Source organism: Strigops habroptila, chromosome 12 (assembly GCF_004027225.2).
Source record: "Strigops habroptila isolate Jane chromosome 12, bStrHab1.2.pri, whole genome shotgun sequence".
Taxonomy (NCBI): Eukaryota; Metazoa; Chordata; class Aves; order Psittaciformes; family Psittacidae; genus Strigops; species Strigops habroptila.
Window position 1 is genome coordinate 17890072 of NC_044288.2, and position 288358 is coordinate 18178429.

The 288358-nt window shown below is 47.2% G+C and overlaps 3 protein-coding genes and 1 long non-coding RNA gene across 6 annotated transcripts; all 4 read right to left on the reverse strand.

Annotated features, from left to right (window-relative positions):
• Window positions 1-522: 522 nt before the first annotated feature.
• On the reverse strand, window positions 523-73547 carry SH3PXD2B (SH3 and PX domains 2B). 2 transcript variants are annotated; one of them, XM_030504469.1, is made up of 14 exons: window positions 73322-73495; window positions 60715-60795; window positions 40093-40168; window positions 30181-30257; window positions 27126-27217; window positions 18662-18687; window positions 12273-12407; window positions 10654-10758; window positions 9941-10024; window positions 8529-8646; window positions 7053-7279; window positions 6457-6506; window positions 5869-5994; window positions 523-4976 (listed from the first exon to the last, which is right to left on the reverse strand). In XM_030504469.1, exons 1-14 carry the CDS (start codon window positions 73391-73393, stop codon window positions 3480-3482), a joined length of 2766 nt encoding a protein of 921 aa, XP_030360329.1. In that variant the 5' UTR covers window positions 73394-73495; the 3' UTR covers window positions 523-3479. The 2 variants fall into 2 exon arrangements, with proteins under 2 accessions (XP_030360329.1, XP_030360330.1); XM_030504470.1 differs by lacking the exon at window positions 9941-10024 and having other exon boundaries at window positions 73322-73547.
• A 5683-nt stretch (window positions 73548-79230) lies between these two features.
• STK10 (serine/threonine kinase 10) lies at window positions 79231-126754 on the reverse strand. Its single transcript, XM_030504541.1, has 19 exons — window positions 126479-126754; window positions 114349-114513; window positions 99019-99067; window positions 97699-97848; window positions 96335-96407; window positions 95421-95615; window positions 94383-94464; window positions 93238-93372; window positions 92155-92697; window positions 88327-88457; window positions 86238-86361; window positions 84808-84987; window positions 84489-84581; window positions 84203-84332; window positions 83693-83817; window positions 83000-83188; window positions 82571-82696; window positions 82185-82298; window positions 79231-82067 (listed from the first exon to the last, which is right to left on the reverse strand). The coding sequence occupies exons 1-19, from the start codon at window positions 126632-126634 to the stop codon at window positions 81927-81929; spliced, it is 2901 nt and encodes a 966-aa protein (XP_030360401.1). The 5' UTR covers window positions 126635-126754; the 3' UTR covers window positions 79231-81926.
• A 7784-nt stretch (window positions 126755-134538) lies between these two features.
• On the reverse strand, window positions 134539-191735 carry UBTD2 (ubiquitin domain containing 2). 2 transcript variants are annotated; one of them, XM_030504503.1, is made up of 3 exons: window positions 191520-191735; window positions 161201-161437; window positions 134539-140676 (listed from the first exon to the last, which is right to left on the reverse strand). In XM_030504503.1, exons 1-3 carry the CDS (start codon window positions 191587-191589, stop codon window positions 140279-140281), a joined length of 705 nt encoding a protein of 234 aa, XP_030360363.1. In that variant the 5' UTR covers window positions 191590-191735; the 3' UTR covers window positions 134539-140278. The 2 variants fall into 2 exon arrangements, with proteins under 2 accessions (XP_030360363.1, XP_030360364.1); XM_030504504.1 differs by lacking the exon at window positions 191520-191735 and adding an exon at window positions 162236-162297.
• On the reverse strand, window positions 190389-191440 carry LOC115615857. Its single transcript, XR_003994152.1, has 2 exons — window positions 190914-191440; window positions 190389-190800 (listed from the first exon to the last, which is right to left on the reverse strand). It is a non-coding gene; the product is annotated as an uncharacterized LOC115615857 (long non-coding RNA).
• Window positions 191736-288358: the final 96623 nt, after the last annotated feature.

The window sequence follows — 288358 nt, forward strand, 5'->3', positions numbered from 1 at the left end:
TCAAGTGCTAAACAATGCCCAATGATGCCCAAACCTCCAGCCCTGTGCAGGATCTGCATGGACTAGGTGGGTTATGGCCACCTGAAAGCCAGGGAATGAGTGTGGAAAAGGCTTACCTGTCCCAAGCAGGGCAGCAGTGAGCCAAGCCAGTGCAAGATGCTCTTCCATGTCCTTTTTGTCCCTCCTCGCCTAGCCCTTCCCAAGCACTGCATGTGAGAAATAACCACACACAGAGCCCTCTGCCAGAAGGCACCTGGGCTCTGGGGTCCGATACCTGCTTTTGCCTGAGCACATCTACAACAGCCGTCGTGCAGCACACCAGACATACACCAGCCAGACACAGGTTCACAAGGGTGCTTGAAACCAGTCAAGCAGTTTCTGTTTATTTCTTTAAAAAAAAAAAAAAACCAAACCAAAAACACTAAAAAAAAACCCCAAACCCAAACCCCACCGAATTAAAAAAGAAACCAACCCCATAATGGTGAAAGTATAGATACGGCATTTACACGGCTACATCTATCTTCTGCTGACCCCCACCCCCCCTCCCAGTAATGTAGATTTATACACACTTACATAATATAGCGAGACAGACAGACAAATGGGCTTTGAGAGCCTGCAGGGCGCAGCAGGGACCTCCAGCCTGCCAGGGATGTGCCAAGCTGCAAGGACCTCACAGCACCCGGTTCTTCTGCCCCCAGCCATGGTGATGCTCCCCCTCACCACTGCACTGGTGGGGGGAAGGAGGGACGTTGGTCTTTGGCTGCTGGAGTGATGTGCCTTGTGGCCAAGCTCAGGGTATGAAGCCTCCCGGCCGCCCTCCTCCTCCCCACGAGGTAGTCGGGGAGCTTGGCCGCATTTGATGTGTGAGGTACAGAGAGGAGGTACAGCCTGGCAAGAGGGCACATATTGGATGGGGGGCAAAGCCCTGCCAGCCCCATGGCTCTCAGCATCTTCCTGACAGGAGCTGTTGTCCAGCCTGTGGTCCCTTTGCAGACAGAAGAGTGGTAGGAAGGGGTAAGGCTGCAGGTGTTGGCACCCTGCTGAGGGTCACCCCCTAGCTGGGCACTCACCTGCCTCCTTGGAAGCTCTTTGGGAACAAGGGAGAGATCCTGTCACACACTCAATGAGCCAAATACAGTACTTGTGTTAGCAAAATGAAGCACTACCAGTTCTGAGGTTCAGTCTGGGAGGAAAGCAGAAATAGCCCTCATTTAGTATGGAGGCCACAGAAATAGCATTGTCCCCCTAAGGAAAGACGGGGGCAGTGAGGTCTCTGAGACAGAGAAAAGAGAGACACTTCTGAGATTAAAAGGCCATTCAGCAAAGAGAGAGCAAGGACACAGTGCCACAGGGAAAGGACACACAGCCCTTCCAGCCTGCTGTGTGATACTGTCAGAGTGGATGACACACAGATCCAGTCCCCTCCCCAGATACAGCAGGGGCTGGACTTTGCTGCTGCCAGCTCTGGCTTAACTCGTCCTGTCCCCATTCCTTTCCAAAGCAAACGGGATTTACTGGAGCAAGAGATGTGCAGAGACAAGGCATCATTGTTCCCCAACCCACCCTGCAGCTCTTCCAGGAGCGCATCAACACCTTGCAATGTGCCACGCAAAGAACTTTTTTACTGGATTGGGTTGCAAATGTATTGCTTATTGCCAGCTCAGGTGAGTCAGCCCGATCAGGGGCTGATGTGCCACCAGGGAAAAGTGGAAGTGGGAGGAAGAGGAATCAGCTGCAGACTGGGGTGAATGAATTCCCAAGGTTAAACAGAAACCTTGGGGCCTCTGGATATGAGACTGGACCGGGATGGTCAGGACTTCCCTATTTGATCAAACCAGGGCTGGGACAAACTGCCCCATCACCCTCCTAGAATGACCCTGGCCTGAGGCACCACCATTTTCATTCTGCACAGACAGAAATAGCTTCAACTCCACATTTCCAGGGTAGACAATAGGGGACAGAGAAGGCAGTGAGCATCTGGGGGAGTGGAGAACACTCCTTCAATTCTGCCAGACTCAAATTAAAGGGAAAACTATAATTTTCAGCAGCAAAACAATGTGGCTGCAGAGCTGCAGCTGCAGCACTTAACACTTGCAATTAGACTAGAAAGGGCAACAGGGCTTGGTCAACAAGAAACCCACAGAAGCACTGGGTTTAAAGCTCTTCTGGAGAGAGAAATGTGGCCCTAAATCTGCAAGTAGCCAAGTACAGAAGAGAAGAAAGCAGCACTGGGGAACAACAGCTCATCCACGCTCAATCCTCCTGCTAGGACAAGCAACACTGTGAGCAAGATCAGGCTACGCAAGCAGGAATGTCAGCATGGGAAAGACCCCAGGCTCTGTAGACCCTCAAACAGCCCACCACGCAGGGTGAAAGCAAAGTACCTGGAAGACAGGCAGATGGGGTGACAAACAAGGCAGGGAGCCCCTGAGCACCAGACACACCTCACAACTGGTTGTGATGAGGAGCTGAGCTCCCACATTCTGCATTGCACTTGATAATATCAGCACCTACTGAAGGACCCACCTCCTGGCTGCTGCCCGCCAGCCCAGGAAGCTCTGTGGGTCACGGGGAACGGGTGGTCCCCTGTTAGTCCAACAGGCAGGGCAGTCTGTGTCGGAAGGAAAGCAAAGCATCCTTTTTCCAGGGGTTTTGGGGTCATTTTGGTCCTCTGTGCCTTGCATAGTATTCTTCAGCTACTGAAGCAAAACACCTCTTGTTGTTTGGTTGCAATACTGCAAGGGAGAAGCCTGCATAGTGTCCTGGATCAGCACTGAGAGGACCTGTTATATATGTGTGTGTGTGTGCATGTGTGCATTTGTCTGTATTTTTTTTTCCACCAGGAGGATGTTGAAGTTAACACTTGTCATTGTAGAGCAGGGAAGGACCAAGGGATAACCCCATGGCATGCACAGGGGAGGAGCAAGGCACAGCCCTTAACAGGAGCGCAACACCTGCGCCTGCATGTGCACACAGAGCTACAGGGACCCCATTCTCAGCAATCATTCCTCCTTTCTGCCACACTCCCTGTGTATCTGCTACACACCTGGACTAAGCAACGTGACCTACAACATGTGGCCATGACCCCGAGCCTCAGGGAAAGGCAAATCCTTTTATGCAGCCAGATTTCCTTGGTTGGTACCATTCCACATCCCATACAGGTGGAACAATGTCTATCAAGGTCCATCTCCCCAGCATGGAGAACCATGGTAGCCATTGTGTGCCACAAAGCGTGGCCAGAGCAGCTCTGGCTGCTCCAGGAGAGCCAGGGAGGAGGGTGGATGGAAGCACACAGGTGGGGAGGGAAGGCTGAGCTGCTTCCTCCACACTGCCGCCAATGGGCACCAGCTGGGATGTGTGGGATCTCGATTACTATCTTTTGTTTAAAGCCAGCCTCATGGAAAACTATAAATTAATCTGCTAATTAAATACTCAGGTGAGAGACCAGGGAACCTCCAGCTGTGCAAGCAGAGGAGCAGCTATGGCTTCTTCCGCAGGTAATTGGAAGGGATCCAGCCCTCCCAGCACGGCCCCCCAGTCAGGACCTTACAAAACCACCAGCCGCTGCTGTTCTTCTCACGAACTTCAAATAAAGTCCCTTCCTTAAAGCTGTTGGTCTCCTCGTCGCCTTCAAAATCTGCCACTGCCACATAGAGAGCTTCCCTGGTGATGTCTGGACTGGAGATGGGGGCTGAGGTCCTCTCCTTGGCTTCCCCTCTCTCCACTGGCTTGGATATGACCTTTGGGCTTATGCTGCTTTTGACTTTGGCTTCATCTTGGATGGAGGCAGAGAGGAATGGTTTGGCTTTCGGAGGAACCAGCATGGGCCTCCCTGGCACTGGGGATGACCTGATTTCGGGTGCTTCCCGTGCCGGGGCCCTCAGCTCCGCTGCAGGGACAGAGACAGGACCCCCTGTTTTCTTGGGGGGTGGTGGTCTGCGAGGTGGCACCACGGGGCGCTGTGGTGGGGGCTCCCTGGCACCCGCAGGGTTTGCCGGGCCCAGGGGAGGTTTGGGCAGCGCCTCTTTTGTGGTGTGGCTGTCCAGCCTGGGCAGGGGTTTGCTCTCCATGCCCGGTCGCTCCTGAAACCTTCCAGAAGCCTCCGAAGAGGCCATGGCGTTACTGAAGGAGCTTTCGTTGGCAGTGGTATCCTGCTCGGAGGGTTTCTCTGGGCACTTTGCAGGTCTAAGCTTGCTCCGCAGGTTGCAGATGTCCAGTTTATCATCAGCTGGTGGCGGATCAGTCCTGGGGGCTGCAGCGGGTTTTGGCCTGATCTGAGGTCTTGACTTCAAGAATGGATTCTGGGTGATGGGCTCAGGCTTGTCCTCCACGGGCTCAGGTTTTGGCTTCGTTGGCTTGACAATGGGCCGGAGATTTGGCTTCTTCACCTCCTTGGCCGACACCTTATGTCCACATTCCAGTCCCATTTCGTTTTTCAGCTGGAAGAGTTTGCCCTTCTCCGGTTTGAGCTCTGGCTTCTTGATGTCCTTAGGGGCTGCCGACTGCTTCGGTGGAATCATGGGCAAAATCATGCCTGGGGGCTTGGGAGGAGGCCTCTGCCTCTCCAGTAATTCACCTTCTGATTTAATGATGGACTCCTTCCTGGGCGGCAGGCTGGGCTTCTCCTCTGTGTCACGGTCTGAGATCTCCTCATAGCCACCAGCAAAGGCTAAGTCCCCACTCTCAGGAGCCTCCTTCCCCTTCCAGTCTTTGGCCCACTTCCCACCACAGTCCATACCATTAGGAGGAGCCTCTGGCAGAGGACGGCACGGTCCCGTTGCTTCCTCGCTGGCGCTGCTCTCAGCTGCAGCATCGCTGAGCCGGAGCTGAGCCATCTCGCTGGGAAGTGGAGCCAGGAAGTTTGGCCTGGATGCGTTGCTGGTTTTCTTGTACTTATCAATGAACGTGGCGGGGGCCCAGCCTTCCTTCTCTTCAATCTGAATGTACCACCAGCCACTCAGGTTCTTCTCAATAACCTGCCAAGGTGAAAGGAAACCTCAGACATCCATACAGGAGTGCTCTCTGCGCAACAGGGGATGCTCAGTGTCTCTGAAGTGATGCCAACGTGGCACATGGCCTTGGTGCCTCTCCATTCAAAAGCCATGTAATCACAGCGTGGGTATCCTAATAGGAGGGGAACCTGGTGACAACCTCTGCAAAGGAAGGGGACCTGCGTGCCATGGAACTGAGGAACAACATCGCCACGTCGAGGAGCTGCCGCTGAGCTGTCCCTGTCCCGGGACCGGGATGTCAGGTACCAGCGGCGGCCACTGCGCGGCACTGTTGGAGCGACCAACCGGCAGCGATGCTGCATGGACCAGGCACCCTCAGACACGGTCCTTTGCGTGCTCCACAAGTGGGGCTGGGACCTGGAAGGGCCCCAGTGGGGCAGCCGTGAAGGGAAAATCCTCTTAGAGAGGCACAGCCTACATTTTGAAAAGCAAAATCACATCTGCAGGAGGAATTCTGCCAGCAGAAAGCAATTCTGGAAGGGCTTTTGATTTTACACCTGGCCTAGCTAGGGAAAAACCACAATCTCTACCCCCATTTGTGGTGTGGTTTTAATTTTCGTTAGCTCAGACAACACAGTACCCACACACTTGCAGGACAGGAGTCCACCAAGAGCACTACGGACTCCAAAGTCTCGTGAGCTCATACAGGTGCCTCTCCCACTCTCAGAGAGCCCTGGGATGTTAACAGTCCACAGAGGCAATCACATGCATCACCATGCCCGGTTTCCACCCAGAATGCCGTGGTGAGCAGATCTTCCCTGCCTGGAAAGGGACCTCCTGCCTGAAACAGGTCCCAGGGCAATGGGAGTCAGGAGCACTGCACTGATGTGAAGATGTGAGAAGATGACAGTCTCACCTCTACTTTCATTCCTGCCTGGAAGCTGATGCCATCAGGGATGGTGGTCTGGAAGTCAGCAATGGTGTAATACTCCTCTTCCACTTGAGGAGGAACAGGAGGTTTAGGCAGGTTCAAACCACGTGGCTATGACAAGAGAAAAGAATACCCATCAACGTGTTTCTACAGCAGGTGCGACACAACATTCACACAGGCCACCAGCCCGCAGAGACCCAAGACAGCACAGCCAGAGCAGGGACAACTGCTGTGCCCATGCAGCATCCTCACCAACACGAACAGGCAAACCATTTCCAGGCTGGGCATCAGAGCTCTTGCTGACAGCCAGAGGGAGGGAGCCAGTCTGCAGCCTCCCACTGGCAACCCAGCTTTGCAGGACAGACTGGCTAAAAGTTCCTTTAAAGACCACATGCAAAGAGAGGAGTCTTAAGACAGCAGGGAGGCAGCGTGTGTACTCCGGCCTTGATCAAGAGCACAGCCCATGGGACAGGGACAAAATCCCAGGCAAAGACTAACCAGTGACCAGAGCTCCTTTCAGTGCTCTATGATTTCCTTTGCCATTGCTGCGCTCTTACACCAACTGGCACTTACTATGGTGAGATCTCGGCGAGGAGGGGGTCTCTGCCTCATCTTCGGTGACTCTGTGGAAGAAGAGTTTCAGATGCTGTTGAGTTTCTGGCTTTTGCTTGCGTGCGTGTTCAAAACACACAAGTGACAGAGAAAAAAGAAAGGCAAGGATCAACCTGCCCCATGGGCAAGGAAGCTGGAGGAATCTGTCTGCCTGGTACCCTGAGTAGCACAGGTCATCCAGGTTTTGAGGGCATCCCACTGGAAGAGGAAGCAGCTTTGCACCATGAGGTGCTGCTGGGAAACACAGCTGAGGTGACCACATGAAACTAGCTTTTTCATTGCAGGCCTGACCCAGAAGACTGGCTTCCAGAGGGTTAAAAATGCCCCAGCTTTTGAGGAGAGAATCTCCGGATCCCCATCACATTTGCTGATGATGCTCAGCAGGTCCCAGGGCAGTGCTGTGCCTGTGCAATGCCACCTCCAGATCTTGATGCAGAACTCACAGCACTTACAAGCCTTCTGCCTTCCTCACACCCCCTTACATGACTGAAAAGCCTGCAGGAAAGGCTGCACTTGCACCCCAGCCACCACCGGCCTCATCTTGACCGGCCACTTACTGCGTCGGATGTCAGCATTGGGCAGGGGACGGTTGTCGAATCTCCCATCCCTTTGGCCAGCGAGCCCATCCTTCTCTCGGCTCGCCAGGACCTGCTGCCGGGAGATGCCGTCCAGATCCAAGGCACAGGAATGGGTGGAGGAGCCTGAGCCGAGCTTCTGTGAGAACATCTCTCCACTCCCCTTTTTGAGGTAGGAGGCAGGGGCCCAGCCTTCTTGGCCCTGGTACCTGTGGTGGCAACAACGGCAGTGTCACTGCGCAGAGCCTCTGCGCGGGACTGGGGATGTGAGCCCTTCCTGGAGCAGTGACCCATTGCGCTCAAGTGGTGCTGAGCCATCAGACATCCCTGGAGCCGAGCTCAGGACGAACACTGACTGAGGATGCTGCGTGATCTGGGCAGAATGAGCTGGTCATGCTCCATGGCATGTGGGCACCTGGAGAGCTCCAACCATGACTAACGCTCCTGTGCAAGCTGGCCACAGCCAGCGGGCCAAGGGCTGGAAATGGCACAAAGCCCCGTTTCCTTTTCACCTCAGCAACGGAACTAAGTTCAGGAATGATACACACTGGCAGGGGAACAGAGGGGAAAAACAGAGGGCTGCTGCTAGGATTGACATACCTGGTCTTTGGAGAAGGCACAAGCCCTCTGCCTGCACACCGGCAGCCTGGGTCCCTTCCCTGCTCTAAATCTGCACAGTTCAGCAGAGAAACCAGCCCCGTGATGTGACTGAAAACCCACATCCGCAGTGTCCTGCCATGCTGGAGGGTCCTGCGCCAGAGCCTCTCCCCGCTGGCTGGGCTGCAGCCACTACGCTCAGATGGCACCAGCTACTGAGTAATTGCCTTTAGAGCTCTCGTGGCAGCCCTCCTCCACTTAAAAAGTCAATGGATGTTTTTCTGGGGCTCTGCTGCTGCCAAGACCACAGGTTCAATGTAAGGTTAAGAAAATTGCAGCATGTGCTCCCACCCTGCTCAAGTCCGGCCGTTTGCAAGACCACAGACAAGAGAAAATGAGCTTCCCGCAGAAAACAAGTATCAGCTCAGCACGGCCTGGAGTCTTTGGCCTCAGCATACCCTGCACACAGCAGACCTGGCCCAGACAGTGGCTCTTCTCTTCTCACCTCCTAACACAGCCAGAAGATCCAGCCTGCCTCTGGAACACTCACTGGTTTTCCTACCAGCAGCACATGATGTAACACTAACGCTCTCACACTGGTTCCCTTTGCACTGCTGGGGCATGTGATGCCATGATGCAGTCCACCTCCCAGCACAGGAAATCAGGGGATTTTAAAGATGTTCAACCACAGCTATGGTTGGCTGAAGCCCTGAATGTCAACTAGCCTTAGTTTGTAGGGATGGAGAGAAATGAGTCCTGGTTCTCTGCCCTTTCCTAGACTTGCCTTTGGACTGTACATCCCATGTGCTTTGCACAGCCCCAGCTGCAGTACCAGGGAAGAGCAAGAGGCAGGGACAGTACCTGATTTTCCACCAGCCCTCCAGGTTCTTCTGGATCACCACCACCACGGCCCCTTTGTCCAGGTTCATTTCATCCTGGTCTCTTGCGGTATATGGGTAAATAACAGTGTACTTCTCCTCTGTTGGAAAGAAAGTGCAGTTTCACAGAGATACTCTTTTATGGAAACCTGGACTCAGTTGAGCAATGGTTAAGTGCTTTATATAAATGATAATTCTTATCGTAATGTAGGTGCAAACACACAGAGATACACGACCATTCAGGAGAGAAATGTCATTGAAATGTATTTCAAAACAAACCCAGCTGCATTTGGAAATGTAAACTTTGGGGAGCTAGTCTGGCCCAAAGAAATTGTCTACAACAGTTCCTCCTCTCCCTCAGGACTAAAGACTACCTCTTATATGACAGCTCTCCTTTCACTTGCTCTTCACAGAAGCCCTTCCATGCTTCCATTTCAGTTCACATTTCTCTCTCAGTGTGTTTAAAGAACTGCTCCCTATACAGGGAAATAAATCCCATGGCCATCAGGGAGTAACCCCACACATACAGATGTGCTCTCATGCACAGCTCTTAAACTGCTCTACAATGGCAGGTCTACATGAACTTCCCTGTTCAACATCCGAGTCCCCCAAGACACTTGTCAAAGCCATGTGGTGAGCCTGGAGAAGAATCTGATGTCCTGTCCACTAGACCAAATGAAGGCAAGCAGGGACATGGATGCTATTCCCTTCAAGAGGAAGGGAAACATCCTAACAGCCATGCAGACATGTCAGACAAACAGGTTCATCCGTCCACCCCTCTCCCTCACCTTGTCCTGCCCTCTCTGGAAGAAACCCAGGAAAGCAATTGCCTGTGCTTAAGCAGTGCCACAATAGGGTGAAGGCCATTTTGGGAAAAGTCTGCCTCCAAACCTCACACTTCTGGACATTCATATATCCCCACTGTGCAGGTTTCCTGAATTTCCCTTCTTGGAGGAACACAGCCCTCAAAGGGCCCTATTTCCCTCCCCCTTCATGCAAATGAGTCAAAGCAGAAAATGTCCTGTCACATCCAGCAAAACCAAGCTGTCTTTTCTGCTCCTGATCCCATCTGAGCCACTAACCTAAGGACAATGCTCAGAGGAGTTACTCTTACAGGACCTAAGGCAGCAGTTGCAATAAGTCTGCACATATGTGTTGGGGGAAAGCAGAAACTCCAGCCTCTGGACCCAAAACAAGCCTCAAAAAGTGTGAAGGAGCAGCTGATAGAAGAAAGAGAGGTGGACATGAGTGGGCCTAACATAAGGCTGAGGAGCACATATGGCAGGCATTAAGCACTGACACAGGCAGGGTCCATCACATGCAAAGCAAACCAACATGCAGACAACGTTCCAAGCGCAAAACATGGGCAGCCAAACAAGTCTCTGTGAAGTCCACCTTGACCCCATCCACTGGTGTACAAGTCCCCAAGAGTCCGACGGCGGCTAACGTGCCTGGGCAGAGACCAGTATCTCCATGGGACTGGGAAGAGCATGTTGGGGAAGCAGGAGAAGGATAAAAGAGGACATAAGGAAGTAGCTCTTCAGGTCCAAGGGGAGACAGGGCTGATACCAGAGAGTGGCACAGAGACTGTACTCACCTGGAGACCCCTCCCCAGTCTGAGCCCCCCTCCCACCTCCATCTCCAGAAGCATTTCAGATTTGCTCTAAGCAAAGGCCACAACCTTGTTATTCTCACAATGTGAGCTTAGGTTTGTTCTTTGTTCTGCATGGGTTTAGAAGACACGTGAATTGTCCTATGACCTGAGCTTTGCTCCTTTTCCAGTGCAGGTAAAACAGCTCCTAAAGGATGCACTGGGATGGCAGGACTGAGCATTCCCTCGAGGTGGCATCTTCAGCCCCTCTGTGGGGAGCAGAAAGGCCAGCAGTTACACCACCAGTGTCCAGCTGCCCCCCTCCTGCTGCAGCACTGGAGCAGAGCACTGGGTGGGCAGGACTGTTATGGGCAGACAGGACTGAACAGCACGTGTGGGTTTGTCCTTCCCCAGGCTCGTGTCCTGTCCAGGTCAGGGAGGGCTACGCAGTCCTGCGAGCAGCTCAGTGCAGATCAGCAGGAAGAAGCTGGGGCAGATGTCTCCAGCAGCTTCTTACCTTCATCGGACTGCATGGAGAACTCTTCCTGGACACCATCCTGGGCCTCCAGGCAGGTTGCTGGTACCCATCCTTGCTCCTCCAACGTGCTCACAAACCACCAGCCTGAGAACAAAAAAGCAGGCAGCTCAGCCAAGGGCTCCCACCAGCCCAGCACTCCCTTTCTCCTTCCAAACCACAAGCCTTGGGGGCTTTGCCCCCTCCTTGCTGTCTACATGGGAAGCTGGGTGACCAAAAAGCAACAGAGCCAAGCACTAACTTAAAGGAAGCACAGGCAGCACCACAGGAGAATCACAGCTGAATGACACCTAAATGTATGGTTCCCTCCCCATTTAAAATGGGAGAGGGTCTGAGAACTGAACAACTCCAGCCACCACGTTTGCTCTCCTTTTTTCCTCCCGCTTTGTGGCTCATTTTCCCTCAGTCTGGGTCAGCAAGCCTGGGGCTAATTAGCAGAGATGAATCCCCTGTCTGCAAATCAGTAGCTGACTCCTGCTGTGCTCTCGCCTTCTTTACATTTGTGGAAACAGCAGATTTTAAAAGCTAAGAGCAAATGCAGGATTAAAACATGAGCTCTCCCAGCGGAAACCCAGCCAGCTCCATAGCAGCCACAAGCAATTCTGGGCCACCCTGGGTGTCCAATCAAAACAAATGCGTGGTCCTCAGTTATTAAAAGCACAAGCTATTTGTGTCTTGGGGGGTGGGGGGGGGAATAAAGACTGAGCATTATCCTCAGAACCTCACCAGTGAGTCATTTAGAAAGACAACTAGATTGTCGGGGAGGGAATCAGCAGCTATCTGCAAGGAAGGGAAACCAGGTTGGCAGGGATAAAGAAATCATTTGCCACAGCTTTTGAATTGGCTGTGCTAATAGGCTTCACTTGCTTCAGGGTTACTTTTATTTTCCTCATTCTCCAACATAGCTGCGGGTGCAGCCAATTTTGCTGCAATGTTGCAGGTTCCCCCAATGCTCTGGGGACCTGCTTTCCTTAGTTCTTTTCACAATTTATCTTTAAATCCCTCTAAGCAACCTCTGTTAACTTCAGGGAATAAATTCCCCTTTTCAACAAACTCCCGAAGTTGGGCCCAGGACACAACCCAAGCCCTTTGCAGAGGTTACGAGCAAGTTTAAGTTCTGAAGCAAGCGAATAGCTCAGCTGCCTGCCCCGCTCCACGCCGGGTGCTTCATTGTGTTCAGAGGCAAGAACTGTGAATGCACAATGGGGCCTTTCATTCGGCACTATGAGAATGTCCCCCTGTCAATAAAACAAGCCTGCCAACTCCAGGAATGGCTTTTGTCCTCAGGACCTATTGGCCAAGTTTTTCAGCATGAAGAAGCATAAAGCAGAGACTGAAAGACGGATGGCGCCTGGCGTTCAGCATAGGGATAAGACCTTTCCTTTAGAGACAGACTTATCCATGCTCATACAGCCTGCAGACTGAAGCTGCCTCCACGTCCCACCTCAGCTGACCATTCAAGGACATCCCTGTGTGATGCCTGAAGGCTGTTTTTCTTAAGGACCTATCAGGAAAACACTGACAATACAGGATTGCTATTCCTGCCCTTGCCCTGTGACACAGTAGACCCGAAGTTCTCTATCAAGCCAAATGCTCTGTACCTGATTCGTTCTTCTCAATGATATCCACCAACTGGCCCACGCACAAGCTGATCTCAGAGCTCTCCTGCTTCTGGTAGTCCGCCACCACGACATACTGCTCCAGTACCAAGGGGTCGACCGATGCAGAGTCAGCTCCTGCACAGGGGGGACAAGAACCGAGCCATGTGCCAGCGTCAGCACCAGCTCCCAAGAGCACAGACCACCGCTCCCGAGCACTTGCTGGCCTGCAAGCAGCTCCAGGACACCCTGAGGACCCCAGCGTGAGAGACGTGAGCCGGAGACTTGGGCAGAGTGAGGAGGACAGAGACCAAACCAGCAGCCAGGTGAGATGGGTACAGCCAGGTGAGACCTTTTACTTGTTACCCACCTTCCTGCTCGCAGACAGAGCTGTCCAAGCAACCCCACCACCACCGCAGATGCACACAGCAGCCTAGACCCTGCTGTCAGAGACCAAGGGGGCTCAGGGATGTCTCCTGTGCATTGGCATCACCTGTCCCAATGCACAGACCAGCTCAGACCCCAACTCAAAGCACACAACCTGCAGCGAGTTTTGCTGGTCCTGGCTAAAGAGCCTGGACACTCAGGCAGAGAGGTGTTTGTAGGACAGAGCAGCATCCCTCTGTCATCCTCCTTATGTATTTCAGTCACCTTCCCACAGCTCACGAGCAAGGTTTGCTCTCTCTATTTGCTCCACTAACTCTGCTCAGCTCCTCCTGCCGAGATCAAAATTTCATGTCAGAAAAGAATAAAAAAGCACCCAAAGAGGAGCAAACTGGCAGGATACACCCGGAGCAAAGCTCTCCTTCGCCCAGGAAAAGCGCGATACCCGGAGGAGAGAGGGATGCTGCGGTCCGGGCTGCACCGAGCCCGCGCAGGCTGCGGGTGGCACTGCGAGCTAAGGCCAGGGACACCCGGGAGCACTGCCAGCCCCTGCTCGGCAAGGGACTAGCAGCGAGGCACTGCAGGGCTAGGCTGGCTTGTATTCTGCAAGCACATCTTCATCTGGGAGAGCGCTCTGGATACAGATGCACGCCCTTCACTTGGCGATGCTCGCTTTGGCAGCACCGCAACAGGATTCCACTCGCATCAATCACTGCTTAAGAAACATGGCCCCAAGTTTTTCCCTATACACCCAGCAAAGCCACCTTTTTCCCCATATCTGCACCAAGGCTTGTGGTGTGCAGAGAGACCATGCAGTGACCCAGGGCTTTGCACCGTCACATAACACACTGAGTGTGCTCAATGCTAAGCCCAGCCTATTCAGCCCCACCAATTTCAGTGTTCTCCTGTGCTCAGCCTCCTCCTAAACCAGCTCTGGTTACCCAGAGCACCACCAGCACTTGCCCCATCTGCCTCCAAAAGCCTCCAAGAAGCAAAAAGGTGTCAGAAACTCTTGCCCATGACTCCTCTCCACCCCGAGCCCCAGCTCTGGCCCCCAACCCAACACTTTGCCTTGCAGCTTCACAACCTGTCAGATGAGGACACTGCTACATTACCCTGCTCTCCCCAGATGCAGTAAGAATTAATTAATACCTGCCAACTGCTTTGGAAGTAGGACAGTGTTAATTATTATATCACCAGTGATCAAAAGAACTGCACACCTGATCATGGGTGTTAAGTTAAACGTACAGGGGCTGCGCATGTACCCTGAGGAGAGAGCCTCAAGCTTTGGTCTGGGGCAGAAATCACATCTGGCCCAGCCCTGTAGCTGCTATGGCACGGCAGATGTACAGGACAATTAGCTCCCAGTCTCTGAAGGGTGTGAAATTACATAGAGAGTGGTGGTCCCTTGGGACAGTTAGGTGACATGCAGCAAAAAAATTCAGACTGCATCACCAGGAACAAGTTTCTATGGGCAATTGTACCTACTCTGTAAGAGGCCCCAACGGCTTGCCCATTACATGAGAGGACTCAGCCTGACCAAAGATCTTTCTCATGGGGAAATTTATTGCAGAGCGTAAGTTCCCCAGTAGGAAACCTACAGTGGCACACTCATCCCAAAAGGGTATGAGTAGAAATGGACAAGATCTAGCAGGTCTTCAGCAATCCTAGGATGCTCCACTGCCTCACACACAAGTTATCATGTGCACAAGGGTCACAAGCTCTCAAACTGGTTCTGAGAAAGAAAGGCCACAACAAAGATTTAAACAAACAATGTATGTTCAGGGCAGTGTTATTTAAAGGAAGAGGAGGCAAATTGTCCATGTTATTCTGCTATAAACAGCACACTGTAGAGCTCCAGGTGAGCTGGCCAAGTGCAGAGGATCTGTTACCGCTAATGAAAGCTTCCTCTGTACCAAAGCCCAGAGGTGGGGTGCCAGACAGAATTAAAAATAGCCCTCTAAAGTGAATGGTGGATGCTAGGACTATCTGTTCTACTAGCTCAATTAAAGGTTTGTGCTTAAAGTGATCAGAGGATCTATTCAACCCCTGAGAGAAGAATAACAGCTACAGGAAGAGAGAAGTCCTCTCCTTTCTGCCTCTCTCACTGTAATTATGCTCACTTCTCTGAGGCTATTTGTAGTTTCAGCAGGCAATTCTAGATCCTCCAATGTACCTATTAAACCAACAACAGAAGTTGTAATCTGAGCTTGGAGGAAGACGTAGGAGTTAATTTTAGGAGCATCATCACCTGGCATAATCATCCTCAACCACAAAAACCACACTCAAGTAAACAACAAAACATCCTATATATGGGATGAGAGACTTGGGTCTCTTAAAAATAGCAATGGTGTAAACCTTACTATCTAGGATGAGAGACAATACTAAAGCTCTGCAGCTGGGAAGCAGAGGAAGCATTAATACAGCCTAGAGCCCACAAGAGAGTGAGTTTTGCAGACAGGTGTAGGCAGAAGCACAGACTGTGTATCCTGAACACCCCTCATTTGTGGGACTGACACAGACGTGGCCTTAGAAGGGATGTGCATTGAATCGTGAGACACTGCGGTCCTTGGACTGGGCTTGCAGAACTGATGATTGCCATGGATGCAGGAGAGCCACCAGGGAGACACAGCTCAGGGCCAGGCAGGGCACATCTCAGCTACCAACCCAAGGACTGCGCAGGAGAGTGACCTTGCTCTCAAGACATGTCACATACGGGTCAGCCTGTAACTCTTTACAGGTTTTGTTTTACCAGAAACTTGGCCACTTGAGATGGACAAAATCAGTAGGAAATCTCATATACAGAGGGTTGCTTGTGATGTTTCCAGCCTTTCCAATCTCTGGCTTTGCAGTATCAGGGACAAAAGCAAGGACTTCCTTATGGGGTTTGGACACTGGTGCCTCCAGAGGCAAACAAGAGCTCAGGCACAGAGGCCACAGGTATCTGGTTTTGAAGCTGTTTGCTCCAGTCCTTGCCTAACACATCTTCCAAAGATGTAATTCTCTGGTAAAGTTTCTTCCTCCTAGTCCTCTGGCCTGTGCTAATCAGACTCAGTGCGCCCAGGATCCCTCTCTTCTCTCAGCCTCTCCCATGAGTTTGTGAAGATCAGTACTGCAAAAGCGACTTTCTTTCTGCTCTCACGTGAAGTGGGCAGTAGATGCTGTGCTGTACTCTTTGCAAGCCCTCCCATCTCTCCAGGGATTTTTCCAGAACTGTAAAATAATCACATGGAAACATCATTCATCCGTGGAGTTTTAGAAAAGTCCCCTTATGGCTGCTAGAGGATGTGAGAACTGTGTTTTCACTGTATCTCATTAGAATGAATACTGTGGTTTGGGGTCTCTATGCCATTGCAGGCACGTTGCATAGCACAGCAAAAGGGATGTGGCCACACAAGAAAGCATCTAAAATAAAGCTAGCAGGGGGATATTTGAGCTCTCTGCCAGCCTCCTTGGGCAGTTCCTCCCAAATACAAATTCTGCAGACAGTTTCAGGTTCCCCTGCACTAAGTCAGTGCTGCAATGAACCCACGACTGAATAGAAATGCTCAAAACAGTCTTGGGGACTGATAGGATGACTACTTTTAGATGTACCTAAATCAGTGGCCAAGTCAGTCCTCAGAATCCCAGAGACCAGGGAATAATCCACCCCCCTGCAAGCTGCAGGCTGTATGGAGCCTGGGCCCATGCCTAAGGCTCACAGACATGTGGGATTACAAATACTGGTAAAAAAAGCTAAGCAGAGGAAACAGATTTTACTTCCAGTGCTTGCTTACACCGGGCCCTCCTCGCAACAGCAAATGTCACTTGAGTCTCTTGGTCACCACAGGAGGTTGAGGGCAGGCAGCACTTTAACCCGCTTCACATCCCAGTGTTTGCTCAAATCCCATTTCAAACAGGGCTTGCTGCCAGGAGCTCGGGAGGTTTTTCCAGCACTCTCTTGAAGAGCAGTGCAACCCCGCTCTAGCAATGCTGGGAGAAATAAGCAATTGGGAGGTTGCTTATTGGAAAATACTCGTGATTTGTGTTTGTTAGCAGCTATTGGATACTCCTTCCCCAGGGAGACCCATAATGAATTAGCTTTGTTTGTGCCTTGCTGCAGATTTGCTACCTCAAAGCAGGCCTGGCTTGAGAAACTGATGAACTTCCTCAAGGTGTAAGTGGAATTGGGATTAACAGCAGCAGAACCCACTGTTTCTGCTGCCAGAAAATGCCAGACAGTGAGCAGAATCTCTGAGCATGTCTGTCATGAGGCATCAGCCCTTTGTAACACTACTGCATGCAAACATCTTTCCCTGGTGGCTACTGCACATATGCCAGATGCCAGGGGCAAAACAGCGCATCCTGCCCTGTCAGAGCAGGCTCTGGCTCGGACACTTCCCAAACTCTCCCTGTTTTCTCCCTCTTAATGGTGACAAGCAAACAGCATCTCAAAGAGCATTTTCTCTTTGACCTCAGCAACATCCCTGTGTCACTTACTTCCAAACCCACCATGCCAACAGGATGGCAGAATAAAGTTGCCCATAAACTTGCAGTGGGAAGGCAGAACAAAGGCAGGACACAAGCAGGAAAAAAGCTCCTGCCTCTCTAAAAACCAGCATCCTTAAACTGAATTCTCCCCTCAAAGAACTGAGTTATGCAGCAGAAATTTTCTTCCTCTTCTTCTCAACCCTAGAAAGGCCTTCTTTTTTCTTGCCTAATGTAAGTGGACAGGATTCAAAGTGATCTAAACACACACTGATCTCATAGGGAAATACAACACCCTTCCCTTACACACCAAATGTTCCTGCTGAGCCAGCACACAAGAGTTTGTTTTTAAGATGTGGGAGATTTTATCTTTATTTTACCTCTGTTTTACCAAAAGGGAGGAGAAGGGAAAAAAAATGCAGCCTGTTTTTTTCCCCACCCACAGCAAGATGTTTCTTTTTACCTCCAAAGCTACCCACCACTTTGAAGTGGCTTATGGCAGTGCCAACTCTCTGGCCAAGACCCTTTTCACAACCGATTTCAGCAGAATCTCCTTCCAAACCTTCCTTCTCAAAGACCCTCATGCTACTTTTGTACCTTCTGTAGCTCCGCTAGCTGAAAGATACCCTCTGTAATCCACAGATTGAAGGCTCTTCCCCTCCTCTCTCCTCCTCCTTCTGGGAAGCACAGATAACTGCTAACACACTAACTAGGGAGTCTTCCAGAGATGTTCTTTTTAGAGCATCCCAGACCCAACCATCTACCCAAAGAGTCCCAGCTGGTGCAATCATGAAGCACAATGTACTGCTGCATCAGAGGACTTTTAACCTCATGCTGACCACCATGCAGCTCAGACCCTCTTCTGGACCTGGGAAACCTTGCATCCCCATCCTCCTGGCTGCAGACCAAGCCCTTCACCCCAGACCTGTGACAGAGCCCCTGCATGTGGAGCTGTACTGACAGCCAAGCACCAGTCCCAGCCTGCCGTACCTCCTCTCCACTACTGCCCCGTGTCCACCAGCCACCACAGAAAGCTACAGAGGGCGTGACAGCTTCTTGCAAGGGACTTGCCCACCCAGCCCGAGCAGATGTCCCGCTGGTGAAAGGCAAAGCAAGAGCAAGGGCCGGGCAGCGAGCGGCTGTTACTACCTCTCTGCAGGAAAGAGGCCGTTCTCTGGATAAACCCTGATGGAGGAACAAAACGACGGGAGACAAGGCATGAGGTGGGAGGGAAATGAACTCAGGGTTGCAGCAATGGTGGCAACAACTTGGTTAATGAGTGAACAGGGGGCCAGTGCAGCACGGAGAGCTGCGGGCATCCATCCCACCTTTGAGAGCACCACAGGGGACATGGGACCAGGACTTGGAGGCTGCAGTGAACTCCCGGGTGGATGGAGGAGGCACATCGTGGTGGGGAGCCCCACGGGGGAGCACAGCAGGGGTTTGGCTTGCCATGGGGCCCTTGCCCTTCTCCTGCAGACCATGGGTGTGGGTGAAAGGAGGAGTTGGTGGAATCAGCAGAGAGGAAAGGTTTTGCTTACCAGACCTCTTCTTTCCAATGGGCTCCCTGAAAAAGAGAAGGAAGAGAGTCAGCAGAGAGATGGGGCAGTCAGGTTGTCAGCCAAGTGACAAACCCACCCAGGAAAGCACAGCTGGCCTGGCCCCCTCGGTCTTGGTCTGACAGCCACAACTCCCACCATGTCGCTTGGCGAAGGCGGGTTGATTGGGACTATCTGGCAGCAGAGTCAGGAGCTGGGGAAGCCCAAACCCCCAAAACTGCAGTCAGCACAGACCACAGCTCCCTCAGAAGTGGGCACCAGTCAGAAAACAGACAAAAAGGGAAACACCGAAGTTCCTTCATGTCTCAGGAACAAGTGTGGGAAGCAGCTGGGGAAGGGGCAAATGTTTATAATCAAAACAGGAGAAGTCATGTAGACAAGTGTTGTAGAAGGGATGAACACCAAGGCTGTGCAGCACAAGCACCTTAAGGACACAGCAAACAGGAGCTACTGGTGGCTATGAGGAGGCAATGAGGTAGCTTCGGCCCAAGCCCTCTTGCTATGGCCAGCACTGGCCACACCACTGATGAGATGGGTTAAGAAACCAAAGGTTGTGGGTCCCTTCTCTTATTTGAAGGGAAACATGGTTGCTGAACAGCCTCAAACCCAGGCATAAGCACGACTCTCTTCAGGAGCAATGAAATTTGGGGTTTTTCACAATTCAAGAGCAAACATCAAATCAAGGAAAATATAGGCCCAGAAAAGCCTCAAAAAATCATGGAGAACAAACCAACACACCCAGATGGCCTGAAACCCAAACAAGTGCACCAGCCCTGTCCCCAGCCTGACCACAGTGGTCCATGTTGCTACAAAAGGGCTCTCAATACTTTCATGTACTTCACCACTGTGGCCTTGAAATGCTGCTGTAGTGTGTGGTGATGGTGACCTGCTCCCTGTTCACTTACAGAGGAGACTGCTCTCCCCCCTCTTCAGACTCACACGCATGACAGAGCAAGACCATCTGGCCAAAATGAAATATTTTGGTACCAGGAGACATGCATCAATCTTTGTTACTTCCAGGAACAGTGAAAAGCACAGAGCAGGCACTGGAGCTTCCAAGGAGGAAAACATCCACCTGGTGTTAAGGGGACCCTCCTGAGGCTCTGAGCTGCCTGACCACTGCTTGGAAAAGAGCTGGACCAGCCCAGGCAGACCCCAGGAGCATCTTCATCTGCTTATCAAGTCTACTGGCAAAACAATCTTTTCCCCCTTCCCTTTTGTTTTCAGGCCAACCGAAGAAACCTGTCCATGCTCAGCCAGAAAGCCAGCCAGAGCTGGGCTATGCTTTGTTCTCCTTCAAGCTTATCTGCGTTTTCAGACCATAATTACTGCAGACATTTTATTCCCCCAGAGCAATGGGGTGATGTGGGGACTCGGCTGCTGTCCAAGCCTGCCCACCCATCCTGGCAATGCATTCTGCTTGCAGTGCCTTATCCTCCTGGTCCCCCCTTCCCTTTGCACTTTAAACCTCTGGTACACACCCATGGAGCTGTCAACAAAATTAAATGAAATGCAACAAAGATGGATTAGAAACAAATGGAATATTGCTATCGAAAAACTGGAGACTATCTCTTAAGGTCAGAGACCACAGTCTATGCAAAGACCTGAATACCAGGTCCCAGGTGCAGAGATACTGGAGGAAGCTACTGGACAGAGCATCCCAAAGACATTTCTAAACAGAGACCACATTGCAGAGCTAAACCAGAGTTTATCAGTAAGCTGCATCAAACTTGCCCCAGCTCAGCAGTATGGCAGGGCAGGGAGCACCTTGCATGAACCAAGGCCAGATGAGCACCGTGGTGGGCATGGCACTTTTGTGCTGAGGAGGGTACTGATGGAAATAACTTGTTTTTTCCCCTGCCATCTGCTAAACCTATTACTGTAACTGATCCCCCTGTTTCCTTTCCCCGGCTGCTCTGTCTGAGTGAGGGGGCAAGGAAAGAGCTGCAATTTCACTTTGCTGCTGCGTTGTTCCTGGCACAAATACAAAGAGCTGCAGGTCTGAAGACCAGAAGCCCCAGCCCACCACCTCAGAGGGGACAAGAGGCTCAGACAAGACAGGAAACAGCAATAAACCCCCGTCAGCATCTCCTGCTCTTCCATTCCCCGTGGACAAGAGAAAGGCATGCTGCAGAGCTCACATGCACAGCTGCCTGGAAACTGGTGGCTCCAAAAAAAACGAGAAGGAAAGGCCACTCTGCCTTCCACTGTGAAACTCATTTAGCTCTCACTCCTACAACAGGCTGTGCAGATGAACCAGGCAGTCACAGCACAGTCACAAAGCACGATACACCGACTGTTCTTCAATAATATGTAGGCGAGCTGTTAAACTCCTTACTGCAGGATGCTGTGGATACTGACAGTCTTCATGGACTTACAGGGTCATAATTTAGGCAAGAAAAGTTAATTAAAGGCTGCTATTTATAAAACCAGTAAAACCCTAAAGGCTACTACAGTGTCTAAAGAAGAGGTATTACAAGCTTGCTTGACTTTAAACTCCTTCCTAAGGCACTCATGGTGGCTGCTAGGTGGAAGACCTCTGTGTGCTGCAGGGAGGTGGTTCTGAGTTTGCCATGCAGAAGAACCCATCTTGCAGTGGAACTCATGGGAGGAAGGTGTCCTGACAGCTTGGGGACCTCAGCACCATTCCTGCTGCCCCACAGCAGCTTATGGAGCTGGAGAGGGGCCATGGAGCACCAACACGAGGAAGGCAACTCCGACCGCTGTAAAGCCAACCAGTCTGGAGCCACCATCAACAAGCAAAATGAAATAGATACGAAAACAGCATTCCAAGAAAACATCTCCCGTAGCAAAAAAAAAGCTAGCTCCTGTAAAAACCATCCTTCTGTATTACAGTAATGTCATTGAAACAGCTATCAGGAGGTAGGTCATTTTGTAAGTATACAGCAAGCTTGGAGATGTTAGCAAAGGTTATGGAGGCAAGAGACCGAGAAATGGGGTACAACACAGCTCTTGTTAGGGAGAAATGATGTTTAGCAAATGCTCCACCAAGCACTAAATAGAGCTCCTGTCCCCCACACTGCAGTGCCAGTGCTGCTACTGTGCTTAACCACTGGACAGTCATCCAAGCTGAACCTTCAGGCTCAGAAAGCTGCCCTGTTAGCACAGAAAATCAGTCACTCTGCCCATGCAAGTGGCTTGCATTGGCACAAAGCGTATTTTTGCAGAGTGGAATCAACCCCCCTGATATTTCCGTCTGCTGACATCTAGGAAAGACAGTGCTCAGCAGAAAGCGAAGGAGACCACTATTTTGGAGCTGACATCTAGCCTGCTTAAACTTTGCTAACCTGATGTATCTGCATGTAGGCATCAGGAGCGCTGCAAAATGAACAATTCATTATACCAGCTGTAATTTGGCTGGATAGCAGGACATGGCTCAAAAGCCACAAGTCAGCAAGCATCCTTATCCAAACCAACATCCACCAGCTCGGGGACCTCTAGTTTACCAGCAAAAGCTCCTGGAATGGCTTCCTAGATGGAGCAGCCACTCCATCTTGGAGCAGGGATCTGAGCCTGCCCTTCTTCTTTTAAATCCCCTGTTACCTGGCTCAGGAGTTCGTGCCACTATTTTTCCCAAAAAACACACAAGGGTGATATGGAAAACTTTTGCTCCTGGCACAGCTCAACTAGAAGGAATGGTAAGCACAAGAGAAGCTACAGGGAAGCAGGAAGGGAAGAGATGTGCTGCTGGAAGACACTGGCTACAAGTTTGCACTTCCAATTTATGGAAACAAGGGAAAGGAGCAGATTTGCTGTTTTAATGATGGAAACATGCATCTGTCTGGCATCCTCTTTTGGCGCTTTGGACCAAACTACAGCCCTAAGCAGGACCTTCCAGTCACCCCCTATAGTAGACAAGCTGGCACAGTCAGATCACATCAGGTCTGAGTCTCATTTTAATCCAGTTCTCCCTTCTATGATTTACTGTGGCTGGTGCCTGCCTGGAGACCCTGTCAGCCTGCATGCGGGAAGCAATCCATTACCCTGCCTGCCTGTGCCACCACCACCTAACTGCACATCACCAGGACTTAGGATTAATAGAATAAGGACAGGCTGCTGGAGACACTGTGGGCTCAGCCTCATTAGCAGCATACTTTCCTCATCTGGTCAGGTCCCAGCTCCTTATCACACACCTTCCACAGGCACCCCACAGCACTAATAGCCCCTTGCTGACAGCAGCAGCTAGGATTCACCTGGGTCCTGCCCATTCCCCTTCTCCCTCCAGTGATGTTTCCCCTAGCACAAGGCAGAGACGAGCAAGGTTACTCCCTCTGCACTTGGTCCTCCACCCCAGCAAAGAAAACATCCATAGCAGCAGAGCTGAACTGCCCTTAAAACACCCCTAAATCCTTTCCCTTTAGCCAAGGGCTGTTTGGGGAAAATAGCAGGAAGGCAAGATGGGGATGTGAACTCCAAGGGTACCTACACATATATAAAGGCTCCTTAACAAACCTTCAGAGAGTGCTGGTGCCAGGACTGCCGCCCATCCCAATCCTGTGCTAAGCCTTGGTGTGCTGTCCGGGCAGCCAGGGAGCCCACACCAGCCTTTTAGCCCTGCCCTCCCTCTGCAGGGGACCTGCTAGACTCAGACAAACCCAGCACATAAGGATGAAGATATCTGAGAGAAGAGGAAATTATGCCTTTTAAAGACGTCAGTAACTCCTGAAGCTGGTAGCTTTCAAACTGTGAACCCACAGCCTCCAGATGAAGTGAGGAGAGGTGCTCGAGGACATCTTTAAGAAGTTGAGAGATAGTAAACTTGCTTTACACGTGCCTGTGCCCCCACTGGCAGGAATGGAAAAAAATCAGGTTCATAAGCTAAAAGGTTCAAAAGTACAACTTTAAGCATCTTATATAAAGTGGGATGCTCAGCTACCAAAAAGACAACAATGAAAGATGCTTTTAATGAAAGAGGCTTCTCACAGCCAGGGGTGCCTCCTGTACAGACAAGAGCAGCTCTGCAGCCTCCGCACAGCAGCACAATGAGGAGCTCCTTCCCCAGCATGCCTCACTTGTACGCCATGGACAACTATTCAGTAACAACCTAGGATCTTGCTTCACTGTGGAGTTAACCTGGGCTCCCGCATGTCGCAGAGCTGAAATTCAGCTGGCAAAGAGAGTTAGCAGCTGAATGCCTTGACTCAGCAGTGGCTGTGTGCCCAGCCATTCAGACTTCCCCTGCCTTATTCCAGAAACTCTGCTGTGGCTAAAAATGACTTTAAATTGAAAAAGGGTGGATGGGAGGTAAGGGGGGTGTGCACAGCAACTTCCCACCTCAACAGCCAAGCATCCTGCTGCGGGTCAGACCTGCTGAGATATGTGGCGAGGAGGAATTTGATGATTTCTCTTCTTTGAAACTACCGTTTTTATAGGGCTTTCATCCAACGCCAGGGAGAAAAATCCCACATCCCCACAGATGCTAACTTTCCAGAGTATTTCTCTTTTCCTTCTGCCCCCCACCACTGCTCTGTGGAGTCGCCTCTTCCCAAATTTAGCCAACGCCTCTAGATTTCAGCCCCACTTTACTCCACCACCAGGCAGCCCTCCAAGGTGGAAGCAGTTGAGTTATCCCAGTCCAGAGCTTGCTGGACAGGGATTCATGTCACAAAAGCCACTGATCATCACTGCCAGTGGAAGCATCACAACCTCAATCTGCTCTCCTGTTTGAAGTGACTTTTGTTGGCGCTCCCAGAACCAGGAAAGGGACGTGAAAGGAGCTGCACTGCAGGAAAGCAGGAGAGCCCTAGCTCAGTCCAGGAAGAGCTCCAGTGCTGGAGAACGCAGACATCACAGGGGCCTGACGATAGATGCATGGGCTGTCCAACCTTCTCTTTCCATTCTCAAACACTGCCAGATCTGAGGACTAAATTCACCCTTTGCAGTTAAACCAGAGCTCCATGGGCTGCAGTCAACTGTGGCCCCTGAAAATGGTTTGACATCGCGGGGTGATGCGAGTTGGATGGATCCTCTACCTGCACCCAGGGTGCCTCCAACAGCACCCAAAGGCACGTCCCCTTCACTGCCACCAGCTGCCATTCCTGTGGGTGTGCTGCGACCCAAGGTGTCAGTCAGGGAAGCCGAGGTGAGGGACGGAGAGCAAGAGAGCTCCCAGCCACGGTGCCATGAGAGTGGCAGCCTGGCTTGGCACCGAGCATGCTGACCAGTCCTTTTTCCCTCCTTCATTCCCGCCTTTCAGCCACCCAGCATAAAACGCTGCCTTTTCTTTTTCACTCTGCTCATGGCCTGGCTGCCTTTCAAATTCCCGGAGAAAAGTATTTATCTGCTGGATGAATGATGACATCCGGCCAAACCCCAGACACGCCATCGTGTCGGATCCAGCCCAGCCGTCTATCACAGCTCTCATCTCATTATTGGTAAGGTGGCGACGCGCCAACACTCGGAGCTCGGAAAAGGGCTCCCACCAATCTCTCCAGAGGAGAGAGTCAAGGACTTTTATTAATTAGCATTTTGAATTGTAGCTAATAAATACCCCTCTGGCATTCAGGCCGGGATAGGAAACACAACAGAGATGTCCTTGAGATGCTATAGCATTTTCCAGCTGGAGGCAAACGGACAGGAGTCACCCGCTAAGTCATTCTACTTGCTGCAAGCTTGCTTCTCCTCCCAGGAGAGGAGCAGGCAACAGGAGGGAACATGACTGTTGCTGGATCCAGTGGTGCATCACCCGCTCACCCATCCAGCACTGCACTAGTCGAACACTCACAGACACACAGCGAGCTTGCAGTGAGGGCAATTTTGCACCTGGGACCTGCTCAGCAGTCCCAAAGGACACTGTGGGATGTACCTGAAGATGGACCCCACAACACAAGCACATACTTGGGATTGGACTTTAGACAGGTGCCTCTGCTCCCCTTGTCTGTCAGACCCAAACGAGGCAGACAACAAGGGACATGGCGCTGATCACTGCTTGCTCAGCCAGCCAGGAGCTGCAGCTTCAAACACAGCAGAGCCCAGAGCTGCACCGCTCTGGGCCTGACACTGCATGCAAGGGTCTCCACATCTGAATCTGCTCCTTGTTCTGGCCACAGCCCCCATTCCACCTGATTTCTGGCTCAGTCTACAAGATAAAATAAAGGTGAGGAAAGTGCATGCCAGACCGAAGCTGCCCTTCAACCCACCATGTATGAAGGTGCCTCAGCTATGGGCAGGTTCAATAGTTGACTCCTTTTGCAAAGCAGCTCACCCTCCTATTGCACAGGGCTCAAAGACTCATGCACAGGCAGCCCCTCACATCCCAAAACAGTGACAGGGACTGTTAACACCGTGATAAACCCCAACCCAATGTCCTTGCAAGCTCATCTTTTCCTTGTGTCTCTTGCTTGTCCTGGAGCTGCCGCCTTCACTAGGGGATGACCGACAGGGTGGCAGGTTAAGTGGTGAGCAATAGCTGGGCAGGACAGATGACAGCGCCAGCCGACAGCAAGCAATCAGTTAATGGGCTCCAGGGCCCTCAGACCAATCTCATCAAGTGACCAGGAGCTGCAGCAGAAATGATGACAGGCCAAGCAAATAGAAAGAGGAGCCAAAGGGGGAGAAGCAGGAATGGGGGAAGGGGGAATTAAGAGAGCGAATGGAAAATAAATGAAAACCCAGGGAGGAGATGTAGTCCACACAATCATAATACTTAGCTGGGGAAAGGCTCAGTGTTGCTGCTCAGAGGAGAAAAACAAAATCCCTTTATCTACCTCCACACCCTTCCAATACAGAACGATGTCAAATCAATTTACTGCCTTTCCTCTCACAATTAATCAAGCCTCCTCCATTGCTCAACCTTTGGTAGAGCTGCGCATCATGTCACATGCAGCATAAAAAGAGAGAGCACATAGCAGGAGATGGAGGCGGCTGATCAGATTTATGCTGCTTGTGATTAGTAAGAGATGGGTGGCTCCTGGCCAAAGTAGCTCATAGTCACAAGACTTATAACCACACAGAGTTGCGTAAGGCACGCGAGATTCCTTGCAAATGTTCCTTGCTTTGAATGGAAAGACTCTGGAGTGTTGTTATGGATGGGGCTCATGGACATGGTTAAGGGAAAGGGTCCTTCAAATGAGGCAGAGGTCAATAGTAGCCATGTGAAATGAGGTTTTTCAGACTGACCATGTTTCCGAAACAGACATTACAAATAGAAAGTGGCGCAGGAGAAGACCAACTCTTCATAGGGTCCCGGAGAATTGTTTCCATTTCCCCACTGGAGAAGGCTATGCCAGGAGTTGGCTGAACAGACAGAGGCGTCCACCTTGAGCTGCACAGCCCCATTCCCTCTCCAAGAAAGTCTCCAAATCCCAGATCTGTGACTCATGGAGGGAACCGCTGATGAATGTCAGAGTCTTATGGATACCAGCAAGTTCAAGGCAGTTTGTGTTTCATCACCACCCTGGCGGTGGCAGCCACCCAAGCAACTTACTCTTTGGGGGGTGTCAAGTCATCAGGTCGTGTCTCAAAGAACTGGAGAACCTCCTCGCACTGGGAGATGTAGGGAGGCAGCTGGATCAGAGCCTGTGGATGAAAAAGATACGCCAGTGATAGGAAGCATCAATATTGTGCAAGGAGCCAAGTGAGGACAGACCCTCAGAGTGCACGGGACCGGGTCATGGCACCAAGCTCAGCACCCACGTGGTTCCCAGCACACAGGAGTGCGGAGCCAGGCTGAGGAGAGCTACAGCAAACACACACCGGAGTGAAGCAAGACCCAGACAGCCCCAAGTTACACCCGTCACACCACCCCTGCTGCAACTGAAGACTAAAGGAGAATAAGCAGAGATTGCCCAGGCCCTGCTTAGCCCAGCTCCATCCTTTTGGATGCATGTGCCCTCACAAGGTAAGAGCCACAGGGACGTCCATCACAGCATCCAGCCTCACGGCCTTCGAAGGGCTCAGTTTCCCAGCCATGATGTGGGCATGGAGCCATCAACCTCGGGAAAGGCTGGGCAGCTTACACATGGCAGACTCTCAGTGACATCAGCCCTGACCAGCACATCCCAAAAATATTCCACTGGGCGATGGCAGCTCAGGAAGAGGCAGGGAGAGAAGTAACAGGAGGTGAAAGTGGAGATACCAGCTTGTCATAGCAAGTTCTAGAAGGCTGCTAAGCATGCTGTTGAATGGCAGGAGCTATAAGCTACCTTTGCTTTTCTCCTTTCCTTTCAAGGAAGCCCATTGCAAAAAGCCAGGCTTCAATGGTGGGACTTGCAGGGTGAGAGTGTGTGTGTCTGTGGGAGCTGGGGGCAGGTCTGGGACAGCAATATTTGCCTTGGGCCAACGAGGGCTGGGCAGGGAAAGCAGGACGGGCAGCTGCCTGATGGAGAGCCCTGCACTGCTCTCTGCTCATGGAAGGGAGCAGAATCATGGATGATGGTGGCTGCAAAAAGTAAAAGAAACTCCATGTAACTGAAAAAGGGCCAATTTGAGATCCGGGAGCAGCGCTGAAGCCTGGCCTGGAGCAGATGTTTAACCAATTTTCTGTATAATTCCCCCTCCCGTCCATTTGCTGTCACAGCAGTCTTGTGACAGGGGTGTGGGCAAACTGAACCACCACTCATTTCTGTATCAGAGAAAAAGCCACATCTGCAAAGCCCCAGGGTTACCACACAGATCAGATGTGGCTCCATGTTGACCTAATTGCTGGTCCCCAAAAGCCCTTCCAGCCATTCAGCACACAATCATATTCATTGCCAGCATAGCAGACAGTCAGACCACTAATTACAGGCCAGCTGCGAGCAAGATCATGTGAGAGGCAGGAGGGAGAAAACTACTCACTCCATGGCTTTTGGGGCCAGAGAAGTACTATTCAAAGACCAAGTTTTGCATGGATGCCATTCCCATGTGGGTACCATTCCCCAGTTCCAGGCATCCCATGATCTACACAAATAGCGTGACATCTGTCCCATCTCTGGCTCTGCCACCCGAAGATGTGAACTGTGGAGGGCCTTCAGAATGCAACTTCAGCCCATGGTGTTGGAGTCACAGCACGTCACCTTACCCACCCTGCTGCCTGTGAGCCTGAGGAGAAAGGTCATTTACCAAAGACAGGCAAGCCTTACTGCACTGAAATCCATTTTCTACGGAGTGAGAGGTTTATTCTCCAGCAGCACTTTTTTTAGTGGTCCACCCAGTCTTGTTGGGGTAGAGCATCACAGCATCACAACTCTTTCATCAACCCTCCACTTTCTCAAAATCCTTTAGACAGGAGGAAGACAGTTTCCACACTAGGGGAAAGCTAACTGATGTAGAACACAAAGAGAATAAACTGGAGAAATGGGAAGAACCTTCAGATCTCTGCTCCCTCTTGTCATTGCTATGATTGTTTGAAGTCTCATTTGACGCTAGTTGCTCTTAGCAGTTGGTCTGATTCTTTTGGCGCTTTTCTTGCACCTTTTCTTAAATTGCCACATTTTTCAGTTCAGTGGGGCCTGGAACAGAGCCCTTCAGCAGCAAGAGCACTGCCTTGTGAAAGCAGTGGTTCCCTGCCTTGCTCCTCTTGCCTACTTCCACCTCACATCTCACCCACCTTCTTACACAATTTTCTGTGGGAACTTGTTCTCAACCCTCAGCAGGCCAAGCTGGAACAGACATTTTGTATTTCTGTTCTACACCACCACCCTCCAAGCTACACACATCCACCTCCAATGATAAACACGGCAGTAAGAGCGTGCCCAGGACCCTGTGGCTGCAGTCTGTAGCCCAGTGTGCCCTGCAGGGACATCTCTCTGCTGACTCCTTGCTCATTCCACATCTCTGCAGCCATCGGTCCCACTTCCACCTTCAGCTCAGCAGCTTTATGGTTAAGTAGCAGCAACTGGAAGGCCAGGCACAGTGTGCATGTCATTACTTGGTAATGCATTAATGGGAGGAGAGAGAGGCTCCCTAAGTGGGTCATATAACATCAGCCATTACATTCAGTTAAGTCAAATGGATTCATTATATTTTAAACCATTAATGGCATCATTCTGAAAGAGACAGCTGCAGTATCTTATCACTTAGGGACTTCTTCTTCCCAAAATTAAATTTACAGCTGTGTGCATCTGCATGTAGTTGGCACATTTCAGTGATTCAGAAGACAAGGGGCTGATCATGCCTGGCTGGAGCTGAGCGGTTACTTGCACCATCAGCTTCCCCTATGCTGTATGGAGCACACAGATCCAAGCACATCTTGCACTACATCTCTATCACTCTGCTCTCATCTGCTATCCTGGACCGCAGTATTTTTCACCCGCAGCGTCACTGCAGCGCTGTCAAGATGCATTTACTAATTCACCTTTATCCTTGTACTTGTTATTCCAGCCATGCCATCCCCTCCATTGGTCTGGCAGAGTCCCAAACCCCACAGTCTCTCCCACCACACAAAGCCCACACTGCCCGTCCTCCCAGCACTGGCGCACCATTATATACTATCAGTCAACCAGGATCAAGCCTGACCAAAGTGGCTTCGTTGTTGGTTGATGCTATAAACCTCCCCTTACCTTGCAGTACTCATCGATGGGTATCAAGCGCTTGACTGCAACATCACGGATGTGACTCCGGCGGAAGAGGATCTTCCCTGAAACAGGAGAGATAGAGAGAGATGAGCAGGTCAGCACAACGCCCAGGAACACTCTCTTTTGGATCACCCTGGCAGGACCTATTCCCTGTGCATCCTCTTCTTGCCAAAAGCACAGTACCTGAAAAAAAACCCCAACGTTCCCCCCGTAGATTAAATACCTTATCACAATAAAGCACATTTAAAGCAGCAAGCATGCTCGAGGAGAGAGAAGAGGAAACAATAACCAGCAAACTGCATCTCCATCTTCTCTCACTGATGTAGCGACGATGAAGGAACAGGCCCTATCCAAGCATGTGCCTGATACCTTACAGTCTGCTGGCATGCAAGTCCTGGGTGTGAAAGTCCAGTGGCAAATGCCAGCGCTTGCCAGAGAAGCGGACATCCCTGTGGCTGCTGATGAGACCCTTGTTGCAGGGCATCTGGGTCTAGTGTGGGCAGAAGCCAAGCCAGAGGGTTCCTCTCTGTGAAACTCCTGTGTTGAAATGGTCCTCGAAGCCAGTGTTGGGAATGCAGCTCTGAGTCAGACCTATAGGATTTTCCTTCCTGTCTGGGGTTTATTTTTGTTCTCCATTAATGGGATCCTCTTGCCCACTCCGTTTCCTCCCCTCTGGCTTGTGGTACAGGCCTCTTTCCTTTGAAGTCTAATGAGTCCTAAATGCTTCAAGCTGCTTTCACAGAGAACAGCTTCTCTAGCATTTAATGAGACAAAAGCCATTAGCAGACAGTGAAACAGATACATGATGATCAAAAGGACTAGTATCTGGTAGGATTTCAGACCCAGCTTCCCAAAGCACCAGGAACTGGCACTGCTTTTGCAATACAACCACCTGGAAAATTGTGGGTTTGGGAGTGGGTTGGGTGGTAATGAAATTCCCACAGCTCCTCCTGACATCTCCTGTACCACGGGAAAGTCTCATCTCTTTTTGTCCCTACTTGGGTTTCCAATTCCACCACCAAACCCAGGGAGAGCAACTGGTGTGTCTGTCCATGCAATCCCTCCACTTATCACAGAGGTCACCATGGGGCAACCCAGAAACCAAACTCTCCTCACAACCAAATACCAACACACCCTCTTTGCAAGCAACATGAGATCAGGGAAAAGCACTCTGGAGACTCACACAGCCCTTGGCTGCACCATGGCTAGTTTCAGCCCTCCAGCAAGCCACTGCAGGAGCCACGGCATTGCTGGAACCAGAGGCTGGATGCTACCAAGCTACCCAAGAACAGGATGTGGTAAAATGGCTGCACACTTATCACAACTTTAAAACCAGGTCTGGGTCACCCCCCTGCTTCTCCCTGACATGTCCAGCATCCGGAACGCGCATGACTCGTGCAGCCTGCCAATGCATTTTTTGAGCAGAGATGAACTAAGCCAACCCAACTTCAGCTTGCAAGGAGCATGAATCAACTTTATGGAGGAGCCAAATCTCCCGCTAGGCTCAGTTAATGCAGAATGCCTTCGAAACTGGACTGTCGAAGGGAGCACACAGCAATCATACTCAGTACTAGCTCTGTGCTTGCCCTCCAGTGAAATGCGTAGGGTCAGACCAGCTCATACCAGAAGGATTGCTACTCATTTATGTCCTGTTGACAGCGAGGGCCTGAGACATTCATGGTGGGAAATGTTCTGCTCTGAAATGCATTCCTTCTCGCAGCCTGCCAGAGCCAAGTCTGGCAGTCTTTATGATACAGTGAAAAGAAAATACCCCTCTATTCAATCTGTCTTTTAGATTTTGAAGGCGAGTAGCCTGGGAACACAAAAGTTGTCTGGAAAGCCTGGGAGCAACAAGCAGGTCGGAGCTCCTTTCCTTGCCTATACCAATTATTTTCTATCATCAGACAAGCAAATGATCAACAGTTCTCCCTTCTCATCAGCAATCGTGGGGTATTTGCTGCCTATGTTTCTATTTGAATGATGATTTTTAAAAAGATGAATGGATCACGATAGTTTTGTTGGCAATTGTTTAAGGAATAGCTGTTTTGCTTTTATGTCTGCCAAAATGAAATCACTAATGGGTGGGTACATTATAAATGGCTGAAATAATAAGCTCTGGGTGTGGGTATATTTAAATGTTTAACAAACAGATGCTAGTGAATAACAATAAAAAGAATATAGTTTTGGGGAATAAATACATCACAACAACTGAAGTGATCTTACATTAGCCCAGGCACAGAACATATGAACCAGCAGGAAATCCAGCTCTTCTCTTGATTTGCTCTACACCTCGTATTTTTCAACAAGGAAGTTTATTTTCTAACAAAAAGCTGTTCTTTAATCAAAATGCCTAATTAACATAATTGCAGACCCTTCAGTGCTGCCAAATACACTATATAAATCCTTGACTGGAAAAGCAAGAGAGCGCAGGAAAACACTTCCCTCCTGGAAGGGAAAGATGAGCAACTTGCTGGGTCAATCAGATGCAGTATTTTTCTGGGCACATTTTCCTTAGACCATATCTGCAAATATGTGCTGTCCACTGGAGCTTTTCACATGGCCAAAGACCATAAAATGCAAGAGAAATGCATGACACCATTTTTCATCCCATATCTGCACCCCTCATTGCTGTAGCTCCAGGAAACACAGAGAAGGCAATGGTGCTGATCATTCACACCTCGTTCTCAGTGCTCTCTGCTTTACACTTTTTTGCTGCCTCCAGGAGCTTGTAAAAACTCTTAGCCCTGCTAATTGTCCAGGGGGAGTCTCTTCCTCCTGCCCACAGCAAATACTCAGTCAAGATTGGACCAGATTGAGGTCTAGTATTCTACGGTTCATGCTGAAGTGGAGGAGAAAGCTCAGGACTACCTCCTCCAGCAGAAAAGAGGGGAAGGTCTCTGGGATTTGATTTTCCAAGGTAAGGTTTCCCAGTCGGCTGAACTGTTCACTCAGTAAACCTGCATCATGAGAGATGCAAAGTGACAGCAAACGGGGAGCAATCTCAGTTGCCTTTGTAGTATGAAGCAAGAGCAAGAACAGCCCTGATGCAGTTTGGATCCTTAACTCCTGGATGCTTCAGCAAGATTTGCTCCATTATGAGTAAAATAACTACCAGCACTATTTTTCCTGAAGGAACATCCTCAGGAAAGACTCACTCGACTCCTAATAGCCTCATAGCAGTGCTCCTACCCTCAGCTTCAACATTAGCATGAGGAATACCAAGAGGAAGACGCGTGAAGGAAGACAATTCTGCACATCTGGCTATTAGTGGGGTTTTCCATCAGCAGGTAGGGCCAGTGCTGCTGCAGGCTCCACTTCACCAGCTTCACACTCTTGCCACAGCTCTAGCATTCAGAAATGATTAGATTTTGTTACCCATATCTAATGTTACCCATGAGCAATCACAGCACCGAGTCTCCCTCCAGGCCAGCACAAGAAAGTCACGGCACAAGGAAGTACGGTAAAATACACTGTCCTTTGTACACACAAACAAAGCTACAAGACTGAACATTTATCACCTGGGAATGTGTCAAGTAAGTTGATTTTGGAAACAGAAGACAGAGATAAGGCACTTACTACAGAATGGCTGCCCTGGCACGTCTCCCTGTGTAAGAAGTACTCAGACACCAGGACATGCTGTCTGCTTTTTCCGGATCTTGAAAACCTGTTAATACCTACAGGGAAAAAGTGGTGCCACTGAGGAGCACAACGGCTCTGAAGACGGTCAGTGTATAAGTTACAATTTAGGAAGTGTTCTTTCTTCAGTTGAATATACAACACTTATTTCAGTGCATATATTTATTATATATTAGGTATATAACTGTAGATGCACCAAAGCATTGCATGTGCTGTACATTTTTACTCCCTTTCCCAGCAGAAGTTAGGTGTTTTACACGCATCTGCCCTTTAAGGGTAACCCAGCAGTATTATTATTCTCCATCAGCATTTTGACTAGAGAAATCTGACCAACACAACCCATCCTTTTAAAGATAGAGGGAATAAAACCAAAAGGCAGAGAGCTGAAATACATGCAACTCCTTAAAAGTCAAAGCAAATGAAGACAGCTGTGTCACAGAGCTGTCCAGAAGACCCCAGCCATCGCCGGTCCCCATGAACAACCCAGGAAAGAGCATGAGTGGCAGTCCTTAGCGGAGGATTCACCAAGGGCAAGCGATGCCAATCCTTGCCCTGCTGCTCTTCCCCAGGCCCCCCAGCCCCTACACTGAGCTGATGCCACAGCCAAAGCCTGCTGTGCTCTTCAGAGATTGCTTCCAAGCAACTGAGGCTCTTACCTACGCAAAGAAAAGACTAATTCAAGAGTAACGGAGCAGCAGAAGCAACATCTCTGTCTTCCCTTACTAACTCGAGCATTTGTTTACTTGTTTTATCTCCTTGTTGACCCTGGTTTGTTTTTACAGCCAAGCAAATACCAGTACAGGCGCTGCAGCACTGGGGGCACCACCTGGCTCTCAGAGGGGAGGAACCGGGGAGGAGTAAACCTAACAAAAAGATCTCAACCTACCACAAAGCCAATGTGTGACCACATCTGAAGGACTTCTGAGTCAGCAGCAAGCATCCCGTCTGCCCATCCCGGCAGAGGGAGGGAGATCTTGGAAGCAGTCTGGAAAGAAAGCACTCATGCCTGCTTTTCCCTTCCCCTGTGTGACCCCTTCCCTTCCTTTTGACCTGCCTGGCACCATCTGCTCGGCTCTGGCACTCAAGCTGTCCCAGTGCTTCTGCTTCCTCTTCTTCCTTACCCTGAGCTCTAGGCTGATAGCAGGGATTTGTCAGTGTTCTTCACCCTGCTGGGAGGGAAACCGGGAAAACCACAGTGGAGAACCTTGATGCTGTTTCAAGCCTCCATCAGTCAGTGGATAAAGCTCACAACCTCCTGGGATGCGAAGCTCCCCAGTTACAAAGCTCTATCGCCCAGCAGCGCAGCTCCACTCCTCCTTTCTTTCCTTTATCCATGAGCACACTCCTCTCCCTCCACCACTGCTACTTATTTCCATCCACCGTGGCCAGAGGCCCACCACATATCAGAGTTCATCCAACACGATGAATAGGCAGCAAATCCACCCAGCGTGTCCCTGTGAACCTCAGCCCAGCCAGCACTGTCCCACAATAGTTGTTGTCCCAACTGTCCCCTGTCATGCCTTACCCTAAGGGAGAGTTTTCCTCTGAACACTGCCATGCCATGGCATGGTTTCCTTCAACCACTGGCATTGTTTCCTTCAAATCCCAACTTAAAGCTCTCCTTTGCCACAATTTCTGCATGCCTTTCCCCCACCAAACCCCACTGTGACACTCCTTTCACTGACACAGTCTATCCAGGACACAGAGGGACAAATCAGCTGGCTTTTACTTCCTATGCGACAGCAGGAGCACAGGTTGTCCTTCTGTATTTCTGTATTTAAGCTGCACATCACTGGGCTCAGAGCTTCAAGAGCAGAAATGACAATGGTGTGCTGCCTCATACCCAGCTGGGCAGGAGGAGGATGGAGCTCATGTCCCTGGGGGGCACGAGCTCCATCCCTCATGGAGCAGGGCCAGCACCAGCCAGAGAAGCTCCACTGAAGATGCTCTGTCTGTCCATGAAAACTGCTCTGGTGGCAGGCAGGCGCTGCTCTCCCAGGACTGGAAGAACTCCCTTTGTGGCTAATCAAGGCTGCTTTGCTTTATCTGATTGTCCAAAAGCAAAGGGTGCTGCAGCAGCTCCAGGGGAAGGGGGGGCTGCAAAGAGCTGCAGCTTGGCCCCACTGCCTCAGCCGTTTGTCAAGGGCTGAAAAGTGTCAGGAGAGAGCTTGAGGAAAGGGCTGATAACGATTTGGATCTCCAGCAGTGTGAGATAGAGCAGGCAGGCCACAAGAGGGGTTAATCTCTCCAAACAAACAGATAGGGACAGAGGGCTCTGCAAATCACTCCCTCCTTTGGGAATGCTCAGGCAGAGCTGAAGTTATACTGGGGAGCAAGGAGCTGAAAAAAACACCGAGGCACCGTGATTTCAACCAGCAAAATGGTTGAGGCTCCTCTTGAGCCAAAGGCTGTTACTGGATCTCCAGCAAACTGGAGGGGCAGAGAACCTGAAACACATCACGCTGCCGATCACAGCCGCGAACCAAGCCAGATATTTCGAGAGTGGAAAACCAGCTGTGCCTCTTGCTTTACCCTGACAGACTCCCCCCGCCCCATGACCTCGGAAAGAATTCACTTCTCTGCACCTTTCAAATCACATCCAGATTTTCCCTGGCACGGGTTCCAAACTCCCTTCAAAATAAGGCAGCCCAAAATGTACATATAATTAATCCCAGCCCACGGAGCAGCCAGCTACGTGGGCTATTCCTAGGATAGGGAAGCAGGCATGGGAGACGGTGTTTGCAGGAGCCCTGCATTTAGCATCTGTTTGGCAAAGTCCTGTGCTGTGAGCGTATCCTGGTGAAAAGGAGGGGAACCAGAAAAGCGCCTCTGGGGCTGTCCTGGGTATAGCACAATCATGGAGTCCCAGACATCTGTGAAATGAAGCTGAACTAAACAGTGCCCCTATCAAGATAGCCCCTTAGGCTCTCATAGTCTGAGATCCTGCTGGAGTGAAATGTTCCCAAGGCCATTGTTTCTATGTAATGGAGAAAAATGTAAGGTAGTTTGCTTAAAGACAGCTCAAGGGTCAGAAGTAGAGCAACTGCTCCAGCACAGCACTCTCCCTAGGGTAATACTGTCTGCACATCAGCAGGGTTAGCTGAAACCCTGCAGAAAAGGTAACCATACTGCAAGCTACTCCGGGACCACCTACCCAACAGTGCTACAGCAGAGATGCTCATCTTGCTAGAGCACAAAATAGTAATTAGGACCCTTGCCCCATCTCCAGCTCCGATGAAGACAAAATGGGACTGGGGAAAGTCAGTACTATAGGTAGAAAATGGATGAGTTGTCCTCTGCCTCCTCCACGGGGCCTTTGTGGAGGGCTATGAGCATCCCCACAGTTGTTCTGGGAGAAAAGCCCCGAAGTTTGTGGGTAGCACTGACGCCCATGCTGAGCAGGTTAGCAGGCTGGGAAGGGAGTAGACAGGAGGCATAATTCTGCTTTTTAAAATGATCTCACCAAACCCCATTTCTCCTCCTCCCTTCTTGGGAGTTCGCTATTATCTGTAGCTAAAGCTTCCTAAAAAGCAATTTTACAGCCAAAGTTAGCTCAGCCTCAGGCAACCCCTCCTTGCTGAGGCTCACGTTTCCAGTGAAGCAGACTGGCCAGGATCTGCTCCAGGCCACTCAGGCTGTACGATGTTTGGAAGGCTCCACTCTTCTTATAAAAGCTGTTTCCTGAAAGATCTGGCACAGCCCTTACACAGCAGGCCCAACTGAGTTCATTTGTTTTCTTAGTTCATTCTTTCCTGGGGTCTCCATACCATCATCTCCCAGCCAAAAGAGTATGTAACCCTTACCGTGGACTCCTGCAGGCAAGGATGGAGCTGCTCAGCACCACATCTCCAGGGCCAGGCAATGACAGGTCTCTCTTCTCTCACCAGCTCCTCCTGACTCCGCCCCAGGGACCACAGTGGATGCCATGGATGGGCTGGGTGCCACCAGAGCTGTTCCGAGGGGCCATCCGCAGCACCACATGAAGCTGCACGGGCTGTGCCTGCCAGCTCAAAGCCAGCACAAATAGCCAAGAGTCCACTTTGAATTCCTCTATATGGTGGCAGAGGTGGTTCTGCCACGGTGCAGGAGCACTGCAACGCCCTGCCAGGCAAAACCTGATCCCACCAAGATGTGCTACGGGATGAGCATGGTGCCAACACTGGGGAAGGGACAGCCCCTGGCCCCAAACCTCAAGTGCTCCACTCCAGAGGACCCAGCTTTATGACTCCACATCAAAGAGCTGAGCAGGCTGACAGACTTACATACAAGGGCACATACAAGAGCCTCTTCTGATATCATCAGAGACCTACTTTAAAAGACCCAAAAAGTCTCTAGAAATTTCCAAGAAGTCAAATCCTCAAAGTAAACATTAACAAAACAAAGCAACGCAAAGCAAACAGAGTTCCTGTGGGCTGGATGTTGTAACTATGGAGTAATCATGGAACTCTTCCCATTCCAGGAACCCAGCCTGACAGACAAACCCAATGGCACCTTCTCAGGTTGTGGTGGTGACCCTGCATTTAGAACACTTAGGGGGTTTCTCAAAAAGCCCAAGCTGCAGGAGGCACAGGGTCACAGGAGACATTTTTGAGAATCACAGCGGCCACAATGTCTAATGTTACTCTACAACGGGCTTCCCAGAAAGCAGCGTACTTTCAGTAAGCCACTGGAGCCAAATCTCCACTGGTAATGAAATTCATATGCTAAGGACATTGCTCAAAATGGGATTGGGAGCAAACTGCAGTACTCACAGAAGCTGAACATAATCAAACCTACCAAGTCTAAGCATACAAGAGGATACACACAAATGCACAAGCTTCTCCACAGGATGGTCATCCTAAGTCCCCAAAACTGCTTTCTTACACAAGAACCAGGCTTTATTTTCCAGCAACTTCAACCCTCTTTTTTTCCTCCAGTGGAAATCCCAGTGACATGCTTCTTAGCAAAGAGAAACTATTTCAACACCAAGAAGAAGAAACAAATATTGATGAGTGTGCTGCGAGAAGAAGTGCTCTGACCAGGCTTCCCAAGTCTGATCACTGCCTTCCAGAAACAGCAGCATTTTGGTGGGAATCTTCTGCAAGTGCAGCATGGCCAAATGGTACATCCAATTTATCCAAGTTGTGCCCTTTGCCAATTTGGCTTCCATTTTTCCTCCCCACTCCTTGCTGGCGGGAGTGCTTGTACAGCAAGGGTTTTTCTGCGGTATTACAGTCAGGTGTGCTTTGCTTTTGCTGATGTTACAATGCAAGGACAAACCAGAATCAGAAATGCCTCTATGGGAAACCCAAAAAATATTCTCTTGCTCAGAAAGGGATGTAAATGGTTTTCTTCATGCCAGTCAGAGAAAAGTAAAGCCCTCTAAATGCCTTTATGTTTCTAGAAAAGCCAGGAGGCAGAGCACAGCACAAAGGGCTGCACTAAATGGACCTGACAGTCACTGGAAGTGATTATGGTACCGTGACATTTCTAAATATGCCCATTAGCTACTTGGGGGTGGGAGTAAAGACAACTCTGTGGTCAAAGCCATTAGCTATGGGTGCATGAAAGATTCCCAGGGCCCCCTCAGGCTGGTTATTTTTGCCAGGCATGTTAGGGTTCTTTTTTTCCCCATAGCAACAGCACCAAAGGGCAGCCACAAGCAATCCCCCACACCACAAACTCTGCCGCAGACCATGGCATCTGTTCCTCAAGCACACAAACACTCAGCTGTACACTGGGCTGGGAAGGCACACGTCATGTCGTCATGTCACAGAAATCCTGTCTTTGAGTAACCAGCCCCAAACATCATGGGAGGAAGCCAAGGCTGTCAATCAGCTTGGTTTAACATGTGGAATTCAGTTGTTATTTCCTTCTCTCTGGATGGCCCTTTGAGTTGCACGGGACAGGAAAAACAGCATATGAGCACTTCCCGGGGAGCCTCTCACCATCCTCAGCCCTGTGCTGTGTTGGCCAGGCTCCTTCTGAAAACAAGCATGCTGCTGCAGGGTTGTTCCTCGCTAGCTGTGCTAGCAGGGTTGCTTAGCTGTAATCCTCTACTAATGACTTCTGGAGGGAGAGAGAATGACTTGAGGGGTTTAACACTTGCTGGGCACATTGCTAACAAATGTAGATGTTTTAATGGACATGGTGCAGGACAAGAACTTGCTCAGATGGTTCAGTAGATAAGAGCTAAAGCACATGTATGCTCACACACAGACTGGGAAAAAGCTCCTGTCATGCCAAAACCAGCACAGTTTTTGCTGGAGCCCACTCGCCTACCTGGCAGAAAGGGGATGATCCTTTGCTTGGGGTCTTTCTGCCCTCCTTCCATTGGAAACTTGTCCAGCATTTGCATCTAGAAAAGGAAATGCAAGAGTGGTGATTAAAGTCAGTGATTAATTAGACAACACAAGCCACTCCAAGGCTGGTTCTCCTAACCAGCAGTGTACTGGGACATCATACACAGCACCATTAGCCAAAGTACAGCGACCTGCAGCACTGAGGGAAGCACATCCACAGCAGCGCCAGAGGCACAAGACCTCAGCGTCATCTCCACTATTTCTCACCACCGATGTTTCTCATCACTATCATTCTGCTCAGCACGGGTGATTTATGTAACCTGCACTTCTGAAACTATTAACTTTCATCCCCATGGACCTCAGTCACTAGATCTCAGAAGCTCCTTAAAAAAGGCACATTTTAAGCTTATTAGCTCAAGCTCAGCCCAGCAATGACACAGTTCCTGGACTACAGATGACTTGGACTCACAGCACCAATTCATGTTTGCCTGCAAAAGGCCATAAAGTTACACATCAGGTTTTGGGAACGTTTTGTGCTACACAGGCTTTGAGGGATGAATGTTTTATGAGATCTTCAGCATTAAACAAATGATTTCCTGACTGACGCAACTACGCTTAGTACGTTTAGTCAGCAAAGAGGTGATAACCAGCTCCTGCTCTCGCTGGGTGCATGCACTGTTGCTTCAGCACATGCACACAACATCCTTGCAGCTGCTATGGTGCTTAATACCAATGCCCTGGCAGGATCAATGTCTTCAGCATTTGCTTTTCTTGGTCTTGCTGGAAAACACCATTTGGATTGGGCTTTGCATTTTACATAGAGCAGAAGAGGAGAAAGAGCATCCAACCATCTATCCAACCACTCAGATACTCCCTCCTTTGGAAGGAAGGGGAGGGAGATGCAAACTCCCCCTTGTTTTCTCTGGGGTATGGATCTGAGCTCTGTCTCCCATCACTTGAAGAGCTCACTAGTCCCCAGGGTATTTGGAATGGGTCTTGCCCTCTCCTATTGGAGCTATTGCACTCTGCATAAATAAATAACTGCTTATGGAAGCACTGAAGACAACCTGCCCTGGAAGTGCCCTGAGCACCTACAAAGTCCAAACAACCATTCTCCTGTGACCCAATGAATATTTCAAGTATTTCATGCAGAGAAGAAACCATGCAACCAGAGAGCCGAAGCCATTCATCCTATGAGAGGAATTTGCAGGCACCACCGAGCCCCTGGATGCACAAGTCATGCTCTCTCTTGTCTCCTGCTCCACCACATAACACTGGGAGCCCCTTCACCATGGGGAGTCCATGCAGGGCCAAGCTCCAGGGTCCCAACATGCCCTGAGCCTGTGTCCCACTTGGCTCCCTGGTTTTCATGGCTCTTATTTTTTGGCACCTATTTTTCCACATGCTTTTTAAAGGTCTCTGCCCCTAGCTAAGGGCTGTGGACTCCTGCTAGGCATGAGCTTATTTAAAGTGCTGTAACACTAAGCACTTTTTGTCAATGTAGCCTTCTGCACATCCAATAATTGTGGGGGTTTTTTTCTTGGATCTCAAATGCACCGAGATAAAATTCTTGAGGTTTGGTGAAGAGGGGGCAGAAGGAAGGAGGAATTTTTCCTACATTCTGAGAAGAAATAAAAAACTCCCCCAACACTCCCAAAGACAACAGGAAAACCAAAAGAAGCTCTCAAATATTTCCTTCAAAATGAAAACAAGATAACTCAAACCCAGGATGACACTGAGCACAAATGGACCGTGTTTACAGCTGCTTCTGAAAACAAATTTGAGTGCATTCATAACAAAGCAAATGACTCCAGACTCAGCAATAACTGGTGATTGTGGTGACGTTACCAGCAGCCACAAAGCGAGCCGAGCAGGGACGAGGGAGGACTCGCCTCCCCGAGGCACTGCAGGCTCCCAGGGCAGCACCACTTCCCCAGCCTCTCTGGGCACACAACACCCTCCTGCTCTTCCCTCAATCCATGAAAATACGGAATGACACCACATCCCCGTTACCCTGTAAAACACCCGTGTCGTGCTACAGTGGAGAGGTGGGGAAGAGCTCAGGAAAGCTTGTGACTGCTGAAGGGCGAGCAAAACAAGTCGCAAACGCCGCACATCTGATTGCTGTTAAGCAACGCAATACTCGAGTCCCTGGAAGCTTTCCCCTCCTCTCAGCTTTGAACGCGAGCTGAGGAGCTCTCACTCCCGGGAGCACTATGAGCCTACAAGGCACGAACGGTGCAAGCTGTGTCTTCTCCCATAAGCACGTGCCTGGGCTGTGCCTCCGGCCAGATCCGCTCCCAACCATGTGAACCCGCCAAACCCAGCCAGAACTTCAGCCTGTTTCTCCATTTCCTTTTGCTTGCCCAAAAGTGCCTCTTGTAGTGGCTTGCTCATTGAGCAGGAGGTGGCATGGGGGCCCTCTCACTGCAGTCACCCTGCTGGAGCATCACCCCAGCCAGACCAGCCCCTGCACTGCCTGCCACGGGTTGGTACCATTATGCCTGTGCACTCACAAGCTGCTACCTCTTCTCTTGCTGGAGGAAGGAAAAGAGGTCCCAAGGTGCCTGGAGCCCCATCCGACACACACAGAAAGAGAAGGTAGAGAAGGAACAAGGCAGAGGGGTCGGTCGCATGGATCTCACGCAGCCTGGCTGCCACATCACACAGCTCCAGAGATGGCAGCAGCAAATACTAGTTCATCAGTTTTACACGAAATAAGCCTGTGGTTGAAGAACAGCTAAAAAACCCACTCCAACAAAAACAACCTCAGTGCCACTGCAACCATGGCAGGCAGTTTGTGTTAGCAAGATACAAGAGCACGCATACATCTGCAGAATCCAGTCTGTGGCTCATGGGCTGGTGGCTCTTCTGTAGCACTACACACACCAAAAAAAAGCACAGAACAGCGATGGGAAAAGGTCAATTCCAGACCTGAGACGTGCCACCCAAGAGCCAGAGGAAGCCAGACGGCAGGTCTCTACGTTTTGAGGTACCCTGTATCTTTTCTGGCCTATCTTGCTCCTGCTGATTTTGCAGGATGGGGACTACAGTACAGGTTGTTACACTGCTCTGTGCCAGGGAAGCCAAGGAGAGCAGGCACAGCTCTGGAAGAGGAATGGAAGAAGGATAAAAGTGCAGCAACCCCACAAGCCCCTGGGGAGGGACATGCAGACAAGCATCAGAAGATGGTCTGCAGAAACCAAGGCAGGTCAGGGCAAGATTCCTGGGAGAGCACCTTTCTCCCTGGCCGCAGCAGGGAAACACGCTCCTCAGCCAGCAAGGAATTGTGGAAGGGAGGTGGTCAGCATGGGAAGACTCCCACAAATCATCTCGGCAGCAAGGGTTTCCGTCCAAGCTCCAAACAAGACTGCTCACATCACATTCCCAGAAGGGAGGACTTGCCCAGACAACCAAGATCCTGGGGAGAGAGGGAGATGGGGCAGACAGACACACAGCCCTTGGGAGCACAGCTTTCCCTGCCAAGCACGGGAGAGCACAGAGAGGCCAAGTCTCACCCTCAGCAATGCTCTCGGCCAGGTCAGGAAGAAAAATGAAGAGAAAAAGAACAATAACACTATTGTTTCTCCCCTTCCAAGATTATTTCTAAGTATTTGTGACAGAATCTTAAAAAAATAAAGAATATTGGAGCAGATGCAATTTGAAGTATTTGGTGTGCTTTTATTCTGCAGGAAGCTGCTGTAATCACACTTTTCACCCATCCCTTTGCAGCCGGGAGGGTGCTCGCATGGCTGCCATGGCCAGGGCACTGATACTTGAGCAGTGTAGCCAGTTCCCAGCCAGGCTCCCCCAAATAGCACATCAGTATAGGGCACGTTTATCCACATTTATCTCCACCACCAATTTATCTTACCAATTAGCGGGTTTTCTTATTAACTTACGAATGCCTGGGCAGTGAGTCTCTTTGGAGAAAGCCATGGCTGAAGGTCTGTGCACATCCTGGGAGCACGTGGTCCCCATGGCTGAGCTGCCCATTAACAGGACAGGCGATAACGCGGCCACCCGGGGAGAGGAAGCCTCTCAAAAGCAGCTTTGTATCAACAGCTAACACACTGGCAGACAGCTTCTTCATTAACAGGAAACTCGTAAGATAATATCCTAATTGAATCAATTAAGAGTGCTGCAGGCTGCAGAGGATCCTAGGGAGAGAGGAATGCATATGCTCAGCAGTATTCCCAGGAAGCAGAACATTCAGGAAGGGCTTTGCCCAAGTAAGAGCTGATGGTGTAATGCCAGAGAGATACACCATGCAGACGGTGTAACCTCAAAGCAGTACATCTGCTGGAGGAGCAGGGCCCCAGGTCTAACAGCCTGTGAGCCGGCCCTAGCGCTTCCCAGATGGAATCAAACTCCAAGCCTGCAAAAAAATCCCAACAAACCCTCAAGCCAAGCGCCAGTAGGTAATAATGTGTGTCATCATTTTGCTGCTTCCCCTCTGCTCTCTAAAAAAAAGTGGAAAAGTTTTTACCTCTAAAATATAAAAGCGAGAGGGAAAAAACCCCCTGTTTTTCATTTAAATCTGATCTGGTGGAAAGAAAAATGTCAGGTGAAATGTTAAACATAGAGGTCCTGCACTCCCCTGATAACAATGAACCAGAAGGGCATGGGATTACTCCTGCAGCAAGTCCTCTGCAGCTGAGGGACTGTGGGATTTGCTTTTAGCAAGCTGCTCTAAAGCCCAGGCTCTCCATTACTGAGCTTTAGGGCTTACGTGGCACGCACCAGGGCTGCAGAAGAGAGAGCAAGTCTTTGCCAACTTACAGAGGGGATGGTGGTTCACACCACTGAACAGCAAGATATACCAGCACAGGCTGGGGGGTGATGAAATACCCAGGCGAGGAGAACAAACTCTTCCACTCTTGCACAACACCAGGAGTTGATGTTGGAGCCAGGCCCTGAGCCATCATCACAGGCATGGGGTGAGGGAACTTCCCCCTTCTCTTATCAAGAGGATTTGCTTTGCCTACGTGATGGCGGTTCAGTGTAAAACCACATTCCTCCTTCTTGGTCTAGCAAGTGAGAGCTGACCTAATCCATGCCTGCACCAGACATGTCTGTTATCCAGAGCAGAGAAGCCAGCTTTTGACATCCCCCGAAGGCAAAAGGGAAAAAAAAAAAAAGAGTTCAACAAAAGGCTTCAGAGTCCAGCCGAGTGCGTAGCGGCAGAATCACAGGAGACTCTTTGTGAGAGCAACAGCCTCCCCGCTGAGAGAAGGCAGCCGCTTGCCATGGGGAAAGATGGTTCCGAGCCAAGCCTGCTCTCATCCCACACTCCTGAATCACCACTGGCCCCATCCCTCATGAGAGGAGGTGTGCTGCAGGCAGCCAGGCACACCATGCACCCCACTGTCCCTGTGGTGGCAAACTCCAGATGGGGACATTCACACGCACCGCTCATCCCAACCTCCACGTGTTCAGTAGGGCATCACTCAGGTCTGCTTTTATGGGAAGAAAAGTCCTCCTCCACACTTGATCCGCCAATGGACAGCGTCCCACTGATCCTCAAATGCAGTGGGAAAGGGACACAGGTCTAGCAGTCGCCTGCTGTCACAGCAGCACCCCGGCCCCACACAGATGTGACAAGGGACGTGGCTGCGTGCTGAGAACCAGACAGTTTGCAGATCAAAGCACCCTTGTGCCCTGGAGCCAGCTGGTTTGGGCAACATCTGCCAAGCATATAGTCTGGGAAAGAGAACATCTGTCAGTGGTTCACAGGCTACTGATGTTTAGTCTCTGCAATCCTACAAGAGGCACTTTCCCTGCATCCACGTGGATTGTCTGTGAAGATACAGGGGGTGAAAACACAACAGCCCAGAAGACAGAAGGACCAACACAGAGCAAGCTCGGATCGCAAGCGTGGTGATGCCAAGCTCAGGAGGTCAAGCCTGGGGAAGGACTCCACTGGTGCAGCATCACGTAATGCCCATTCAATGGCCAAAGTAAGCTGGGTGTTCAAAGACAGTAATGGGAGCAGAAGAGCAGCACAACTGAGCTGGTTCCTGGTGACCACTGTTTCTCCCTAGTCCCATCTTTTCTGGGCAAGGGATAAGTTCAAGCACATTTTACACATTACCACCCAGAGGCAATCCTCATCCCCTCAGCACTAGGAAATGGCATCACAGAGCCTGGATTGTGAAAAAACTGATGGAAAACTTTAAGCATCACTCAGCAATAGACAAAAAAGAATTAACTGAGGTCAGAGAAAAAAGCGCTACACAAATTGGCAGCAGCTGCTACTGCAAGAGAAATTTCCTATGAAATCACAGGAAGCATTAGACAGAGGGGGACACTGGTGGCTGTGACGAGCTCACTGGCACAGAGAAAGCACCAGACATGGGGCTGGGACGGATGCACAGACATACCCCACTGCACCCCCAGACCCAGGCAGCCCCAGGACCTGGCCACCACAAGGCCTGTGCTACCCTGAGTGCTTGCCCATAAACCACACAGACCCAAGCGGGGGAGCAGGTAGGCTCTGTCTGCACATAGGGGCTCAGAGGATGTGGCAGCTTCACGTCCCTAAGTTTGGTACAAGTTTAATGGTCCTCCAAAAGCAACCAAACAAAAAGCTTCCACTGCCCAGGACAGGAGACATTTCCAGCCTGAGCATCTCCTGATTCTCTGAGCTCAGCTCCATTGTAAGCAATTGAGACCACAACGGGACCTGCATGCTCACCAGGGATGCTGGGATTCCCAGCGAAGGACACACTCAGCCCCAAGCACCGAACCCCTAAAAGCCTGTGGTAACCTCAATGTAAGGAACCTCCTGTTTTATCATCCAGCCTTGAATCTTAAACCCCCAGAAATCCCTAAAAGATTATCATGTATATTAGTGATGAGAGAATGGGACTTTCTAGTCTTTGATATCACCATCGCAACCAACACCATGTGCTAATTGCAGCAGATGGATGAAAGAGAGAGGCATGGAAGGAGAAAGATAATAGCCTCATCTCCAGATTGGTGTCTCTGGTCAAGCCAGGTCCCGCTCCCACAGCCATCTGTGTCTGTTCTGTGCCCATCCAGAAAGCGCATTTCCAAAAGCATTTTAAAAAATCATGGTTTAAGACATTAAAAGTCTGTATGTTGTCAAAGCAACAAGTAGCTCCAGGCACCACTCTGAGGCACCCAGAAAGGAATGAGAGGGCAGACAAAGCTGCACCTTCCCAAAACCCAGCTCCAGTAAGGCATTGGGTGAGACACCCCGAGACAATGGGATCCAAAATCACCACCCATTTTTGGTTGGCCCAAACAACTCCTGAAAAGCACTGGTTGCTTTCCCTCCTTTTGTAAGCCTGTCAAGAATCTAACCAGGAGAGACAAAGGAGAGCGTTTAGTGTTTAAAAGAAGAAAAAGAAAACCTCAAATTTGGAAAAGAGCAGCAAGCAATCTCCCATTTACAGGCTCCTCACATGGCTGCTGATCCCTCTGTCTGCTTCTTGGGTGATTAAAATGTATTGCTTTTTACATACGACTCATTGGGCCTGAATCCTGGAAGTCATCGTTCTCTTTACCGTACTTTACTAATCCATTTTCCATTTAATTTCTGATAATTGCAGCCTCTAGATGGCATTGGGTAGGCAGGTCCCAGACTGCACAGATGGGCAATGAAAGCTGCAGCACTCCATGCAGGCACCAGGAGCAGAGCATTAACATCACCAAGCAACCGGTACAGCATCCATAATTCACCACCGCAACCCAGCCGTGGGAAATGACTCGTTGGTAGACGTGCTTGGGAACAGAGCAGCAATACCCGGTGTGGTCTGCACCGCTTCCTCTTCCCCATCCCGTCCATGGGAACATCCCTCCAGCACAGCCAGGGTTGTGTCACACGGGAAGTACCCCTGGAAGGAGCTCGGCATGGGAGCTGGGAAGAGCTCTGTCCCCTGTCCCGGCCTGGTGACAAAGATCACAGAACTACCACCACAACCACCACTGGAGCTGTCACGGCAGCAGCAGCCATAGGGAAGGCTGCAAAGACAAGTCATGTTCACCCACATCCTCCTTTCTAGCATCCCATGCTTGGAAGATTGGGAAGTCATGAGATTTAGTTTCTGTTGTGGAAATGGAAACAACGGTGGAGAAATACCAGCACATTTGTCCTATTTCAAGTGTTGAGCAGCCAAGGCACAGCAAGGGGGAGGGCTGTGCCCAAATACTCCAACCAGATCTAGTTTCACATCTAATACAGTGCTTCATGCCAAGAGGCAACCTTCAGTCAAGCATTGCTCTGACAGGTCAGACAGATCTTACATGCATGCCACCCCACTCCAAACTGCACGCTTGCCAAAACCTCAGGATGACTTGTCCCTAGCTTCTCCTCCAAATAGCTCATGATGTGATTTCTCTTTGATCCCTCCCTTCCCCAAAACCTTCCCCACTCCCGATGAGGAGAAGCAGACCAGCGTACATTCCTTCCCCGAAATTAATGCAAAGGTTTCAATCTGTGGCAGGCCCAAACGTGACGAGACAAAGGAGCTACAGGCAGGGCTGCAAAAGCTGCAGTCCTACCACTTGGGAGAGCGCTGCTGGTCAGAAACACCAGCCTCATGATCCTCCTCTTGCATAAGACTTCTTGCTAACTATTTTCCCTGCTGTTCCTTCCCTAAACACAAACCCCATCTTCCAAGTGAGCACAGTCAGCAGAAAGGCCAATGTGGAGAGATTTTTGCCTCCACCCAAGAGAGGACATTCTGCTTGTGTTCATGGTGGTGTCCATCAAGAGCAGCTCCATGGTAGTGAGTGAAATTACACAGGTAGAAAATGACACATTACAAACTGAAGTTTAACTGAGGTTTAACTGCCAAGGTCTCCATTCGAAACAGATATGCCTTAATCCTTAGCATGACCATGCTCCTTTCCACCCTCTCCCAATCTCATAATATAACTTGCTGTCTGGCAGAGACAGAAGCAGATGGAAACCCGGAGCCCTGGGTGAACAGCCCCATGGACAGCAGAAACCAACCCACCTCCTGCGTGAACACACCAGTGTTCCCACAGCATCCCCACCCCACCTCCTTCTGCATCAGCAGCATGTTTCCCTCATGGAGCACGCTGCCCTTGTATTCCTCCATTGACAGAAATGGTGGGATTTAAACATACCAAATTGGTGCCCAAAACCCGGAGGTGGGCAGAAGCCTCTGCAGACAGTGTGCACCCACAGCTGCACAGGAGCCTGGCACTGCCACCATCTGCATGGTGACAGGAGAGGATTCAGAGCACTTCTGAGTTCAGCCCTTGCCAAAGGAACGGAGCTTGCCAAGAAACTCTGCTTATTGCAAAACCAGAACGGTGCCGTTAAGCGATGTCTGATGGAGGAGACCGGCCCTTGCCACTTATGGAGGAGTTAATGCACTGACCAGGGAAGGGTTGAGCAAGCATCAAGCAGCAGAGCTGGGCCATGGGGAGCTCTGCGGGGAGCCTCTGGGACTGCATAAAGCAGGATGCAGCACAACTCCAGAGGGAATGCCGTCCTAACTTGGGATATTCGCCCTTTGCCAAGGCCCGGAGCCAGCAAACACAGAGGCACTACGGAGGAGCCCCAGCAGCAGGCGAAGCACAGCAACCCTGCAGCTTTCTGTGCACTTAAACATGAGAATACAGAGTTCACACAAAATTCAGCCCAAGCCACATACCTTGAACTGCACCTGCTTTTTTAGGATTCAACCAGGATATAGGGCAATTGAGGAATGCCAAGGTTTTCCAGCATAACTAAACCTCAAAGGAGCATGAACCTTGACAGCATCCTCATCTTAGAGCTCTTCTCTCTCACCACAGAGATACCAAGAGATAAAACCTGAGAGCCTCTGGCCAAATTCACTGATTGATAAAAAACACCACGATTTTGGGGCCTAAAGCAGCCACCTGTTGGCAGGTGGAAAGCAACTGCCCCCACATGGAAACCTCGGAGCTCCCTGGGAACTTTCCAGCAGGACTTCTTTATTTCCTGGAGGTGGGAGGAAGTGTGGGAGGGGGAGATGAGGGGAACTGGAAAATGCTTGTTTGCCAAGAAAAAAGATCAGCAGACAAGTATCCATTTCAATTAACGTTTCGGTTTGAACAGCAAAACCCAACAGCTAAAATTAAAGGGATTTTTATTTTTTTATGTTTTAAGTGACTCATCAAAAGGAAACTTTGCTTTTTGCAAAAATTAACAGCGAAAAACCAAGAGAACTTTTTACACATCCTGAACTGAGCTTCTTTCTTTGCTAAAATTTAAACACCATCTTTCTTCCCAACTTAGGACAAGGAAACCTCACTATTTTGAGGAGCTGCACAGCCTCCCAGCCAGCTTGGCACTCTGCATGGCCAAACACAAAGCCTTCTTCAGCGGCTGTTTCATCAACCTTTTTCAGCATATGTGTGTGCAGTTAAAAAACACGGGATTGCAACTTTCTGTTCACTGAGATTGAGAACGCCAAGATTTTGGGTCCCTACCAGAGGTGCTGGTAGCTTCCACACCCCAGTGCTCCCAAGGCAGAAGAGGGGCAGCGTTTGCCACCAGCAGTGGCTCTACAGGTAGAAATTCTCAGACGGGGAGCAAGACCCACAATTTTCTAAGAAACATTTCCTGCATTTTCCAGCAATAGTCTTTTCTTGTAAAAACCCCAAACAGTCAAAAAATCCCCCCAAAATGGCAGCTGCACTCTGCAAGGCTGAACACCACAGTGATGGGGATGGCTCTGCAGTGCCTGGCCAAGCTGTCCATCAAAGTGAAGTTGCACAATATAATTGAACCAACTGAACTTTTCTCCTGCAGCACAAAGACAGGGAGAGGTCTCGCCTCCACCCTCCTCCTCCTCCTCATTCCTGGCCCTCATGGAGCCACCCAAACTTGCAGGGATGTGGGCTGGTTTGATGCCAGCATGGGGAGGATCACCTCAAAGGGGTCCCAAACTTCCTTGCACCCAAGCCAGTCACCAAGGAGGCATTTCTCAAAATCTTACAACAAAATACATCCTTCCTCTCCAAAAAGGTCAAGCACCAGAGCACAGTTGATGGTAAATAATCAGCAGGCTGAGCTTGCAGAGGAAATTCTCCACAAAAAATTCTCTTTGAGGTGCACGACAGCACCTTGCCTATTAAAAAATACCCGGTTTGGCTAATTTAATATATTATCCGCACTGAAAAAATTTCATCTGGATGAAAGCTTTTTCTTGTCCAAACCCTAAATATTCTGTCATCAAAGACAGTATTAAAACAATAAATTCACCAACCTTAATTACACCGAATTTCATTTCCAAGATCGAATTTCCATGCTGCTAGGTAAAGACAGGCATAAACATCATTTATAATTCACTGCTCAGTAAATCACCCCTACTGCAAAGGCCTCAAGATACGGTACCAGTAAGGCAGAAAGGCTCAGAGAGGTGAATTAAGACAAAGAAAATGCTGTCTCTCCTCATGCCACCAGCTCACAAGGGAGACCATTCTTCACATAGGCTATTGCTCACATTGCAATCCTGGATAAAACCAGAATATAGGAGTTACCATAAAACAGGGTGTAGAGCAGCACCCCACAGCCTGGGGATGTGTGGGATCCACGGGTTGATGGGATGATGAGCAGAAAGGGTGCCATGCAACCAGCAGCACTGCAATACCCCGTGGCAGTGGAGAACCACAGGGTTCTGCAGAAACAAAGCCACAACCACTGGCAGGAAAACCACGGAGTCACCATGGCATCAAAGAGGGAATGGGCTGGCTGCTGGAGCCCTACAGCATCCACCCGCTGGCACCACATCACATTTTCCCCTCTCCATTTTCTGGTTAATGAGGTTCCCCTCCCCACTCCCAGCCGGCTGGAAGGCATGAATCACAGAGGAAAGGCAGATCCTGCACACCCATCCTCCTCTCCCTGCGAGGTCTCCCCTAGTCCAGCCCATGGAGCTGCCTCGCTGCAGCTGGCACAGATGGGCCTCCCTCATCCCTCCCACAGGATGCCTGCCACATACCCAGGAAAAAGTCTGTGCTGGATCCCAGTGATGGCAATGAGGAGCCTGACAAAGCTCAAGACAGATAGAATATAGGAGAAGGGAAAAAACAGGCGAGGAAAGTAAGAGGAAAGGAGCATCATTTCTCAGATGAAGCAGAGTGCTGGGAAGGGAGAGCAAGCGGTTAAATTGTTCACTTGTCCCCAGGCACACCAGGAAATCACTGCAGAGGTCCACACCTCACTTTGCAAGGGGACTCTGAGACTGCAAGACATCCTTCACTAAAGGCACTTTCAACAGCCAGTGTGGGAACAGTGATTTACGGCACTGTGGGAGACCTGTGACATCCAATGAAAGGCACAGAAAAGAAATGAAAAATCCAGACTGCAGAAGAACATGTTGTCCCTTCAGCTTTATCACCTCCCTCTGCAAGGGCAGGAGAACCCCAGAGCCACCATCTCCCTCTGTATCTCCCAGCTCTTATTTTCATCTCCCATTCACCATAAAACTGCACAGATGCTTCCATTTCTTAGATGCCCACAAAATATGTGTAGTGCATGCTATGGTCCATACTGTATCATATGGATTTAGCGTTGTACACAGGACCTGGCCATTTTACTAAAAAATCAGGACTCTGAGATACAGACTCTTTTGCACTGATTTACTGCTATCCATCCTCGGCTCTTCCCCAAGCAGCTTGAAACTGGTTTGTTTCGGATCCAGGGCTGCTGCCACATGACATAAATTGCAGATCTTTCCACCAGAAAACTGAGCTGCATTAGCTTGATGAAGAATGATTGAGACTCTTGCATCAGCCCAGACCCACACAAACCTCATCAAAGCCCCTGACCACAGCCAGCTCCAGGCAGGCACCTGGGCACCTCCTTATGGGCAGTGGGCTAGAGAAGGGCCAGCAGTGAACTCATGCCCGCCTGGGGATGCCCCTCAGCCCTCCCAGCAATGGGGCAGCTGAATTTCCAGGGCTTTTTCATTAAGTAGCTGGGGAGTGGAAGGGCATTGGCTCACCCCGAGACAGAGAGAGGAGTGTAACCTCTCACTTTGTGTTACAGGAAAACTTTTAAACACCACATTACAGAAATAAACCCACACCAGATGGTCAGCAAGGATCTTAGTTCCACCCACGAGGAGGCAAAACTTTTTACCTCCCCATCTTTCTGCTTCCCCCCTCCTGGGTTACACTCGGCAGAAGCTCCTCTACAGATCGCACCCACCAAGCGATGCTTTGAGTGGGACATACCTCCCCCCAGGCTGGGAAGCAAAGCGCGCCTCCTCCAGCTACTCTGCCAAGTTTCCAGAGGGAAGGAGACAGGGGATGCCAACAGGGATGAATGAACAGAGCCTGGGCTCAGGAGCCAGCCCTCCTTTGCCACAAGGCCACCATGGCAGTGCCAGGCAATGAGCCTGGGAACAAGGAGGGACCATCTGATGGGAGCCAGCAGAGATGCGAGCCAGGAGGTGAGCGGGAGCCCTCAGGGCCCACAGAAAACCAGCAAGAAGCAAAACTGCTCTGGAGGCAAGAAGGACGGCAGAAACCTGACGAGGGTGCAGACACAGCCTGCGGAGCCACGTGCTCGGAGCAAAAGGAAAAGGCAAATGCTGGCCATCAGCTTGGAATAAACCAAAACTCATCGAGTGCTGTTCCCAGCAGCTGCTTGAGAAAAGCTTTAGCTATGAGAACTGGAAATGACTTCTGCTTCAGACACACACTGCCCGCGCTCATCCCAGCGTACACCAGCCCTGGGAACTTCCATCCACATGGACTCTCCGGGAGGATGAACTGCCGTTTCCCAGAGGCAGGCAAGGCTTTCAGCAGCTCGCAGCCCCACTCGCTGCCAGGCACAGAACGCAGCAGCTAGTCAGGGTGCCAGCTAGAGCCAATTATAACTCACTGACCTGCCTTGGCGCTAGCACGCATGGGAACGCGCTGGCTCCCGGCTGCCAAATGCTGGAAAGCTATAAATGGGAGACATTTGGAGAGAGGAAAAATTAAGGAGCCAACTTTTAACTAGGCTGAAATGCATTGGACCATGCATGTTCTTTGTGGAGGGAGAAAGGAGGAGAACGATGATGATCTTTGATGCACTGCTGGAAAAACATTGGCTGGTTTTTACAGAGGTAGTCCTTATTTAACGGAAAGTGTTTCTTCTCTCGAGTTCGATTACAGCAATTCACTGTTTCTATATTTCTGCACATGGTGGTTAAGTTCAAGGCTCCCAGTGCAGTCCTCTGGGCACAGAGGAAACAAATAGTCACTGGTGCTTTACAAAGCAGGAACCTCACCATAGGAAGCTGTGGGTTTTTTCTTGTCCTTGGTCACGCAAGCGCCTGTCTTTCATGATCCAGCTGTCTAATAGTGGGATCCTGGTGATTTATTTTTGTGGCAGGGTGAAACCACAAAGTACATCGCACACGCAACCGTGCAGAATTTTGCTGAACTCCATAAACCCTGGAGGAAAAAGAAATCCCCAAAGTGCTGAAATAATATTCCTGTTACGAAATAGCTACCGAAAGAGCCTTGTTTACAATCCCTGAACACAGAAAGACATCCATCTCCCACAGCCACAGCACTGCCGAGCTGCCTTAGGGCTTTTGCATCAAAGAGGCCGCCAGGACCAGGCATGACCCAGAAGAGGGGTGAAATCTACGTGGTGCTTCGGCTTGTGCTCCCACCTGAAGGGGCCTTGAGCTGTTGGGTCAGACTACCTGGCACTCCTGCCCCTTGCTTTTCGTATCTGGAGAATTAAGATAACACTTGTGAACACTGTGACCTGCCAGGAGCCCAGCTTGAAGAGCAGAGGAGGACAAGTGGTGGTGCAGGTGGAGGAAGGCGAGCACAGGGCTCACAGTACTGGAAGCAATGCACGAGCCTCCTTTTAATTTTTCAAGAGTCCAACTGCCTGAAACAGGCTGATGAGAACAATTCTTCTCTGTGTGCCAGCTAGTGCCTTCTGAGCACATTTTAATGCAGTCGGAATTACTAAGACACTGACTTCCCCCCCCCTCCCATCTTTGCCTGGTGGCTGCATGTACACAAGTAGTACAGAACCCCCTCCAAAAGGGCTAATCTATCCACCACATAGAGATGACATGCACAGACCGTTGCCTTTTGCCAGTTTTCTCATAAAAGCAGGCACCACTTCAACAGCCTATTTTTTTTGTGTTACACACAAAGCTGTTGGCCTGAGGGCTGCAGGACTCTCTCCAAGATGACATCGCTCCAGGTGGGTCAAAGCTGAAAGTTTCCAGCTAAGAACCTGAGGGATTTGTTAAACATATGGACAAGCGAGAGGACTGGGAAACACACTCAATGCACACGCAGAAAGGAGTGAGGGAAGAGAGCCAGAGCCAGTTTTAATGTTGCTTAAAATTCTCATTTTCTCTGTCTGAATCATGCAGCGAGCACACTTACTCCAGCCTACATCACATCTCTATCCCTGGGCTCAAAATTAAACCTCTGTGCAGAGAAGCAGCCATGCAGCATCACTGTCTCCTACAGCCACGATGAGGACTGAAGGAAAGGTTTCTGATTGCAAGGGGAAAACCTGGAGTAACCTGTCCCCAAGGAAGGCATCCTGGAACAGAAGTGGTGAATGCTCCATCCCTGGCAGTGTTCAAGGCCAGGTTGGACAGAGCCTTGGGCGACATGGTCTAGAGTGAGGTTTCCCTGCCCATGGCACGGAGGGTGGAACTGGATGATCTTAAGGTCCTTTCCAACCCAAATCATTCTACGATTCTATGAATGGCAGTTTCATTTTTAAGGGCTTGCAGCTGCCTGCCAGAGGAGAAGCTACTGCTTCGTTGGTAAAAAGGCAGGACACGGCATGAACAGCAAAGCCTGCTCCGAGGGGGAGGTTTGAGACCCAGCTCCATCACACCTTGCAAGCAGCTCACTTTGTGACCAACCAGATCTGTTCCCACTCGCAGAGACACAAGTCTTGCTGTCCAGGATGCAAAACAAGACAGGTCTGAGAAGAGCCAAGAAATGACTCCTAGTCAAGGAAAGGATGGATGCAGCTGAAAGGCAGAGGAGGCTGAGGACATGGAGCAGAGCTCCTGCCTGGCGAAAGCACTAGGGTCCTGTAATAGTGGGAGAGGTGTAAAAGGGTTGGGTTTGGGTGTAAAAGACATTTTAGGAGTACACGGAGACAATAGTGGCTCTTGGTCACGTGAAGATTTGAAACAACCACCATCGTGGCTGATGAGTTCATAATTACAGAGTGGGGAAAAAATGTTTCTTTTTGGGGGTTTCCATAAAAGAAACACAAAATACAAGCCAGTATCTGTTCTCTAACCAACAGTGTTGCTCCTTACAGCCAGCAGTTTAAAGAGGATCCTTCCAAGAGACTTGTTAACCTCCTCCCAAGTGATGCCTCCAACGTGATCCAACAGAGCCCTGTAGTCGCTGCATGGCTCTTCCCCAGCCAGCAGGGCTGGAAGCATCTCTCAGGCACACAAGACCCCAGTCCTTTATATCTGTCCACCAGAGACAGCCACTCACATATCTGATTACCAACTTCCATGCCAGCTAACATTTCCAGCGTACCTGCCAGCCCCAGTTAGTGTCCAGAACACAACTGGCATCTTTGCAAGCATCAATCTTATTGCCTTTATTTCTTCGGAACAGCATCCATCTGCTCCCAATAGCTCACATCTGGCATACTGAGCGTTACGAAAGAGCCTCAGTCCCGTTCGAAGGAAATTATTCCTCCAGCCAAGAGATTCATGCAGAACTGAATTTAGTATTTGTAGTTACAAATTTACTACAAATCATACAGTTACTTGAGGTTTCAAACTTCAGAATTACAATTTTCATCTAGGGTTTGTTTTTAATCCTTAAAATGTTGCTCTTATGTAAATTGTTTTGTGACAGAAAACATTTATGGAGAACGCAAGGAGGGGAGGTGGTAGGAATCTGAGCACAGAGGACCTGCACAGCAAAAACACTCCTGAACACTGCCCAGGTTGCTGAAGGTTTCCTCCTGCAGTGAGCAGTGTGTAGGAGGTGGAGGTATTCCTTGGCTTAAGCATTCCCTTCCCAATTTCACTGCCTGGCATGGTACACTGAGCCTTCCTGTGATGACCCCAGGACACAAAAGGGTATGACCTGCGCTCTTCCCGAGGGATGAGGGCCACCACTTCATCTGTTCAAAACGCTGGAGCAGGCATGAGCCAAATTGCAGAATGTATGTTGGTCATCAGCCCTGGGAGAGGGGATGACAATCTATCTCCTGCATGACCATGGTGCGGTCAATGGCATGAAAACATGTAATTAGGCAGAACGAAGAGAACACCAGGGCGGTGCTTGGGAAGGCTGTTTGTTGCAGCAGTGAGCTGTAAACCAGCACTTTAGAGAAGAGGCCCACCCGCAGGTATCAATGACAGCCAAACGGAAGAGCTCTGCAAGTTCATAGTATTAGACAAAACCTTGAACTCTCCCAGCTCATACTAGCACAGCCTGCGGCATTACTGCCACCAGCAAGGTGGCTTTTGACATTCCCCATTCCAGTATGGGAGACACGGCTGGTCTGACATCTCTGCATCCAGACGGAGCATAGACCAGCGCTGGGCACACTCAAGGCTTCATCCTTGTTTCAGCTGAGCTGGCAGTTTGTGTTTTGTCATTCCTGCCAGGCTGGGGAGGCACGGACACTTTGCCCTCTGGTTGCAGTGGGCGCAGGCCAGCCGGCGAGGCTCAGTACTAAGTGTGCATGTGTTTTACTTGGCCCTACTCCTAAAATAATTGTTTGGCCACAATGGAAGGTGACAAGCAATTCAGCTGTGGGATATTCCACAGGGAATATCAGGAGAAAATCCCCAACCACTCACATGATGGTGCCTGGGCTGCTCCAAATTGCAACTTCACATCAGCCCCAGGGTCAGCCCCCACTCCTGCCCCAAGATGTTCCTTTCCTCTCTCCTACTTGGATCAAATGGCTTCCTTGTCCTCCTGGCTGGGTTTAGCAGGAGGGTCACCGGCAACAAAAGAGGGTGCACCAACCTTGACCCGAATGTGGCCAGAGTTGCTATCAAAAAACCAAAACCCTGCTCAGCTTCTGGCAGGAGCATGGAAAGTGCAGCCAAAATCACTGGGAACATAGATATGGAATTAACAAATATCTCTACCCAAACATGTGTGTTCTGTGATTGCTCAAGGCCCTAAGTATGAACAAATTTGGATGGATTTTCACTGGAGAACACAAAAGACACATTCTTGACACAGGCATCACCTGCGATCAAGTTTCCAACTCTTCCTCCAACACATCAGAAAGATGATCAGAACTGGACCCGGGAAAAATATTTTCCCCTCTTACTATGTTTTCAGAAGCAGCTGAACCATTTTAACCAATCAGTTATTTTGTGGGGGGTTTGGGTGGTTTTTTTTCTTTTAATAACCGAAGGCATGAATAATTTCCAGCATGGAAAATTTCTGCCTAAAGAGCTAAATTTGGCATCGAATCATCCAACAGTCATATAATAAAGGCCTCCAGCAACGGCAACAGTCAGCACTACCAAACCTACCTAGAGCACTTTTTTCCACTGTGCTAAGAGTTTCTGTTTCACTCCTCGCCTTTCAATCCAATTTCCACTGCACTGCACCACAAGTTTAACATAAGGATACCAGGAAGCATGTGCGATAAGGGGGAAGGAAGGGAAAAACCACAATTTCATTCATTCTCTCAACAGAGCCAAAAAGGAGTGGCTATTTTTTTTTTTTTTAAGAGAAACCTGCAGGGAACAGGGAAGGGGGAACATGTTTGCTTTATACCTTCCCGTGTATATCTGGGAAGGTATATATATTTATATATGTGCATATATATGCACATAAAATATATTTATACATAAAGGACCTCTGCCTCTAAAGATGCTCCAGGGTGTTTTACAGAGGCAGTTTGAGTCTCTGGCTCCAGACACCCTCCAGTGATGATGCTTTCCATCTAGGAGCATGCACAGCTCCAGCCAAGATGGAAGGGGATGAAATGAGGAAGGACAGCCGCTATTTCCCTACATGTCCTTCCCCATGAGGAGCAAGGCAGGCCAGGGAAACAGCACAACTGGAAGCTCCAGTTTATCACATATAAACTCCAAAGGACTGTACCCCCCTCGCAGCAAATGATGGCATGCGCTTGGCCACCACCTTGGAGCACCAGTGAGGATGAGATGCTACAGAGAAGGAAGCATTGAGCTCCATTTCCTTGCAGCCCTGGCTGTGGCCCAACAGCTGTTCCCTGTTTATTTACTTTAATATTTCCTTGGTTACACAAGCAGCTGCACACAGCTTAACCCCTGCCTGCACCAGCAACCACCCGTGCCACCCTACCTTACCTTGCCTGGCACAATGCTGTGGAACAGCATCATGGGGCAGGGTAAGGACACCCAGGGTCTTGCCAAAGCCGAGCTCTCACAGGGCTTACTCCATGTGCTCACCCTCATGGCCACATCCATGGCTCTACAAAAGGTGCCTTGTTGGGCAGCGGACAGGGCATCACAGATGTGAGCTGCTGTCCCACACAATCCTAGGCTTTGCAGGCTGACCTGAAGCCAGCTGAACCTGGGAAAACCATCTGGATTCCCATGGGCTCGCTTCGCTGGACAGACCCAGATGTGCTGTGATTTTAACAGCATATTTGTGTCTGGATGCAGAAATTTCAGGAAAAGCAACCATAGCACCCTTTCAGATAAAGCATGAAGTGATGCTCAACTTCACTTGAGTGGGACACTGGAGGCAGAGGGTGCCCAGCTCCGATCATGGTCCTGTGCACAGGCTGGAAGGCACATGCCAGTGACAACTCTGGCAGCTGCTGCTGGTCCATAGATCACTTCATGCATTTTCTTTCCTCATCTGCACAGAGCCTGTTCCAGCAGCTCAGTTTGTATTTTGGCTCATAAAGCTCAGCCAGACCCCTTGGCTCATCTCCACCATGAAGGGGGTGGAAAACACCCTTTGCCTGCTCGCCCAGAACACCGGCTTCAGTTTTCTGCAACCCAGCCTCTCCCAATTGCCTTTCCAGCCTCCTTGCTCTCTCCCGGCTCCATCTTCTTCCTGGCTCCCCCCAGCACCAGGAGGTAATTGCTAAAGCAGCTGCCCTCTGGGCTGGCAGTGCTCCGCAGTGGGCATTCCCCCACTGCCTGCTCCCTAAACCACCAGCCAGTGGGACACAGATGCAGAGAATCAGCACTTGTCAGCAGCAGCCCTGTTGTGCTGGGATAGCAGCTTTCATTAGCTCTGCAGGGATGGACTTTGGGCCTAACTTTAACAAAATCCCCCCCAAAGCAAACAAAAAACCCAACAAAATCCCCACCACTTACACAGATTTGCAGGAATTCAAACACACTTACACAGCCCCACATGCATTAGTCCGGGCAGCGACAGCAGAACCTTTACACACGCAAAAGACCCCAGGTGTCCCCACCAATGCACAGCAGGCACTGGAGCGAAGAGTCCAGCTTTTGAGGTTGCTTTGTTCTTGGTTTCTCAAGGATGTTCAAAATTGCATTTAAGTTTCCTCAAACCAAAACCTTTTCTGGTAGATGACAAAAGGTGTGCTTAATGTAAGGCAGAAACCACGCTTCCCAACTGACCACAGCTTCCAACCCTCTGAAACCAAATCCCCAAGAACTGGTGAAATGCTTACCTGCAGGTCAAAGAACTTGCTGTACCGTCGGTATATGACTTCTGTGGACCCATTGGACCAGGTGACTTTGATAATGTATACCTGTAGGGAAAAGAGGAAGAAATCAGAGAGGAGTGTCCCAACAACCTGCACCACAACCCAAAAGCTGCTAAAGCTATGGCACAGCCCCATTGCTGGGTGTCAACCAGGGAAGTTCATGGGAGAACTTAAAGTCATTTCAGCAATACTAGAAAATATGTAAGCTTAAATTATTAAGCTCCACTGCTGTCTACTAAACGCCTATTGCTAGTTGTGAACTAAGACGGCTCTCTATCCCTAAAAAGGGGCATACATGGAATATGAAAGGGTACTTCTATGTAAAACCACAGTCAAAGTCACTCCAGACACAGCCACATTACACGTTAATAATTATGCTGTGGCCATCCCATCTATGGCTGCAGCATCAAGTTTGATGTTGAGATCCCAAAGCCCGCAGCGTGCAGCAGCACACACCACCGCCAGCCCAGGTCCCAGGGCTCGGGCTTGCAAGAAGTCAAACCCACAAGGTTTGAAACTCCATCTGTCCTGCCATAAGCAGCTCTTAGGTTGTGTTTACTTAAACTTGCTGGGGTGCAAATTACCTCCTGTTCCTTAAAATGGTACACAATCAATCCTGGTAATTGCAGGTTATTCACAAGCTTTTACTGGTGACGGATGGGTAAAAAAAAGAAAAGCCCTTCTTTTTATTCTTCTATGAAAGACAAGAAGCAAATAACAGAATTAAGCAATTACTTATCTAATGTCCTTGCTTGCTGTTCAAAGAAACCAAAGATGACCCCTGATGAGATGCCAGCATAACACTCTCAGTCTTCACTAATTGATACCAGATTGACTAAGCAGAATGCTAAGCAGAATGAGGGCATGTGCATTTTTTTCTTCTAACTGTCATGTCCTGCTTATTTCCACCAGAAACTCAAGTATCGATTCACTGAAGCAGGAACAAACATTCAGAAGCTCAGATGAACAGACCTGCTAGAACTTCAGCTAGCATAATTAAGCGCGAGGACTCTTAGGATGCTTAGGTATTTAAAACAGAATCCCTTAAGAGTTTCACAAGGTTTCCCACATTTTTCCAGATCCTGGAATGCAACCAACGTCAGAGTCCAATATCGAAACTCAAACACCAGGAGTTTCAAATGGATAGCACAACACTGAATTATTTGAGCTCATCAAACCTGCTCAAATGCTGTACTAAAAGTCTAATCAAAACTCACTCTGCTGCTCAGAGGGCTGATGCAGCATGACCCTCCAAGGTGAGGAGACTCCTGAGGAATGACACATTCTTTCCAGTGGAATCACTTCCAAATTAAGATGGAAAAAGAGGCAGCAAGATGAAGCAAGTTCTTATTGCTAAAATAAAGAACTTCAGTACTTTCAACCCAGCAATTCAATGACCACTTCTCAAACCAGATGATCAGCCCAAACACAGCTGCGAGTGCTCTGCTGACTTGCAGCGAGCTGGCTGGGTGTCACAGGCACCACCAATCTCTCCCAGACAAAATCTGAATTGCTCAGCATCATCTCACAGGCTTTATTCAGCTAATCACAACCGTCTCCATTCACAGATTATTTTTTTGAGCCAAAGGACCTGCTCTTTCTGCATATTAACACAAGGAAGACAGAGGGCTCCTGCAGAACAGCATCTGTAGCGTCTGTGGAGACCAGGATGGACTATGCTTTGCTGCAAGGGAGGTCCAGGCACCATGCTTACTTATCACCAAATGTGGCTTGACAAGTACTCTGCATTGGGTCAGGCACAATGTCGACTCAAGAACATGCTTCTAGACCTCCGCAGGTCAGGTACAACTTGGCTGACCATGGTTTGCAATGAAAACTGATAAAGCTGCATGACTCGGCCTCTGAAGTATCTGACGGCATCCATGCAGTCACCACCATGCCATCAGCAAACTAAGTGTTAACTTGACGCTAAGTAAGCATCCAAGCTGCCTTTACCCTCACCCCAGGACTTGCCATCAGGCCAGCATGAGCTCATTTTGGTTGGAAGCTCAGCTGATATCTCAGCTTTCTTACCAGTCTACAGCACTTTACGGGGTTATATCACTGCTGGCTGGCTGCCTGGAGAAAGCCTTCCACTGGGGCAGGAGGAAGAGCCAACTTTTCTTCATTGTTTATTCCTATCCTGCCTTTATTTGGAGTCAACAGCTTATTAGGCTGGGATTTTAATCAGGATGTGGACTTGCTCAAGCCAAAATGAATTCAAAGCTCTTAAGTGTAATAAAGCCATGAGATTTGAGGGCACACCATGTTTTATTATACCCTTTGCAATTGAGGGAAGGAGCACGTCTCCCAGCTGATGAGCTCACTCTGATTTTGCTGAAATGCAGATCTCCCAGGAGCCTGGATAACGGTTTCTTGCACATCCCATTTGGATAGCGGAAATGTCTCCAGGGGCATCTCCATGCCTATTTGTGGAAAGCGGAGAAGATGGGGAAGCCGACAGGAACAGAAGCTCCTCAGTATCTATAAGAACACTGTCTCAGTAAAGCTGGCTTCCTCTCTCTTGTAAATACCCTTTGTCCTGCACTCTGCCCCATCCCACTGAGCTATTCTGGTGGCCAAAACCATCACAGATCTTGGTCTCTGCCAATACCTAATTCAGTCCCTGCTGTCCTAGGGCTAAAAAAGACACCAGAAAACATAACTCAGGTGATATCCTCAACAAACGTGCAGATTTTGAAAGGCACGAATGGTGCAGTCAGCCACTCAGTGATGGTTTTCACATGTACTGGAGATGATGAGGCACCAAGCTCCCATAGGCACCATCCCTGTCTCGGATGCTTTTGGAAGATGCTTTCAATAATCAAGACAGTTTTTAAAGCATTGCACTTGGTCTGAAGTATCCCCTCCTGGCCTTGCACTGCACCATATCCTGCCAGGAGCAGCCACCAACAGGTACCAGCTCAAACAAACCAGTAGGTGCCACACCATCTCCCACTCCCACAACCCTTGGTCCCATAGAGGCTGCTCTGAGGACGGGCTTTTTCCCAGCCCGGCTGTGTGGATGAGGGCATGTGGAAACAGTTATTTCATGGGTTTTCTCCAGCTCCGATTTGTACGGTCCTTTAAAGAAATAACACAGAGAAACCACCAGCAGGCCTTTTCCATGGAAAGAGCAAAAGGATCTCCCAGGCCTGCAGCTGGCACTGCCTCAGGGACATGCACCCAAGAGGAGCACTGCTGGGAACAGGGTGACCACTGCTCGGATCCCTCTCCATGTTTCCTTGAGGGGTGGGGAGAGCCCAGCAGATGGCAGGGAGGCAGCGGGCAGCCAGATCCAGGAGGGGGGGCTGGAACCCCATCACGTGTGCTGGGCCCCTGGCCAAAACCAACAGGCAGAGCTATCTAAATATTTACAGCCCTTCCCAGGCCAGCGGCAGGGTCTGCACCACGGAGGGGAACTAGCTGACTCGGTGAAACCTGGGAACCAGCAGCTCCCCTCCCTCCGGAAAGGATGCCTTACCCTGCCCCGCTCCCAGCCCAGACAGCCTGCATCCCTTGCTCCGCTCCAGCCCACACTGCTGCACACGTGCCACGTCAAACCCCACAGCCAGTCTGATGCCTGAAGGCAACAGGCCAAGCTGGGGTTTGGAAGAAATCACCATGCAGAACTCAATCACTTTTGGCAGGAATCACCAGGACTGAACCCTCCTTAGCTTCATTTCAGCCGTGGGTCAGGAGAGAATAGCTGAAAGTCATGCCCATGCTTCTGAAATCCCTGAGATGCAGCTCATGGTGTTTGTCCTACAATAGCAAGGCGAGAGAAGCACAGAGCTTTCAGGGTCACTCATACACACAAAATCCAGCTTTCAGGATTAATAAAGCCCCACGCCTGCATCCTCAGCCCCCATTGCTCCTCTCCCAGCCACCAGCTCCCCTGCCCTCGTGCCATGAAACCACAGTCTCACGCTGCAGCAAGCCCATGTTATGGAGCAGGAGGAGCTCCCAACAGAACAACCTTGTCAGCTGCAGCAAGACTAAAGGAAGGAAACAAGACCTGCCCTCCACTCCCGGGGGGTACAGAGGCCTCTGGGACAGTTTTGGAGGTGCAGGTGGATCTTCTTTAATAACAGAGGAAAGGAGCACTTTGCATTAACACCAAATGCTCTCTATGCTCCTGTCCTATGGAGGGCAAAACCAGATCAGATCCTTCACAGAAAAATGGAAACCTGCAGATGCAAAAGGCTGAACACACACCACAGGGATTGGGCACCCAAACTCCCTGGGCTCCCCAGACTCCCTACATTACAAGTAATTGGTCACATACCAACTAGTTAGAAATCACCAGTTGGGAAGCTTCCCATCAGGACCACCACTGCCCAAGATTCTCCTTGGTCACATTAAAACCCAAGTCCCCTAAACAGAAATATAAAGATGCCCAGGGGATCCTGCAGCCTGCCTGGCCAGGCATCAGAAGCTTGATCCCCATGGCATCCCTATGGCACAACCCTGTGCCTGCCACCACGACCCCCTCCCCAGCATCTCTGGAGAGGCAGCTCAGAGGGAGAATGGGCCAGTGCAAAGTGGAACTGAAAACCTTCGTAAGGGACCTGTCAGAAAATGACAGGTTGCTAAAAGAAATGCAAATGGCACCTGGCCAACTGTAACAGAGCTGTCAAGGAGAGCTGCCATCAGCTCACATGGCAGCAAGGGCGCTGCAGCCCCGGGGGAAACACGCTGCCAAGTCACAGTGGGTGAGTGCCGGAGGGAGATCCAGAACGTCCCTCCTGAGCAGCACAGCACCCCAGGTATGGAGTGAGCTCCAGCGCTGGGCACCACCAGAAGAGCAGGGAGGCTGCAGGAGCCAGCTCAGACACACATCCAGAGCGGCCAAGTCACAGGGACTCGAGCGCGAGAACAGAGGGGACAAGAAGCCAACATGAATTATCTCTATCTGAAAGGGCAGCCAGAGATTTAACGCTACTTTGTTTTTTTTCCTTTTGAAGGGATGAGTAGCAAGCACAAGCCTTTGGAGCTGCCAGACCCCAGAAGTATTTTTCCAGGGACTGATAAAGAGCCTCAGTGCTGCAGACTGCAATGGCTCCTGGTGACTTCCACCCCCCAAAGGGACCGAGGACTCAGGAGTCCTTCACATGCCCTCGGTCTTGCACCTTCCTCAAGAGGCACATTGTCCCATACAACAACGTGGCTAGAGAGAGGAGATGATTCAAGCAGCTGACTTGAGGCAATGGAATTAAGAACAGATACTTAAAAAAAATAAATAAAATAATAACAGAAACAGTTTCCCGTTCTTGAAACATGAGGCTGTGTGACCTCCTAGAAGAATCACTTTTGGACTCCTTGCATAAACACACTGTGGACATACACAAAACATGACGTGGGCAGCAGCCTGGACTGCTTAAATCTGAGTTGGAAAAAGGCAGACAAATTGCAGGAAAACCTAGAGCTACAGTTTCAGCCTCTCTCCTCCCACAGGATGAGTTTTCCCAAGTTTTCCGAGGAGATTTGCAAGGCATCCTATCTGGACAGGGGTAAGCACAAAGCCCACAAGTAAGGCTCTGGGGAGAGGGCAGCTGCTGGCTGGCCTGTGAGCTCTCTGCTGGCACCCAGCACATGGCTGAATGGGGCAGCAAGTCCACCCTGAGCTCAGCACCATCCAGCTACACCAGCTTGAAGCCAGGAGCAGCACACCCATACTGACACAGCCCTGCAGCCCTCCCTGGGTGGCTCCGCAGCAATCCCTGAGCCTCCCCAGCCCCAAAGCATCCCTGCACCACAGCTCCTGCACATTGAGACCCTCCTGTTTCCACACCAGAGGCACGTGAAGAACGGCAGGGAGGAAAGTACGGCCATGGTCACTTGGAAAGACACCTCTATGGGGCTGCAGGGACATGCAGCTCTGCCCACCCGTGACCAGTGGGCATCAGTGTAGGTCCCCAGCTACTCAACAGAGCTTCTACAGCAAAGCCAGACATAACAGCCTCCAGCAGAGGCAGAGCTGTCAGCAGAGCTGTTTCCAATGGGTTTGAGCCTGTGTGGTCTCGGGTCCAGCAAGGCTATGTACAATAAACCTCTCTGTGGAAAACTCCGCATATTTAAAGCATCTTTTGCCAGCAAAGGGGAAAAAGCATCAGTGTCTCTCTTCCACCTGCACTCCCCCCCTAACCTGAAACACGGGGAAGCGATGCAAGAGCCTCACACCCTGGAGAAGGGAGCACCAAGAGATTCAAAGGGCCAGAGAAACCAAAGCAGCTGAGGATTAAGGCAAACTTAAGAGGGTTTAATATAGAAAAGGGAGTGGGAAATTGTAAGAGGAAAAGAAAAAAAAGGAGGGAGGTGGCTGGAAACAAAGAAAGTTCTTGGCTGCAAGCTGCTGTGCTTGGCCCCCCTCCATCAGCATTCACTGCTGCAGGCGTGTGGGGCTGGGGAGGGGAGTGCAGGGCTCTTGTGCCACAGGACATCGAAGCTTGGAGCAGGAGAAGGACAGCCAGCCTCCAGCTCTGACCCCAGACACCTTGTCACCACCTCGCTTCTGCTCTGTGGACAGGGAGAGCTGGGAGAAGGGTTGTGCTGGTTCAGATGGCACTAGGAAAGGCACGGAGAAGCAATCCCAGCAGTAACTGCAGCGCGCCAGAGATGCTGCTGTGGTCCCTCTGGTCTAGCGAAGGAGAGAGGCAGAAGCAACAAGTCAGAGCTGCAGGGAGGAGCTGCGTAATGGGGATGCAGGCAGCACGAGGACAGGCATATCCTCATAACCATAGCAAATAACCCAAGCTAGCCTGCCCATGCACCCAGGACTACCAAGCAGGCACCTTCACTTGCTCTGATCCCTTTGACTGTACCTTCCCTAAAACCCCAGCAAGTGGCAGCTCCTCCTGCTCTGCTGTATGGCTTGACAGGGCACAGCACCCCCAAAGCTGCTGGGATGAAAAGTGCACCCACTGAGCCCTCTCAGCCGCAGCACAACCCCTCAGTCATACAACATATGCACCCACTTGTTTGCTCCAAGTCACACTGAAGGTCAAACATATGGGTTCATTTGTTTCCTATTTCCCACTGCTACATGAAACAGCCGGAAGACAGAGATACCCTCCAAAGCAAAGCTGTGAGGGATCAAGGTCACCAGACCTCCGAGCAGGCAGAGGCGATGGATGGCCCCGGTACTGGAGTTCACTGCTGGAATGGAGTACAAGCAGCAGCCTTCCACACAGAGCTGCATCCGCCCCAGTGGCCGTGTGCCAGGCAGGATTTGGCCCTTCCACTGAACTGTGACATTCAAGGTTTTCAACAGCCTTAAGTAACATGACTAGGGAAATAAAAACAAAGGAGACTTTGCCTTTGAGTGTTGGTTTTCATCCACAAAGCTAACAGCGCTCCCTGAAGTCCCAACTCTCTGGAGAGGTGAAGGGGAAGGAAGGATTGGTGTGCTCTGTAACGCTGTGCAGCAGAGCAGGGTCAGGCTCAAGAATAGGTCCACATTTCTGTCAGCTACAGGCTCCAGAAGCCCTGCCTGTGGCCTTCCTTGAGTGGGAGAGTGTCAGCCAGCTGACAGGAAATGGGATGAGATACAGCAGAACCACAGGATACAGCAGCAAAACACCACTAAGGATGCTGAGAAGGCCCTCAAACCTCTCAAGGCCACCGATACTCAGGAACTCCTCACCACAGCAAAGATTCCAGCTTCCAGGGTTCAGACTTGCTTCATACATTCTGGTTTTGCTGTTGCTCTCTTTTCATTCTTAGTTCAGTTAACGGCCCCTGCATTCATTTCACACTACTCATCTGAACCTCCTGCTCCCTCAGTCTAACGCACCCAGCTCCTTCGGTTCCCCACAGGACATTCCCACCATACCAAGAGCACTGTCGCTTCCCCCAGGGAGCGTAGCACGGGGGAGTCATGCCCTAATGCCCTTTTTAAGCCAAGCAACCGGTGTGATTCATAACAGCAGAAATATCACAGCTGCACAAGGTGATGCTGTGCCAGGTCCCCACAGAGCTCTGCACCAGCATGGCACGTTGTGACCAGGAGACCATGACACATAGGTCCATGGGACACATGTTCTCCAGAAGACATCTTCTGCTCTATACATATATGGCACTAAAGAACCACTGAATGTGTGGATTAGCAGCTCTTGCCCTCTTGCCATTTGAGCACTGTTCTCTGAATGCTCCATAATCAATTCCAGATAAACAATGGGGTTAGGCTGGACACTGAATGAAACCATGAACAGCCTCGCCACTACAAGCAACAAGAGCAGAGAAGACACCTATCATCACATCACAATTTCCACATCAAAAATAGAACACATTTACTTTTTGTATGTGGTTTTCATCAAACTTGTTTTAAAATATCCATAGATGCTATCAACTAGGCTCCAGATTCCAACATGTACTGTTGATTACTTTCACAAGGCAGCTGGCACAAATGAGGTGGTTCAATATGTATGGGTATTCACCTTGTTGAAAGTTTGTGATCTTGTTAACTGATCTTGCAAAATAAACCTATGCTGCACACTTTGTTTAAATTTCCTTTTTCAAAGAGATACATGGGTGCAGGGACGCTGCGAAAGGAAGTCTTGCAAGAGCATAGTCCAGGTTTCCCAACAAACTAACGCAACCAGACAGCATGCTGCTCCCTCCTTCCTGTCAGACACATATGTATAATTTTGGTTTGTACTCTAGAGCAACCATTTAAACCAATACGAACTATGGAAATGTTCTTGGAGGATGTGATGTAGAAAAGAAGATGGTATTGTTATTAACATGTAAACCAACATACAAACTGTAGCTGTATTAAAACAAAAGGTCCCGAAGCTTGCATAAGGGGGAAAAATCAACCCAAATCTGGATATAGTAGGGAAAAGCTTTATTTTAGGGCTTCTACTAGAGAATAACAAACACAAAACTATAAAAAGATCCCGCGTGAAGTCCTTTAAAGGAAAATTTAGTCTGTTTCAACTATGGCTTTGTTTTGGGTCTTTTCTGAATAAACATTCATTTATCAGAAGTTGAGACTTGGCCAGACCATAGCAATGACAGTCTGCTGCTCTGTCGCCCAGAATGATTATTTTTAAATCTTGCTCTTGGGCTTTGCCTTTCCAGATTTGCAGCATGGCCCTGGAGCACTCGCCAGCAGTGTCCCTGAGGGGCATAAGCTGTAATCACTTAACATAGGATTGTATGGGAAATGTCACTGCAGCCACTGCCTGAAGGATGGGACTCCCCTTCTTCCCTTGGATGATGGGCTGCCGAGATCTCGAGCTCGGTTGTTCTCTTGAAAGGGTCAGAGCAGCACATCCTGCAACAAACACCTGCAAAACGACAATTTCTTGCTGCCCCTTCCGGGTATTGCCCATGAAAAGAAGCTTAAAGACACAAGCAGCACAAGTGCAGTTGAAGCTGCCAGGATTAGCAGCCCAGGAGAGGTGGCTCTGCAATACAACGTGATATGGTGTCACAGCCAGCAGAGCAAATTCAAGGCCCTGATCATTCAGAGCAAGAAGCTTGCTTATCCTTCCCCCCTCGGCCATTCCACATGTGTGAGCAGAGTTGGTTTGACACGAACAGGAGCAGACGTGTTGGTCTCGCACCATGCCAACACCACAGCAGCAAGAGCCTCCCAGGAGCACAAGCAGAGAAAAGCCTGCAAGGGGAGAGCACACCCTGCTAATTGCAATTTAGCCTGACCCCTGCCAGCGGTGCTCACTGCAGACCACCAAAGGGGTCAGCACCTAACTGTGGATAAAAGCAGTCAAGAGGCCATTCCCACTTTCTCTATCCCCTTTAGGGCTTTAAACATGCCTGGGCTGGGAATGCACCAAGCCCCTCCTGCCCTCAGGTCAAGTACTGGGCTGTCACCAGGGGAAGGACGGATAGGAGATGGGACAAGAGCGCTGTTGTCCCAGCACAGCCTTCTGGAAAAGCACAGCCACCAGACACACTGTGAGCAATGGCAAGACAGCAGCACTGTTGCTCTCTTGCACTGGGATTTAAGCCAGTGGCATTCACAAGCACACAGGCATGCAAGGGCATGGGGCTGTGTTCAGGTCCCCAGCTAAACCCCAACACTCAGCTCAGCACATGTTCAAGCTGGCACTCAGCTACCCAAACCCCACGGGGCACCTTGTTGAGTCCTTGTCCAGCCCAAGCCTGAATTTGGGGGAATATTGCACCTCCTGCTTCGAATCAGAGCAGCAAAAAAAGCACAAGCCTTTGTCCCGAGCAACACAATGCTTTTTGTATCAATTACCAAGGTGACGGGCAAACCACGCCGGCCGGAATTGAGCTGGCCTTTCCCACACCCCTCCCCACCACGGTCATCAGTCAGGACTTTGAAACACTGGTTTGATCTCACTTTTCTGGGAAACTGGAATCCACAACTTTCTGCTGTGGCCTCACCACAGCCAAGACAACTGCACCTTTGTCCGGCACAGAGAAGCCTCTCGCCGATGCAGAGGAGGCTGAGCCGGAGAAGCAGGTCACTCGCCGGTCAGGCCAGTGCATAGGCAACAGGAGGAAAAGCTGGAGTGCTCCTGCCTCCCCAGCCTCCCCAGGGACAGCAAACATCCTCAGAGGATGGAGGAGAGCACATTGATGCTCAGCAATGAGAAGCCAGAGAGCAAAGGTTTAACACATACACTTTGTGGTTGGCTCGGATTTGCAGCATGCCAGCAGATACAGACTAAAGTAAGATGACTCAGATGCGATTTCTGCCATTCCTCTCCCTCCTTTTACGGGAGGAGGAAGAAGAAAACGAAGACAAGAAGGTTTCGACTCGATATAATTAATTGGCTTTGTGAATCTGCCTAGTTCTTATCGATCCCCTCAAACAAGGCAAGTGCTCCCATTCACTCCACACTGCCTGCACCTCCCTGGGCTCAGCCCCGCTGGCTCGTGCTGCTGGGTTTCGGTCCAAGACAAGTACAGGGAAAGATTAGAAGCAGAGGACTCGAGCCGCTGGTTGAAGAGGGAGCGGGTGGCCTAGTGGCCGGGCTGTCATGACCTGCCTTCGCCCATCACCCGTGAGCTTCTGCTCCGGTGCCCCCCCCCAGCTGCCCTGCCATAATCTCTCCCTGTAGAAAACACCCCTGTCCCAATTTTCCAGCCTCACAGGGATTATTTGTGCTATGCCCAACGCCACCCTGCAGGTGGAGAGTGAGCAGGGATAGTGGACAGAACAGATTGCATCCAGCGCCTGGGATGCCTATCCCAGCCATGGGGACACATGTCCCGAGGAGTGCATGGAGCCCCCAGCCAGGGAATGAGAAGGCCCGAAGGGGAGAGTGGAGGAGCAGTCACAGGCAACCCCATTGGAGCCGCGTTACAGGACCTGGCGGCTGTGCAACAGATCCGCCAAGACAAACAGAAGCGTTCGCAGCTCAGCAAACCTCCTCACGTACACGCTCCTCCAGATCGGATGCGTTAACCCAGCTATGATGAGTTAAGTCTGAGATGGACATGGCAGGAAGGGGGGCACGTCTGGAGCTAGGGCCAGGCTCAGCCAGGGCTGATAAAGCTGCACGCAGGGCAGCAGAGGAAGAAGGGGTGACAAGGGGCTGGGCAGCAGCAGCCACCCCACATCCCTGGATGCAGGGAGCAGGTAACAGCCCCCTTTACCCTCCCCTCCATCCTGGCTAGAGCTGGCCTGCCCTCTGCTTCCCTCCAACTGTTGCTCACTGCCACAAGCCAGCTGGGGTGACCCAGAGAAGCCCCTGATCTCCCAAGAGCTCAGGGAGCCTGGCTCTGCTGACATGCAATACAGCCAAAGTGAACACCACATCCTCACAACCCAGCTACACCGCGAACACTGTGTCACTGGGTCACCCCGGTCTGAGGCGCACGGGGCGGGGAGAACATTTTGGTCTTTGTTTTACGACTGTTGCCAGGATTCACCCACAAGGTCTCCATGGATGCCTGGAAGCACACCAAAGTTTAAATAATAGAAAAAAAAAAAAGCCCAACCCCTTCAAAAAGAAACAAGCCCACAACAGTTTGGAAGATGCCCTCGAGCATGGAGGAATGCGCTCCCTGGGTAGCTCGGCAGAGCGGGTGCAGAGGACACGAGGGAACATCTCACAGGGACGGTGGCACCGTCCCAGTCGCAGAAAGAAGGAGCCGGGTTGTCCCTCGCCCCGGGACTCTGCAGCCGGCAGGTTCCCCTCTGCCAAACGCTGCTCCCTCCCTAATGCAGAGGCACTTCTCGGGGGCACACCACTGACTCCACATCCTCCGGATGCCTGCTGCCATCCGGCAACCCCCCGCCCGCAGCCACTCCGGGACAACCTCCCGGAGCTCCCCCCGCGGGTCCCGCAGAGGGTCCGCAACCGCGGCCGTGTCCCTGCCCGTCCCAGGGAGCACGGCTCTGGGGGAAAAGGCAGCGCGTCCCCCGCTGGCAGGGGGACACCGGGTGATCCCCACGGGAGACGCCGGGGGTGAGAGCGGCAGACCCGGCAGCGCTGCCCTCTTCTTCCTCCTCCTCCTCCTCCCTCCCGCCAGGGCAGCCGTAGGGGAGCGGGGCCGACAGCGCCCGGCCTTTGTTTGCCCAGGGCCGGGTGCGGCGGAGCCGGGCGCCCCGAGCCGTGCCACTCACATAGTGCTTGTTGGGGATGCGCCGCTTCTGCACGTCCAGGACCTTCACCTCCGCGATGCTCCGCCTGGGCATGCCTCTGCCACTCGCAGCCCGGCGCCAGCGGCGAAGCGGGGAGCGGCGGCGGCGCTGGGGGAGGCACTGCCGCACGCAGCCGGGACCGGAGCCTGCAGCGCCGAGCCGAGCCCCGCCGAGCCGCCCGCCCGCTGCCGAGGGCGGGAGGCGGCCCCGGCCCGCCCTGGCCTATCCCGGCCGACGGGGCGGCCCTACTGCCGCTGGCTTAAAGGGGCGACCGGCGCCGCCCGCCCCACGAGCGGGGCTGGCGGGGGTGCGCGGTCCCGGGTACGAGGCGGAGCGGGGAAGGCGGCTCGACTGTGTCTGAGGGCAGCTTTTCAGGGGTGTAGCCGGCTGGAGGTGGCTGGAGCGGGTCCGGGCTTGCCCATCCTGCCCGGCACGGTGGGTCCGTGCGTGGGCTCCATCACCAGGGTTTGAGTCTTCACCCTGCTCTTGCCCCATAATAGCAGCCCCCAAGGCAGTGCGGACTTGGCCATAAGCAACCACAGCCCTAAAGGATAAAGGAAATGAGTTGAGTAGAAAAAGGTGGCTTTCTGGGCTGATGGGACACCTCTCCTCCCTGGCAGTCCAACCCCTCCTGCCCCACTGGGTGCCCAGCTCTGCCCTTGGGTAACTGAGGAGACAAGGCAGTGATCAGGCACTTCTCTATATCAGCGCCACCCGTGGCCTCCGTCTTCCCAACAGCTCCTCAGCACGTGGCATAACCACAGCTCTCTTCCCCGTTGGGCTTTTAATTACATTATAAAGTTACTCAAGGCTTGCACTGGCAGGTCATTAGTTTTCATATGAATTTAATTTAATCATAAACAACTCATCTCACTCCTTAGCAGCTCCTCAAATGTGGCTTTTTATACTGTTAACTTCGCTTACCAGAGGAGGCACAGGCAGGTTGCCAGGGCTTTATTGCCCCCCCTTGACCTCCCAAAGGGCTCATCTTCACCCTCTTCCCACTCAGCTAAGCCCAAGATCACAGTGCCCCTGCAGGGATGGCTGCAGGAAGGATGCTAGATTGTCTGAAGGGGACGTCACACCACTGGTGACCTCCTAGATGCCTGCTAGCATGCTGCTGCAGGGCTGGTTGAGTTGTAGACCACATAGCTCTCCTGACCCCAGCTTCATTCCTCAGCCAGACATATCTTGAGGGTAGGTGGGCAGGAGGCCATGCAGAGGCCATGGAGAGCCCTCCCTTCCTTCTGCCATCAGCAAAATCCTGACATTCTTGATGGATGCTGAGGCTGGACCTTGAAGTGCTAATCAAGAGTTGAAGCCTGGGAAAGCACCAACAAGGAGCAGAACTGCAGCTTTTGATATTGTGTGGAGTGCTCAGGCTTGAGCAGATGAGAGTTTTACTGGTTTTAAAAGCCCTGTAAGATGCACAAATCCTCCAAAGCATGGTGAGGAAAACATCCAAAGCACCTGTGCATCCTGTTGGTAAGAGAAGTGTAGATTGGGATGTAGAACACTGGAGGAAGTGGATTAAAAGAGGAATGAAACAATTACTGGTCTTCACATGCTGAAAGGAGAAACTAAGGTAGAGAGCAGCTGAGGGCATTCCAGCTGAGCAATGCAAAGAAGGATGTAACCTGAAGAGCTGTGGGTTGAAAGGCTAAGCAAAGGGTTCACAGGGATAATAGGAAGAGGTAATTGGACACGTGAACCACAAAAAGGAGCACAGAAACATGCTCAACAAGATGCAGTAGGTGATTAATTGCAACGTGAAGGGAATTCGCTGAGGCAACTGAGTTACGAATGCTGTGGCTGCAGCCGTCCCTTTTGCTTTGGGTGCTGGTTTGTTCTACTTGGCAGCAACTGAGGGACTGCCAGGCGTCAGGGAGAGGGTGACTGGGCCTGGGACATGGGTTTGTGTATATGCAGAGCTGCCTAGTAATTTGTTTTGGTAATCTGGTAAAGGAGTGCACAGACTGACCCTACATCCTCCATGCACTGAAATTGACATAGCCAGATTGATCATCTTGCTGCCCCGTTTGAAGCATCCCAGAGGAACACAGACAGTGCTTTGCTTGAGGAAGCTTTGTGCCCACCTCCCCTTGTCAGCAGTGCATGAAACCTTTGGGCATTCCCTTGCTGATAAATCCATTTCCTTGTTCCACAAGGTGCCCACAAAGATGTGTGACAGGAAAAACAAAAGGAGAATGTATGAATGAGCTCTCACAGCATCTTGGACCTACCTGCTCCAGGGAAAAGACCCTGGTCTCCTGCCTTCACCCTTCCATGTACTGCTCCATTCTGTGTACTGCCCTGGATGCAGCCCTAGGACTGCTGGGCTGCTGGGCCATGCCTTTATATCTGGTATAAATCACATGTATCAGACAGCCAGCTTGTTAAACACAGGGGGTTATTCTATCCATGTCTTCCAGCATAAATCCACTCCAGGCCTACAAATGATGGCAAAGAGCCAAGTTACTACATAAAATCAACTGGAAGCACTTAAGCTTCAGTATCATTTCCCCAGCACTGTAACCTGCACAAGTGACTCCATCATTCCTGGACCCCAACAGCACTGGGCACTGGCTGCAGCCTGGCAGCTGATGAGCAACCCAGGAACAAGCAGGGGTTGGAGACAATCACAGCTAATGCTGCAAAATGGCCTCTGTGTTTAATTAATGAGTCTGACAAGAGTTGTTGAGATGAGCAGAGCGTGGCTTTGCACACTGAACTGATCACCTCCCGAGGGAGGCATACCAGGAAGCTGGCTGTGGAGATGTACAGCCTGGCTTAAGCTCTACTGCACTTTGGTCATTTATCAAGGAAACTGCCAAGCATCTGCTAAGAGAGCTCAAATGAGGGGTTTGCAGTTGACCTGGGAGTCCCGTGCTTGGCCCTCACCTCTGGTGGTGTGGCTGCACGAGCAGCAGAGGTCCAAAAGCAGCACTTCTTATGATGAGGTTAGGTGGTACAAGGTGCAACTGAGGGCAGCTTTGGGATAAACAACTTATCTCCTGCTGCCCCAGCCGAGGGCTGAAGTATTGTTAAGCCAAACAAAATAACTACACAGGAGAGCTCACCACATACTCAAGAGTCAAGATCTCGACTCATGTGCACTCTCCCTTCTCTCTATCAGGATCAGCCGACCAATTTATAACAAGAGGGCAAATGACTTGTGAAAAGCCAGGCATCAGCTCAGACATACAAATGGGTTTCCACTTGGCTCTAAGCAGGATCCAGCTCTTTAGGCAGAGCCGGGTCGCACCATCAGCTCTGAACTGCAGAGAAAACACGATCTGCGGTCATTCTGGCAGGGAGAGTCCACTACTGCTGCTTGCTTTTTAATTTAAGAATTATGAGTGTCTGCCAGGTAGTAAAATGTTCCCAGTCCTCCCCTGTGTACAGAACAAATGTACCATCTTCCCCAAGCTCCCCCACAATGATCAGTCAAAAGTGATGCTCCTACCACAACAGAGGGCAAATCGTTGCAGCTGAAGCCCAGCAGGGCAGTGGTTACCCACCATATCACCAGGGCTGGATTCCACTGATTCTTAGCCACCACCAGGATTTTCCACCGCTTTGACCCAAGTATTGCAGGGTTTAGCAGTGTGGATGCCATCCAACACGGTCAGCTTGGCAGCAGATTGCACCCATCCTGCACAGAGATATGGCAGCAGGGAGCAGAGCACAGGGAGGGGATGCCTCAAATGCAGGAGGCTGCCCTGGCCCAGATGTGCCGGTGGGCAGGGAAACCCTGGAAAACTCCTGAGGACAATGCTGGAGCAGGAGACAAAGTACCGCAGCACCAATGAGAAGCAGAGATCGAGTGAAAGGCGTGCCACAGAGGATGGTGAATCCAGGAAAAAAGCGAGCAACATTTCAGTGCAACGGGGCAGCTCAGTTCTCTCTGTGCTTGCGCAGGCAGCAGCGGGGCTCCAGAGCCCAGGGCCACTGCTTCAGTGTGCATGCCATCTAGCGAACAAGAGAAAGAAGAGCAAACATCACCCGTCCCTCCCCTGCAAGCCTGGAAACTAGGCACAGGGGAGTGCCAGTGGGTGCTTGTGAGGGCAGGTGGGGTGATGAGGACACGTATCCCTGCTACCCAGCCCCATCCCACCCAGGAGAGCAGCGACAACAAACCCCACCAGCCGGGCAGAGCCCCCAGCCTCTGGAGAGGCTTGGCTTGCTTGAGCCCTGGGTTGGCATTTGGAGAATTGAACCAGTGGCCAGCGCAGCAGAACACACACAACAGGATTTGGCTTAACAGGGTGCAGATGACTTTTGGGGGACGTGCCTATGGCAGTGCTCACCTCCAGCTGTACTTCTGCATTGAGGGAGGGAGAGCAGATGCAGCCCTAGGAGGAAAGCAGTTAGGCACAAGCCCCAACTCCATGACTCTCCCTGCTTTTCCTTCCCTCAGTTTCACATTCTCTTCTTGGAGGAAGGTTGGAAAAGCCTTCGGGCAACCCAGAGGAGCTTGGTACCCAAATGTCACAGGGCATACAGCACAGAGGAGGTAATGAGGAGAGCTGAGCATCCTACAGCTGCTGCAGCACCAGTAACGTTTCAGGGATGTCATCTCCATTTTTAAAAATTAAGAAAGATTTTTACCCTTGCTCCATTTTCAGCATTGCACCAGGGCAGAATGGTAGATAACAATTATTTCTGGAATAGACAGTATTTTCAACATACATTTATAAATACAAGTATTCTCACAGTTGAAGCTCCCCTCAGGCACTGGCCAGAAACATGCAGGTGAAGTTAAATACTCCCATGAGATCCTCTTCTTCACTGGGATACATTGAGAGAGACCATTTTTGACCAGTGCATCCCAGGAGACAGTGCAGACCTGCCACACGTAAATGAAGGAGATGGCTAATTATGTGTCTTCAGCTACTTCATTTCTTACTATCGGGGATGGAGCAAGAAGGCAGCATCCTTATGCTTTGCTCTCGTCCTTCTCCCACCATTTAAATCCCACCAGCAACAACTTGCTGTATCAACTCCCTCTCAGCACCTCATGTCTGAACTCACAGACTGCAATATTACTTCACCAGGGTGGACACAAGTAGCAAGGTCATTTCCAGCATGAAAACCAAGGTAGAAGTTGGCAGGCTCCAAAGCATCCTTCCAAAAATGAGGGTAAAACCACATCAGCTCCATGGGCTCACATCAAAGCTGCCGTGTATCTTTGCTCGGTGTAGGGCATCTGGATTAAAGAAATCATAACTAAAGAAGCAGATAAACGTCTCTGAGCAGAAAACAAAGATCATACAGGCCCTCTGGTTGGTTACAGAGGTGGTGGGAGCTTTTCTGACTAACCCGAGGGAGCAAGCAGATCCTCTGCACTGGCAGGGGAAGATGAGATTGATCTTGGCCCCATAACACATACCCCAGATCCAAGTACTCCTCAGCTGAGGACAGCATGGGAGGAGACATGTAGGCATCCCTAGGACCTCCTTGTCCCACCAGAGCAAGGGAGCTGAGGCATTTGTCCAAGATCTTCTGTTAAAGCCAGGCAAGCTAATTAAAAAGGAAGAAAAAGCCACGCGCAGGTGGTTTACACCCTTCAGATGACAGGATGCAATACTCCCTCTTCACCAAGCAGGGTCAGCCGAGCGCTATTTTAACACACAACGAAGTCACCGAGAGAACAGCGGCTTCACTCAAGGTCTACCAGAGTTCAGCTTCGCAGCAAAGATGTTATTGACACTGAACTGCAGCAGAAGTGTTTCTGAAGCAACTAGCTCCATTTTAAAGAACTGGAAGTTCAGCCCTGCACAGTTCACATGCCAGAACTGTTCTAGAGATTTCTGTAAGTCAGCAAAACCTAGAAGCAAAGCTGGTCTGAGGCCACAGCCGGCGATCAGGCAGGAAATCAGACACATGCCCAGGTTTCTCAGTCTGTTACTTTATTAGAAGGGTCTTTACATCATAGTGATGGCCCCAACAGGAGGCACTTTAAAAAAATATTAAGAAAACCTTTTTATTCAAAGCCATATTTTTTAAATGGCATCCCATCCCCCCTAAGAAACAAGTTGGGTTTATTCATGGTTCCTTCTGAAGAGGAAACAACAAAAACATCTTCTTTTTAAAGGGAGGAAAAATATAACCACCCTGTAAACATGACAATTGGAAGATGTGCTCCCCTGCCCTCTTTTAGGAGAGGGACATGGTGCTAGAGCCCTGGCACACCCAGTGAGGGAACAGAGAATAGGGAAATGGCAGAGGACAAAACCATTCCCACCCTCTGTCAGCAAAAACAGAACTGTGTAGCTAGCTCCAGGCCGCAGATAAGGGGGACTGGAGAAATGGACAACCGATTCACCACAGAGGCACCACATCAGCTCTTTAAGAGCCCCCCAGTATAGTCCCTTTCCTTATGGCTGCACAGTACCCAGAGAGAGGTGACACTCCCTGGGCTGGTAAAGGCAGTCAGATCACATGAAGGACAGGCACCAGGTACTGGTTTCTGTGACAACAACCATTTCATAAAATAGCTCTGGCCTCACCCCAATGGGACCAGGAACAAAACCACTGGGGCTGCTCTAACACATTCCTAATGCAACTAAAAGGCGCAAACCAGCACATGTCCTGGTTCAGGAACAACCCTCTGCATTTGTTAATTTTACATCAGCTCCCAACCTGGAACTATCCAAAAGGCACAGTCCATGCTTCTGGAGATGGCACAGGCATCTTCCTAGGAGGACAGGCTAGCTCCTGAAAAGCTGCTATGCAGTCTGCTTGCAAAGGGTCCCAGCCCTTAGATGTCCATATAGGCTATGTTTATTAATAGAGACATTAATGGTGTGGATTCAGAAGAAACTCGGAATGGCCCCAATGGATGTAGTCTTGCTAGTTTGCAGGAAGCTTATAAATGTGTTATGAACTCTAAATGGGTAGCAAACACATTCCTCAGATAACGAGGTGTTAAAAGACCTGGGGGCTGGCTCCTTCAGCTAGGTACCTAGATAGCACATCACATACCAGCTTCCCCTGAAATGCCAGTATGTCTCTAAATCAACACATGAGACTTGAAAATAACAACTTTTTTTTCCCTTTCTTTTTCTTTTTTTTTTTGAAGCAGAAACATTTTTTTTCTTGCTAAGGAAGCAGACCTAAACCAAAGTTGTCCAACAGAGAGGAAAAACTTCAGTGCTACCATACACCTTCTGGTGGTGTAAAGAAGAAGGTGCTGTCCACAGAGGTCTCTGTCCCCCCAGCCCAGGTCTGTGCTCTGGGTCCTACCCAGCAGCTCAGCCAAGCACTGCCTTGTGCAGGTGGAGGATGGCAGCCCAACCAAGACATCACCATGGAGCAGAAAGGACAGAGGGCTGGACCTGCCGCCACTCTGCCAAGTGGCTCCAAGCTGAAAGCCAGGAGAATCATCTGAGAAACTGCAGCACATCTTAAAGAGATGAGACATCAGTGGAGAAGGTGATGCTGAGCGTAAACAAGCCACCGTGACCTGTCTTTGCATCTCCTCTTCCTTTGCACACCTTGTTTCAAGACTCATTTATTCCTTCCAAATGATGCTTTGTAAGCCCATAACCCTGACTGCAGAGTGGCCAGGCTGGCTGACCCACATGGCCCACACATACAGAGCACTTAAAGTATCTCAAAAGCACATGTGTGATCATGTGCTCTGGCAATAACACCCTTTGGCCCCTCATTTGTCCCTACCAGAAGACACATGACTATGGCCAATACCCCACTGCGTCACCGCAGGACTGAACACCGTTACAAACCTCCCCCTCTGCACATACACATATACTTCTTTAAGAGACAAAAGCCTGCAGCCAGCTGAACAGTTTAATTATGCTATAGTCCAGTCTCTGATAAGATAGTGTTAGCTAAGTGCCAGAGGGACTATGGTGCTAGCAATTATAGCAAATGAAGAAGCAGAAGCATCTTTGGAAGGAGGTCCAGATGGTCCCCTTTCTGCACAGTCTGTACAGGGAGGAAGAGAAAAGAAAAAACCCAAACCTCCCTCCTCAAAGGCAAAAAAAATCCACATCACTGTCTCTCTCTTGAGCAAAAAAAGGGCCACAGTAGATAGAAATAAACCTAAGGCAAGTGCTGAGGAACCACAAGGCCAAGGTTAGCCTAAGGCAACGCCAAAGCTGCTCTGCCCCAGACTAGTCTTTACAGAGGACTGGGAAGAGGAGCAGCCACAGTGGAGAGAGGCTGATAACCCCTGTGCAGAGGCCAGGAGCTATCTCCCATTTCTCCTCTTCAGAGCAGTTATTGCTTCAGTCTGAGCTGACAAGCCCAGTGAGCACCAGGCTCATGTAAGAGGCAACACATCCAGTTAACAGTGCAAGAAAGGGTCCTGCAGAAAGGGTCCTCCATGGCTTCCCAGCCTGGAGCTGTGCTGAGCAGGCCAGCTCCTGGGAAAGCCACCAAAACTTCCAGTCAGCATCCCCAGAGCAGGACAGAGGCCACATTTATCCCAGACAAAGCAAGGGGACAGGAGGGTGCTCTTGTAAGAAAAGGCTGCCAAGGGGATCTTCCAAGTCCAAGTTGCCCCTCTGCAGCCCAGGAAGACACAGCAAGTACCAGCCGGTGGCCTGCCAGCTGCGGGTTGTTACGAGCTCTCTGCAGAGCTGAATGGGACAAACTTGGCGTGTTTAGTTGGGGATGCTGGTGTCCGTCCATTTGCCTCCTCACTCAGCTTGAAGAACATCTCCTGCTCACGCTTCTTCTGGTTCAGCTCATCCTCCAGGGCCTTAAGCAGAAGGGAACACACACAAGAGCCGTATTTAAGATTGTACTGGAGCTACAGACACTCTCCCCCCTCCAACCAGCCAAGCAGGACACCCTGCTCATGCCAAACAGGCACTACCTTCTTCCGTGGCCTTAGCTTGTCTCGCCACTCCTTCATGTGCTGGTTGTGGTTCTCATCCAAGGACTTAAGCTTCTGGGTTTCGTGCTCAATCAAGAGGTGACACTTCTCATTCTAAACACAGATCACAAAGCAGAACACCCATTAAGCAGCTGGGACTGTAAATCCCATAGTCAAACAGGACTTGCGTCAGCCAGAGGCATTCAGAGCTCTGAGCTCCAGGGCACATACAGACACAGCCACAAAAACCTCTCAAGGCAGGGCAAGGGGGCATCAGCTAGTTCACTGAGTGTCCTCTGCAGCCATTTCTTATGACCTGCTCCCTGTGCTGGAGCAGAAACAGCACACAAGCAGCTCCAAGAGACCGAGCCATGATGGACGGGTACCTGCAGCTGCTGGAGCTCGCTCATGTTGCCCTCGCACTGAGCGTTCATGTCCTTCATCTGTGTCTCGTGCTTCTGCTGCTGGTGCAGCCGCTCTGCTTTTTGCCTCTTCTCTTCCTGCTGAGCAAACTGGAAGAGAGAAAAGCAGGTGCCTGTGTAGGCAGCATTGCTCTCATCTCAAAGCTGGTTAAGAGACTGGCCAGCTTGCACTGTTACATAGGAAAGAAAGAACAACCCAAGGATGCTTCCCAGCACTGGTCACAACGGAAGCAGTGCTGAAAACCACACCTTATGCCACAAAAGCAAAGGCCTCTGACTGCCTGTAGTGGGTTAGAATTTGGGAACAGTTGCCTTTTTCCAACTTCCCTTTGCCAGGAGGCCAGCGAAGAACTTCACCCCAAACCAACCCTTGTGCCCTTTGCAAGACCTGACCTGTTTTATCTTCTCCCGCTGTTCGGATGCACTCCCGCTGGAGTGGATGTGAAGGCTCTTCTTGTACATGGCCATACGTGTCTTTCCTTCGCTCCGCTGGATTTTGGGGAGCCGAGCTTTCTCCTGCTGCTGCCGAATTTTCAGCTGCTCCAACATGCGCTGGTTGTACCGCTGCATTTGCTCCCTTTCCTGCAATGGCAGATGGATGGGTATCAGAGGAGGAGGGACACCTCAGGCCAGCAAAAAAGTGCTGAGGAGACCAAAGAGGGCTGGAGAGCAAATCTGGGAATTGCACAGAGGTGGCTGGTGACACACAAGAGGTGAGGGCAGCTACTGAACATGCTATGAAAGCAGAAAAGGGGCTGGAAGGGAGCAGAAATGAATAAGACATGCCAGTCTTCACCCACTGCTCTGAGAATCCATCATCCCACATACTGGACAGTGACAGATTTCAGAAAAGACCCCAAATTCACAACTGCTTCTTGTACAGTAAGTGCATGCAGCACAGAATGTGTCCCAAGCAACAAGGCTGACCCAAGCACTATTCTGGTCCCTTTTCACTAACAATGACCAAGTCCCTTAACTCTTCACCCACCCTTACCCACTTACAGCCTGGAAAGGAAAACATTCCTTCTGGGGACACCCAGGCACCCTGCTGACCAGCACTGGTGTAGGAAGGTGCTAACTCTTCACCTTCTCATGCTTCCGGAGCAATTCATGCCTCTGGAGGAAATACTGGTCTTTTAGCTGCTGCTTGATGAGCTGGTGTTTCTCCTGTTGCTGAAACTCTTCAAGATCCCAGATGCACGCCTCCCGGTCTGAGGAAGGAAAAAGGGTCAGGAACCCACCCTGGCCTCTCAGCTTGGTCACACAAAGCATCCCAAGCACAAGCAATCCCTTACACATAGGAGCAGTGCAGCAGATGTGGGGGGTGATTGTTCACCTCCTGTTTTCCAAGAGAAATTGGTGGCAAACCATATTGGAGAATCATTTCTTGCAATTATGAAGCCTAATTGGTTCGTATTTGTAAAGCGCTTTGAAGATTAAAGCACTAAGTATTATTATTGTTAAACATTTAGACAGGATCTGGCAAGGCTGGTTTATCCAAATCCTATCCTGCCAGCTTGCAACTCTGTCACAGCATCTGCTGCGTGGGAAGAACCAGCGTTGGATAAACCCATCATTACAGCCTTTGCCACCCACCTCTCATGAGCTGCTGCTTTTTGTTCAGGCACTCGCGTTCCTTGTCGCAGATCTCTCTCTTGTTCTGGGCAGTTATATTCTTCATGGCTAGCTCCAGGTCCTCCTTCTGCTTGGCCAAAAATTCCTGCTCCTGGAAGAAAACAGCAGCACCACCATAAGCCCTCCTTCTGCTGCAACTTGAAAAGCATCTGGAGGTGTTTTAAAAACTACCAGTCCCTAAAAGGAGGATGCTTCTGTCTACTATGCGCTTCCCAATCTTGGAGTCATGATAATCTCTAAGCCTTACCATGGTTTGTTTTTTCTGGGCAAAGTCATCCATCTTCACCTTCATGTTCCCTTTGCGCTGTTGACGTGGCAGCTTCTCAACCTCGTTCTTGACCTTTGGGAAGGGAAATGAGATTATCAACGGGTAAGTTTAGGGTAAGGACAACCCCACCAAACGTTGCTAAACAGCCAGACCTCAGGCAACACCCAAAGAAAAGCAAGAGCTTCCTGCTAAAACACCAACTGCTTCCCTCTCAAGTTCTGCTATGGAGAAATGCTGAGCCTGGAAGAAAGAGATGCAGAAAACCAGCTTTCCCTCCTCCTCCTACTCCCATTTTTACCTCCTTCTTCATCTGCTTCAGCTGTTCCAGGAATTTCACATGGTCCCGCTCCTGCTCCAGGCGAATGCGCTTGGCCTCCTCCCGCCGGCGCAGTGAATGATCTTGTTCCATCTTCTCAATCTGCTGCTTCTGCTGCCGTTCAAGGTTTTCCAGTTCAGTGTCATAGAACTTCTTCTTTGCCTGTATGGGAAGGGAACAGAGGTCAACCTCAGCCTCCTTGCCTCTTCCTTCTAAAAGTCTGTGGGTTTGTGTTTTTGTTTGTTTGTTTGTTTTAAAAGAAGATAAAATAAGGGGGTGAAGGGCTGCCCTGGCATGGATTGAGCCTCTTTACTAAACACAGAGGACAGAAATTTCCAAATAGCACCCCATGCAGCACACAGGGCAGTGCCAGTGCTAGTGTGAGCAGAAAGTGCTGCTGAATTTTTTCTAGTGCTGATGCACTTCAAGACTTCTGCTTACATCCTAATCGGCAACATCTCACTGGGACCCATAGCCCTGGGTGAGCATCAGGCAGTGAAGCTCAAGCAGAACAGTTCTTCCTCTGCAGACAAGGATTTCCAAGTTTGAGGGCACTGCGCTCCAACAGTGCCCTTGGGTCTGATCCCTCCCTGCGAGCTGCAGGGATGGAGCACCCAGGTGTCAACAAGAGCAGGTTGCAAACTACCCCAGGGAAAGGGTAAAGAAATCAGGTTTGGGGCTTTTGCACATCATGCTGTATGGTGAATAGATCTCACAAATGAGAAGTGACTTGCTGAGATGGGAATTCACAGATGTGGCACGTCAAGACTGTAGAAATACAACAGAGCACACGAATGAGCGATGGCTCCCAGCCTGCTGCAAGAGGCTAGGGTTACCAGGCACATGTGAGGTGAATTCATAAAAGGGTATTTAAAAGATGGCTCATGAAAGTGTTAAAGGGACTTCTCTACAGAATTATTTTACTTCAATGGAAGCTGCCCATGCAGGGACTAAATATGTAAGCCCAGTTCATTCAATTTACATGCAAAGGCTTGCCAGATTTCCTGCTGTCACATGCTGGCCACATTGCTTTCTTAAAGGTTTTTTAATGTGAAATATAACAGCACTATAAACTGTTTCTCGCAGTAGCCGTGAACAGACACAAGAAAAGATCATTAAAGAGGAAAAGTCCAGAACAACCCTTCCCCTGCTGTATCCTGCCAGCAGCGGCAGTCAGTGCTTCCCAGGCTGAGGGTTGCACACGCTTAATGCCCACAAAAGCCTCTGTCCTCCATAGACACATCCCATGCCTCAAGTCCCAGAGGGGTTCCTCAGCAGTCCTGCTGCCTCTGGACATGATGCCCCAGGACTGCTGCAACTCAGAGAGCATCGCCCTGCACAAGGGTTTGCAGGGCATGTGCAGAGGAAGAGTCAAACCAGCCGATACCCAGGAGCTTCCCCCTTCCACGTACCATCATTTCTTGCTCAAAGCGCCTGAACATCTGCTCCAGCTGCAGCTGATGTTTGCTGTTGAGCTGGGCCTGGTTTCGGTGCTCCTCCTTCTGAAGGAGGCGCAGCTCCCGCAGCTCCTGGCGCCTGTGGAGGGTTAAAATGGAAAGGGAGAGAGAAGCAGAGAGTCAGACAAGTTCAGGGGCACATGCTTGAGTGGAGACAGCAGAATCAATAACCAGAGCACTTCAGGGGGAATGAGAGCTGCACAGCCATCCTGCAGCACCCTGCCACTTGCACTCAGCACAGGCAGGAGGTAAATGCCAACTGACTGATGTGCTCTCAGGCTCTGTGACACCAGAGCACTGTGAGGAAGCAGGATGCTAATTACGGTAACTGCTGGCAAACCATCAGCTTTCACAGGTAAGGCTTGTTAGCATTCACTGTGTCTCAAACAAGCCCTGTCAAAGCTCCTAAGGTGATTCTGCAGGCACTGCTCCCCCAGCCAGCACCCAAGCCACACATTCTGCCAGCTGCGTTAGTGCACACTGGTCTTCGAAACACAGCTCAGGCCAAGCTGGTGCTGCTCTGGCCTGGCCCCTGTGCTCTGCATCCATTCTTGCTCACACCTGAGTGGCAGAAAGGGCAGTTTTCCAAAATTCAGACCTATCTGTCACAACACTGCATCACTCCCCTCATCCAGCAAAAAGGAGCCCCTGCTTAGACAGTTGCATTTGAGCTTGACACGTTTGTGCCTGGTTGAGCTGGAATATACTGATGTACAAAAGAACAACAGCAGCAGCTTCCCCATGCAGGATCCCCACCATGACCTCTGCTGCCATGCATTAGCATTACACATCGAGTACAACCCTCCCTGGGTGCCCTCCTGGGAAAAGCACTTCAGAACAATTTCTTCTCTCAAAACAAACTCAAGCCCCATTAAATCAGCTGGTGCAATATGATGTGCTCTCATCTGATCTCACCTTCAAATCAAAACCTTGGCATGTTCCAAGAAACCAGAAACAAGCCCCTTAAGTGCAAATCAAGATGCCAAGAGAATTGATCATGCCCACTAGCTAGCCCCAGAGAAATAACCACTTCTCCCAAAAGGTGTTCAGGGACTTGATGCTTTCCAACCCAAGCCTCTGTGTCTCTTCACACACCTCACAGATGGAGAAGGCACTATCTAAAGAGAGGCCTCTTTCCAGGGATGCCACCACAGCTGAGTGGACCAGGAGCAAGCAGCTGTGCCTGGAAATTCCCTGTATGCTATTACACATGGTCCCTATGTTTTATTGGGGTTATATGCACTTCTCACACAAGAATGAGTAGCTAATGAGCTTCTGCATAAATCTGATATTATGGCCTAGGAATAAAGGTTGCCACAAGGACACACAGTGCTTGAGATGGATTGTATTCTCAGGCAGTCCCTCAAAGCAGCACAAGGGAGCCTAGATTAGGGCAACAAGCAAAACGGTTTGTATTTTAATTATTTTAAGGGCCTTTTCATTTCAGTGCTGCTACTGATAGCAACGGAGCTAGAAACAGCAGATTCTCTTCCTGAGAACAGGTCATGGAGATTTGAAAGCTGTAAGGTCCACAAAGGAGTCGTAAAGGCTGAAGCAGGGAGGATACATCTGTGAATATTAAGTGATGCTCAAGGAGTTTATAACTCCATTGGCCTTTCTGTTAATGAAGTCTGAGGAGATACAAGAACAAAAGGAAGAGGTGCATCTTGAGAAGATTTCTGTGCTTATTTCCATTGAGCCAGCACATCTACAGCCCTGGAGACACATTCAGTCTCAGAGGACACATTCATCCCAGAGGACAGAGTACAAGCTTCCCTCATGACAGCTTCGCTGCACCTTATCCCTGACATGCATCCCTCATTTCCCTGCATGCAAACAGAGTTCAGCTTGTGCAGCACAGCAGCCCTCTGCCAGCCAAGGAAAGGCTAAAAGAAGTTATGTCCACACTGGAGAGCTGTCCTGTCTAAGTGGGACCAAGACAGAAAATGAGAGGACATTAGGTTGCCCCTGGATTTGCTTGCAGAGAAGAAAACCCTGCCCTGGCTGGCACCCTGCCCTCCCTGCATCCCAGTGACCCACTTGCCTGAGAAATCTCATCTCTTCATCCTTCTTCTCATCCTCGCTGATGATCTTCGAGGTGGTGACGCTCACTTCAACTCCATCCACCACAAACTTGCGGGTGCGCTTTAACGTCTTCTTGTGCATCTGGGAATCCTGAGTTCAGCAGGGGAGGAGAAGAACAGACTATGCAGCAGCCCCCTGGCTGGAAGCTTCAGAGCAATTTTGATGCCATTGTTAATGAACATAAGTAGGGAAACCACATCGAGCAAAAATCATCAGCAGATTTGGAGCTGCCCTTCAAACCATGCAGCCTTGCTATGATGCCACAGCACAGTGTGATTTCTACCCTGCGGAAACCTGACCTGGAGAAGAGGCAACCCACAACGTGAAGACCCTTCCTCACCATGCCCAACTAAAGCAAAGCCTGATAGGGAACACTAGGACCTCCCCTTAATTGCAGTGCCAAAGAATCCACACAGCAGGAAGTTTGCAATGGTTCCTTTAAAGGCTCCTGAGCCTTCTGACTCACAGGTACCCCAACATCCTCGCAGATGTGAGGCAGGCAAGGTCCTCACATCAGGCTGTGCTTGCAGATGGAGCCAGGAAAACAAGCCAGCCCTGCCCAAAGGCTCAGCACTTGTGTCCCTCTGGTCCTCATTACAATACTCCACTAATCACAACCAGCTCTGAGCCCCTCACCATGACCTCCACAAAGCACAGCCCAGGCTCATTTTCATTAGCATTGGCAGGGACAAGTGCCAGGAGCACCCGTCCCCTGCCAGCAGTGCCAGGGCAGGTCAGCATCCCTCTGCAGGGTCAGCAGCCCAAGGCTGGCTGAAAGACTGTGACCAGGGACTCAGTTTCTTTGGCAAAAAAAATAAGGATATGAATGACTTGAATCATGCAGCCCTACAGGGAAAGCACAATGGTGCAATGAGCAAAGGCTCTCTGAAGTCCTCTTGCTCTTGCAGTGATGGCCATTAGAGATACAGAAAATGTCAGAAGAGCTTCATGTGAGCCTGCAAGGTCAAGAGCAAGCCCTTGGAGAGTTTGCTGCAACACAGGAGTCAGACAAGCTCTGAGGGCACACAGCTTGCCCACTGTGTAACAACAGACCACTATAGCAGTGGTTCAACCAACAGAGAAATTGGTGCAGAAAGGTTTGCATGAGACCAGCCTAGGTCACAAAGCTCTTACTGCTCCAAACTAAATTAAAACTGCTAGCTAAAACTCCTGCATTGTCCAAATGAGAAAATGCCAACATTGAGCTGTCTGTGCCAGCCTCTGTGCCATTAACACCCTCACTCACTACCTGAGCCCAGCGACCTGGGGCTGCTGCAGCTGGGCAGCAGCAGTCCCCAGGATCTTCCCCACTGTTCTCCCTCTGCCTTAGTCACGGAGCTACTCAAACATAGATATTAAAACAGAATTATTCCTTTTCTTCTGGTCTTTTCTGTTACCCCTCGGTAGCAGGCCAGCCTCCTCTCCTGAGCACAAGAAAATGTATTTTCAAACATTCCTGTACAGTAAATTGCTCTCCAGAGAAGAATCTGACAAACTGTGGTCATATGGGATGCTGATTTTGAGTGTCCGCACTTCATAGCACACATCCCAGCGTGTCTCCTCCAGCTCCCAAGGGTTTCAGCCAAAGCTGTGAACTCCCAGGACCCACGCAGGTCAGACCTCAGAAAGTCAAGCTAGATACTCAAAAGAAGGTGTTCCTCCCAGAAACAGTTGTATTTGAGAAAGTTTGGGTTACCTTTTCAAAACCCTATCCATCTCCTTCTGCCTATGTCTGACCATTTTTTTCCTGCCAGTTGCAGCCTCTCAAACTCACCTGTAGATTTCTCATTCCTAATCTTACTGAAAAAGAGAAAAAAAGGCCGGGGTACTTTTCACCAGAGCTTTTTTATTTATTTTTTTTTTTTCCCCTGGACTAAACTATAAGCAACTGGAAAAAGAGTCTGGTAATAAAAGGGTCACCTTAACTTTGCAGTTTAGCCTGTGATAAAATGCAGTGTTAATGTTTACAGCCAGAAATGGTTTAACTCTTTGCTGCCCCTTCTCTTGCTGCAACCCACCTGGCACCCTGTGCACAAAACCCAGCAGCACCAGGAACATGAGCAAGGGCAGAGCAGGGGAGTTTAACTCCATGAAGCTAAGGCTGGGCAAGCAGCCTGGCTGAGGAGGGAGCAGCACAGCTCGGTACCCCCCATGCACTCACAGCTCATTGTGCAAAGCAGAGGCTTCAGCAGAGCATCTTTCCCAGGGCCCTCCAGCAGCATTGCTCCTGCAGAACAGCTCTGCTCGAACGCCTTGCTTGGAGAGATGACATTTACTCTGTTCTGAGCAACACCTCTGGCTGGGGCAACTCAAACGGTGACCTAACATGACCATCTCTTTGAGACTCACTCCCTTGTATAATCCAAGAATTCCTTTCCCTTTCTAGGGGAGCAACTGGGGAGAACAATTACACGTGTGGCATCATATTCATCTTTGGCTGGCCTCAAGGAGACCAGGTATCATGGGAAAGGCAGTGAGGAGGGCTAAATTGCTACGCAAGAGCATCACACTTCCCTCCTTAAGGATCCACATTAATTGCAGGCTCCTGCAGGGGATGCTGGCTCTCATGCTCACAGCAGGGAGCATGAAGGAGGGGAGGAAAGTTTTGCCAAGAATGGTTTTCCCAGCACGTTTCTGTGCCGGGAAGCTATCACTCATGCAGGCAATTGGATAAAGATCTTGTGCAACACATCACTTTGCCCCCTCAAGTCACACACATTTCTTCTTCTGAAGCTCAGCAAATACCATTCCAGTTATTTTGCCTCTTCCTCCAAGCCATGCTGACCTGGCGGGCTCTGGCTCACAAGCATTCCCAGCCTCCAAAAAGCTTTAGCAAAAGCCAAGAAGCCTGGGAAGTCTTCATGCAAGTTACTGCTGACACAAACCAGGCCAGATGTATGGCAGGTTGGAAAAATTAAGAGAGGCATTAGCCCAAATAAGCTTTCTCCTGGGGCTAGGTGTTCTAAGAAAGAGCAACAGAGCTATGGGCAATGGACAGTTTAGGAAATCACATTTTGGATTTCATGCTTGTCCTTGCTCTGACTGTGCATAACTGCACAAGGCAGGTGAGTGGCACGGTTACTTCACATTTCTCAAGAACCCAAAATAGCTACAAAACATAAGACCTTCCATTAGATTCCAGTGGTCCGAGACAGCAGAGGACACATGTACCTGCAGCAGCTCCACCAAAAGCTTCTCCTTCACTTGAGAACATACCACGTGCCCATGGCACAGTTTAACCCAGCAGTATGCGCTGTGCCAGCTGGAGCCCAGCTGGGACAGGCATCCCATAGACAGGGAAAACAAACCATCAAAGGCTTTCCCTAGGGATGGGCTTCCTCCCTCCTTGCTGCCCCTGTGTTTATCTGCAGAGCTCCAAGCCTGGACACTCATACTGCAAAGCACAGTATCCAGCCTTTCCAGCCATCACATCAAATAGCACCAGGGTGGCACATAGGTGGTCTTTAGCATCGTGCTAAAGCAAGATTCCCAGACCTTCTGTCCTCTCCTATTTTACCTGCTCCCCACTTTCAAGCACAGGGCAGACCAGGGGCAACTCGCTTTCTCCTCCTGTCATCAAAGATCAACCCCATGCAAAGTACAGCATGTTGCTTTCTCAGGAAGGAGTTTTAGGTGCTATGCCTGAAGTGTGCATGTGCTCAGCCTCTCAAGGAAAGGATCTGAATTTCAGTTCTGAATTTCAGGACTTGGCTAAAGAGGGAACCTCAGCACTTTCTAACAGGGTGTTGCTGCTCTTCCTTCTCCACACCCTCTGCCCACCACTCACCTTTAGGGAGATGGAGCCACTTTCCCTGTTGAGGGACAGGTCAGCCGACAGGGAGATGGTGAGGTCCATGCTTTCAGAGGCTGAAGTGCTGCCAGAATCCGAATCCCCTTTGCACCGGCTGCCAGGGAACGGAGCTGTGGAATCCAAGCTCCCATTGGCAAGCTTCTCCTCCATGAAGTTCTCCAGGTGGCTGCTCTCCGGTCGCTCCACAATGCTCTTCTGCTCCTTGCTGCCTGGTCCAGACTGCTTCTCCCCTTCCATTGAGTCACTCAGCCGTCCAGGCTGCAAGATGATGTCTGGCTTGCCCTGGGTGGCCGAGGTGGCAGAGCTGGCAAGGGCTTTTGTGGAGTGGTTGCTCTCCAGCTTGTCATTGTCACTGCTTATCCTTTCACGTGAGACTTTATCACTATGTCCATCTGCGATCTCCTTGTCCGTCCCCACAGGCCCGTTCACTGCCTTGGGCAAGGGAGAGTCTGGAGGCTTCTCCCCATCAAAACTCAGCTGACTTGCCTCAGAGGGGTCCCGCTTGTGCTTACCAGGGGGCTGGAAAGACAGCAAAGTGAAGGCATTGGGTTTTGCACCACTGCTTTAACACAGCTGCAAGAGCTGCAAGCCCCCAAGCTTCAGAGCAAAGTCACCCACAGCTAAAAAGTTATTGGGAGGAAATTTTCCCTTCCAGGACATATGCCCTGGGATTATCTTTCACCAGGTTTGTGGTCCCAAGGACTGTGAACACTGGCTGGAAGGAAACAGCACAGCGGGGAAGCTCCAGAACCTGCAACTTCTTAAGAGGCAGCCTGGAAGTTTGCTTATCAAACACTTTTTCCCATAGCTAACTCCACCACGGATTAATCACTGTCCTTTGCCACAGATGAAGGAGGTCAAAGCATGGTCCCCAGCAAAGCTGACCAGGCAGCGGCCAAGAAACAGCCCCTCCTTGGCCAAGCAACTGTTCCCACCTCCACCTGATGGGGCCCAGAATAGCTGTAAACCAGCTTTTTGGAGCCTGGAAAAGTTGCTGGGCTCTTTCCCCCACCACAGCCACACTGGCAGACTTGCCAGCATGGGGCCCAGAGCGCTCACCGAGGCAGACTCCAATGAGTCATCTTCTTCTGCTTCATCCCGACTGTCCTCAATCTCTTCCATCACCTCAGCCTTGGCCTCGGCCACCAGCTCACGCAAGGCCCGGTTGCTGGTCACCTTGCTGACGAAGGGATGCTGAAAAGCCAAGTACAACGCACATGTGTGAGGTGGCCATAAAACAGACTTTGTGAGCTTGCAGCCAAGTGAGCACACAGGGACAGTGATGGCAAGGACCACTTCTTGCTTAAAACAACTGCAGAGACCTAAAGACATAATTCTTGCCAGTGTCACCACGCTTAACCCCCAGATGAATCAACAGATACATGCTGCATGCATGAGGCAGAACAAGAATGCACACGATACCGAGGCTAAGCACCAGCTCTGCACACAGATGCTCAAAGCGTGGTGCTTGGCAAAGCTGCTTTATGTCAATGTCCCCCAAACAAAAGCACCAGCTGCATTTAAACAAGGGGCTTTTGCTGCAGAGGAGACATCTCCTCTCTCCGCAGGCAGGCTGACCTCCAGGGTGCAGGTCCAAGCCCAGACTGTCACCAGGAGCAGGGCAAGAGCCAGTCTGCAGGGACCCTGGGGGCAAACAGAGCATGGGGGACAGGTTTGATTGAAATTGGGCTCAAATTGCTCAGCATGCACAGCAGGGTGTTTGTGTTGAGCTTCAGCAAAAGGGGAGTCCCTTGGGTTTGTAGGGACTGTTGTATGCTTCCTCCTGCCAACTGCAGTCACTGGGGAAAAGCATCTTCCAGATTTTTGCTATTGTTTTGGAAGCAGACAGGAGGAAAGGAGTTGAATTTAAATCTGGGATAACCAGGTATAATCCAAACTGGCTGCCACATGGGTATTTTCAGGCAATGGGACCCACTTCTATTCCAGCTTTTGTCCATAGGGGCTCTGCAGTTTGCTCCAAATGGAAAAACACTGTTCTTTTTTGGAGCATTTTAGTGGATGAAAAGTACTATGAAGTTTCTAACCAAGACAAAAAATAATCTGAAACCAGTCTGGGGCCATCAACACTTTTGTGGGGTGTTTAACTTTCCTCAAGGAGAATCAGGCTGTACAGACAGGGGTAGTTTGGACACTCACAGGACACCACGCACAGACCCAGCCCAGACGCTGGTGCTGGTCCCTACCTCCAGCAGCTGGGCAGCACTTGGCCGGGTCTCCGGGTTCTTGTCCAGCGCCTTCTTCAGGAAGTCTCTGAACTCCAGGGACCTAAAAACATAGTAATTGTCAAAAAGTTCAGAAGAAGGAAAGGCCCTGAACACCACAGGGGTCTGCTTGATCCCTTTGCATATTGTGTCCCAGTTTGCAACTGGCCAGAATCATCATTTCACTCCCAGTGTGGGAGACCCTGCGCTCAGCTATTCTGATTATTTGTAGGAGAACCAGCAGCGTGGTCAAGTGAGGGACTAGATTTTGCCTTACCTGCTATGGCAACAGCCAGAGGGGCTGAGCACTGGGCACTGTGCCCCAGGGCCAAGACAGAGTTAGGAGAGGACACCAGCAGTTATCCTCCAAAGGGAGTTCCTGGATAGACCTGCTTGGACAAGGATGCTCCAGGATCCATCCCCACAGCCGCAAGTGTGAAAGGATGGCTGCGAAGGACGAGGAACCCCATAGGAGGGCACCCTCAGCCTGCAAAGCACAGCTCTGAGATACCGAACATGTCCCTGATCTTCTGAGCTGCCTGCTCCTGCTGGGTTTTGGCGTGGGATCCTGCCTGTTACCTGAACTGCTGTAACAACACTTGTGACTCCAGTGCTCTCTCAGTAATTTGCTGCTGGCTATCATGCAGTGGGTTTTATCATTATTAAAGAAAAATCTGCTTGTATTTTTTAAATGAAGAAGAGACTTTCCAGACTCCAGGAAAGAAATTCTAGAGCTCTCGGCCATCTCCAGGTTTAGAGGAAAATCTGCCTTTCATACAAAACCAGGATGTTTTGAAAGCAGCCAAGAGATCACCCTCACTTCAGCAGGGCTGTGGGTGGGCAGCAGCTCCCCCTGTGCTGCCTGCACATCATCACAGTGTCAGCACAGTCATGGCACAGAGCTCGATTCCTACACTGGGTTCTCAAATTAAACAATACTGCTAGAAAAGATTGGTTTTTTCTCTCTTGAAACACTGTGTAAGTTGGGAAGTGCGTACTCTGCTGCCCAAACCCCCTCACCATTTGGAAGGGCAGCTGAGCGTGGGGGGGTCGGACTTGGCAATCTTCAGCAGGACTCTCATGGGGTTGAGCTCATGATGGGGCGGCTCGATCTGGGCCATTTCAATCAGTGTGATTCCCAGGGACCAGATGTCTGCCTTGTAGTCATACGGAGTGTCCTTCATGGTCTCGCACATCACCACCTCCGGGGCCATCCTGCAATGGGCAGAGCAAGGAGCAGGGATGGGGAGGGATGACACCACTGACACTTAATGTGAGGCTTGCCGCAGCAATTAAATGCTTGAAAGAATTCACGGCATTCCATAAAAAACAGCCTTTTCTCCTAGCTCTGGGTTTCGGAAGCAGCAGCATCTTCTCTAAGGGGTCCAACTCCCTCCCCTCTTCTGCAGGCCAACTGAGACAGCCCGTAGAAACCCCCAGGCCATTGACATCTGGCACGGATGTTGCTTCAGAAATAAATTAATCCTTGCTGATGCTGTTCCTTCAGCAAGTCGGCTGATTTAGAGATTGCATTTCTGAAGCAAGGAGTTGTTCCCATGTGCTTGGAGCTGCTTCAAAGCCCCCTCCAGCCCCGGGGGCCAGGGAGCGGGAAGCACACACATGCAAGCACATGTGTGTCCTTCACTCCTCCAAGCCTGGAGCACGGTGGCCCCTTGGTAGCTCAGGGCACCGTGACACTGGGCAATGCTCCCGCACCACCGAGGCTGCTCACTGCTCCCTTCAGCAAGGGAAACCCTTACACACGTGGACACTGGCCAAGACTCCTTGTTAAAATCCTCCCATCCATGCTTGGTAAGGCACTATGGTCCAACACATCCCAAAGGCCCTCCGCTCCCTGTTTCTGAGCAAGCCTGATTTTCAGAAGAGTGAAGCTCCCCACGAACACAGGGTTTCTTAGCGAGCAGGTCACTCACCAGTAAGGGGTGCCAATGAAGGAGTCTCGCTTCTGCAAGGTTTTCATGTTTCTGGCAGACACTCCAAAGTCAGCTGCAAAGAGCAGTAACATTAGATGCTGCAAGAACACTGAAAGACCCTTCTAAATTAGCACACTTGGCTGAAATGCAGGTTTAAAAGCAAATACACATTTAAAGCAAGAACATGATACAACGTGCTGTTTCCTCTAAATAGAGCATCAGAAATTAAATTTGCTTTTGAATACATAAGCACCAGGGACTTTCCCCCTCCCATGTACTATAAGACAGGGGCATAACAAGTTGCCCCTACTGTAACCCAAACCCTACACATCTAGAGGGAAGTTGAGATCTTTTCCACAAACAAACAAAAGCAGAGCTATGGCAGATTACTTTCAGGACTGCTCTTTCATGGCAAAAAGTCTCATTTTACAACAGAAAAACCAAAGTGCTGCCACATTCTTTCTTATCCCTTCAGCCCTGTTCGCAGCAGCCACTGCGTGATGCCTTTCAATGAGTCTGTCCCTTCTATAGAGAGCTTCTGAAGCCAACCTGACCTAAATCAAACTGGTAAGACCTGCAAAGGGTACCAAGCCCACTTCACGTTAGTTTGCTCTCCAAGATGGTCCTGATGACCCCTGGACGAGCTGTTAACCATCTGCATCCTGGGTTTAGGAACGTTTCTATCTTCCCAGGCTGACTCCATCAGCACCCATAGACACATCCCAAGAGCACCTCACAGCTACCAGCACCCCTCATCAGAGTCCAGAAGGAGATCTGCACCTTTCTGACCAGTCCCTACAGTCAAAGCTACCTTCTCATCCCCCAGCAGGTAGCTGGATGTCAGTTTAACTCAAGTTGCTTGGCAAAGCAACCCTTTGGCAAAACTCCCCCTGTCACCACCAGACCTGCTCTGGAGATAAGACGAATTCTTCCAGCTCCCAGCCCTGCCAACTGGCACCCTGCACAGGATGCTCAGCAGGCCAAAAAGCATAAAAGTTGAGTTCAAAGAGGGATTAAACAAATTCACGAAAGGAACGTCCGTGAAGGGCATGAGCAGAGCTGTGGCTCGGGGAGGCTTGGTACCTGACTACGGGCTAACGCACAGCACACAGCTCAGTATCAGACTGAGCCTCCCACCTTCTGCCTGAGCTCAGCAGCCGCAGCCAAGTAGCTGATGCCCTGTAGGCAAGGCGGAAGGCAGAGAGCATCCCTCAATTCCCCCATGCTTCGGTATAGCTGAACACTACCATCCAGCTCCCAGCAGCACATGGCTGTCATTAACATAGCGTGAAATGGTCCCAAGCAGCTCTCCTATTGAGTTCGCTAAGCAAGTGCTTGCTGTGCTCCTGTGCTGGGCAGCTCACCGAGCTTGATGTCCCCATCCTGGGTGAGGAGCACGTTGCCTGCCTTCAGGTCACGGTGAATGATCTTCTTGCTGTGGAGGTAATGGAGAGCTTCCAACATCTGGCGGCAAATCACTTGAATCTGAGGTTCGGTCAGGCCCCGGTCCAGCTCTGCGGGGAGGAGAGAGCTGTTAAACAGGGCAGGGATTGGAGCGATGCTCCACACGAGCAGCAGGAAGGCACTTGCTACCCAGCAGACCATTTAAAAACCACTGTCCATGTGTCAAAGTCACGGGAGACCAATGCAAATCAGCTTGTTAAGGTAATCTATTCCCTAAGCCAGCACTCAGCGCAATGCCTGCCTGATTGGAGCTGCTGGTTTACAGCTCCCTCCCAGGGATGCTTGGCTGAGACGTCTGGCCCAGGAATAGCGGATAAGGGGGATGAAAGGGGGAGGCAGGCATGCCTGTGATGGGGGTCTGAACTGCAAGTTCCCTGCTTTAAAGAATTTCCTAAAGGAGGCACAAGTTTTAAGGCTGAATCAAAGAGACAAATTTGTGTCTGTACTTCTGGAAACAAAGTGAGGTCTTTGGAAGTATCAGAGCTGAAAGGGAATAACCTCTGGGGAGATGCAGCTCTGTCCCAGGGGCTCCAGGCAGGAGCTGGAGGATGTCAGAGCACCACATTCACCACGTGGATGGGATGTCACTGCCCTTGAGGTCCATAACTGCCCTGGCACAGAGGGGTTGTGGTACCAGCCAGGGCTGTTTTGGGGAACACCCGCACACTCCCAGTCCCAGCGGCTCTATGTGGAAGGGAGGAGTTAAAAATGGGAAGATTCCTGGAATTTCTGCAAACTGCAGTTTATTCGGACGCTCTGCTGCTTCACCAGATGACCGATACCATACGGAGAAGTCAGCAAGAAGATCCTGGGAGATTCATCACGACAGATTAAACATCTCAGCCCTGTTGCTCTTCCCAGGAAGCTGTGGGAACACGATCCCAAGACCCAGTGCCTCAGATAAATATTTAAAGCCATTTTTCCCCTCCAGCCAGACTCTCCCTTCTCTCCATGCCTTGTGATGTGCTGATGCCAGAAGCATTTAAATCACAAAAGGACATCAAAGTAGCTCAAGAAACACTCCAGGGCTGCCACACCTTCCACACCAGGTACGAAAATAGGCAAACTCATGGGAGAGAAATGGTAGCTGGAGAAGCTGGGGCACCCACATCTGCCATCTGTCCATAGGATGCACCTGAAAGCATGCCAGAAGGTTGTAAATGCCTTGAGGGCATTGCCCTGAGCACAGAAAGGAGCCCAGCACCGCACACTGCACTCACCCAACATAGTGGCATCCACTGCCCCGCCTGGGCAGAACTCAATCATGATCTGGGGAAACAAAGAGAGAGGAGTTAAAGTCAGGTCCACATCTCACTGAGCAAAGCCCACTGGCTACGGAAGAGGAGACAAAAACATTGGGTTTTGCTTCCCCACATGGCAAAGCTGTCCTTTTGCCACACATGGGGATGCAGAAGCTTCTGCGCTCCACAGGACACATCCTCCCAGGCATCCCCAGCACCAACAATCACCCAACCCCTGGGGCAGGACCCAGCACATCACCCTCAGCAGCCATCTCAGAGGGGCAGAACTGTCCCCATCGCTGTGACACCCCCAGCATCGTGCCTGGCCCCCTACCTGGACACCCACCCCGAGCAGACAGCTTCAGCTCCGGCTTCCTCGCTGTTTACATCTCTTCCCATTGCATTTTGGAGCGAGGGCTGCTCCAGAGAGCAGCCTTGCCAACAGGATGAAATAGCTGTCATAGCTGCAAGCTGACGTGGCCGTGAGAAATCAGGCAGGGTTTTCTTTGGCAAATAAAACATGTGGAGGGATGGCAAGCCTTAATTTATTTATTTTTTTTTTTGCCCCCATTGCTCTGTAGTTCATTGCTCTCTTGTTTTTGAGCTATTTGAGGAGAAACTATGTCAATAAAGAGGTTGGGTACATTCACCAGATTGATGCTGTTTCTCTCCCAGGGATGTGCAGAATCCTGCCAGTCCTGCCTTGTCCCTGCTGTTCCCCCACTGGTCCTCTCCCCTCTCCACAAACTCAGCCAGAGCACAGGTTGGGGCTCAGTGCCAGCCACAGCTCCCCACTACCCTTAGGGCAGGCTGCTCAGATGAACAGATTAACACCTCAAGCAGCCATGGGTTATAAGGGAGATGTTTCACCTCCCCGACAAGCTCTTCTCCTTGTCGAGGCGACACAGGACAACATACCAGAGAGGTGAAATGCCAGAGTTTATTTTGAGGACAACGACTGAACAAACCAAAGGCAGCATTTACCAGCACAGCTTTCTAAGCCCTTCAAGTGAAGGTCACGTGCAGCGCTAAGCACTGGACCAGGAGCCAAGGGGAGAAAGTTCAAGCTCACTCTTTCCCATGGTGTAATCCTACAACTCCAGGCAAACCACATCCCACCCTTTGGTTCTGCAGTTCCTACACATGGACAAGAGAAACGCTACTATCAACTTGGACGACAGTGGAAGACACAACTGCTTTGTTTTGGTGGAGAAGGAGGAGGAGGATCAGGCAGAATTGCTCTAAAAGAATTGTCCCAGGAACAAGAATCAGAGGGGAGACAATGCTGAGAAAAGAAACCCAGCCAGGCTGGGCAGCATGACACTGGCACTGTTGGAGGAAGTGGAGAAGAACAAATCAGAGGCCAGGGCTGGGGAAGCATTTGAAGCAGGCAGATGGAGAGAAGCAACTGGGAAGACATTTGAACCATTTGCAAACCAGGACAACAAATCTGCACCGACTGTGGCTTGCTGTGGCTGCAGAAAAACAGTGCAGACCTATCCCACGTGTCTGACTGTCACACCTCTGCACTGCTCTGGCTGGCAGAAACCTGCCCTACAAATGATCCTATCTCATCACTGAATCCAAGGGTTATTTCACCTCACATGAGCAATCCTTGCCTGCTCCTGCCGATCCAGGCACCTCAGGAACTCACCTGCCCAAAGAAGTGAGTCTCCAGGTTCAAGCAACAACCAGTTGGTAGAGAATGCCTGAGGAGAAGCTTGGCAGTGCTACCAGGCTCAGCTCTTAAATTTAAACAGACCCAAAACGTCAAAAAAACCCATCTCGAATCATCTGCTAAAGTGGCCTTTGCTGCCAGGGTGATTCGGGTGCTTTCATTGCTAATGCTCAGCTTTACAGCCTCTGCCTCTCTGTCCCCCCCCCAGCTAAACAAAGCCCCCTGGCATCTCACACAGCTCCCCTTACACAGCCTCCAGACTGAGAACCGTGATTTTCATTTTGAGGGGTGAGACACACACAGGGCAGCCAGCTGGGTGACAGCCACAGCCACCCGGGAGCCTCCACGGGCACATGCTGTGCCAAGGTCTCCTACCAGGGGCATGGCTGGCACAGCCAAAATGTGCTCTGGTCAGACACACTGAGCTTTTAAAGGCGGAAGGACCCAGCACAACACACCCGACTCTGGATCCGTGTGGGATGTGTTTTGTCTCACAAAGTTTCATTTGGGTTTGCAGTCTAACAATGAGAAAATTAGGGAAATCAGTCCATCTGAACCATCATGAACGTGTATGTTTATGCAGGCACAGCAGGCTGCAAGCCAGGCACTGGGAATATGGAAAACTTAAAAATATGCATTTTCAAAAAGGGCAGAGATGCCAAAGAATAATTACGGGTGCGGCCAGATTGCCTGAGCATCCAAAAACCTAATGGGCTCGTTTCAGCCCAGAAAACCTGATCTAAACAAATGCAACTGGCAATCCCATAGCTCATACACCACACACACACTTCCTTCCAGGAGCAATGCCTGCCTGAAAAGTGTTTTACCACTGGAGCAGGTAGGAAGGCGGCAGCAGCAGCACATGGTTTGTGTGTGAGCTGGGGGATGCAGGAAGCTCATGGAGAGCAGAGGCTGTGCAGCGGGTCTGACACCCTGGGGTGGGCAGCCTGCCACTCTGGCCATGATGAGAACTGAGCTGGAAGGATCCTAGAAGAGAGCTGCTGAACAAGAGCCTGTGCGTCTGTGCAGTCAGGACTGTTTCCATGAGCTTTGATATATGGGCTGACTACTAGTGTCCCCAAGCCACAGCTGGAGCAGTAACTGCTCTGGCGAGAGAGTCAATCTCAGCCTTGTGCTTCGCCTCTCTACACTGCACTGGGCTGCTGCCCATTCTGTGCTCTGCTGTCCCCAGCAATCCCCCTGCGACCTGCAAGACCTGGGACCCAGCACAGGGCTAGCTGAGCCACAGCAGCACCATAAAACAGAGGTTTCACACACCCTGTCCCTAAAAAGCTCCTGCAGCCTTATGAACCAGGATAGGAGACCCAGGGGGGTTCTGCCCCACTGCTGACAGCCTGAAAATGCCTCCTTCATGCTAATTATAGCCAGGGAGAGCACCTACACCTCCTCCTCCTTCCACTCAGGGTCCAGGCAAGGGGGGTCTGAGCACACTGCAAGGTCTGCAGTGAGCAGCCTGGAACAGGGCTGGAGCAAACATCCTGTTTATAATGATTTCCTCTGCACAAGAAATCCAGGGACTTCCTTGCTGCAGGCTGCCCAGCCCCTCTGCTGCGCTGGGCTGCTGGGGGGACACACAGCAGCAACAGGAGTTCTCCCTCCTGCTGCCACCTCAAAGCTATCATAAACCCCTGGGATTATGCACTATTGGCATTCTAGTTTTCAAAGTCCACGGGCAGTTGCAACTGCACCTCGCAGGCACATGCAAAATTCATCACTAGCTCCCGTCACTAAGCTGTGTGAGCAACATGACCTTCCATCACTGCCAGAGCCCCATGGTCTCGGCTCCAACATCATGGCCAAGAAACCCAGCCAGTGTGCTGGGCTCATTCACAGCTCCACAGGGATGCACGAGTTGCATGCACAGGAACAGATTTGGGCAGCTGTTTATAGACAGAGAAAGGAACTCACTCTGACTACCTCTCAAAACCTTTGCACCACAGTGTGAGGATTGTGATATATATCTATATTGATATATATATAATGTATATATTGATTTTTTTTTTTTAAAGGACCCTTTCCTTCTATACCTTTAGTGAAACAGCTGAATAAAGAGGCCTGCATGCAGAAGCTACATAATCTTTCCTTTCCAAGAAACTTTTACATGGATAAAATGAAACGCATGCTTAAATCTGAAAGCAATAGTCCACTCAAGTTAAAGAGCTTTGCTGGTGACCTTGATTTTTCCCAGTGGCTCATCCTAATCCTGCCTTTAGGCACAGCAGGATCTGGAAGCATTTTGTAGCCAAAGTGGAAGCAGGGCATGCAAAGGGGGCTGGGGCCCTTTTCTGAGCTGCTCAAGTAATAAGTGACTGCCTGGGAGGAAAGGAAGCAGGGTCCAGTGAGCCTGGGGTTGCCCTGGAGAATAAATATACATACATATTTATGAAACGGCTATGGCTTAAATGAAGTGCTTTTAAAGATGCAGGTCTTCCAGTTGTACCTGAGCAAGGGGGCACCACGTGTTATGAAACTTTGCATGACTTTGCAGCTCAGGACAGCAGGTTGGACACTGTGCCAGGAGAAACCCCCCAGCACCTTACACCAGGTGAAGGCTAGAGGACACCAACCCTGAAAACAAACCTAGGATAGGTTAGAGCCCAGAGCAGTTTCTGGGTTTGACACACCAGAAGCAGCATCTCTTGCCCAGGTACCAAAGTCCTCCAGGGTAGGACTGAGAGCCTGCTCCTCGCTCCTGCCACCCTGGGCAGGACCAGTCCTGCCTTCTGGGTGTGTTTGAACTCCTAGAACTTTCCACACTAAAAAAAAAAGGAATAAACAAATAGTAATAAAAAAAGGCAGCTTATCTTGAAAGGTATTTTTACCAAGCACTGCACAGTTGCCAAGGGTGGAACAGCTGATGTCCCTGAACTGAGGTTTGCAATTGAAGCCCAATTAAGAGGAGAGGACCCACCCTTGGCCAGCTCTTACTCATCCGACTGGCATGTCGGAGGGCAGAGGCCCACGAACTGTTCCCTCTGCCTCTTCTAGTCAAAAAAGGAGAGGAGGGGAGAAGAGGAAAAGCTGGGGGCAGCTCATCTCAGCACCGGTGGCCCTGGGCAACCAGGCATTTCCCACAAGCACAGCAGGCTGTGCAGGGAGGCCACCAGGTCCCATAGGATAGAGGAGCCCTTGGCTGGCAGCCCAGTTGCTCCCAGGTCACTGGAAGTGACGGGTGCCTGCAGGCTTTTCCTGTGGCTGCTGCTTTTGCAGTTGCACACTGAATAGTCCAATTGCTTTGGAGGCATAGCAATTGGATGCACACATGGATGCACACCATGCTTAGCACTGTAATCACCCAGCAATCTCCCTTCTCACCGAGCATCAGGGCCAGCGGGCACAGGAGGCTGCCTGTGTCCCCAGGATCTGCCTGCTGCCAGATCCACCCTCCCTGGCCCAGAACCTGCTTCAAAACTGAAGTACTTCACCAATTTCCTCTCCTAATCTGCAGCAGAGGGTTTCATTTTGCTGCTTTAAGCAGCTGCCTGCTGCCAGGGAGAAAGTAACCGGCAGCATCCTGCTGTGGTGACAGCCTCCATCACCCACATGTAGCCTCGTGGCCGTGTGATGTTCACGGGACAACTTAGAGGCGTCCTTGTCACCCACAGCCGGAAGCACCCTGCAGCACAGCCACAAGCTCTCCTGCCTTGTATCAGCATGGAGAGACTGGGGAGATAAGTAAATGTGGTGAAGTAAACTGTGCTCCATTTAGAGTAGCTGGTGAAGAGAAACGCTCTCCAGGTTGCCTCCTTGCCACCCTCACAACAAGTGCCAGTGCAGGAGAACTAGAAGACCCTGCTTATGGTGGGTTGCGGGTGGAAAGGGGGAGAGAAACCCCCTTTAGATGAACTTTACAAAGCTGCTTTTTAGGCTACAGTGATAGAACAGGCCCTGCTTTTTTGTAGGGGGATTGCCCAAAGGGGGAAGTCCAGGTCCTCCTCCCACCACAGCAAAACCGGTGCTGGGAGGTGAGAAGGCAGCTGAGGCATCACTCCGAGGCAGCACCACCTCGGGTGCAAACCACAAGGCATGTACCGCTGCCGGCGTTTCAACAGACAGCCACATTGAGTAATAGCTACTGCCATTGCAGCTGCAGAGCCCTTCCCCTCTCCCTGCCAGCCTCACCAGTGGGGCGCAGGCAGGTCAGTCCCTCCGGCAGAGCCACATAGGGACAGCTCGACAATCTCCCTGCACTGTAGCCACCGAGGGCAAAGGCTTCGGCCATGAAGCCCAGAATCACCCTTCCACGGTCAGAAACGGACCCAGCACAGAAAACACACAGGCAGGGTCCTGGGCACTGGTGGCACATGAGACCTTGCATCCCCTCCCCGGTGCCATGGGAAGAGCCCCCCTTGGGATCAGCACCCTGTGTGTGCTGCCCCAACCCACCCAAAACATTTCCTCATTTCCTGGTTTCATAGGGGTCAGAGCCTCCTTTCCCAAGGCAGGACCGGGGTTCCCGGAGGCCCCTCACAAAGCCCACACCATGGCATCTGTAGCATAGGATGATTCTCCTGGCATCACAGGTGATGGTGGAAAGACAGGAGGAAACTGTCTAGACCTTTCCATCTGTGACAGGGTACAGAGGAGTCATAGCAAGGCAGGTCTCTCCTCCTGGCATTTAGATCATACACTGTGAGACAGGCTCCTTTCTGAGCCCTGCAGGAGCAGTGGGAAGCTGAGAGCCCAGACAGTCTCTGGGGCTTTTGGTCTCAACTCAGAGGCAGAGGAAACAGAGCAGGTCCAGGAAAGAATCTTCCTACAGCCCTCAGACCTGGTTCTAAAACAGGAGGAAAGTTTCCTGCCCCATTACTTGCAATGGGTGTTCATTAGCTACTGAACACCAGCTTTCCCATCCTGTTCTTCAGTATCAAAGCCACCCAGCAGCTTGCTGGTGTCCATCCCACACTGCTGCTTTAGCACCCTAATACACATGCCATGGAAAATACAGGACTGACAACAGCCAGCTCTGTTGTCAAACTCTGCATGTTACTGCAGCACCGAGAGGACTTGGATAAGGTCAGCAGCATCTGTAGCAGGGGCTGAGATCTACAAAACACCCTTAGTGGGGGCACCGCTGGTCCAGCAACACTGGCTGCAGCAAAGATGAAGTGTTGCACAAAGAACACAGATGGCCATTTGCCCAAAAGCACCCAGGCAGATGGTGGATCTAGATCTCAAGCTCCACTCCGAGACCACTCTGTGCCAGAGGCACACAAACAAAGCCCAGTCCCACATGCATGGCAGCCACCTGGGATGCAGACAGCAACCTCCATGTGTACCCCGAGATATCAGCACTGCCTCCACAGCCCAGTTATGGCTGGACACATGGGGAGACCCCATAAAAAGCTTGTATACTGCCCCACTATCTGTCAGGGCTTCCGCCTGCACCAAACACCCAAACACTGGGTGAAGAGCCACCCCCACTTGGTTCCATCCTCTGTCCCTTCAAGCCCATCATGTCCCTCGAGCTGGTGGGCTGAGCCCATCCTCATGGCTCCAGCAAAATCTCTGAACACATTTCTACCTCCCAGGACTGAGAAAGGGGCTTCAGCTTCTGAGTGACACAAACCCCAGAGGACAGAGCTGTTCCTCGCTGGTGGGAAGAACACAGGGATATATTTAGGCACAGAAACCGCATTTAGTCACGGTCAAGGGGCATGTCCTTTACTCCATCTGCTTGACATTTGAACCCAAGTTCTGGTGGTTAATGGTGAAGCTATGCTGTCCGGCTGGCTGCAAGAAGAAATAAGCAATACCAATCAGCACTCTCAGGAGAAGCTCCCCTCTGTCACCCATAGCACAGTGGCGTGCAGGACCACACAGTCTGGTTTTAGGGAGCACCACCTTGGAATCAAGGGCTGTTGATTTTGCTTGCAAGCATGTTGAGTCCCCCCGTTATCTTGGCCAGCGTGCCCTGCTCCGACTGAAGTCCAAGGAGCAAGTTTACATTACGGTGCAGAGGGAGGAGGTGGATCGCATTCCTACACCTACGTAACTTGGCACTTTCCCCACCACCCTCCTGCCCAATGCTTTTCACCCAACACATGCAAACAGGCTGTAAGAAAAGGGGGAACCGATTACGCCAGTGTTGCTCATAGGCCAAATGGTGACTCAAAGCAAGGCTGAGCTGCTCTAGTGATTTGCTGGGGGCTGAAGACAGGGCAAGACACTACAGCAGCCTGCTACACACCGAGAACACACACCACGCTTCCCAACCTCACTTCTAGAGCCCCATGAGGCCACCAAAGCAAGAGGGGACAAGCACCCAAGAACCACTTGCACCTGCAAAAGCCACCAGCTCCATGCTCCCCTCTACTGCAGCAGCCCTCAGCACACGCTGGAGAGGCCACAAAACAATACAGAAGTCACCAGAAGCCTCTGTGCTGCCACAGCAGAGCACAAATGTCAACAGCTTGTCTGACATGACAAATATGCTGTAGGTGGAAGCGAAATAATTAGCTCTCTGTAAGAGAGTGTTCCAAGCTTGCCAATTTTCCCTTGCAGACAAGGACACTATTCAGAGACTTCAAATATAATAAACTTTTTCTCCCCCCTTTTCTGAACAAAATAACCTACAGAGAAAAATATTTGAAATTTAAAAAAGGTCTGTCCCCATAACAAGTGGGGGAAAGAAGATACAGGGCAGCAAGTGAGAAAACCCAAGGCTTATGGAGTTCCAGAGCAGGAAAGCTTTATCAAGAACAAAGTCAAATGACACTGCATATTCCTCTCTGAATGCAGAGCTCCCTGCTGATCACAGGGAGACTGGGGATGAGGTCTTCACATCTAAATCATTCTGAGATGACAAAATATTTCCTTGAACTACCCCCTCAGGTTGGCAGAAATATTCTCATTCCTACTGAGATTTTGGCAGAACAAATCAGAATTCCTTGTAGCTTAACAAAGCAGTTTTGACATTGCAAAAAGCATCTTTCCCCTTGCTAGAATCACACAGAGCATTCAGTTTCCTTTGACAAGGGCTGATATCTGACCCCTTTGAATTCACCATCCTGACTCGCTAACCAGCATCCCAGAGGGACGAGAATCCGAGAACACCCATGGCCAGAGAACACAAACAGCTATGAGCTGTAAAGCAGAGAGGGTCAGCATGGCCATGACCAGGCAGTGGTACCTGGATGCCGAGTGCTGTGGGAAGGGTTAATGGCAACATGCACAGGCTTGTTCATGAGCTCTCCCTTCAGCGCTTGGACCCACAGCCTCATGCTCTGTGGAACAGGGACACAGGGACACCGGGAGGAAGGCCAGCACTCTTGTTTGCTATAGAAACCAGAAAAACACCCAGGCAATGGCTCCCTGCCCAGGCATGGGGCAAAGCCTTTGCTGCTTGGAGGGCTGGGGCTGGGATCCCCTTCTCTCACCAAGTTAATCAGCATTTAGAGGCCACTCAGTTCACACGAGCATTTGTTACTGGATGAGCAGCAAAACACTGAAAATCCTTTGAAATCTAAATAGCTAAAAGGAACAAGTTGCTTCTCCAGTGGAAAGATTTACTAACCTCAAGCGCCCCAAGTTTGTGCCAGCATCTGAAATACATGATGCATTTCAGAGGGGCAGAGCTCACTGCAAGAGCTGGAGTTTGACCCAGGACAAGTTTCCTGGTGTCTTCTATTAACAGTCAGCAGTTCCAACACAGCTCAAAGCCTCACCTACCCAGGAGGATGACTCGTTGAAGGGGTGGCAAAGGGCTTGATAAGTTTTCTACTCCTGCCTGGTATCTCCCTAGAAACAACTATTTCTTCTGATTACCCCCAGATTCACAATACAAGGTGGCTGGATCCATCACACAAGATGTTATTTAACTTTTCACTGAGGGCTTTGAAGCCAGTGGAAATCACTCCAAGCCATAAGTCTGCACAAGGCCATCCCTTCCTCCCAAATTACAACTTTCAGGCTATATCTGAAATAAAGAACTTTAAACTTGCAATCTATCGCTTGTTCCAGGGCACAGGCTGAAGCTGGGTTTTAAGGCACTGTCTCTTATACATAGATAGCTCATAAATATTCATCTATATGCAAACATCATTCCTTAGCATTTCCCTGGGTAAGCCAGCCAAGTGGGAACGTGGCTTATTGCAATACATTTCTAAACAAAGTTTTAAAGCGCTTTGAAAGCTGATTTGCCTATAGGCTTCTTGTCTGCTACTTTCTTTTCATAAAACTATGGCCTCATGGTTATAACCCCGGACTGGGATTCAGCACATAAGACTTATTCCCAAGTACCATTTACCTGCTGGGTAAACTTTAGGCAAATTCTTGTCTGTGCCTCCACTCCCCCTTCTAATAACCAGGATAATGACACCAGGTCTCTTTTATAAAACATTCCATGGAGTATAGATGACAAGGGTATGTAATCACAAGGCATTATTATTGCTTCAATAACCTTGTCTTATAATGTTACCCTCTATAAAGGATGGTAGACCAAGGCTTCTATTCTAGTTTGCATTGTCATGTTACTACCTGTAGAAGAAGTGCTCTTGAACTTGGCTGGGCTATGGTGATTTACCTGCTGCATAAGTCATTCTTGGTGGTTGATCAAAATCACTCCGATTCCATCCTTGTTTTAAGGGAAAGCCCCAGTTTTACCCAGAAATAGCATTTCCAGTGACTTGCCAGGAGTCTGAATGCTGAAGCTCACGTTCACAGAACAGGTATGTTGGTCTCGTGCAACCCACCACCCAGCTTTACAGCAGAGAGGAGGGCAGAAGGTGACTTAGATCTCCATGTGTTTGGGAAAGGCAGTAAACAACTTCCATAAGGGCAGGCAGGGAGAAGCCTTACTGCTTTACGGGCAGACAGTAGGTGGTAGGGAGGGGATAGAGGATGCCACCCAGACACCCGCTCCACAGCATCTGCTGGCAAAGGCATGGTCCCAAGGTCGAAGCACAAGTGATTATCCACCCAGGCCAATTATGCTGCTTTGAACAGCAAATTGCTTGACCCCAGAAACTCCGGGAAGCGTCAGAAGAACCACTGGGCTACATTGCTTTTTCCAATTTCCAGCCCTGGGCCAAGATGACGTGCATCTGTCTGACTCTAAGGACAGGGAGGGGACACAGTGATATCCCTGCTGCACTCCCAGCCTCCAGCGGCATAGCGATGCCCTGACCTGATGTGTGCAGATGTTTGCCCACATCTGCTCCTTACCTACCCATCCTGCAGAAGTTACTGGGGCTGTTTTACAGCTCTGCCCAACTTCTAGACTGGAAGGAATTTAGAAACTGTCCAGCAAACACCATCCCCATGCCAGTTTGCCCAGTGGGGCTTATCCTGCAGCAGTTCATGGGTACCAGAGCACGGCCTGGCCAGCAACACAGTGCTGTGTGCTCTTAGAGGCTCTCAGGATGCAGCCAAACCTGGCATGGATTTAAGTTTCTGCAGTTGAGGAAAAGGAGGACTAGAAAGGAAAGGGTTGTTCCTCTAGGACATTGGCTAGATGTTTAACAAAGTTCACTTTGTTTTTCTGGGTCTCTCCTTTACTATGCTCAAGCACTACGCGCAGCTTGACACTCGCAAACCGCAGAGGACTGTTCAAGCACTTCAGGGGGACGTTTGGTACAAAGCTTCAGGAGCATGAGGCCAAGCAGGAAGGGCCAGTTTAGACTGCAGCTCTCCCGCCAAGTTAAATTTTAAAGGGACCCGAATAGCCCTCGGATTCCTTGAGGACACATGACTAAGAAGCCTGGAGAGCCCTGGTCTGGAACAGCATTCATGTGAAGGGTCCCCTGTGGGCATCCAGCCACAGCTCAGGCTGCTCACCTTGTGAGATATCCCTGCAAGCTGCAATAACCTTCCTCTGCTAAGGAAAACCTTAGGGAATCTGATACGGTTATCAGCTTTCTTTATTGTTTGTTTTAAAGAAAAGGTATTTCCAACTTAAGAGAATTAAAAGCTGCAGATGCTTTACATAGCCCAGCAGTCTAGTGCATGGGATAATGAACATTTCTTTACGATACAGGATTTTCAAGAAGGCCCAAATCTCCAGTCAACATCCATATCAAAGGGGTAGCAATCCAAAACGTCCCTGGCTGAGCAGGTCAGAGCCTGCCCACAGAAAATGCAAAAGGCTTTTTTTAAGGGAAGTACAAAGACTAGCTACAAAGCTGGTGTCTATCTGCAAGCTATACGAGTTACATACCCACACAGCAGGCTGGTGAGAAGAAACTCTAAGCTGATTAAATTAACCATCCCCAAAATGCTCTGGCAAGGCAGGGTTACCTGCATGGTACAGCGGTTTTTGCTTTGATCTCCAGGAAATGTCTGTTTATTCAAAACCCATTTGCTATAGCAACCATGGTTTAGAGAAAAGGAGGCAGGGGGAAAAGAATTCCCCTGTGCTTTGCTAGGGAAGTTGTACCACCACTGAGAGAGTCCTGTGGTTAAATACCTGGGGCCAATTGACATGGCAACTAATTTCCAGAGCATCTTGCAAACTCGATGCTGGAGCATCTTGGCAGGCTCCTGCAGGAGGGATCCTGTGTTTCCTGCCCCACTCTTACGATCAGTGCGTTGGTTGTCTGGTGGAGATGCCCACCATCCCCCGGGAGCAGAGATCTCCCATAGGGAAGCTGGAGTTCATCACGCCAAAGGAGACTCTCCTCCCCAGTCATCTTATTGTCTTACTGCTCCTCTGTCTGCGAGAGGAGACACTTGGAAGCAGCAGAGATATTCAGAAGCAGGAGATCAAAAGTTCCTCCCTTCCTTTGAGGTTTCAGTCTTTGTGTTGTTTTGGAAGGGGGGGAGAAAACAAACCAAAACAACCAACAAAGCACATAGCCCTCAAGAGGGACACAACACACAAGGTCTGTTGTTTTCCTTTCCCATGTACTAATAATTATCAGTGCAGGTTCAGCACCACTGATTCCAAGCGATCAAACCCCATATCTTAGTCCCATTCATCAGTCACAAAATAGCTTTAAAAAGATTCCTTTTTTAAAGTTGCATGTATACTGGGTCAGGGGGGTTTGCCTTTGTGTTTCCACATTTCTTCAGAAAAGAGGACTGTAAGATGTGGCCCAGCCACAAAGACTCAAACCAGACTCTTTTTTGTTTAATAGCATGAGATTCTCAGCTTTCCTTTGGTGCCCCCATTTCCAGCAGCTGGGAGTTACGCAAAACAACATCGAATGCCACAGGGCTTATAACAAAAATGAAATAAAATAATGAAAACGCATGCCACTGCAGTTTTGCCACCCCTGGGCTGTTTTCAACCGGCACAAGACTGCTTGGCCTCTGCCATGAGCAAAGAGAAGACGATGGAGAGGGAATGGAATGAGACAGCATGTGCTGGTGAGGGCACACCATCTCTGCAGTGTATTTATATGCTGAGGAAGAGATCATGCTGGATGCTGTTTTCTCACCAGTTATATTTCTGTAGACTCACTGGGGTCCTCCAAGCCCTTGTCTGTGGTTCACAGTGGGCTTCTGCTCTGCCCTGCGTGAGAACTGGGGTTCTCCTCCTTCAGCTTGATGCCGACCAGGTATAAAAGCATGAGGAATTTGCTGGTTTGTGCTTTCATTTCAGTTCTATGGATTCCAAAGCAGCTGCTGTGGGATAAGCCGCTTCCCTTTGCACAGAAAGGTTTTTCTGCTCCATAAATACTGCATGTCACTTTCTGGTTACTGAAGCACAAAGCCAAACCTTGGCACAGAGGAGCCACGAGGACCCAATGCAGCTCAGGGGGACAAGGACACTTCTGCAGCAGCAACCACCACCGAAAAACAGGTTTCCTCACATATTTTCCTTGTTAGGAGGAGAGTCAGAGAACAGTCAACAGGCTGATTTAGCAACAGCCCTTCCAAGCGCTGAGCCTCTCAGTGCTGTTGGCTCAGACCGCTTGTGGCACAGACCAAGCTGTAAATTATTCAGAGCCATAGAACTCCTGCCATCCAGGAGGCCAGGCAAGTCTGGACCCCTTGCCAGCCTGTCTGCATGCTCCCACTCCTGCCCCTGTCTCACTTTGAACATTGTCTTTCCACACCAGGCTACAAGGACAAGGAAACCACAGGGAATCGCTGACCAGACACGCACTCACAGCAGTTATACCCAAAGCCTGAGCCACATGAAGCAGAAAGTGCAGCGGAGTCCATGCACCCATCACGCAAATGGACCATTTGCAAATGGTCCTGGAAAATGATGGCTAAAACAACCACACAAAGAAATGGGGAGGGGATATGGACAAGACAATGAAACCTGGTGTTATATTTGGATGCAAATTTTCCCCAGCAGCACTGGTGACCAAGAAGCAGAAGATTTTAAGAGAAAACCTGCTAACAACTAGAAGCCTTCCAGAAGTATAACAGCCTGGCTTATTTACTTCCCTCAAAGCCAGTAAAACACTGGAGCATTAACAAGAACAGCCTGAGCAATGAAATGCAAATGCCACTCAAATAATTAAATAAAGAGAACGATCCTCCTCCCAAAACAATGGACAGAGCTGTAACATCTACCCTCACGGGAAAGCCTCATACAGGAGGCTCTTGTTCCAGCCGCTTCAAAGAGGCTGTTTAATTTTAGTAGGTCGGCAAGCGTATGACATTACAAAGCACTTCTTAGACAAAAGCAGAGCTGAGGAGCCCTGCAATCCATTTTCCCTACAGGAAGGAAGGCAAAGCTTCCTTTTGCAGGGAGGAGGTGGAAGGGGAAAGGGGAGGGGGCTGACATTTTAGAGAGAATGAACAAGGCCAATGTAGGCCAGGCACAGTGCAGGGAGGTGAAACCAGCAGAACAGAGCGGAATATAAACCAGCCCCACCTCTCACCCAAGCTCCATGTGTGTTTGCCTTTTTAATTTTGCTGAGATTAGTTCTGCTGCATTTGCAACCTGTCCAAATGCTGAGTCCCCTCCTAGCAGAGATGTTTGTCTTTCACTTCCTCAGAAGTGTACATATTTACTTCATTCTTTCATGCAGCCAGGGCTCAGCATCACAAATACCTAGTCTCTAGGCAACTTGCAGCCCGGCTCCCTTGAAACAAGATAACACACAGGAGGAAGTGCTCAGTGCTGGGTACCGCAGCCCTCCGAGCAGGGTGTCACAGAGAAGTTGGGGGCTTTAGTGATGAGTTTTTAAATAAGAACGGGCACCAACGCATGCTGACACTGCAAAAGGTGCTTGCTGAATAAGCACACATTGCCCAATAGAATAGTACCTCTCCTGCATTGCTTAACTGAGGAATGAACTAGACATGGATTGTGTTATTCCAGTGACAGCCCTGCAGCTCAGGCCTTGGCTCCCTCGGCATAATGAGCAGGGAACCACAGCTCTGACAGCTCAGCTCACACAAGTACAAGTTTCAAAAGCTGAGATCTTTTTTTAACTCTAGTAAGAATACCCTGGGAGGCCATAAAGGTATCTGATTAAAAAGAGGAAGGAAAAAGTAACAGAGCTGCTGAATGCACCCTTTAACACTTTCCTGACTTGCCAGTAGTTGTAAGAAGGAGCAGAGGAACTGGCCATGAAGATGGGTTTGAAAATTATAGAATGACAGAATGGTTTGGGTTGGAATGGACCTTAAAGCTCACCCAGTTCCAAGCCCCTGCCATGGGCAGAAATGTGCAGCTATACAGGTCACACACAGGAACAGCCTCTTACCCAGAGCTTGCCATCCCAATAAAAGGCTCCCAGCAGCTTGACGATGTGCCGGTGATCACATGTTGCCAGTATTTCAATCTCCACCATGTAATCCTCCAGTTCATCTTCACTCTTTGTTTCAATGACTTTGGCAGCCGCTAAAGCACCGGTTTCCTTGTTCTTAGCCTGCAAGACAAAACCAGTGTGAGTACAACAAAGGCGAGAAGGGCCAGGAGCACACAATACTTGCACAAGTCCTGCTCTTCCAATTCATGCTCAGCTTGACTGGTACCAGCCACAACACAAGCACAGAAACTTGCAGAGGCATTTCTGCTTCCTCAACCTGCCCATAGCTTTGCAGAGAGGATGAATGCTGTGTCAGGGCCAAAGCATCCTCCTTCCAGTCTCCAGTGCCCACACCACTTCCCATCCTGGGGAGAAAGAGGCTTTTAGAAAAGGAGATGTATCCTACTGTTTGTAGCATGAGGCTCTCTGATAATATCATAGGCGATAGTTCCAATTACTAGAAGTCCTGAGTACACAGATAATGCAGCCAAATTCAAGACGGGTGTATTTTGATTTCCCAGGACTGCCCAGTATTCCTGGTGTTACATACTAGTGGGCTTCTCAGATCACAGTAATAAAAATAGTACACATTCTTTCCGAGCTGCCCCCTCCATTGTCTATAGTCCCTTTAACCAGCTTATTCACCAAATAAACAGAAAACCATCAAAACCTCTCAGTGGTTGGAAAACTTTCCCTTCCCATTCCTCACACCACCACAGACACATGGTTGCTGACCTCCTTCCCCCCAATCACTCTTCCCCAAGCAGCAATCACTGCCCAGGAAGGGGCTGCTCTGCTTGTAGGAGCCACACACTAGTAACAGACTAGGAAGTTCCAGGCTGTACTGGAAGCATTTGCAGACATGTTTCTTGTCACCCCACTCTTCTCGTGCTCCCATCCCACACGAGGAAAATGCAGCTGATGAAAGGTTTGGCTAAGAGCAAGCACCTGTAAGCAGGGATGGAGCTGCTCCCATGGAGGACCATTTCAGCATCATCCACCCAGCACTGTCCACTGGCTTCTCCCAGAACGGCCACGGCAAGTTTGCATTTTGCAAATACAGTTTGTACAAATTGTTTCAAAAGAACACCAAAAGAGTTTGCGAGACAGTCTCTGCACTGGGATGCGTCACATGCTGGTAGAGGGGGCAAGACGGGAGCTGTTGACTCAGGAGCATCCCGCCATTCCCAGCAGTGCACTGAATCACCAGATCAAGGGGCAGGATAAATCTCTATAGCTCACCCGTTCTGCTCCCCACTGATGCAGGCAAGACCCATGCCATGATGGCAGTTCATTACCTATTTTCCTTCCATCACACCCACTTTGGGCTGCCTTTCCCCCTCTGTGGGTGCTGCTACTGTAGGAGCTGGGCAAGCTCTGGTTGTGACCTTTCTTACTGCTCTGTAGTTTATGTATGTGTGTTTGGAAAACCTACAAAGGAGCTTACAGGATGATTAATTCCTAATACAAACACTGTGAGCCCCGATGAACAGTTTTATATAGCTTAAGTGATAGCATAACTGTGTACTGAGGAATAGGCTGGGAAGGGGGGCAAGGAGTAAGGGGAAACCAAGACAATGTAGTGGGGAAAGTAAGGGACCCCTGAGTCTTTGCTGGGTTTTGAAGACTTGCTGCATTTGCATGAATTGGCATTGACAGCTCTGTCTTTACCACAGGGGACAAATTCATTTCCATCTGGGCTTGCTGCCCAAGCGCAAGACAGAAGCTCATGCTGGTTTCTTTTGCTCCCGTTGGTTTGTTTCTCACCAAGTTACCCCTAGATGCCCAGAGGAGTGCACACAGAGCAGGGCAGGGGGAGACGCAGAGCACAGTAAGCATGGGGAAAAGCAGAGCGCTTCCAAATTGAAGCAAGAGGTGCCCCACTCTGTTTGCTTTGCACTTATGGTGTTGGGAGAGGTCCAAGAAGGGGAAGTAAATATTGTGAGAGGAGGTGGGGCTTCCCTTGGAGGTCAGCCATTGCACGCTTCCCACTGGCGGGGTCCCGGCCAGCTCAGCCTTTCCAGGATGCTGGGGCCCTGCAGGCACCTAAAAGAGCCCGGGAGTAGAACGTGCCCCAGTTGCCCACAGCATCACCTACTGAGAAGTCTGATACGACCTACCCTCACTCCCAAGCCTCGGGGGAGTCACCTTGACAGCCACACTGCCACCTCTGATCCCCTCCTGGGCTTGCTAGAGGCAAAAGTACAGGGATGCTGGATGCTGAGCTGGAGGACACAGGTTTGCAAACCAGGCTGCAAGCTGTGGGTGAGGGAGTGACTGCAGCCCACATGTTCACTGTGGCAGACTGGCCTCATTCATCATTACTAACGGGTGAGCAACCCAGCAACCCCCAGCAATCACTTCCTTTCTAGATATGAGCCCGTGTATGCCCTGCCTGATGTTCAGTCTTTAAAGATGTCCATAACAGAATTAGCTGCTGCCTTTCTCCACCACGCTGGACTGTCCCAAATGAGAGTGTTTACCCAGCCACCTCCATTTCCTCATCCATTCTAGCAGGGGAGACAGCCTGGGGAGGGAAGGGATCCCACAGGCTGCATGAGGTGGGCTTCCACCCCAAGGGGAGAGGAGCACTGCACTGCCCCATGTCCCCTCAGACCAGCAGGCACAGGGGTGTCACACCACTTGGTCACACCAGCAGAAGCGACACCACCATCTCCAAAGAGAAGTCAGCTCAGGACACCACAAACCCGTGAAGCAAGAACATTAGCTTCTGAAACAGCAAGCTTACACGGGTAGGGATGCTGCGGGCATGGTGTGCGCATGAGCCCTGTACTGTCCCTGCTCCTGTGATAATGTCATGGCTACAACTAAGTGCACTCACAGCACTTCCCAGAAGAGACCAAAATGACCCTTAGCCCTGCAGGACAGCGGAAGAAGGTGAAGTAGGAAGGAGACCCAAGACTATGAAGTCATGGGCGATCTTGGAAAATTAATCTCCTCTGTCATGGCCCACTGTAGTGTGGAGAGAAGACTGGTTCTTCCACACAGCTGCCTTTGAGAGGACCAACACTCGTACATTCTGGACAGCTCATCCCCTCCTGAGTTGTCTCTGGCCAGCCTGAGCCCAAACCCAGTCTGTAGTGTGTCTACCATGTAAGACAGGGAGATTCCCACCGTCTGGTGTGGGCATTCCTGAACTGAGCTCAGCAAGTCACGTTTGTCACTGCAAGAGCTTTGGAAATCCAAGGAGCTTCTGTCCATTTCTCCACCTTCATTTTCCATCCATCTGTTCTTCCTCCAGCCGTGACACCAGGCTGCAGGCTCCCTGGGAATGGCAGCTGCCTGCCATCAGGCAGATGGCTGCATCACAGCCCCTCACAGCAGCCAGCCAGCTCCCAAAGCTGCTCACAGCAAGCCAGATTTGTACAGGCAGCGTCACATTTTGGCCAAGTACGCCAGGCAGTCTCTGTAATTCACATCTGGCGATTTCCTGCAGCTTCTCTGCTGGTATTTTCCTGCATACATTGTATTACGACAGAGATATGCTTCCAGGAAGGTTTGTTGTGATCCCAAATAGGCCAAAGGCAAACACTGCCAGCCCTGGGAGCTGCTTTCAGACATCCCTGGTGTGAGATGATGGTTTAGGGTTTAAAGCCCTTTCTTGATTTCTGCTTATCGTTGTGCAATAGATGTGAATCTGCCTCAAGACATTAGCACAAAGCAAAACACAGCCTGCCCTGCCCTCAACAAGCCAAGCTAGCAATTAGGCAGAAGGAATCAGCATCTCCAAGTCTGTCACCTGAAGGCCTAGATAATGCCCCTTACAGCAAGGGGACACAGAGTGCCAGACTGAGAAGAGACAGCATCTGCTGCTAATTCTCCGAGAGCTGCAGGATGGAAGGAAAAGGTTGCACCAGCCTCTCTGCAGCTTTACTTCTATCTGGAGGGGGACCATGCCCTCACCTTACAGCAAGGGACATGAAAACTTCTCTCATGCTGGCTGCTTGGTTTGTCTTTAAATCCCAAAGAAAGGAAGAGACAATGATATGGAGGAAAGAAGAAAACCAAGAACTATCAAGAAAGCACCCTAGGACAACTCATCAACAGTCTGTTAGACAGCCACATCATTTGGAATGGAATCCTGCAAAATACAGTTTGAATTAGAAACCCCAAGTCTTCTGCAAACCCCAACCTAATTACAGGGTCTCCAACCCAGCAAAAGTCCAGGTAAAGAATGCAGAGATGGAGAGAACACTTCTGTTCTCAGGTAGAACACCCCCAAATGCACAGCCTTTGAGGAATCTGTGGCGTTTCCCATTTTCTTCCAGTGAAATTTGTGGGCAGAAGCAAAAGAACCACAAAGATGGTAAGATTCCAAGAACAGAAACTGTTTGATGCCAGTCTACAACCTACAGCTGGCCAGTCAAAAGCACACATCCAGTTCCATCATCTTTTAGCTCCTTCACTCCTGGCCGTTTTAATACCATGGATAATTTGTCCCTGGAGTGCAGTTTAGTACCAAAACTAAACAAAGAGAGCAGCCAGCTGCCAGCACAGTGCCCAGGATGGACTGTTAAGCTACAGTTCGATTCATTACAGCCTTGGCATTTGAAACCTGACAAGCCCTTACGGCCACTTCCAGCCTTTGTGCAAATCAACACACCGCAGAGACCACGTCTGACGGGTCTGTGCAGAAACAGGATTGGAACGTGCATTCCACAGAAAACATATCACATAAAAGTTCTCCAGTAAACCACTTCCAGAAAGGCATGCCAGGAGCCAAGCATGATACAAAGCAAAGGATCTTGCTGGAGTTCTCTAGAGCAAGATAGGTGCTGGACATGCTACTAGCAAACACACTGGGAATACCAGGGGATAAGGGATGAATAGGATTACTCCTAGAAGGCAGAGGCATAGAGAAACTACTTATGGATTTAAGGGGTGCCTGTTCAGGTGACAGAAGAGGCTGTTTGGCTTTGCCTGTGACTCAACCTCTGAGCTATTGTGAAATCCAGATTGTGACAAACACAGGAACTATTTTAAGCCTTTAAAGAACACATTACCGGAAGGCTGGATTGTTCAGTCCTTCCTCGTGCAGGATTGCTGCTGAAGGCAATGGCCAGTTTCTAGGTGAGGCAGGGGAAACCCAACATGAACTCTCACTCACTAGTGGAAAGGAGAGAGCTAGCACCGGCAGCACCCGATCATGTCGTCTACACATGCTTGCCCACAGCATCTTCCCAAGCCAAGGGACAATCCTTTTTAAGCTGGTCTGCCATATCGTGTCACCATATTTTTGGTGCGAGCTACTCTTCCCATCCTGGTAAGCCTTCTCTCTGTGCCAGGAAAGCTGATGCTTCAGATATCACTGAGTTACAGAACCAGGAGTAAAAAGCCTGGTGCTTTCAGTGGATGCTATGTTTGGAGGGGGATAGTTCTGACTTCCCCCACCTCCCACACCGCATTCCCATTGTGTGCCTTTGTATGCAAGCAACTGCACACTTACTTATTTCTCAGAGACTACCTAACGACTAATTGCCTTCCGATGCACTTTGCCCAAGCTGCCTGCATCAGTAATCAAGCACAGAATAGACAGACTTGAGTCAGTGCTCGTATTATTGTCCAGTAATCAATGGGAGCTGAAACGAGCCCAACAAGCTCCCTAGAGCCACTTCAGTCTGCCACCATAAGTGAAGCCTGGTTTGGGGTTCTTTGGAAACGATGAATCCAGCCCTTGGCAGACCCAGCAGATCAGTTGGTGATGAGCAGGCACAGGCACAGCAGTAAGGCTGGCACAGCCCTGGTCTGGCAGCCCCGATACACACAGCGGCATCGGGTCGGGCTGGACCAGTGCTGGTGCTCTGGCAGCTGTGGCAACACTCGTGCAGGGGCGAAGGGGAAGCGGAAGTGGCTTGTGAAACAAGTCAGTGTTAGTTATAAAAAACCATGCAGAAACGCCTTCCTCTGGTTTTTACAAGCTAGAGGCAAAGTAACATAACCAGAGAGCTCAAACTATGGCCAAGGACTTGTTTTCTCTGTAGACATGCCAAAAACCAGTGTGACCGAAGTGTGGCACAAACACCTTTTCTTGTCTTAAAGGCTCAGCACTGGCCCAGCAGAAGAGGGTGAGAGATAACAAGCCCAAGCAGCAGTTGGTTGGTCAAGGAACAGGAAAGCGCTGTGCAGTGCTTCAGACCTTGCACCCAAACACCGCAGCAGAGCCCAGAAGAACAAGAGGCTTCTTTGCTGCTACATCCCACTATAGCCCACCCACAGAAACTGAGTGGACCTCGTGGTCCTGGTGCAAGTGAGAAGTGAACAAGTATCCATGCCAGGGTTGAAGAGAGGAAAGATCCACATGGATCCAACATCTTCAGCCTACACAGGCCTAGAACTCAGAAGCACAAAACATCCTTCAAATCACTGGTCCCCTGGAAGAACACAGTGCTCTGGGTGAAGCACTCCTGCCTGATCTTCAGTCAATGCCACAATATTGAAAGAGAAAATTAAAATGGTGAGGAAAAACTCCATGCAGGCACTTCTGAGCTTCATAGCAATTTTCTGCTCCAGTTTGGTACATAAGGAGCTAAGGCTCAAGCAGCTACTACACCTGAGAGCCAGGGAACAGGGCTTAGACAGGCAATGATAGTAGTCACGTCTGTGTGTCAGCTCTTTCACTCTGTGCTAGAAAAGGCCTCGGTAGAAGAATAACGAACTGCTCAGACCTTTGCTACCTCTGCAGCACAAGCCTGCCCAGGGCGGACACCCAACAACTCTCCTGCGCTTGCCTGCGATTGTCTAGAGAGAAATGCAGGGCAGGCAGCAGCTCAACAACAACAAGCAGCAGAGGTCCACCAGCATCACCTGGTTTTGCGGGGGCACAACTTCCTGCACTGTCTCTCCTGCCTACTGAAATACCACACAAACATTTTGGTTGGTTGAATGAGAACACAAGCACAGGCAGGTGTCAGGGAATTGCACAGAAAGGTTTCCACGTGTTGGATGGGAAAAGCATTCTGTTTTGAAGAGATGACATTCAGGGGTGGAAGTGAGGTGCTTTTCTATAGCCAGGAGGCAGAAGTCAGTTAATCCAACTCCAGAAGCACTAAGAGCTCAGCTCTTCACAAGGGCCACACTTCCCCTTCCAACCCTTCATCCTTGAGGCAGCACATACAGACATCACTCCTGAACATGACTGCATTCCCCTCTCCAACAGAAGCAAAGCAGCTCCGGCAGCACGGTGATGCTCAGGCCCAGCTGCTGAAGCAGACGGGCTATGCTGAGCGAGGCAGCAGGTCACTGTGCCTGTGGTTTGCAGCACCCAGCGCTGGCAAACCACATGCCTGCACCACTCCCACTGCCTTCCAGAGGCAAGTTTGTCAACATGTACCTGTTACCTCAGTGTTTTAAAGAGTATGTTTTATGTGACTTTGCTCTTTGTAGCCAAATTCCTTTTCTCCCATGACTTCAGACTGAGCAAGGTTGGCAGTACTGGTGGATGGGAGAGCAGCACAAGCCACCCAGGACCTGCAACCACATAATGTGGCAGCAAGGATGGGTTTGATCTGAGACTCATGAGGAGAACCCCTGATATACACTACAGCATCCCAAGGATGAGAAAAAGAATCCTTTTTCCAAGGAAACTGCATGTTTGAGGAAAAAAAAAATTAAGAACTATGAGATGTGCTGGGCAGGAATTTTTCTAAGAAACAATGATTGCCACGTGCTCGAGGATGAAAGGCTCACAGCCTTCATCTAAGCTTTCTCTTCCACGCTATTGCCCACAGCTCTTGCTGTCAGCAGCACTGCCAAGCTCTGGGCCATGACACTGAATTCATTAGCAAAATATTTAGGCCGTGGAGAGCTACCCTCTCCGCTGCCACATAGATACAGCCATGGCTCTCCAGGGACAAGCTTCACTTGGACTTCAGCACAGATGAAGCATCACATGTTCCAAGTGGGTTTCAAGTGAGCACTGAGTTTAAAGTTCAACCAGGTTTAATATTGTTGGGCCACTGCTCTATCAGTAGAGGAGTGGAGTCTTCCCATTCCTCTTCTTTCCCCAGCTGAAACGTTTCAAGAAAACCCTTCAGCCATTCTAAGGGACAATGATTTAATCTTTAATTTTTTTTTTGCTGCCATAGTTACAATCAACTAAAACTTCACCAACCCCCTTTGTTAACTTCCTCTCTTTCTTTTTTTTTTTAAGCTAACTCAGCAGATTAACATCTCTCCATGACACCCTTTCCAGGAATTACATGTTAAATCCCCCATGAATCAAACCGACAAGAGCTGAGCCCGAGTCACTGGAGCCAACTCATGCAGAGCCAGAGCAGTATAGGTTCAGCTGGTGAGCAGAGAGAGTACTGCAAGTGACAGGGACGGTCTTGTGCCTTCAAACAGGCCCATCACTGTGAAAACCAGGCTTACAGAGCAGCTGCACAACATTTAAAAATTAGTCTTATTACTCACATTTCAAAACAGAGCATTTATAGTCTGTAGCATGTACAGCAGTAATACCACCCTCACAGATCAGATAACCCAAATTCAGCTTTTCAAGCCATTATCTTAAGAAGAAAGGAGAACAACAACATAAAAGGCACAGCTGTGAGGCATGTAACACAGGGCTCAGCGATATCTCTCTGGGAACCAGCACCCAGAGCCGTTGGAAGGCAAGTTTGAGTTCCTGCTGCACTGGGGGCTGCTGGCAGCACAGCAGCCCATGCTCCCCACCCTGTGAGGAGAAAGCCTTATCGGGGACCAGCATCCCCATCAGCAGGCTGGGAAGGGGAGATAGCGTTTCACAAGAGGCATGAGCACAGCAAACAATCCCACCATGAGAAAGGCAGCCGGTCCCAGGACTTTTTCTAGCAAAGCCCACGCTTTTCTAAGATCCAGTCCATCCCCTGCTAACTCATGAATTCTCAATGCCCAGAAGAGCCCTTGCGCATCTATTCCTGCTGACATGAACACAACTACCCGCAATAGCAAATGCTGCAACAACTGCTGGGTTTTGCAGGACCGAGATGCGATTCAGCAGCTCCAAGCATCCAGCCCACGGCAGTCTGCACTGCTGGCTTGATGCTGGGCATCTGCATGGCCCTGAGATCAGCAGGGCTTTGCTTCACCAACACAGCTCATGGGGGTGCCACTACCACTTCTCCCTCCCTGCACACACAAAGAAATGTTAACTTTGAACCGATAAAGCCACTGCCATATATTCTATGGATTGTATCTTAGGTGTTTCTGAAGAAAGAGAACTCTGAGTTAAGAACCTGTATTTTCATAGGCTCACAACCTTAGAGGTGCTGCAGACTGCCCAGGCTAGCAAACACCCACCACAGCTCCTGACTGCCGGCCTAATGAGTGATTTAAGAGCATTGGATTTAGTGAACTTTGGATGAGGTGGGTAACAAAGTGTATTTGGCACAGAGTGTGTTGCTATCTGTGGGCTGCTATCGCTTCCTTATCATACCTGCTGGACTTAAAGACGTTAATAGAATGAGAGCTAGAAAGAAACAGTTTCTCCCCACCCCCTTCCTACTTTTCAGCTTCATTACCCTCTGCAATGAGTTTCACTGTTTCCTCATACCATCAGGGTCCTCTTTTGCTGAAAAAGGCTTTTGTATAAAAACAGGGAAATCCCAGTAGTTTCTACTGGCTGCAGGTTTCCTATGGTCTGTTGTGTACATTTCAGGCACCACTACAGATTTGCTTATTTTTAATTAACATATATATTTAAATTAAACTTGTCCTACTTTTCTTACACACTGTGTCAAACCAGTTCAAGTTTGCTCAGCTGAGTGCACGGGGAGTCCAAGATGCAGCTCCCTGACAGTGTTCTGCAGGGCAGAAAAACCATTACCCAGCCCAGGACCCCCTCCTCCTGCTCAAACCTTGTCTCATAATACTAAAACAAGCACATTTTTTCTTCTACCCACATCTAAATTTCTCCCAGGTCATACTCTTCAGTGTGCAAATCCCACTCTTTTGCACTGCTCAGGGATGACAGGCTCTTCAGAGCGAGTATAACATATGGTGCGTAGGGCAGGATGTAGGCATAGGTGGATTATGTCATCTCCCTGCACTTCTGTGTGTGGGAAAGGGGCAGAAGACAGGCAGGAACTTCATTCAAACATCCTGAAACTCTCACAGCCATACAAACACTCGGAGTTGCTCTAAACGATTGCTTTTGTGTGAAAAGCAAATTGACTTTAAAGTGACTTCAAGAGAATGATTAAATCTGTTCATTGCATCTTGGCCACCTACGTTCTCCTTGCACACAGTGGGGTTTTTTGTTTGGGGCTTTTTTGGCAGCTGTGCAGAACAAGAAGGCAAAGCCTCATCTTTCACATCCCCATCCTATGTGCATCAGCACCCAGGGTGGTGCTCCAGATTAAGAAAGAAGAAAACAAGATGCAAGTGAAATCTTAGCATGGCAGGAAACTACATCTCTGCAATAATGCTACTGGCTACTATCTAAAATAAGGCTTTCTAGTACATGGCACCCAAATGATTTGGGATTCTTAAACAAACAAACAAAACCCTGCATGAGAACTCTTCAAAACCCAACTATGTCCATTCGCCAACCAGGATGGAGAACAGGTGGAAAAGAGATCAAAGAAGATGAAGGATTAAAACCTTACTAAGGAGAATAAAATAGCCCTTGGATTTCTTTACCTCGTTAATTCCTCATCCCCTGATAAACCATGTTAAAACAACACAAAAGCAGAGAGTTGCCCAAATGTACTAGTTGTAGAGGGAGTCAACTTCTGGTTATAAACATGTAGTCTTCACTGTGTTGTTTACTGCAATGCACATTCTCATTCGGGTCAAAATGAGGATCAAAGGAGATGGAAGTAGTTGGAGGTGAGGAGATGTCATTACCTACCTTAGCCTACAGTATGTAAATTTACTCCACTAATTGTGGTGGTGTTTTGAGGCTGGAGTTAATAGCAGAGGCATTCAGATATGACAACAGACTTAAAAACCAAACGAGCCACATATAAAGTAGCTTCATTCTGAAAGTTATCTACTTTGGAGATGTTGCCCATTTTTAAATTAGACAAGATTTAAATCAGTTATTCCTCTTAAGTTTTAATTTGTCTTGTCATTAACTTCTTTTACAATGGCTACATCCTTCCTATCGTTGGATGAAAAACTTAAGCAAATATAAGCAAAGAATTACCCAGGAAAAGAGTGAACGTGGCTACGCACAAAAGGATTTCCAATACACAACACTAAGTAAACTGGTAACAGAAGCACTCGTTGCTTCACCAGTGCTACCTTTGGAAGAATAACTACATTAGGGATTTAAAGGTGATTTTTAGGAATTGCATTTTATTATGAGACAGGAACCTTCACTAGAACTTCGACTAAATGGATATTTAGTACCCATTTTTGTAGAGTTTCTATCACATACCAATTCATTACAACAAATCCCAGGGCACTGCAGTAAAACACCTCTGCCCTGACCCGCAACTGACCAGCTCCCTTCCTGGCCTTCTCTTTAGTTACTACTTATTCCTCAACTGTGAGAAAGCAATACCTTCTTAAGTGACCTAATGAGACCATCAAAAACCAGCTGCCCAACAGCTAATTCACCACTCCCGGTCCAAATCACACCTGTAACGCACGTCTCCCAATGAGCCTGGATCCCCAACCTGCTCTTTCAGCCAGCCCCAGCTGAAAGGCTTCTCCCCCAGCGGTAGCACAGGAAAGCAGAGATTTCAGAGCTGGTAACAGCACGAACACTGTTGCTTTAGAGCGCAAAGGACTGCGAGTATTTGGCCTTGAACCCCCCACCCTTCAACATAGAGGAGAAGCATTCCCAGCACGGAACATGGCCCCACTCTTGAGGAGCTGGGCTCCTCTGCTCGCTGTACGCTTCCTGCCGGTGAGGACCACAGGAATACAACTGGTGTCACTCCCGGAGACTCGCAAAACTTGGAGGCAGCCCGAGACCGCTGACTTCCAAGAACTCTCCATCCAGCCCTTGCTCCGACAGGCTTGGCAAGGAACACGTCGCCTTACAAAAGCGCCGCTCTGAAAGCAGGCGACTGAAAGAGGGGAATTAAAGCCACCGCTCCCCTCCCCGGTCCCGGGCCAAGCGCGGCGCTCCCACCTTGTAGACCTTGCCGAAGGCTCCGTCGCCCAGCTCCCCCAGCACCTCCCACACCTCGCCGGGGTCCAGGTCGCGGCGGACGTGCTCGTACTCCTTGGACCGCCGCTTCTCGAAGGTGGAAAGGCGCAGGATGCGGCGGAAATTAGCGAAAGCCATGCTGGAGCGGAGCGAGGATAGGAAACAGCGGGGATGGGGAACTGCCAGCGACCACGTCCCGGCGCAGGTCGGAGCCGCTGCGCGCCCGAGGAACAGGGAACGGAACCGCCTCCAGCCGCGCACATGGGGCCGGCGCCGCTCCACCTGCGGGCCCGGCTGACCCCGCCCCGCAACAGCCGGCACCGCCCTCGCCCTCCCCGCACGGCCCCGGTTCGCACGGCTCGGCCCGGCCCGGCCGCGCTTGGCACGGCACAGCCGCGCCGGGGCAGAGCACGGAGACACATGTCCGCAGGTGGAAGCACAATCCCAAAGTGCTTTAGCAACACGGGCGCGTTTCCTTCTCCTCCCGGTTCATCCCGTGTGAAAACGGCCCAACACCAATAGTTTAAAACGCTCAATAGCGGGAATTCGCGTGTGTCAGCACCGCGGGTGCTCGTCATGAGTTCGTTTTGGAGGAGATGGGGCACAACCGGTGTCAAGTGTGGAGGTTCTCATCCGCTCCCTGGCAAAGCCTCAAATCCGCTGAAAACCCGGTTTGAAATCGAGTATTCAATGGGGACATCTAGGGGAAATACCCGATGATGCAGCCGCGCTTCAGAATGTCGGGTTTGAACCCAGGGCTTGATGGTTAGTGCTCATCTGCGCCAACCTCGGCGATGCCAGCCCCACTTCCACTAGCAAGTGTTTGCTCACATACATGTGCGTGTAATAGAGGCGAAACTCCGCACAGCTCTCGCTTTGAGAACACCCGGGCTTGGTGGTTCCTCATTAGTTCCCCAGTATATTATACCCGACAGTACAGGGCCTGAGCAGTGCCTCTCCTTGTCTGTGCTGGGTTTATTGTGGTACAATCAGCCCTCACGTGGGAGTTTCCCCGATACTGATGCTTGAAATACTATTTAAAACTCCAGTTCCTGGAAACTGGTGGCTGTGTGAAAGTTGCCTTTTTTGAAGAAAGTTTAGCGTTCCCCAACTTCTTCCCTTTTCCCCATTGAGTTGTAGGAAAAACAAGCTGAGAATGTAACCCAAGTGTACCCCTGAAAGAGAAGGAAGCTGAAAATGATTGAGATCAAACCCAAACTCCATGGGCTTTGGATCTGATACAGTGTGGATTTGGCAATACGTAAGAACAGAATAGAACAGAATCAGAGCAACTGCTTTCAACACTTTAATCTCAATCTTTCCACTGTTTTACCACCCCTGAACCTATGGACAGGCAGTCACGAGCATCCCCATTTCGTTAAGCCTGACTGCTCTGCGTCAGCACAGGCCTGTGTGTTACCCGAGGGGAAGGAAGTGCTGCCCTGAGTAAAGGCCACTTTCCATGGTTATTGCTGCACTGGATTGCATTCATTCTGGGTTTGAAGAGAAATGGGTGATAAACATTTTGTAAAGAATTACAGAACCAACTAGGTTGGAAAAGACCTTTAAGATCATCAAGTCCAACCTTTATCCCAGGCCTGCCAAGTCCACCACTAAACCATGTCACTAAATAAACATAAGAGCAGTCCAGCTTGCTAACAGCTAACTTGAACGCGAAATTAGGCATTCAAAAGCAGCCATGTCTGTGCTATAGCTGCTGGACACGATGCACAAGACACTGTCAAGTACTGGAAACTAGAAATATCAAAGCCCTGGCTAAGAGGAAAAGCAAAGCCTGCAGCTGTGATGCAGCATCTCCACAGACCAACACTTCCCCACCTCCTGCCTGCAGTTCTTCAGCCTGTTGCCTTGTTTGTGCAAACCCCCATGGTGCTCCAGCTTGATTGACACCTCTTCCCGTGGGATTTACCCCACTGGCAGAGATTTGAGGGGAGCAGGATCAGACCAGGCTGCAGGGGCTGTTTGTTTGCTGTGTTTGCTGTTGGAGACATTTGATGGAAATGCTGGATCTGAAGGTTTGGCTCTTCCTCTGCTCTGGAGAAGATTAAATAGGACTAAAAATAATTGCTGGTGGATCATGAGTTAAAAGTGACACCTCGAAAGGAAAAATTGGTTCTTTTTACAGTGTTTCTGTTGGAAAAGTAATTTTTTTCCTCTGGGGGTGGGGAGGAAGAGAAAACAGACAGAAAATTATGAGACCTTTAACATTGCCTTCTATGCAGAAATCACATATGTCTCATAAATCAGGCAATCTTATTTATACTGTCTACTAATTCTGAACAGTATCTCTTGTCTGCCACTCTGTTTTAATTGCCTGTGCAACCTCTCTGGGAGCAGTGGGCATTGAAAGTAAAATGAATCCTGCTAATTATTGCCTTCAGCTTTGTGCAGATGATGCCTGAGAACTCACTGTTTTCCGAATTTGCAGTTTTATTGCTTTCTCCATTACAGGACCAATCTGAATAAGGACCAGATCAGGCTGCTCTTTGCCTTGCTGGGCTGAAATGTGAGGCAGGGATTTGCTTTAATGAGTTCTACACGGTGGTGTGCATCCTCCTGCCCTATGAGGTATGTACCTTGAAGGTCCTGGAGTCAGTACGGGGACACCTGCACCATCCAACCCCTGTAAAGGGAATCAGCTCACTGGAGCTGATCTTTTTTCATGACACGCAAGGGATGGAGAAGGTCCCTGGGTCCGAATGTGGCTGTGATGCTGCTGCATAGAAAACAGGGAAACAAACAGTCCCCCTGTTAAATACCAAGCTTGCTCCTCCGGGATAAATCCACCCCTGAAGCTGTTGCCAGGTAGGAACCATCTAAACACTCCTCCCAGCTCAGGCTGTCTATCTTAGCCAGGCGTTCTCCTTGTTCTCCTCAGCTGTGCCTACAGGGGGTTAAGAGAGCAGAGCATCTATTTTCACCCATTGTTTTTTGCTAGCTTGTTGGTGCAGTGTGTGCTGATGCCCTTTTTCATCCTCCCCAGCATCACGTAAAGCTCGGGGTGAGGCTGGTGCCTTTTCAGGTAAAAGCAGTGGGGAGAGCAGGCCGTGGTGAGGGGGAGAGATGGTAAAGCCCAACCCTGCTCTTGGACACAACTTGCAGCTCTGCTCTGGACCAGGCACCCAGCTGAGAGCCAGCACCTGGAGCTGCTGCCTGCGGGACATGGGGAGGAAGGAGAGGAGCCAACTGTGGGATGAGCCCTGCAAGTCATTCTGTACATGGAGGGATGAGAAAGGACCTCTCAAAGCAGCCTTGGAGCTGGGCTGGAGTAGGTCTCCCCACCACAGCCTGAACCCAGCCAGCAGCAGCCACGTTCTCTGGCATGGCTCAGCCTCAGGAAGCACCAGGATTTTGGTATTTCCTGCAGGCGCGACTAGCAGGAGGTCACCTTTATTCTTTGGATGCAAGCACGGTTGGTATTCCATGTGTTCTTGCCAAGCAGGAAGTCATTGCTTGTCATCTGTTTCTAAACCTTTCTGCCCCAAAAGAGAACCATCTTGAAAAGTAGCTCATCCACCAGAGCTGCCCTTCAGCTGTTGGATGTAGACAGGGATAATAGGATTGATTTTAACTAGTTTGAAACCAGAAGGTTTCTCTTCAACCTCCAGAAAGAAGAAGTTAAAATATTCGAGGACTTGGCTATTTCTGGAGATAAGGAAAAATTAGAGAAATTACAGTCAAAACAAAAACCATGAAAATGCCCCTAAATTCAAAGTTAATCTTTAGGATTAATTTTGCACCGCAGCCTGTTCTCACCAAAGCCAGTTTTCTTCCTCTTGCCTTCAGCAGCAGGTCTTTCATAACTTACCGCACAGTCTGAATTGAAACTGTTTTAACAGTAAGATAGCAACAGGAAGAAATAATTCTTTGGGGGTAAACCAGGCATATTCCTCTGTTTGAGGAGACTGTAGGGAATCGGTCATTAATAGACAGTAGACATCTCTGTCACACCGTCCTCATGGCTTCAGCATGCTCCAGCAGCACATTTAGCAAGACAACCATTAGTAACCAAGGGAGATCCCTTCTGCTTCTCCTCCTTTCTGCTGCTAGGGTCCAAGGTTATTGTTTCTACTGAAAATTCTCCTCTGTGTTCCACCACCAGCATCCTCTTCAACTCTTTGTTCCAGGCAATTGCATCTCTCCCGAAAGCCCTGCAGGGCTTGCAGCCTGTTTCCTGTGTGGTTTAGCAGCACAGTGAGGTATCAAAGCCTCCATCCTGAGCACAGTTCTCTGGTGCCCTCAGAGCAGTTTCCTGGCATAAGCTGTTGCAGCCCCAGGTTGTGTTGATCCCATCCTTTCATCTCCAGGCTGCCTGATTAAAAGGCCAGTGTTCTGCAGGAGCAGCGTGGCTGTGACAGCTCCCGCTCCCCCATCCACACCAAACCCCAGCTGTTCTGAATCATTCCAACAACTGCAAGTCATTACAAATGGTAGAGGAACAGCCACATGCCAGGGAGGAGCCCCATCGGCCTGTAACATGCTCGGGATTAGCTGGAGGCAATAGTTGGAACCAATTTCACCAGAGTCAGTTGGGAAACCAGAACAAGTCAGAGAAGGCAACGAGAACCTGGACTTAAGGGTCTTTCTCTGATTTATACTGGGCAAGGCTGCCTTGCTGAACTAAAGGATCTACCTCCTCTCCAAAACTAGCAACAGAACTATGGGGAATTCAAGATGTTTGCAGTCTTCTGCATTGACAAAAAACAACAAGAGGAAGGGGATCACAAAGAGCCTCCCAGCAGGACCAGTGAGCTCCTAATAGACTGACAGGAAGCCTTTAGCCAGCAGGGGACAACACAGCCTCGCTTCTCTGTCCTCCTGGGCTCCGCTTACAGCCACCAGACAGATGTACTGAATTTGTAGAAAGTGAGTAAATTTAAGTGCTGCAGGAAAGCAATTGCCTGTTCTGTTTTCTCCATCACATGTCGCCACTGCTCTGCCAAGGGGAGCACCAGAGACTGGCGTCCAGTGAGGAGGAAGGACTGATAAAACTTGGACTTCAGCCTCATGCCTCACAGCCCTCGTCAGGACTAATCCTGATGGAGCGTTACCTTGCTCCATGTACTGCAATAGGTGTTGTCTTGGTACTTTAGACGTCACCTCTTCCTGTTCCTACGTTACACACTGGTTTAGTGAGAGCCTTCCTCCCTGGCACTGCCGTTTGGCCATGCTCACACACACACACAAAGCAGGGCTGGTTTGGAATGGGGCAGGCTGGGCTCCGAGGCTGGAGCCACTCATACTGGCAGCTTTCTGCTTCCATGCTTGGGCTCTGCGTCTCCTGCCTGCATGCTCTGGGCTCAGGCAGCTCCCAGCATCCATGCTGGTGAGGAACAGCCTAATGACAGGAAACACTCTTTGCTTTGTTAACAAAACCACCTAATTAAGTCCATGTGGACAGAAAGCAAGAGGCAGTTTAGTTTCTCTTGCTAAATATTGACTGGGCACAGCAATTTGGGCACAGCAATCCAGTGAATTTATTTCCCCCTCTCACCTTACACACAGGGCATCGCCCCACTGAGCCTCCTCCAAACTTGCTGCTGTTAGAGAGCTTCCCTAACGAAGAAGAGGGGCTGCAGCATAAGGGACTAATTAGAATAGACAATTCCAGTCTCCAAGCTCACCACTGACCTCCCATGAAGCGAGGTTTGGGCATGCCTGCAGGGTGGTATCCCACCTCTCGGACCTTTGCCACTGCTCCGATCCAGAGAAAATAAACTACATGGCTGAAATCCCAACTTTCCGGGATTATTCAGAGAGCTCACAACAAACCACTCTTTGCAGAGCTGAGTTCAGTGCCCTTTCCATAAGCTACCTTGATAGTTTTAGCCTGGATTTGGAGGGACCAGATACCCTAAGCTTTCAGCGAGATGCTCCCTGCAGTGTCCACAGTGACTTGGGGGTTTTGCCCTGACAAGGGCAGTTGCCCCAGCAGAAGCAGCAGCAAAATCAGATCCACAGTTAAAGACCATTTCCCTTATTGCTGTCTCCGGAGCCCAGCACCAGGGATTAACCCAGCACTGGTCCGTAGGAGCACAGACCAAGCAGGACAGGCACATGGGATGCAGCTTTAGCCAGCAGAAAGCAATTAGGATTTGCCATGGGGCATGAAGTGCGGGTGCAATACCCACCATGGGACACGCTACTCATAGCATGTTATGCAATGTCATATAGCGAGATACAGGTCAGTAAAATATGACACAATACAAACATTAATTATATGTTAATTAGGAATAGAAACACTCATCTATATAACATAGCCCTATAAAGCATACACAGTCTTCTGTCCTAAGCTTGTATGCTGCAGGGTATGAAGCAGCACTTCATTGCACTGCTTGTCACAGCACTGACTGAGAACATTTAAACTCTTTTGCACTTTTGACCTATAACCCACATCCTTTTGGGGTTTTACTCGGGACAACAGTCAGCCTGGAGTTCCCCAGCCCACTTCATCCACCAGAACATGCTGCAGCTGCATGCTAAGGACAGCTTGGTGTGGTGTGGGTATGGACACACACATGCACTGAGACAAACATCCCTCTTACTACTTGACAAGCAAACAGGCTTTCTTCGGCTAAGAGATGGGTACAGAAAGATCACATGTAGTTTTACAATCCTGGTGTCCAAGGAGATCAGCTCCAAGAACTTCTGTGTCCATGCTGGGGCAGGCAGGGTCTTATGGGCCTGAACAAATGACCACAAATAAGCCCTTGCACTGTTATTTTACATACATAGTGTACATGTAAAACATACAAATATAATACATATGATTATATATATGATTCTATATTACACATATAAAAAATATATAATAATACATAAAGCTGGAATATGCATATATATACACAGACACTTGTCTGTATAAAAGCAATAAAAAAATACACTTAAAAATGTATCTGTATAAAAGGGAAAAAGTTCCAGGAAAGTCCCATACTTGCTCGTTTGTAACTCACATCGCAAATTATATAGCGGAATTATGCTTAGATTTAAAAAGAACCCAACTGAAATGTTTAGCTGTGATAACATTAGACCAAAGAGGCCTACAAAAAATTATTCCTACTCCTCTGATACCTTGGGTAGTTAATCAAGACTATAGAAGTGGTGACTTAAATAAAGGCAATGTCAGTTAATGTAATTATAGGAGAATGACACACTTGCACTGTCCCCAGGAGCACATCTGCAGGCAGCAGGAGCTGGGCACAGTGGAGGTTCACGCTGGATGTGTGAGCACATCTCCAGGCCCTGCATTCTCCATGGATTGCACACTTATTTGTGAGTTAAAACATCATCACACACCAAAATAACCGCAAAATGTGTCTCTGGGCTATCAGACAGGTAATGAAAAGGTTGTAGAGCTCCAGCTCACAATTAAAAACCCTCCTGAAGACCTTTAAAAAGAAAAGCAACACTGCATTTATTTCTTAAGGCATGGCATTTCCAGGAGTACTTTTATTTTTTTTAAATGCAGGGGAAGAAGAGTTTCTTTTTTTGTCTTAAATACAGGACATTGTGTACAGCATTTCTGATAGCAGTTCATGATGGTTTGCTCTCAATGGCAAAATATCTTACCTCGGCTTAGAAAAAAATAAATCAAGTAATTTAAGAGTCTAAAGAGAACCTGCTTGTGCTTTGCAGTTGATTAAGAACATGTGCACACACCACTGCGATCTGTCAACCAAGAAACAGAGGTACAACATAAAAAACATTATGCATTTTAAAAGTTACCTGATGTTCACAGCATCGTTATATTGGCCGAGAGTTCTTCATTGACTGAAGGAGCCAGAGGTGGGGAGGGGAAGTTTAAAAGCATGTTTAGCACAACAGGTATATTTGACTCTAAAAGACTTTATAAAAGTTACAGGGAGAAAAAACCAAAACAAAAAGCCAGTCATGTCACTCATCCTTGTTTCGCTGTATGTTGGAGCTGTGTATTTTGTGTGTCAGTACCAAATCTAGCACCGTATCCTGCGTAACAGGAACCCTTGTTACATGGCACACACAAACAAACTGCATACAAAAGGTTTTACCATAAAAATGAAGATATTTATTCAAGAAGTACAAATTTGATGGTACCAGCCATCTTTGAAAGCCATTACCATGAGGCAGAGAGGACACAAACCGAAGTCTCTTGCTCAGAGCATATGAAAGCAAGTGTCTTACAAGTTGCCGGCTAATGCAGTCATTTCAATCATTGCTCCAAAGCCACCTCCACTTTTTCAACATTCCCTGGACTTGAGAGGCACAAATAGGGTTTCTAATACAAGACCAGTTAGTTATTTTAATAAAGCCATCAGCTAAAATTTACGTGGTTTTAAATTTCCTTAAATTGTCTCCAGCCTTTCACTGGATTCAAATTTCCTAAAGGAAAAACGGGACTTGGGAACAAGCAGGTACAGAATTTTTGGAGCTCGAGATAAACTAAAAGTTTTAAGGCAGGAGTCAGGATTTTAAGTTCTCTATTTGCCCCATGGCTCGGATCGAATGGTCTTTGTCTGTAAATACACAAATACAGAGTCCTACCGCATAAATACCCAACAAGTGGTCCTGCTTTGAGGGCAGGAACATCCTTTTTCATGGAGAGTCCAGTGGACACATTTCTTAGAAGTCTCCAAGTCCACATAAGAAGCCCGCTGGTTAACACATCTCATCTTCCAATTACCTGACTTTTGTAGGCTCAGTGGCATGGACCTCCCCTGGAAGGAGAGCTATAGCTCCATCTCCTATGAACAAGAGCAACACCCCCACGGCTACAAGAGTATCTAAGCGGATGAAATACAGAAGAGGAGAGCCATTTGCAGAACAGAGCAATCAAAAACACTTGATGAAAGGGAAAGTCTTAAAGCAGGCAGACTTGTATATACAGTCATTAACCAACAGAAGTGTTTGTAGCTGCAGATGTAATAGCAGGACATTCATCTTCTTCGGGAGAAGACAGAAGCATGGTTGCTGGGAAGTGTAACTCCGAGGCTTCCTAGATCAGTTCACTTGCAAGGCAGACCACCAACATCTTAGTGGGTTTGAAGCAGATTTCTTCTTTTCCCAAGAAAGCTGCAGAGCACACAGAGCTCATCCCCCACCCAAAGCAAGTCTGCAAAAACACCTTTCTCCAATAGCTCTACAGCCTGCTCCAGGAGAGCACAATCTGTCCAAGAGCTGCCAGCCATCATCCAGGAGCGAGTCAGAATTACAGGGGAACTGGTGAAGGGCAAAGGAAAAGAAGCCCCTTTCTCTAACAGAGACTACTGACATTTCAACGTAACAGGAGCTGAGCAGCGCAGTGAAAAAGCCAACAGATTATTTTTTTAATGTAAACATTCTCTGCATAAGGTGCAGGGTCTTGGATGTCTGTACACTGACATAGAAAAGAGTTTGTAAAATAGACATCGAGAGTCAGAAATGTAGCTACCACTTTTGCTTCTGAAGAAGATAGAAACGGAGAAACGTACAGCATTCAATTCGTCAACACTTACACAGCAAAAATGCTTTCAAAACTCCATGGCTAAAAGCATCCCACCATTGTAACAAAGCTTTTTTTTTTTAACAGTTTTTAAAAGGTTTTTACATTATTTACTAACAATGGATATATACGCAGAAGCATGTCATACTACAGCAATACTTTATCAATCAGCCATATGCTTACCAAAGGTTATGCACATTGCCACGTGTTGCCTTGTTGCTCCAATGAACCCCCCTGTTCTCTCCTCCCCAAAGCCACTTAGGAACTTTATGTGGAAGGCAAAGAGGAGCTGGGTTTTGTTTGGTTGCTCCTGGGGTAATGATTTGTTGTGGCTGTTGTTACTACTCTTAGCATTGGGGTGTCTATTAGAAAACTCAACTTACTACACTGGTGACTCACATAATTTAGTTTTCAAAAATACTTCCCAGATGCAGAGAAGCAAAGGCTTTCAGAAAACTCCTGAAACAGTTCTTGCAGCACAGCTATTTCAAGCTGTGTTTTCTGCACTGATGAACTGAGGGGCACAAAGAGCCAAGGTGAAACTTTTTGATTGTGGAAGATGACCGTGAGCATCCTTCTGCAGCACACGGAGCGATGGATCTACAGCATCTGGGGCTTTCCTGAAGCTCCCTTGCCCCAGCAGACTGCGCATGTTTGTGCCTCTCTGCCCTTCGAGCTGTTGAGGAGTGTGGCCCTTCACCATGTTATTACTTCTGGGTCAGGCAGAAACAACAATAAAGAGTATAAAAATCTGAATCACGTCAAACAGACCTGACACTAACACGGTAAAAAACCGTTATCTACTGGCAACAGTTCATAGCCGGAGCTAATGAAGAATGACACAAAGGGCTGATGGGCCTAATAAAAAAATAATCCTATACTCCTCACTTGTCTGTACTTGGCATTGCAGTTCACAGCTCTGTGTGCTAAAAAACCTGCCGCATTTCTGCAATTATGCCCAAGACACCCCATGGTGCTGGCGGCACACCAACTGGCAGGCTAAAAGGCAGTCCTGGCCATACTGCCAGCAGTGTTGAGCTGCAAGCTCAACACACACTCACCCTGCAAAGGAAAGATGCCCACACCAGCATGCTTCCACCCATCCTTGCTGTGAGCAGCGTCCACCATGCAGACCCGCACCAGTCCTTCTCACCAGGGCTGCCAGCTCAGCAGCAGTTTAACACTTGGTTAGTCTCATTCCAGCCATGCCTACTCTGCTGGGCCATTAAACGAGCCTCCCCTCCTTCCCTCCCTCCTCCAGGCATGCGGGAAGCCCCACTCTGCCCCAGGAACCGCTCAAGTCCCATGGGAGCCCCAGCCCAGTCCCCTGCATTGGTGTTTAGATCCAAGACCATCTCGCATGACAAAGGTGAGGCATTTCAGAGACTGCTGTCTCAAGGGAAATTACAACCTCTAGTTATATACATGGGATATATTACTCAACATGCTGTATGCCTTCATTACCAGTATTTTTTAAATACATGTTTTGAAACTTAGAAATCTTTCCTAATACAAATCCTGTAAAATCTGTTTCCTGTCTCCAGCTGGGTATGTGCTCACCTGTCATTTTGTACAGAAGAGGATGAAAAGTCTTCACTTTCAATTATAAAAGTATTTTACCACTGAATTTTTCCAGTTATAGATACGTGCTTAAGGGACGGGGGCTGTTAGAGAAAAGAATATTTTAATGAACCAATTCTCTGTTCTACTCAAAGTCCACTCACAACTTGGCCTGCCGCCCAACGTAAAAGCAATTAATATAAAACATGGTCATCTGTAGTAGCATAATAAAACTGAACCTTTTCAGTTCAGTTCAGGGGGAGGGGGAAAGAAGGAGCTCTCCCTGACCCTACACACTGTAATCTCAAACCCAGTACAATTACCTGAATGAAAATAGAGAAAGAGAAAAATAATCAACAAAATGTATCCTTAAAAAAAGAAAGAAAAAAGGAAAATAGTTGTATGTATTGTAGTGTTCACAGTTACAGAACTGTCACCCTGGTTTGCTCCTCCTTTATCACAATTTCCCCCTTCCAGAAGGGACTGCAGGGAAAGGACATCACAAAGACCATTTACACAGAGATGTAAGTTATGCCTCACAGACAAGCAGTGTCTTCCTGGCATGAAACCATCCTGTGCCCAGCAAAAATCCAAGAGAGTTTTGAGTTGTTTACAGAGCTAGTACTTTTTTCCCCTGTGGAATGAAAAAGATCTTGGTGGCAAAAACACAGTATAGGAAATCAGATCTGCTTTTAAAAAACCTTCTACAATAAAAAACTTTTGTTATAGATTAGCATTTATCAGCTTTGAGTTAATCTTTTAGAAGAAGAAAAGAAAACCAAGTCACTTTGGTGTTTACAAGAACAGGGAACTAATTTTCCTTTACACAGCTCTGCCACTGCACTTCCGTTATCCTGTACCAAAGTGGGGCTAAAGGAGCTGTCGGAAAACCATAGGCTTAATACAACACAGGGACCAACAAGAAAGCTCTGTTTATTTGGGGTAGGGTGGGAGATGCATATAACGTGGATCTGTTTTCCAACCATCAATGTAAATTCTGTGCCTGCTTCCACCTGCTGGGAAAGCCTCATGATGTTGTACTGATCTGTGACTACTGATCATTCTGGCTCTATGCTGATGCTCATGTAGCAAGAACTCCCTTTGAGTCCCAGAAAGTGAGTTCTAAGGAATTAACAAAGAAGTAACAAGTCTAAAATTGTCCCTGTAACCCACCAGTTTCACTAGCAGATGAGAAAGAGCTGGGACAACTGTAGCTTCAGACGATTGATTCAGAGAGGGAGGACAGAAACCCACAAAAACATGCTATTCATATCTGAATAGCACATTTGACTTTGGAAGAAGTTATTTCAATGCTGGCTGAAAAAAAAAAAAAACAACAAACCAACCCCAAGAAAACTAGAAATTGTATTTAAAAGGTTTGCTCTCAACCAAAGGCATTACCAGACAGGTGCAGAGCAGCCAAAGGAACACAGAGAGCATCTTTAAGGGAACGAACAATTAGATCTCTCACCCCCAAATATGCTCTGATTCAGATTTTTGAGACTACAAAAGGATTTGTCATTTGCTGAGAGGGCTCCTCTTACATTCCAAAGGGAAAGCACTGGCTGTGAAACACCACTGTCACACTCGGGGCTGCGGATGCGTGCTGGTGAGGATACTTCCAGTGGTCCTGGCTGGAGAGTCACCAGAGCTAGAAGACTGACAGCTGCTGCAAAGGACACTCACACAAAAAGCTGAAAACTGCAAGCTGTCATGTCCTCCTTACCATATTCCAGGCTTTGTGCCCTCTAGGAACTGAGCAGGGGAAGCTGCGATCCATTGCATCTGGGTGTAACTGCAGTTTAACCCAGACCTATTCCATTGCCATTTGACAAAGGTGATGCACCTAACACTTAAGCGCAGACCAGCACATCACTCCCTTCAGCTAGCCTGATCACAGCTTGTTTTAATGATCCAAGTGATATACAGGAATTCAACAGGCACATGCTCAGGTGCCCATGAGCCAGTAAACTTCAGGCTAAGTCAGTCTGGTAGCAAGTAAGTTTACAGTACAGTACATGAGAGTATACATTGACTAAGTTATTGCCTAAGGCTCCAGTGGGCTGCCTTCCCAGCTCGGGAGCCTGCAATGGCACAGGACTGTGTTGCCACCTTGGAATGTACAATTGCTTGGTCTGAGCATCACCAGGAACCTAAGCCCCGAGCCTAGCTCCACTGCCCAGGGCTGGCTGTGCCTCGGTGGGGCCTGGGTAAAGCCCATGAGCTAGGTCAAACCAGAAAGGATCCCTGATAACAGGCAGCACAGGACCTACCCAGAGCAGCTGAGATTCTTGCATGAACTGTACGTGGTGCTGACACGAAATGTTATAAACTGATGAAGGTTTTGTTTATTAAATGAAAGTGCTCTCTGTTGCTCTGGTTCCACGGATCAGGACACCACCTACAGTTTGAAGAATCGTTACATATTTGTATTGTTTAAGTGAACAACAGTCTCCTCCTTCCCTCTTTGTACCTCCTCTCTCTTCCCGTCCCCTTCCCACTCTTTCCTTTGCCCTTGCCCTGTGCTGCTTGCTGTTGTGTTAAATATGAGATCAGGCAAACCCCGAAGGCCAGTTTACATTTTCATGTTTTGTTTTTGCAGCTCTCCATCACAGATGGAATTTTTGCTGGTCATTTCTTGGAACTAAGCCATTAGCAGGACAAACCGAAAGAAGAGAGGGCAGTGAAAACAAACCCCATGACAGAGATGGAGGCTAGAAGAATCAATAAACAAGAAACAGAAATCAGTTTTCCACCGGGGTGGGATTTGCTAAGGGCTGGCTCACAATGACTTGCACCACGTAGTCCTTTGGGATTTTCAGCTCCTCCAGTTTCATTTTGTCTGCCAGTGGCCTGCCTGAGAAGAACCAGCGCTGGCTGCTGGGCTCCACTCCCTCCACTGCATGCAGCCGCCTCTTCATGTGGTACACCGTGTCCATGCTGCGGACCATGAGTTTGAGGTCTTTGCCTGTGGACAGGCGCAAACGGAGCTGGCATTCGTGTCCTGAATTGGGTGGGGGATCAGGAATATCCAGAGTCTCCAGGTCACCCTTCTCCTCTATCATGTTGATAGGTGGGGCGAGGCAGTAGACGGGAAGCTGGTACCGGTTGCCCAGTTCATCGTAACACTCTGTAAGAGCACCTTTAGGAGATAAGAGGGGGGAAAAACAAGAGTATGAATGCATTTCACATTTAACATTGGAGTGGTCATGCTTGGAAGCATTTGCCTTACTCTTGAACCATCTGAGTGAAGAGGTCTGAATTCAGGCTTTAAAGGATTGATACAAAAATCTCAACTTTTCATTAAAAATTGCTTCACTTTGCTTCCTTGTGGAAACTTGGGGTTGAGTTAAAAGCACACCCCCTCCCCAGATAAACCAGGATAAACTTCAAAAGCAGCAGGAAGGAAGAGATGAGAGAAGACTACGTTCTCCCCATGTGTCATTTAAAAGAGGAATATTTCTCTAGGAGCACAGCCTGAGGTTCAGAGCCCAGCCTCTGAATAAGCAAAATGGCAAAGACCAAAGGCAAGAGACTACTGTGAAAGAAACGTTTTGTAACTTCTCAAGCATTCAAAGACTGCTGAAACGGTTTCATATAGGACCCATGTTTTAGTGAGCACTGCCAGAACAAACACGACCACCCAAGTCAGACAACTCTGTGGCTCCGTTTGCAGCACGGTGTCACCACCACAGCAACGACACCCAGCACGTACTTTATAGTTGCACAGCATCTCTAACTCCCATATTCAAAGCCCTGAAGTTTCAAGAGTGATTTGTATTTCCCCAGATTCCCGAGAACTTCCTTGGGATAATCTGGGTGTTCATGTTAGAGATGACTGGGCAGTGGCGTGCTGCCTTCCACACGGCATTCCTTCTTACTGAAAGGGTACAACATGCACGAACAGCTCGAGAGTTATAGCACTTACTGAGCTAACAAATGCAAGATGACTTTTTCCACAGTACGAGACACACTTTATAAAGATATTTATAACCTAGATAGATGGATATGCCCTGCAAAAACAGCAGCACATTTTTCATGTTTTAAAGAGTTAGAGAAGGCTGAAAGCAGAGCCCTGCTGCAGACAGCACAGCTCACCTCTTGCAGCGAGACAGGAAATCGAGATGCTGAGAAAGCTGCATCCTAAATCACAGTAGAAATCCCTTCTCACTGTGGTTAAAAACTCCCAGATATTCAACCCTCCAAGCAAATGCTGCTCCCCCGTTTTGAATTTACCTGCTAGAACAAACTTCCACATTTTTGCCCCTAGAGGGGGCACATTCCCTTGCAAGATTACCCATCCTTTTGTACTTGGAAATGTTTGAAGAGGAGCCAAGTCCTTCAGCTACAGAATAGGTAAAAACACTCTTTTGACTCGCCAGTTCTGCACACAGCACCCAACTGCTCCTTGTTAGAAACTAAGGGTGGCTTTTTGAGTTAGAGGTTTTTCATGCTGACAGGGAGCTGTCTTAAACTTGGCTGTTTGACCAGTACAATTACTGCAATATGAAATTCTAACTTGGGGATGTACTGTTGTCACTCAGCCCACTGACAGCAGCATCTTGTGCTGGAAATCTTTCTTTTAGATAGAAACACCCCTTTTTTAAGGATAATTTGTGTGGATGAAAACACACAGAGGAAATTTTCGGCTAAAAAATCAATGGTTTAGGTGCAGCTGCTTTTGGAGGCTTTTCTGTTTGTACAGGTAGCACCAAGGCAGCTAAGCCCTGAGATTTATTGAGAAAACAAAACAAAAAAAGAAATCCAGAAAAAAATATAGTTATATCCCTCACTGCAGTCCTGTATCATTTATGAATCCTAGAGCAAAACAGCTTTTATCAAAACTGTACCGGATCTATACCTTTCACTGTACTTTGTGTTATACAGACTAGAGCTTGAAGTTCCCATACTTCAGTTTTACTTTACAATGTTAATTTCATTCTGTACGCTTGATCTATTTACTAAATGTCACACTACTAAACTCTAGATCACATTCATAGAAACAAATAGATGTTGTTTACTGGTGAAGAAAAATCCAGACTTCAACAGCCTTTACAGTTAGCCAAAGCAACTGAACTTGTATTTTTCTTCAAAAGCACATATCTTAAAAGAATCCTCCTACTTCAGAATAATGTATCAAAGAGTTAATTTTAGATACTGTGTGGTAAGCTTCCTAAGGAATTTCTTCATCATTTACATCCTTGCCCAGCGGAACTAACATCAAGGTTAAAGCATATGCTATAAACACTGGATTGCTTAATCATAATCAGATAAGCAATATTAAAAAAAATCCTCTGAAACAGCACCTAACTTGGAGGTCTGTCTTAAAAAAACGAAAAAGAAGAACCATTTGCCAATAAAAACTGCGTAGTCCCATCCCAGGCTGAGAAACGGCTTAAAACAAACTGTTAATGTAACAACACATTACCATAAACCTCACCAGTAATCCCATTCTTCCACTCATGCTGGTAGAAACACCCCGAAGACTCTCAAGTCCTTTTGCCTACCATCCAATGGCTTTCAAGACTGGATATACTGATTAAAGCACAGAAGACCACTATTGTGAGCAGACGAGATTTTACAATGTACCACCTCCTTACCGGCACAGCGCCTATGGAAGGCCAAGCTGAAGCCCCAAAGAGAAGGTGAGATGTTGGTCCTCACCTTCTAAGAGATGTGGAGCTGTGCATGCACAGCCTGGTCCTTTTCAGCCAGCTAATTCCCACTGGGCTTTCTGAGGCTTTCAGTTAAGTGATCTCTGGAGAGGGTCAGGCTCTGTTACAACCTTCAAGATGTTGTAAACCGCAACAAACTCAAGAGCAGAACGTGAAGGGTTGTATCATATCGGTTCGAGTTCAAAAGCAAAATGATGGCTGCATGTGTTCACCAAAAGGCGCGGTGAGCATGGAGCTATTTTAAGCGATGAGGCAAACACAAGTTATCAGAAAGGAAAAGAGAAAGTGGTTGAATTACCCACAGCCACCACAGCAAGGCCTATCTCACCAGCCAGATGGCAGCTCTTCACCGAGGCATTCACTGCAGCATCCCTTACAGAGCACAAAGCATGCAGGAAATTAAACATCCGAACTACAAAACCCTTTGTAATTTTGCTGTTATAATTGAAAACCACGTTTCTGATCCTTCCTGTAAGATACATCAGCTTGGGTCACACAAGTTATTTAACAGAAAGGGGCACTAAAAGAATGTCAAGCTTTTATGAGAAAACAGAGAAAACCAGAAGATTATTATTACTTTTTTTTTAGGTTTCCCTGTTACTTAGGCAACCAGGGCCCTCACCAGCCAGTCACAGCATAGGAAAGATGCAGCCTCCCTTAAACCAGAGGAGGAAAAAGCAATGCAAACAGAGGTTTGGCAGCTCAGGCAGGCTAGAAAGAAATCACGTAGAAGGGGCAGATTTCAAGAACAAAGCAGCAGAGAGGATGGGTGGCTGACATGCAGGTCGAGATGGAGGATTCTGTACTGGACGTATGAAAGATCAAGATGTTATAAAAAGATCTTATAATTATATTGAGGAGAGGACAAATTAAGCTTACCAATACTTCAATATATTCTTTGTATATTTGAATACTCCCCTAGATGTTGACATTACTGTAATAAACTTGGACATGAAACATCCTGGTGGCATCATGAAGAACTGCCTTTAAAGAAAGCCAATGACACAACCAACCAACCCACCCCTCCAAACCCTAATCCTCTCCAACCTTCTATCATTCAGAATTAATATGACATGGCAAGGTGCTTTGAGGATCTCACTGATCAATTCATTATCCTGAAAACTTCCCAGTTAAAGACTTACACAGTCAACCAAAGTCTTGAGTCATTCGGTACAAGTGACTTCAACACAGTTATGGATTTAACTTTACAGGCTTGAATCAAGTCAAACAGAACAGAAGATACAATGCTAGAATCACAGCAGATGGGATTATTTTAATATTTCAAAAGTAATATCAGCTTGGAGACTGAGGAATTCTGGAAGGAGCTGCAAGGCAGAGCTTCTTGTTGGTTGTTATCCAGGTGGAAAACAGCTTGAGAGTTTCAGGCGGAAAAATAAGCAGATGTGATCATCAAGCATTTGGAACATTTTGAAATGAACTGCCTTGCAGGCCATAAAAACTTTGTTTTACTGAGATTATTAGGATGGTGATACTTCCCTGGATTGGTAAGGGAAAACACTAAAAAAGGACTGGTTGAGATAGTAGTTCAGAATTCGGACTAGAAATTTAAATGACATGAAGGTAAACTTGCAAAGTTTTTAAAACCAGGCATGTATGACCACACATCTAAAAATGTAAAAAGTTTTAATGCATTTTAATGACATTTTGGCATTTCTTTAAAGCTGCATACCACTCTCTCTTCAGGAAAAGCAGCAAATTTATTGTTTCTGCCTTCTGTTTCTCTAAGATTTTGAACAGTTTTGAGAAGGATTGCTCAGAAACACCCAAATCCTAAGAACTGAGCACATTCCATCTCTTCTTTCATTCCTCAGACAGACTTGCTGCAGGAAGAGAAATTAAGATGACACAAAACAAAATCTAGCATTGCAGTGAGACTAGCTAATTTAAGTTTAAGTGTCTGTGTATAACACATTTGCCCAAGGAACAGCTGGTTCATTTGTTTTTCTTACTGAAAAGCTCCATTTTAAACCCAAGCTGAGCCTGGATTGCTGAACAGATTGGTAGTAGTAGAGCTTTCACCTGTTGGTTTGAATCCAGTATAGGTCTCTAATGCCTGAAACTCATTATGAGCATCAGAAAACAAGTGGGTCTTCTTCTGGGTCCTACAGTACAGCAATTCCTAGAGAGCAATGACTGAGGCAGAAAAGCTGTACTATCTCTTAATCTTTATTAGTCACCGTTTCTTGGTCACAGCTGGGAAACACAAGATCTTAGAAGGAAAAAAAAGATGTGTACTGACGTCAATGGCTTGCGAGAGTGGTGAAGGATGGCTGCTCACTACGCGAAGAGGATCAAGAGAAACAAGTGAAAACATGCAATGGTTTGTTCCAGCTCACCTACAACCATCACAAACTGGGGGGAGTTAACAGGAAAAAAAAGCAGCTCTTTCACATTAAACTCCATGTAACTTAATAATGACTGGAACAGCTTAATGCTGCAGTCAAAAACTGTAGCTCTCCCATTTTCCGGAGGGCATTGTGTGGGAGTACTCGTGCAAGCCTGTGCCTTGCACCACGTACGGAGCACAATAAAGCAGCTATAATCATTAATGGCGTGGATGAAGCACTTCATAATAACCCACATATATAATCCCCCTCCTATGCTTCTTCCACACTAAACTTCCATGGGCTATGCAAATTTAAACTACCATAAAGCTACTGTACAAAGCCTTTATAAAGGCACATGCTTGTCTCCTAAGCCACAGCGCAACTGCTTACACAACACAGCTCTGCTCTCATCTTCAGCCTCCCTTTGTTATAAAGAACTTACTCCAGCTCTTTAAAGAATGGGTTTTGTAGATAATGGGTGTTAAGCATTTCATAATTCTCATTTCAAATTCACTGAAAAACAGCTCTTCCATTACGGGAACATTATCGGTCTGGCTCAATTCCACATAGGAGAACAACTCCCAGAGCCAGCAGGAGATCCCAGGGCTTCAGGAGCTGCTTGGTGAGCGGGCATCAGCTCACTCCTGCTTGCAGCAACTGGCACAAGACAGGAATTGTTCTTGGTGCACTACAACATGGGAAAGGAAGAGAAAAGATACTCTGCCTCTGTAATCCTCTCACCCTGTTCTTTGGCAGGAGAACTACCTTGTAGCTGGTTCACTGAATCAGCCATTGCACTGCTTATGCTCATCTCCATGCTTGGATGTTCTTTGGAAATCTTGGCTCACTCAGGCTCCAAGATCACTGACAAAATAACACACATTCAGCTGCCTGGAAAGGCTCTGCAAGGCAATAACCTGAGGCATGCTTTCAGGACTGTTGGACTACACAGATTCTTGTGGTCCCTTCCAACCTGCATGATCTTAACTAGGTGCTTTTACTGCAATACTATTTTAAAGAGCAAATCTCAGTCGTAGTATCTAGCCAAAGATCCCCCACGTATATCTAAGTCATCCTGCTTCAAACTAAGCACGCCTTGCGCTAGTGCTGGGCAGGTTTGTGAACCAAGCAGGCAATCTCATGAGTAAACCATTCTTAAACCAGTTTTGCAACTCATGCCTGCATACTAGCACGGGGAGGAAACCCCAAAACGCTACAACCGAACCAGCAGCACCTGGTACCTACAGAAACCAGAGGGCTGCTGCCCTGCAGAGAGCAAAGCTTGCCCTCTGAGATGGCATTGCCTGCATTCATGTGCCAAAGAAACTGAGACGAATCTGAACAGCGAAGCAAGACAAGGGGTTTGAACAGCTCCTTCTGCACTAATCCACTGGCTACAAGGTATGTGCTATCACTGCCCAGTCTGAGGTATGTCTCATCCATGAGTTGTAACTGAAAGCCAATCTGTCTGCATACCATTGGTACATGTTTGTCAGAAACCTTTTGGTTTGGGTTGGATTTTGGGGAGGAGGGGAAAAGAAAGAGAAAGGGGTGTTTATTTTGGGAAGAGGCTGGTGCAGAAATGCAAGGTGCACCTCTGGGCACAGGGATCTGCTCCCTTTATCATAGGGGAGCATCAGCATCAGTTAATTCATTAGCACTAATTAACTAGGCTGAAGGTGAAAAATATTTAACAGAATCTTCTGAAAGACAGAAGATTTCTCTCTTTCTGCAGAAATCTGCACTACATAAGCAAGCCACTTCTCTTCAAATTTTAGCCACAGTTAGCATGAGTTCATTCCTTACTGTCCCTGCTGTGCTGCAGGGGAGAGATCAGGGCAGGGAGAAGAGAGGGAATAGCTGCCATGAGAGAAGGGACAGCTGGGGACAGAGAACGATCTGGGAAGGAGAATGCTTGTGGGAAAGGGGGCTCAGGGCCCTGAAACAACTCCCTCAAAATTCCTCTTAAAAATCCTCACTAATGCCAACAGCAGCAATCCTGTCAGAAGAACTAGGATCTGCAGCCTCACCATGCTCGCCTGCCAGAGAAAGAGGGGAAGCCAGAGAAGAGGGGAACTACACCAGAAACCTCAACATTTGACAGCAGCATAACTTACAGAACAGAGCTAATTCTTCCTTAATACAGTTTTACTAGAGCACAAATACCTACAGTTTATGCAGTTAGGGGCTTTTCATCTGCTCTGGTCATGACAGACAACTACGACACCCATCAGGCTGGCACACACCTCTAATCCACAACGTGGCTAAGGACTGCCAGTTACTGGACCAGGACCGTAACAACTATCAACTAAAAACAAGAAAATAGTGAATTTTAACCACTACCATGGGTTCAGAGGCTGGTTAACCAGTCACCAAGTCACCTTTACAACAAGCTTCCCCATCTCTTTCCTTGCAGACTTTTGCCATGATACAAACTCTAAAGCAGACCGATTCATTGGCAAGTTGTTCTTTGTCCAAATAGGGTTTGATAGAGAAAGTTGATTATGTATTAATGCTTGGTAGTTGTCGTGTTAGCAATACCATATGTACTGCCACTTCTATATTGCTCTGTAAAACTTGGATCTAATATTGCGAGAAGGTAACAGCTTCCAAGAAACATTACATCAGGGTTCAAACGTGACAAGTAGTTTTACTAATGAAGTATTCATGTACTATTCTGCTTTGCATGTCATTAAAATAGATGCTTGTCTAGACAGGCTTCTTAGATAAAAATAAAAGATCTGGTTGGCAAAAGAGTTTCTCTGTATACCCTTTTCATTCACAAGTTTTTGCTTTCTTTGGAGGTCCACAAAGCTTTTCCTCTGCTCCCCTAAAATAGACCTGTAAAAGTCTTCTACTGATGCATAAGTCATGGATGTTTGAAAAGGATGCTGCAGAAGGGCCACCAGAAAACATAGCATACTAGTTCTTGAGGTGCAAATGCTTTATTCTTTCACAAAACAGCAGAAGCTGACATTTGGTCTGCAGAAGTTCTGTTAATCCTAAACGAGACCTCTATATTTACAAAGACTCCATTATCCTATGAAAAGCAACATCCTTTGTGAGCACTGTTTTCAGCCTGCAGAGAAAAAAAGTCTTCATAGGACTTTTTAACATAATAACCATATACAAACCGCAACTATTCAGTATTACTTTCCTAATATGACAAACTACTTTGCTATTTCCAGTTACTTCTGGAAAACAAGTAATTGCTATGCTATTTGCATTTTACTTTAAGAGGATTTTCCTTTACCTATGATCAGCAGGACACTAGTGATCACTGTGGACCCCTACATCATCCAGCAAATACACAAGAGCCTGCTGCACTCCTTTCCAAGTTAGACAAAAGGTGAAGATAATTTTACCTTTACTTGAGGCTAATCTCAGTAAGTACAATCCACTTGTCCTTAACTGCTTGCTTGGACCAAGTCTTGCAGCCACCTAAAGAAAAGGCATGTCCTTTTGCTTCTCAGGTGGAAAAGGCACAGTCTGACCATGCTAAGAAGTCCTGCCCTATACAGGGAGGTTTAATTAGTAACTAGTGACCGCAGCAACTCGAGCTGCTCCATCTCCATCGCATGACCACTGTCAGTGTGCTTAACCTTTGAACAATCCCCTGCCCACCACAATGCCCACTCTGTAGGCAGCAAAATATTTGAGACTTAATCTGAGCTTGAAGTTGATATGGATAGAAATTTGGCTTGAGATAGCCCTTTGAGCAGGATGCATCCATGGGCAAGGAGCAAACGAGACACCCAAGGTCTGGCTGAGCCCCTCATTTAAAGTTGTTTGAACTGAGGTTGTTGCCGAACTGAGGCACTTTGAAGGACACCAGCTCCTTCAGGAACACCAATTTTAGGGCAAAACACTCTGTCAATTACAGTAGCAAGCAGCACCACCTCTGAAGATCACCTTTTCACATGGAAGGCAGCATCTACGGGGCTCTCATTGGCTTAGACTGAAATGTTCAATAAGGAATATATTTTAAACACTTCATATTTCTTTTTCTCATTTTACTAGAAGACAGCAAGGGAGATGAAGCAGATATCCAGTTTCACTGCTGTAAGTGGCCAATAACGGAGTAAATATCCACTCCTGGGAAGTATTTAATAAACTAGACATCATGTCCTGACTACTATCAGATACCAGAAGAATATTATTCATTTAAAACAGACATGCTCCTGTCTGAAAGATCTGCAACACAAATATCAACAAGCAGTCTGCAGCTTCTTATATGAAGAATTTTAAACATTCTCTTGTCATGAGTCCAGGTTTATTTTGTGCATTTAATGGCCATCATGTAGAGTCGGTCTTCTGGGGTTTTTTGTAGTTACTGTTTTTCCTTAAAGGAGGTAGCTGCGCTTTCCTGGTCACACATTAATGGTTAAAAAAACAAAATGCAGGTCTGAAAACAGTGTTGTACGGTCAACCTCACTGCACCCAAAAAGGCAAATTGAAACCAAAGACAGGAAGCAGACGGGCATATGCTACCAGGGGAAGAGACGTGAGAAGAGTCCGAGCAATTATGTTGATGAAACATCCCAAAATACCTTCCAAAAAACAAGACCAGAAGTTAAAAATATTTAAGGAAAACAACTGTAGGATGTAGCCCTAAGTGGATTTTTATTTGCAGGGTTGATTGTTTCCAACCTGCACTTAGATATATAAATATTCCAGCCTGCCGCAACTGCTTTACATCCTGGTGATTTGATTCAATGCTCCATTTGAAGAAAACATGTAAATCCAGCATCCCTCAGAAAGGATGTTGTGCATCTATTTTAAAAATATTAATCACAGCAGAAATGACAGAAAGCATCACCTTAATTGTAGCTCTGAACTGAAGAGGCTTTTGAGAAAACAGACCCTGTTTCAAGGTTAGGAAAAAGCCAGCGAAGCACAACAACATAATGTGTCCTTCACTAGCACCACCAACACATTGTGCCCAGGATGGCAGAGAGAGCTTGTAATGTTCCTATGGAACACACATGAACCAGCAGCTTCAGAATCACACACATCCCAGTGTCACAAGCACTAGTGAAGGCTATAAGGCAAGTAAATTGGAGCAATTCCCAAATTTGAATGGGTCTCTTCATCTTCCACAGTAGCCTTTTGCTTTAAAGCAGCACAAGGTGCCTTTTCCATTGCGAATACATGTACTTCTTCCTCAATGTCTGGGTACTGGCCCAAGCATGTTAGCTTTAAGCGAATGGGAAGAAAGAGCAGGAGATCCCACATAATGATCTGGAATTTCCAAGAGGACAGAAAACAAAATTATGATAACAGAAAAAGGTGCACCATTAGAATAAAAGCACCTCCAGCAGTGATACACTAGTCCAATTCCAATTATTATCTTTAACTGCCTCATTGATTAACTATTGTCATTTCTCCTCATTCTCTACTCATGAATCTCTGTGCTCAGCTTTTCACCACACGCTATGCACAGCAGTTGCAATGTGGAAAGAACATGAATATTGGCCAAACGTTAATCTGGCTGTTATTTGCTTCCTTGCGAAGATGAGGAACACCAACCCTATGGAGAACCTCCTGGTAGGCGCTGCAGATGCAGCCTTCTTGCATGGAATTCTCCAATTAAAAAAGAATTTATTGGCATTTCTCTAATTTTCAGTCAGGGGATCTCTTGAACAGCTCACTTTTACAAGAAGCATTTCTCTAATGAAAAATACCATACAAAACACACAGTTTTATTTCAGCCACAGGCTGCATGGGACAGCCTAGCAATATATAATAACACAAGCATCTCTTCCTCTCACTTCTAACCACATATCCCAGTGGAGCACAGTCCTCCCAGGACACAGCGGCTACACCCCAGTGCTCTTCAGAAATCTGGAGGCACACTCAGTCCACAGGATGGAAATTAATAATCCATTTAATGGTGCTGTTAAGGATCACTTTAGTTCATGGTACATGAGGGTTCCTCTGCAGTGCACTGCATTTTAAAATCACTGCTGGTATATGCCCTTCTCTTTCTAAAACGCATGCAAGCCACTGTTTGTGAAAGTAAAGACCCTTCGTAAATGGTCCCTTCCCACCACTTCTGAGTCTGTGGATGCACAGATGTTTTCTGAGCAGCAAAACCATCCTAGCAGTTGCCCAGCTCCCAGCTCCTGCTTGTTACTGCTGCTGAAATACCTGTTGAGTTCTCCTGCTGTAAGTGCCCGCAGCTATGCAACTGGACAGGGGAACTGATGAATGTCAAAAGCAACCCAATGTTGTGGCAAAGGACATTTTAAACCTACAGGTGTTCACTGATCCTGCTCAGCATCCTGCAGCCCCATGAAGAGATGTGGAAGGAGAACAAGGACGTTGTGTAAAGGGAAGCAGGCATCTTGCTCTGCTGCTTAAAGCATTCAGGGTCTACAGCCCTGTTCGGTATTGGGAAGCCAACTCCACTCTGCCAAAGTGAGAATACACATTCTGCTTTCTTTCATGCTGTGCCTCACACCTGAAAGAAATGCTCAACACCCCACACACTCCAAAGTCACTAGTTCTCAGTACTTCCCCTGCTAGGATGTACACTCTCTCCTCCAAATACTAACAGCTCTACAGAAGGGACTTAGCAAAGCAGGAGCCCCATCCTGTCGTACAGTGTTGCCTTCCTGCTCCCTTGCATCCCTCCTCTGACTTAAGTGAAAACAATCCAAGGAATTATATCAAATGAAAGAAACCAGCAACAGTTACCTTTGCTATTTAGGAAAACTTTTATACTGCTTCACATAAAAAGAAGGGTTTCTCTTCCTCAGTTTATTTTGTGTTTTTATAGGCATCTTTACAGTAACACTCTGCTTTCCATGGGGCCTTTTAGAATAAAAACTGAAGCAAAGATAGGACAAAACAAAGCTGAAGAGGAAGAACAACTGCTTGTGAGACTCCATCAATGCAGGATGAGGTTATTCAGATTAACTCCCTGCTTCTCTCCCTAGAAAGCTTTCAAAGGGGAAATGGGGAACTCAAATATAAAATCCAAACCAAAGGTTTCTCCAAACCTTTCAACTCCCAGCTCCAAAGTAGTTACTACAAATGAAGGTATTTCTATTGCACTACAGTTTATAGATTAATGCTGCAAACTTGCTCTTTGTCAGTGTGAAGGTAAACAAGCGGATTGCTTTTAAACATCCAGGAACTGAAATAACGTGCTGTATTTTCAGCCAGGAAGAGCTGTTTTCTCACTCATATTTATAAATTGAGTATCTCCTCCTTGAAGTTCCAGTTTAAAAAGAAAAATGCAGCTAAAGCTGCCAACTGTGCAACAGTCATGTGGTGAGGCTTTAGAGACTTGACAGCACGGTTAAACCAAATGACAACAGTGGTAAAAGAGAATGAGAAACAAGGCTTTAGAGAAGGTTTAAACATTTTGCAGTTTGCATCTACAATTTGAATCCTCCGTTCATTTTCCAAAGGACAATAGAAGTTGAAGTAATTGGTGTTACAATTGATTTTTGCCTTTTTAAATTTCACATGGCTCAAAGGCAAAAATGAAACAATTCTCCTGCTTTTAGCAGACAACTTGCTAGCAACTGGCCAGTCTTCAACTGTGACAACTACGGAGCAAAGGGACCTTTATAAGGACTTCGCTCATGCAGCAGCGCTGTGTGCTCAAAGTGCCTCCCTGGAAAAGGGCATTTCTCAAGAGCAATAAGCCATCCTTCCAGGCGTGCCAGCTCAACAACAGACACAGAAAATGCTGAGAATCAGAGGTAAGAGGTGGCAGAGCAGCAGAGCATGCCACGCTGCTGGCTGTCTCCAAGTACCCACTGGGAAGCAGATTGAATTCAGTGCCCGAGCAGGGAGCACGCAGCCTGGAGGCCACTGGTTAAAGATCCCCAATTTAGATGGAGTCTTCTCATGAAAAAGGAATTATTGTGTCTGAGCAGAAGTGAAACAGCCAGAGTATCTTAGAGATTTCTCAGCAGCAGGAGGTTCTTTCCAAGGATAGGGATGGCAGATGGAGCACACATGATGTTGCTCCATAAAATGGACTTTTAAGATGAGTTGTCTCTCCCACGGCTTTGCAGAAGCCCAGAGCAGGTACCCATCCAGCAGCTGGACAGTAGTGTTTCTTTTCACACTTGTCACGTCCTCATGTCATGTCCATGCTTCAGAACAATGTGATGGTGACACTGCAACAATCAGAGTGGCCAAAACTTGAGAAAGGCACCAATGAAGCTGGGACCGCAGCCCTCGTGAGAGCATCTATCAGTGCTGTGCACACATGGAGGCAGGAGAATATCAAAACAGTCTGGGTGCAATCTGGTAAAAGCTAGACTCAATGTATTCACTAACCATTTTAGCGAAGATAAACCTAAGGAGGGAACTTGGTGTCAACACCTTTTAAAAATAGACACTGATGTGTAGAAATAAAAACAAAATACAAGCACCCTCCTAATGCACACTCAGGTTCTCAGTGCAAGCAGCAGTGAGCCTGACACCTTGCAAGACATCAGCAACTTTTGGGGTTTAATCCCTTACTTCTGGAGCGACTTGTTTTTTTAATAAGTAAGGAGGAAGCAGAGACAGGACACCTGACCCAAACTAGCCAAAGTGGTATTCCATACCACAGCACGTCATGCTCAGTATAGAAACTGGGGGGAGTCACCTAAAAGGCCCAGATCGCTGCTTGGGTTGGGTGGGGTATCGGTCAGTGGGTGGTGAGCAACTGTATTCTCTCCCCTTGTTATTTGCCTTTTCATTATTATTATTAGTGGTAGTAGTAGTGGTTTTGTATGGTACCTTAGTTACTGGACTGCTCTTATCTCAACCTGTGGGAGTTACATTCTTTTGAGGTTTAATCCCTTACTTCTGGAGCTACTTATTTTTTTAACTGAAATAAAACAAAAGAGAAAATGCCCCCGTCAGACTAAGAACTTCTCTTTGCTGAGCAGAGTTTAGTACAAGAAAAAAACCCCAACCAAACAAAACAGCCCACAACCAAAAACAGAAAGAAAAAAACCTAGTAGTTGCAACTATAAGTTTTATGATACTCACTACAGATTTGAGAATTTCCTTAGCTTTTACAGCCTTCATGCTCATCTCAGTACTACTGCTGATCATATTGACAGACACACTTTGATAGTCAGACCTCCCAAAGCTTTTGTAACTGCTGAAATCTAAAATTAGACAGCCACAGTCCCCAAAATACCATTCATTGGCGTTTTAGAGAGGCATTAGAGAAACCTGACTGAGCATTCTGTATCCACATACAAAAGCACATTGTTCAACAAGGTTTCACGTGTGTGTGGACAATGTAATACATTACAGAAAAAATATTTTGTCAATACCAATTAAAAAGCCTCTTCAGATAAATGAGCTACTGAGAAGGCAATTCCTACAGCCTTAACACCCCGGCAAAGGCTAGGCAATGGTACAGTAGCTTGTAGGCATGGGTGGGAGAAAAGAAACCCACAAGGATCTTGTGGCTTAACAGGCACCAGTTTACAGAAGCAGATTCAATTTAAATGCTAAAGATGCCATGGCAAAATTTAGTGCACGGATTCTCTCAATCACAGATTCATCAATACAACAGTGAAATCCAATACAGCCATTACAAAAAGCACTGTAAAAATTAGAGAGATCCACTTCTGGAGCTACTTATTTTACCAGAGACATACATTAAATGGTCAGTGTTAAATGTCTACTATGCAATTTTGTCACAGATGTATCCAAATTATTGTACAAATTTAAAGACTAACTCCTGAGAGCCTGCCGACTACCTTCCACTGCTTCCTTTCCCATCTACGGCTAGCAGCTCGCTTTTAGCAATTACTGTTTTGAGAGCCTGGAAAATCAGTGTATGAGATGCATACACAGGGCTCATTACAGAAAGCTCATTTACAGCAGCATCCCATCGTTGGCACTCCCATGCAGCACTTCTTGGATGTTAATAAAGATCAAGCATGCGACATGAGAAGCCTCAACATTCACAAAGGAGCAGGGTTTGGCAGCTATCCCCATTTAACAGGTAAAAATGCCACAGCAGGTGTATTTTCTAAAAGGGGATGCACAAAGCCTGCAACAGAATAAAATCTCTAATCATTTGAATTAGAGACCATGCTTCAACACGATTGAGAAAAACTAAGTCTGATTTCACTCTTGGATGGTATAAAGAACCCCTCTTCTGATATAGGATCTGGCTTTAATACAAATCAGTGTATATGCCTGTGATATATAATACCTTTTATTAAATTAATACAAAGTGGCATAGCCATTAATGGCTGATACAGCCTTAAAGGGACTGCTGGCACTTGGATGCTAACTTTCCCTCTCCAGGACAGAGAGCTGTCTGGTTCCTCTTCAATAAAAGCATTGAATGCTATTTTCATCTTTAGTTCCTATTTCTACAAAAATAAGCCACCATGACCACTCCTCCCATCCCTCACTCCAAGTCATATGCAACCTTAGGTGGTTTTCCTGTGCAAAGGAGGGTCTATACACCCTCCACCCTCCCTATATACAAGGATGAGGCTGGTTGGGATGACTATACTGCACTGACGGCATATACTGCTCACCTTTCCCATCACTATTGTGTTCCTCAGCCCAGCACGGAAGAAGAAAATGGTATTTAGTTTATAGTTTGCCTCCACCACTAGTACAGACTGGGTTGACCATCCAGTCTCAAACACTGAGGACGACTGCTTTAGGCAAATCCTGTATTTTGTGCACCAGCACAATCTTGGTATTTAAACTTTTCATAAAACTACTGCAGAAATGAAGTTAGAGCAAGGCAAAACCTGTCAGCCCGAATTTTCCCTAAACATTAGGACAATCTCAGTAAGGAAACAAGGTAATAGCATCCACTGAACAAAGTTAATAAAGCACCATCGTAATAAAGGTAACATGAACAGTCTGACAGCAACTAGGCAATAAAGCAGCACACTGATGCCCACCATCAATAACCCGTGTGCCTGTGAGACACTTCTGGGCACAGGCATTGCTTTTGTTTCCCAAAAAACTTCAATAATTCTTCTTGAAGACCAATCGGAGAAGGTGAAATACCAGCCGCAGCAGGGAGCAGAACTTTTCCAATGCTTACAGTGATTTACCTAAGTAGTATATACACCTCCTTGGGACTTCTCGCACAATGAATGCAATCAGTGCTAAAAGCAACACTGACATCTTGCCAAACACACCCATGCTACGGGCTGCTCTCCTGTTCACCCATAATCATCCTGTTCCGTCAGCTTTAGCTATCACCCTCTCTCATCACCTTACACTCCCAAGTTCTTGAGCAACTGTGTGAAATCCTTCATATACAAAGAAAAATGGACTTTTCAGCATAGCAAAGGGTCACTTTCTTTACTGAGTACAACTGAAAATGCTCACATAATATTAAGTACTAAAATGAAACTAAACAAAACAAAAAACCCAACTCCAAACCTGACCAATAAGGAGCACATGCATCCTGATGGCCTGTTGAACCCCAGTGCTGTACTGAGATGCAGCTGAGCACTATAGGATGGCAGGTACCTGAAGTGACGTAACGTGTCCTTCCAGACAGCAGCAGTCTCCCAAACCCCAGTGCACACAAAGAGAAAGCAGTGCAGAGCAGATGCACGACTGGAGGCACAGCCCGTAAAGCTGCTCTTTAGTGCAGGGATACATCAGGCCTGAAGGCAGCAAATATCACAGTGTGATATAAAGCTACAGCTCAACAGGGGAAAAAAGAGTATTGCTGGAATTAGGGAGTTGTGTTTGGACTGGAGTGGGGTAAACAGCGGAGGTGAAGCATGCTTTTCCTTTATACCACTGCTGTTGGCTTTGGTTTGGGGTTATTTTTTATGGTTTTCTGTTGAATATTTCACCCAAAGGAGAAGAAAATGCTCTATTCACAGCAAAGAACATTTCAGTAATTTCACCTACTTTTCTTCAGCATTTAAGTTAAATACAGCCCCGCTTTTCATGATCTCAAGTATTATATGCAGTAAATGTGACAGTTCTGCTTGCACACAAAGAGCCAGCGCTGCAAGACTACTCACTGAAAAAGCATGCTGCGAGCTACAGGAGCTGTATTTTAAGGCACAGAGAAGTTAACTGCTCTCCAGCGCAAAGCCACTGCTTAACAGAGAGGCCCTTTTATCATTCAAACAGCATAAAAGGAGTTAAATCCAATATACTGGTAACTCTGCTACAGAAAATTAAATGTCCATCCTGAAATTTAAAAACTCCACTTAACCCCCGACAGATTCTAATTAATATTAACTACTTTCAGGACAAGTTCAGCTCAATACTAATATTTGGTGCAGACCCTAATAAAATACTACACACTCCAACATTTCCTTTTCGATAGCTAATAAGCATGTAAAACTGTTCTTCATTAAATTTAAATGGACTCATTAATAAAATATTGAGGATGTGCTACTTTAAGACATCAGGGGAAAAAAAAAGTATAAATTGGTGATAACGTTATTTCTATTTTTAAAACACATCCCACAGAGGCACCCAAGATAGATGAGAAGTGCTAAGCTCATCCCACAAGCTTATTTATTTATTTAATGCTTCTTATGTGCTATTTTTAACCGCAGAAGACAGCAAAAGGCATCCATTAGAAAAATTACATTGGTTAGAGCCTTCCTCACACCGGTTAGGTAAGTGAGAGACCTGGCTGAACACAGTGTTAAGACGAGATGTGTTTTTCCCTCCCTTTCCTATAGGTTTCTGGAATAAAAAAGCAATTTTATTTTTGCAGCATCAGCTAGGCCAGAATCTGTATCTGCAAACCTCTGTCAATCCTTACTCATTCCCTCACCCCCTCTTCCCACTCCTCCGCTTCCCGCATGGTTTAATTTTGTAAGTAATACATGGCTTGAATGCATACAAATGTGCTTACCACACAGGGACAGTTGAAATGTAGATGTATGGGTTTGGTTTGGGTTTTTTAAACCTCAGTTCTGCACAAAGAAAATAAATGAGAGGAAGTGCCATGCTCTCATAGTATTGCATCATTTTGCAGAAGACTTCTTCCTTTGGGAGAGGAAAAAGTTAAGTTTAAAATCTTCCAATTTTTTTTCAGTAGAGTTAAAAGAATTTATCTTAGTTGATGTTGGTTTTCCTTAGAGATCAAGATTCTTTGGTGAGCTACGAAATCAAAGGAAGACTGTCCCATCCTTACCTGTCCCATCACAAATACAAATTTTCACATACAAAAATGCCACAGCTACACTGCCAAATTATTTACTCAGGAAAAAGAACCTCTTGACTTAATTTCTCCATGCCATCTTCCTAAATGGTTGCTTTCTTTGGGGAAATACAGAGTATTTTCTTGCACAACCTGAGCAGCAGATTTTCCTTTATCCTCCCATTTGCAGAACCAAAGCCTAAACTCCACAGAGGCACTCCAGCACTTCTGAGCTATTTCTGCCAGGATTTCTGGTGGAGCAGAAGACAAAATTGCTCATAGACATTTAGGTGCTATTTCAGGAGCCTCTGCAAGCATTTTGATTCTCATCCTAACTTTGCTACAGAAGACACAGCCTGACCTGGATGCGTATTTGCTGCCTGGCCAAGTAAACAGCTATAGACAATAAAAAGGGTACAAAAAATGAATTTCAGATGAGACACAGGTCCCCTGCCATGCTCCAGGGGGCAGGGTGGGAGGACCAATCACCCTGCGTGGGGCATGGCACTGCTCAGCAGTTACATGGGTCAGTCTAGACTGAGGTGTAAGTCACGTAAGCACAGGACTGGACAGTTACTGCATATGCAACAGCTGGCTTTCTTAACAGCTATTTTCCCTTCTTATTAAATTTTCCACAAAGTGAGTTTTCTGTAAAAAGAAACCACAGAGATTTTTGGTGTCACTCAGAACAACTACAGTTTATTTCTTCTACCTGCCTGGAGATAAGCTTAGTTTGCTGAGAACAGGTATTACTGAACCCCAAAAATGGAAGGCTTTGATTCAAAATCTGTTCATACATGGCACTAACAATGCTTGATGACTAAGAAATACTTGAATTTCTAAAAGAAGTAGCTTTCTCCATAGTGGGAAGGTCCCATTACACAGAAAACTATGCAAGCAGCACAAGACAAGTGTCACCAGCGGAAAGCTGAAGAAAAGGCAAGTAACGCAATTTTGGGGGTACAACAATCACTACTAAACTTGAGATCCTGGATAAATATTCCAAATATTCTCTGTATTTGGAATCCTGCCTCAGGCCAGGCATGGCCTGGGCAACAGAGCCTCTGATACAAGTTTGATTCCTGACTTACTTCTGAAATATTCTGAGTATGCTGCATGTGGGCCTTAGAAAGAAGGCTACAGTCTGCCAGCAGTAGGCAGGACCCCAAGCAAATTGCCTGCTGAAAAAACAAATGTAAGAGTTCACATACTTCTTTCCCCTTAAGTATTACATTCAATTACATTAAAAGGCTAATTTCCAGGGCACGGCATCCATCCTACATTCCTCAGGCTGCCCAAAGAGAAGAAATGCAAGTTATCTGCCCAGTTTCAGATTTTTGCTTGAAGCCAGAAACTGCTGGGACTGAAAGCCTGAAACACACTTACAAATAAGCAGTTATTCAAGAAACTAAGAAACATTATTTTCAAAATTTGGGAGTGTTGTCCTACATCCTCCCTTCTTGTGGGGAACTCAGAACCCAAAGACAGACCGGGGCAGACAAACTTCCAGGCAGGCTCAAACTGTTTAAACTTTCCCACTTGAATAAAATCCTCCACAACTACCAGTTGTTCTGCCACTCAAACGAGCACACTCAAACAACTTCTCTGCATCATTTGATGCCGTAAGTTTAACATTTTCCTTGGAAGTGTTCATACGTACACTTGTGCAACATCTACGCTGAATACATAACGACTCCAAACCAGCTCATTACTGGGTCTTGCCCAATTCCATAACCACATTAACTTATGGCAGGGACATTAGTTTTCTAACTCCAATGGATTTGGCCTAGAATGTGTACAGACCTCCAAAAGGTCTGTGAAAGAGGAGACCTGAGATCTCCTTGGCATTGGCAGGTTCTGAAAATAATTGACAAACTCCTCTTTAGATCTACAGCTACTACAGAAACAATTTCCATATGCATAACCGCCCTTGACAAAAACGCCCTCATTATCAGTCAAACCAGCAAAACACAAGCCTCCTTGAAAACAAACAACGATCTGGAGGATCACAATCGGTTGCCCATGAATTATGGAAAAGCCAGGTTGTGTTGCAGCACTGGAAGTTTCCACCTCTCAGTGACATTTCAGACATCCTGACTGTTCAACAGGAGCGGGAAAAAGAACATGTTAAGCCGCAACTGCCAGCAACGTTTCACACTTTAGTATGGAAGAGACGCACAGATCCCCAAATCCACCCCTTTCAAAGTAAACAGATTGTCAACTGTGACTTCTTCAGGAAACTGACGTCCTAAACACCACCAATAAAAAAGAAACGAATAGGCAACGGGACTAGTCAATCTCATGAAGACTAGTTACCCCAGAAAGCAAGGTACAGGATCTTCCAAATCATCCTTTTTTTTCGCTTCCCAGGAGACCCTAGTTAGCACATACAGAATGTCTTTTAAACATGTCAGGAACGAGTTCATTATCTGATTGCATACATGTCTCAACGATTTTCAGGTTTAACCTACTGTTACACTTTGCACAGGCCACATTCATCTTAGATGAACCTACCATGTGGTAGTGTTATGTTTGCACCATCAATGATTGCTTGTGCCAGTTCATGATCATTGCTCTCAAAAGCATGTGCAGCAGCCTTGAGGGCATCCCAAATCTCCTTGCGACCTTCGAAAGCTGGTGCTGTGTCCCAGAATTCGTCTCTCTTGCTGCGTAACTGTCCGTCCGTCATGGGGTAATCACTTTTCCATTTTGGTTTCTCTTTTTTCAAGGGCTGATTACGACCGAGAGCAACTGTGGAGGAGAGAAAGAGGAAGAGAAATTAAAAAAAGGCAATAGCACAAGATTACTGAAGTGCCCCTTGGTTATTCTGTTTAGGATCTACTGAGCTAAAGTTCACTTTTGGGGAATCATGACCCTTTTTTTTCATCCTCTTCAAGGCATTGCCTCCCTTCCTCTGGGCTCCAAGTTGATTTGACCTCTTTGAGAAACTGAGGGGCTACCTCCTCCTGCTTGCTTATTTCACCTTCACCCCTGAGCAGCCCACAGCTTCTCCCCAAGCTCCTAGATAACTTCTCATCCCTCCAGCTGTGCCGTGTGTGCCTGGCTCGGAGACTCGCAGCCAACACAGACATCTGCCAAAGGCTGTAGCCAAATCAGTGGTACAGTGAGACACCCGTTATCCCAACACCAGGGTGCAGCGAGACCACAGTGCATCTGGATCTCTGCTCTATGCTGCCAGCAACACTCTCTGCTCAATAAATGAGATATACTCTGTTAATACAAGAGTTTCAAGAGGCTAAAGATATTTTTCATAATCTCCTCTTTTAATTAACAGTTTAATTGACAGTTTTTTAATTAAAAGATTTAACTCAGAGTAAGTATATGCAGAAAGGCAAATAAGATGCACAAAGGCTGGAACTGTCAGAGAGAGAAATCTCTAAAGAATAACCCAGGAATCCATCAAGCTTTAAAAAGTGGTTACCTCATTCACAATAAATGCAAAAGCATTTGTTTCGTTTTAACTACAGCTGGTTTTGTGTAATAGCCAGCAGTAAAGATAATCACATAATGTTGGTGGATTAAAACTACCTGCTCACTTTAAATTACAGCCTTGCTACGACTGTGTTAAATCCTTCTCTTCCACTTCTGTAAGGGGTTATTTCAACTTCTGTTGAAAGGAAAAGGAAAAAGAAGGGAGCAAACTTCAGTGCACAGCATTTCTCTTCAAAGGAAGAATTTCTCTTTACAAGAGTTAAAACCCCATTTCCTTCAGCCCCCTCCTGGCAGTGGGAGAAGTGATTGCTGAAATTGGACCTGCAAGGACAGCACAGGGAGAGAGCAGCAACAACCCACAAAAACAGTTCTCACCCTGAAAAACCTTGAATACGTAGTTTAAATGTCACGACAGGACATGAAGTGTCCTTCAACAGATAAACTAAATTCAAGTGTTTTTGCAGCTGAAAATAAGCAGCGCCTCCATGGTTACAGAAACTGGATGATGAGTACTGAATGCTCCTGAAAGTCAGGTAAGCTACACAGGACTGAAGTCAATTAAGGACCGTATGATGCTAGAGAGCCACCTCCTCCTACGCTCTCTGTGAAGAGCCCCTGCTGTCCCAAGAAAGCAGAGGTACCCAGCTGCCATCAGCCAGGGAAGCATGAAGAGATGCAGTCTGTCACCCACATCCATGTTATCAAGGCCAAAATATCTCTTACAAGAATGAGACACCACAGCTGCTGCAATATCGAACCCTGTGGAGCAAAGCTGCTGCTTATCAGGTGCTCCTGGCTGGTCTGCAAGGATGAGAGAGCACCCGGTCAAACACAAGGGTTTACATTTAGCACTCTCTATTCCACGTACATGCTTAGAGATAGCAATAAACATTTCCTTCCTCCAGACCCTCTTATTTTTCTGGCAGGAAGTCAACAATAGCTGACAGACTTGCATCTCTCCTCAATCTTACTCCAGCATTCATTTTCCAATGGAAGAATAGTGTAATGTTTAAATATTCTTCATAGTTCTTAATCTAGATTTACACTGTATCTCTATAGTTAACTACAAACTGTATTTATGGCAAAGAGTGTGTGTGTGGGTGAGGGACATGACTGAGAAGAACTAAGTGTCGATATATCGGAAATACTCATTTCAGATAAGCTGCAACATTTTGCAAAAATAGTATTTAATTCAAATATTCCTTCTCCTTCCTTGATTTTATTTTTTTCCCTACCACAGATGCACTCAGCTGTTTTCAGGAAGCACTTGACAATGAGCTGTGGGTCTCAGGGTTGACCATCAGTGCCTGGTGCTACAGGCGACATTTCAGCTTAACACAGGCTTTAAGGACATCAAAACACATACACAAGGTTTAAACCTCACACCCTTATACGATCTGACTTTACATGACCAAAGAACTACCTACTTAATTTCATAAGTCAGAACAACGTTCACACTTAAGAAGCTGAGACTTAAGTCATTGAAAATAGGATATTTCAAAGAACTCCTGACAGTGACATTGCCAACTATGTAAAGGCATGAGCCTTCTTCAGATTAAAAAACCCCAGTTTATATTTGCATGGAAACAAAGTCAGATCATAATTAAAAGTAGCAAATGACAATTGCACAGCACACATGCAATGACTCCAGCTGTTACTCTGTTTCCCATGCAGAAACTAACAATAATAAACTTCTGAATCCTTTCAAGTGACCACAAACATTTATTGCTTTTTGTTTCCATGGGATTGCTTCCATTTGCTTTTCAAAGAAGTGCTGACCATTTAACAAACCTCCGAACAGCAAACCCAAGTGTTTACAAAACACCCAGTTTCCTGGCAAAGCCCAGCCCTCACTGGTCCAAGCCTCAGCTGAGCACACACAAGCTGGGAGCCGATGATGGTCCAGCCTAGAACAATGGTGAAGGAGGCAGCCCAGATGAGATGGACTGCATGCATTACACAGTATATTACGAAATTGTAAAAGCCTATGTGGTAAAACACTTAAACAAGGAATTGTTTCCTTTTTAGGCTTAGCAGTCAGAGCATGAACATTTCAGACAGACAGACTGAACAGGACACTAAGAAATTTGGGTCAGTGGGCAGCTTTCCTTGCATTCTACTTCGGCTAACATCTGTCTGCATGTACATCCAGTGAACACTAATTTATCCCACAGGGCCCTCTCCTTCTCCCCAAACATTAATTATGAAAACAGGTTAACAGCACTTCCCTCAGTCCCCAGGCATGGCAGCGTTTCCTACACACAGCCCTGCCAGCCCCATATCCAGCATCGCAGTAGAATTGTAACAGGCCATTTCTCTCCTTTGCTTGCCCCTTTGCCCGAGTCAGCATCCAAATATACTGCTCTCCACTAGACAAGAATAGCAGGGCAGAGACTAAAAAGACAGAGATCCTAGCAGTCCCAAATAACTTCTCCCTGGAGATACAATCCTTCCTACACAGTCAGCAGCGATGATAAACCCAGTGATAAATTCTTTTTTTCAAATTGGAAAGAAAGATGGTGGAAGAAAGTGACTCAACAAATGCCTCTAAAGCCAAATCCAGTCTAACAAGCCATCCGTCCAAGTACTAAGCCTTTAAACACAACTTGGCTTCGCAAGCCAGTATTTAAAAAGGTCTTTAGTGTGTTTACCATTTATTAGAAGTGCTTCAACAATCCCCTAAAAGCTTTATGCCTCCCCTGAAGAAACATTAATCTCTTTCTAGCTGCATGAATAGATGGAGCAGAAGGAATAACAAGAAACTGAAGACACATAAAAAACCTAACGTGTAAAAGGGCCCAAATCTTTCTCTTTCCACCTCATGTTTTAGTCACTAAAGAGAAACATCACTACATCAATTTCTACAATCAAAGTTTTGGACCACATGAAAGGACTTTCCCTTTTCTGTAATAAAGACGATAAAGAGTAGTCAGAATAGCAATGAAACAAACAGCAGCAGTCTGAAACGCTTTGTCAGGTATTTACAGTGTCAGTTTTATACTCCTCACTTTGGAAGTAAACTAGAGCTCAAAAGAAAATGTTGAGTGCATTTAAGACCATGCACATCAGAGGCACTGCCAGCTTGCAAGATCTGGGAGAGCAAGTAACATCCACATTAATTTTTCATCTTACATCACTTCAACATAAGTAAGAAATTATTAATATCCTGCTTGAAAATATGAATAGTTTTATAAATGCCAAGAAGGCATGTTCTCTCTGAAGCAATACTGAAAGTTGCCCATCTCAATAGATGGCAATGGTTGATATTTTTGGCAAGAGATTTATTTAGAAGGAAATATAAAGACCATTAACAGACTACTTTTCAAAAAGGAACAGATCAGCACATTGTTGAGACTCCAAAAATAATTTAGGCTGTTCTTGCCCCAATAGCTCGCAGATATTCAGATGGTGTTGTGCATCCCAAAGAGAGGCAAGAAGCTGCTGACAAGAAGCAGGACCTTGCTTAGCTTAAGAGCAGCCTTTCTCAGGGAGAACCACACAGGCCACTATGAGGCCTTACAAAGGCTTTTCCTGGGCTGCCAGAGGGGTTACTACAAAGTGATCACAGATGCTCTTTATCCTCCTGGATATTGGACTTGTTCTAGCCAGAGAGTTGCCTTAAAGATGCCTCCTGCACTGTTCCCCTCCAGTCTGAACTGCACTACTACTTACATTGTACACAGAGCACTACCACCAAATACCATTTTTAGGGCTTGTTAAAGTCCATTCATGTTAATGGCAGAAGCAATAGCTAGGGTGGTAAGAAGTCCTGATAATTACTAGCTACGTAATGAACTTCCTAGGGCTCAACGTGAGTAAGAGAAGAAACCCAAACCTATCAGTATGGCACTCCTGGATGCAGCAGGGGCCGGAGTAGGAGATGGGGCTGCAGTGATGCACAGAGGGCTGGAGAAGAGAGGCGAGCAAAGAGGCAAGTCTCATCTGAACCCAGCATCCACCCGTCCGGCATGTCTGCCATCCACGTGTCCCTATACATGCAAAATGAAAGAACTGCTCAAACCCTCTTCCATAGCCAAGTGTTCCTTATTGGACTGTTTAATACCTCAAAGTGACCTAAAAACCAGTGGCAGACAAGCAGTAGGCAGTTTCTGTTCCATCAATAGGATATGGCAGCATACAATGTATTTTCCTTTCACAGGTAGAGTACTCTGGGATCCTGGAGCTAGCTAATACTGTCTGACCTACTAATCTTAGCTCCTGGCAAACTACAAAGTGTTATTTTTCAGAAGGAAAGATGTATTTCTCCAGTCCTTGCAGACTGTCTTATAACTTGAATTATGAAAGTTTGTTTCCCTTCCCCACAGCTTCCCATCAAAGCAGCGGAATCAGTAAGGTTATCTACGCTTTAGAGTGAGCTTATGCAGATAATTCCAAATATTTAAATCAGTTTCTTAACAGAATGTCAGAAAATGTCTATGTCGATAGAACTTTTAACAGCTGTTGTGTTTGTTATGTCACTATCGCTGTGGATCACAGTACTGCTGTCTCCTCCAAAGCAGACCAGATGAGTACGAGCAGCTGGTAACGGAAAAGTCTCATACTAAAAGCCAATATCCAGCTAAAGCATTCATAATTCCTAGTTTATACACCCATGAACTGTAGCACTCTATAATCAAATTGGATAATATTTCTGCCCCAGAGGGCTTACTGTCAAATTAAATAATGCACATGCAACCGCTGAATGAGACATCAGAAGCTTACAGCCTCTGGAGGAGGACACGTGGACCTCTGCTTCAGTCTTGAATTAGATTTTCCTCCTTCCCAGTTACTGACCACATGGTAGCCCTGTAAGAGAGGCCACAGCATTTGGTCCCCTCTTACAGCCCAGAGTTACCTCCAGCAACTGATCTAAAAACTTAAGCATTTGGGGATACGTCTCCTTTGCTGTCAGGCAGCCTTGCGTGAGCCCTTCCCTCCCACCTCATTTCTTCAAGTATCTTTCACCTGTTTCTGAAAATAGCATTAGGAATAGAATAGTGAAATTCTTCTTTTTCCTTTGAAACAGAAGCTATGTTGCTTGTAGCATTAACCTTTTGCTGGTCTTGTGAGAGGTGGGAAAAACTGTCCCAATCTGGCCAAAGCATGTGTTCAAAAAGTCTCCATGCACACACAACCCACCCAGGACATGGAGAGCCTGGCAATGCTGTTCCCAGAATCCTAGAATTATTTCGGTTGGAAAAGACCTTAAAGCTCATCCAGTTCCAACCCCCTGCCACGGGCAGGGACACCTTCCACTAGAGCAGGTTGCTCCAAGCCCCTGTGTCCAACCTGGCCTTGAACACTGCCAGGGATGGGGCAGCCACAGCTTCTCTGGGCACCCTGTGCCAGCGCCTCAGCACCCTCACAGTAAAGGAGACATCTGGACTGGACATGCTCCATTTTAGGACTGGAGGCCCAAAGCTGTTGCACTCCATGCATCCATCAGCAACTGTGGGATGGAGCTGCAAAAACAATGCCTTTCTGTGCTTCCACATCTCTGCAGATGTTTATGAAGTTCAACACACAACAAGAAACAAGCACTGGGGAAGGCTGACACGGACGGACCCCTTGGGTCATGAGTTAAGAGCAGATACAAGCAAGTGTTAGAAGATAACATCAAAATGTTTCAAAATGTTGAAATGACATTAGTATCAGGATCACGAGTTAAGAGCAGATACAGGCAAGAGCTAGAAGATAACATCAGCATGTTGAAATGACACTAGTATCAGGAGAATCTGGCAAGATCTGATAATGTTTTCATTGGCTTTCTTCTTGGCTTTGTTTAGGAAAGTATCTAAAAGATGAAGACAACTGCTTAAGTGTTGAGAGATGGAAATCATTTTGAATGAATCATGAGGAAAGGAACAGGAGCACCCAACAGAAGTGCTGAAGGAAGGACAGAAAAATCACCAAAACAGTCTATCTGAATGGGAAAGGTTAAGACAGATTTCCAGAAACTGTTCTCAGTGGAAAAGATGGGATTTGACAACTGCAAGGCTCCATGGGATGAGGACAGAAATGATAACCATTAAGGAAACAACACAGACCAAAACTTGCAGAGGCCAAGGCTAGCAAGGAGAAGGTAGCACACAAAGAAGGTGCTCTTTGGTTTGCTTTAACTGCAGGCATACACAGCTTCAAAAGCGGAAGCAATATCAATTTGAGAAACAGCAATGGGTGATTATTTGAACAGTCAGGAGAAGCTAACTAAATATTATTAAAATTGAGCTAATGATCCAAAATATTTTCTTTACAACATTGTTTCCTTGTTGAGGATCAGCTGCAAACAAAGTATTTTTCTAAGACAAATGAAATGCAAAAGAAGAGTTTACTACCCATGAAGTTTCTTTTAGTAAGTCCCAAGGGTTTCCCTTCCCACAATCAGTGAGTAGTACTCTATCAAATGAGTCTCATTTTAAACCTATTTTGCTCCAATTTCCGCATAAGGTATCTTGTAATTTGGTATCAATATCTAGATACAGTTCATCCTAATAATTTTCTTTGCATCATTTTCTAATGTGATCCTTCCAGCAGCTGAATTACAACAGTGCTTGGAGGAAGAGTCAGTACAAAGGAGAGGTGTAGAAAACAGCTAAACAGTTGGAAATGTATTGCATCTAAGCAGCAAACAATTTAAATTACATTAAATAGCACAGGCTACATTAAGTAGCAGAGGTTTACACAATAGAAAAATGGCAGAATATTATCTGTTTATTGCTAGTTTCCAGCATTTTTATTTCTTAATAAGGTTACTTTTTTGAAAGGCAGGAACAGTGTTTTGGAAAGGAAGCATCCCAGGACAGTAGTAAAAGACTTACAAATGAAATATTTCACTGAACACTTCAATATTCCTAACAAGGAAAGGAAAGAGCAGCAAGATTTCATGTGAAAACTAAAGGAAGCATCTATCAGTACAGTCCTGAGATTATTCAGAGCAGTGTAAGAGACCCTATGGGACTGAGAAAAACATGAGCTTTCCAAATGCTGTGGATGGATGGATGGATGGATATAAAAACAATGTTAGAAACTAGGTTGAGTTTTAGGCTTTTTCAGGAAGGTAGACCAGGGAGGGAAAATGAACACTACATGAAAAACTACATTTCTTGATAGAAATTCAAGTCACATGCCTTTAAACAGATGTCTAATAAAATACCAAGCTACAGACTCAAACCCATATTATAAAGGTGTAGGCAAACCAGTTAATTTTGAGCTAGACAAGAAACAAACATGTGGTGTGAAGCTTTCTAAAGCAGCAAACCTAGCAAAAACAAAGCTGTGCTCAAGAAGTAAGCCCACCACCATGCCTTAGGGGCTCCTTCCCCTTTCTCCTACCTGGAAAGAGGTGAAGGAGGGAAGGAAAAAAAATGAAAGAAAACAAAAAACAGATGGAGAAGGCAGGAGCCAGTGGGGACAGCAGACTGATCACCATCACTCAAACCCAGGCTTGCACTCCTGCATGAGCTGCCTGCGCACGTGACTGCTCGTGCCAGATGATGTATGTGGTCCCTCTGGGGAAAGGGGGTGCCATCAATCACTTGTGCCACCCCTACACTCAAAGCCAACCAGGCAAACAGCCTGTGTTTTGTGAACCCCCAGATGATGCTCACCTCTGCTGGCACTAGGGATGTCGCAAAGTACTGCTCAAAGCAGGAGCAGGGAATGTGCATTCCCCGTTTCTCCAGGTCTCTCCTCAATTCTTAAACAATGCCTTCCTCCAAAAGGAGTTAATTACACAGAAGAAACCACAGTGTATCAAATGCAAGTTACACTGGTAATTAGACAGCCTTGGACAAGTCATATGTGCACAATGCTTCCCTGTCTCTCCGCATACACAGGCACTGAATCTTTGCTGAGTCAATCCAGAAGCTTCACAGCATGAGATATAAAACACATGAGAGGATGAGGGCGTATGAATGTGCTGGACAAAGAGAAAAAATGACTCTAATTACCAGCCATTACACTGTATTTTCCATTTCTCCCATATTTTCAACAGGAACTGCAGAAGAAATCAAGAGAGCTTGGTATTTCCAGGCAGCTCATCACTCATCACCCCTTACATTTCAGAGAAGGAAGAAGCCAGCAGTTTTGAGACAAGAAATAAAAGCTTCAAACTTTTGAGATCTGCTCCCTGATGCTACACCAGATCCAAAAACCCCAACTCAACCCAACACGTGCAGGATCTATTCAGATCACCAACAGCACTGATATGTGCTTTGTGCTGGGACACGCTGTGACAATGTAGGCTGCCTTTCGCAGAAATTTAAACCATATTTGTGTATTTCGTCTAACATGAGGTGCAATTCACAGCCAAGAGCCAGCTACCAAGAGGTGAACTTCAGCCTCCCATCAGTTCATGCGGGTTTTATAAGGACAATTCCTCTGCTCCTGGAGCTGCAAGAGCAGGACAGCAAACCCCGACAGTTACAAATGCTCTGGCTAAGTGCTGTCAGACAGAACAATAATGCAAACAAAGCTCTGAGATTTCAAATAATATTTTTCAAAGCAACTTTTTCACATTGGTCTCCCACCAAAAGCTCAGCACTATTTCCTAGTGTTAATTCTATGGCTCTATTATTAGATTACAAAAGCTTTGTGGTTACTCCTGAGCCCTGCCTGCCCACCCAGCTTCCCCCTGGAAGCACAAGCACAGTATTTCTCAATCATCTCAATTAAGCTCATGATGTAACACCCCTTCTCTGACAGATAAAAATGTCTAAGGGAGCAAACACCTTTGTAGATTCACCACTTCAAATCCTTAGTGCCTCAGTCAAGGGGCAACCACAGATGAAGCAGGAATGCTGCCAGGCAGGGCCAAGGCCAGATGATGTCCATCTGTCTCTATCACACACCAGAGGAATCTTGGAGCCACAAATTCTGCTTCCACAGCCAGTAGGAAGAACAGCAGTAGCTATACTGGCTGCTCAGCATTAGCTTCAGCATTGCAGTGAAGTTCTAGCAGTGCTGTGGTGAAACACACACTGTTCAAGGGACAGACGCTATCAACACAATTACTTGTCAGCACTGTTTACACTAGAATTTAAACTGCTCCTATCTCTGGTAGATGCATGTTCTCAGCTGGATGCAGAACAGGATAAAGATTTACCTGTTCCCAAAACACAGCATGCAAGCACTGATTTTTAATCTGCACAATCTACAGCACACAACTAGACTATCTTCCTTGGAAGCTTATGACAAGAACCATTAAGGAAACTGTCAGCAACATGAAAAATATTCTATTTGAGATAGGCTGCATAAAGTACATGCTTCTTTTGACTTCTGCAAAGCATAGTTTAAGTTAAAACTCAATCACAGCTGAGAGCTTGGCATCCACACAGTCCCTCGCATGCAAAACAAAGTAAGCGCAGTACACAGACCAGCAGAGCTGGAAACAGCTCTGGAAATGCAGTGGGAAGCTGCACAGAGCTTACCCAAAAATACTCCAAAAACAAAAGAACACCCCCCAAAAAACCCCAAAGACACCCAAACCCGGTGGTTTCTGTCTCCCATCATGAGGGACAATGCAACTAAACAACTTTACTTTTAAAGCACTAAACCCCTTTTCTATCTTCCTCTTGATTCAGTTAACAGGGAAACTTCAGACACATCAGATAAAACCATAAAGCAGCAAGTTCCTCCAACCAGTCAACTCCATGCTGGCGTATTGCTGTGATGCAGGCATGTGTCTGCTGCTCCATGCCAGGAGTATGGACCAGTAGATGAGACTGGTGGATTTAATGCAAGGTAAGATCTAACGTTCCCAGTTGGAAAGAACTCTGTCCTGGCTCAAAAGCCCTCTTCCTCCTCAATAATGTTCTCTCTCTGACTACTGCATAATAAAGATCCATATGAACTGCTAAGGAAAGATTTAAAGATGTTTACTGCAGGCTGACATCCCTCCTGTCATAAAACTTACAATTGGAAGTGCTGCAAGCGCTTCTCCGCACGCTAACAGCCAAGCTTTGAGCAAGGCACAAATCAGGGTCTGGCTCAGCAGCAATTAAACTGAAGCTTTGCTTTTTATGTTGGCCTAAGCCATGGGAGCAGCAGAGCCGGTGCCAGCCTGTCACACAGCCACAGACCGACCACACAAGGTCATCACAATTTCTCTGAGTTCGGTTAAGTGACAGACGGGGACATCTGCTGTACATCTGGTCTGCGTTTAACGCACCAGGAAAACTTCCAGCACTAGTGCAATTTTCATTTTAAAAAAAGGGGGGGGGGGGGGGGGGAGAAAATCAAAGGCAGCCGCAGCCTTATCTTTCATCCTGCCAGAATTATAAAAAGCGTTGAGGTGATAATTCTCTTTGAACAATGCAGCCGGCTCCACCCTGATTAGGTGCAACCGCACTAAAGCCAGCCAGCACACCCTCCTCAGCAGACCGTGTGTGTACTCACGATGCTGCAACTGGTGAAGATTTTCTGGGCGATGCCACTAGTGAATTTACTTTATTACAGGTAAACCCAGACTTCTTCAGCTCTTAACCCATTTATTGGGTCAGAAGAAAGGACAGCAAGGGAAGAGCTGAGGCATTTCAATGCCCCAACAGAAACAAGCCCTGCCAGCACCACCGAAATTCAGATCTAGTTTCAACATAATTTAAATGTTTTTATGTCATCACTGTGGCTCAGTGCTACCTAGGAAAAATTTAAATCTAACTGAGATCCTAAAAGTCCATAGAGCTCCCCAACAGTAAAATTGCTTAGGAGGAGCTGCAGAAGTCAGCACAATTTTCAGATCCATCTCACCACAGTGTTCATTTGCATCACGCTTTAAATTTAACATGGGCTGTGTGATAAGGTGTAATGCACAAGACAGATGGCCAGTTTAATGTTCCTCATGAATACTCAGGTGAGCATGACATTGCTTGCCAGGTCACTTCTGCCATGCACAGCAGTCACAAATTCCAGAAGGAAATGAGCAAAAAAGCTTCCAAGTTGGTAGCTGTTTTTACAGTGACCAATGATTAAATTAGCTTAGCTACAGAATTTAACACCACATCTTGAATTTATTCCAGCGTCACAGTTATTGGCAGGGATAAAGTTTCACATTAGCCAATTAACTAAATGCACTATTACTGTATCTCAGCTACTTAAGCTCATCAGTAAATTAAGAGCTCAGTAAAAGCTGAAAATAGGAATCTTACTTGACACACATACCAAACATACATTATCTTAATGATTTAATTTTAGAGTTCCGTCTTATGTTCCACAGGTGCTATTTGGAAAACTGAAAGGCAATTGCTTGGTTCTTAAACCAAGCAGGTGAAAGATGCATAAGCAAACATTTAAAGATTTAATCTAAGAAATTTTATTCCTTAGAATGACGCTGCTTTACTAAGCTCTATTTTACAAGGTAGATTTTCATGATAAAATTACCATTTCACACTCGTGACAAATTACTTCTGTATCAATTTTTAGATGCTTTCAACTTGGTTCCCATTTAAGAAGTGTTTTATCTTAGTGTCTAACTAAAATCTATCACTCATTTTCCCAAGGACTATACTCTGGTAACTTCTAAGAAGTGTGTCTGCCTGTGAAAGCTGAACAAGGCAAACCTACAGGCACACCTGCAGCTCCAGACAGATGTGTAACAGTGGGATAATGTATTTTCATTGCTCCTCTGATGTCAAGCTTCTTTCTGCAAAGTAATCTCTCAGCCAGGTCTTAACAGTAAGCAGCAACGTCTTCTTTAATAGCTGTCAAGTCAGTCCTGCCATACGCAGCACCAGCACACCAGTGATTTAGGAGCAGAAAGTCGAGTACCCCACTTGTTGATGTTTATCCTTTTTAAGGTCACACAACAAAAAACATGAAACCACAATACTTAAGACTGCCCCAGAATGTGGACCTAGTTTTCCACCTACCACCAAGCCCATCTTTTTCGAATATTTGTCCTTCCTGGCAAGTTTACAGTCATAGGATAAAAAAAACCCCAAGGCCTTGTAAGAGTGAGACTTTATTTCTGAAGCAGATTTGATTTACAACAAAAAAACCCACCTAAACCCCAGCCTAACAAAACCCCCCTCTGTATTTCAGTTGCTCGTAGCACAAGAGGTTCTTCATTCACAAAGATGGATAAAATACTTGCTACAGTATTTTAACTAGCAGGAGTCATCTTCCTCCGCTACTGTCCCTTGTTTCCCATTAGTAAAAAGCAATTCATCACAACATTACCAAATCAAGATGACCACAGAAGCTAAACGATCACACCATTGAGCTGCCAGGTATTCCCAAACAGCAAGGTACCAAAAGTACTAGGTCCATTTCAACGTTCATACCTTTGACTGTGCACACTGAACTTCTTCAGGGCAGAAGTCTGGCAGACTGGTGGCTTAACACCCCAGCAAAAACCAAAACCATTCATTTACTTCTCTTCTTCAGTCAATATTTTCTGGATCCACAATCCAGTTAATAAACTTGAAAATTCATTCATATGTACTTCATTCATGGAAGTACATATGCTCACAGCTTAAGCAAATTCCAGCCTTGAGTTCTACAGTATGCCATCTAAACCAAGTGGGGGGAAAAAACAGCTACAGAAAAATGATGATGCAACTCAGATTTTTAAATAAGCAATTTTGAAACTGAACTCCTCTCTGTTCTTCTGGACAATAGTTTTCCAAGAAACTCCAGCACCCACGACTGGAGAAAGCTCAGCAGCTGGAAGGTCTACAAATGGATGTAAAGGATATGCAACATCAATGGCTCAAAGGTGCAATGCTTGGGCTTCTCAGACAAGAGTGAAAAGGAGCCATCAGCAGTTGTCTTGTGATGCTGAGAAAGCCTACTGCTCTCCACAGCCCCACCAGAAGTTAGTACACATGCTAAAGAACAACTGAAGGTAAATTGAGAATTACCTGCTTGAAAATCAATTCCTGCCAGAACCTGTGGTGGATCCAACCCTACATTTGATTTTCACCCCATGTGATGGATAGAATTTGCCTTAAAACAATGCAAGAAAGAGCCACAGAATCTAAGGCAGACACTGGAATCTGCCTAAGTGGCTGCATTAAGTGATAAAACCAAAGCAGTTACCTGCAGGAGTGGTGTGGACCCAGCAGCAGGTTATAGCAGGTTATAGCAACTGACTGACAGCTCTATTCTCCAGCTGGAGATTACAAAACACAGGAAGAAAACAAAAACTAAACCCTGAAAGGAGAGCAGTTCAGAGAAAGCAGCTCTATATTAGGACTGCCTGAGAGCATGGAAACAGGATAAAGACTACCTTCTTCTGAATAAAATCTAAATTGGATGATTTCCCCACCACCCATCCATGCATCCCACCCTGTGTCTTACAGTACATGCAGTTACTCTTCCGTGCCATAAGATGCCACATCTCTTCTGTAGACTACTACTCTACACTGACAGGGTGACATCCATCCTCCCGCCTCTGGTTTCCATGGAGATTTAATTATGCACATCATAGAATCATGGAATGTTTTGGGTTGGAAGGGACCTTAAAGCTCATCTAGTTCCAACCCCCTGCCACAGGCAAGGACACCTTCCACTACACCAGCTTGCTCCAAGCCCCTTGAAAGGAAGGCTAAAACACATCATGAACTGAGTTTTCATAGTTAAAACTTGTTTCCAACTGCAGTCTCCAAGGTGGAAGATTTTAGAGAGAGAACAAGCACCACGCAGAATCAGAGTGTTCAAAGGCTGAACAAAGCTCCCATTTATTTTCCAATACTTACAAAGGAAGGGAAACAAACCATACCCAAGAATTAAAAAAAATATATTTCCGCTACCTATTCTTCTGTACTCATATTAAGGACTTATTTTATACTGTTTTGTCACATACTTGAATAAGTAACAATAGTTTAATGATAATAATTACATCATCAATTAGCACAATTACCGCTGAATAATCCTTCTTTGGATGGTAAATGCAAAGAATTTCCTCTTTTGTGCACTCTTGTGCATAATACGAGATGGCAAAACCAGTATCACACAAGGATGATGGGAACACAAACTCTCCATTCAAGAGTTTGGGTTGGTTTTTTGTTTAGTTGGTTGGTTTGGGTTTTTTTTAGCAGAGGACAAGCTGGGCATATTCTACAAGTTTAGTTATCTGTTGTTCAGATTAACACTGATACAGCTCACAGGACAGGCTGGCTATCTGCAAATAGGATTTCTTTAAAGTTGCACAAAGAGTATCTAGTGGTTTTTGTACCATTTACTAATAATGCCCAGGCAACTTCAGAAGACCAAGCTGCCTTTTGAAAAACACTTATCAACCTCTCGGCCATAAGAAATCCTATCTTTGAAGTACACTTTTTGTTAAGAAAACCTTATTTATCCCAGAGTTAGAGACAAGTAACAATACATCAGGACACCAGTGCATTCTTAGCTCATTATTAAGCTATCTTCCATCTTCCTAACCTAGAATTAAAAATATGCAAGCCTTTGTTGCAACCTACAAATACATAAATATATCTGTATGTCTCACAGATGCAGGCATAAAACTCTACTGTTAAATGGGAGCATTTCAACAAAGTAGCCTTAAACCTACATCCTTTCAAGGCCATTTTAATCCCCTGCAGATGTACTCAGGAAAAAAAAAGAAAAAAAAAAGAAAAAAAAAAAGACCTATTATAGCCTATGGACAAGGACTATTGATGTGATCCAACTTTAAGCATTTAACTGAAATTGCCTGAATTATAAGCATAAACAAGGCAGCCTCCTCTGAGTAATGCTGAGCATAAATGCCAGCTTCTACTGTGAACCTCCTCCTGCAGGAGCCTGCTACTCTCTGTGAGATGGAAGGACCTTGGAGTAGGCACAGGAAACTGCCCTCTTCATTTAAATTGCTCAAATGAAAACAGATTAAAGTAGCCAGAGCCTTTCCACCTTTAGCAAATTCATTTGACCTCTTTCAAAAGTCCCTGAGCACATAAGTCTTTAGTTCTATTAATGGATTGAGCGATGCTTGTTCTGCACCGAAGGGCAGCGTTTCCAATGGACACAACAGCACATCCCTTAAGTAACTTCTCTTCCTTTCAAATGAAGGGATCACTACAGAACATAATTTGATTGAAAACACATTTATTTCTCAACAATTCAGAGCACACTAAAACTGGTAATGCAGTGATTATGTTGGTAATGGTATTGGCTGTTACATATCCACTCATAGCTGAAGTAGGTCTTGACCATGCGCTCTGCTTGTGTTTTCTAAAAAGGTACTAACATTAATGCTTGAAGGAGTTTATTTCTCTGGTGTCATCATCTAATCATAAGCAAAAGTATTATCGTTCCTCGGGACAGATGCACCTTCCATATTTTTCATAAATTATTAAGACATGAGTGCTGTAACAGCAGATTAAAATAAGTGTGTGTTGATTCTTGACTTCAAAGTTAAGTTTCTGTAGGAAAAGTCTTTGGTTCCGAGTTAAAGCAAGCACTAAATAGACCGTCTTCCACGCCTTCTTTTGTTACTTAAAAGAAATGTAAGCCTAGCTTCAAATTTAAGGATGAAAACTATGGTAACTGATCGCTGGCCATAGTTAGCAGAATTTACAAAAACAGCCAGATGCAAGCACATTCCAGATTCACCCAGCTCGCTCAACTAATTACTGTGCTCTAATGAGCAAACCATGCCCATGAAGTGCTGCTTCTGCAGCTCTGATCAAGGGTGCCTCAAACCCCAGATCCAGCAGAACTGGGGCTGCGTTTCAGACTCCAATAGCAAACAAGTTGTAAACATGAAAGAAACTCTTTCAGATCCTTCAGCAAATAGAATAAATATACGAAGAAAGTATTTAGGTTTCCTTGCTTATAAAGGCCTGTATCAAAACTAGGAATGGAAAGAAAGCATACAGCAGGGACTCGAGCAGACTGAGCAGCTCTGTTAGCTCAGGCCAGGCCGCAGGCAGTGATTTCTTCCAACAGTAGTTTCTCTCCTGCTTACTTTAAGCTGTAGCTTTGTTTCATAAAACTATGGCCAGTGTCCAGGATCCTCCCTATTACAGCAATATTTAGGCACTACTAGCAACAGAGGCTATTAAAATAATAATCAGAAAGGCAGTAAGAAACAAGAGACTCCTTTGCTGTGGGAAGAGTAATCTTTGCTGGGGTACGTCCAAGATGAATACCAGCTACTTACAGATGGCTGGAAAAATCAAGTAGGAAGAATCCTCTTTTCATGTTCTCTTCATACTAAACCTGGAAATTTGATCTCTAGTATTCTGAACCAACCCTATTTTTATGACAGAGCTAAAACTAAAGTCATTTCCTGTCCCTGCAGCACAGCATTTTCCTCTTGGCTATCACAGAAGAGCTGGTATCTTCCAATCTGTTAGATACCTACACCTGCAACAGCTGGAGCTGATCCAAACTGTCCCAGGCTCTCAATCCAAATTACTACTTCAAGAAAGCCACTGAAATATGTATGTTTTCAGCAATCACTCTGTTTGGAAAAGCTAGACCTAGGAACATTTAAACACTGGTCAATAACGTACCCAGTACTCAGCTGTTCAGTCTCAGTCGTATTTCCACAGAAAGAGCAGGCTGTAATATTAACCAAACCAAACAATCAAAACCAAACTCTGTATAATCCAAAAGTTTTAACCTGTGTAAAAGCTAAGAATGAGCATGAGAAAAACGCACCTGAAAACGTTCACGGCTGAGTAGCATTCACCCCAGCTTCCCCAGCCAAAAAGAACTCATAGAGGCTCGTTATTTAGCATCAAAATTGACTAACACATAATAATCTGCAGTGAAACATTTTGATAAAAAATTATTTGTTTTGTGAGAAAAAGGATTCCTTATTTATTAGCCTTCAACATAAACAAGTGAAAGTTTGAAAGTTTCATAACAAGAACCAGAAAAAGAAACAGTGCAGATACCTAAATCTGAATTGCATGGGAAGAGTTCCTGCAGTTGGAAAAAAATCCTCATATTAATTTATAATAACGAAATGAGACATGTGAAAGAAGGAAGGGTGACTGCACTGAGCAGCTAGATGTGCACTTTATCAATGGGAGATGAATTCAGGTTGGAAATTTGACAGGCAGAGCAATCAGATAGCAACAGCATTCTTGAGTAGGCAAACCCAGAAAGAGTTTTTAAGATGAGATTAAATCTGTTGGTAGAATTTCTAAGACAGAATATTCTGTTTGACACAGCACTGAACTAGGAAATACAGAAGGCTTTGCTGGCACTGCCATCTTGGACTTCGCAAAACCTTGTTTTAAGCTGAATTGTCAGTACTTAATAAAACTTACTTAGTAATACCAGGTTTTAACAGACTTGATTATCAGATAGCATCGCTCTCAGCATCTCTCTGGATGTAGCCCGCCAAGAGATGTTAACAAAGTAGGACACTGGCAGGAACTGAAATGCTTCCTCCGCCACCCCAAGTATTTTTACTAACTATAATATTTTCCTAACGTGGAGCTCAACGCAAATTACTAACTCCTGGTAATAAGTTTCCCACCACAATAAGATAAAATGCTAATGTCATTTCTTCCATAGTCCTGTGGCATGCCATTTTCCCTGAATATAGTAATCAGAAAGAACATAACTGGAGTAAAAAAATTGCACTTGCATTCCTAAGATACAACACCTGTCTTCTTCAGGATAGATAAAGCCAGAAAAAAGTATAAGTGAACAGTTATATAGAATGCAAAAGAAATACTCCTTTGTTTTCCAACACAGTATTCTGAAGCACCTGTGGTAAGCACTGCTTTAAATAAGTTTACTTAAGAATTCTTGAGAAAAAGTTGCTCCTGGGAACTGATCATGACTGGTCATGTCCTGGATCAGATGAAGGCTGGGAATAGGGAGTATTAAGGAGCCCACCCATTCTGCAGGAGTAATTGCTACTCTAAGGTGCAGCAGTTAGCTAGACCCACGAAAGGGGGTGTTTCATTTGGGGTTCACCAGCTGATACACCCCCTGAATTTCTAATCCTGGTTGGTTTGGACCAACTTGTGTCAAAACCACTTGGAAATCTCCACCAGCAGCAATAAGTGACTCCTGCTATGTTAAACAAGGAGCTCCAAATCCTCTTTTTTCAAATGGGTGTTTTCTCCACTGCTGGGCACCGACTCTCCAAAAACCAGCAGAGTATTTCACTTTTCAAGCTGCCTAAAAAGCTAGAGTGGTAATTTAATCACAAGCCATGACCTCTCCTCCTCTTCAACTTAAACCTAAAGGATAGTGTTTAGGAGAATTAAGTGCACAACAGACCAGTCATTCTGCTAGAAAGGGTGTGAAACTTCCCAGGAAGACAAAGCACATACAAGTCTTGAGACTTGCCTCTACTAACACCTTACTGGACTTTAGCGGGTGAAGGACTACAATGCCAATCAATACAGAAGTGAAATGGTACCTTATAAAACATGGGTACCTTGGAGCATTAATTACTGCTAAATAGGCAAGGTAAAAACACCAGCAAGATGGTAAGACTCTCAAGAATTCTCCTCTGGTCAAGCTTACTTGACATAAAGTGGATAAGGATAGCTCAGAACATGCAAAAGTTGCTTCCACCAAACCTGAACAGGCTAGTTATGACACTGTAAAGTCTTTGGGGCCACTATTGTTCCTTTGCTTCAATTTATTCAGAATTCATAAGCTAATCCAACAGAGATCCAGACAACAACTTGTACTCAGGAATAACATGATTCCAGCTGTAAGCACATCTCCCCAAAGAAATGTGATTTGAAAATCCATGAGAGATATAGAAGGTCACGAAACGCTGGAGTTTTCCTTTAACTCTAAGTAGCATATTTTGGTAGCGTTTCTCTCTGTAAGAAACAAAAGATGGAAAAATTTTTGGAAACTGTATCTAGCCACATGGCATTATTTACATCATGATCTCTCCAAGGCGATGGTGGCCCAGGAAGTTCTGCCACAGTTGAAAAGAACCTTGCATATTTTCAAAGGGTACATGACATTCAGAAAGAAAAAGAAAACCCAAATACAGTCAAATTGTTTTTAGGGTTCTACAAGTAAATAATCTTCCTGTACAACACATTGTTTTTTCTCATTTTGAGAGAAAGCACACTCATTCAGAGAGTCTCTACCATGAGCCAGCATTCAAGAACTAGATTATTTACACCTCAAGGACTTTCATTCCAGTACTGCCTTGCAATACCAAACCATGATAGCCATGCTCACTTGTTCTGACAATGCTGCTGCTCCTTCTTCCTCCCAGAGGAGAGACTAAAACTGTGCATTTTCTCTTGTTCCATTCTGAAGGAGTTTCAGTTAAAGAAAAAAGATGAGCCTGTAGTATTTTTGGAGCTATTTTTGTGCTGTAGTATCAGTGCAGCAGCTGGAGCGTCCTGGACATGTTCAACAAATGCGCTTGTTTTGGTTCTGTTAAGGCAGTGATGGGATGCTGCATTAAGTAACATCAGTGTGAGGCTATACAATGTGTGACTGATTTAAAGCACGTGATTTAATCAAGCAATGCGATTTCAATACTCATGTGGCTTTCTGTTGCAGTGCAAGCTGTTTTGGCATCAGAACTAGTTTTAGATTTGTATAAAGATACAATGGAGATTTATCTTTCACATCTACAGATGTGAAAAACCCAACACACAAATGACTAAGACAACTCATCTCAAATGAGCATTTAAACCTGTTTTGGAATAATATCCAGTATATTGATAAGCACTTTACAAAACATATTTTTATTTGCTAAGTGCTTGTATTTATAGCAAGCCATGTTCTTTTAATGCACTCTTGTAGGCACATAGCAAAAAAAAATACAAAAAAATGCAGTCTGTTATGTATTTTCCTGAGCCAAGTCATCAACATGCAATTCACAAGTGAGTTCCATCTCTTTAAAAACAAAGTTTAAATAGATATTTGACAGCTTTCCCCTTCTTCACCCCTCAAAGTGCTAATCCTCAGTTGGGACCTGTGATTTACCACCCCTTCAGCAGGTTTGCTCATTACATGCACTGGACATACGTAACGCACAGGCAAAGGAAGAGATCTGCTCACCCTCAGCAAGCAGGGCACTCCCGAACAGGCAACCAGACCAAATCCGGGAACAGCAAAGGATGCTGCTACTTAGAGGTGTGAAGCACTGGAGTGCTAAGCTTCATCTGAACGTATGTTTAACTACTGCTGCCACCAAATATAGCCTCCTTGTGAATACATCCAGCAAGAGCTAGGAAAATTGTTAGTCCAATCTTCAGATAACATTTATGGTTTCCAAACTGTTTAACATGTATGCCACACTTTGCTTCCCATTCACACTTCCAAACTGCTTATTGCCCATGTCTCCTCAGTCCATGTGCTAACAAACTTGGAGCATCCAGAGCTTGCAATTAGTAGAAACAGAACTTGAACCTGCACCAAAAAAACCCAAAACATGCTTCCATGTTCAGAGACATGGGGAGTGTCCCCTCCCTGCTTCCAGCATGGCCCTGAGGTCCTTCTTGTTCCCTATGGGAGAGAGGGGGATACAATGCAATGGCTCCTGCAAGAGAGTTCCAGAAGCATTTGGTGGTTGAAAGTCCGACTGACAGCTAAGCATTCTGCATTAAAGACGTTATTTTGACATACACAGCTTTTACTTGCACCAGAGATGAAGCAAATGCATCTGAAAACACTCCAAGGGCATTAAGTCCAGCATCTATGACACAGACAGTGCTTTGCTCTATCTCTGCCAAGAAATACTTCATGCAGTACATATGAAGTGTGTGAATTAGCAATTTTTACTTAAATCATTTACCTTTTCACCAGCCAGCCATTATCCTGTGATAGCCGATATTCTATAGTAGGCTCAGGCGCCTAAGCAGCAGCGTGTGGCCAAAAAACAATTGGCAGGAGAAAATGGCATTCACCAGCTGCAGGTACTATCTGCTATTTTGTAGGTAGTCTTTTACAAAAAGACTGTATTTACCCATACAGACAAGAATTCACAGGAGATGATAGTTCTGTGGCGAAGAAATAAAGTGACAAAGTAAATGCCACGAGAGATCCTTCTCCTGAATCCAGAGTGCCCTTGATCACAGCGTGAGAGCAGAAACTGAGCTCCATGACTGGATTTTAAAAATACAAAGGTAACAAGCTTCCAACCCCAAGCTGCTGCACTCCGCTCCCAATGCCGTCTCAGGCCCCAGAGTGTTCTCAAAGAGCACGCATTTCTATTGGGAAAAGGTGAAAAATGCCTTCCTACATGACATGCTGTCTGAACTAAGAGAATTATTTATAATTGCTATGTTTATTTTAAATTATTAAACTATAAGTTGTTACAAACTATAAAATGTTTATCATTTCATTGTCTGGAAAATATTTTCGTTATTTATAGAAAAGCATCAATAACATTAGAGTGAATGTATCTACATAAGGATAAACTTTGCCTATTAAATAAGTGCAAAGATAACATGCAATCTGCAGCATTGTATGATACATTTTCACATTTTAGTCTCTAATCTTTTCCCCCTGGGCTGCACCTGTTCTCGCTGAACACTACTGAAGCACTTCACTACCATTTGTGAAGTGCCTTTTCTTTCATGTTTGAGAATGTGGGAAAACCACATGATAGATCACGCTGAAACTCCCCAAACCCCCCCCTTCTACCTAATCTTCAGCACAAGGATGTCTATATATACATTTTTATATATATATATAAAAAAAAAAATCCTTCCGCACATCTGACTTGCTACGGAAGCGAAGAATCATTTATTCAGAACTGTGCCGATCTCCTCCCACAAATGACTTTCAAGCAGAGCTTTGAATTTTTCCTTTTAAATCATGTTCACCAACATGGAGGGAAGCAAGATGGGAAAAGAATGAAGGGAGGAGCTGTTAAAGTGATCTAATACGCAAGCACAGCAGCAAGAATCCCCATCCCCACCAGTATTTCTACTTTATGAAATACAATTTTTAAATGCTTTACATTAGGCCCTAATAGGTCACCTGGATGTAGAACAGCTCCTGTAAATTGATAGCATATATTAATTGCTCAGGCACCTATTACCTGCAGAACCTGCCATGTCCCTGCATCTCTCAGTACTGTGAAGTCTCGGGATGACAGGCTACTCATGTCATTTTAAATATTTAAGGTAGCCTAAGAAACTCCAGTCCCATTCAGCATTTAAGACGTAGTTTTCAATTTGCTTCAAAGGTAGGAAGCAGAACAAAACCTCTTTACGCAGTTTGCACTGCCCCATCTTTTGTCTATCCCTCATATAGGTTTTGTACAAACCTAATCTGAGTGTGCCAGGAGAGAAAGCTACAACCTGGCTAATAGCTGTGAGTGAGATCAGCCCACAGTCAGCAAAAGGCAGCAAATGCAAAATACAGGTTCCAGCTGAACCTTAAATAAACCACAGTAGACATCATGCATATTTTACTGCACACAAGTCAAGACAGTAAAATATCAAGTTACATACTACGCTATAGGTATTTTCCATTGACTGTACAAGCAGTGCAATGAGCACTCATGCTGTTTTTGGATGCGTCACTTCTACTGATACTGGTAACTCAGGATGAAACACTGAATTAGATTCTGTATGTTTCACACTGGAAACACAATCACAATGTGTTCCTTAAAAACAAACAAACAAAAACCCACCTGCACTTCTTTTGCTTCCCAAGTAGTGGAACATTTCTCTTTCTTCAAATCTTAGATGTCAGCCAGACAACATACAGTTTGTAATATACAGTCAGAGTGTATAGTAAACGTCAGAGTGCAAGTAAAGTGTTCCATTCAACAGCCAGAAATCAGGTTACTGACTTCTCAGCTTTTTTTATTTCTCCTTGTACTCCACCTGCTTTGCAGAATAGCTCACTCCATAGCCTTTCCCTTCTGATTTCAGACAGTTGAGTCTCATCACTCTCACCACGCTCCCATGCCAAGTGATGCCTGGCACCAACCTCCCACCAGCGGGACCAGCAGCCATGGCCCAGGCACTTTCCCAGCAAGTGGATCTGATGTGCCCTGCACACTCGCTCCCAGCACGTGGATTCATCAGCCCTGCCAAGTCCCAATACAAGCGCCAAAGCCTTAGCATTGCTGTAAGCAAACAGAGCCCAAAGGCTTTCAGTAAACAAAGCAAGCAGATGCCTCTGAAAGCCCACTGTACACATGCAATGCTCACATCGTCCCGGCATCCACCCAAGGTCAGCACCTTTCCACATGTTGAAATTCAGCATCCCAAACTAGCAAGACATCCCCGAGAACCACCTCATCTGCCTGCTTACTCTATTTTTACTACAATTATGATGACTACAGCTGTCTAAATGGAGCAGCTCTTAAAACTAGAATTAGGAAGATTGAGAAAGCTCAATTTCGTAATATGACTTTTGCAAAAGAAGAATCCTACACACCTTCCAGCTGGAAGAAAAATAAAAGCCACAAACCTCCACAAGCTTCACCCAAAGCACCCACTTGTAGGAAAGATGAAGGTGAACCAAGGACTCCTGCCTTTAAATTGCTATGCACCAACTTCCCTGCTTCACCCTGGCTGCTGGATGGCAAAACTCCCCCATAGAAATGCTCTTCCCTTCTCCAGACAGGGATACGACCAGCTCTGGGAAGGGAAAGCTCATGGCCGCGCACCCAGCTGCGCCTCTTCTCAGGGAACACCCCAAGGGAAGGAAAACCAAGCCCTTCCTGCATTTTCTTTCAGAGCAGTACTTAGGCCATGCTGTATGGCTCTGGACACACTGGGATCTGGCTTTTCTGCAGGAGAAGATGGACATATTGTACCAGTCATGCTCAAAAAGTCATTCTGAACCTGGCGAGAATGAACTGGGAGGATCATGAAGTACCTACTGGCCAGTACAGCATACCTTCCTGTAGCAGGCATAAGCAATTTGAATTTTTAAATAAACAAACAAATCAATAAATAAATAACATAAGGACTAAGGAAGGAGGTAAAGAAGTATTTGTATCAAAGGAGTCTGAACTTTAAGGCAGTGAAGCAGAGGTAGCAAATTGGAAACAAGTGCCTAGAAACGTAACTGACTTCCACGTGGCGGTTGTCTACAAGACAGGGTGAAAGTTTGAACCAAAGCCTGCAGGTATCACAGTCCTTTTTTGCTTATAAAACAGCAAAGGAGCAGTTGTATTTATTTCTCAAACAGAGTCTTCCGGTCAGAAGTTTTTTAGATATTTATTTTCTTTCTTTTCTTTCAGGAGCTCGGTAACCAGACTGGCTGTAGCCAACTCGATCCTTTCTTGTACCTGCAAGAAGACTTGCAGGAATTGGCAAGACTTAACTATAAGGCAAATCTTTATTTCTGGCTTCAAGTGTATTATAATTTGTGACTCATGAATTATATTATTCAACATTCACTTGAAAAATAATAGCTATCATATTACCTGCTGCATTAAGAGCAGATCACTGGGTTTCAGATTTTATTCAAACAGGCAACTGTTATTTTTCCATTTATCGAAAGTCTCCAAAGCACAATGAATGTACAATTTATTATATTTAATATTCAGTGGAGGATGTTGTTGCTTTCAACACCAAAATCCCAAATAGAGAAATTGAAACAAATCACTTCATCTAGAAACCAAACAAACAATTACATGAAGGAACAACACCAAAAAGGAAACTGAACAGCTGTGTTCATCAGCCTTTACTAGCAGTGAAAGTAACACTTTATTTCATTTCTTAAGAGTTACTTGTGACCACCTGAAAGCAAAACCAGGCTCTATTAGTTTACAAATGAAAAGTGACATACCATTAAAGTGATATCCCAGTAGAAAAATAGTGGGACTGAATTATCAGGCGTTTTCAGCATAAGATCCACAGATCCCAATAATCTCAAGGGGGCTGTGGATGCCCAGCCTGCAGGAAATCGAGCCATTAAAGGCTACTTTTATTACAAAGCCCTGACAAAAACCACACATACTCTTGGGGAAATCATGAGAGATTCAGAGCAAGTTGTAAGAGCCATGCTAAGCTTTTCTTATTATTGATAAAAAAAAAAAGCCACAGCAAGACCCAACAGCTAATGCCAGCTCTGATTTAATGTTACTTTTGCAAAAACATATCCAGCACCATATTACAGGGTTGCATTACAAACCAGCAGGAACAACCTGATGTCTAGAGCTACCTCCTTTAGATGCAAATGAAACCCCAGAAAGGTGCTGTGTGCGGGCACCCACCCTCACAGCTTGTAACTAACAGCCAAAACGCAATCTGGAAGTGGGAGACACTTTGTATGCTCTGATACAAGGGGTAGGCACCAAATGCCATTAACTGCTCAGTCATGAGATGCTTGTTTAACCCCCCCCCGTGCAAGCCATGCATGGCCCTACTGTATTAGTCCAATTGTGAGCAACAAATCTGACTACTTAATATGCAAATTCCCTTGGTCAGTCTTCCATAGAAGCACCATGAAAGCAGTTATTGTAACTTCAAATTAGACATGTGATATGCAGCACTGCACAGCACTCTAAAGAAAATATTTAAGAAACTGTTGTCCAGTTACCAAAAGAAGAGATTGAGCACATTATCTGGCTTTCTAGAAGTTAACAAAGCTCCAGCACTGCATCGAATCCTGCAGGAGGAATTTATAGCTTTAATAATCTCCTATTATAGCGTGTCAGTCAAAAGTGTGGCCCTATTTCCACTTGTCTCTATTATCACTGCTGGGTGAGAGGGGCAGCAGTAAAGAAGACAAATTTCAAAGAGAATCAGCATCTTTTATAACAAAGAAGGGCGATAAGAACTCCAGCAGGCAGGAGAACATCATGTCAGGGAGAGCACAGCAGCAATCAGACAGCTGCAGCCAAAAGGCTTAATCCGTAATGACTTGTCATGCCCATACTTCTAGACACTGGATTTCCTGCCCTTTCGTTATTCCACACAAATAATTGTCTTACTGAACTTTACCAAGACAAAGTAATATGCAACTTCTAACAGGGGTAAGAGTTTGCCAGAAGAAAATGAATGGGTTCATGTTTTTTCCTTTTTCTTCCTACTGCTCCCCTCCAAAGAAAGAAAAGAAGTATAGGATGATTCTTCCAGAAAGGACTTGGCTGTGGGGATGGCAAGCTGGCAATCCAAGTTCTCCTGGTTTTGCTAAACTGAACATACCTGATAAGCTATAAACCTTATGTACAGGCACAAGTGCAGAATTTTTCAGCAGTTTACTCCAAACCTAGTGCTCTTCCAAAGTGCAAACATGCCTGAAGAAGTCATATAACCTGTAAGTGGTGAGAGAACAGCTACTTCTCTGCCAGTCTCACAATCCTGCAGAAACTGTCTCCTTTGACTAGGCACAGCAAGAAGAGATACGGTGCTCAGCTTCTAAAAGCTCGGAATATCAGATGGGAGACAGCTGGGCTAAAGGGACGAGGGGAGGAAATCATGTGTCTATAAATCACCTGAAAACCACCTTTTATTCTTCTTTGTATCTCCTTTAATCCATCTCACCATCCAGGATACCCACCCACCACAATACATTCTGATGGTACCAAGCACCAAGACAGGAACTTTTTCCTAAATACTACAAGCAATATTTCATTGTAACAAAAACCTGCTAAGAAGAGCAGTGATAATGAAACAGCTGGTACCAATCTGCAAAGACCATTTCATTTCCAGCAGGATGGGCAGAGCAGCATCTGTTTAATTCTGGTTAAGGAACAGACTCCTCCTGCTTCGGTCAATGCAAACAGAAACATGCAATAAGCTGCTACACACATCGGAGAGCTGGTATTTTTGATTAACTCAATCTTACAGAGACACACATGAGTATATGCAACAGCTCTCTGGATACATGCAAGCAACCTGACCTTGGCAAATACCAAGAGTTAGAATACAAAGGACATGCAGGTGGTCGGGGCACGCTGTCAGCTTTGCCGAGCAGCACAGAAATAACGGGAAGTGCCAGTGATTGACAAATGGACCGAGGAGAATACCGGGATGTGACAAATCCTCATCTCGACTCCAGTGATACAATTGAGCAGGATGTCACCAGTCCCCAGAGCACTGTAATAGACTGAGATCTGTATGAATTTGACTTGAGATCCCACTTTCATGCGGCATCAAGCACTGTTATTGCCATCTAACCAATCTCTTGACCACTCCTGATTCTCCATGAAACTTTTCCATTCTGGGGAAAAGACAAAGCCCCCCCAAAATAAATCCATCACTGGCAGCGCTCTGATTAGAATGGAGATTTTTGTTCCAAAACACCTTCCTGAGATTTATAAGTTATCTGGCCCTGCTCACTGACAGCAATCTGAAGGTGAATACAACAGACTAGGTCACAGCCCAGGAGCTGGAGGAAATGAGCCTTACAGGGGAATCAGGACTAAATCACCTTTCTGTACAGTCTCCAAATCGTGTTCACTTGTGCTTCAGCTGGTTCACTTGCTGATGCTTCAAGACATAAGCTCCCTTGAGAGAGCAAGTCAGATTTCATACTTGGTGTGGGCACACTTGCAAAATTTGTAAAGCTAAGAATTAGTGCAGGCTGGGTTTGGCCATCTCGGGAGTCAGATTTATAAAAGATACTCTGAGGTTCTTTCAGCTTAACCTACACCCTTTTTTCTTGTTGAGAGGCAGGAACAGATCCATAACGTCACAAAACAGGCTATTGCACACTGTAGCTGATTGTTTAAGACAGTCCTAAGAAGCCCATAATTCAACTGAAATTTCATCACTTCTCACTTCAGCAAGACAACCTTAAGGAACATTATCCTTAGAGCATGAATCAACATGAGCCAGCTGACATACATTTTGCATCTCCTGCATCTTGAAAAACCAGGCTGCTGTTCTAATGTACCAAGCACAATAGATTATTTAACCCCAAAGCAGCAGCAGTGTGCCGTGCAGTGCAAACATCAAGCAGGAAAATGCATCCCACCCGGGATGGCACTCTGCAGACAACTTGGATGGAGACTGCCCACCTCACGCACTGCTACTGGGTCTGCAATAAGACTATTTTACGATATCAGCCAAACTCTGATATTTCCTATCTCATTCGTTCAACATCACAGGCAAGATAAGAGTGAGGAAATTAAACTGAGGCTATTTCTGTGATATGATCTCACCTCATAACACCTAGCTACTGAAGCAGGTCTCAGAACAAACAGTGTAGCTTTTAATGCTATTTTTTGGACAAGATTTTTTAAGAATGTGACAATTCCTGCTATTCTTTCTCATTGACTTCTGGTATGGTATGGCCCTTTCTGCACTGACACCCTTGCATTTTTTACTGGTTGGTAAGTCTGCTTCATACAGATGCATTTTAGATATCTCACTTCTTCCTTTTTTTTTTTTTTTTAATAGAGAAAAAGAATAAGGAAGACTCACACTAGCCAAAGTTATAGAATTCTTTTTAATGACAATGATGTGATTAAATTCTACACAGTTCTTAGCAGCTGGACGCTGGTGTTTCTATGAACTATGTATCCAGCACTAATCAGCAGGTGGCCGCTTCAGATATAATTGTAAGCACTGAATTTTTTTTTACCTTATGGAACGACAGCAAAGTCACTGGTATAACAGAATACCCATCAGCTGGAGCATCCGCAATAAAGCCAGACTCACAATATTCCATAAGGCACAGGGGAAAACGTAGTCCTAGATCAGCAATTCTCAACCTGAAATCTGGGGCCGCTGCATGTGTGAGAACTACTTATAAGTCAGATGTCCTGTTGGTAGGCTGACTTTAAATGACAATAATGCATACGCAGCTCAGCTGGAGAACATCAGGGGTCCACAAACCCAAGAACGCTGAAAAGCAATCATTCAGACATTTAGGTAGAGAAAAACAGAAGGGTAGAGGCCGCTTGCACTGCAGCAGTGTTTCCACATAAGCTGTGCTCACTAAGTAGGTGTGCACTTACACACAAGTGAGAACATGCTGCTCCAGCATCTGAAGTCGCTGCAAATTGATTACTTAGCATGGGCGATTTAGGCTGGCAGAAAGGATCCATCTTTCTTAGAGAGAATAAGAGAAATAAACCCCAACGCCGCAGCAGTGCCAGGATCTGAGTTATCTGAAGAATTATTTTCCGCACACCGCAAGGAGCCGAGCCCAAGGACAACAAAGTTTGGCAGCCCGAGGCAGGCCCTTTCCCCAGCCTGTCCATTTCATCAGCCGCCTGCCCCCGGGCCGCGCCGGGGCCGCGCCGCGGAGTCCCAACACAGCCGGGGCTGCATCCGCGGAGCCGGGGGGCTCTGCCTGCCGGGGTTGCGCCCACCCTGCGCCCCGCCGAACTCCCGCACACCGCCGCCGCCCCGGGAAAGTTGCGGCCCCGGCGGCCGCGCTGGGGATAAGGTGGGAGCCGGGCGCGGCGCCCCGAGGGCAGCGCGGCTCCCCCGCCCGACGCCGGCCCCGGGCCCGTCCCCACCGCAGGCCCCGGCCCGCAGCGCCCGCGCCGGGGTCCCCCCGCAGTGCCGGGGGCGGCCCGCCCGCCCTCCCTCGCCTAGCCGCGGGGCCTGGCGCTCACCTCCGGTGCCGTCCGAGTTCTCGTTGAGGCTGCCCGAGGAGTCGTGGTGGGAGCCCACACACCCGCCCATGGGGCCCGCCCGGCCCGCAGACCCGCCGCCGAGCCGCCCCCCCACCCCCCTCCCCCTGTAGCCGAGCTCCGCCGCCGGCCGGGCAGGCGCGATGGCTCCGGAGCCGCCTCTTCGGTCTGCAACACCGCCCCCGAGGCGCGGCCTCCTCCCCCCGCCCGGCTCCGCCTCCAGCCCGCCGCGGCCCGCCCCGGACCCGGGCTCGACCCCGCCACAGCCCCGGTGCCGGCCCGGGCCGCGTGGGGTTGGACGCCACCTCGCCTGACCTTGCGCCGCGGCAGGGCGCAGGCCGGGGCGGGTCTGGCTGCGCCCCGGTGCCGCCGAGCCCGAGGCTGCCCCTCGCCTGCCGGGTGGCGGCGGGCGGCGGCCCCGCGGGGCAGGGCGAAGCCCCGGTGGAAGTTGGAGGGCGGCCCCGGGGTGCTGGGACCGTCCCTGCCGCAGGGGCCGGGCCGGGTCGGGTCGCGGTCCTAGGCGCAGCGCGGACGCGGGAGGAGGTGGAGGGCCGCGGGTTTTGTGTGTGGGATGCGGGGCCAGCTGCACCGCAGCTTCCAGGCTCGGGGGTGCAGGGGTCGGGCGAGCCGGGTCCGCCTGGCTCGGGTGGCGAGATGTGTTTGGTTGTTATTACGGTGCAGCCCGGGGCTTTCCTGTATTATGTATGTGCACATGAAAGTACACGCGCATTCTGAGATAAGTCTGTGTCCCGCTAATCATACAGCCACCTCTGTAAATACTGCCCGTTTAAATTATAATAAAACTAGGAAAAATCAGTGCTGCTTGGTTAATCAAGGTCTTCTATCCTCTGAGAAAAAAAAAGTTTGTCTTCTGTGCACCTAATGCCTAGAGGGGTTGTCTTATTTCAGTAGCAATCTCGCCGTGGGTTCAGGCAGTTACAGCTCATATACTCTACAGATGCACTGTAGCTCTTCGAAACAAGCAGCAAAAAGTCCGAACACTGAAAAATGGAGGCAGACAGTGCAAAAAATAAAGCATGGTAACAGACTGTGCTCCGGGTTCCCCACATGCTCTGCTATACATGGCAGCTTAATGTTCTGATACGCAAAACAGCAGAAAACAAAACACAAGCTGAGCATATTTTACCTCCTTGAAGATGACATTGCAAATGTATTTTTTAGAATTAAAATAGCATAGCTGTTTGTAGAGCTCATAGTCGCCACAGTGAGAGGAGAGGACGGACAAATCTGGTGTTCTATCATTAATTTTCCCACATAATCTTCATACCAAATGACCAGCCAGCCTTTGGGAAGGCACTTGTGTCGATAATTAAAATCCCAAGTGTATGAGAGAAGCTGAGTGGCAAATGCCGAGCATTTCATCATCTGAGTACAAAATGACATAGCACTTTGTGGTCTGCTTTATGGGCTCAAATAGGAAGGTCAGGACTGGTAGGAAAACCAAAGGAAAAATGGTAAGAGTCTGAACGCATGCACACTTACATCAAGAAAAGCAAAAAATCCTTGTCTGTGCAGACATGAAACCGGATAAAGGAAACACAGAGCTCAGTTGTTCTAGTTTTCTTTACAGGTTGTATCTGAGGGCTACACAGAGGCCTGAACATGCACAGGTACAATCACAGGTACATCAGGTGTATTTGGTTTATTTTGGATTGAATGTAATTTGTTCAAAATTGTAGGAATACAGAAGAAAGTTAAGGATGTTTCAAATTTTCATGAGAGTAGGTGTTGATGTGGGTATATTATCATCAGGGCATGGTAATTCTGTGGAGAAAGCATGACTTTCCTTGTTCTCACACATACACTGTGTGTAATTCATATATATGTATTTGTGTGTATATAAACGCTTGAGATGGACCAGTCAGTATTTACAGCCTAACCCCTTGTATCAGGATGCACAGGCAATACACCAATGAAGTACACAAAACAAACCAAGACTTTTACAAATGTGTTATTTGTAATAGTAAGTTCAAACTTCTCAAACTGATTTTCACGAGAAGCAAGGACTGAGCTTTGCAATCAGTCTCTGCACTCTAATCTTGGCTCTGCCCTAGATACCCTCTGTGGCCTTGGACAAGTCCCATAACCTCGGCGGCTCTGTTTCTATCTGTAGATTAATGTTTGTCTACATATCTCTGGGGGGTATGGCTAGGATTAATTAATTCTTACTCTTTATTACTTGTTAACTGCCTGCAATGTGTGGGATGTAATACACTTTGAAGATCAGACATGTCATTTCGCAAATTAAGTGGTGCAATGGATTGACTATTCCATATAGGTACAGCTACCCTGTATGATTGGATATTATTCTTTTGGGTCATAAACCCTACAGTGCTAACAGCTAAAGGATCTTCTTTTGGCACAAGATGCTACTGGACTGCGTGTTGTATGAGGAGGGCTGGAGCAATGAGGTTCATGGCCAATGAGTGCAGCATGTGGAGAAGCACTAAGTGAACCTACATATGCATTGCCAGGGTTATTTCCCATATATTCCTATACATTAAAATATTTTGTGTACTTCAACAGTACACAAAACTCTCCAACTGGGATCTCACTGTTTGCTCGCAGTCAATGGTGGTGAGTTTTGCCATCACATGATGATACAGTATGACAAATCCCTGCTCTCTGATGATTCAGCTTTGCGTGGGAACAAGTATGAGATGCTGACAAATTGCACCAGTACTGAAACTTCTGTCTCAGGCATCAACATCTTGATTTTTATCAGTCCCACCCAGGACTGTAGTATCAAAGTCTTATCATTATAAGTGAAAGTCTACCCAGATCTCTCTCATCTTCCTTTGACAGATGGGAAAGGGAGACACAAGAGAGGTTATTTGCTAGAGGTCCTACAGGAAGCAGAAGCAGGAAAGAACCATGGAGTCCAACCACCATGTCATGCCAAGCCTGTCTTCCTCTTCAGAGACTCTGAAGAAATTTAGCAGGTTGCTATTTTCAGATTTACTTCCACATGGCTCTCTTCCTGCAAGCTAATGAAGCTGTAGCCTCATTTTCACAGGCGACATGATGGAGGTTTCCCTGCCCCCATATGATGCACAGCACCTATATTTAGATGTGTTTTTGAGGAAAGCTGGCTTCCATTCCAAAATTCCCACCAGTGACTTTTAGGCTGACTCCAAGCTAATATAATCTGTGTCTTAGAAAGCTATACTAAAGCAACTGTTATCAGTCTGCACCACCTAGAGACCACAAAGTGGTGTCAAAATGGTGTTAAACCAGGCAGAGTTTGTTTTCCTGGAATGACCGAGGGAAAGAAATCTACTGCACAGAGGGATCCCTGTGGTTGAGGTACCTCATCAGACATCAGGACATCCAGAGCTGGCCAGGTATAAACAGAGTGAACGTCTGCCTGGTCCTGCTTGTGTCCCCTCTGTGCCCTCTGGTAGTGCATGTCCTTCAGCACGTCTCCAGGAGCAGAAACACATCGCTCCAAATGCCTTGACACACACTTCTGCTCCTGAAAATGCTGGGATGCAAAGATCGAGCTTCTGAGGGAAATTTCATCGATTGGAGAGTATATTGCTGTGAAGAGCAGGTTATGTTTCTCTCCTGACCTCTGCAAAGCCGCACACCTATTCCTGTGGACTCCTTTGGCAGGCTCTTTATTTCTTCTCTGTTAATAACAGAAGGAATGGTGATGCTTCAGTTTTCTTTTATACATTTCTGCAAAGCTCTGTGGTTTCTATCCTCGATTGCTGTAGGAAAAGGATTACTAGAAAGGCTAAATAACCCTATTTGATGTGCAGCATCAGAGACAGTGGTGGGAATCTCCAGGGGTGGTGGATTCTACTGCAGGAACCCACAAAATCCCCCCAAATATTCCTTGCTGCCAGTTTCACTTTGCAAGAGTCCCAGATGGTCAGAGTGCACCAGACAGTCTGTGGAGGAAAGACTGATTTTTCGTGGAGCGTTTCATCACTGATATTATTTTACGGGGACAGTGGAAATATTTTCCTTTTTAGCCTGAAAACCTTGAAAATGAATAAATGAATCAGTCCAGAGTTTAACCAGATTATTTCTCCCTTCATTCACATCTTTAAAACCAGAACTTTGTGAAGTTATGTTTCTCAAACACTGAGTGTCTGTGGGAAAAGAGTTGTTCTAACTTCAGGCTACAGGTGTATAAGCAATTCCATTACAACTTCCATTTCTTGTGTGCACTGGAAATCAAGAATTTACAAATTCATTTTTTTAACTGTATAGAGGGACCATGTATCTTAAAGTATTAACAACTGTTGGCCAACAGGTACCATCGTGACAGGCACACATGAAGGCAGGTGGCAAGTGAGCTGTCTGCTTTCATTTTCTGTTTCATGACAGCTTTATTGCTGCTTCTCCTTCAAACATGCTCCCATTTTTCATCAATTCTGAATTCTGCAAGCTGTTCTGAAAGCAGGGGATTTTTAATGCACTGTCCCAAACAGCTCCTGTCAACTTAAATTTTCTGAATAAGAGATATTTATTGCTTTGACACATCAGGGAGGTTTTTCTAATGGTCAAAATGTACATTTAAACCAACAAAAAAATAGTCTTGACTATTAAATAACAAAAGTGAAACACTGCTTCCCTCCTGTGGTGACCTCCCTGATTGCACACTGAAACTGTACAGACAAAATAAATTGCATATTTTAAGTGATTTTTTTTTTATTATTATTATTCTGATGACGTTTGAAGAGTAGTGCTTTCTTGCTGATCTGCAGCCAAGCAGTCATTCATGTCCCGCTGTTATTGTTACAGCACTGGATTTAATATGTTATTTCAAAGCCAAATGGTGCTGTTGAAGCACACGAAGTGCCAGTTCTTGCTAATCGGCTGCCATAGAACCTTATCTCGTTACGACCTGCTGTTTGTGGACAAGTTCTCCTCTTTCAGTTGCATTTGAATTGATTCTCTGCCTGGGTGGGTACAGAAGTGTTATGTATCTGTGTGCTAAATAATGAAGAGGATTAGCGGCAGCGGGACAAAGAGAGGAAATGTGGATTAGGGCCCGAGCCTACCTGCAAACTGTTTTACAGGCTGCTGGGTCACTGATCCAGCACAGAAGCACAGGCCATGCTAAGGGCTATGCTATTACCATTCCTGCATTTGCTACTATTATCAATATTGTATTAGTATCTGGAGGGTTCACTCAGAATCCCATATCTCTACCCGAAAGGATACTGAAGTTTTAAAGGGAAGACATGGGGCTGTAGATGTGGTTTACTTCAGAAAAAGAACGTAACAGGGGGCATGATAAAAACGTCTGTGGTCATGAATGAGAAGAAACCAGGCAAGAGATATGTATTTCCCTTTTTTCTTTTTTTTTTCCAGCAAGAATGAAGGCATACACTAGCAGTGGTGACAGTAAGTCAGGGCTGATTAAGGAACTTTTATTTCATAAACCATGCAATTAAGTAGAGTGGAAGAAATGCATAACACCCATGACCATTGCATCTCTCTTGCCTTTGTGCTAATAAGCTCAAAAATTCCTCTGGGAAAGAAGTTTGGGAGTTCCCTTTTTCTTGGGCTTTAGCTCTGCTTCCCAAATGCAAAGCATTTGAAATCAAAGAGCTGTTTCCTAGACAGAATATACATACAACCTCACAAGGGACCGAAAACTGGGTTCATTTGAGGTGAAATCATACAGTTTTTGGCGCTAGGAGGAGGAGGGGTGGAAAAGGAAAGATGATACCTCCTGTCAAAATGCTTTTGATAAAATTAAAGCTGAGCCAGATGGTAATGGTACAGGCTAATGTTACCATATGGCAGGATCAGTCATGCAAGAAATATGCTACTTGAAGGAACGTGTGAAACTGATAGATGTTAATATTCCAAATATTTGAGATTTGCATCTTGAGCATTCTCATGGGCTGTGGAGCTGGAAGAAGGTGCATGTGCTCAGGAAGTGCTTGCTTGGACTGCAGTTGCAGTCCGGTGGGATATTCATTCCTCCTCCGCTCTCCTCAGCAGTAGGAAACATCTGGCCAAGCTCTTGCTTTGCGCTCCCTGCTTAACGCTAGGTCACATCAAGTCACAGCAGTGTGTGTGTCTGGGCAGGTGCCTACCCAGAAGGGAAATGGAGTCAGGGAAAGGGAGAAGGTCTCACTGCACACACGAGGCAGGTCAGGCATGCCGGCACTGCCAGTCACTACCCGTTTGCAGGACATGAGGAGGAGAGGCACCAGGGCCACAGCCACGGAATCGGGACCTCCCACAACATCCCTATGGCTATGGAGGGGAGGGAGAGGAAAAGGGTGAGGGGTGAATAAGCATAAACCCCAGATCTGTTCATTTCTATCAGTCACACAGAGAAAAACAGAGATGACAATGGTGACAATGGTAGCTATCGCTGGCCAGATGCTACCAAGAGAACAAGAATGATACAATCTCTCAGATCCCAGATTCTTGCCAGCTCTTAGTTTCTAATAGTGACATGCAGTATTCAGAGGTGAAATATTTTAATCTCTTTTAGATGACTGAGCTTTGCATGGAAAGGGGAAAAAAAAATCCTCCAACTGAACAAGATCGCTGGCATGGCAGGATACATTCACACTGAACTGTTGGATGACTTTGCCTGGATGTGTGTCAAAAGCTTGTCTCATCACTATTGTCTCTGAGGAGAAGCTTATTTCATAGACACTGTAACTCTATTGAGTTGGTGGAATTGTATCAGGGATGATAAACTTGGCTGAAAATCTGTTTTGAACTTCTGCGATATTAAAAAAACCAGTAACGACAACAAGAGATCTTGGCTCATGACGACTGTTGTTTGTCCCCTATGCTGTATAATGCCTCGGGATTTAGAATAGCATCCTATTGTTATATTTCCAATAAACAAAGAGACAGTTTCTCCTCCTGCCTTATTAGATAGTCTTTGTATGAATCGAGGAAAATAACACGTCTGTGTGAGATGGAGCACGGTATAAGTGACCCTCATTGGTGTGTCCTGGTGGAGATGTGTCCTCCAGTGCATGTGAGGAGCCCAGTGAGGGGGACACAGAGCTGACTTTAAAGCTCTGTGAATTCAGATAAAGAAGTGTAGCTTTAATTTCCACTTCAGCACTCTGCACTCTTCAGCAATTTCCAGCAACTTGAACTGAAGGGATGCAGGGATTAGAGCAAACCTCAAAGGAGGCCAGTTCAGCAGAAGTGGTGCTAAGGAGTGATCTCCAGTATTTCTACCAGGAGATCTCCTCCTTTGTGTTATTGTTAACACTGCCATCTGGATTCATGTCACCTCACATCACACCTGCAATAGGTGATAGGAAAAACATTAAGAGATGGGAAAGTAGTTAAAATATTTATATTAGTAAATGGGAACATTGTATTACTGGGTATGGGAACATGAAAGGCCTCTTAAACTTGTGCTGCAGGATCTAAAAAGAAACACTTTTTTGGAAATGGTAAATTGCCATTCCTGAGGCTTCCTCTGTCTTTTGTCTTAACCAGCGTGCAGTGCTAGGCATAGGGCTGAACTTGGGTGAGTACGGTGAGCTCTGTCCTTCGGGGCTGGACAGTCCAGAGTCAGAGGGCTCATGGGCACGCGATGACACACTGCCCACAGTACTGTTGTCCCGAGAGTAAAACTGCCTGAAGTGAGAAGGGGATCACTTCTGTTATTCAACATTAGCTTTTTTTCACCACTTTAGCTCCCCCTAAAAAATTACTTTGCAATGAATAAACCCTGAAAAAAGCAATTTTCTTTGCCAAAAATAGAGTGAACCTCCACCAGCTCTGTCAATGTCAACAGATCTGTACACAGCAGCAATTTCTAGGTTAACCATCGTAATCGGGAAAGAAATACTCTGCACACAGGCAGAAGTGGTGAAGTAATTGGTATCATCATCCTTTCAGCAATGCTTTGTTTGTTATTTCTCATTTTGTGTTCGTACATTCGATTTTTCTTGCCTAAGCATGGTATTTTGCATTTGTCCTCATTGAGTTTCAGCTTACAGATTTCATCCCATTATCTAGATCAATTTGAATTCAAATCCTGTCCTCCTTATTGTTTACAATAGCTCCCAGCTTATAAAACTGTGTTATCTTTGCTATCATACGAATCAGATATTAATGGACATGATGAACGAACCAGGCTCCTCTGTCCCCACTTGAAATAGCTTGTTTGGGAAGTGTTTTTTTTTCTCCTGCTTATGTACCCAAATTATGGTGATTTTGTTTATGTTCCCATTTTGCTCACATGCCCCTAATTTGCTCATGAGACTGTCGTGTAATACTGAGTACACAATCTTTTTACAGTCAGGATATATCACATATGCTTCTCCTTTGTCCACCAGGCCTGTTATTCTATCAGAGGAGGAAATTAGATTGATTTGATGTGATTTGTTCTTGAGAAATCCATGCTGGCTTTTTCTTGTCATTTTATTATCTTCAAGGTGTTTATATTGATTATTTAATAATTTGTTCCAGTATCTTTCCAAGAAATAGAGTTAGGCAGGCTGGTGGATAACTCCTGGGGCCTCTTTTTCTCCTTTTTAAAACCAGGGCACTGCTTGTTTCTCCTGTCCCTTGGGGCCTGCCACCATCACTTTTGAGAGATATTCACTAATGCGTTAGAAATTTCCTTGGCTGGTTCACAACTGCTTTGGGATAAATTCCATTAGCTCTGCTGACTTAAGGACAGCCACACGTTTCCAGAGGTGCTCTTCCCTTATTCTAGCCTGCATATACAGCTCCTTTCTAGCCCAGGCACCAGGTGATGCTTTGTGTGAGGGAGGGAGAACATTGTGATGGAGCAAAGCAGCATCTATCCAGAACAGAGCCCAAATGCAGACAGGCACGTGGTACCCAGGCAGAGAGCTGGGAAGTCTTGGTCTCCACAGCACAAACATGGTCTGGCTGATCGTAACAAACCTCTGAGCTGCTTTACCCATAACTGCTCATTTCAATAAATGGTGCCTCTCATGCAGATCTGCAGAAAAAGTAAGACTGTGGTTTTGGAGCAATTATCTCTAAAACTAATGCTGCCAAACAGGGATTATTTCCTGATCATGTGTTTGCTCATCTGAACTGCAGAACACTATTGTAAGGCTACTGAATTATAAGATGGATTGTGAAACTCTAAAACATTGGTTATCCACCCAACGGTTATGTGAGCACATGTATGACCCATGGAAAGATGCAGACACATTCAAATGTTTCTGGCAGTTTTGAACTTGCAGCGGTAACTTCGAAAAGGGATTGGAGTAGCGCAGACCATCTGCTGCACTGGGGACTTTGGTACTCTTCTCTTGCTGGGTCAGTCATGGCCAGATGATAGCTCATGTCCTTGGCCTCTTGTTTTGCCATGTCATGACCTGCAAGAAGAACCAGTCATTTTCTGCGTCTTCATTTGGGTGCATTTTTGCTCAGGTCTGAACCCAGCAAACTCACATGAGTGCAGCTTTACAAATACAAGAGACCCACTGGTGCCAAAGGCAGAGGCACAGTCATGATGATACAAATTCATGGGACACTCCACATCTCTATTTGGGTAGTGCAGCTGGTTGCACTGGACCACAGAGGCATTGGGACGTCTGAATTATACATGAAAGTGTTACTTATTATTGGCCAGACAGGTGGGGAAAGCATGGTGTAAGCTTGATATTTCCAAGTAATTTATTTCATTTATTAATTATTAACTCTCAGACTGTTAGGAATATATTTACAAGGTCTGGGAATAAGAGTGGGCAAGATTAGATCATGCTCATACCTTTTACAACAATTCAGCTTTTTATTAAATTTCCATCCAGGAGGAGATTTTATGCTGATGAAATTATTTGAGGAACTATTAAAAAGAACCATAAAAATCCAAATTACATTCAGTGTGACAGAAAGAGGAGGGTTTATGAGGTTTGTTAAGAAGCATTTATTACCTGGAAACACACCACAGTTAGCAAAATCCAGTTTGCTTTTAATTTAACTGCTCAAGAGTGACTGGATGAATTTTTGTTAATACTGAAATCACCCAAAGCAATTACAGAGCATTACATACATCTCATTAAGCTTCAGACCACTAGGGTGAGCCAGACCATAGCCGATGCCAACTGTTGTGTTGCGTGAAATGGAAATGACATATCCGATCATGAGATTCAGAGCAAACATGTCAAAACGTATGATTAGAGCTCATGTCCATCACCTCAGGACGAGGGCACCTCACCTTTCCCCTTGCCCTATGGGCCAAGGGGCAGCATACTTGAAAGCCTCCACCTCTGACAAACTGTTGAAATGGTTCCTGCAAGTGCTTTGGAAATTCTGCCCTCTCTGTGTATAAGCCATGTTAGCTGCCCAACATCATTCATTTTGTGTCCTGATGCTAAATTTCATTCTGTGTTTAGGGAGCTCTCTAGTCTCATATGCAACCGTGCCAGAAAAAAATAATCTTTTAAAAGGTTTTAACACAGTTCTCAGCAAAGCCAAGTTAATGTTGCCTAACTTGTGCAAGGGAAAAAATTCTACCCACGGAAGTGTCCTCTTTGTCCTCTTTGTCACCTCAGTCTGGGGTGGATACAAAGTGCTGCACTAAGGGGGTTAATGTGAAAAGCAAATGAAGAACATTTCAGTTTAGATTTGGAGCCAACTGCCCCATCTAAGAGCATGGTTTTGTGGCTGCTGTAGGGAGCAAACTGAGTCACCCAGCTGTAAGCCAGCTCTGATTTAGAACTTGCATTACGGCACTGAGTTCACACTGAGCCAGGACTTACATTGCCTGCCTCTGGCCGGTACAAGCACACAGCTGGCAGTCCCCTAATAAAGAACCAGCCTTGTCCACTGGCAGGATGAACTGTGCTAAATCAAGTTTGGGAAAAAAATAGAGAAACTCAGTGGTACTCAAAAGATGTTCTTCGTGTTGGCCACCTCCTGGCCCCTGTGTCGTGTGGTGTGATTCATATGTGTGTGTTGTGAGCATGTGCTCCTGGGGGGCTGTCCCCTGTTTTGTGACCCAGCATGGGTTTGTGACACTGTGGCAATGAGTGTTGGGGGCTTTGTCCCCTGCTGACATTAGGGCTGCATCTGACCAGCTGCTTTTGAAAGGCAGCTACCTCTCCTTAGACATTTACCTGCCTGATTTCATGGGAAAAGGTGGCAGCAACAAATATGAAGCAATTCATATATAAAGTAAAACAGTGCCTCTTGCCCCTCAATTTTTCCATGCTGGCTGTCTTGGTGATTTGTAATAATCTTCAGTGGAGAAAATCTATGAATGCTTGAAATATAGAACATTGCAAGGGACAGTGGGGCTCTCATTTAAGGAAAAACTTCATGAAGTGGTTTGGAAAAAGTCTGCCAAACACTTGTGTATAGCATCACTGGATAAACAAATGGGGCTCTGTGGGCTAACACAGTCAGCTGGGCATCGTTTAGGCTAAACGGTCACATAATTCTCCCTCTTCATGTTCTTCCAACACCAGAAAACAAAGCTGCAGTTTGCTATTATTTATCCCGTGCATTCATTGATGTCAGTCACTGAATAGCCCTTCAGGGGGTTTTACTGCCCTGAACAAACTGCAAAAAATGTGGTCTATTCTCTCAGAGCAGGTTGAGCCCGTGGAATCTGTGCGACAGTACTCCAGCTCTTGAAGATCTCCCCTGGCAGTGGCATGTCCTTGTTAATGGATTTTTTTGTATAGACCCGAGAGTGGTTCAGTGATTGCCTTTCCTGAAGCTTGACTCAAAAATCTCTGCTTTGGTGTTCTCAAACAGAGCTTGGAGACTCCTGTCCGTGCAGGCATTGGCTCCCGGTACAGCAAGAATGACACTGGAAGCCTGTGGTTTAGGCAGGTACTTGGTAGAGCGTGTACTGCAGCACATTTTCTCTGCTTGACTCATCTCCTGCACTGTAAGAATCCAATTTATAGCTGAATAGTAGAGCTCACTCATAGATTTGCAAAATGAGAGATTTCAAGCAATTTTAGGAGTTAGGATTCCAAACTCTTTTCTACTGTTTTGTGACAATGGGGATTGAAAGGACTGAGACCTTCTATCACACTGAAATAAATCTTAAGAGAATCCTGCCTCAGAGATACATTTTCCATCTGTGTCACATGTGTCTTCGGCTCATGCTGCAATCCAGGATAGAGATTAGCAAACATTCCAAAGAAATGTGTTTGTCTGAGAGGCTATGTAGCTACATGACCATAGCCAGAGTTAACCCATATATCCCATGACATCCTGCTCAGAAGTTACATCCTTCTCATGTATCTATGCACAGCAAATGGGCTGTGGAAGGGAGATGTGCATGAAGAGCAAAACGAGCTCTTCATGTTGGCTTTGTCTTTAAGCTGGCACTGCATCTGTGGAAAGCAGGGACTGCATCCCGCAGCCTGGCCATTCACCACAGCCACCGTGCCATCCCTCTGCTCTGCGTCTGCAAATGGACCCAAGCAACCCAGCATGAAGGAAAGGTAAACAGCCAGCTGGATGGATTCACTGTAAACCTCTGCTTAGAGAGACCTCACTGCAATTCTTTCCATGGGTACACGGATACTTGTGCCTGCAGAGTACAGGAGGCAGCACAGGAGGGTGTCTGCAAGGGAACGAATCCAGGACGAAGAAAGCTGGGACTTTGATGGCAGCATATCAATGTATGGTCTGCTTATGTTGCTTCGTATTCCCTTGCTTCCAATGGTGGAGGATGTTTGACAGACTTTGAGCACATGTACACATCTCTGCACAGGGGGAACAGTCATATTCTCTGTACCTTTCCAGCCTGCCTGCCCGGGCTGACGCAGATCCCCCCCAGCAAGACGGATGTTCTCTGAGATGTTTGCTCAGTTGGTTGTACCCATTCCCTCAATGCCTTTGTGAGCAATGCCCACTGCTGCTGCATGCAGCCCCTTTTCCTGCAGTGCTCTGGCACATGCTTCTGAACAGTTTGTGTTGCTTCTTTTCAAAGGAAAGCATTGGGGGAAATGGACACATTTTGCTCCATACCCAACAGCCCACAGATCCACCAACTACCAAATGAGATGAAGTAATAATGTGCACTAATCTCACATGGCCATCTCCAGGTCTGGTTTGTGGTGGTCCTGGAAGCTGCAAATGCATAAACCTCAGTACTGTACAACTTTATTTTTGTTTCAGTTTTTGGCATTTCTGACAAGACCCACAGTTCAGTTTAAACACCTCAAGTGTTCTAAACCTTCCTGTCAGTGTAACAGTACACAGTTTTCTTGCTAACTTGATTTATGCAGTTAGCTCACCCCAGGAAAAAACAGCAATAACAGTAGGCCCAGGGAAGTTTTTCACTTGTAAAACAATATCTACTCATAGGAGCTGCTGACAACTCCAGGAAAGCATGATCATAAATAACTTTTCTTCAGCAGAACCATTTCATTCAGTTTTATGGCCCTGGCTTTGAACAGCTCTGTCATTGTCAAGGAAGTGGCACGGCGCAAGATGACAAACATGGGACATGTTAAATACCAGCACATGCCTGTAACAGTGAGCTTTTGGGGAGCCTATTTTCAAAAGCAAGCCATCTGATTTGCTTCCTGAGGGAGGGAAACACACCAGAAAAGCAGATACACATAAAATCAGTGTTTGGCTTTCTTGGACAAGAAGAGGCCCCAGGGCCATTCTGCAGGTCCCGGATGATGAACTAGGAATGACGAGAGACACAAATTGCCCTCTGTAGTGCACTTCTCTCAGATTGCTGTTACGTAGCAGTAAAATCCGTTTGAAAGGTCTTTCCTTCTCTCCATGGTCCCCACCTCCATTCCTTGGTCCTGTTTACAGGAGGCTGCTCCCTGTGCCAGATGCTTTCAGTGCTCTCTGAACATCTTCCATGTCACATCTGCAGCATTGAGATGACAGCAAAGTGGACCAAGGGGAGGGGTGGACAAGTACCTCCATAGCTGCCTTCACTGCTGAAGGGGGTGTTTATGTCATGACATCCTTGAGCTCCTTAAGTCTCTTTTTCCTATTTTTCCATGTAAGTTTGTGTTTCCTTTCTTGAACACCTTCCAGTTGCCACCACACAAACTCCTCTTGCATTTCTTATCTCCTTCCATTCATTATAAACATCGACACAGAAGTAATTTTGACAAAAACTGCTTCATTAAACTTTGGAGGGAATTCTTCAGGGAGTTTGAAAAAAACAGACAATTTGTAATTCGGAGACACTCTTTAAGGCTGGCCTGAGACTGAAGGAAGGACTGAGGCTGTCCTGCTCTCTCATAGAGTTGCTTCCATCTCCCAGGCTCTCAATCACATTATGTGGAGATGGTTGAACGCCGGGGCTGATAAACAGTCTGCTGAAGAATGTTTTTTCCACTTTGCCAGGCAGCAGAGAAAAGTGTCTCCTGACACTCCTGGTGCCACGCAGCGCCGTGCTGTGCCGTTCTGTCAACGCACTTAGTGGGCTTTTGGGAACAAAGCATAAATATTTCAGAGGGGTGCTTTAATAAGTGTTTGTTTGCTCAGAAGCTGTTGGTTCCTTCTTTGGTAGTTGCTATGGTAAACCACATTGATTTAAACAGGAATAATGAACACAGAGTGGGGAGATTCACTCTTCATGTCTGTATATATGTTAGCTCTTAAAAGCCATCTCACCAGCGAAAGGGATGACTCCGAGAAGGTGGCGATGCAGCTCTGGATGTGGCTTCAGCCAGGCAGCTGCTTCATTGGTTCACCCCCAGCAAAATACTCCTTTAGCCCACAAACTGTGTTCATCCCACTTTGAAAGTGAGGTTTGCTGAGTGTCCTGAAGAGTGTGTGATCTCTCTCACACCCCTGCCATCTCCATTGCTTCTCCTCTGCTGCTGCTGGAGAAGAACTTTTCTGGTCATAGCATGGCTGGGCATGAGCATGGTATTGGGGATGCTCCTTGCAGATAATGAACACAACCCCAGTGTTCACCACCATTAAAATCATCCACATACTCTTTTTTGGCCTAAACAATAGGGATAAAGTGGAAAGGGATTTTGGGCGGAATAGTCTGGACAAAGGAGCCAAGACTTTAAATATCACAGTTTTAAAACCTTTGAAGTAGTCTGTTTCTCCAACCCTTTTGACTCAAGAAGCTTATCGTTAAGAGCCCCAACTTTTAAGTATTGAGTCTCTGCTGCACCTTCTTATTTACTGTCCTCTCCGTTCACACTGTGGCATTCAAGCCAGTGACACATGCTGTGCTCAGCTGTCACGTCCAGGTAAAAAGGAGGCATAACATTTCATAAAGCAGCTTTCTGCCTACCTGGACATAAATGGCCTCTGTATATCCAGAGCACCTCAGGAGTCTGAGAGACAGGCAGTGTTTTCCTGCATACCCTTCCCATGATGTAGATGGTGTGTTATTTCAGTGCAGAATTAATAGCGCAATTAGACTGATGAGGGGTTTAATGGCATCGCTGGACTATGAACTTTTGAAGCATGCTGTGTGTGCTAAGGTATCAGGGTAACAAAACCAGCTATTATTGTTGTTGCCATTATTACGTGGCCAAGAAGCCCCCATGAGACCGGGACTCCTCCAGGAGGGCACTGTGCTGACACAAGGTAAACCTGGCACTGCTGCCAGCTTGAGTGTGAGCAGCCAGGGCTGAGCACAATCAAGGAGAGAAGGAGCAGATAATGGCAGGGATTGAATATATTTCCATCCGCTCTGGTGTATGCCTCTTCATACAACAGGCTTTTTCTGACGCAGAAGTTTCAGGAAGCTTTCCAGCAGCCTTGGACCCAGAACAGCAGCATAGCAGTGCTTGGAGCAGAAAAGCTTCACAGGGCACTTTGGAAAGCTGTTGTAAGGACAGACCATGTCTAATTCTAAGGCACATTATAGTGCTGTCTTTCCTAGCCCTTGTGTCACAGAAGAACTAAGGCATCAAAACTCCCCACTGTCCCCTCTTCTGCAGGTGAAAGTCCAGAGCACAGGACTTCAAATTTCTTACAGTGTGTTATTTCTGGATCTAAATAAGATCCAAACTGCTCAGGCTGTAGTGAAAAGGGGTGTCATCTCCTGGTCTGTGAGAGCACCTTTAGGAAGGGAGGTAGAGTGGAAGCTAGAGAACTATTGCCAAAAAGTGCAATACAGATAGAGAAAACATGCTACAGCAAAGCAACAGAAATAGAAAGGCTAACTGAGATAAGGCCCCGACAGGAAACTGGATGGACTGTGCCACTTCAGCTGTGCTTGTTTAAACCTGTCTTTCTGTATTTATTTAATAGATTCCAGCATCTCTCACTTGGAATCTGCTTCAGAAGTGCTAGCTGATTTCTGTTCAGCAGGAGCAAACAACCTCATGCCTTCACCAACAATAACAGCGCTTAGCAAAGAAGTGTTAAGAAGTGTGACCTGGAAGGGAGAAGAAGTGTCCTTTCTGATGCCTTAGGGTTGTTGACATGGGAACGGTAGCTCACCATACGGCATGTCCTTTCTTTTAAACCAGCGGGGAGCTTTAATTATTCAGACTGAGGAACAGGCTGAAGGAACTGCTCAAAATGCCTTGTGCTGAGGCCAGTCTGTTCCCCTTGGTGATCAGATGTTTGCTATCTCTCTTCCCCATTTGTATTCCTGCTCTGTGCCAGAGAAGAACCGGGCACATGCAGTCTCAGCAGGGTAGATGCTTGCTGAGATCTTCCACTGAACCTCTGTGCGTTCTACAGGAAGCCCAGCCTGGTGCTCCTCCACGCTCCTCTCTGCTGCTTTGCGATCCTTGTACTCATGGGATCCATCCAGTCAGCTACTGGCTAGCTGAGAGGCAATAAGAGGTCTTAAAACATACTGGATCCAAAAACCTTAACACCAGGAATCAGGGTCTATCAGTGTCTTGGGGATGCTCTGAAACCACAGAACCAGTGTTATTGCAAACACTCGCTGAAATAGCACAGCCACACTCGCAGCCTGCCTTGCAAACATGGTCATGCTTCTTGAGAAATTATTATTTTCAACATTTCACCTTTAGCATTTCATCTTCACAGCCTGTTCTCTCTCCCCTATGTGCTAAAGCGCTATTAAAAATAATGCGACACCTACAAGATTCTACTAACCCCCCAAAAGTTTAGATCAATAGTTAATTAGCTGAGGACCTCTGACAGATGGTGCAGTTGGATGGAGCTGTCAGAGCATAGCAGTCTCCTGTATTAAGTCTTGTCATCTCTGCATTACTGAAAATTTGAGAAGGAGGTGGCATTGTGTGCTTGCTGTTCATACAGGGAACCCATCTGAACATCTATATATGGATACATGGGACTACTAGGGATTTGAGATAATGCATTTGTTACATCTCTTCACCTCCTTAATTTTAGCTTTGGAAAACGACATCTGTGTGCTTTAAAGCAAATTATAAAATTGATGTGGGTCTGCCTTGCAACTGCTGAGATTTGACCAAATTATACTGTCAGAAGTTAAAAAACCAAACCCAATGAATGCCCCATAGAAAGATCCAATAATCTTTTTACTGAAACCCTTTTCATAATACATACAATATAAAACATATGTTATATTTTCAGTGATTTCTTTCTCTTTTTATGTGGGTTGCAAATTAACTCAGAAATAAACACTGCAAAGATCAATAAATACTTCATCCTTTGGCCTTTGGGCTTATTTACTCACCGATAACTTACACTGCATAGCTAAAGAAAAACAATTCTCTTCATTATTTTCTGGTTGAACAACTCTGAAGGAGCAGAAGAGGACACACTCCGCTATTGTTTTCCTCTGCTGCAGTCGCCCAATTGCCCCTGAACTGTTCAAGGCAGAGCTGGGCAAACAACTTGCAAGTGATGCCAGGAATATAACACAGTAAAATGTCCTCAGGGCTTTCCACTTGCACAGGCTATTAGCAGCTGAACTTTCTGAAATTCTTCTTCAGAAATAGCACCCTTTTTGCCAGAAAATGCCAATTTACTCAAATGGGAAATTTTTGGGGGAAAGGTTCTGAAGGGGATACTGGAAGTGTTGCTAAACCTCAGATTTTGAGCTGAGAATGCTGCAAGAGAGAGGATCATCTAAGGGATTTGCTGATTACATCCGTCCCAGCTAGGCATTCAGGGATTATAGCCTTAGGTGGTGAGTGCCCTGCTGCCCACCAGCCTCCTCCTTTCCCTCAATGCCCTGATAGTGAGCAAAAAGGATGGCTGGGAAACTTGGAAGCGTTTTTCATAATGGAAAAAGCTCTGTTCCACCTCTATTTCTGAGAACAGCTACCTGGCTTTAACCTGAAAACAGCAGAAAATGGGGCACCAAAGACCCTCCCAGCAAAGCAGAGATGAGAGGAGGCTTTTGGGGGGATTCTGGGACTGGCTTTGGGGCCAGGAGCTTTGCTGAGGACTGGGTGCTTCCTCACACCTCTGCCCTTGGAGGCATTTCAGCTATGTGCATAGGAGCTCTATTTACCAGGAGATCTATTTCCTCAGCAGGAGGTCAGGCTCAGGTGGAATATTCTTCAGTATTTCAGACACTGAGATGGGCAGGGAGAGTCCCTGCTTCCTTCCGCAGAGTTTGGAACAGATTAGGGAAAATTAATAAAGCATGACAAAAAATCCCAGCCATACAGCTCGTCCAGGAGCAGGGACTACTGCTGACTTCACAGGCACTATTTTTACACCTGAAGTTTTTCCAGTCTCCTAAGGGCTCAGCAGAGCAGGTCCAGGAGAGACATTCACTGGGGAAGGGCTCTGCTGATCAGAAGAGGTTTCTTCATGTTTATTAGCTGGAGACATGTTTAAACGCAGGAGGGGGTGACTTTGCTTCTCTGTCTGCTGCACGGGGAAGCCCTGGATGCAGAGCGTTTCCCCTGCCTGTTTACTGACCAGTGGAAACAATTGCAAAAAAAACCCCAAACCTCCAAAAGAGCAGATTCCTGCCCTTGTGGCCATACATTGGGTTTGGTTGGGAGCACGGATATGTGCGTTCAGGTCCCAGGGTGGGCTCCATCACAGTCCAGTCTGAGGGCTTCTCTGCACTGGAGGTGGTGATCCTCATGACTGGTGTACACTGGCCATGGCGAGCCCATCTCTTGAGGCAGCCTAACTTGTGTCCTCAAAACCGAGTGACAAACCACCTACTGCTGGGTGTCCAATAAGGAATATCCGAGCAATTCCAGCCATATTCCAGCACAAGGTAACTCCGCACCGATATCAATGGCTGTGGGGTGTTTGCCAAGTAGTTCTGGAGTGAGGTCAGTGTGGAGAAACCCCTGCAGCCTGCTGGGGCAAGGTCTATCTGATAACATGAGCTGAGAGAAAATGCATGAGATAATCGATAGGAAATGGGCTATGAGATGATACAGAGCCCTGTAGGGAATTAGGCTGGGAGCCCTGTATCCACAGCTGATGCCCATGTGCACACTTACTGATACAGCAAAGAGCTCTTCCTGGAAAGAGAGTTTGCGGTTTGCTTTATAAATCACAATCTGAGCAAATATGAAAAGGCTGCCAAGTGGGAATGTTTACAAACTCTGTAGCTTCCACTGCAAGCTCTGAAATGCCAAGAAGAGAGAAGCCCTCTTAATCCCCGTGGCTGGGCAGGCTGTTCCCGCTCTGGGACACTGCTTCTGTTTCCCATGAACTCTTTCAGGCAAAAGTATTTTCTTTTGTGTACTAGTGTTTAGGAGCACATGCTTTAAACACAGCATTAAAGACAGAAAAGGGGAGAACATTTTCAGGGCTTAATGGACATGAGGCCTGAGCTGGCTGCAATGGTATCCTCTCATGGCAGCTCAAAGCTGATTGATGAGATTGATTGATTGATTGATTCTGTTCATCCCATCACCTCCCTTTAGAAAAGGACCAGTGTTCCTCAGGGGGAGCAGGCTGGGATGCAAGAGCAGCCTGATGTACATGCAAAGGGATGTGCTGGGTGAAGGACCAGCCTGCAACGATGTGGGGCTGCAGGGGGCATGAGAGGGACAAACTGGGGAGAGGTGCGGAAGTCTCCTCTGTCCCCATGACCATCAGGGATGAGCTGATAGGGCATTGCAGACCCAAACCACATAGAGAGAGCGATCAATGGGCAGTAGAGACTCCTCTGTACAGCCATTTCCCCCTCCTTTTCTTCCCACAAAGCAGGTGGCCATCATTCCTTTTCGGAGCTGGGTGGGAACTGCAACCTTACAGAGCACAGGGGTGATTTAAAGCATATTAAAGTAATGCCCTCTTTCTGTTCTCTGAACACAGAAACATCGGAGGGTCAATCAGCTCATTCCATTCCTTCCCCAGAAGCCACAAAGGAGTTTCTAAAGTGTTCCCAAGCTCATTGAGACCATGCCTTGAAAAATTGCTCTGTCTCTGTGATTGTTCAGGGTTTGGTATGAGTGGCCCAAAATGAGCAGAAAAAAGCCATCCTCAGCAGAGGAGGATGCACCGCTCATGCTGTGCATCACGCATCTGTTCACCCGGTGGGGGGTTGGATGAGAAAGGTTCTTCTCTCACCAGCTGCAAAATAGTAATACCCTCCCAGGTCCAAAGCAGAGGAGTTATCTTTTCCTGGCTCCAAAATGCTCCGCGTTTCTCTTCATGCTAGTCCTTCCAGTGGAGAAGGATGGGTGTGCGTGTCTGGCAGTCACATCCTTCTTCCTTCTCTGACATGCTATGTTCCCTGTTTTCCAGCCAGAGCTGGGGTGGATGCAGCCAGGAGGTGATCACGGGGGTGTGCAGCCATGTGGGTAATTTCCTGGTACCCATCATCTGCCAGGCACTGCTGGTGGGGAGCCCACAGCCTCCTCTGCCAAGCTCTTAAATCCGCACCCAGCTACTGCTCACTGAAATCCGGCAGCCTGGAGTTGCCACTTTTCGTGGCAACAAAACATGCTACACTTGCCATGTTTTCCCGGAGCACCAGGCTCTGTGACGGACACGCAGTGTGGTGCTCTATAAACGCACATGCTATTCCTTACAGCATTGCACTGCTGCATCCTTTGGGTACCAGTGTGGGGAAAGGTTGGGTTAGCTTAGGATGATGCGTGTAAGTGTAACAAGGCAGGAGTGGGCTTTCTACTGCACCATCCACAAGCACTGCACTTCAGAAGTCCTTCTGAGGGAGCAAGGAGGGGACTGCAGAGCATGACACGTGTGTATTAGCTTTCCAGGTTTGGACACTGCAAATGAGGAGGGAACAACTCATCTCGGCTCTCCGTACAGCCTTTGGAGAGCTGCAGAATGACTTCAGCCCAGGCAGTCTGCTGGAGTCAAGCAGGGAGCCAGTAGCTCCTTCAAGACAAGGAAGCCAACCCAAAGATGCAGAGAGGTGCTCTGTGTGTATGCAGCGATGTGCAGCACCCTGAAGGCTGCAGGGCAATGGTCCATCTTCTGTACGTGCTGGCTCACGTCTGGTGTCCTTTCACTGAGCTTGCAAAGGATCGTGGAGGTAGAGCTGGCCAAACCCCACCCAGGGATGGTCTGTGGTGAAGCATGGCTGGGAACACAGCTTGGGACCCCAGAGCTCAGGGACCTCGGGACCTCCACGACTGCATCTGTTTGTACATGTTAGTGCCTGTGTGCACGCACAGGCCTGTGCTGACTGAGTACCTTGGAAAAAGGCTGAAGGCTCCTTTGCTCTCTCAGATTTTGGTGGAGTGCAGGAAATTAAATCCGAGAAAGAATGGTGCCTTCCCTCCCCACTCTCAGGGGAGACCTTATTGCTCTCTACAACTGCCTGAAAGGAGGTTGTAGTGAGGTGGGGTCAGTCTCTTCTCCCAAGTACCAAGTGATAGGACAAGAAGAAAACAGTCTCAAGATGTGCCAGAGAAGGCTTAGATTGGATATTAGTTAAAAATGCTTCACCAAAAGGGTTGTCAAGCACTGGAACAGGCTGCCCAGGGAAGTGGTTGAGTCACCATCCCTGGAGGTATTTTAAAGACATTTAAATGTGTAGACGTGGTGCTTAGGGACATGGTTTAGTGGTGGACTTGGCAGTGTTAGGTTTATAGTTGGCCTCCATGATCTTAAAGGTCTTTTCGAACCAATATAATTCAGTGATTCTCCCCCAGCCAAACTCTTCATCTGGGAAATAGCTTTGTTATCTCACCATTTCCTGGTTTTCCTCAGCAAACTCACAGTTTTAATTTATTAAAGTGTAGGTAAAGCAATAAAGTAATACCCCAAAAGGGCTCCATGAAATTGTCAGCATGGTGTTATGTTATCAGACCTAAATGCTTGCACTCCTTTGCACTGGCATTGCTGGGCTACAGTGGGAAGCTAAATAAATGGGAATTGGTTCTAGCCTTAAACTCTTCCTGTATTTTTCCCTACATTCCTTTCCTTTGCTCATCTGGACTGATAAACTGTTAATCCAGACTGCTTTTTATGCTGCAAGGCTTTATTGCCACTTAGAGAGATGATACGAAGCATAATTATGCTACAATAACTGAGTGATGGAATTATGTAGAACACAGGCCTGTCCAAAATCTATGTGAGGAAGGGGAGGATGCCAGGAAACAGTTGGGTGTCTGCTGCACCTTTACAAGGGACTGGGCTGCTGGGAACCCACAGTGCAGCAAGGAGGCCAAGGGAGGGAAAAGTGGTGTGACTGTCAGAGGAAGGCTGATAAATAAGATGAAAGGAAAACACAGGTGGTGATGAGCCAGAGCAGAGTAAACTCTAAATAAAGCAAAGAGATGAATCTCCCAGTAATGGTTAGTTCAGACAAGGTTGTCAGTCACTGCAAGACAAGGGCCAGCTCCGGGCTTTGAGAGTGTGTTTGTAACACATCAGGGGCACTGATGCCTAAAGGAGAACTCCTCATCCTGGGAAGGAGCTACCCAAGTTCAGGGATGGGGTGTTCCCTCCATTTGCCTTCCCAGCACCATGGCTCCCTCCTTCCTACTCCAGAGGAAGGATGAAACCTTGCTACGGTTCACTCCCCAATTTTCCAGGGCTGAGGAGTTCCCCAGCCCATTTACTGGACACATGACGAAGGATGTCAACTGCCTGCCCAGAAAGAGGGACAAGATGTCCTGGTTCTGGAAGCCTTCTGCCTGGAGCTGCAGGGATCTACTGTCACCAGGAATAACAGACATCCTATTTTCCTGTTATGGACATGTCTGTCATCCCTTCCATGAATCACTGTGACTGCCTTGATCCTTGGCATGGGCACCCAGCCTTCTGCCCCAAACAGGGTGTTCTTTCACCCTAGGGTGAGAAAGCTGGATGGCCTTACAGTACGTGACGTGAGTGGCTAGGAGAGGGGTTGTCTTCTCAGGCAGAGACCTTCTCTGTAGGGACAGGCAGTGAGCTGTAAGAATTAATATATAGGCAAACAAAGTGAAAACAATCAGGAGGGAACATGATATCCGGAATGCGTCACAAGTAAATATGCTTTCCAATTAAATGAATAGAAAGAAATGGAGGGGACTACACAAGAGGAGGAGGAAGGGAGGGCTGCCTTCTTCATTACTTTTTTCCCTCTGCGTCATCTTTTGTACCTGTGGAAAATGGCTGCAAGAAGCAAGGACATCAAAATGGTAACCTTTTGTTCCAAACAAGTGAGATGCTGGCTCTGGGAGCAAGGACATCGCAGCCTGGCTGGTTTCACCTTGGAGGCCACATCTTCAGCTTAGTCCTGCTCCTTGATCTTTCTTCTTGCAGGAGAGAATATGGTATTAAACCTGCGGTGCTGGAGGGCTAGCTGGTGCTTTGGAATGAGAGTCAACTTTACACTTGGTTGAAGGATTATTTTGCAGACTAGAAACCTCCTCTGGTTAAACATTTCTGTTTGAGGTTGTTTTGGAAAATCCTGTTACTAAGAAGAGCAAGGATAAGAGGTTCATAACAGTTCATGCCAACTGTTACTGGTGTTGGGAAAGACTGCTTCTTTAATGAGCTGACACTGGGGGTCAAGCACTCTTCTGAGATACCATCAGTGTAAAATATCCAATGTTTCCAAGAGAAAAAGAGGGGATTCACTCTGTACTACACTCTGCTCTCCAGATTTGCCATTTGGCTGAGTGACATGACTCAGTCCCCCACTCCCTCTGTGTTTGCACCCCTCCTTCACTCCAGCTCACACTACCATGCTTAAATTATTCCATGTTAGCATCATATTTGGGGCATTTAAAACAAGTTTCATGCTACAGACAGAAAGACATAAACATGAAGGCTCCCATGGGAGCCAAGGGCTGAACTCTGTGTGCCTGCAGCATCATCCCTGTGGGAATGGCCGCTTCATTTATCCGTTTGTCCATTCATCTTCCTAGCAATGTGAACAAGAAAATCCTCTGCAACGAATAAGCCCATCTCTGTTTGTCATCTGGAAGGCTTTGTTTGTTATGCTTGCTGGCCTTTTCCAAGCTGGACTATTATGGAGCTGAAAGTATCTCTAAAAGAGAGAATATCCCTAAAATATACCCCCAAACCAGTACAGAACTGCCAATGAGTTAAAATGAATGCAGTATGAGAGAGGGGAAACAGTCCTATCTGCTGCTCACCTTCCTACAGGGCAGGGGATCTTTGCATGCAGCATCCCTGTGTCCTCATCAGCATGTCTCAGCTTTGGTGTCCTGGCCCTTGGCTGCCCACACTGCTGTGCCAAAGTGCTTCTTTCTGGGCCATCCTGCACCATCCCAGTTTCCTCTGGGAGGAATGTGCTAAACATGCCAAGTTATGGTTTGGTTAAGTGGAAAGATTATTCTCAGTATGACACGTTGAAGCACAAATGAAAAGCTGGTTCTTGGGGCTGTACCCTCTCTGCTTCACCTCCTGCCAAAAATGCTTTTAATTAGCACACAAGAAAAAAGAGGACTTTTTGTCTGACTTTTGCTTCAATAGAAAAATCTAACAGAAATGTTAATTTGCACCGTATCAAAACATTTTTATTTCCTTCAGAAATTATAAAAAGAAGAAAAAATATTATTCTGGCTCAACTCTAACCCTTTCATTTTGTTTTATTTTTGGATAATGAACTTTCAAGCCTTTGATTTTGCTTTTCATTTTTTAAAGAACAGGTCAAGTTTGAAAACAAAGGATATTTCAAAATTAAATCTGATCACTTTGGTTTTAGTCCCTAAACAAACCATCTGATTTTAAAAACGTGGAAACAATGTGCTTTGACTTTATCAAAATGCTTTTTCCTTCCACCTCAATTTTTGCGTCTGGAAGGATTTAAAGAATTCATTTTTTTGGGGGAAATCTGCTGTATCCTTTTGGTATTTAGAACCCAATCCTTTTGGGTTGTAAATCTGCTGTTCCCTGAGAAACAATTCCCACAGCATTATCTTCAAGTTTCTTGATCTTTAGCTAGTCTTAGCTGACTCACTCTCAAATGCTGCTGTAATCACATGTTTTTCACATAATAATTGTTTAGAGCCAACTTCTACCCATTCCCATCTGTGCTTTATCAGTAGTCACTGCTTAAACAATATTTTCTGTCAATAGCTGTCATGAGTTCCCAGGATACTAATGTGTTTGGGCCACGCAGATGCTGAGAAGCTCACAAAGTGTTGGGAGAAAAATCAACCACCCAAAAATTCCTGCCAAGGGAAAAAAAGGCCCCCAAAAGAAGATTCACAGGTCAGAGGAGGGGAAGTGTCACCAAAGAAGTGGAGGCAGCCCGCTCTGCTGTGTGTGGGTCCTTCACACATCAGAGAACCTGCTTCCCAGCCTTGAGGACCTGCCGCTGGCCATGGTCCCTCCAGGGTGCAGGCGTGATGGGACAGCTTTGCCAGGAGCAGATGGGGAGGAAAAAGGAAGAGTTAAGGTAATCCCAGCCATATCCAGGTTAGGGTTAGCCTTACAGGCACCCTGGTGCCAGGAAACAGGGATCTGCTCCTATCCTGAATCCTGAGCTAGTTTGGCACAAAGATGAGGGCAATCCCCCAATGTCTGCTTGCTGTGTGAAGCTGAAGAAGTCACTTCCCTTCCTCCTGAAACAGAGAGTCTGAGCCCAGCTCCCTGCAGGGCCAAGGATGAAGAGCGAGATGGCCGGGGAGAGCACCCCTGTCCAGTTCAAGCCTTCTGATGGCAGCCGGCTGCCTCTGAATCTGTTAACTCAGTGACTGGTGCCCTGCAAATCCTCTTCAGGCAATGAATCCCCTTTTACTCAAGAGTTTTATTCAGTTACTTTATGCTATTTTCAGTAGGGAAGGCATTTTTATTGCAGCAATTCAATAAATTAGCAGGGATTGGTGTCAGTAACCTCCTGGCAATGTCAGAGATGCAAAGCTTCATGTAGCACCAATCCCATTATGGGCCTGATCTCATCTACTGCTATACAGATAACTGTGTGATAAGGGGTCAGATTTCCTCGGCTGCCTTTGTGAGTGTGCTAAGCTTATCCTTTCCTCATCCCCTACAGGAGACAGGCTTTCATCTCCTAACCCCTCCTATAATTGTTCACTCTCAGTTAGCAGACATGGCAGGTCTGGCTCTTGAATTCTGTTTAATATGATATTTATCTAGTCAATATTCTCCTCTCAGTGGGTGTCCACTGATGGCTTTTCTCTCTGCTGCTTTCCCATCTCTCTCTGTGGTTCTTCCTGCTGTGTAGCTTGACCTTTTAAAGTATTCCAAAGGCCATAAGGATCCTCCTGAAGAAACAGGATTTACAAGGAAGGTGGACAAGAGAGGAACCCTCTTTGCCGGATTGTGTTGATTCTAGTGACATAAATGAATCCTTGCACAGCCCAGGCTGAGTTACTACCTGCTGCCTCCCTCTCTTCACCTTCCCCACCAGTGATAAATATTTGCTTTCTCTTCTTGAGGCTGCATCATGTCAGGTTTCATTTGCAGAAAGCTCTTTTATTAAAAAAAACCCCTTCTCTATTCAGTAAGAAGACTTTCAATCTCTGCCCTCAGCTATATTTAGTTTATAGGGAATTTATGGGATGAATACACTTTTGTGAGCACAGGGGTGGTTACAAATGGCATTGGCTGGCAAAACTGGTAACTCTCCTGTCAGAGTGGTTTGCAGGACAGGGAAGGGAGACGTACTTCGGCAGGCTCCTGTAGTCCCAATAAATGCTTTAGAAACACCCGTCCACGGAAGGCAGCTCAGCAGTAGATCCCAATTACATGGTGAACTCCACAGGCTGTTTTGTAGCAGATCATTCCTGACTGCTGTCAGCTGCAAAACACTGCTTTCCTCTGGGAGGTGCAGATTAATACCATCACACAATTGCAAAGTAAATGTATCAGTGGGCATTGCCTCTCTGCAGAGTACAAGACAGCGTTTTTCCTGTTCAGATCCTCTCCTTTCACCTGTGCACATGTTGGTTTTCATCACAGCTCTCCTGACAACGATTATTTTCATCGCCTGAACTGGTGGGAGAGGGTCGGGATGCTCAGTTTGACCATCTGTATGCAGGGTGTGTATGGATGGGAAAGCAGTGGGCGGCAGAACGAGCGTGCCTAAAGGTCACTGCTGGTGCTTCAGGTGCCAAAGGCCCGCTTGGGCTGGGGTGATCTGCACACAGCAGAGAAGCAGAGGGTCAACTCCCAAGGCTGAGCTCTGGGGCCTGTGTTGGTGAGCACTTCTCCTTTTCAGATGAATACTTCAGCTGAAATTCAGATGTGGTGGTTGTTCTAGCTCTCATAGCCCTGACCTGAAAGCATCAGGTAATAAAATGACAATGCCTGGGACATGTTACCACTTCTAAGAGCAGGGTTTCCTCCTTTCACTGCTGAGTCCCTGAGAGATGTACCCTTCCTCTCTAAAGAGAAGAGCCTGGAGACAGACTGAGCTGCCCACTGGGAAATGCCCCTGACCCTCTACTGATGGTGGAGAGACCTTGTTGCCCAACTTCCAGGCAGCTAACGGCAGCTGATAGGAATCCCTTCCTTCACATCTTCATGTCTTCATACAGCACTTCACATTCAAGACAGACTTGACACAGAGCTACTGCTGACTCCAATGCCCCTTACCTTCTCTTCTAGCCTGGAGTATCTAGCAGGTTTGCCTTTGGCTGCCTTTCCATCTGTATTCCAGAGCAGCCAGTGCTCACTGCATACTCAGCCTGTACACTGAACCTAGATCTTGGTTGATCAGCTGAATTTGTTTCTTCTTGGGAGCTGTGTCCTTTCTTCTGAATTGGGAAAAGTACCAGGAACGAAACTCTCAATCCTTTGTCTCTATTGCTGCTCTCGTTGGTGCAGAGAAGCTGAGAATGAGAGCAGTACAAAGGAACAGAGGACAAATCCATTTCTTGGGAGGCTCCTCAAATCCTCAGTGTGCTCTGCAATCACTGCTGGAGCTCTTCAAAGTCCATAAAGAAGAATTACAAATGGATCTCAAAATGGTCTACAAATATTAACAAGCAGCTCCTTAGTGCTCCTCACTGTTATTCTACTGTTACTGATGGGAAAATGGATAAAGAGGAGTCAGGAAACCAGGCCAAGCCTGCATATTAGTGTCAAATTAGTAATAGAGCTAAGTTTAAAACTCAAGACTCTTGATGCGTAGTGCCTGAATCTAGCCACAGCATAGCACAGCATCTGCTTTTATAAAATTAAGTTGTATTTCTCTACCTTTACTTAATTTTGGAGCCCAGCTGTATTCTCAATGGGTGTCAGAAGCAGAGGCAGTAACAGGGAGAATGTCATCTCCATAGAGACTCTTAATGGTGCCTTAAACATACCTTGAGCAAAGAGGGATCAAGCAGGACACCTCCTTAGCCCTTCACGTGCCTCTGAACATGACCTGCCCTGCAGAAGGGGGACCAGGAGACTTTACTGGCAACTGCCAAAGCTACAAAATGAATGATCCCAAGAGCCCAATATTTAATCTTCACACAGTACAGAGGCTGGCTCCTGTGAGAATGTGCCACTTTTCACCCCAAGGACACCAAGGGAATTAGCAGGCTGGCTTCTTATCACTCTGCTCATTTGTTAATGAAGTGTAATAGCATGTTGGGTGAACCTGGAGGCTGTATGGCATCCTCAGTGACCCACAAATGGGGCTGTTTACGAAAGTGAGATGAAATGAAAGGAAAACAGCAGGGCCATGCCAATAAGTGAATGTTCTGTCCAGCACACGCTTCCTCCGGGACGCAGGGAGGAGGAGGATTGCTAATTGACCAGCTGTTTCTCACCATATAGTGTTTGCGGTTGCAGGATTGCTCATTTAAAGCCACTGTGCATGCAGATGGTTTGGACTTGAGCTTGGCCGAGGAGATTCTGTGTTACCAAGAGCTGTGTGTTTTAAAGCATTTGAAACAACAACAGATAGGAAGGACTGCTCCTACCCAGTTAGTCTCAAAGTCCCTTTGAGACTCCACGGTGTGTATTCCTCTGCTCTGAAGGCTACATGGACTGTGTAAAATAAATTCCTATGGCTTGAAAAAGGATCATTAAGCTCCTATCATTGCAGCTCCAGGAGGCAAGGAGGTGACTGTATAAATTAACACTGCAGGGGTTTTGTTCATTCTCTAAGCAATGCCAGATAATCTTTTTCTCCAACTACAATTAAAAGCTGATTTTCCTATTTACTCTTGACCCAGACTCAGCCTTGGTGTGTGTGTAGCCTTACAGATCATTCCTGCCTCTTAATGACCACCCTAATAAAGATGTGTCCTAGGGCCTGGTTTAGCCGGTGGTATCGTGGGGCAGGCTACGCAGCATTAGGCAGATGGAGGAGTTGGGGCACAAACATGGACTTGTGGAGCCATCGCACTAATGCTGTGGATGTGGCAGCCTCCTGCTGCTCACTGCTACCTTTCCACTGCGGGTAAGTGCCGCAACAGAGGGATGGAGGATTTGCCTGGACCTGGGATGCTCTGTTTCACAATCCAACACCTTTCAGTGAATCTGGGAGGAATGCCATTCCAAGCCTGAGTGTGCAATTGTGGTAAATGCAAATGGGGAGGGAGAAAGGCAAAACAATCTTCCACAAGTTTTGGTACAGAGGAAAAAAATGCGTCCTTTCACCCAGCCTGTTCCACAGGGAATTGCTCCCAATAGCTTGTCCAAGGTGTTTATCACAGACCTCACAAGATGCTGCTTGCCCTGTAAGGATGTTCTCCAGCCAGCCTTCCTGCTGCTGTATCCCCCATGTCAGGCATCTCAGGGAGCTTTATAACAACAATCTAAGTGTTGAAGAAAATAAAAATCACTCTGCTCCCTTTGTGTCCTTGTGAATATAGCACCAGCAGCTCTTCATAAATTTTCCTCATTTTTCTAGCTCATGAAATGTTTTACTGCCTTCAGGGATGGGTATGCCCCAGACAGGCAACAAAACAGGGCAGGATCAATTAGCAGGGATGCAGCAAGGCTTTCCCCATGCTCTCCTCCATCTATACGTAAACCAGCACTGGGAATAGTATCCTATTTCCACATATCCTTTATTGCCCCACACCACTTTGCCCAAGGCTGTTGTAACCAGGCACTGCATCACTCAGCAGCTGAAAAATGTGAAGCTCGTGTATGGTGAGACATTAAGCAGGCAGGCAGCTCCAAAGCAGAAAAGGCAGAGCCAGCATCCCAGCCTGCAGCCATGCTATCTGCACTGGAGCGCATTGCCTGCAAGTGGATGGATTCCCTCTATGCCGGAGCTGGTGTTATGTCCAGCCATACTCTAGCTGGAACAGCCAAGATACAGGCAGGGTTGAGGTATTTTAGGAGCTGTGCAGTCAACTACTGTATTGTCCATTCTTTCTGACACTGCAGTGAGCAGAAGTATCAAAGTAAATGCAAAGATTAAGAGCTAGGAAAGCCTGATTTCATGGTGCAATTCTGATAGACAAGCATGGACCCTAGGCAAGTTGTTGTCTATTTTTTGTCCATTAGCTCCATCAACAGTGTCAGAGAAATGCTTGTGCAACGCTTTCAACACAAGTATCTCTGGAGTAAATAAATCTTGTTAAGCAAGTGCTTCCAAGATAGCTGCCCTCATCAGGTGCTGCAGAGGGGAAAGGCAGCATGGCAGAGCTGGGATGGATGCTTTCCTATCTGAAAACATGGAAGATTAAGTCTGTAATTCAGTGGGAGGTGACACAGCATGTGAAAGGTGCTGCCATACCTAGTTGTTTGCTATCTATCATCTCCTTACTTTTTGGTGACCACACAGTGTTCTCGGAGTGGACAAGAAGCCAAGAGTGTCACAGGCACAGGAGCTTGGAAAGTTGGTGTTGGGGCCAAGCACATTAACAAGCACTGGGCATGGGACAGACAGACCCTGGCTGTGGCTGTATTTATTTTATCTTTCAGGGTTTTAAGCTGTGTGCAGATGCTGCAGTCAATGTAAGCATCAGGGTAAGGGCGAGCCAGGCTGGACCAATGGAAAACAGCACGGCATTTAATGAACTGCCATTATTAATTCATTACAGCATCTGAATGTGGAACTAGAGAGGGATTCAACTTGCAAGCAACTCGGAGCTGATCCCTGGGTCTAAACAAGGGCCTTTCATCAGGGGAGGTTAGTGTAGCTACTATCTCAGTGATGGATGCTGGGGCAGGGCCTCCTGTGCAACAGTGATTATCCAACTATCATAACGAATCCTTCATCCTGTGGGGCCAGGGCTTGCCAGGCATTGGGCAGGCAGGGTTTCTCCCTCTCATACCCAAAATACCCACACTAAGCAGCCAGGGAACCAGGCTACTGGTTGACTGTGTGGCTATTCACTCTCCTGCTTTCCATGCAGGGCATTCAACAAACCACCCAGTGTACCAGGGCTGGACATTTGCCACCAGGACCAGGGACTGGAAAGCTCTTTAGTTCCATGTTGATCTTTCTGCTTTTCCATCCATCACAGGAAGGACTCCTTGTTTCGTTGCCAGGATTAGTGCTGGCGTGGGTCCTGCGCTGGTCTGAATGCCCTCCTCTGAGAGGGGTTTGGTCCTTTCCACACGGAAATAGTCAGACTTTTATTTTATGGCTGGGAGAGCATGTCGCCAGGTACATCCCACTGGTCAGGCGAGTGCCTGGAAAGGACCTGGCATCACCTTTCTGGGTACCCAGGAGAGGTCCAGGACCCAGCCCTGAGGGGCTGGAGAGACACTCAGTATAGCCTTGGGCTATTCATCATTTTCAGCTGAATGCCGTGGTAATAAACATACCGAGTCATTTCAGATTGGGGGATAAGCAACACAGAAAGGGCTTTTGGACTGATGTTTTAGGGGAACAAGGCTTACATGGTTTTTCACTGTCTCTCCTTGTCCTCCTGGTAACTTTGAACTTGTTGGTTAAATTCCACCAAACTTAACAGAGGGACACAGGTGCCAAAGAGAACAAAATTACTATAAATATTGTGAAAATTTATGTCTGAGCAGCAGAAAGCAAATCTATCAATATCCTCTCTAAAGAAGAAGTTGCAGCATCATTAAACCTTTCTGAGGCCTTGGAGGACTGGCATGGGTGTGAGATGTAGGAAAGCCTTCAGCAGTGGAGTTGTAGAGCTTGTAGGAGCTTGTGTCTTATTAGACATCATTGATTCCAGTCCTCAAGCAAAGGCCAGTCTCCCAGGCATGCTCCGTGGTGCCCTGTGCAGCACGATTGAGCCCCAGTGACACAAAGGCAGGGCAGGCCGAGGTGCTTCTGGCTTTCTGCACCTTGGTCTTTGCTGACAGCCCCTTTCCCTGCCTGTCCTTCAGGCCAGCAGAAGTCCCACTGCAGGAGACCCCTTCTTTGGCCAACTACGTCATCCTTATTCATCGCTCCACTTCTTATCAGAGCCATCTGTCTTCCTGCACGCTGGAGGCTTTCTTGGAGGCAATTGCCTGTGTGCACACCTCAGGGAGCAGGATGCGTGCTAGCAGGCACTTAGCTTATGGAAGCAGCAAGTCCTTGATCTCTCTGGTGACCTTCAGCCGATTAACGTGCCGGCTTAATGGGAGTAAATCTCCATTAGTCATCAGCAATATGTGACACATCTATATCTGGGCTGAAAATGCTTCACTATCAGCAGGTGAATAACAACGAAGTGTGTCAGAGGATGCAAAGCTATGAACAGGCAGGTTGTGGACACTGGCAGAGCTCTGGAAACCCTTGGGAAGTGACTGGGGACTTGGGAGAATATGGGTCATTTTGGTCAAGATTTACCTGAGTTTGACTTTTAGGACTGCCTTTGGAGCAAACATGAGCAGGGGATGTTCAAGTTCAGGCTTCGAGTCTGTGATACACTATACACCCTATTTTGTGGTCCAGCTCTATTTCAATGTTTTGAGAGCTCCAGAAATCAAGCTGTATACTAAAATTTTAAATAAGCAAAAGGCTGTTACAGATCAGATGTGCTAAGACACATTTTGGACCCTGAGAACACCTGAAGGTATCTGTTAGGATGCAGGCTTTGTAACTCTCTGTCCATCACTGAGCAGGTTCTGAGCTCTGAATTCATCAGACAGATAGATACCGGAGAGTAAAACTATAAGGTCTGATCCTTAATTCACTGCACAAAGTGAACTACTTGGGAAAACCCATCGATTCAGGGCTGTGTTTATTCTGTGGACAGCCTGCCTTGAGCAGTCTCCGGAACCCAAAACCAAGCATGCACAAGGTCCCTGCACCCGTGCTGCACACAGAGGGCAGTGTGAGAGAGGCTACCGAGCTGGCAGCGCTCAAGAGGCAGAGCTGACATGCTCCAGAAGCACAGAAGCCATCCCAGAGACCAGGCACCACCGCAGAGTTCCGGGTTTACGTGGCCAGCGATGCCCAGTGTACTGAAACTCGTTTCTCCCACTGTCTGCCAACAGCCCAGCTGGGTTCCTAACTCTGTTCCTCCCTCACAGTGCTGTTAGATTTCCTGGATATATTTTACATCGCTTAACCTCAGCTCCACAGCACAGCAGATACGTGATGCTTTTTCATTGCCTTTAAACCAGGATACCACAAATGGTCCCCGTATTTCTTTGTGCCTCCTGCCATCAATAGATATGTTTTTATCTGTGGCATCCAGAAGGCTTGTGTGGGCAGGTCCTACCTTCTGGTTAGAACTGATGGAATTTTAAAGATCTTTTTCTACACTGGTGTTGATGCTGCCTGGCTTTTAGGGCAATGCTCTGCTCCTGTGTTTTTATGGATTGCTCAAACACCAAATCCCTGGGCATTGCCTGCTGGCCCTAAGGCAATCAAGATAGCCACACTTTGGCATCCAGACTCAGCAGTTACATGTCAGGCTCCCATGTCCCTGCATACGTCTCATTTATTACTGGGGACTCTGGAAAGCTTTGCCAAGATCATTGCTTCTTTTGTAAGAGGTTTCATGTTCCGAGTAAAACACTTTGCAATTATATAGACCATTAAGAATCACATGGTGTTTCCAAATCAAGAAGGGGTGAAGAATCACTGGATCATATTTCTTGCCTTTTTTCTCTGTCTTAGACGAGGTGTCCCCTGACCCATCCTGCTGACCCCACTGGCTTGGCTTGCTCTGCCTGTAAAGCTGGAGGTAAACAGAGATATACTGACAAGAGAGAGCTTTTGCTGGCTCAGCATCTGTGGTATGGACATCTGCTGCCACTCAGGGGCTCTTCTTGTGGTGTTGTGAGGGAGGGTCTGCAGCACAGACTTGCTCAAGTCAGACCTTGCATGTCTCTGGCTCCTGTCCCCCACTTCTGACTTGCAGGAGGCTAAAAATACAACCTGGTTCATAGATGCTATTTCAGGGGCACTGTGTTTTTCCTTGCTTTAGCTCCCCAAGCATGCGCTGCTATTTTTTCCAGTAATGATCAGCATTACCTTATACATTTCTCTTTAGAATATATAATTTTAGACCCGATTGTGCAATTGTTACCACTCTAAATCATTTGCTGTGTGAATTGGTTTTCTTAATTAAAAACAATAACAAATTTGGCTTCATTTATAGCACTGCTAAGTGCTTAGCACCAGGATTAGAGTGGGCTTCTCCAGGGACTGTATGCTTCCCAACACACATCACTCCTGTCAGTGTGTTTCAGCTCTGTTCCCTGCAGAAAACCACCAAACTGTGTCAGCTTTCATACTCTTGTACAAGGCAGAGAAATATTTATAGGAAAGGAGGACAAGACCATTTCTAACCGTAGGCACAATTACAACATTATTACCAGTCTGGGGGGGTTTGAATCACCAGGAGCAAAGTAACTTCATTGTCTTAGCAAGCTGTGATCTTGTAAAAGCACCATGGGACAAGTTTTTTCTGTCTGAGGGAATGAGAATATGAGAGATGCACGGGAAGCACTAAAATGTTCCATATTAATAAAGGAAATGTTACAAGTTACTAATCTTTTTGTTCCAGGGCTGACAGATCCCAAACGCTTTGACTGACAAGATCATTCTCAGCACTTCTCAGAGAGAAACAAAATGAAGGCTAATGAACACGAAACAGCGAGACACCCTGCACACCCCATTTTCCCCTTTGAGTGAGGCAGCAAAGTCTATCAAGAGCTTCAGGTGAGGCCTTTTGCCATCCTTATGCCTTTATCCCCTCTGTGCCTCCCCCTCTGAGGAGTCTTGTATCCAGCATTTTTATTTTGCTTCTGTACTCACAAAGGGGTGGCTTAGTTTGGATGCTGGTGCTGTGCGGGAAGGCTGTGAATATCTGGGAGGGGTGTCTGGGAACCCTGGGCAGCAAACGTCTCCTGGGACTGCTTCAGAAAAAGCTGAACCTACCTCAAAACAGGAAAAAAAATCCTATCTGGCCTCTTTCAGGTCTGCTTTTTGTGTTGTTATTTATTTCTTTTTGTCTCGTTCCTCTGGTTCCAGCTGTAATCTAAAATTTGCTGCTCTTAGTGTGAAAATGATTCTCATCTTCACCCCATGCTTGTGCAATCCACCCATCCTTAGCAAAGGCATAAATTGGAAATGGTGCAAGTGACAGTAAGTGGCATCTTACAGTGTTCGGGGATGAACTCCCTCTGAGTCAACCTCTTCCTCTCCTTGCCAGTGTCAGGCAATGCACCTGAGTAAATACATCTTTTTTACTGCTGTTGCCTGCAAATCCTCTAAGCTACAGACAGTCTGGACCTGGAGAGCTTGCAATACATGTTTCTTTAATAGATAAAGTCTGTGAGACCTTTTCTGGTGCTATTTCTCTTTCTCCGAGTGTATGTCCAGCCTCGCACCACGGCCTCCTGCGGTCCAGCAGATTGTCAGTTTGGCTTCTCCACCCTCCTCCCACTGACAACCGCTTCCCAAGTGTCCTTCCAACTCCAAACACCAACACCAACAGCTGCTCTCTCATCCCGGCCCCAAGGAGGAACAAGGTTTGCAGGCCTCATTGGATGGCGTCATGTTTGCTAGTGTGAGTGGTGGCTGTGCTAAGCTTGCATACACACGCACGTACATGTGCACGTGAGTATGTACATGCCAAACATTCTCATGCCAAACATGTACATGCCAAACGAAGGCTGATGTGATGCACGTGGGCCTTGCTGTCTCTTTTGGAGGAAAAGGCAGTTCAGCTGCAATCCTGTGCTCTCTCCCAGTTTGGTTGGAATCAGCGGCTTTGTGGTTTCAGTGCTATGGCTGCTGCATTGAGGTGGACCCAGAGGGATAGAGTCTGCTTGGGCTTTAGGTGCTGGAGGAAAAGTCTCCAAGCCCTGGGTGTGTTTGGTCAGTGGTAGAAGCTGAGCCAATTGACACACTTAGGTTAGATCCAGGGGAGCTGCTGCTACTGGTACTGAGTAGGGAGGGGATGTCAACTTGGGCATAGTCACCACTGGTGGACTGGATGTCTCTGAGGAGACTAAGTGTGATCCAGGGTGGCGGCAGCTGGCATATGGTCCTGAAGGGAGGTCCTAAGGATCAGAGGACGAGGGGCAAAGTGAGGGCAGGAAGGTGCTTGTGCATCGATATCACCCAGGATAGAAGCCAGTGTGTGCCATTGACGTCAAATCTGACCCCCGTCAAAGCTGAGTGTCCTGTTACAGTCAAGTAGCATTTAACTTTGGGAAAATGCCTCCGTTCTGGAGCTGTTACTAATGCAATAAAGGCCGGAGCTCCCGGGAGACTGAATAATTACCAACTCCTCAAAGGAAAACACCACAGACCTCCTGTAAAGTAAAGACAAGATAAAACTTCAGAGCTGGGAAAAGTGAACTGGTTCTCAACACGTTGTGAACTCGAGTTAAATCTGCCTCCCCACCCTCCCTGGTCCCACATAACCACTATGTTAAGAGGCTCAGAAATTGGTGCTAGGAAATCCAAAGGGCTATTTATCCAGACCTGGAAACGATGATACTGTCCCATGAAAGGTGTGTTTGTGCTCAGAGGTTTGTGGAACAAGGCCAGCAGCCACAGTCCCAGTGTATCTGCTGCAGCACAGTGTGTTGCTTCTCGGCCGCAGGCAGTTTGCTCTGGTACCTGGATGGAGCTGAGCCAACAGGACAGGAGATGGTGCTCAAAGCCTGAGTAATCCATCCAGCCCTTTACATCCCAGTGTGTGACTGTCTATACATCTTAAAGCTCCATGTCAGGCCAGCAGGAAATAGAGTTTTCACATAGGGCTGGGATCGGGCTATGGCACTCAGGAGTAGCAGTGCTTGTGCAGGGATGCTCACTAAATGAGCTGGTCCTCTTCCAGCCAGCACTGGAAGTGAGCAGCCAGGGCTGTGCTCTCCATCTGGACATGCCCAGTGCTCTAAGGCAAAAAACCATAAAATACATTTCAGACTGTCCAGGCAACAGTATGAGGATGTCTGGGAGAGCTGCTTGGAGGTACACCTAGCTCCCATGCACTTTCTTGGTGCCAAGGGGTGTGACATCCACTGTAAGAAGGAAAGCATGTTTGACCTGCATCAAACTGCGCCTTCTTCTTACTATCTCTTGCCTTTGCACCAGAATGCACTTTCAGCCCTTTAAAGAGTCTTTTCTGGGAGAGGGGGGATGTGCCAGGGAGGTGCTGGGTGCTGTCCACCCCACCCTGCCTGCCAGCAAATTCAGCATGGTTATATATAGGCTCTGAGCTGAGGCCTTCGAAGCAACACTTGGACCCGAGTTCCCCAAACATGGCTGGAAAAATTCCACTTGGCATCAGGCAATTCACCATATGCTGCTGTTCCCTTCTGCTTTTATCCAGACAGCACCTCCAAGCTCTGTGCTATGGAATAGCTGCTATTTTGGGGGGAGCAATTGATATCTTTTCATTCCCTAACCATCCTTGAAGGGGGCTGTCTCCCCTCCTCCCATCTGGGACACAAACAAACTTCCCAACTCACTGCACCAGCCCAATGTCACTGGATTGCAATGTTGCATGACCAAGGGCTGGACTGTGAGGGCTCTGAGGGGGATGAAGGTCTCTCTCTGCCATGTGCCTACATGTTGGGATGGTGAGGCTGGCAGGTACCAGAATATTCACCGTCTGCATTGCATGTTCTCAGATACAATCTGTAGGGCCAGTAACTTTCATGCACAACTTCCAAGTTTGAGGAGCAAAACTTCTACATTTCTATTTTGAATTGCTGGTTTTCTGTGAAGTTCTCTAGGCAAGAATTCTTGTGCTTTCTATCTCCACCCATGGCTTTTTTTATTATTATTATTTTTGCTCTCAGTAGAAAGTGCTTTAAACATCTATTCGCTTCATACACCAAATCACACACAAAGTCAATGTACACCTAAATCACCGAAACGTATTTATACTGCCCAGTGAGTTTGGCCTGGGATTGCTAAGTGGAGAACATGGGTTTCAAAGAAAGGCTGATGCAAAGTTGGTGTAAGTAAGCTACAGCAAATCTTGGGGGGACCCTCAAGCTGTCTTCACTATAAATCGTTTCTTGCCCAGCACTGCCAGGCAGTTACAAAGCAGAGTGAGCTCTGCTTCCTGCAGGTGTGCAGGGCAAAAGCCCTAAATTTAGAAGCAAGTCTGGAATATTTGTCTCTCCAGACAAATAAAGCTTTCTGGAAGGAGAGGAGAAAGGTGCCTCCCTGCAGAAGTGTGGGACATGCCTGAACATTTCTTTTGGTGACCTGTATACACTGCTCTGATCCCTGGGTTGACATGCTTGCGAAGATCCTGATGCTTTTGTCTGGGCTGGCTCCCATCGCTGGACTCCTCACTGCTATTAACTCACACTCCTATAATCACGAGTGGGAGTAAGGAGATGGAGATGACCTCGCAAACACCAGCTGGCTTTTTTAGGAGACTTATATAAGTGAATCTGTGGGTTGTAAAGCTGTCAGCAGGGAGAAACACACAGACCTGAGCAGCCAGGCATTGCTCTACTGCACCAGCCAAGCTCCTGTGCTGTACTGGCAGTTTTGGATGCAGAGCCTGGCTGGGATCTCCCATGCTCTTCTCTTTGCCTAATCGCCTGACATTTCTGCAGCTGACTGTGCAGAAAAGGGCTGTCTGTTCCCCAAAGAGCTTTCTGAACTCATCATTGCAGGAGCTGCGTTTGGGAAGCAATTCACTTCATCCACTTTCCACCCCTCGCTCCCCAAATGAGGACAAACTAGTACACCTCTCGTTCACAGCTACACAGCATCCCTCCCCTCTTGCTTACATGGAAAATAGCATCAGGAGAGCATTTGTGTATTTTTAGCTACTTTAATTGAAGTAGCAGCTGGAAACAAGGAGGAGAGCCAGCACTGGGTTACCAGCCAGCCCTTCACAGGTGCCCAGCAACTGCCACGCAGCCTGTGCCCTCAGTCACTGGGCAATTTGGGCATGACATGTTTGGGGAAGCTCTGAGGAAACACACAGAAGCCAGGAGGTGTAAATACTGTGTCCTCCCATACACAAACCTGAGCTACAGGTAAGTCATCACCCCTACGACCACCAGCCTCAGCAGCACAGCCAGCACTTGTCTCCCATGTTGCTGGAGGCTTGACAAGTTTACAGCAAGGAGAGTCAATATTTACCACCTCTTGTGTTTGTTAGTGTTAAGAAAGTATCTATCACCTAGAGATGCTTCCTTGGCTAATATATGTAAATGCTTCCCTCTTAATGAGGAAGAGTGAGAAATAGGTTGCAGGAAGTGACAAAACAGCAATGGGTGTCACCCTTGGCGTGAAACAAGAAGAGAAACTGCACACTGCTGTCAAGAGATCAGGAAATACAGTGGTTTGGAGACGCAAAAGAAGAAAAGTCAGTGAGTGAGGCTTCCAAATGACTCTGAAACCCTGGGAGAAGCTCAAGGGCAGAATTCTTAATGGATAACATGTCACAGCCTTCCCTGGTTGAGACAAGGTGGGAAATCAGGTCTGTGGGGATGGATTTCTACTGCAGCTTACTTCGCTGATGGTTGCATTTCTGAAAGCAGACATGTTTCTGTACACATAGCAAAGTAACATGTGAACTCCACTATGTCTTCTTTGGCCTGATGTCAGGAGTTTAGTTTGGAATCCGCATTTTGTTCATCTGATTTTTATGCAGAAAGGCAGCTAGGCTAAAGGAAACAGACCCTAAAGTGCTTCCATGCCACCAGTCACAAGGAGCCTCCTACCACAGTAGGAATTGCACAACTTTCATTAAAGACATTAAAAACTACAACCTCTCTAAACAACAAAACAGGACAATTTTCTTACAAATCCTCCCTTTGCTTGAACTGCTTCCCCACACAGTTCTGCTGCCAAAGGAAGGCTGGAGCTGCAGCAGCAAGCTTGTACCCCTTCCCTGAGTGCTGCCGGGCTCTCAGGCTCTCTCCATCACAGCCCCTCAGCCCACGGTGAACACCAGCCAAGACCAAGAAATGTGCACTTGACACTGTGCTAAATTAATGCTCAACAGCCACTGCATAGAAAAGAGAAACCCAGTTAACTTTCAGTACTCCAACTGGAAGACTAGCTCTCATCCCAGCCCTCTTCGTCTTCCCCTGTTTCAGTGCAAAAGGTCTGTGAAAGAAACCTTTGCCACCAGGGCTTTGTCAGCCTGCCGTTTTTATTCCCATGTAAACACCTCCTACAATCATCGGATTTAGTGGCTGGCTGGAATAAACGACTTCTGAAAGGCAGGAACACAGACCAGGCTGGTAATGAGGAAAATATAGCTATAGCAGAGGAAACACGCTCTGCAGGCAAAATGTTTGGCAGCACAGGAGGGGGCTGCACATCTGGCTAAGGCAGGCGAGTGTACAGCTTCAGGAAGTGACTGGGCAAGTGCAGCCTATAGATGGGATTTGGGATGCATCTTTGAGTAAAGTAGATCATAGAATCATAGAGTCGTTTGGGTTGGAAGAGACCTTAAAGATCATCTAGTTCCAAACCCCCTACCATGGACAGGGACACCTTCCACTGGACCAGGTTTGCTTTCTCCTTGCTTTGCCCAAATCAGTCTTGAATGGGTCCTTGGGAATGGTCTGCAAGTGCAGCAGCTCAGTGTCACCCCATTCAGCCACATTCCTGACTGCAACCAACTATTTCTTTGCTGGGCTCAGTGCTGTCCTGTGTCTCTGCTGTGACATTAAAGGTAGCAGAGCTTTTATTGCTGTTAGGGATGTGATGAGCATGAAGCATCCAGCTGGACTCCTTATGTTTGCAAAATAAGTAGGCTCAATCTGGAAACAATTTGGAAGAAAGCAAATGGGAATCATTGCAATGGCTTTTATCCGATTTTACCTTGAAGGGGAAAAAGCCCTTTCCAAGATTTGCATGTTACATGGGAAGTAGTCACACCTCTGAAATAGGGTGGTAAACATGGTTAATGTAAGGACTAACAGCTACAACTAATTCTCTTTGCAATTTCTAGTAGCAGGGGAAAGCTATCCCCGCTAGCTTTCATCTAGCGGGATATATCCATTTCAAGGCAATTTCCTTTATTATTCAAGCTTGCAAATTGCCTATTCCTAGTGGTCTCCAATGCAAGTCTTTCGAAGTTTAAGACATCTGCAGTTTTATAAAGTCATTATTTTTAATTAATAGATAAAGCTTCTCCATTATTCTCAGAATTAACTCCAACTGAGAAGAAGACACAGAGCCAACACGTTGTTGTGTGTATTCACTAGGAAACTCTTTTGAAATGCTGTGATCAAAGGTAGAAAAAGGGATTTGGGCTCTACTTGGCAGATAAATTGAAATGCAAAATCTTCTCACCAGATTCTGTAGGGCTTAAGTAATCTCAGATGTGCTCTGATTTGCTGCTAAAATGGTTTGTGTTCTTCTCTTTAGGCATATCCAGAAAGAGTGGCCAGTGAGTTACACATGTGTGTTCGCAGGAGGTGGAGGGAATGCCTCATGGGCTTCAGCATAGGCAGTGTTGCTTCAAGCACCCAGCGGCACAAGGCATATGGTGCCATTCTGCTGGGCTCCCGATGGACAATGTAGGTGAAATGTCAGACATTTCCTCTGCGGGAAAGTGTCTTGGGAATGCAGTGACCTTTCCCTTGGGAGCACTGGTGAGCTGTCTCTCTCTTGCTCTCCACCTCAGGATCTTGATACTAGGCTGAGTTTGATCTGGGCACAGAGCAGCTTTGCATCTGAGGTCTGGAGATACATGCAAAGGCTTGGTAAGGTGACAGAGGTGGAGTGATGATGGGTTTATTAAGATAAAGCATCAGGTGGTCGAACCCATCACCCTCAACTCCAAGACCTGAAGCTGCTCTCTCTCTAGGATTGTATCTAAGTTGGGATGTATGGAAGTGTTTCCATTTGGTGGACAGGAGCTGGCCGTGCAATTTCTCTCTGTCCTGTGCTGGTTTGGTGGTATTTAACCCCAAGGAGCTAGACCACAGGTACAGCTGAGCAGCAGCCAGCATTCCCATCCTATAAAAGGTCCTCAGCTTTCAATAGTTTAACCCTGCTGTTGAAAGGGGTCATAAAAGACTGTTTATCACTGTGGAATGACAGACTGGAGCTTGCTTCATGTCTGTTGAACCTTTCTGTGAAAGTCTGTGCTTTTTAACAGATACAATTCACTATATACAGACTATTGAGAATCCTTTCTCATCCCTGACCCCAGCCAGATCCGTTCTCTTCAAGCCTGATGCCCAGGGCACAGCACGAACTGACACCCTGGAGGGCCATGCAGAGCAGATGCCTGCATGGAGCAGAACAAGAAATCCTGGCACTTCCCGACACAGACAGCAGCTGCTGCCATGTGGGTCAGCTCAGCCAAAACCTGCCAATTTGCTCCTTTGTTCAGCACAAGAGATATAAGAACATTCTGCACATAATCTGATCAGCTGTTCCTCCAGTGGGATGAGGCTGGAAAACTCAAGCAGTGCTGGAAGTCTGGAGCAGACCTAGAAGAGTGGCTGTAGAGCAAGGGGACCATCTCTACTCCCATACAAGTACAACTTCCAGTGTGACATCCACACTCAGGAAACACGCCGACCTTGCCACAAGAGCATGTGAATTCAAGGGCAAAGAATACAGGCAAACAAATAAATGCCATGAGGCTTAAGTGGGAATTAATTCTGCAGAGCAAAAGGCAACATGGTGATGACAACTCAGCTGACAGGGCTAAACTGTGAGTGGCAGAGTCGTATCGCTTTGGGCTGAATGCGGCAGTTCCAGTTCAAAGCAGAAGTCCGTGGAGCTGTCAGCAGCTTTGCTGGGATAAAAAATGGTGCTCTGCAATTTTTATGCTCCATTAAATGAATACAAAGAAGCACCTGGGCTATGGTGAATCAAGATAAGAGTGGTGTAAGAAATGTGCTTCTGTGGCACAGCAGGGAGAGGATGCAGGGAAGTGGTTTGCACATGTCTGAATTTCCACTGAACTGAAGTCGCTGTCAGCTCCTCAGGCCCTTCCCATTTCTGTAGCAAAATTCAAGGGCAGTTGAAAGCGACTGGATTAGTCAGAAAGAAGCTTCCTCTTTTCAGCAGCTTCCAGAGTCCGTGACATTCCTCAAAAGCCACAAACCCACAGCTATGCCCTGGTGAGTGAGATGTGATGTGTTCGAGCCGTGCTCCCAGCTGGCATCACAGGGCAATGCTGCATGGGGCTCAGCTCATGGGGCTGGGGACAGCTTTCGGAAGCAAACTAGAGCTGCTGGTTGGGACACACTGTTGCCTGTCTCTCTGGGGATGAAAAGGGACAGTGGAAGGTGCCCAGTGGTTGACTTTCTTTACAGCAGTGCCTCATCTGGCAAATCACTGCCACCCTTCAACTCCCTCTGCCTCTAGTGAGCGTGACAGAAAGCCACTTACATGGGCATGGGGCATTGAAACAGCAAAAGCATTTTGCAGGCTCTACAGATACCAAAACATGTGATTCTCAATGGGATGGCAGTGCCCAGAGCTCACCAATAGTGACACAGAGGGCTGGGGTGCAGATCCTGGCACCTGCGAGTTCAGGCACGCATAGTCTGACCTCTTCGGGCACAGAGCAGCCACTGTGCTGTATCTTAGCAGGTTGTTCATGCCTTCCATTGCCATTCTGATCCATTTAATCTTATGGAAGGCGTTCACCAAGTGCTGAGTACTATTAACCTGGGTTGTTTCCTTGCTGTGCCCTCATTTCCAGAACATTGAAGGCTCAATCAAGTCCTGTGGTGTGGGTTGCAATCATTGGCTAGTTCAGATGAGTTTGCCAGAGCCCAGCAGCCCTCCAAGATGCCCTGAGTGATGAATGTCAAGAGGAGGGCTAGTCATGCAGAACAGACAGGGAGGCCATGCAATCTGCAGGGAGCCAGGGGTGGCCAAGGAGCTTTGGGGCTCCAAAAACACACACAAGAAAAATCACAGCTCCCCAAGGTGCTGCCAGCCTCCAAGTAACAGAAGCAGCTGTAATGACAGTGTCACCCATCAGAGATTAGGGAGGTGGAAATGGCTTTTAGACTGTGAGTGCAAGACCCCATGCGTGAGCTCGGAGGGGCCAAAGCAGAGATAGCAAAGCCCTGTGGTCCCACAAGCAGCTTCCTCTCGGTGAGCTCCCAAATGAGGCTGGTTTCAGATGAACCTGTCTCAGTGGGGATGCCCCATGCTGCTCCTCCTGCCCCCAGACTCAGGGTTCAGAGCAACTCTTAGTCTGTATTATGTAGAGGATGCAGAAGGCATCTGGCACTGAGAAAATTAAGACCAAAATGTCCATCTATAACTAAAAAGTGTGAAAATTTGACAAAAATAGCCAGTCTGCAGCAGGTGTAAAGTGACATAAAGGCATCAGCATTGTAATGCTTTACAGTGATGAGGATCTGACCCCAAGGGGGCTTTCCTCTTCATTTGCAGTGCTGAGGAGGTTTGCACAGGGCTGATAAATATCAGGAAGAAAATGTGGTTAATGCTTAGGTTCTCAGAACTCAAAACCCAGTGCTTTTATTTTTAACCATCTTGATAAAGAATGGTCTGTGGTGATTTCCTCTGCTGACATTCACCCTCTGCTACCACACGTTGCCTCTCTTGCCTTCCTGCTGAACGCTTAGAGCCCAAAGCCTGCGGTGAAACAAGCTCCTGCACTGCATGGGCAAACCCCGGTTGCTCAGAGCAGCCAGGTCTCAACAGGGGAAACTGGGCGGAGGAAAGGAGGCCAAGATATGCAAGTGTGGGAAAGGAAAGGATAAGAACTGGAGAAATGAAGGATGATGATGTAGAAACCCTCAGACTTCTACAGTGCGGGATGGGGCGGAGAGGCATTTCTCTCTGTTTCTCCATATCATTAACTCCAAGTATCCAGACTTACAAGTCTGTTTCTGTTCTGCACATCTTTGTGCAAGAAAGGATTTTTTCAGAGGCACTGGGGCCTTCCTTCATGCCTGATTTTTAGCACTTTCATGCTTTGAATTTTTAAGCTTTGCAAATGCCTAGAGAATTATTTTCTATTTCTTATTTTCTATTTTCTGTTTCTTATTTTCCCCCAAGAAAGCTGAGGTCCTGATGCAACTTTTTTATTGCTGTAACCGAGGCCATAATTCCTAAAGAGCAAGGAACTAACAGGCATTAAACGGCATCTTTATATCTCTCCAGTGCCTCTCAAAGCAGTTTGATTATTCCTGCTACCTTTTCAGCTGGAAAGCTTTTCTCAACACTTGGCATATGCCTTCTTGTCTAGAAACAGTGGCCTGGAATGGCTGTGCTTCTGCGGTTGCTGTAGTTGAATGATGTCTTTTGACACTGCATTGCTGGTGGCTCATAGCCCTGCAGGGGCCTTGAAAGGAGCAGATGAGCATCCTATCCTCTACAGAGACCTTATCATCTTATAAAGGTTGTCTTTGCTACCTAGCAGGCTTGGTGAAAAACAAGATGGTTAAAGTAGCTTTGGCACAAGATGGCAAAACTACCATGACAGAGCATCTTCCTTCAGCGACTTGACACTACTGGCTGCTAGGAAACTGCAAGCCTTGGGCCAAGCTTGCAGTCTGCTTGTCCCCCTTGAATGGCTCTGGTGACAAATAACTAAATCCTAATCTGAGCCCCAGCTGGATGTTGTCCTTTGTGTGTGAGAGGCATTAGTAGGACTGATCTAAACAGCAGAGTGTGCCCGGGGTTGCTCAAGCAAGAGGGGAAAACACGAGTAAAGAAGAAAAAGGTTACTGTGTGAGGAGGGCTCCAGGAATAGGAAACGTGAGCCTTCCTATCCATGCAGCAGCATGCCAAGAGGCTCTGCCCCTTGGAGGGAGGCAAACTGCCTGATAAAGCTGCCCAGCAAAGCCCTTCCTCAGCATAAATGTAAACTCAATCTCACCTTTCCTTAATAACTGGAAAGTCTGTAGTCTCTTTAGTGTCTTACTGGCTCCAGACAATGAGAAATGGTTGTGGTCTTTGATATAGCTGAGCTTCTCATAGCAGCACGTGATGAAATTCAGCATCTTAGTGAAAAGCATTGTTCCCAGGAACAATCCTGTGCCCTGGCTTCAAGAGAGATCACAAAGATGAAGGGGTAGGGCAGAAACTTCCAAAAGTCTAAGTGGAGAAGAGAGGGTGTTGGCAGGCACTGCAGAACCTCATAGCATTCAGTATCATGGGAATATGAGACTGAAAAACAAATAAACAAACAAACAAACAAAACCCAAAACCCAGCTAAGAGCTGGCAAGGTTTAATAAAGTCAAATAAGTATCACTCAAAACATGAAAATCCAGCCCAAACATAGCTAGCTGTAAGGAAATCACATTGGCAACTCAGATGTTTACTTGGCAGCAAATTGTCCTTCTCAGGATATTCTTTTCAAGTAATAAAGATGAAGAAACCATCAAAAATTGGAGTGACTAAAGAAAGCAGTGCTATTAGCCATTCATGTCTTGGTTCAGTAAAGGATCCAAGCAATGTGAGAGCTCCCATTGCCTGGACAGGCTGAATTGCCTTTATGAGCAGAGTACTTCCCTAGTCATTCACAGAGTGCAACATTGGTTCACAGTTTTACAGAAGAAACCTTGGGTTTCATTTGAGTTTCAATGTAAGGCATGAAGTTTCACATGACACTTCTGGTTTTTTTCGTTTATGCTCTGGTTACACTGCAGAGGAAGTTTTCAGGCTGAGGTCTGCAGATAGCCAGAGCCTACAAAAGGTTACTGAGGAAGGCAGCTTCATGCATTCTTCAGAGCAAACCATGTATGTGAAATTGATAAATAAGCCTTTATCTTCACTGAGAAATTTTAGCTGCCCATAAATGAAAACGGTCAAAAAGCACTTGGAAAGACATCAAAGTTTAAGCTGAAGGCCAAAATTGGATAGTTTTCTTTGTAGCTATAAAGAGTGAAGTAGCCAAACTATAGACAAGGAGAGACTGTCACTAAACTATCTCAGAAGACCTCCTGGTGGCGAAGTGCCCATCTTTGGCACTAGGAGTTGCCTGAGATGAATCTGGGAATTAGACCTACAAATGCTTTTTGGCTTTCTGGAGCACTGTATAACCCCCAAATTGACATGGCCTGAGTAAGAAAAACAAGTGTGATTTCTATAAAGGAACATCATGCTGGTCAAATTTACTACAATTATTTGACTATGATGATAAAAATCTAGAGACTGGAGAAAGAGAAATCCCTTGGATTTCAAAAATTAATTAAATTAGTCAGGCCAGGAGGGATGTTGATGAATTTCTAAGGGGTGTCAGACACTCAGATGAATAAGCAGCGCGATGTTGTATCATATGCCAAATACTAGGTCACATTGGAAGGAATGGATTGAACACCTCGTACAGTTAGAGCATTGCTGAACTCCAAATTAATGGTACGGGAATGGATCTGGGCATATGTGCACGGCTAAATAAAGACCAAGATTCCCTGTGCAGCTCCAGTCTGGAGAGTAAACAAAATGTTAGCATGCCCAAAGGTTGGGGTAGGAAACGTTGTACTGCTACTGTATCACCTAATGGAGCCCTGACCTCTCTGGCCTTGCTTAGTTCTGGTTATCCAGTCCCAAGGAAGGCACATGATGGGAGGATGCACCGTGTCTGAAAACGTTCAGAGGCTGAGGAAGCCTCTGTGTGAAAACAAACTGAAGATTGGGACTGTGACAGGGCCCTTGGTGAGCTAATAGGTCTTGGCTTTGGGAAAATAAGGAGCTGAGAAGGAATACAATAGAGGTACACTGGGAAGCAAGCTAATTTGTCTTTTCTGTAACTTTTCAAAACTTCCATGCTGTAATAAAACATTGACAGTTTTATCCATGGGGAACGTTTTACAAATGTCCTAATTTTGATAGGCATATGATGATCTTGTAAGTAATGAAACTCTGGTCCCAAACATGCATTAGCTGTGTAATTGAAGTGGCATTTGCAGTGTAATTGAAGCCATGGATATGCAAGGCTTGGAGCATGGATCAGAAAGGAAGGCACCGTTTGCATCTCTTCTCACCTGAGACGTTTTTGCCATGTATCATCAAGGAGCTCTGCCAGCAGCCTCCCTCCGATTAGGATTAACTAGACCTTTGCTGTTTGCCAGGCAGTTTCTCTTCCTGGTTAACTTCCTAGGCTTAGGAGCCAGTGACACGCCAAGAAAGAGCCAGCTCTTTCACCAGGAGCTCCCCACCAGCATGAACTGAAAGGCCAAGCATCAGTCATACATTCACACACTATCTGTTGTGACATCCTTCTGCAGAGAGAGAAGTAGTGACTGTTTGTACATCTGAAACATGCTACTGCCTCAAACATCCAAATGCAGCCTTGGAATTGCATATCTCTGCTTCATCTATCTGTTTTTTTTCTAGAAACATATCATGCACGAAGCCCCCTCAAACTGGAAACTTCTCTGAACAGCTTCCAGCCTCACCATGATCTTTATGTAACGTGTCCATGGATGAGTGCTGAGGCAGCTGAGGAGCAACGCACTGTTTAGTGACAGGACAAAGCCAGCTCTGTGATTGTAAAGAGCTTGTTGTGAACATGCTGCAGGCATGAAGTCTGAAAAGAGGTTTATGGTGTGCTGGTGTATGATATATGGATCTCGGGCTTAAGGGAGCTGTTGCATTAGCATCCCTGGGTCTCTGTGAGATGTAGCTGAATTATGGAGCCATCCCCTGGGTTTGGAGCAATTTTTCGGGTGTCCTTGGAGGAAATTCAGGGAAGACATGGTAAATGGAGTCAGCCCTGAGGAAGAGCAAGAGCGTTGTGAAAGCTTGGAGAGAGGAAGGGAATTGCTGAAGTGTTGGAATTAATTCACAGCACACTGTGCTCACAGTTTCACTTCATCCACCCTCCTCCAGATGTTGTCTATAAAAGGTTCATTCAAGCTTCATTTCTTAGCTAAAAGGGTTGATAGCAAAGATCTTTATCCTCTGGTTGGCTACTATTCTGATGAGCAAAATAGACAAGCACTGCCAGAGAAGAGCCTGTTCTTTGTGCTATATTTATAGCTGTGAGAACACAAAAAGATATGCCTTTGGAATATAATTGCCTGATTTCTCAGATGTCCTTCTGGATCCTGGCCTGGCAGCTAATTTTCCTATCATCTCCAGTTTTAATCTCCAAATTCTTCCAGTTGGGTACCCTCAGGTTTTGAATACAGGCACTGGCACTACAACTTCTTATTGCTCTGAAGAAACGTATCCTCAGTGTTATTAATCACTGAATTTATTATCCTGCAAACAGAAGGGTCAGAGTAGGCTGAATGGATTCTTGTACCTGGTGCAGAGGCTGAGTGATCCAGGAAGCCCAGACTGAGCCCACCTTTCTTTGAAGAGGAGAAAGGGCTTTCTTTAAGGCATCTTACAGCTGAAATCCTGCACATGGTACATGCCACAGGCTCCGTGGCCTGAGAAGCACAGATGAGAGCTACCCATGGAACACTGCCCTGTCCCTAGCCACTGCTTTTAAGAGCGAGATGGATGCATAGCCCTTCTTAGGAAAGAACAAGAGTGACCACATTTGAACCACAGCACATACCGCGTATGCTATCTCTCTTCCTGCTTTGTTGTAATTACCAACAGCCAGCCCAGGCATTGTTTCCTCATCAGGCAACCAGCACCCACAGATCTGGGCAATCCTCAAAACAGCTCCTTCCTTCTATCAACTTTGTTGTTAAATGTCCCAAAGTCCCAGACCAGCAGCCCTAGAAAGACCCTCTGGATTTGGTTTTTTTACTTGCCCCAGCAGAATACAAGGCTTTCTGCCCTCTTTCTTCCTCTTCTCATTGTGAGAAAAATAACATGCGAAGGAAACTCACAAATTAAGCTGCTGACCCAGATGCAGCGATGGGGACAGAGCAGCATGCTGGGGCTGTGCACACAAAGAGCTGAGGCAGCGCTTTCCCCAGCCCAGAGCACTGAAGAGGGGCCAGAGTAAATGAAACCTGCAGGCTGAAAAATGATGCTGAGAAGACTAGTTAGCTGTCTGCATTACATGGTGCTGGGTAACGGGCGGTGATCGCACACTGGGCAGGTGGCGAGGAAACGTCTCCCTCCTGCACGCAGATTAGATGTCTGCTCCTCATCCAGTGTTTTTCCACTTTACAGGGGCCCAGCTCCCAGCTGGAAGTGTGAGTGAGTGAATGGCCACCGCTGACCCCAGGCAGAGAACATCCAGGAGGGACCTCTGTCCATGGGGAAGGGTTCAGGACACCAAGCTCAGGCCACTGTGTTCACTCTCACTCTGCAGCTCCCAGCTAGGAGGGCAGCCAGGAAGAACTTATTCTCCTGGGATGAGCCAGGAGTGAAGATACAGGGAGAGAGGTGTAGTAGTGACAAAAGAAAATACATTAAATACTGGCAGCCTGCAGGAATGGGCCAGGAAACCCAGCCTGCAGAGGGAAAGAAGCTGGAGGAGAGAGGCTCCAAGGTGGACATCTAGGGAAGATCTGGAAGAGCATTGCCTGGAGTGTGTTCTTCCTTCTGCAGGGTGAGATCATGTGTGACCATCACTCAGGAATGGTCCCAGAGCAAGTACCAGAAGATGGCCCTCCTGGATGTATAGTTACACTGGAGCTGCACTGGACTGCTGGGGTTGTGCTCCAGACTGTGCATACTTGGCATATGCGCCATGAATCCCACTGAGACTGCCACCAAATTTACCCCCTGCCCTGTCCCTAGGGAATACACACCCCTGGGGCTGCACAGGGTTTAGTCTGAGGCAGAGAAAGCTGTGGCGTCAAAAGCACAGCCGTGCTTCTCCTAGCTGTGCTTAACTTTGACACATCCACCCCAGGAACGGGGCCGTATCTCAGCATTCACCATGGCTGTTCCCTCTGCTGTAGAGTTTAACCCAGGGCATGAGGCTCTTCAATATCCCGAATTGCCTTTCAGGAATAGGGAGTTGGAGCAGCACTTAAAGCTCTGAACCTCCCATGAGTTGCTGGCTCCCACAGCAGAGCTCACTCAGTGGGAGCTGACCTTCGAGGCTGCAAGGTTTAAGCCCTGGTGTCTTGGACTCACCATGTCACTACGCACAGGACAAGAAAAGAGGGAGCAAAACAGGGGGAAAGCACAAACTAACAGTAAGATGTCAACAGAGGAAAAAAGGAAAAAATCTCCAGTGACTATACATGGAAAATAGGGCAAAGTGAAAAACTGATCCAAAGAAAATCTGAAAAATGGAGCAGAGATAGAGTTCCCATGAAAAAATGTTTTGTGTACAGGGCAAACTTTAGGAAGGCCACATAACATAGGCTTTCCTTTGGCTAGAAAAACTCTTGCAAACCAAATACTGACTCACTCTTGGACAAACAAAACCCACAAAACTTTCCTTTACAGGAGCAGGTCTCTGAGCTTTGGGGAGATCTGCAGATGTCAGAAAAACACCTCACAGGGTTCAAGTCAAGATTGTCACAGCGCAGCCAGGCGCAGGCTTGGTAGGAGTGGGAACTGGGCTGGGGAAGGAGGAGGCGGAGGGTTTGCCAGAGCCCAGGCAGCGGAGGAGACCGGAGCAGTCTGAGGCAGGAGGAGTGCCTGTCCCCTCTAGGGGTCATGGTGGCTTCACTGAACGAGCCTCCCTGAGCCAAGCCTGCGTGTCCAGCCGCCTGTCCTGAGGGTCAGCTTTGCAAAGCTCTTGGGACAGCAGCTGCCAGCGGAGAGGTGGTACGGCCTCCTTAGGGATGTGCTCAGAGAGGAGGTGTCATTCTGCGGCGTCACAGCATCTTTAGCTCAGCAAACAGCACGGCAAGGAGCTCTCAGGCTTTGCTGCATCACTGTCAGGAACCTGCAGTGATTCGCTTTGCTTTGCATGAGCAGCGATGTGGTGCCAAGCCGCTGCCAGCCATACCCAGTGAGGATCCTCCATGCTCAGCTAAAGGGGTGCTCTGCAACAAAAGAGGGGCCTGAGCTCTCACTTCAGCCTGAGAGACCCAGGAACACATTCACAGTGAGGACACAAAAGCGCGTGATACAGAAGTAAATAACCTCTGCCATCACGGCTGAGTTTGAGCAGTGATGGGGGAAAACCTGTATTGCAAGAATGAGACGAGTTTTAATCAACACTCCATCCTTGCTGGGAGCACTAGGCTCAGGAGCAGCAGAAATCCCTTGTGTTTGATCCCAGCATAGACAGATCTCTCAAAGCCCAGTGACCTGCTGCCAGTGTTTTCAGGATCACAAGTGCCCCCCTTTGCGGGTGAGAGCTGCTCTTGCTGGCCAGCAGAGAGTGGCTGGAGGAAGCTATTAATTTGTTTTTCCACTGAAGTTTAAAAAAAACCTGTTTCTTGCAATCATGACCAAGAAAGGAGGCATCAGCACAAGGCAAATAAACAGTCATTAATGTGCCTCAGAGATATGTTTATGCTTCATTCCTGAAAAACATAGTCTCTCGGCAGTGCAACGCTCTGGGCTAGAATTGGGAAAAGGGTGAGAGGTGGGGAAAATAGCCCAAAGGGAGCAGGGGGAGGTTTTCCCTGTCACTGCTTGGCTGTGCAAGGGGACAGCCACCACGAGCAAGCATGGAGTCACAACCAGCTGGGGAGAGATGTCATGCAAGAGGGCGATAGTCAGATCTGGGGTCACACTTCTGCTTTCCCTTCAATTCCATGGTGGGGCTTAACAGGGGGCTCACACATCCCCAGCATCCCCTGCCAGAGAATAAAACCCTTATGAGTTTGCCCTGAAAAGCCATCCTCAAAGGAGAGGAATGTGTTGTCTTCAGTAGGAATGAAGTCCAAGCTTGGAAGAGCCTACAGTGTTTTGCCAACATTTCGTCTTCCTTCCCACTCAGAGCCTGCATGCCTCTGGCCTCTATCACAGTGACAGAGAGCTCGCCCGCAGGCAGGACACGTGCAGTCCCAGCTTGGTGATCTGAGAGCAAGGTGTGAAATGGCCAAGTCATCTCCCAGTATGTCACTCTCTATGTCCCCAAACAGCAAATGCAACGGTGAGTGCTGAGCCCAGGCTGGGCTGAGAGGCTGGGACAAGCAGCGTGTGGCTAGGGCCACATGCATGACCTGAGCAGGGAGGTTTCTGGAACGAGTCCTGTTTGCAATGAAACACTCTGCTCTGCACACCCTATTCTGTGTGCTGGGACCCAGTCAGACAATATTTATCCCCTTGGAGATTACGTGATAAATGGTGACATCTGTAGCTCTGGTCTGTGTAATCCGAGTCATATAAAACCCACCCCAAAAGCTGGGCTGAGATTCCTTCCCAGGCTTTGTTTGTTTGCAGCTCTTGCCTGGTTCTCGCGGCTGCTTGGAGCATGGCACAGGCAGGTGCTGGGCATCAGTGTGCAGGCTCCACGGCTCTCCTGGCTTTGAGTTTCTCTTCCAGGGCTTGGGTGCAGAGTGTACATGAAGAAGATCATTTTGCTCAACTATTGGAGAATCAATCACTGCACTAGACTGTTTCTGAGATACAACATTCCCAGTGATTGTGTTTGTAACCCCTGAGAAGAATTTGCAGAAATATTTGAAAAGCGCAGTGCTGAATCACTTTGGAAGAGCTGTGATGGCTTGTCAGAGAGGCAGAAATCATGGTCCTAACCAGCAGCATTCATCCAGCAGCTCTGCATGTCTCATGGGAGACACTGAGCCCCAGTGTCTCAAATCAGAACCCTCCAAGACCTGCTTGAATTCCCCTTAGTTCAAATACATACTTCTTCCCCCAAACTCTAATGTTTCCTCTTTGGACACAAACCCTCCCATTTCCTGACCTAAACTGGCAAAGCACTCCTTCCATTCCCTGCTCCTTCTCACTTACAAAGTTGTTGTATTTGAGTGTTGAGTAAAGTAATCCCGCTCATAAATTATGTTTATAGCATGCTGTTGGATCTTATGGGATGAAAAACACTGAAACAATGTCAGTTATTATTTTTCCCATCAGTTCAGAGCAGTGAGTTCAGTCCCTTTTAGGATACTCTTCTCCATAATTAGGAAATGCCACAGTCACTGTTTATCTTAATCAGTAAGTCTAGAGCTGTGAAGGCTGTGAACACCACAAGCTCCCCCACAGACAGGATGAGATTTCATGAGATCCCTGATGAAATTTGGCAGTGAGCAGGGGACCGAGGGAGGGTTGTGCAGCACAGCAACTGAGTCCTCAGCTCACCGCTGTGTGCGGAGGAAGGCAAAGGCAGATGAAACTGCTTTGCTGCCACCATCCTTGTGAAAATGGTGCTTTGCCGGTCCCATGGGTAGAAGACCTGCTTGGCACTCTGACTCCTTGTCCCTCTCAAGAGCTTTGTTGCTGTAATTCAGGAAAGCAACCGAGAACAAAGTAGAAATAATATTCTATATAAATGTGGGGTGTGCTGTGTGCAGCCCTGCGCACCCCATCTCCATCACAGGACCAAGGTGCAAGTGGTTCAACAGGGACACAGAGAAAATCACAAAGAAACTCAACTACTGGTTATTAAACATGAAGCATCAAAGTTCACCTCCTTCAGCTCAGGAAACTCCTTAGCTGCTGGTTGCCAAAGGCTGGATGGGATGTTAGGGGAATGACCCATGTTCTGCATGGCCGGTTTCTTGCTCTTTTTCCCTCTTTCTGCTTGCTGGCTGTTAGAAGCACAGGGGGATATGCAGCGCACCCTCAGAGAGCTGGTCTCCTGCTCCTGAATAGTCAGTGAAGGACATGGAACGGCTGAGTCACAAAATAGGCTCCAGCCCTGGAACTTGCACAACCAAGAACTGTCGCTATGGTGGGGGCAGTTGCCTGCTTTCTGCATTGTGCTGTTGGTGGGTGAGTGGGTGTTTGGGGCCATTTCCACTGTTACAGTGGACTTTTCAAGGGGGGGAGTTGGTTCTCTTGCACATGGGGACAGAGGCACTCTGAGCCCAAGGCCTGGTGGGCTGGGGTGTCCCAGGGCCATGCAAACTGCTGTCCAAGCATTCAGGCATGGTTTGGTTCACCTCTGTGTCTCCCGTTGATTATATAGAAACAGGGCAGCCACACAGGGTAAGGACAAAGATGCAGGTAGCACAGCAAGTGTGTAGTAGTTGATAAAACATAAAGAAAAGGCATTAGGATAGCACTAGAGACTTTGGTTACTGTTTTGAGTGTCATTTTATTTGAGGAATGTGCCAGACTTGTTATTTGTGTTGCCTGTTAGTGTAATTTTCTGTTTGGGAGCTTTCATCAAAGCAATTAAAGGCCAAGAGCTGCACCACTTTGGAGTCTTCAATCCTTCCTTCCCCCTGCAGAGCACAAGCCACTCTCATGGACACCACTGAGTGGTGACAGGAGGTGGCTGAAGAAAGATGGAAATATCCCAAGCAGATGGGATCATGCTTTTCTTTTTTTTCCTGGCATCACAAATGGCTCCTGGAAGCAAAAGGTGTAAAAAACAAGGCTGCAGAGCGCAAACACAAAAAGCAAACATGGGGATGCTTGAGTCATCACCCTGGCCCGTGAGGGACACACAGTGGGACAAGAGGAAGTGGAGATGTGGCAGATGGCCTCTCTGAACCAGCTGGCAAATGGCCTGGTGAGGAAGCTGAGACCTTTCTGATTCAAGCTTGTATGAAAAGGCTCTGGTCCTCAAGATGTAGCTCAGTGCATGGTGTGACAATGGCACAAGGACCCAGTCATGCTTGTGTCATGCCAGGCACCAAGCCCAGTGTTTCCATGAGCTGCATCCACGTGCTACAACACCCTAGTGGTTCCTATTTAAAGCTGTCCTCTGCCTCCATGCCAACTCCGTGCTCCAGGATCGCTCTTTGGAGAGCCGTTCCCACCTCAGGGATGCATGAGTCCTTGCTTGGCTGATGTAGAGGTATTCAAACATGGTTTTGACCCTTTTATTTTATTGCTGTTTGTCAGACTAGGATAACCACCTCATTAAATCCAACCCTGCCTTGACAAAGCATTGGCAGGAAGACTGCAGAGATCAGCTTTGTCCCTGGGACAACTTAATCTGCCTTCAGGCTGTAGCTGTTATGGAATAATAAAGCTCCCCTGCTCGGATGTGCTCTACAAAAGGTCACATCCTTTCCCAACACCCTCTACAGTAGCCCTGGGCTGTTGTGGGAGGGGAAGGGAGTTTCTCTGCACATTAAGAGAGTGCTTCCAGTCCCCTGCTCCCATTTCAGCATATTCTCCCTGCCCTGCCCTGAAAGCTTGCAGGCTGATACAGTTCTGGACTGGCTCCACTGCTGGATGAGCATCAGCCCAATCTGAACACCCACAGCATTGCTGAGGCTGGATGGTTCTTGCTGGCCATTTTGCATGTGTTCCTCAGGTCCTGCTTCCCATGTGTATCTGCGCAGTCTCTGGAAGACGCTGCTTGCAAGGGCTGGTGAATGGTGCTGCTGTGGGCAGAGCAGAGCCTGTGATGGATAGCAACGTCCGAGGTGTGGAAAGGGCACTGTTGTCCTGGGTGCACTTGTGTGGCTGCAGGTGTGTGGGAGCTTTAGTAAAACTGGTCATGAACTGGTATTTGCTCCTACGTATAATGTTGATGAAAGAAAAGAAAACAAGGCATGATCTTGCTCAAGTTTGCTGTGGAAAACATGATCATTTCATTCTCCAAACTGAAAGTTATTGATCAAAAATGCTAATATATTTTTCTCCCAAATCATCCTGTAAATATTTCCAACACCTAGAAATGCATCTTTCCTTTTGGAAAACTGACAACATTTATTTTAGCCAAATATACACTTTTTCAGTGGAAAATATTTCAGCAAGTGCATACACTTTTCATTGCACATTGACATTTCATGCCCTTGCTGAAGTATTTTCCATTGTGATAGCCTGCTGCTGACCTAATAAAAAGTGGACACCAAAGGAACTACAAGCTGGGGTATGATTGTTGCAATGAAACTACTGCTGGTATGCCCAGACCCACTTGCTGCTTCTTGATTTTCAACAAGCAACTTCTAAGAACAGGGTGAACTTTTACTCAGCTCTTTACATGGCCTCGGTGTGTTTCTCAACTCTGCAACACATCCATCTCCTTTGCAGTGCTATGACTTCTGCTTTGATCTGCCTCTGCAAAGTTTAATTGCCTGGAGAATAATTAATCTGAGCTTTTCTCCAAATTGCATGACAAAAAGAGTAACACCAGCCTGAGTTCTGGCACCGGGTTTCTTTACAGTCCCATCTCTACGCTGCACTGACATTGCAGCTCAGGGTTCCTGGCACCGTTCCCATCTTCCCAAAGGAAACCTTTTGCTCTTTACTGTTAGGGCAGGATTGACTGCAAAACATGCAGTCCAGAAAGACCTCGTATGAGACTTCCACACCATGGTGGTCAGTACTGAATTTGAGAACAGGAAAGACCTTCTTCTGATCCTGTTTCTAAGAAATATACCCTGGACCATCTTGAGGTGGATCACCACCTCTTGCTGGTGAGGTTCTTTCTGTGTACGCTACCAAAAACCTGTGTCAACCTGCGGACAATTGGGGAGGGGACTGTTGTCTGGTCACAGCACTACATAGCCATCAATGAGGGCACAGCTGTGCTGGGAACTTCACCTGGTGCGGTACAAAACCATTGCTTGTAGGCATTGAGGCTGGCTGAGGGTAAAGCCTGAATGGGTAAACAATATCGCCAGTAATGAGAAGTCCATAGAGCTGAAACTTGGCCAGCCTAGTGGGAAAGATGCTGACAGGCTGGCTTGGACATGAAGGGCTTGACAGCCTTAGCCCACAGCAAGCAAACTGGGATGCTGCTGATCAGATGGGTATTGCTGGAAGAATTAGGACCAAGGAGTTTGAAGCCAAGCTGTGGAAGGGAATGCTTCAAAATCACTGCAATGCTGAATTTCCAGCTTGCTTGAATCTGACAGCAAATGTCATACGTCCTCCATATGTCTCCCATATGTCTTCTGATCTAATGTTCCAGGCCTCAAGACAATCAACACTTGCCCCTCAAGGCATTTGCTACATACCCTAAAGCTCCCTGGCCCATCCAAGAGCCCAGACCCATGTGCAGTGCAGCACTGTGCAGTGATGCTGTGATGGGAGAAGGTGGCACTGAGAACTAAGCTGTTCCCTGTATTCACCTCAGTGCCTCTTGGTCTCTGAAACATCAGGGTTGGCTTGAAAGGGACCCTGGTCACAGCTTCTACATAGTCACGTCTTAGGCCACAAGGGTGGATGTGTTTGATTTTCTCGATGGAGGAGGTTGGTCAGACCAAGATTTTTCCTTCCATGTGTTGCATAGTAGTTTTTATTTGAGAACCGCTAAATTCTACACCGTATTTAAGGCGCTTGCTCCCAAGGAACCACTATGTCAGCAAGAAAGGAAGGCTATAGAAAGGCAGTCACTACTTTTCAGCTTTGAAATACTGTCCCCAGCTTTGATGGATTCCTGATAATACCTATGCCTTCCTTCCAGAAAACAGCTAGGATGGTGACTGTGAAAGCATGCTGATTTGGGGGACGTTGGGTGTGAGGGAAATGAGGACATCAGAGGTTCTTTCGTCAGTCTGAGTAAAGAACATGAACTAACAAACAAAGATACTTCTGGAGAACTGAGTCATCTATTTTATGAGGTTTATTGGAGGGCGGTAGGGCACTTCTGCTTTGAAACGTTGTTCCATTGTGAAGAACTCCGCCTTGTCTCTGCAGAGCTGGTATTTCCATGAATATTTAATATTCAATGGGAACCAGAAGAAGTAGCAATGTACAGTCAGCTTGTGATTTCATCCAGAGCAAAAGTGATCATATTGGAAAACACATGTAACACATGTCACTTTGTATTAATTATGCAATACCTAATAAATTGCTAGATACAGACTAAGCTCAATTGTTTCATTTTTCCCATGCACAACAGAGTGGAACTAAGCTCTGCCAGATTTGAGTTTCTTATGTTTTAATTCCTCTGGGCGGAGCATTCAAACATTTCTTATCAGAAACTTAGAAGCAGACTGAGAAATAACCCTCTGCACATATCACCGACTCCTGGACCCCGATCAAAGGGTATTCGCTGTGGCATAAAGTTCAGTAATGCCCGACTTGGAAGGAAACTCATTTCCTGCCATGTGTTCTTCCATGCCTTGTTCTGGGATTCACTCTTTGTTCCTGGATCTCCGTGTCTTTATGCCAAGGGCTTTCTCCTGTGTTTAGATATATCCCTTACTCCAGGCTGGTGCTGGAAAGGAGTCTTCACTGTGAAATTGGGTATTTGTCCACGATGAGTTACAGATATTGGGAAGAATGCAGTTCGTGGGAAAAGAAAATTATTTACACATTTTGGATCAAATTTTGTGAAAAATCCCCCCTCCAAGATTTCCCTTCCCCCGAAGGTGATGAAGTTTTTCATTTTGTCATTTTGAAAGAAGCCTTTCACCCTGATCTTTTAGAATCACTACTTTTTTCCTATGACCTATTTTTTGAGAATAAGAGTGAGAAAGAAGAACCAATGCTCCCCAAACAAAATAAGCCTCTTGTTTGGGGTCTGGTTCTTTTTTATCATTGCTGTTTTGCAAAACAACTGGGGGGAAATGCAGTTCTGCTTGGGCTGAGCTAATTCATTTTTCTCTGATTTCTTTGGTCACCAACCAAACTGAAAAATCGGCTGTTCCTACAGCTCTATTTGCAAATGAGCTGGAAAAGCTCCTTATTCGAACAGTAGGACCATAAGAAATATCCAAGAGATCTCAGAAGGAATAGCACCAGGGGACAGCATTTTGTTTAGAAGCATTTCTCTTGTTCTTTAGTGTAAAATTCCACCTTTTGCAAAAAAGAAATACAATGCCTGTGACATAGAAATGGCAAAACCTGTTTTTTAAGAGGCAGGCCTGAGCAGGGCAATATAAACCACTTGATGCTCCAAAGGTGGTTCCTGTGGTCCTGCTAATATCATCATGCTTGTGGGTGCAAAGAAGTAATGGGCTGTGCAGGCAGGGCGGAAGGGAGGGACCTTGGGATTGCTTGGGCTGATCAAAAAACAGCCCAATCAACTGAGGCACTCCATGACAGGGCTTTGGCTCTGTTTTTCCAGAGTTATTTTTACTCCTAATGAACCCTTGGTCTTGGTGGAAATGAGCTTAGTAGTACAGTGCTTCCTGTGGTTACCTGCCAAGCCAGAGGCGCCCATCCCAACCCTCCCAGCCCTGCTAACCCCGGGGTGCTGCAGGACCCTGCCTGGGCATGGCACCCACCACAAGACCCACCACGCTTCCCAGTGGTGCTTGTGGCAGAGCATGTCCATGGACCAGGCAGGGGGATGTGCTGCAGATGGAGGGCAGGTACAGGACATGGCCTTCCCTGTCTACCTCTGGAGACCAGTGCCAGCAAGCTCCGCACCCGCAGCCCAATGCAGTGGCTGCTGCCTCATCTCCCAAGCCACAGCCAGCGCCCAGCTCTACGACAGCACCACGTGTCTCTTCCTGTAGTGCCTGGATTGTCCAGGACTCCACCAGCCTCCCCAGAATTGCAGCAAGCATGTCTGTGCATCCTCCCAGAAGACATTCACATTCCCAAACCATTTCCCAAGGGAGCACTTTTCTTTTTCCTAAATAGCTGAGTGGGTTTGAAAGCAATTTCACAGAAAGCCTGGAATAACCAGGTCTTTTCCACTGTTATTTGGACTCAGCCATGCCTTCATTTAACTGTTGGGACATTGAACTCATGGGAGGTTTCAGTTATTTGCAACTGATTATGCATCAGAGGGCCTTGGTGAATGGAGATGGCTTAGCAAGCTGTGCCCTGTGGATAACGTGCAGGTAGGTATCACAAGTGGATGTGTTACTGGCAGTAGACCAGCAAAAGCGGAGAACAGGTCCCCCTTACCTATGTGGTGCCCTCCTCTTCCTCCACACCGGCTCATAGTCTCAGCTCCCACCCTTGGGAGCATGCCCATTAGGTGTCTCCATGGACAAGATGAATGCAGTGTCTTCTCACTGGATTTCTGCCTGTTTCTGTCGAGGGATGGGAAAATGAGACAGGAACAGTTCGTTACCTTAATCTTTCTCAATGAACCTGTAATGTGCTGGGTGTGGGAGGGTGGAATAATCAGGGCCACAGTGAAATTCCTCTCTAATTCCCCAGGTCCCAGGAACATCGCAGCCCTATGCTGGAGCACTGTTTCCAGCAGGGACAGTGTAAACAAGTCAGCTTTAATCTCATTAGCTCGATGATGCTCTTCATTAGCCTAAATCAGACTGAAATCCTTTTGATGTCTGTCCAAGATGGATTGTATCTCTCCCTCTCTCTCTCTCTGGTTGGAAAGGCCATCAAGAACTCTGTTCCTGGGCTGTAAATAGACAGAAAAAATTCCTTGTTGATGAACTGTTTCACTGGCAAGCCAGCAGCCAACACAAGGGGAGCAGCTGAGAAAGCTCGATGATCAGAGGTCAAACTTTCTGCAAACTGAGGCTGCTTTTGGGAGCACAAAGCCCCTGTACTCAGTGATGAAATCCCATTACTTCTGCCAGACCTCCAGTCCTGGGTAAGCCTGGGGTTATGGGCTGGGAATGTCTGAGTGACCTGACTGCTGTGACCTCTGTTTTGTGTCGGCTCATGAGTGGTTCTCTTGTCAGCTACCTTGGAGCAGAAGAGGATGAAAGGCAAGGAGAAAGGAGCAGAAAAATCAAGACAGGAGGGGAGCAACGGAATTAAAGCAAGTCAGGAAGGGAGTGGATGCAGGGTATCATTATCCTGGGTTTGGCGACCGGTCCATCGCATCCACTATCTTCATTATCCTGTCTATGGCCAGATGCATTATAGGAAACATTGGTAGGGATGGCACCCCAAAGTGGGAGTTTCTTCATCCCCAATGCTGTACATCCTGCTGAATGCAGCTTTGTGCGTGTGTGTGGCTATTTAGAAGAATGAAGGAGCTAGTGCTATTGGCATGTCCTGCATGGTGGAAAACCTTCCAGGCATCTCCTTTTCTCTTCTCTCCCAGTACAATCCCAGCTGTATCTAAGCCAGGAGACTTAGACAGCTCACAAAAATGCATGTGGCAGAATGGTACAACAAATACCTTTTTTCCCCTTATGTGCCAGAAGGATGGAGAAAGAAATTAATGTGTATTAATATATTAATGATAGGCCTATCGTTTTTGTAACGGCTGTGTCTGTGGTAAAGAAGCTGATGTTCACAGGAGTCCATACCTTCAGCCTGAGACATCTGTGATGACAGGTAGCAGCTTTTCTTTCTTCTGCCAAGAAGAGTTGAATAAAAGACCTGCATTATTGCAGGGTGTGGTGGTGACACCACGCATGATATCACCACCTTGGCAGTGCCAGCACCTTGGTCTCATGGCACAGCCTTTCCAGGTGTGGCATCAGGAGATGGTATCTCCCCCACCTTGCCTTATCCTGCCTGAACATCACAACATGACACCGAATCTTTGCCCAGGCCTCGGTTATTATGGGAAGAGGAGCTGCTCTTGGCTTCAGCTCCGCGTTTCAAACTGATGCCAGCAGTGCTGTTGTATAAGTCTTTTTCATTTTTTTAAAGACAGCCATTTGATACAGTTATTTTATCAGTCTGTTCACTGTTAGATTTGCTGTCTCCACAAAGCTTGAGCCAAAAAAGGTAGATGGACCAGAAACCAGAGTGAACCTGCCCAATCTCACTCTTCAGGTACTAAAAGTAAGAAGAGTGAGGCAACACGGGAAGGTCAGTTAGATTTTCTGAGGTCTTTCCATGTCATGAGCATTGCTATTAAAGGACACTGATAAGAGAAATAATTCTTTTCTAATAAGGAAGATTTCTATCTTGAGCATGTCTCTGTAAGGTTCATTTTGCTTCACCAATGCAAGATGCTCATACTTTGGCTGGGAAAGACTCTTTGTAAGAGGAACTCAATTCCCATTGGTTTATATGGGAATACTAATCATGGATGTGGAGGCTTCTCAGATTTCTGGGTCCATGTTTCCAACCAGGAGAGGAGCCTTGCAGGAAGCAAAAAATAGGCAAGTCAATCCAGGCTTTATTCTTACACATCTGGTGGCTGACGGCTGTTAGAAACTCCAGATGGCACAAGCCAGGTCCCTTTCCTGGGGTGCAGCCAGACATTGCATTTACTATATAGGCTGTGTAAGAAGAGCAAAGCCCAGCCTGCAGCAGACCTGGTGTATTGTACAGAACAGCTTCATGTACTTGATAGGTATTCAGCAGCTATTGCCTTCCTGAACATCTGTGTTTCCCATCTGAAAAGCGGGATAATGAAACTCATCTCCTTTGCAAAGGGAGCTGAAGTTTACTGGTGAAAACCAGTGGGTGAAATTCCCCTCTGCGCTTCTGGGGAAAGCTGCAATGCTTGCACAAAGTATGAGATTTGAAACAAGCGCTGCTAGATTTAACTCTGTCTCTTCCTTAGTCGCGGGGAAGATACCATGGAACCGCCTTAAATTAGAACTTAATGGGATTTTTTTAGTAATAGAAATGAGTTGGTCTCCAGGAGCCTAGATTTCTCATGTGCAAGTGCTGGAAAGCTTGGGTTCTTTCCTTGCATCATGCTGTAGCCTGGGAAAAGGCAGCAGGAAAGAGGCAAGAGATCACTTCTCTCTTACACTGCTTGACATCCAGGCGAGGCGCTTGTCCTGGGTTTTACCCCAGAGCCGGTGGGTAGGTTACAATATGGCTTTGTTGGCAAGGGAAATACATTTCCAAGAATTCTAGGCTTTAGGGCAAAATTATAATTTTTTTGGTTTCTTATAGACTGGTATCCCTGAGCGACCTCAAAAGTTTCGATGCTGTGAATGCTGCCTGCGGTGCTCTGTCTCAGAGCTGTGCCTCTCTTTGTTGTGATTAACTCAGAGAGTGACAGGGTTAATGCCTGTAGCCTGCAGAGCGGTTGGCAGTAGGCTGTTCACAGAGAGAAGAGGGAGATGCTGGCACAGACTGCCCCACAGCACTGGGTCCCTTCGTTGTCAGTCGTCAGCTCTACTGGGGCACTGATTTGCCATGAATTCAGAAGCTTGCTGGGCTCTGGAGCGGGGAAGCTCCCTGGCACCAGCGAAGCTTTATCCCTCAAGTGTGAAATTATTGCACAGGGGAAATGAAGAACGAACTTTATTTCATGTGATAACTTTGCTGTGAAAAGATAATTCATGTTTCCCCTATGCAAAATGCTCCAGGCATATTAATGACCCTCAAGCGTAGGTCCTGCTGTTAGATTTATGTTTTGTTGTTGGAATGAAAAGTTATCCTGGACTGAACTTATCCTGGGCACCAGCCAATGGCCAGCAATGAGACTACCAGGAACAGGAAATTGTCCCTGTTTTTCTGAAGAAAAATACTCTGAATCTGACATTTCTCACATTTTAGTAAAAATTTAAAAGCTGCTAATGGGTGAAGATGCTCACTGGCATAGCAGGTATCATCTCTCAAGTGCTTTTTTCTGGGCACTAAAGGAAAAATAAGCTGGTGGCAAGGAACCTTTTTATTTTGCTCTTCTTTCATTGCATTAGACACAGACTAAATAGCGAGCTAGTTCTTCTCTGCTCTCACTGTTCTGTCTCATTAAATACCAGGAAACTGAATAATGCCACTGCATTAAGAGTGTTTTCCATCAGTTAACAAACAATCACAATCAAAGCAGGAACAGAGGTGTCAGCAAAGAAGCAGCACTTACTAAAAGCAGAAGTGTCTCACTCCCCTTTGGGGCTTGTAGGAAAATCGAGAGAAAAGCCAGCTCACCACCTTATCTGATCTGTAATTTTGAGTGATGTTTGAATTATAAAGAATTAATGCAATAATCATTCTTTTGCACAAAATAATTACCTGAATTCTAGTTAGCTGCCCTCACTGCTCTGGGTTGGTTAGAAAGATGGAATAGCTCAGGTTTGAAGGGACTTCTGGAGATTGTCTTGTCCAACCCCACACTCAAGACAAAGAAACTGAAGGTCTTTTACTACCCAGTTTCTTGCCGGACAAGTGAGTGATTACACTTTGATTTGGAACAATTCAAGTGAAAATGCCTTCAGTGAGAGCATTATCTCTCCTCCTTACAGTTTAAATTCTTCCTATCTCCTCTGCACACGAAGCTGATTGAGCCTGGGCTGACCCAGCATGAAGGTCAGAGGAAGAGGCAGAAGGTGCTGCCTTTGCCAACACAGCCCTGTGGCAGGAGGTAGCCAGACATGATATGGGGAAGATCGAGCTCCCACAAGAACTGAGTGTTTTCAGGTTCAAAGATTAGTAGGGTTTTCCCTAGAGATCTCTCACCTATGCAGCAGCTCTCCTCACCTCATCAGAAAAAGTGGCCTCGTGGTGTGAGGCTGAGCTGAGAGCAGTTCCTAAGCAGGAGGACACCAGCTGCGTTACCAATGTGTTTTTACTGCAGATCTGTTTTGGATGATTAACCAGCTTCTCTGAGGAACTTCTCTGAATGTCAACCCTGTTTTCCAGGGATGGGTAAATCTCAGGAGCTGCTTTCCATGCTGATAATACTCCAAGACTTCAGCGTATAAAGTGCAAATCAGGTTTCAGTCTGAAACAGGAGCAAAGCATCTCACTTTGGGTTCCTGCGGCCAGCAGCCTATGCAAATAATGATTTATTGCCTGATAAAGGAATAATTGCCCAATTTCTTGCTTGGTTAATGATGCTCTTCACTGAAAACTGACTAATCACAGTAATTGATATTCAAGTCAGATTGGACTCACATTTCTGTGTCCAGCAGCAGACATCTGTCTCCCACTCCTGCTGCTGCAATATCCCTTTCCACTCATCATAGGAGGGAGACCGTTCTGCATTTCCAGTCTTCTCCAGAGGTGTACAACGTTTTCCCAAGAGAATGCCCTTTCACTTGCCATCCCTCAGCAAAGTGGCTGACCTGAGAATCAATAATGCCATTTAGCACCACGCTGGGGAATTGCGAGTGACTTCTGCACCTTCAGTTATTGAAACACAGCAGCAAAGCTGGACTGTTGCTGCAGTGTGGGAAGTGAGTGGCATTACTGCAGGTATAACAACACCTGTACACCTGTGCACGGAAACCTTGATCATCGTTCTGTAAGAAAACATTATCCAGCAGCCAGGACCAATCTGAAGAGTTAAACATCTGTGATATCTGCTAATCTCTTTTCTGTAGGCAAGAGAAGTTTTATGAGCTTACCATCTACTAAGCAGAGGTCATAAGAGTCTTATAAATACAATGATGAAAAATTGATGCAGCAATTTTCTATGCTATAAAAAATTACAGAGTAATCTTCACTGGAACGTACAGAAACTTTCTAGGAATATAAAGTTTCAACTCACTCACCAGGGAATAGCCTTGGAAAACTTTGGAGCATTGTGTAAAAAGGAGACAGGACTTATAATCAGCTGGCACTGAGGTTTAACTTGAAGTCCTGGAGCTGAGATAGGGAATTGTATCAAATTCATTAATTATTATTTTTAAGTAGAAGAATGCTTGTGGATTCATAGTACACTGGAGACAGGCGTGTTTGTCCTGATAGCTATTAGATGTCTACTAAAGCTAAACTCAAAGTTTAGAAAGAACAATCTTTTCAAAGCAAACTCCATACTAGCAGGTCTGGTAGAAAGACAACCTGAAAAATGGTGAGTAACATCATTAAATTGGAAGATAATAATATTTTGATATGAACAGTGGGTAGAATGACAATATATATGTATGGCCAAGCTATTTAAGGTTTTAGATTATCCATGAATTGTTTGATATTTTATATATAGCATATGATATTAAAAAAAAAAAAAATCAACATCTGCCAGCAAAGCTCACACAATTGTACCTGGAAATAGCCCAGTTATTTTCCAGTGTATATAGAAAGAGCACCTGGATGGTAATGGTCAGCAAATATTGCCTTATTGATGGCAACTGTTGTCACCATTAACAAAATTAGATGGAATAACGAAACGTTTATGCTGACGTTATCAGATACAAATGTGCAGCCTCCATTTGACCACCCCCTGGCTGACAAATTCAGTTGGCTCCAGCCTGAACAAATTTTTTAGGGAAAAATTATCTGATGAAAACATGACAAAATTCACATTATTCTCTTAGAGAGTATAAGCCACCACTGCACTTCTGCACTATTATGTTACTGTACATGTCGCTGTCAGAAAATGCTTTTTTAATGTTATCATGTTAGTATTATATATAGTATTATATTTTGTTCTAAAGAAGAAAAGAAATTTTGAAAAGCCATTAGGTCAAATATCTCTCCTTCTGCTGTAAAGGTTTCCAAGTCATTGAGAAGTGCCAAGAGACCCATCATAAATATATGACATTAAAAAGGCCCAATTACTGGTCCATCTGAACTGAGAACCAAACCCTTATGTACATGGGAGTATGTGCCTCTTCCCTAGACAATTCATGCAAGTGTTGCAGTTATGTACACTGTGGGTGGAGGGGAAGAGAATCAGGGAATAAATTCTGTTTTTTCCAACTATTTTATTCAACCCATCTTTCTGCCACGATGTTATTCTCAGGGGTGATTGATTTGAGCTGGGTGAAATATGCCAAAATGCCATGGTTTCTCCCTTTATACACCATAGGAATTTGGTTCCTATTGACATGTTGCAAGTCAGCATAGACAGTCTCTTTAGGAAACAAAACATGCTGGCCCCAGATAACTGTTGTGTAAGTTCTTGGCATTCTGGATCAGAGCAGCAGCATGTGTTTTATTCCCTAGCACAAAGTGTCCTACTTTGGAGAGGAGGGACACTCCTAGTCCTGGTCCAGTTCAAGGTCCAGAGCAGCAGAACAGGTCAGTCCAGCTCAGGATGAACGACACATTCTGCCTGTAAAAGTGCTGGTTATTTGTCGACAACCAATGCCAAGGCTCAAGAAACTGGTTGCTAAAGCCAACAATAAAACTGAAGAACACTCATGGAAATGCATCTTCTCGGCCTCGAGTATTTGCAAAGCAAAAAAAGCAGGTGCTTTTACTATGGCTTTTGAGCAACAGGAGTTGCTGGTCCTTTGGGGTTATTTGCTCTGAAGACAAGATTGGGTACTCACGGTTACCCGAGGCCTCACAAGCTGTGATGCTGTCAACATGATGGGGCTGGAATGTTGGCTTTTATATCAAGTAACCAGACTCCAGCCAGAAATACTGTTTTCTACAGTTCAGAAACACAGTCTCAGCAATTAGGAGAAAGGAGGAAAATTAAAAATAGGAATCTCCAGATCTTAGATAGCAAAAAGAAATTAATAACCTTCACAGTTTTGCTAACGGCAGTCTCCAAATCATCTTTAATTGACTGTGATACTGCTGCAATAGCAACACTGCTGGCAGCAGCCTTGCCTGTCTTAGCTACTCTGGGGACATACCTAAACCCTTCAGTTACCTGAATGCCAAGTTTGGAAAATTGAGCTATACAGTCCATAGAAAACAAAATCCAAAAACAACAAGGGAAATCAAACAAACAAACAAAAAACCCAAACCAAACAAAAAAATCCAAAACAAACTGAACAAAACCAACCAACCAAACAAAAAAAACCCCACAAACAAAAGAAACCCAACTAAACAAACAAAAAAGCTGCAATGAGATCCTGTCTGTACAACTGCTCCTGCCTGTGTCTCAGCCCAGCCTGGCTTCTGCAAACCCAGTGGGTCTGGCTGCTTTCCTCAGATCCCACCTCACAGCAGAGCCCTAGGCTGCCTGTGAAGCACGGCAGGAATCAGTGCCTGTTGCAGGGGCTGTACCTGGGCGTTTGTTAGAGCTTCAGGGTCCCCATCGGAAGCACACCATATTTGATGAGGGAAGAAGTATTTCACTATTACAAGGATCTGCTCCGATTCACTTCCAGGGATGAGCTGCAGGGCTGCCTGTCCAGCAGCAGCCAGTCCCTTGGGAAGCAGCTGGCTGCTGAGCCCCCATAATGGCACAGTACTAAGCCCACCACCATTGCCCGTGCTGCATTTACTTCAGGAGCTTCAAATCCCAGGTTCCCAACTCAGCTCTCCTTTTCTGTAGGTGTGTTGTACAGGCTCGGTAAGCCTGGTTGTGGGGTAGGATACTTGCAATAAACAGCTTTTTGAAGTTGATTTAATGCCTCACCATCACTCCAGTTACTAATCTATTCATGGTGGTTTACTGCTGAGTATACCACAGGCTGATAAAGATTATCACTGAATTAATTCACATCTAGTGTGTTGTTAGGCTTGAAGCCAAATGCTCTGTGTTATCAGTGTGAATAAATACTCCAGAGTAATTTCTCAATGAGCCTATCTCAAATGGACTTCTAAAGCAAAACCTTTCAAAATAAACTATCTTGAAAGTAGAAAGAACAAATGGCACTATGTTCAGGGTGTCACGCACGAACTTTTCGCATGACATTGGGTGCATCTGACCTGTTTGTGATGGGGCCCAGGGTGTCTCTTACCCAGTAATATTGTCCAATTTCTCTACACTGTGGCAGAGCTTCTCCCCTGGCCCCTTCATCTGCATCCTCTTTTAAGAAGGTACGTGCAGGGAGTGTGCATCCTTCCCAGTTCTTGACATTGACCTGCAAGGATATGTCCGTCTTTCCACTTTCTGTCTTGTACTTTCTCAGCACAGCATTGAGACTTCTCTTGCACTTTCAGTTTCTAACCACGAGCAGTGAAATGCTCACTTCTGACTGTTCTTAAGGAGTAGACAGTTAAGGGAAACTAAAGCTACAGGGGCTGGTGATGAGAATACAGTTCAAAAGAAGCCAGAAATGTTTTGCATTGGCCAGAATCATTTTATGTTTGTGCAAATGACAGAAAGTTTCCATCATCTGCTGAAAATTATGCTAAAAATAACTTTTCTCAGAGTTGCATATCTAGAGACCTGAGCGGGTGACAGGTGCTGGCAGTTTGGAGGCCTTTACCTATGAGAGCAAGGGGGAGAGATTCAAAAGTAGAGAAAGGACAGGACGTTTTTGATACTTCAGTGTTGTTAGCTGAGTACAGGCAAGACAAATACATCTCTTGCCTGTATTGCATCTCTTACTGTCCAGGTCTGTACCATAAGGTTCTGTATGGCATAGTCTTGCATTGGAGAAGAAGAAAATTTCACCTTCCTTTAGTATGGGATATGCATGAGTTTATCTAATCCCTTTCCTTGCTGAAGAGTCCTTCTGCTGGCACTACAGGGAGGTACCCCAGCAGTGAGGCTAGAAACAAACTTCCATGTAACACATAGCAAAGGAGCATTTTGTAGACTTGGCAGAACCTCCAGCTTCTGTTTGAGCTGGAGGCTCTTTCATTTAAAATGCTGGAGCAGCACAGAGTGGGTGCTATTGGTGTGCCTACCGGGGATCCTCAATGAGCACCTGTAGGTTCATGGAGTGTCCATCACTTCAAGGCACAGGGATGCTGCTGGACGGGGATGCTGGGAGAGAGAAGTGTGTTCCTGGGCTAATGCTTTTTTTCAGCAGTGCCTCACAAACAGTCTTACAAGTCAGCCCATGATTTATTAGGGGAAGAGAACTTGGCCTGCTTGCCTAGCTGGGCCCAGTCCCACTGTGGAACTGGCTTCTATATCTTAAACAAACCAGCTAAAGAAAAGCAACATGTCTCATCTTTGTGCTGGAAGACATCCCAGCGCAAGGTCTGTTTGCCTTACTTTGGAAACTGCGGCTCAAAAGGAATTCTTGAAGGGGAGTAGCAAAAGAAAAAAATGTTTTGGCGCAGGATGGATCTGGCTGACACCTCCATCTGCCCAGCGGGTCAGGCCATGCTGACATGGGCCACTCCTGGCCAGGCCACCATCTCCTGCTGAAGGGCGAACACTGGGTGAAAGCAGTGCCCAGAGCTCCCTGTCCCTGCACAGGACATGAAGGGATGATGGAGGCACACAGAGACAGATGAGGTGTGGATGTGTGATACAAACCCTGGCACTGGCAGGAGAAAGGAACTTGTATTTCACCAGTGAGGCTGTCCTGGTGACCACAGCATTTGGAGAGGGCAAGTGTCGATCTACCTACTTACTTTTAGGGAACAGCTTTATTTGTATATCCATATGCTTGGTAAATTTGAGCCACTGAGGGAAAACTAAAGGCTGCTTTGTAAGGTACCACCTTGGAAACAGCCAGCAGGGAATGGAGCAGGAATGAGGCTAAGAAATTTCAGACTTGTCTGCTCCAATCTTTCCTTTGAATAAGTAGTGTTATCCCTCTAAAAGAAAAATACCACCCCCCGCCCCCATTTGGTACCAGTTTTAGTTCAGATTCAAGAGGATAAGTTCCTTTCTGTGTGCTGAGCACGGCTGGAAGGGGTATTACAGACTGATTGCTGAGAATGGCTTAATGTGCTTTTTGGGGCAGCAAGAAGTGATGCACTGTGTCTTGGGCCAGTAAGGTGGCACCTCCATTGTGCCCATAATAACATGTCAAATAGGATCACATCACACTCCTGAGCACAGGCTCACACACTTGTATGAGAGGTGGCAGCATGAGTTCAAGTGGATTAGTGTGCTTGCAATCATATTAGCATAAAAACATATTCTCAGACCTTCATGGAGCTGGATAGGGTAGCATTCGAGTTCAGTTGGCTTTTCTTGCCTCTCCCAGTAGAAATGCCAGGACAGCACAGTGGCATCACCAGCTCTGTCTCCCGTTCCTGCCTAAGGATAGCCAGTGTAGGCAAAACCAGAACAGCAACACATCTGCATCATTTATAAATCAACATTTCCCCTGGCTTACTGATGGATCCGTTCTCCCACTGTTTCTTCTGCTTCCTAAGAAGATTTGTGCTCCATAAACTGTGTTTGAATTGAATGTGGTTGCTGGATAAGGGGATGGACCAGAAGTCTAGCAGAGCGAGTGGCTCAGTCAGCTCTGGTTCACCATAACTGCATACATCCCCTGGGGAATTGTGCTTGCTCTTGCCTCTGGACCAGACATGACTGTTAACAATTACAGAGGCTCCCTGATCTAGCTGTAGGGCTTTGAAAGCAATGAGTAATGAATTTCTCATCAGGGCTTCCCATCTTTCTCAATTTCTCCAGTTCCTCCCATTTATCTGAAGTACTCTTTGAAAAAGAGCAAGCGTTGGGCTGGGAAATCCAGTTCCTAGCTTGGGGCAATTTGCTTGCAGTCAGATGTTGTTCAATACACTTCTTGATCACCTTCTGGCAAACACTCATCCTCCAGTAGAGGTTGACATCTGCAGGAGCAATGACTAATGTAAAGACCTGTATGGCTCCTTACACCCTTCAGCCATCAATACACCTACCAAATGCTTGTACAAGCAGGCTTAATACTCATCAGGGATGAGAAAATGAGAGGAAAAGGTATCATTTGAAACATGGATGTCTAAAGCTGGCTGTTTAAAAAAATGTTTGTGGAGCTGGGAGAGAAATAGTTTGTGTGAGTGTGGGGTGAGGAAGAGCTATGAGCCAGGAAAACAGTAAGTCTCTGGAAGGAAAAACATTTTGGGAACTTTTTTCTCTCTGAATAGATTATGTATTAGTAAATCTCGCCAAGCTGCTGCATGGAGCGGAAGCGTGGACCACTCTTATGAAGCAGCCCTGCTTGTAGCAAGCTGGGTTTACTGCCTGTTCGGTGAGGATGGAGGCAATAAACTGAAAGTAGTAAGTGCATTTCTTACATAGTAAATCAGTGGTGTTATACTCTACTGGTTTACAAAGTCTGGAGGAAGCAGAAGGAAACAAGGGAAACAAAGCATGAGAAAAGAGGGAGCAGAAAGTGGAGTGGATGGTCTTCTATACATTAAAATCTGAGGGAAATATCTCCCTATGATGGTGTCATAGGTGCTTCAGAATGGGCTGTGAGAAACTTGGGTCTGGGTTCGTTTAGGTCTCCCACCATCAAGACTCCCATTGCAGCTGGTGAGCTGCTTACTCAGCGTTTAAAAGAGAGGCTGAAGTTGTGGCATGGCCATGATCTACCATTAACTGCAAGAGAAATCTCACACAGCGAGGGCTGCTCAGTTAGGTAGAAAAAGACATAACAAAACACTGCTGGCATTCTCAAGGTAACCAAAGCAAGTAAAATGTAAAACTGAGCAAACAGCAGTGTGCTGCTGGCTCTTCCCTGCGCATATCCTGCTGATGTATATCACATGAGGCAGCCCACAGTGTAATCTCAGCAGGAGTTTCTCGCCAAGACTTTCTTCTTCATCCAGAAAATTATATTTCAAAAATAACATCTGTAGCCCATGACTGCTGTGGAAGGTGGGGAGGATGCAAAGCACCCACACCTCGCATCCTCTCATCTCCTGCACCAGTGAGGAGCAGCGCCAGTCAGAGAGCTTTTATTGCATGTTTCAAGCAGCAATAAAATACATACCTGAGTGTGGATGTCTGACTGATGGAGAATGCCTGGGAAAGCTGCTGGTTAAGGCTTTAGTTATGGCTGCTTTGGGGGACCACTTAATGCTCTGCAAGAACTTGCATAAGCCTCAATTGCATCCCATGAGTGTGTTACCCTAAGCAGCAAAATTATTAGCGATACCAGAATTCCCATAGTGTCTTAAAGGTTCGTTAAGGGCACTTTGTTTGTTTGCAGAGGCATCCAGAAATGAACAGTGGCAAGGTGGCTTACCAGCTTTTGCCAAGAGCAGGAGAAGGTAGGGCTGGTTACAAGTCCTGGCACCCCAGTGCAGCACAGAAGGTCTCTTTCACAGCAGCAGAAGGCACTGCTACAGCTGCAGCACTGAGCTAACGGAGCAGTGGCCGGGATCCAGGAAGCCAGGCGTTCCCCCCGTCCTTTTGTTCTGATTCCCAGGCGTGTGGCAATCAGGCTGTCCCCAGGAGAAACAGGGTGTAAATCACTAATTAATGCCTCCCATCTGCATGCAATTCAAGCCCATTTGTGCTTGACGGAGATATGTAGCACAGGCTCCCCGGAGAGATATTCTATAATCTGTTACTAATCACTGAGGCTTCAAAACCATTTAAAAGCTTGTGCCTGTGACTTGTCCCCATGCAAACATCAATTATATTCTCTCTGATGCTATAGCCTGAAAGACCGCAGCATGGTGGAGGCTTTTAAACACTTGTCCCCCAGCCCTGACATCCAGCTTTTTTTATTGTAGGTAATGATATTATTTAATGTATTCCTTGCTGTTTGGAGGATGGTTGAGGGAATTTCATGAGACAAAGAGACTATGGCACAGCAAGAGACAGAAAGCGTTACACTTTTCCAGGGCGTCATGGGAACAAGTGCAGCAGTTTGTAGTTGTACATCAAGGTTTAATGCTGCACACATACCATTACGTGTGTTAAAAGGTTTAGGAGGTCCTGGCCAAAACTGGGACCTGGTGTGTTAAGCATCAATCAGATATAAAGGAGGTGACACTAAAGAAGTTTTTAAGCCAACAACCTGATGCCCAAATAAACCCAAACTCCTCCCTGGTCAATTCTTGGGTGCTAAAACAGTCTTCAGGCATTTAGAAACTTCAGTGCTTTAGCTCATATAAAATGTTTACTATAAGGACTTTTTGAAAGTGAGGCAGCCAGCAAATCAGATACACTTCTGGCTTTGGCTCAACTTGGTGAGACATTCACATGTCGCAGCGAGTGTAACTGGGACGTTGGAGGAAATCAGAGTTTTAATCACTCTTGGCATTTCAGTACTGCTGGTTGCCAGCGGCCAGCTTGCTGGAAAATGACATCACTAGAGATCATAGCAGAATGCCAGTCTGTAAAACCAGTTTGCCAGCCTGTTTTTCTGTCACTGGGAGGAGTTTTCTATCTGTATATTTATTACATTTCCAACTTTGGAACTTAAAATTTATGGACACCATTACTCTTCTTACCAAAAAAAAAAAAAAAATTAAGTAGGATCTAATTTTATGCCTGCAATCAACTATGGGCATAAATTTTCCCCGGCAGCATTTAGCTGTAGCATCAGCATATACAGATAACTTTACGTACATCCAGTATTTTCCCTAGTAACCGAGAACTGGTTTCTTTGCCAACAGTGTTTTTACGAAGGCAGCCTGAGTGTTTTCTTTAATTAGTTGGTAATCATGCAAGATTTCATTTAAAAATGTACAAATATCAAAGATTTCAGAATTCATATTGTATTCATCTTTGTGTATTTCAGATGTGGAAGTTCCTTTCACTCACGGGTGAACTGGCATTTCAGCTCAGTCCTTATGGACTAAGTCAAACCCCTACACAGCACAAGAAGAAAATCTCTCCCTTTTCAAGTGGACATCCAGTCTGGACCTGCAGAGCTGCTGCAGTGGGTGCTGGAAGGGACCTGATCAGGGCCATGCACATCTCCTCTATCTCCTGGCCAGTGTACATCATTTCTGTTGACCCACGTTGGAGAGAATTGCCAGGGCTGTGCAGCACAGAGGAGATGGGCTGGAAAGCCTGAACATACTCATGAGTGTCTCAAGCCAGGGCTAACATTCCCTCTGTTTCATGAGAACCAAAGCAAATATTTTAAAAGTTAGTTATTCTTCCCAAGAGATTAATTGCCAGCCAAAAAATAGATTTTTAAGCTGTTTCTATAGCCAATATGAAATATTTTGTTTGTGTAGATGTTGTGATGACACCTTAATAGCCCGCTGCTTATCTCTGCGATCTACAGGACTCAGAACACTCTGCTCTTCACATCACTGGCAATTTAGAGGAATCAGTCCTTAATCTGCCTCCATAAATGAGGCTTTTTCCCTTACCAGTTGCATAATTTTGGATGTGATCCTTTAAGGGGTAGACATGGCCCTTTGTGCTCAGCCTGAAATTCTTCAGGAGCTCTTGGAGTCCATCACTGCTTAGTGCTTCTCTGCCAGCTGTTCCTTGTGCAGGTTTGATTGTCCTTTCATTTCCCTTCATATACTCCTGAAAGAAGGGTCCCAGGTGGTATCAGCAGCCTCCTGCATTCTATCCTATCTGACATTAGGGCTCTTCAGGTCCAAAAGTGTGAAGGAAAGCCTTAGCAGATAATCTGCTTGCTGTCCCACTGCCTGCCTGCAGCAGGATGCTGGCAGGCCAAACTGGCCACTGCCGCTCACAGCAATGGCATGAGGATAGCACATAGCAGAGTAACCCTTCTGTCCAGCAACAGCTACTTCTCTCTCCCATCCCAGCAGTGGGAATAGCTGCCCTCTTCCTCCAAATCTCTGCTCAGCTCTATTCCTTCCCTTCCTCCCCTTTCTTGGGAAGGAATGTCCCAATCCTGAGCAGCTCTCATCTCATCATCCTTGGGCAGATAATATCCAGTTCTGCCTATGCCGCAGAGAAGCTGTAAGCTTGGCTCTTGCAGTGTTTGTGGGAGGGTGTGTTGGTGTTGAAACTATTTCTATTCCTTCATCAGTATTTAATTCATTTAAAAAAAGAATAAAAGGTCCTGTGAGCCATAGTGTATCGTTCAATCAGCACAAAGGTAGTTCACAAATGAAAATGTGTGGCTGAGCCAGTTGCAAAATTACTGGAAATAATTCAGCGATTGCATTGGAAAGAAAATACCCCAGGGCACATCTTCACAGGGGGGAATGCAATTCTGATTCTGCTCAGTCCTCTTCAAATAAATAAGGACTATCTGGATGGGTACCTCCAAAGAATAGCCAGAGAAGAGCTATAAATAAAGGTATTGAGCTACCTTTCACATTGGAAGCTGGTTTCACTTGGAAGGATTTTCAATTATAAGTTACACTGCAGTGAACCTCAGAGATAAAGGCTCCACGTGTGAGGGTCTTCCTGCTCCAATGTTACATCACCAACACTTAACACTTTCATCTATTAGCTCTTGTTATAATCCATGATAAAAAAACCCAGGAGGATTCAGAGGCACGTTGTCTAGCACAAGTGCTGGAAGGAAGGAGTCAGGCCCCCAGTGCGTCTGTGATCAGCTGCCCTGCAGATAAAGCTCCCCTTCTATACTGAGGCTGCAGCTGCAAGCACAGCTTCTGCACCAGTGGGTCCCATACTTGGGAGTTTATTTGGCTTCAGATAGTCCTGCAGGCAACCCAGGGATGAGCATGGAGAATCTCTTGTTGACATTGAAGGCTGCCCTCACCAAGTGGCCCAGACGCTAGTGCTAGTATCAGGAGAGTCTGCTGGTGTTTGGGACCACTGGAAATTCAAGAAGCTGTTGTCAATTTGACCCTTGTGCCTGTTCATCATTATCCTTTTCACAAGCTTTGTCCTTGTGACCACTGAAAGCTGCAGCCCAGCAAAGAACACAGTAAGCGTCCTGGCCCAGACAAAAGTGGCTGCCTGGTCCCTTATCTCCAGGCAGCCCAAAAGCCTTGAGCAGCTGATGTGTGGAAACCAGCAGAGAGATAAAGCTAAGACCATGCTGTTCCAGCCGATTCCCCATGTGGCCAGAAGCTAAAGCAACACGACTGGAGCTGATGCCCTGGCAGGAGGGTGCCGCTGGCTACAGGACATGGGGTGCTTACACTGTAATGGCAGGTTGTGTGCTGACCTGGCAGATGTGAAGGGGTTGCAGGGTACTGGTGCGCTGTGTCCATACCCCAGCCCTTTACAATGGGGCAGGAGGAGAGAGTATGACATGTTGTGTTGCGTCAACCCAAGCCCTTGTGTCAGCCTGAGTCCTTTCTATGCTCTGAAGCCACCAGGCAACTTGGCAGAGTGCTGTGTTGAGGGAGGTCCATGAGGACTAGAGCATCGGCATGGGTCTGAAAAGCATGGGCAGAGATGAGAGTCTGGGGGTAGGAGGCCAGGGTTGGGATGGTTTGGCAGAGCTCTGCAGGAGGATTTTACCCAGGGACTGCATATTCTCCACCGCAGCCAGAGTTAGGCTTGTTCAGCTCTCTCCAACATCTCTGTTATTTTCCAAGAGCAAAGAACTAGATGGCAAGCTCATGGTGGCTCACAGTGGTTGCTCAGAGAGGACCAAGGAAAAGCAATCACTCACAAAATATCTTCATGAGAATCTTTTTTCTAGGCTCAGAGTGGAAAGTGGGAGGCAGTTTGCCAGGTATACTGTTTGATAGGGCTGCCAGAACAGGCTGCATCACCACCTCCATTTTCCCAGCTCTGTTTCTGGAAGAAGGGGCAGCTGCTAATTTATTTGTTTCTGCACCACGAACAGGATCAGGGGAAAAGCCTGGAAGCAGTGGTACAAGCTGACCCTGTACATAGTGATATACAGAGACGGACAATTTGTCTGAAGCAGTGGAGCGGTTCCAAACATCTTTTCGTGTTCTGTATCCTGCCTTTCATGTCTTCAGCAGTAGGAAAAATGTTTTCTTTACATTTCTGCCTGGAAAAACAATTACGAATGTTGAATGTGTGGACCAGGAGGTGGAACAGGAGTTGGCCAGGAAGGGGTTTGCTTTGCTCATAAACAGGAAGACTCAACCTTTCCCACCATTCTCCATGTTTTGGAGATGAAGGTGTTGTGAGGAGCTGGAAAATGGGACTTCAATGGGAAAACCACCAGAATGAAGAAATGAAAGAACAAGAACAGAGCAAAGACCTCGGTGCTGTCGCTCTCCAGGAGCAAACTGTGCTTCCATCCTGCTGGGGGGAAAAACCATGTGGAGGGTGCAGGAACCTCATCTGCTCTTCGGAAATTCTCCAGGATTTTCCTGTAACCCAACAACCTCCATTGAGAGGTGTGGAGACACCCAACAACCTCTCCCCTCCTCTCCCCTACCTAAATTGCAGAGATCACATAGGAAGAGCTCTGAGTTATACACAGAGCTCTGTGCCTTCCTCACCTCCACCATTATAGACTGATGGGAGTCCTATGAAAAGGGATGTCCAGGGAGGAAACCCTTCCTATTTGCTCAGGTACATTGAATTGCCTCTCTGAAACCCAGTGTTTCTTCTCAGACCTTGGCATGTGGGGTCTGGCTTGTTAAATGTTGAGCTTTTTTTTTTAGAAACATAGCTTTTATAGTAAAAAAAGCGACTTAGGTTTTCCTGGTTGCAAGTCTTGACCTTTGTCCCTCTGCTGAGTGCACTACCATGCAAGACTCTTTGAGAATGTGAACTCTGCCATTCCAGTCTCTGAAAGTACCAGAGTTAGGTCTATTTAATAATTTTCCCCTTTTTTATACTGCACAATACTGTGCATTTATGTAACCTGCCGCACAATTTTCCCTGCCAACAATTTCAAATCAATTTTGCCTAAAACCACCGAGCACCTTCAGTGTCCCCTCCAAATCATTTCAGTGGAGAAAAAAATGTTCTTTTTTTTCCCCTTTTTTGCTATGACATCTAGCTTCAGTGCAATCTGGGGGCTATTTTGTCCTGTTTTTCTCAGCACAGAGCTGATGTCTATTCAGGGAGCAGAGGGCCAGGGTCACCGCACTACACTGAGAGAGCAGTGGCAAATGGCTGTGTCTGCTGGGCACATGGCAGTCATCAATCAAAGGTGTCCTCATGGATATCTGAATACAAGTCCATGGTGCAGGCTAGACATTCAACCACTTCAGATGCCTGTGAAATGGGTGGATTTGCACATATCAAATATGAGGTCTGGTTACTCGTGTACAAAAAAACCAAGGCAAAGTTGCAGGTTTGAGTCTCCTTTTTTTGTTGCATTTCAGAGCATTTATCCTTGGCTCTTCCCAGGACTGATGGAGCTCTTTGATAGCACCAACCAAGTAATTTCCCCTCACTTTGCTTCACTATTCTCGTCTGGAAAAGGCGAAACGTTAATATCGGCTTCTGCTTGAGGGTACTGTGAAAATGAGCTGGTTGCTGGCTGCTGAAGGCTGCAGGATCCTGAGCTGGCACTAGCTAGATAGACCATGTGTTATTATTTTATACTGGATAGACAAAGTAATTTCCCAAGGGTCTTTAAGATAACATTGCCTTTTAGTGAGCATTAATGGACTTTTCTGTGAGGCATCCACTTTGTCCTTGTGTCCCTTAATTAAAACTATAGCTGCATGGCCCCAGTGCTCTTGTGACAAAGAAGATATGTTAAAAAGCAAGTTTCTATTGTGTTCTTTTTGACAAAGATGGTGTTTTGTCCTGTGAGCAGTGATTCACCGTGTCCATTCCCCTTCCTCCTGTGGCAAAGCAGCAGTGCCAGCTACTGACGTCTGGAATGTCCTCAGAAACAGCTCTGTCCTCCAGCCTCTGCAAAACAGGAATTGCTGTTGAGGTGTCCTGGGTGGGACATGCCAGGGACCTGCATCTCATCCGGTGGCTATGTATGCCAGCAGGGGAGGGGTAGAGGATACTGTGCCATAACAGAGGTTTCAGAATGAAGTCTAGAGGCAGTGGGAGCCTGAAGAGGCAGATGGTGCTGCAGAGCCCAAGGGATCAGGGTGCCACCTACCTCCACTTTTTTCCAGAGCCCACAGCCACCACTTTGAGTCATCACCAAATTATGATGGAAACACATTTCCAATAGCTGAGGATATTTAGCCATTTCTATGCTCTACCTCCCTGACTGTAGTAGACTAAAGCTTTTGGAGGATGTTCTGGAGCACACAACACAGAGATACTATCCAACTGCAAAAGTCCCGCGGTAAAGGGCTGTTTATGTAGTCAATAGCTAAGGACATGCCCTGATTTGTAACTTTTGGGAAAGCGCAGGTGGCTCCAAGTCCTGGGACTTCAACCAGCATTTTCTGAATAGGAAACGGAAGTGTCCTGGCACCAAAGAGAGCTTCCCGCCTGCAACTGGAAAGGAAAATTGCTACTGAGCAACTGAGACTCATTGTGTGCTTCTTGGGAGCCTCTGTCAGGGACCCTTTTCATTTTATAAGGCTTTTTCTTCCCTTCCTGGTGTTCCAAATATTCTTTGCTTGGGAAGCTCCTCAGGAACCTGGTGCCAGCAATGTCTTCCGCCAGCTTTATATAGGGCTTGGTTGCTCCCCAGGATTGCTGTGGGAAGAAAATGCAGACTCCCTGCCTGCAGAGTGGGTTTTCCTTGGTTGTACCCACTGCTGAGACCATTTCCTGCCCTAGAGCTCAACACCAACAATAACTGGGGAACAGCTGCCCTGTTCTCACCCAGAATCTCTATTCTTGGTTTATATTCCTTTTTATTGAGGCACAGAAAATGTCAGCCTTTTACTTTACCTCTTCATCCTCCAAAATTTCCTGTTGACTTCAGTGTCTGAGCAGCCTGAGGAATACCCTGGAGCATACAAAACATGCTCTTTAAGACAATTTGGGCAGCCCTGGGGCCATACAGCACTCTATCAATAAAAGTCTCCTTTGCCTGAGGTATTCCCTGTTAGTCACATGTTGTGCATTTCTGGAGCAACAGCCTCAAGGAATATGTGAGTTTTGTGAGGTGGGTAAACAGAGGGACCCACTACACACATTTTCACTGTGAAGCCAAAGCAGGAATTGACCTCAGGACAATTTGCTCTGGACAGAGGACTGTTCTTCACAGACATTAATTTCCTCTATGCCTGTCTTGGCAAGGTTGCTTTGTCCATATGGTTATTGCTACAACTTTTGACAGCTTTATGATATGGCTGGTCTTTGACAAAACACTCTTCAAATGTGGTGAAAGTATCAAAATCTGAGTTTCAAGCTTTCCCAGAATGCATTTCATTCACCTCACTTGTCCATGGGTAACAGCAGAACATACTCCTCTCCCAAGTTTCCATGCCTGGGAGTGCTGATCTTCTCTTCCAGATCTGTTGGATTTTCTCCCATTGCTTGTTTTCTCAACTATTTAGATTGCAAAATCTTTGGACAAGGGCCATCTCTCTCTCTTGATGTTTAACACCTAGCACAGGCAAGATCCTGATCCTACCTGGAGCCCCTGGGGACTATTGTAGTGCAAATGGAAAATAAGAATAACAGTAGCTCTCAGACATATGAAGAGAGTAGTCTCATGAGTCACCCTACAGCTGAAAGACCCACTGAGGTACTGGGGGTATGGGCCACAAACCCATGCCAGCTTTCTAGTAGACACCTGCAGTGAGTCCTACAAAGGGAAGAATAAGCTCATGTGAAGCATGTGAAAATACTCTGCAGTATTTTGTGTGCTGTGCTTTCCTGTGTCCTCGTGGGATTGAGTGGGGAATTGCAGCCACAAGAGCTGAAGCAAAACCAATTATTTTAATACTGATCCAGTAGCCTCTTTTCCTTCCCACCTCTCCTTCAGACCCTTCAGACAAAATATGAAGGTGATTTGGGGAAGAAAATCAGGAGAAGGAGAGAAGCTAACACACAGAAGAGCCCTTTTGTCACTCAAGGACATGACCAAACATGGCTTTGGCTTTTTGGCCTGGGGACATTTGCTCCTCTGTTGCCCTCAGCCACTTTTCACTACTGACCACCAAGCCTCCAATAAGGGATTTAGATCCACTGAGTGTTCAGGTCTCTTCTGTGGAGCCATGGGGTTAAACAAGACAAGCTGTGATTTCTAGGCTCGCTGGATATACAAGAGGCAGCAAGAACTTGTCTCTTCAGGAAGTTTCTGGAACTAGCAGTCCATTTCCAAGGCTTTTTCTGAATTCTTGACAGTTTGAAGGAACTTAATTCATTGTTGCAGCTAAAACTTTCAGAAGAGACTCATGAGGCCATAAAGAGCTCAACTGAGTAATTTAACTGGAGCTTACAGTTAATGCATGCTTCATTGGTGGAGGGTGGAAGAACAAGAAAGGGATTTCAGATTGGAAATACTCCGCAGGTATTTGGAGGCTCAGTGTCAAAGCTATTTCAGCAGGCTAACTCACTTACTGCTCCTTCCTGGGTTTGTTTTTAGGTGCATGGGCTCGTATTATAGTCTAATCCTCAGCCTTCAATTTTTTTATATCCCAGATATACAAAGGTACGTTATTTAAGAGTGTGAGACACAGTGTGCTGAAAAGGACTTGAGCTTGCCTGGAGAGTCAGACACATATGCAAAACTTTAAGGATTCACTGTGAAATCCCTTCTTATAAGCCCTTCTACTAAGTCTATCAAAACCAGCAGGAGCTTTTCCTTTGATTCTAATGGGCTTTGGAAAATGCCCTGTAACACAGCAAGGAGCCCTTATCTACCAAAATGTGTCTCCTAAAGCAAACACCATGTTCTTTCTTGGAGATTAGATACTTGATCAAACTAGGTGCTGTTTCCTTACTCCAGTGGGATTGCAGACAGGTTCTGCTGAGAAATGGCTACTGGAGGTAGTGGGCTAGGGTTGGTAAGTTAAGGGGCTGATGCAACATGGGAAGAGAGATGCTTGGTAGAAAATGGCCAGGGGAAGATTGCTGCCTGATGTCTTCCTGCTTATCACTGCCACGTTATTTTGATGCAATCCATTAGCTATGCAAGGAGAAAGTCAAGGCATTTTTTGCCAGGCTGATGTGCATTTGGGAAATGGTGAGAACTGGAAAGAGCTGGTGATGCACCATGTAGGGCTGCAGGTCCAGTGCCAGGACCATGGAATAGCAACTGGCTGATATCAGGGCTGGTGAACACTGACAAAGGGTGGGGAGGCCTGTACATGCCCTGTACTGGGTTGGTTTGTACTGCCGTAGCTATGATTCAATTGTCTGCCACTTGCTAATGTCAAAGCATCATTTCCACCAGCATTAAAGAAAATGAACAGCTTATGAAACATCCCTCCTTCCTATTTCTCCAGGAATAAACATCAAAAGTCACATAACTTCTGTTGTTCTTTTGTGCCTTCTTGCGGCTGAGCTAATTCAAGAGGTCAAGTTGAACGCAGTAACTGTATACACCTTCCCTGAGACATGGACATCACCCTAGGAGCCATACATTCAAGGCTATTTATAGACCCTGCCCTGGCAGAGAGAGGGCAAGAGGGTTGTTTTAAAGGAAAACAGGCAGGGACAATCAGAAATATTTAGGAGAGCTCTGCTTTCTGCAAATTCCAACCAACACCAGCACGACTTTTTTCACTGGAGCACTAGGAAGGGGATTGTCAAAGAGAAGGGCTTCTTTTTAAGGCCTCTATCACACGCCCCCAAAACTGAGGGGAGATGAAGCGGGGGGAAATACATCCTGATAATTTGTTTGCAAAGTACCTTAGATTGGCATAAACTTCTCCCTGGAGCCTAATGTTCCCAGAGCTTGTACAGCTGCCTGGATATAACATAATAGGGACATGCAAAGAGAAACATTTTGGTTTTGGCAAGAGAACAGACAGCACTGTTTAGCATCCTTCTTCATGTGAGAATGAAAGTCCTAATCTGTATTAACAGAGAGAAAGCTGTGCTCTCAGAAGCCCTCCTAATAAGATAGAGAAATTCCCACTTTAGGAGACTTCCCTTCCTGTCGGACAGGCATAAAATGCTTATATAGGCTGTGCTCTATAATGCTGCCAGGACTTTCGATCCTCATAACTAGCACTGCAAATGCATGTGGTGTTTTTCCAGCTGGTACAGACCATGGCTGCATCCCAAAGCGCCCAGGCTGATGGGAACCCAGAGGGTGACAGCAGGAGCCTGCACATTGCTGGGAAAGGCAGTGACTGATGGGAGGACCATTTTCATGGGAAGCTGCACAGGAAGGGTTTGAAAGGGCAGAGGGGACATGCTCGGCATGGGCTAGTTATGAATGGAGGGAGAGGCCTTGAGAGAGAACATAGTTGTGAGCAGGAGAGAGGATTGTTCAGGAAAAAAGGGCTATAAAGAACAGTGGGGAAGAAGGAAAGGAGCAGAGCTGGGGCCAGATGAACAATGTGCTCAATGGGAGGGTGGAAGACCAAAAGCCAAGGAAGGGATAGCCTGCAGGAATGCAGGGGAAGAAACAAGGCATCTAACCCTGAGTCCCCTTAGACACGGCTTCAACCAACAAGGATTTGACTGGGAATGGCAGCATCCAAAACATGTAGAATTCCAGCAGGCTGCATTTGAGTGAGTTGGCTATGACAAAGATTAGTCCTGGGATCCATCATATTCACGGGGACTTGAAGGGAGGGCATACAGCAGGGTGAAGGGCTTTGCGCTCTCTTGCAGGAAGACGCCGGGGCAACCCTTTAACAGCACAAAAGGAAACACGCCTTTTGCAAAAACAAAGTCATTGGATTCTGGACTTCAAAGCTCCATGCTACGCCCAGTGCTGTTTGTAGCTGTGTTCATGGTGGCTGGGAGCCAGGTCCCAGAATTAAGACGGGAAAAAATGCATTATCTTGTTCCGCTGAAAACCTGTGCCAGTGCTGCAAAGAGAGCACCCAAAAAGTTGGAATTTGTAGACATGGGGAACACTCAGAGAGATGAGTTGCCAAATGCATGAACATCACTTAGGGACATGAGTCCACTTTAAAACCTGACCTGTGTGAAACTTTGTTTTCGACATCACTTTTCAGAAGGTAATTAAGTCACCCAGATGTGAGTACTTTGTGCAGCAGCCCCCAAATCAAGTAAAATTCTGGGCTGTGAGCTCCCAGGCTGCTGATACATCTCAGAAAATGGTACCTCAAAGCCATTTTGCAGTTTCACTGGAGCAGGGTAGCTTGGAGGGTAGCAGTTGGAAAGATGCACTTCCAGAACGAATTTGTTGGGAGAGAAATTAGGAGTCCAGAATTGGTTGAATATTAAAAAAAAGTCCGACTCATGTTCACAAATGAATAAAACTAAACTGCTGCCTTTCTTAGGCTGACACTATTCCCAAGGGTCTCAACTGCAGGCACATGGAAACACGCACCGATCCTCAAAGTTTATTAATGGTAGCATAAATTTTTAGTTTTATCAAATGCGTGCCCACATTTTGCAGCAGTCAGTAATTGTTGCCTGCAACGTTTACATCAACCAGTGAAGAAGCAAAGTGTGGCTTTCACAGAGGCTGAAGCCAGTGCTTTTTGCCACGGCCGTGCCATTTGCTACATGTGCTTTCACAGCGGGTTACTACCGCCCAGCTGATGTGCACCAACTTGCAGAGCTGCAGTGACTTGCCCTCATGCCCCGGGGTTTTACAATCATCAGTTTGGGCCGCCCATGTGGGAGCAATGAAAGATGTAACTGTTCCCAGCTATCTGTTCACCCCTGTTCTGTCCAGGGCTGCAGAAAGGATAGTGAGCCTCCTCTTTCAGCTGTGATTCATCACCTGGGCATTAACTGCAGCTCGATGCACAGGCAGCATGAGGCCAGCTCTGCCTCCCCGCTGCTGGGCACTCACCCCTGGTCAGACACCTCTCTGCGATGGAAATTGCCAGAACCCACAAATCAGAGCCCAAAGCCTTCAAACCTTGCTTGGAGTTCAGCTTACATTGTTCTTAACCAATTTAAGCTGGTGTAAGCCAGGCTAGTAGGAAGCTAGATGGATGTTTGCAGAGGGTCTGTCTGGCAGCACTCTCAAACGTATGCTCTTGTGAGCAGGGCTGATGAGTGACCAGGTACCAGCTGAGCTCAGTGCCTCCTCCTTGCCTTACATGGCAATTGCACACCAGCTATTCCTGATTATGTATTTCTGGGCACTGCTCTCTTCTCCTGTAAATTAAAAAAAAAAATGATCGGTCTGAAGATTGTGCTTGTGGCAATTTAAATAAGCACATGAAAAAGAAAAGGTTAAACACTAAAACCAAAATACCCTTCGGTGCTGCATCATGGGATTGGCACAGCCCTGTGGAGGGGCTGTTAGGTGCTTGCCATGCAGCATCACTTCAGCCATTGCAGCGGTGGGGCAGAGGGGTTGAAATTAGATGATCTCAAGGTCCTTTCCAACCCAAACCATTCTATGATTCTGTGATTGCCACTCGACATCCTCCAAGGTAGCTGAGCTGGTAAAGTTCAAATGACCCAACCTTGAATGCAACCAAGGCTGCAGCCTCCTCCATCCAGCCCCTGGCCAATGCATCACCCCCAAGCAGAGGGATGTGTGAATGGGGCTGGGGAAAGGCACATCTCAGGTCTCTGACTCACAGCTCTGCCACTTTTAGCTGAGGAGGTTTAAACGTCTCCACAATGTGTTCATGCCTGCAGGTTCTCCAGGGAAGGTGGTAACCGCTTAAATCAGCACAGCTAATGCTTCGAGAGCTCATGAGTCAGAGGTGTGAGTAAATGTGAAAACACTCTGTGAGCAGAGCTCCTCTAATGGAAACATTCTCTCTTTCACACACTTAGGAGATGATTTTTTCTTAATAAAATCTAAATGAGTAGAATATGGTGTGAGCAACAGCTAAGGAATTTATTTGCCCATGTGCTTGCTACCTCTCTCTCACACCTCTATTCTTCTAAAGCCCATGGTACAGATCTGGGCAGAGTAGAGTGAATATAGATAATCTTCTTCATGGGAATATGTGCTTTTTGTATGGTGAGGCAGCAAGGGAGGGAGGAAGGAAGCGCTCTGGGGGGACTTGCAAGAAGAAAAACAGGTGGACAGTTCTGTAGTAATAATGGCACCACCTCTTCAGTAGAAAAATCTATATAGGTCTTAGCTAAATAGCCAGGCTTCTGTGTCCAAATGTGTTTACCTTTCCTGCAGATCCTAGCTCTGCTCATGGAGAGGGAAGATTTGATGCTCAGAGCAGCAAGATGTGCTGTCTGCAACTGGCCTGCAGCTGGCAGTGGCCCAACTGCATTGGTCACTGCAGCATGCCAGACTCCTCATCATCTCAGGTGGAGGCACCATGGGAAGATGGAACAAGGACATGTCTTTAAATGGCAGTAGACTTCAGAGGCAGATTATTATGGGACCAAGGGAAAACACTGCGCAAACCAGAAGTGGAGTGAGTGCAAGAAGTGATGCGGAGAGCATCGGAAATGACCCTCCTTGGAAAAACACAGGCTGTGGCAGTCCCAACCCACCTTCTGCTGCACCTCTAAAACAAGGGATCTTGCCTGTGTGACAAGCCTCCCTCCTCTATGGACTGCGCTGAGCCCCGGCACCTCATCAACCACAGGCTCAGGAATGTCCCAGGGTTAAAAGACAGCTCCAAAAGCATGTTTGAGCTCCTAATGTCCCCCCAAGAGAGGCTGTGTGTGTCTAGTGCCCAGGCTGGGCTTGGATTCGTATTTATGCCCCAATACATATCCCCACGGAGAGCTCTATTGACAGCTTCCAGAGTGAAATTGCTCGTGTAATGATGTCCCCACATGTGAAACTTCTCAAAAGCAGGGCCAAGAACTCCCCAAGCTAAATTCAGCCTAGCAGAAAACAGTCAACGGTGCGAGCACATGGCAGAATACTGTGCATCAGTATCTGGGTGTAGCTGGATTTAAGGATTAGCTGAGATCAGCTCCGGCAGCTGACTCTGGGACGCCAGGGAGCTGTTTCTGTGAATGGTACCTGTGAGAACCGTCTGGGAGTGACTCAGCCAGACAGCTTCACCATCCTTCAGAAACCATCACACCTCATCTCCCTGCCCAGCTGCTATTGCAGCTGCATTGCCACCCCCAGCCACTTGGGACCATCCCTGGCCTGCACCAACTAGAACGATTGCTCTTATTTTTTACCCAAAGCAGCAATGGAAATGGTCTTGGCAGCACCTGTGCTGTCTTTATCCGAGGTTGTGGGAGAGCACCGCAGGCTGGGAAGTGCCACTTCTAGGTGTTGCTGAGTCTGTGCTGGCAGGGGGATAAGAGACAGATCAGTGCTGAGGGTGCTGAAGCAGTGGTTTATCTTGCTGCTCTGGAATTCTTCCTTCAGGCTTTTTGTGGGAGTATGCCCAACAGTACCTTTCAACAGCAGGCTGTCCAAAGAACCAGCATGAACAGAGAATTGTGGGTTTTTTTCAGCTGGGCTATTTAAAGAAAGACAAGAGGTGTGAGAAGTCTGCTGCCTGTTTTTCTCATGCCAACAAGCTGAGGATGCAGTGGTGGTTTATGAGACGCTTGATTTCTTCCTCGGCCCATGTGGTGTCTCTGTCCCCATTTGTTTGCTTCTGGACACGTCATGCTAGCTTTCAGCTCAGTTAAAGGTGTATCTATCTCACCTATCCAGGAGGGATTTTCATTGTTTCAGGCCATGGCCATCATCTTTCACTGCCCCAGGAACAACAGCACCAAGTGAGTGTGCACTGCAGGCAGCATCAGGCTTTGTTCTCCCTGTCAGTCTAAATTTTAACTTATTTCACATAGTTATGATCAAACAGATGAAAGTCCTGCAGCCAATCGGTCCTTTACAGGACAGAGCCCAAGGGAAAGATGATGATGCCCAAGTCACCTGACCATGTTAAAGCTTTGAAGCTTTTGTCCCTTTACCCTCAAGTATTTCATGAGCAAATAACATCCCCAGCTTTGTTTGCTGAAAGGGAGATAGATGGCAGTGCCTCTCAGTCCCTTGCCAGAGCAGCATCACAAGTGACACAACGTGCAAGTTATCAGCTCACGTGAGATGGGGAATCTCCTTAAACTCAGACCAGAGATGTTAGCGCTTTGTGTTCAGCTGCCTCTGAGGCAGTGTAACTGCTCCATGCCTGGGAGCGTGCCTGCTTTCTCCAGGGAGAAGAAAGCCAGAGAAACGCAATAAATGGAAAGCCTCAAGCTGTTGACATGTGAAGGAAAATGGAAGCGGTACAAATTAACCTGTGACTAATAGGACTCTACAAACATCTGCAAGCACAAGAAGGGTGTGCACACCGACATGAAAAGGAAAGCAATTTGGAGAACATTAGGGCATAGTTAAAAGAAATAGAATGACTAATTGAAGGAAGGTGTAAGCTGAATGTCAGGAAATAATTCCTAACTGTGAGCTGCGTGAGGCTGTGAAACAAGCTCATAAGAAGAATGGAAATACAATTTCCTGAGCTGTTCAGACCTGAATCAAACACTCAACATCTGAACCCACCATCAACCTGGCAATAGACCAGCACCTGAGCCAGTTGCACCTGAGCCTTAGGTTATGTCACAGTTGTTTTAAAAGCAAAAATGATGTTAATGTCTATAAAACATCAGTTAAATTTCCAGTCAGCCTTTGCACAGGAATCCTTCATTTCTTGAAACCCCTGGTCAGACACAGACCTTTGGTTCCATGAAACAGCAACAGAAAGATCTCAAACACCGATTGAGTGCATTTGCCTTGAACCCTTCCTTCTCTTGAAGTTAAGCAAAAAGATAAACAACTTCAAATCACGATTTTATCTTTATTGTCCACCCTGGAAGGCACATTTGTTTTCTGATTTGTTTACTCCTGTGACCAGGGCCATCTTGATATCTTAAATTGCCTCTCTAGGGAGCTACTGCCCATCTAGGAGGGGTTGTTTGGTGTTTTCCAGCTCTGATGGTGCCCTGTGGAGCTGACGCCTGCTTGCCCCAGCGAGCACAGTGTGCCATAGGAACAGGAAGAGAGATGGCCTCTTGACAAAACTTTCTATTGTGAAATTCTAAGCTCTGGGGGAAGATAGTAGCATTATTGGAGATAAACAAGAGCAGCCCAGCATTCAGAGTTTCTGTTGATCCTGAATTTTCTCCAGCCCCTCGAGAAGGGCTGAACTTTAGCAGAAAACAGGGATACAGCTCCCAGGAAAACAGTTTGAAGAAAGCGGTCATCCCCACCTGGCTCCATGCAATGCCATGGTTAGGTGAAGAGATGGTTTGGAGAAGCACAGGCAGCTGGTTGAAGGAGAATGTTCATCATAGGCATCAAAATGGCCAAGATCAGGGAAAAAAGGAGGAAATGTGATGATACTCGTGGTACCTGAATGCTTGATATCAAGGGATAAAACCCACCCATTAGATCTTCCTTCCATCCCCCGACAAACACAGGACTGCTCTGCAAGTCTCAGCTGGTTTCTAAAGCTTTCCACCAGTCTCCTCAGGCCAACAGAACACACTGGCAGGAAACCTCTCTGAAAATTCACCCACCCTTGCTGTCCTTGCTGTACAGGCAGTGTGTCACACATCGCAGTTTCTGGAAGATTCCTTGCATTGTTTGAAGTCTTGGTGCAGGAAGGAGAAGACGGACTGTTCCCTGAATGGAAATTCCCTCCGAGCCTGCAAGAATGCTGCTGTCTATGGGATGTTTAAATTCCTACTTCAGAGCAGTGGTAAAGGTTGACTGAGAAGTGTCTGAGAAGCGCATACAGAGATGTCACTGTTTGTGGGGCTGATTTACAAAACACTGTGAATTTCACAACACTGCCAAAGTGGACATATAAATCAGGAGTGACAGGAGAGGCTCTCTTGGGAAGGTGTGTGTGAGCACAGGCACACACGGGGTGCTTTGACAATTACCCCTGGATAATTCCCACCACGCTCTGGTGAACTTTGCTCTGTTCACCACATGTCATAGAAAGAGGCAATTAATGTTACTTAACATTTGGCTGTTTTTCCCAGATTAGATGTTGTTGACTCATTGGTAGCTGCATAACGTCCTTGGAAAGGTTAAAGGTTCCAAATCAACCAGGGCAGAAACAGAAAAAGATCACTAACCCAGTGGTGGACGTGGACCTTCTTCTGACCTTCAACTGTAGCTCCTGCCAGGTCCCTCAAACTGCTTTTCTATTATTATTCACATTTTTAATGCAGAGTAATTTTCCCAATTAAACACAGAGCTTTAATTCGTTGTTTCTGATGTCACTGATTTAAGGCATGATATAAAATTTAAGTCAAGTTTTGAACAGAAAAGGCATAACTTGGGGGTATAAATGAGTCACAGATTTTATAATTTACAAGTGAGAAATGTTACACTGATGCAGCAAGAGACTTTGACTGAGATGAGGAGGATGTGACAATGACATCCTTTTTTGCATGCTACTAACTCAACAGTAGAGGTAAGACAGCTACAAAGGCTTTAGTTGAAAGTAATTTACAATAGTAGAAAACAGCATTTAAAGAAAAAGGAAAAAACTCTGGTCTTTCTACAGATCCTTTTGCACTACTAAACCCCAGTTCATTTCAGAAATCATTCAGAGACCAGCCATGTGGAGACCGCACAGGGCTGTAGTAGATACTACTCACTCAGCAGCAGAGCTGCACAATGCTGAACATCACTGCCACCTGCTTCAGTGAGAAAGATTTCTGTGTTTCTTGGATCACCCATTCAAAAATGAGCCCCTGCCTGTGGCAGATTGCTGGTGAATGGCACGTGATGGATGTCTGTTCAACATCTTGCGTCCTGGGTGCTAAATATATTCTTGGCACTCAATGCCAGTGCTCGGCACTTGACCCACCTCTGCCCATGTCTCTGTGCCATGTCACCCCTGCTCTGTGCATGGTTTTTCTCTACAGTGGATGAGGGCTACACTGAGCTCACCAAAGAGCTGAGTCCTCAATAAATGACAGGTTGTTATGCTTAGGTGGCCTTGAACTTTCTGTCCTCTTGAAATCTGTAGTGCGTCCCATCTTGATAGCCAAGAATAAACCTAAAACCCTTCACAAACACACTTGCAGAGCAGAGCAAACAGCCCTTCAGCAGGAAGTGGGTTATCTGCCCAACTGATCTTTCAACAGGCTCTTCTGCCTAAACCAGTCGATTCTTCGGGCTTCCCCTTGGGAGCAGCCACAGTGATTTGGCCAAGGATAGTCTGCCTGTACCTCGCAGCATCACAGGAACAGCGCTTCCAACCGCTGCTCCCAAGTGATGAATTCTGGCCTGCTGCTCACTCTTGTCCTAGATTCAGCTAATATAGAGGTGTAGTTGGATCTGTTGATGCTTTAGTGTAAGGGAATCTGGAGAGCAGGGCTGTGTGCCCTGGAGGATGAAGACAACCCTGACCAAGTCCAAGGCTCCAGGACAATACTGGCTTGCCCCTCTTTCTGCTTTGACACAGGACTTTCGTGAAGTGTTGCTTCAATTATCACCTCACTTGAGCTTAGTGTCACCATTCCATTTGTAGCAGGAGAGGGACAGTTCAGCAGAGAGACAGCCCAAGAGAGCTGCAGGAGCTGGCACATGTGCCTCTCTGCACAGAGCTGGTCTCTGCAAGGACCCGTCTTTGGCCTTGCCTCAGAAATCCTCACTTCTTATATCTGGCACACTGCAGTTACTTCAAATTCCTTCTCCCCTCCTTTTTCCCCAAGCCACAACCTTCCTGGTATTGTATCTGTGACTGGAAGCACTGTTCCTGGAAAGGTCTTGCTAGAGTCATCGAGGGACTGATTTTCAGGTCTCATGTGGGCACCAGTACCAGAGAAACTGCTGGCTGGACTATCTGTCCAGCTGCTCTGTTACCATAATTGTGTGTATTTGTTCAAAAATCATGTGGCTCTCTGCTGGCACTTGGTTATCAAAACAAAATAAAAGCTAAATTTCCAGGCTTCTATTTTTGCCTTCAAATGCTTTCAAATTTTAATTCAATCTCTGTATACTGTCCCCTCTGCAAGATGACTGTTCTTCACTTTCACAGCTGGAACTCAGTACTGTGTGTGCATGAACCCCAAGAAAGCACAGAGAGGGATCCCTAGGAGTCATGCCCCAGGCAGCCCATGGTTGGGCAGTCATTAGCCACCCACTCGGAGCGATGCTGAGCTTGGAGCAGGACCAGGCTGCATCTGAGTGTGCTGTCTGCTGAACTACCCAGAGCACAAGATGTGCCAGCTGAGGGAGGACAGAAGGCAACAGATAGAGCAGTTTACCAGGATAAACATACCCCATTTCTCAGCATTGGGAACAAACTTAGGTTGGCAGCATGGATCTGTGCCGGTCCAGGGATCTGCAGTGTGAGGCTATAGGTTCCCAAACCCAGTCAAGCACCTTAAAACTGCGTTTACCTCTTGAATCTGTGGTCTCATGTTAGCAAAGCTATCTAGAAGTTCCCTTTGGGCTGTCACTGATCTCTTTGACAGCATCTCACGAAGCAGTGAGACACCATGTCTCAGCTAAGCCATGACCGTGTGACACAGCAGCCGCAAGAGCAGTACAGGGTATCCCTGTTCCTGCCTCCTCCAGCTCACAAAGACAAGGTCAATGTACTGGATGGGCTGCAGGTGGCCTCTGAATTCACAAATATTTCAGCCTCCCTGACCCTTAAGTGAAGTTTAGGTGAAAAGCGCAGCCCATGTTGAGCTACTCTCTATTCTTCAGTTTTCATTGCTTTCTCTCAGGAAGAAATAAAAGTGGTGATAGCAGCACTCATGTTATAGTTTTCTGAGCTCCAACAGGCCAGCCTTGGAACTACATGAATATTTAGCTGCTCTGCCTCTGTTCCTTCCTCTAAAAATGAATTAAAGTCACAGTGACGAACCTACTTTACCAATGCTGGACGCTGGCCAGAGCTTGAATGTGTGATTGCTCAGTTATTTTCAGCTTGGAATCCCCTACCATTTTCTATCATTGTTCCCCATCCAAAACACTGCATTTCAACAGCAAGATAAAGGCAAACCTGAACTTGAAAAGGTCTACCTAATCTTGTCATCATCTGTTAACTGTGTGATGTGAATGGCTTGACATATGATACTTGTGTGCAATATTTTATCCAGAGTGTGGATTCCAGTGCTTCCAGATGCTGTTTGTCAACTTCCCTGAAGAGTCCCTTGTGAGTACGGGGACACTCTCTGCTCTGAGCCACACCAGGATGTGTCTGAAATACTTTACTTGTCTGTGGTAGCATAACCGGATTTTTATCAATGCAACTGAGACAAGATTCTGTCCAAGATGTTCTAATAAAAACAAGAGTCTGCCCTGGGAACACAGAGCATGTGATAGGTTTTTTCCAGCTCACTCAGCACTGAAGAGCTGAAAACAAGATGGTGCTGCTTACAAACTCATGGAGGTGCTGACATTCCTCATGCCTTTCACATTACACATTCCAGCGACAAGTCTATATGACGCTCTTGATGTCTTCAGGGATGGAGGTTTTGCTTGGAGATGAACTTTGATACTGATGGACTCTGTAACTGCCTGATGAAATATGGGGCAGGGTCAGGAGGTCAGTGAATAGGAGGGAAATGTGGGTTGCTGTATGTACTGACACTCGCGGCACTGCAGTAACTAACTGTCTCCACAGTTGCATGCTACCATTTCTAGACTGTTACAGGATTGGCAAGGCCAAGTATATTTTCTTTTATGCCTCTGGAGCAAGAGGGGGCTGGTTATGCAGAGGAGGTACATATGGCTGACTACATCACTTGTTAGCTACTCATGTTTTGATAAAGTTCTCTGCCATGGCTTCATGGTATTTTGTAATCCCATGAGCAGTAATAACCAGTTCAACAAAACTGAACCTTCATTAAATCCACAAAACACATGGCAGGAGCATGCTCAGGGGTTTTTGCCAGCAGTGGACCTAAAAGACAGGAAACCAAGGTAAGTTGAAGTGCAGATCAAAACATGCAATAGCACAGAGCTTGTGAAGGTGTCTCCTCCTTCTAGACACAGATTATCAAGCAAGTGCCTCCCTGATCCACATCACATACAGGGAGACACCAAATGGCAGAGGCTGCACTTCCCCTCTGATGGACTGTCCGGAGAGATCTGTCTTTGTTTCCTTTGAGAACAGCTAGTTCTTCTCCGCAATGATCCTGCATTGTAAGTTTGGAGATATTATTTCTGGTGTGTCCCCTCTGCTCGTGTCTGCAATTTGGATGCAACCTCTGGCTCAGAAAGACCTTCAGCTGCTGATTGCCAGAACTGGGAGTGCCTCTGAGGGAAGGGTTCGTGCACGTTTTGTTCTGCTGCTTATTATCTCTCCATGATCATCCTCAGTTGGTCACAGCTGGAGGCAGAACACTGGTCAAGCTGGACTTTTGCTCTGAGCAGTTTAGTTCTGTGTTTTCCTAAGAGATGTTTAATTTCCCACAGAAGAAAATTAGTCTCTTAATTAAGAGACCATAAGGAGGCTGTTTGACAAGGCAGAGCCTGAGGTTTTTTTTTCTTTTGGTTAGGCAGTGCGTTGAGTACAAAGGAGGCCATGCAGCTAGGCTGTGAGGAAGCAGAGGGGACCTGACAGATGAAAGGTCCATTTCTGAAAGGTGTGAGGAACTTCTCAAAGGTCTGACGGTTTGCCCAGCTATACGTATTTTACCAACTAATGCTGAGCTTTTGCAACACTTGTCCCTTGAATTCTTGCTCTGAGAACTGGCAAGTTTCTCCCTAGGGGTGGAGAAGGATCAAGAAGAGGCTGCAGAAGCAACAGCTTGTTTGCAGAGGGCCTGTGACCCAGCCACTGTGCCACCGCTGAGTGCCCACAGGGCAAAGAGGATAAAACCTCTGGGATTTACCATCCAGTGTGTCAACAACCTGCTGAGTAGGAATTGTGTATCCATGTTATGGTAACTTCTATCACAATGGAGATGCTGAGACCTCTCTCACTTAGCATGTTGCCTTTAGCCCTTCATTTGCTGTGTTGGAAAGAGTCCAGTTAGGAATGAGGAGGGACGGACTCTGAGCCCCCCTGTACAAATCCCCTGGGAAGCCTCCAAATAAAGGGAAGCCAACTGAGCTCAGAGGGAAGGAAAAAATAATTGAGCATTGTGATTACTGAGCTCCAGGCGTGACCTCTGTCCTGCTCTGCATATCTGTGGTCAATCCTTGGTATCTTCTGCTTTGGGAAGACTGTGGGGTCACAGCTGAGTGGGACCTCCAAGAGGGGATGGTGGATGCTTGCCTTCTGCACAGCCTGAAATGTCCTGATCGCTCTGTCACCACCCACTGTTCCTCTTCTTCTTAGAAAGCAAGTACCTTGTTGTGGGAGCAGGGAAGGAGAAATGGCGGCTTTATTGCTTGAAACAATAAGTACCACATCCTGCTTCATGTAGTAAAAACTGGTTTGCCCTCTTCCAGAGCTGCTTCATATGCGCTCAGGTTCACAACAGTTCAGCCTCATCAAAAGCAGCCGAGT

Excerpts from the sequence above, each read along its gene's own strand:
- UBTD2 (XM_030504503.1), bottom strand. The coding sequence starts at position 191,589 with ATGGGCGGGTGTGTGGGCTCCCACCACGACTCCTCGGGCAGCCTCAAC. Across the intron at positions 161,438-191,519 it reads GAACTCGGACGGCACCGGAG|TTGCTCTCGGTCGTAATCAG; the intron begins GTGAGCGCCAGG and ends TCTCCTCCACAG. Across the intron at positions 140,677-161,200 it reads AAACATAACACTACCACATG|GTGCTCTTACAGAGTGTTAC; the intron begins GTAGGTTCATCT and ends TATCTCCTAAAG.
- SH3PXD2B (XM_030504469.1), bottom strand. The coding sequence starts at position 73,393 with ATGCCCAGGCGGAGCATCGCGGAGGTGAAGGTCCTGGACGTGCAGAAG. Across the intron at positions 30,258-40,092 it reads GATCATCCCCTTTCTGCCAG|GGAAGATCCTCTTCCGCCGG; the intron begins GTAGGCGAGTGG and ends CTCCTGTTTCAG. Across the intron at positions 18,688-27,125 it reads GACTTGACACCCCCCAAAGA|GGAGCCCATTGGAAAGAAGA; the intron begins GTAAGTTGCTTG and ends TCTCTTTTTCAG.
- STK10 (XM_030504541.1), bottom strand. The coding sequence starts at position 126,634 with ATGGCTTTCGCTAATTTCCGCCGCATCCTGCGCCTTTCCACCTTCGAG. Across the intron at positions 99,068-114,348 it reads ATTGGGATGGCAAGCTCTGG|ATCATGATTGAGTTCTGCCC; the intron begins GTAAGAGGCTGT and ends TTGTTTCCCCAG. Across the intron at positions 94,465-95,420 it reads CTCAGCTGCCCTTCCAAATG|GTCCCTGGAGTTCAGAGACT; the intron begins GTGAGGGGGTTT and ends CTATGTTTTTAG.